We start from the raw sequence: 237,100 nt of genomic DNA, 5'->3' as shown, positions 1-237,100 counted from the left end.
AGAGCCGGTAACAGTCATCCCTGTAGTGGCTAATGTCCATGACGACAATGGCCCCTCCTATATATATATACACTGAGTTAATTCTTTTTCACAATCTCAGCTCTCAGATTTTATTGTCTGGAAGTGTTTCGGGTGTCTTTTATGGAAGTCTTAAAACAACTGAATTAAGCAGCTAGACATACCATTTGCTGCTCCCTTGTGCAGATTTTGCGAGGGCAGCTTGAGCAAATTAATGTCACCTTCATACATTTCAGGTAAATTATAATGTTTTCATTTCTAATCCCAACAACTGTGGCCAATTAAATGGTTTGCCAATACTGTATTCTTGTAACGACACAAGTTTGACTATTTTCTTTTAACATTGTTAAAAATACAGTGTTTATTTTCATTCATTTAGATACAGCACATACAACAAAATGATTGAACCTTATGCTGGTCTTCCAAGCACAGCTGATGGCAGATATATCTAAAGATATAACAGCGCTTCGTACTGTGGCCCTTACCCACAAAGGCAAATTCCTTCTCAAATGGACAAAACCATGTGCACTGCAATGGTTAGAGAGAAATCGATTTTATACCAAAGTCTCAGAGTGCCGCATCCTTATAATATATATATATATATATATAGTGTAGAGGGGACAGCGGCAATCGGTGCAAGAAATGACTCACGCGGTAGGCATATGTAACCAACGTTTCGTGGCCAAGGTTGCCACTTTATCAAGGTGCCAATAACAAACAAACAGAGCATATACACTTACTTAAATAACCACTGAGACGTCCATGAGACACGGCGTCCAGCCCCGCTGCGTCAAGATGACGTCATCTGCTGCAAGCGGCGCAGTGTACCACGGAGGAACCACATGATGAAAACACCAGAAGCTGATAGGAAGAGAAACAAAGAAACGAAAAAGATAAATAAACATAAAATGTAACAAATACAGTGAGACATAAAAAGCAAGCATCGTGAATAACTCAAATGGCTGTTGACAAATAAAGATACATGAACCTGATAATATAGCACGGTAATGCAATAAATGAGTTTCATAAAAAACATGCTAACCCAAGGTTTTCATTAAGGCCCCGGGGGGCCAATGTATCCAGCAGAAATATCCACCGGCTCTCTGCTTTTAAAAGTACCAGAGATCTGTCACCGCCGCGTGATAGCGGGGGGACATGATCTATGATGCGGTATCGTAAAGAAGTCAGTGAGTGTCTGGCTTCGACAAAGTGTTTACTCACTGGATGCTCCCCATGCCCACAATTAAGAGCAATTTTTATGTTGGATCTGTGTGCAGCCGCATGTTCCTTGAAGGACCTGTCGGTTTTGCCGACATAGTGTCGGCCGCAGGGACAGCTGAGAAGATAAACCACATACTTAGAATGACAGCTGACACGATGCTTAATTTTAAACTTCTTCCCTGTAAAGGGGTGATGGAAGGCGTCCCCTTGTATCATGTAGCTGCACGTAGTGCAGCCGCAGCATCGGAAGCACCCCGGCTTTGGAATGCCTAGGAATGTGGCTGCCTTGGGAGGTGGAAAGCTGATGTTATTTTGAACTAAATGGTCACGTAAATTTTTGCCCCTTTTGTAGGAACACATAATAGACTTATCCTTAAGCCCTGGAAGGGCAGGGTCACTGGTGATGAGCGGCCAGTATTTATTAGAAATGGATTTTATTTGTTTACTTTTATCATGAAATGAATTAACCCATATAAGTTTATTATCCATTTTCTGCCTGTTGGACTTGGCAGAAAGGGCTTTTTCACGGCCAAGGGCAAGAACCTTATTTTTAGCCTGTATAAGGTCTGCATAACTGTAACCTCGCTGTAGAAATTTTTGGATCATGAAATTCAAAGAATTCTCAAGACCAATTGGGTCACTCTCAATTCGGAGCACTCTCAACATTTGAGAAAACGGTAACCCCTTTTTAAGGGGAACCGGGTGATGAGAGGAGGCTAGCAAGGTGGTGTTTCTGTCAGTACTTTTGACAAGAAGTGAGGTGCGGATCTGACCATCGACTATTTTGATGTTAACGTCGAGGTATTGCACCTCCATTTGTCCAATCGAGAAGGTTAATTTGGCAGGGGAGGAGGACTCATTGTGTGAGTCTAACATGCCCTTCAACACAGAAACATCGCCGACCCACAAGACCAACAGGTCGTCGATGTAACGTGTGTACATAAGTAAGTTGCCTGTGGATAAAGGGTTATTGCAAAATAAATCTTGGTCAATGATATGCATGAACGCATTAGCCAGCGATGGAGCCACGGAGGACCCCATCGCACAGCCCTGCACTTGAATATAAAATCTGCTGTTAAACACAAAATAGTTGCGTTTTAAGGTGAGGTTTAATAATTTCAGAAAAAATTGTATACTTGGACCTTTGTAAAAAGGATTATCGGTTATGAGCCTGCACCGATAATCCTTTTTACAAAGGTCCAAGTATACAATTTTTTCTGAAATTATTAAACCTCACCTTAAAATGCAACTATTTTGTGTTTAACAGCAGATTTTATATTCAAGTGCAGGGCTGTGCGATGGGGTCCTCCGTGGCTCCATCGCTGGCTAATGCGTTCATGCATATCATTGACCAAGATTTATTTTGCAATAACCCTTTATCCACAGGCAACTTACTTATGTACACACGTTACATCGACGACCTGTTGGTCTTGTGGGTCGGCGATGTTTCTGTGTTGAAGGGCATGTTAGACTCACACAATGAGTCCTCCTCCCCTGCCAAATTAACCTTCTCGATTGGACAAATGGAGGTGCAATACCTCGACGTTAACATCAAAATAGTCGATGGTCAGATCCGCACCTCACTTCATGTCAAAAGTACTGACAGAAACACCACCTTGCTAGCCTCCTCTCATCACCCGGTTCCCCTTAAAAAGGGGTTACCGTTTTCTCAAATGTTGAGAGTGCTCCGAATTGAGAGTGACCCAATTGGTCTTGAGAATTCTTTGAATTCCATGATCCAAAAATTTCTACAGCGAGGTTACAGTTATGCAGACCTTATACAGGCTAAAAATAAGGTTCTTGCCCTTGGCCGTGAAAAAGCCCTTTCTGCCAAGTCCAACAGGCAGAAAATGGATAATAAACTTATATGGGTTAATTCATTTCATGATAAAAGTAAACAAATAAAATCCATTTCTAATAAATACTGGCCGCTCATCACCAGTGACCCTGCCCTTCCAGGGCTTAAGGATAAGTCTATTATGTGTTCCTACAAAAGGGGCAAAAATTTACGTGACCATTTAGTTCAAAATAACATCAGCTTTCCACCTCCCAAGGCAGCCACATTCCTAGGCATTCCAAAGCCGGGGTGCTTCCGATGCTGCGGCTGCACTACGTGCAGCTACATGATACAAGGGGACTCCTTCCATCACCCCTTTACAGGGAAGAAGTTTAAAATTAAGCATCGTGTCAGCTGTCATTCTAAGTATGTGGTTTATCTTCTCAGCTGTCCCTGCGGCCGACACTATGTCGGCAAAACCGACAGGTCCTTCAAGGAACGTGCGGCCGCACACAGATCCAACATAAAAATTGCTCTTAATTGTGGGCATGGGGAGCATCCAGTGAGTAAACACTTCGTCGAAGCCAGACACTCACTGACTTCTTTACGATACCGCATCATAGATCATGTCCCCCCGCTATCACGCGGCGGTGACAGATCTCTGGTACTTTTAAAAGCAGAGAGCCGGTGGATATTTCTGCTGGATACATTGGCCCCCCGGGGCCTTAATGAAAACCTTGGGTTAGCATGTTTTTTATGAAACTCATTTATTGCATTACCGTGCTATATTATCAGGTTCATGTATCTTTATTTGTCAACAGCCATTTGAGTTATTCACGATGCTTGCTTTTTATGTCTCACTGTATTTGTTACATTTTATGTTTATTTATCTTTTTCGTTTCTTTGTTTCTCTTCCTATCAGCTTCTGGTGTTTTCATCATGTGGTTCCTCCGTGGTACACTGCGCCACTTGCAGCAGATGACGTCATCTTGACGCAGCGGGGCTGGACGCCGTGTCTCATGGACGTCTCAGTGGTTATTTAAGTAAGTGTATATGCTCTGTTTGTTTGTTATTGGCACCTTGATAAAGTGGCAACCTTGGCCACGAAACGTTGGTTACATATGCCTACCGCGTGAGTCATTTCTTGCACCGAGTGCCGCCGTCCCCTCTACACTTTACATTCGGCTAGCGGCTTGCACTGCTCAGCCTTTGGAAGGCACCGGCTCTTATTTACCCCTCTCAACGTTGCTTGCTGGGAGTGCCGCCGCCTCCACCCCTATATATATATATATACATGGAAAAGAAAAGATGTATGGCGCCACTTGTGTCCTCAGACTGTTCAAATATTCTAGTAAGAAATGAGTGTATACTGGTACCCTTTTAGAAAAAAGGGGTGTCAGCTAGCCTCTAAAGATGGGCACCTTGGTGAGGGGTGTCACAAAAACAATTGCAATTGGTTGAATAGAGGTAAGCGACAGTAAATACCTGTATACTACACGAAATACTTTTTATAATAAAAAAGGTTTATTTTACATATAAAAGGGTGCACAATAGCACTAAAAATGGAGAACAGACAAAAAATACAATTTACATAGAAAAAACACTGAAGTAAAAAATGCGAGATACTTTCTAAAAAGGCCTACATATGATGTCGCTAAAATGGGGAGGGAAATATAAAAAGATCTAAAAATAAAGGACTTATCTTAGTGGAGGAGTCAGCAGGCACTACCCAACGCGTTTCGTCTAGGAGACTTCTTCAATGATAGTCAATGTGTGTACCTAGGTACTGGGGAGGCACTCATAGGGCTTCACTTAAATCAAAAGAACTGCAAACCACACTGCAGTGAGTTCTAACGTTTCGATAATTTAATATCCTTATCAAAGACTTTACACACATTGACTATTTGATCACCCTGTGGAAGGCACCGAGGCATTCTAAATTCTAAGGAGGAGTGCCAGACCCCAACTCTTGATATATATATATATATATATATGTAAGCTATTTTGAGAAAAGCCCGATTAAAGGGCTGAAACGTCAACCGTTTATTCGGCTACGCGTACTTATTTATCCCAGACCCGAGTGCCACGCTTCTTTGTTCTATATATATATATATATATATATATATATATATACAGTTCGTGAGGCAGCACTACCACTTAAATGTGTTACTTGCTCTGGTGCCCTTCCAAAGATAACGGATCATTGTCCAATTTAGTGGGAGCAATGTGGTGGCACCCAGAGTCGAATAAAGAGAAATTAAACACTGCAGCCGTGTTATCATCAAATGTTTTCGATGTTTATTACATCGTCATCTGGATAGTGAATGCCAATAACAGACATGCCTTTATACACTAGTCACACCACGTGAAGTACCCTGTCACGTCCCGGTTTGAGATGGTGCGCACAGCAGTGATACAATCACCCCATTCCGATTACCCCAGTAACAATATCGAACAAAAAAGTTGAGAAAATGGTCGGCAATCGCCGATACGTGCAGAAAAATCATACAAACAAAAAATCAATGAAAACAAGGTAATCACCACATACCCTGAATACGGAGATCACTGCATGGACCCTATAGTGGCTGTGGAGGTTCATGAGAAATAACAAAGTAGTCATGGCAACATATTGAAACAAATGAATGAAACAAAAAAATTGTCAATAATCATCCAGTTGCACATAGTACATCAAAGGCAATCTATAAAATATAACATGTATAGATACGTGCAGGCAGAAAAACACATGAGGTCCAGGAAAATGCGCAAATAGAGCATAAGTGGAACGTGGTCGACTCACTGTGTCAACCCGTATCATGTCAACCGAGAGTCACAGAAATGAGTCAGTCTATTCACGGCACCTCTAGGCCAAATGCTGGTTACTAATTTCAGGAAAAACATTAAATTAGTTGTGATTTAAATGTTTTCCTTAGGCCCACTTATGTGGTGAGAAACATGATTCACTTCTGTTTACCCCACATATTCTTAATTGGAAGCCACAAGCACTGATTTTGCCTATTTCATTGGCCATAAATAACTTGAATTGGTTCTGGACCACCAACCTGAGGCACCCCTGCAAGTGCTCCGAGGCACCCCAGGGAGCCTAGGCGCACAGTTTGGGAACCACTGCTTTACAGGAAACTATGGAGTCAGCTCTGATAGCAGGGGCTGCTGAAGATGCTTTATGTGTTTATTCCCAAAAGAAACTGGAATTTATACTTCCCGCAGGTTTTATCCATAAAGGATGGATCTATAGGCCTGATCTAGACACGCCTGTATTTTTTCTGACACTCCCAGAAAACGTCCGCTTACCACCCACAAATGGCGACCTCCTGTTAATCAAATTGTGGGCTATTTGTGAAAAAAGAAGAGAATTTGCTGATTTATCTCATTCTTTGGCGTCGCGCATGCCTGCTGTGATCCCAACGCATGCGCAGTCATTTGATAATTGATCAACTTGCAGATTTGTACAACAGGGATCAGGTCTAAATAACTTTATGTTAGGTTTTCAATCAGAAATTGGCATACCCTCTGCTAGTAGGAGCTTTCCCCATGGTAGCAAAGTCCCTCACATTGGATGAAGGGAAAAGAGTATTTTCAGTACTAACTGTGAAATAATTTCCAGTTGAGTCCTGTGTTTGGCACTGCTTTCCCTGCCTTATACTCTGGAGCTCTGTCTGTTTGAGTGTTTGTGTTTCTGTATTCTTCTGATTTACACCCAATCCTTTGGTGATTTGTAAGCAGAAAACAGAGGAAGGGTTGCAGTCGTAGAGATTCATCTTCAAAAAAATATACCTTTTAACTGCTCAGAGCCTACGCTCTCAATACTATCCCCATGGTAGGTGGACTGGAAGAAATAGATTTAACAGTGAGTAGCAAAAATCCGACTTCTTTCCATAGATAGTATGCAACTCCATTTCAGGCTTCACAAAGATGCTCTCCCTCATTCCCCACCAATAATATATCCCCAAAAAGTGATTCTAGATTTATTAAAATATTAAAAAAAATATATGCACAGAGCTGCCCTTCTACCTCGCACCCCAGCATACCTGCTGTTCCCACCCGGTTACCGCTGGCTGCTGGACAGTGCTGCGGAGCCGGGGAGTGTGTTTACACGCTCCCGCAGGTTGCGGCCTAGTCCGGCATCGGGAGCCGCGGCCTCAATTTACACGCCGCTGGAAGACGGAGTAGCGGCGTTCGACCCGACGGAACCACAGAAGTCGAGCCGCGGGCACCCTGACGGCAGGCCGCCGATACCCTGGACCAGGGGGAAGATCAAATCAACGGAGGCACACGCCGGGCGCCTCTAGTCACCCGGCAGACCCAAGCTCCCACACAGCGCTGGAGTCGCGCTGACTCAGGTGAAACAGTCACCAGTCACCTATACACACCTCTGAGTCACCTATACCCACCTCTGTGCTCCATCTGACACGGTATTTCAGCGGGGGGTCCAGCCGTCTCACACTCGACTGCGGGAACCAAGGGGGACGGGGGAGCCTAAACCCCATACAGGTGTTGTCAGCTGTAGCCCAGACGCCATATTGGGCTTGCAGCTTCCCTCTACACGCTGCCCCAGCTACTGTAAGACGCTCCAGACAGCCTCAGTGGCACAGGCTGCGCTATTCTACTAGTGCCCCACACTCCTAGCCCACCCTAACACTGCTGGTTAAATACCAATTGACCTACCTAATAAATATAAAAAAAAAAAAAAAACCCTATACAACACTGCAGGGAGGTCAATTATAAAGGACAGTATCAAGCTCGCAGTCTAAGTTATCCCAGCCCAATCCTGTCACCTAGTGGACAGATCTAATCTGTACACAACCCAGGGTAGTGTGGAGCATATTACCTGTCAAAAGGTTCCAATATATCCGAAACACACGCAGTGATCTTCCCATCCCGCGACTGGGTGTCATATATTACGGCTTCCGAGCCACAGTGATGTGAGATCTTTTTATAATATGTCGGCTTAAGCACGAGGCTACCGGGAGCCCACATATATCATAGAAGAGTGCACTACAGATGCATCCATGATATAATCCACTTAAGGGAACTGTAACTTCTTATCTCTCCTGACTGTGAGGAAACTTCGCTTTCTACCATACACGCAACTACCCACCACCAACATGCCTGCAAAACGTCAGAAAGATGTAGCGGGGTCTGCAAAAACCAACTTCTTTAAGCAACCATCTCCAATTCAGGGAATGAAAAACAGAATCCTGGCCATTCCCACTCAACAACAGCTCTCACCTCTGAGTGCCCCTTTCGATCCTACTCCCACCCCATCCACTCCCCTGACAAACATGGGGGATGATGACCCTCTAACGGTTGGATCTATGAAAAAACTCCTATACGCCTTTAAAGCTGACTTTTCTCAAGAAATTAAAGCAGCCGTCCAATCCTGTCAACAATCCATAGACGCAGTGGGTCAACGGGTGGATCATCTAGAAATTAAAATGGAGGAAGTAGTGAAGTCCCACAATGAACTAATTAGCTTGCATGAAGAACTGCAGCAGGAAAACGCTACCCTGCGCAGTAAATTAGGAGACCTGGAGGACAGGTCACGAAGAAATAATATAAAGATTAGAGGAATCCCAGAATCGGTCGCCACGGATGGCCTAGTGCAGTTCGTGACAGACTTGTTCACAAAACTTCTACCAACGGTCCACATATCAGACTTCCTCCTGGATCGTATACATCGAATTCCAAAGGCCAAAAATGCCCCGACCGAGGCCCCACGAGACACTCTGATGAGATTCCACTATTTTCACGTGAAGGAGAAGGTACTACGAGCTGCGAGGTCCACAGAAGACTCTGAATCTGTCTTAGGAGACCTACAGATATTCGGGGACTTTTCGGCCTCCACCCTGGCGTTGAGGAGAGCGTTTGCACAAATCACCAAATCCCTTAGGAATGCTGATATCCAGTATCGCTGGGGCTTCCCAACTAAGCTCATTGTGAGGCGCAACGAGATCACGACCATCATTGCTACGCCAGAAGCCGGGTTGAAGATCCTGACGGACTGGAACGTGGCCATCCTGGCGCCCTCTGTCAAACGAGTGGCACGGGAATGGTCTACGGCCGGCCACACGGAGTGACTGTTAAGTATATAACGCGTAGAATTCTACCTTACCAAGTTTAAAGTGTAAACATTTGGTTCAACTAGTTTTTTACGCTCCGGATCTTAGGTGCCTTCTTTTTGTTTTTGTTTTATTTTCTTTTTTTTCTGTCTCTCTCTTGTTTATTTCACTATAGTGGGATTCGTTTCCTCGGTTGGGGGGCTCTGGTTGTGAGGCTGGCGAAGCTACTACTCGACCAGATGGGGTCATCCCTCGTCCCCGTAGAAATCACTCCAGACCTCCCTAGCCAGTAGCTCCACCTTCAGATGGACGACTCCTGCTTGATAGGTGCCCAGTTGTATATCAATGTTATAGCGACCCAGTTTCTCTGTTATGTTAACTCCACCTCCTACACCAGGTTGGGGATGGGAGCTAATGTTGGTGAGATAGTCCATATAATACCCCGATACCGGTGTAAAGTTCAGTTCCCAATTTAAGCTACTAATTAGTGTATTTTTCTTTATATATATAAGTATGTATGCCTATATAATACAGTTGTATAAGTTACAGTTCTAGTACAAAATGCTATCTGCCTATACCCAGAGGCCTCCCGGTTTGGCCCTGTGCTATGGCCCGTACCCCTATGTGCCGCCAAGTTGGGCGGTCTTCTTTAACACCCATTGGGTGTTCTTTGCTAAGTCTTTGTTCCCTATTGTGTCTCCCTTATCCTGTTGAGAACACACCCCAGTCTCAATATATCCTGAACCAGATCTCAACCCCCTCCCCCTATATTTACAACACTTCTACTCTACGCGATTATATGATACCAGACATGACTCATCCCAAATACATAACACCCTATAGAACCTTAACACCCAACAACAGCAGTGACCTTGCTACACGATATAGACCCAAGCCTCTGAACCAGGAAACCTCTGAATACTCATGTCCTAAGTCTAATTATGGCATCAAGCAAATAATATTTACAGATATAAATGACCCTAAACAGAATTAATGTAACTTCACTAAATGTGAAGGGCCTAAACTCCCCCCATAAACGGAATTTGGCACTGAAGCATTTCTCGAGACTCAAAACCCACATAATAGCGGTACAGGAGACACATTTCTTGGCTTCTGCCCCACCCCGCTTCTTCAACAGTAAGTTCCCACTGTGCTACACAGCCAACGGCCCCAAAAAGAAGGCTGGTGTTGCCCTCCTCTTTTCCCAGCTATGCAACTTCTCCTTAGAGAAACAAATTACTGATCCAGAAGGTCGCTATTTGATTGTTATAGGAAGAATTGATGATAATCTGGTAACAATTGCTAATGTTTATGTCCCCAATACCAAACAAATCCCTTTTATTAGGAAATTCTGTTCGACTCTTTACGCAGCGTATAAGGGATATCTGATCATCCTGGGAGATTTCAACTTGGTCCTAGACCCTACACTGGATAAATCAACCTCCCTCCCTGTCCCTACCGCATCCCGGCTTAGAAGCCAATCCCAGGCCTTCCAACGTATACTCTATGAGCATAATCTCTATGATGTATGGAGAGCAAGAAATCCCGGCTGCAGGGACTTCACCTTCTTCTCTGCTGTTCACAGATCATTCTCTAGGATAGACTTGGCCCTGGCTGACGGGAGAACTCTACAACAGATAAGGGTAGCTGACATATTGCCGATCTCGTGGTCAGACCATTCAGCCTTACAGTTGGTATGGATTCTAAGGTCGTCTAGGCAGTCCCCCAGACCTTGGCGATTGGCTGGATACCTTCTGTCCAATAAAAGCACTAGACCGCTGATCGACAAATCTCTGGATTTGTATCTAGTTACCAACACCCCGACAGAGACTTCTGTTCCTACTCATTGGTGCGCCTTAAAGGCAGTCCTAAGGGGATCTTGCATACAAGCTGCCGCTCAACTTAAGAAACAATTAAATAAAAGGCGGGAGGAAATCGAAGCTGCACTATTAGATTTAGAGCACAAGCTTAAATCAGACCCGACCAATAGACTGGTATATAGAGACCTACTAAAGCAGAGGGACGAGTGGAACGCTCTGACTATGACGGAAGTCCGAAAAAACATAACTAAGCTGAGACAAAAATTTTATACCCAAGGCGACAAAGCAGGCAGATTACTTGCAAGGAAATTGAGAGGGAAACAAGCTCAGGAGCGTATCAAACAAGTTACAAATTTGCAGGGTACTATGGTAACTGACCCTCTAGATATAGCCAACGCCTTTGCGGAATACTATTCCACCTTGTACAACCTGCGACATGACCCCCTTACCCCCCAACCCACTACAGAAACCATAGAATCATTCCTACAACACATCCAACTCCCCTCACTAGATCAGGCCACACTTCATTCCCTCGAGCGTCCATGGTCAGAAGACGAGATTCGACTGGTCATAGATAACCTGCCAGCGGAAAAGGCCCCAGGTCCTGATGGATTTATTAATAAATTTTATAAAGCATTTCGAGATCAACTAATTCCCCTTCTAGCCCCCCTTTTTAATGAGGCATCGACACTTGGCTCCTTTCCTGCTGAAATGCTAGAAGCACGAATCGTCACTTTCCCCAAACCTGGGAAAAACCCCAAATCCTTAACAAACTACCGCCCAATAGCTCTTTTAAACACAGACATTAAGATCTATGCTAAATTGATAGCGAATAGACTAAATACTGTTCTCCCATCCCTAATAAATCAAGATCAGGTGGGATTTGTTATGGGAAGGCAGGCACCAGACAATACCAGGAGGATTGTGCATATGGTGGACGCCTTCTCCGCGAGGATGGATCCTCTACTACTTCTATCTCTAGACGCGGAGAAGGCGTTCGACAGACTACATTGGGGGTATCTTCGAGCTGTCCTGCAGAAATTTGGTATAAGAGATAGAGCCTTATCCTCTATCATGGCCCTCTACTCCAACCCAACAGCTAAAGTCTATGCGAATGGCATGGTGTCGACCGCATTTACGATTTCCAATGGAACCCGTCAAGGGTGTCCGCTCTCTCCCTTAATGTTCGTACTAGCAATTGAACCCTTAGCAGAAGCGATCAGATCAGCTCCGGACATACAAGGCCCCTATATACTAGATCGCACATACAAAATTTGCTTATTTGCGGACGATGTCCTCCTTGCAGTGACCAACCCCTCACCATCCCTAACGGCATTACACAAAATTCTGTCTACCTACTCCTCAGTCTCCTATTATAAATTAAACAGTACAAAAACAGAAGCCTTACCAATAAATATACCGGAGAACACTTTAACCGAACTAAAAAGGAAGTATGATTACTCGTGGCAAACGGATAGCCTAAAATACCTGGGCATTAAAATAACTCCTAAAGTATCAGAGATACTGACCGCAAACTATCTCCCTCTATTACATAAATTCTCCCAGATGACAAACGAATGGATGCTTCTAGAAACTTCATGGCTAGGACGCATATCGGCACTAAAGATGGTACTTCTACCTAAATTGTTATATCTCTTCAGATCCATTCCTATTCTCCTTCCAAAAGAATTACTAAATAAATTTAATGTCTCATTTTCAAAATATATCTGGAGGGGTAAAAAACCCAGACTAGCTAGAAGCAAAATGTGCCTACCTAAATCAAAAGGGGGACTAGCGTTCCCAGATTTGCTTGCATACCAAGTGGCATGTATTTTATCGCCCCTACACGCTTGGTTCGCAAACGATGATATAAAACCCTGGGTCCTATTGGAAAAGGATATCTCCTCCCCGATCCCACTCACAGATATTTTATGGCTGCCCCCGTCAGAATCCCCGAAAATTTTAGAACGATCTCCCTTCATTTCATCCGCTAGACGTTCTTGGCTTACACTAGTCTCGTCGATACCAGAAATCAGCCTCCCCCCCCCGGAACTATCCCTAAAGGGAATAGCCCACATAATCCCAAATTTATCGTTAGACTCCTGGACCTCACAGGGCATCTTGACGCTGGGAAATATCCTTAGGGAAGGTACGATGATGCAATTTAGTGACATACAATCCTCCTATTCAATCCCCCCTAAAAACTTTTATAAATTTCTCCAAGTGAGACACTGGGTGCAGAACGCAGGCCTCCCTCCACGAAAAATAGTTCCCATCCCCAAACACATTCTTTATAGACTCACAAGAACAAATACTAAGGGCTCCATATCTTGGTGGTATAGACTGCTCACGGATACACAGCAGCCCACTAAATTAAACTTCCAATCCAAATGGGAACGTGACCTAGCAACTACTCTATCAGACGAAGACTGGAAGGCCATTTTCCACAACTGCTTCCATCTTTCTAGATGCCAGTCACACATACAACAATTTTACAAATTGGTTCATAGACAATACCTAACTCCAGCCCTTCTACACACAATTTGGCCATCCACCCCCAACGATTGTTGGAGACAATGCGGGGGAGTAGGATCACTGTACCATATATTCTGGAAGTGCCCCAAATTGTCGAGAATGTGGTATAAAGTGTTTAGTTTACTTTCAAATATTTCTGGCGTTAACATAACTCCACAACCGAGAGTGGCTTTATTTCACCTACTCCCAGACGATGTTCCCAAAGATACTCACTATGTCCTAGGACACATTTTAATTTCCGTTAAACTATTCCTAGCGAGCCATTGGCAGACTCCACTCGTTCCCACGATTCTAACGATAGAAGAAGCGGTTCACGATCACTATAGATGTGAAACGGAGGGCTCGGCTTGGACTGAGTCTTCCTCATCCCTGATGGCAAAGTGGTCCCCATGGACCGCTTATAGACTAATAAGTCCCTTGAAAGATAATTAATTACGAATTGATTTACCTCACTTTGGAAATATACCAGCTAATAAGGACTCCATGGTTCGTTTTGTTATGCTAGGTGAGACTACCTACGATATCTACTGTTTGCTCTTCTGGTTTATACGAGGTTACAACTACACCTGTAAAGTGTATAAGACGTAGCACACTGTTAACTGTGAAGTGTTGTACCCCCCCCCCCCCTCCCTTCTTTTCTATTCTGTATCCCCATTTCCCGGTGTCCATTCTGACACAATGCTAAAAAACTCAATAAAAATCTAATGTTTAAAAAAAAAAAAAAAATATATGCACAGAGAAAAAAGAGAAAATGCTGATGCACAATGTATAAAGTGAGAGCTAACAATCAGAACAATTCGAATCAACTGCAATTTAACAGGGGGTAAAGTTGAGGTTCTTAACATAATTTATTGGCCAAAATATATGGGCCAAACTCCTCAGGCTTGAACCATTAGAATGTTAGGGACTTACCTGATGGGGCTTACCTGATATTTTAATAAATCTAGAAAGAAAGAAGTAATAATGCCACTTTATAGGTCATTGGTACGACCTCACCTAGAGTATTGTGTTCAGTTCTGGAGGCCATATCTCCAGAAGGATATAAATACATTAGAGACTGTACAAAGAAGAGCAACTAAAATGGTGCATGGCCTACATCACAAAACGTACCAGGAAAGACTAAAAGATCTTAATATGTATACTTTAGAGCAGAGAAGGGAAAGAGGGGACATGATAGAAACTTTCAAATATATCAAGGGCTTTAACAAGGTACAGGTGGGAGACATTCTTCACAGGAAGAGGAGCAACAGAACACGAGGACATGCACTGAAACTAGAGGGAGGAAGATTCAGGGGAAATGTGAGGAAGAATTTTTTCACAGAAAGAGTAGTAGATAAGTGGAATAGCCTCCCAACAGAGGTGGTAGAAAAAAATACAGTAGTACAATTTAAACATGCTTGGGATAAGCATATTGATATCCTTACATAAAAATAAGGATCAAATATGGTTTGAGGTAACATGTTTAAAAAAAGGGGCAGACTAGATGGGCCAAGTGGTTCTTATCTGCCGTCAAATTCTATGTTTCTATGGGGCTACTGGGGCGTGGTGAGTAAGGCCATAACCCTTGCCAAGATTATGAAGAAGAACCCCCCCCCACCCACCCCACCCCCTCTATTTATTGCAACATATATTACAATTCTAATTAGTAATTATTGAACAGCAGACCTGCACATACCTCACAACTTTCATCCTCTGGTATATGGAGGAGGCATTGCATCCTTTTGGTGAGTGCCTAGTCCACCCCTCCCAGCCAAGCAGCCCCTGGCTTCTCTCCAAAACATCTATTCATTGATCATTGGCTGCTGTGCAGAGCCGCGGTGATAATTGACCCCCCCCCCCCAGGGCCGGTGCAAGCTACCGGAGCGCCCCAGGCAGGGGGGGCACCACTGCACGCGGGGGGGGGGGGGTGATGTGGCCAACGCGGTCGCTCCACAGGGGGGGTTGCCCGGTGCGAGGGGGTGATGCCGCTACGTCACTCCACTGGGAGAGATGCTGGTGTCAGCCTGCGCCAGCTGTCCATCTGCAGGGGGTCGATGCGGTGGCCGCCACCGAGTTGCTCGGGGTGTGGGAGAGGAGAGGAGTGACAGCCACTCACCTCCATCGTGGGGGGTCCCTGCTCCCAACTACCGCCCCCAAGTGGCCGGCGCCCTAGGCAAATGCCTAAAGCTGCCTAGTGGTGGCGCCGGCCCTGCCCCCCCCCCCTCCACTGGACAGTGCGGCCCAGATGTGGAACAGTATCCAATCAGTGGGACAGTAATCGCTGTATTCTGAGTTGGGTAACAATAACCTCTGTAATCGGGACAGTTGGGAGCTATGAGCTGCGTCTTTCTCTTTGTGTGTGGGCTATAATCCTCTGCAGGGTCGCTATTCTCCTTACATAGGCTGTGCGGTCTAAGGCCACTCCCTAGCTTCTAACTGCACCTCCATGCCCATAAGGGGGCGTATCATGGACACGTAGGTGGAATTAGGAGCTATACAGAGTGGCGCATGTTCTAAAGCTGAGTACACAGTTGATGACATTTTAAACGAGTTTACCAATTCCGATGGGTCGGAACAACACATTCTAAATGTTGTCCGGTGTGTGTGCACATGCAGGATAACACTAGCAATAGATGTGATAAACTCTGCAGGAGCAGAAATATTATATTACGTAACATGAATGCAGAGCAAATGTAATTGTGGCATACTGTACTTGGGTGGAACTCTGAATTAGCCCCAAAGTCTGCAACAGGAATTTCAGGGACAACAATAAGCCAACCAATGGAAAAGAGTGACATCATACTTCTCTCGTAATCCATGTTTCATCTAAGGTTTTAAAATTGTTTCATACCACCATTTGACAATAGTATATACCATAGAGTAGACTATATTACAGGACGGAAGGTAATATGAGATACAGGGGCAGATGTATGAAATAGTGATAAGGGAGAAGTGAGCCAGAGGAGAAGTGGCCCATGGCAACCAATCGGCACTAAGGTAACATCTATAATTTGCATAATATACAATTATACAGAGCAGCTGGTTGGTTGCCATGGTCCACCTATCGTCTGGCTCACTGCTCCTCCGTTATCACTGCTTCAGACATCTACCCCTCAGTAACTACAGTACAGTGTTTATTTTTGCTTTATGTTCTCATTTGCTTCTGTATTTTGTTCTTTTGGGAGAACTTTAATGCGGCAGGCAGAGAATGAGTGACAGCTTGCTAGATTTGCTTTGCAGAGATATACTGTGTGAATTTGTTGTTTATACACAGAACCAGAATCAGGAATGTCACAACAGTTCAAATCACTGTGCTGTCATATTTTGTACATGCTTTATGTACATGCTATTAGGACATTATGGGGGAAATTTACTAAAGGAAATTTGTAAAAAAAAAAGGTGTATTTGTATCCAGAAATACACTTATTTTTGACATTTACTATCCCGAAAATACGGCAATTCGTATTCGTATTGATAGCACATCAATACGAATACGAATTGCCGTATTTTCGGTATAGTAAATGTCAAAAATAAGTGTATTTCTGGATACAAATACACCTATTTTTACACCTATTTTTTACAAATTTCCTTTAGTAAATTTCCCCCTATATATTTAGAGAGAGAGAGAAATGGAGAGAGAGAGAGAGAGAGAGATAATACCTCTTAACAGGTGCTTGGTTAACCCTTAAGTAATTAATATTGCCTCTTGGCTTCAAGTATATCTGAAAATTTCCAATTTTGTGCTTTATATATATATATATATATATATATATATATATATATATATATGTATATATATATATATATATATATATATATATATATATATCAGATATATATATATCAGATGCTTTTTTGTATTATCTATTCCAGGGGTCCTCAAACTATTTTGCTCTGGGACCCCATCAGACAATAAAAATAATTCCAGGACCCCAGCAAGTTACTGCAGAAGGTCATCACATCACATGTGTAGTCAGCAGACAGCACATACATGGCAGCATTGTGGAGGCACAAAATGATGGGAGGAGTCTAACATAACAGACAATTCAACAGATTTTTCAGACTCCTTGAATCACTGACTGAGATTAGAGAAGTCATCAGCCTGATGGTCTGCAACATGGAGTCGCGACCCCATGCTGAGAAGGTCGGAACCCACTTTGGGGTCAGGACCCACAGTTTGAGAACGGCAAATCTATTCTATTGTTGTTTTCAATAAGATAGAAAACATTGATTGTCCATTCAGATCGGGCACCAGGAAATTCACTGCTTTATCAATGTCACCCCAACATCATTGTAAGGAAAACAAACTCACTAGAATAATAATGGTACATCTGGGGCTTAATGTTAAAGAAAGTAACAAAAAATGATATATTGTTGTTTTTTTTTTTATAAAAGTCCAATTGCACAGTACAATAAAATGCATTACTTAACAATAAAAATAGCAGAATTAAAACAGAAAAAAAAACACAAACATAACAACACAGCAACAAAATGTCACAAAGCATAATAGATTCTTATCGAGACACAAAGAGAAATCAAAACACAGGGCATTTCCCATGGCTTGTGAAACGTGATGATGATACATTCATTATGGCTTCCTTATCTTTTCAAAGTAAGCCAACTTCTGTAGCTTTTCACACTTTGCCCTTATGTTTCTGTCCGATAATCTGTAAAATGGGAAAGCTAACAGGAAAGTTCACTGAAATTGGGACATCAAAGACTGCGCAGCGATACTGGGACAGATGTTCTAAGCTTGAAAAGTGATAAAACAAAGAGGGATAAATGAACAGCCAATCAGCTCCTAACTGCCATGTTCCGGGCTCAGTTTGAAAAATGATATTTAGCAACTGATTGGCTGGTTGTTTATCACTCTCCATTGTATTGACTGTAACATGCCTTAAGACTACATCCAACTTAAGGGATCAATATAATTCTATTAATGGCAGCAAGGTATGACTAACAAACCCTCAATACCCCTATTCCTCTAATATCAATTTATTGCTTAAATAAATCAACAGGGGGTGACTGTTATGGTGCAATTGAGGTCGTTTTTCAATTGGCGAAAAATAGCTTAAACATTAGACCCGATTCAGACCTGATCGCTAGCCCGCCCACCGCCTGAACGAATTAACGCACCCCTCCCCCCGGGGCATGTATCCCTGCTTACACAAACCCTTGCATGCAGCCGAACAGAGGAGAAATCATTTGATGTCTCTGACCATCGAATGATTTCTGCAGCCTTCTGTCTGAAAAGTAAGCCAATACTACTCTTCAGATGGCAAATGCATGCGCAGACCCTCAACATCGGAAACGGGGTCAAATTCGGTCCAACCGAATGGGTCTGAAGCAGGAGGAATATGCTATTGAAATGTTATTTCCAATAATTAGCAAATGGAGAATTCTGTACCAGTGATTCCCGGTGACATTTTCCATCTTAAAAAAAAGTTGCATTGATTTATTTTAACTCTAAATATAAAATAGCTGATACAATGTTATAACAAAGCCAGAACATTCTGTACATGGTTTCTGGAAACAACACAATCTGGAAATAGAAAGCCTCCCACAGCATTGTTACTGTGGTGAGGAGCAATACAAGTGGCCAATCGGACAAATGGAAACCGATTCTAGGTCATTTTTCTTAAGTACATTCTATAAAATGATATGTAGAAAATGATTAGTTGCTATGGGCAACATCTCCACTCCTAAGCTCTTTAAACCTGAAAAGTTTACCAGTTGACTTTAGATGACCCCCAGTGATACATATAACAAAGTCATCATTAATGATGTCATTAGTGATGTACAGGGCTTTCATAATTCAGTATATCCTCACCTTACCTCCTACAGCATGTTATCAGCATTCCAACCATTTTGTTCTAAAATGTAATATTGCCCTTAAGGTATTTCTTTTTTGCATGATAATTAACACTGTATAATGTATTCCTACGTTGTCCAATCAGAATAACATAGTAGCACTTATACAGCAGCTCTGTACACTATGTTCATACATAACTCATGGTATCTGGACTCATGATAGATTTACTCTAGGTCGACAGTCATTAGGTTAACCACTAATGGTAGGTAGGCCGACACCTTTAAATGATCGACATATCGATCAAAGTTTTTTGGTTTAGACTGACTTGGTTCATTCTTTACCATCAACCTTTTGCTTGTGTCAAACTTCTGACAATGTTGACATTGAGTATGTTGACAATTTAAAGGTGTCGACCTAGAGTCAATCTATGATTTATACCATAACCACAACTCATGATGAATATTGTCATTGGTGCTATAAGCTATTATTTTCATACAGATGGAGCCGGCTCCATCCTTGCAGGGGATGGCGATTCTACCGCTATCCCCCGACAGTGGGCGGCTACCGCCAGGGGCGCGCACACACAAGACGCTTGCGCGCCCCGTGGCAACGGAGCTTGGTGGGGGTCCCCGCTGCCTCCCCCGCTGTCGCCACCGGTCCCCCTTGCCGCCCCCCAACCCCTCCTCCGAACTGGGCAGCATCTCCCTGAAGCGGGGACAGGCAGGAAGACGCTGCCCAGCCGCCCTGATACTGGGACGCGCGTGCGTGTGAGACGCACGCGTGTCCCATTGTCTATTGCTGGCGCACGCCAGAGAGGAGTCTCTGGCGAGCGCCGGGCAAAGATAAAGCCGGCACCATCTGTATCTGTAGTAATTTTACATACAGAATGGCTGAAGGTGGGTACTCATTACACGGTTTGCAAATGATGCAATGTCATCAACATTTTCCCTTAAACCCCTGATAAACGATATAGAGCAGGCATGTCCAACATTGACCCTCCAGATGTTGTGAAACTACACATCCCAGCATGCTTTGCCAATTTTGCTATTAGAGATAGAGAATGCTAAAACTATTGCAAAGCATGCTGGGATGTGTAGTTTCAAAACATCTGGAGGGCCAACGTTGGACATGCCTGATATAGAGCATACACACTGTGCAATCTTGCTAAAGATATGGTCAGTGGCACCATCTAAGAGCATGCTGTAGTTAACAATATTTAAAGATCTTCCTGCATGTTAAAAAAAAAAAATCAGAAAAAGCAACCAACACACAACAGCATACATAGAGCATACACATGGGACGATTTAAATGATTTGTTGTTCCAAACCCGTCGAAATCAGACAAATCCTTTAAAATGTCATCTAATGTGTACCCAATTTAGACCCTAATTCCCAACTCAGAAGGCCCTTTCTAGTGTGTATGAGGATTTAGGGCCTTATTCTGGTTCACTCTCAGAGGCAAATTCCTTCCCAAATGGACAAAATCATGTGCACTGCAGGTGGGGTAGATGTTACTTGTGCAGAGAGAATTAGATTTGGGTAGGGTTTTACTTCAAAGTGAGATCTATATTGCAGTGTAAAAATAAAACATTTAGTATTTTCCCCGCACAGAAAAAAAAAATTCACTCAAATCGAAATCTCTCTGCACATGTTACATCTGCCCCCCCTGCAGTGCACATGGTTTTATCCATCTGAGAAGGAATTTGCCTCTGAGAGTGAACCAGAATAAGGCCCTTAGACTGTAGCACTAGCAGTTCTCTGTAGAATCAACATTTATTTTAGAAAATAACTAATAATTTGTTGGAAAACCTGTGATTGTAGGCTACTATAATGCTTAATTGTTCAGTTGGTGGAGCAGCTAACATTGTATATACTGTAGTCACTTCATTTACTAAATAATGAGAACATGGGCTTACTTAATTCTTGTTTTAGTAAAGTGAAAAGGATCCTGTAATTATTATACTGCATCTCAATAAAGACGCCTAAGCCATGTAGTAAAGACTTCATATGACAGAGAGCCCCATTTGGGTCACCACTAACCTTGTGGTTTAACCACACCAAGCAGAGCCACTTCTAGAGAGGAGGAAGCCTGTGTGCAGACTCCGCCTGGTCCCCCTACTCTACCAATAGCAGCATTGCAGACTCTGGGCACTAGGAGCAGTAGGTATGCAGTCAGATGATAGACAATGTCTAGGTCGACAGTCACTAGGTCTACTTGAAAAACATGTTGACCTTTTTGCCTGTTGACCTTGTCTATGTGACCATAAGCTTCTGTCGACCTTTTGGTTGTGTTGACCTAAGGTATGTTGACCCTTTTTCAGCGTCACGGTCGATCATCTATACCAGTGGTTCTCAACCTCTGTCCTCAAGGACCCCAACAGTGCACGTTTTCCAGGTCTCCCGGCAGGTGCACTCGTTAGTCACTGACACATTTTTAAAGAGCACAAGTGGAGCTAATTATTTCACCTGTGATTCTGTGTGGAGACCTGCAAAACATGCACTGTTGGGGGTCCTTGAGGACCGACGTTGAGAACCACTGATCTATACCATACCCGATCACTAGCCCTGTCCCAGAGTCTCCGGTGCATGCACAGGTCTGTGGGAAAATGCTGTGGTGGCCATTTTACCAGTGATTTTCTTAGTGTGCATGAGGGAAACACTGGGACATTGGCTGCTGTGCCATTTTCCTGGTGACTTCTGTAGCGCTGCTGCTGCTGATTTGGACGGAGGGTAACTATTGAAAAAAAAGGGTGTAGGGTGTGCAGCACACATGGGCCACTGGGGTCAAGGAGGGGTCCACACCACACACCCATTGTAAATATGCCAGTGATGCCTGGCATTCTGCCAGTGTGTCCTATTAACATCACTAATGCAACCAAATGTACAGCACGGGGGTCTGCTGACTACTGACACTGGCATTTCATGTCCTGCACAGCACTTATGTGTGCAGCTCAGTCTCTACTCTGGGCAAACAACAGAGATTTCTGATAGGAGCAACCCAGGCCATGCCTCCAGCCACGGTCAGGAAGCCCTCCTCCTACACTTTGAACTCTCATGTGATGGAAATTTGAAGTGATATATTTAACTTCATTTTTAATTTCAGACATAGAAAACATCAACTGTACCTCCTTACCACCACAAGTTCTACATAACATAGCAGAACTCACCTAGTGGAGAGCTAGATTTTCACCCTGGCACAATACATCACATAAACAGATTATACCAGTATGGCAAAGGCGAGTTTGGATCATTAGGTTGATCGCTATTGATTTATAGGCAATACTGTAGATCCAGACCCTGTAACCAAGACCCTGGTCCTCAAGCACCCTCAACAGCTTAGATTTTCCAGGTCCCCCGGCAGGTGCACAAGTGCAATTATTACTCACTGACACATTTTAAAAGATGCACAGGAGGACCTAATTATTTCTCTTGTGATACAGGGGCAGATTTATTAAGCTCGGTGAAGTGATAAAGTGTATGGTTTTTATCACCGGACAATCAGCTCCTACCTGTGAAGTTACAGGCTTGGTTTGAAAAATGACAGATAGGAGCTGATTGGCCGGTGATAAAAACCATACACTTTATCACTTCATCGAGCTTAATAAATCTACCCCTCAGTTTGGAGACCTGGAAAACGTGCACTGGCCCTTATTCTGATTGAGTCGGACAGCTACACATTCATTAAAATTGTGTATTCCTGCAGAGTGCACATGCGTAGCCTACGCATTGCGCATGTGCAATGGTGGCACTCCGAACTCGGTCGGATCGCTACACATAAAAAATGTCCACCGAACACTCTCGGACAATATGGGCGTAATGTGGGTATATTTGTGGGCACGGTTTGGAAGTGGGCAAAACTGAACCTAAATCGGGTCGTCAACATGGGTGTGGTCGATAAGTGGTAGGCGTGCCCTCGGACCGCTCACCGAGCAGCCGCGACCCTACACACCCAAAAACTTCGGTGCAAACAAGTAGCTTTCATGTCTCGAAGGGCACTAGTTTAAGAATAAGTCAGTTAAAAAAAAAAAACATGAAAAACTCAGGTCGACCTTTTCCTGTGTCGACCATTTCATGTCGACCGTTTGCTTGAGTCAACATTTGTCAATTTCAATCTAAAGCACCTATTCAATCTAAAGCACCTATTGCCTGTTGACCGATATTAGCCAACCTATTGACTGTCAATCTAATTGCTGTCGACCAATCCACCGGATCCCGGTATTAGCTGTAGTTAATAAAGGTGTACGGCAAATATCCATTTATTTTATATAATGATGGGAACATTTTTTCCTCCATTTGGGAAGTAATAATGCATTCTGACGAGATGAAGCACTGGGTGTTTAACACTCGATTGTCATAATTTACACACAAACAAGTGAATTCATTTTCCTAAAAACCTGCATTAATAGTGCGTATTGCAGCCTAATAAACACGACTGAATTGATCGCTAAAGTCTATAAGAGACACACCGGATGGATAGAGGTCTGGATGTTCCCCTTTAGAACATTCCCACCTGCACAGACACAATGACAAGGCACCTAGCATTCTAAACGCTAAAACATATTATTACACGTGAATACTGAAGTAATGACAGATGCTTTGCTCATATTATAAATACAGTATATGCAAAGGAAAAATATTTAAAACACATACAAAAGCATTACAATATATGTACAAATAGATATAAAAAAGTAACTGTACAAACGTAGTGATACCTACACAAAAGAGCGTACAATAGTTAAATATTTCTTCTGAGATACAGAGTATTCATGTCATCATACACAGGTTTTTTTTTTTTAGGAGAAGCATCTAAAAGAAAAAATGTCACCCATTATTAAAGGGCTCTGTTGTTTCAAAGTCTGTCCAGCAGAAAGGAGATAGTGAGATGTCAGCACCACATCTGTGTGTCAGCAATAATACTTGTAGAGGGATAAGTTGTAAGGACGGTGGGTCCCTACGGCTGGCAGTGTCCTGGTAGTGTTCTATTTCTTACAAAGAAAGATTGGATATTTGCATAATATATATGCCATAAAAACACAAGCGTCCAAAGTCCACAGGCTTAGTGTCCACTCTTGTAGTACCCAGGTGTGTACATTCCACCGCACTGAGCGCTGCCGGTTATACCGCGTTCAGTCTAGTACATTCCATCCGTGCAGGCTGTTGTGTGCAGATCTACTGAGTACTCACTACTTTCAGCTGTTTTTTGGCTTTAAAATCCATTCCGCCTGGGGGTTAACATGATATACATCCAGCATATACGTATCAGGGTCTAGGCAATGTTCTCCTACAACAGAATAAGTCATTAGTCAAATTAATGATAAGGAAAATAAGACTTTGTTCATTCACAATTTAGAAGTTGAAATATAAGATATCTTAAAACAATCTACCCATAAATGTTTCTGCTATAACAAATAACGTAGTTATATCTGGGGCCTAGAGGTGGTGTGCCAGTGGTGTGTACAGCTGGAGGCACCACTGGCGCACACCTCCTTATCGATGATATGCCCAGAAGTTGATATGCCCAGAAGTTTTACAGAGAGCCCACTCATGCAGCGCCGGCTCAGCTCGGAAAATTTCTGGGCATACCATCAAAGCGGGTCTGAATTCTGTAAAAATAAGGCTGCCCAGCATTTGTAGGCTACATGCGAATGCTGCCAGCATTTACCCTGCATGCAATAAATAAATGCATGTTTTTTTCTAGATACAAATGGTCTGATTCAGACCCGCTCGCTAAACAACTTTCTTAAACGTCACACTCGCCGAAGGTGTTCGCACAGCAGGCCTGCACATGCACATTTTCGCCGATAAGCATGCGCAAACCCACATCAGTCCCAGGACCATATTCATAAGTCTTTGATCCAACTTGAATCACCCCCAAAGTTCTTCGCTTTTTTTTTTCATTTTTATTTTACTTTTCTGCAAACTCAGATTCAGTCCTTTAATGACATTTTTAAAGCTAAACTCTAATGCTGCCCATACATATGTGCGATTGCATTCGATTCGATGTCGGGTTCGATTTCCCTTGAAGCGCACCATTCGATAAATCGCATGAAATTAGCATCTTAGTGCATTTGATTTTGCATTTGATCATGCGATTTATCAAATGTACCGTTCGTTAAAAAAATTTGGCGGGATCGCATGGTCGAATGCGATCGCGTCGAATGCTACAAAAATCACACCAGATGTTAAATGCAAGTTTCTTGTTAAGAAAGACCTGCTAATAGCATTCTCATTATATACTAACGGAAACTAACGTTTTTGGTAGTATAGTATATAAAATACAAGTGATTTCTTGTGATGCAGCATTTATTTGTATGGTTGCAGCAGCTGTTATGGTTGTTATGGCCGTATACTGATCTGCGCTGCTCAATCATAAACAACCACTAGCAAAGAGCTGGAAGCATTCAGCAATACATATAATATGGAATATGGGACTTTTATGAAGCTCTTTGTTTAATAGCCCCGGGACTACAGGTAATAACTACATATGATAGCTCTGTACAAGCCCATGATACTAACCAGTGTGAACAATGTTAACTCATGAGAGATATAGCATATTCCAGGGGCGTAACTAGAACTTAATGGGCCCCCTAGCAAAATACTGAAAGTGCCCCCCCAAGGACAATGTCGTGAGAGATAAGGAGGGACAGCGATAGTCGAGAGGGAAGGAGCAACAGTGATGGCGAGAGAGGGAAGGAGCGAAAGCGACGGGAGAGGGTGCGATGGGGAGAGAGAAAAGGAGCGACAGCGATGGGGAAAGAGAGAAGGAAGGATAGCGATGGGGAGAGAAAGAAAGGAGAGTAAAGGGAAGAGAGATACATTGAGGGGTAGAGATCTAAAATATATAATTGTGCAATAATGCAATAAAATAAATAACATGTCACATTTATTAAGATCTTATGTTGCCTAAGAAAACCCCACCAGCCCCCATGCCACTTTGGGCATGAATACAGGATTTGCCGCAATATCAGGGCAGCGGCAGCAGCACGGACGGAACACCAGCGCTCAGCAAGTCCACTCCTGCAGTTAGTGGACGGGGCCTCGAACTCTAAGTGCTGGAGTCTTGTCCATGCTGCACTGCCCTGATTTCAAATCACTTACTCTACTCCTTTCCTGATGTAGTCTCACTCTCCTGCCGCGCTCCGCTCTGCTCAGTCCTCCTTCACTGCAGACACCATATCCCCCCCCCCCCACAGTGCTCACCTCACCTTCCCGCTGGTGCCGATCACTCACTCACTGCGCTGCAAGGGGAGAGCACTCAAGTGCCTCTTGAGTGTCACTGACACTTTGACTGTTGCTCTGGTGTAACTACTGAGTGCAGGGGGAGCTGCGGGCCCCTGAGTCAGCCAGGGCCCTGTAGCAGCTGCAACCCCTGCACCCTCGGTAGTTACGCCACTGGCATATTCTGTTGTCTTTTCCACACAAGAATCATTGTTTTAGCCCGATAAGTAAGCCCCAAAGAAAGTAAAATTAATAACAGTTTTAAAAAGTGCTGAACTTGCAGTAAACTTAGACACATGTTGTACAATTACCCAGACAATTGCAGAATAATGTATCATCTCTGATTTATAGAAGTACTGAGTACTGGAAAATTGATGCTCACTGAGCTCTGGTTGGTTAAGATCCAAGAGTCTGGATATTATTAAAGAAAATGCATTGATTGGAAAAAAAAATGTAAAGACAAAAAGATACATAAAAAAAAAGATATTTGATAGTTCGCTTATGCAGGAGTCCATATATAGATACTAGATAGCAATCATGATTGGTGTAGTGTGGTGGCTAGCAAAGACAGAGGGCATTATTACTAAATGTAGCTGAACACTTTGGGGAAAATGTAATAGGATGAGAGATTCAGAAAGTGAGAGATTTGGTAAGAAATATCCAGGTTTTTTTTTAAACGGCAATCATTTACACTGCAAAAACAGTTTGATTTTGCAGTGTAAACGGTTGCCACTTTAAAAAAACTGGAGATTTCTTACCAAACCTCTCACTTTCTGAATCTATTATCCTATTAAATTTCACCCTTTGTGATTATTGGCTGATCGGGGCAAAAATTACACAGCGTATGGCTGTGACTGAGCACCAATTATCACTCAGTCAGGCACATAAAACCATTCAGCATGCCAAACTGGTGCGATAATTGGTGCTCGGATGTCAGAGTAGATATAGGCACCATCAAACAGAGAGACCAATTATCTGACAATGTATGGCGGTGTAAAGTAATTGATCTGTCCATCTAACGTGCAATATATTTCACAGTGTATGGCATAACTTTTATGCCAGATTTATGTTGCTTTTAAAGATCACCATATTTAGTGAGCCTTTTCTAGACAAATCAAAGATTATTAAACAGATTTTCTTATTCTGATAATTCATTTGAAGCAAACATACTGTAAATGAGGATCACAAACCAAGACTTCTGTCAGCTCTGCAAGATCTCTTCGCCTATGCGCTCATCTTATTGGCTACTTGGTTCAGGCAATTATAAAAAAAATAAAAAACGGATTGTCCATTTGGCCACACCAACATTACATAGTAGGGGCAGACATATCTTTGTTTCTTTTTCTACTTTTTACTATTATACTATTACTACTATTTTACTATTATACTGATTTATTTATTCTTAATTACAGTATTTACAATTTTGTGGAATTTATGTCAGAATGCATGCCCGACCATACACTAGGGCAGGGGTGTCCAAACTTTTCGTGACGAGGGCCAGATTTGGTGAAGCGTAAATGTGTGGGGGCCGACCATTCAGCCTGACATTCTTTGAATCATTAATCACATCAGAATGGTCCCCCACTCTGCCCCAATTCACTTTATGTCCCCCAGCGTGCCCCCATTCATTGTATGTCCCCCAGCCTGCCCCTTCACTGTATATTCCCCTGCCTGCCCCCATTCACTGTATGTCCCCCAGCCTGCCCCTCCTTCACTGTATGTCCCCTATTCACTGTATGTTCCCCACTCTGCACCCATTCACTCTGTCCCCCAGCCTGCCCCCTTCTCTTAATGTCCATCAGTGCCTCCATTCATTGTATGTCCCCTTCCAGATGGAGACTGCGGGCCACTTGAAATGACAGCACGGGCTACAATTGGCCCCCGGGTCTGACTTTGGACATGCCTGCACTAGGGCGTAGAGGGAGAATAAAATAGTGGGCGGCACCGCTCCAGAAGTGCGAGGGGACGAGGTGCATGTCTACGGTCTCCATGTTGACCATGTCAGTAATCGGGACAAAAAAATTAAAAACCCATATCGAACGTTTGACTGTCGACCTAGCCATGGTCGACCTAATGTTTGTACCGACCTTCGATCCATGTAAACCTTAGGCATGTCGACCTGAAGTATCTCATGTACAGTATCTAAGCCTTGTAGACCTTCAGTGGTCAACCCAATGAATGTTGACCTAATATTGGTCGACCCAATGACAAATAACACAAGACCCTGGTAATACATGATCTGAGTTATTCCTAAAAGACTCTTGATTGGAGGACTCAGGATGCTTGGTGATGTCATCATCTCCAAGTGTCCTCTACTAATGGTAATGAGCCACAACAATCTAAATGGTGTAAAAGGGTTAAGTCATCTGAAACCCCCTACACCAATCCATGTTCAGTATTCTGGGTCGGAAGCGTGTCGGAACTGAGTCTTTGATGTGAAAGAGGTACAGTATAACAGAGTCTGGTTTGTAACTGTTGATTGGTATCTGCTACAGTGTATTATGATACATTTACCATCTGTAGAAACTGGCGGCTCATCTATCTGACATTACTCAGCAGTGGCGAGATAAAGTAACAGTAGATAACATTTGCAAAGCTTATACTGTATTATGTTTCACAAAGCACTTTGATTTTGCACCATTAATACATTTTTCAGACATACAAATAACTACATGAAGTATAGTTTTCATTCATTCTTCTTACCTATGTTCCCTCCTATTTCATATAAACTTTGGTTGTGGGATTTGTCAGGTGTCCCGTGGCTGGAAACAAAATAGAAAATGTTACCATCTGATCAAGGAACAGTCTTTGTAGTTTTCCGCCATTCTATATATGTAAAACGAGTTTATTGTTTGAGATGTTACAGTGCCAGCTGCTATCGCTGGTGTCTAAGCTGTATTCTCCAGCGAAAACGGCTAATTAGTTCCAGAATTCTAAGTAGACCATACACTGTGAAATAGTATGCTCCCCTTTTATTACCATCATCAATATACATCCTTCAATAATGAGTCTCAGAGAATTATGCCTCACCACTATTGTGGATAATTGGCAAAATATAAAAAAATGTGTCCAATGGCAATGCATTTTAATGCGATAGCACAAACTGCAATGCTCATTTTAAATGATTCAAATAAAACCAGCATGACATTTATTGGATTTTATGCTGTCTGCCAGCAAGATGGTTGGCCTTATATAGAAAAGCAAATTACCAAGAGTGACTGGAGTATAAGACGTTGTAAACTAGCAAACCATCCAGATTTAGTACAACAGACAAGCTTCATTCTTGAATTCACATAAAATATTTAGTTTTTTCCATTCTTTTTTTTTTTTTAAGTTTTACATTTTAGAAAACCTAGCACATAAAATACAACATAACAGAGGTATCCTCTAAACCTGTGCAATGCAATATGCCAACTGGGTAACAGGATCTGGACTATTGTTCACCATGCACTAGGTGGACATGGACAATAGGTCTACTCAAACAAAAGCTTGACATGGTATTGGTCCACACATGGAAAGGTTGACGAGTTTTTTACAATTTTACCTTTTTGGTAGTTTACCATTCACTTGGGAAAGATAAAGTGTGCCGCACGATTGGGAATGGTAATGTGGACGGAGCACAGCGAGTTACGAAGTGAGCCATCAAACGAAGTGAGCCATCCGAGGGGACGCAGTACACTAATTGGGGGTCCAAGGGCCAAGGTGACGACATTAAAACAAAATCGCAGTGAAAAATCTACATCAACCTTTTCATGTTTCGACATTTCCCATGATATCCTTTTGCTGGTTTTGACATTTTTTCCCATGCCGAGCTTTTGGGGTCAACCTACACACTGTCAACCTAATTAATGTTGATCCTATGACCCACCCCCAGGTAACTGGAATGCATCAGCAACAGTCAGTCACATAAAAGAGAATGGTATAAAATGTTTAATGTGCATGAACATTATATGTAGATACAAAATGTATAGGCTTTTATACTACACCATATAATCCAAATGAGCTGAATGGACAGAATTTAATTTGAAACCTCTGTGTAAAGTATATGTAGATTTATTTCATTTATTGCATATCTGTTCTACAAGCAATTTCTCCCCACATATACCAAATATTCATATCCTACCATTACATTCTTAAGCCCTATCCATTCACCCACAGAGATCTCAACTGCCACCCTCCCTTGTTGATGATTACCCAAACATTTTTTGGTTTGTTTCTACTATATATGAAAAGGTTTGAGTATACCAATAAATGTAACATGTCATTGTGAATGATAATACAGTATTACACAACACAAACACAACTATACAAAATATTCCATTAAGATAAAAATAAGTCTCCATCGAGAGCTAACCCAGTTGCACAGTTCCCAAAAGCAAATACATTAGTAGTCCCCTAGTATAGTCCTCTGACTTAGTAACCAGATACCATTATTTGTCTGATCCCAATCCCCAGTAGTAGCGCACAGTCCTGAGGAGTAATTCCCTATCACAGCTCCTTTCCCTCAGTAGTAGTGTCTAATAATCTCCCTGGCCCCAGTAATAGTCACATATTAGAGCTTTCAGTCCTCATTAATAGTTCTCTATTACAGTCCTGAGCCGTATATACAAATCAAATAATATAAGTTCAGTAGTAGTTCATTTCTTACAGTCCTCAGGGGTAATTCTTTATCAGAGCTTACATTCCTCAGTAGTTGTCCCCTAGAATACAGTCCTCAGGAATAGTTCTCTATCATATTTTACAGTTCTCAGTGGTATTTCCTATCATATTTTACATCCCTCGGTAGTCTGCTATGATGGCTGACAGTCCTCAGTAGTAGTCCCCTGTTATATAGAGTACAGTTACCAGTAGTAGTTTTGAATCATACTGTATCTTACAGTTCTCAGTTGTAGCTCCCTAACATAGCTTATAGTGTTCATTAGTAATCTCCAGTCATATCTTCCAGTCCCCGGTAGTAATTCCAGATCATACTGTAGCTACCGTTAGTAGTCTCCTTTTATAGATTTCAATCTTCAGTAGTAGTCTCATTATACTATAGCATACAGTCCTTAATGGTCCCCTATCATAGCTTTTAGTCCTTTCGCAGTAATCACCCATTAGAGCTACCAATTCTCAGTAGTAATCCCATATTTGCATGGATGGTGTAATATTTAGCATTACTGCCTCACAACACTGAGGTCATGGGTTCGATTCCCACTGTCGCTCTAGCTGTGCGGAGTTTGTATATTCTCCCCATGCTTGCGTGGGTTTCCTCCAGGTTCTCTGGTTTTCTCCCGCAATCCAAAAATATACTGGTAGATTAATTGGTTCCTAGCCCTAGAATGTCTGTGTGTGTACATGTGGTAGGGAATATAGATTGTAAGCTCCACTGGGGCAGGGACTGATGTGATTGTTCAAATGTTCTCTGAAGAGCTGCGGAATATGTATGCGCTATATAAATTACAGTTAATAAATACATATAAGTAGTAGTTGCTTATCACAGTGTCCCAAATAATTGTGTCAGTACTCAGCAGTAGTCTCTTACTGTAGTTCTCTTTTAAAGCTTTCAGTCCTCAGTAGTAGATTCCTAGCATAGCTTCTAGTCCTTAGTAATAATTGACTACAATATCTTCCAGTCATCAATACTAGCCCCCTATCATGCCTCCCAGTCCTCATTAGTAGTTTACTACCATAACTTCCAGTCCTCAGTAGAAGTCTCCTATCATAGCTTACAGTTCCCAGTAGAAGTTTCCTATCATGGGATTTAGTCCTCAGTCATGCCCTATAATAGCTTGCAGTCCTCATTTGTAGTCTCTTCTAATATCTTACATCCTCAGAAGTCTCCTAAGTAGACTCATAGTTTCCACTAGTAGTCCTTTATCATATAGTAGTGCCTAGTTACAGGATGTATTCATTAAGCACTGCTGTCAGTAGCAAGATGCATCAAATTTTACTGTAAACTTTTGATTCCAAGGTCAACTGCTGCAAACAGAACCTCAATGAATTACACAGAAGGAAAGCTGCTGGTAGCAAGACCAACAACTTCTAGGTAGTCAACTCACAAGTTAGTTATTCAAGCTTTTTCAGCTCTGTGTCGTGCCATTCTCCTTGTCCTGCAATTCAATATGAAATTTGTTTTGTACACAAAGTCTCTTTACCTGAGCTGCACAAGATGAAAATGACGCCCAGATGCTGCATAGCTGTCATGGACGGTGTAATGGTTAGCATTACTGCCTCACAGCGCTGAGGTCATGGGTTCAATACCACCTAACTGTCTAAAGTTTGTATATTCTCCCCATGTTTGCGTGGGTTTACTCCGGGTACTCCGTTTTCCTCCCACAATCCAAATAATATACTGGTAGGTTAACTACTTACCTACCAACAAAACTTAACCCTAGAATGTCTATGTGTGTGTGTATATGATTGTAAGCTCCACTGGTGCAGGGACTGATGTGAAGAATTACGGAATATGTGTGCGCTATATAAGAAACTGGTAATAAATAATAATAAATAATAAGCCAACTACATGGGTTGCTAAGACTAAGTTTGGTTTACAAACTATATACAAGAATTAAATACAACAACAACAATCATACAGCATGACCAAATGATACCCCTTTTAGACAGAAAAGTCTGAAAATCCCGGCAAATACACAGCATTTCAAATGCCATGTCATTTTGCCGCGAGCAGCCTGACCCCCTTCACACAGAAGAACAAATTACCGGGTTGAAAATTTCTACCCGGTAATTTGCTGAATAACACGGGTATTTCCTCTGTGTGAAAGGGTCGACCAAGGTCATAAATCCTCTGTCCTCGACCCTGGTCAATTCCAGGGTCGGAGACACGAGATTTACAACACGGGTGCGCACTTTCATACAGAAAAAGGACTGTGTTATTCACAAAATTACGGGGTGGAACTGCTTCACCTGGCAATTTTGTTTTCTGTCTGAAAGGGGTATAAACAACTCAATGTTAACAGTGCATCGCTACCTACCCACTAAGGAGGAGCTGGAGAACACCAAAGAGCATATTCATTAGTTCTTTAAGTGTTTACTGGATGGTCTTCTCACAAATGAGTTATATAGATTAGATATAGAGGGGAGACCTGCCAAGAGCTTCTGCTGCATTGTGAAAACTGTAAATGTATTGTGAGTATTTCAGGAAACCCAGGCAAAAGTCTTGGCTCAGTGTATAACAGTGGGGATATTGTGGGAAGCGGGATTACTGCTGGAACCCGTGAATTGCAATATGACTTTTTTTCATAAATGTATCTGGCAAAGTTAAGGTGGAAAGGGGCAAAGTTCTGCATCTCAGAGAAGAGTATAGCGGTATAATGATCTTTTTATACACTAGGGCACAGTTCTAAAAGATCACACAGCATAATTTAGCAATACTGGTTATGAGACAACTAATGGTTGTGCTACAAGTGGAGGGAAAATATTTATTAGCAGTTTATTATCTGCTACAATAAGACAATCAGGATATGATAAAAACTAGACACTTTGCTAAATGTAATAGCCCCTGAGTTCCCGGAAGTTTGGGATTTTGTGATAATCTGAGCAATTTTTAAAGCAGCAACCATATACTGTACAAGGCACAATTGCTACTTTTAAAAAAATGGACAGACGGAGGGCGACCTATCTACGGGCTCAACATAGGTAAGTAGCAGTATGTGGGCTTAGGATGTAATAAAGTTTTAGTTTTCTAGTGTCTGTGTGTATTTTCTTAACTATTGGTTTTGATGTGGAACTAAGAGTCCCAGCAAGCCCATTAATGGGCGGCATGCTGGGACTTGTGGTCCTCCAAGTACCAATATGCGTTCAAGGCTTGCTGGGACTCATAGTTCCACAGCAAAACCCAATGGTTTATTCTATTTTTTACACTTCAGCACAGTACTCACAGCCCAGGGGTACTGGGGACAGCACCAGGCTTCAGCCTCGGCAGGTAAGTTCTGGAAGGAAGGAAGGGGGGGCCCTTCATTGGGGGGGGGGTCCCCACTGGCCCAGGACCACTGGCTAGGCTGAGTGGTCGGTATGGATGAATGCTTTGGGCTTGTATAAAAAGTATCCCCCTGGCTGTGGCATTATCCTGCTGGCTGGTTGGGCCTGCGGCTGGTTTTCAAAATACGGGGGACCCCTACTAATTTTGTGCTCCATATTTTGGGAACCAGGACCTCTCCTGGGGCCTGGTGCTGGTTGTAAATAATCAGTGAAGCCCTAGTCAAATCGTTTCCTGATTTTTTAGAACCAGGACTGGCTCTTTGAGCCTGGTGCTGGTTACGGCCGTGGGGGGGACCCCGCGCCATTTAAAAAAAAATGTATATATATTTTTTTTTAACTGAAGCCGATACAAATTTAAGTGCAATTTTGATTTAAAAACCCTTGCGATTCTGATGCGATCCCGATGCGTGTTCACGTATCGCAAGCAGAAATTCTTGGCTGCCTTGACTATCTAGTGCATAACTGCACTAGATAGTCAAAGTTGTATGCAGATCGCATGCATGCTGTGCGATCCCGATGCGATCTGATCGCGTCGGGATCGCACAGCGCGGTACTCGCACCGTGTGTACATGCTGCAATTTAGATTTCAGTTTAAACACACCCCTCCCAAATCTAATTCTCTCTGCACATGTTAATGTACATCTGCCCCACCTGCAGTGCACACTGCAGGTGGGGCAGGTGGGGCAGATGTACAGTAACATGTGCAGAGATAGTTAGATTTGGGAGGTGTGTGTTTAAACTGAAATCTAAATTGCAGCATGTACACACGGTGCGAGTACCGTGTGATGCGATCCCGACACGATCAGATCGCATCGGGATCGCACAGCATCAATTATCGAAGGACCGCACATGCACACGGTCCGCAGTGCGCATGCACCAGCTGTCTGTGCAAATGGAGCAAACGAAAGCTAGCCTTAGCTGTTCGTATGCAATTTGATTAACAGCTGGCTGCCATTTGTGAGCGGCATGCGGCCATTTTCTGGGAGTGCCTCAGAAACTGCAAATGGCACACGGCCCATGGGAGGGAGGGCTGCTGACGTCAGTCTAGACTTACTCGGTGGCTGCGAACAGTGGGGAATGCATTTGATGGTGAGCGACTACGAATGGATTTCTCCATGTGTGCACGGCTGCAAGCGCAATCACAGCCATGCATATGGGCGGGATTTCACTTCTGCAGGGCGGCGGGGGCAGCCGGCTACTCCAAGCCCAACAATCAGGTCTGAATCTGGCCCTTAGACCTTATTTTTGTGCTTGCCATACCCTTTTCACACAGAAAAGCAAATTACTGGGTCAAAATAAATAAGGGTCAACCTGGGTCAAAATTCCCAGGTTATTGACCCAGATACTGTATTTTCCAGGGTAGAAGACCCAGGAATTTCGACCCAGGTTGACACAGATGTAATACCTGTGTTAATCAGCAAATTACTGGGTAGAGATGCTTAACCTGGTCATTTGCTTTCTGTGTGAAAGGAGGGTCAGATAGGAACCTGAAAAACAAGCCGGCACAAAAATGCAGAGCAAAAGCCGGGATTAAGCGGCTATTCTGTCTGAAAGTGATATACAGATGGAGCCCCTTTCAGCTATCTTCCTTAGGTCTTGGCTCACCATGGCTGTCCTATTGTTTTCAGCAGCAATACAATACATAGAACAATACAGTAGTTATTAGCAGAGTAAACCTATTACTTAATCCTATTAAAGGGCTAGATTAGGAGGGCTCTAAGTGATTTTAATACTACTAGACATACTGTAGTATACATCATATGAAACAGGTTACACACTCATTCATCTGTAAAAGACAGGGATCAGAGGTAGAACTTGAGGAGACCGTGTTCAATGCCATATACAGCAGTATACAATTCATAGTGCACAGGTCTATAGGGGTCAAAACACCTGTAAAATAAACATTTAAAACAATTGGTCTATTACATTTCCCCATCAATACATCTGCATACAAGTATAAAACAAACAACAAATCACTGCATTATATTACTTTTAAACAAGTGGTATCTGTGGAACAATAATTTTCCATAAACCTAATAAAAGGAAGGAAACACAAAAAAGATCATCTCTATGCACCTGTTTTCACACTGAAACCGCGCCAGGATGTCTTTGGCTTTTGTCCGACTGTTCAGCTGGATTGCCATGGAAACCTTTGAGTGCAATGGAGCGTACACTCTTATCACTCCTTCAGGTACATCACAGTACTGAAATATAAAGGCAAAACAACGCTATAATACATAGCACACAGACTGCCATTGCTTTTTGAGGGTTTATCAGTGATGGCTAAAACACAAATTAACCTTTAACAAGAGAGTCTTCTATCATCTAAAAATAGCCGTCTTCAGCTACCAACAATACACATGGATCTACAGACATAGACAAGCAGCGCTGTTCTGGCATAATGCTGTGTTTTCTAACTGGAAATAGATACAAGGTAACAAACAAACAGTAAATGTGCAGAGCCACAGGCGGGTGCTATTTTGTCACAGCAAATGCCTACTTTCAGCTTAGCATTAGCACTATTGTGATAGCTGATGGCGTACCCTGTATACACAGCTGATACTTCTGTTTTTTACATAATAGCTCAGAAGTTGTTGTTGTTTTTTGTTGTTGTTTTTTTTTTTCTTTGCTGATGATAGCTGGTCTAACCATTTCCAGCACATATGGCTAGGTATACATTGACTAACCAGCAGAGTTTTATGGTACTTGTGAGTTATCTGGGCGTCCGATTTGGGTACTTACGATTTGCATGCGATTTGCATGCGATATCGCATGCGATATCGCATGCGATATCGCATGCGATTTACGATTTGCATGCGATTTAGCATGCGATTTGCATAAGATTTGCTATTCATTTCATTACCCCACTATCCCCAAAGTGTGTCTATCAACGTGAACCCGAAGCGTGGCGAGCGCAGCGAGCCCGCGAGGGGCGTCGGTACGCGTCCTCCGACCTTTTCATGCCCTACTATCCACTAGGGCGTGGAGTGAGAATAGAATAGTGTGGCGAGCGCAGCGAGCCACCGAGCCCGAAGCGTGGCGAGCGCAGCGAGCCCCGCGAGGGGACGCGGACACCTGTGAAGCCCGCAAGGGCACGCGGATACCTGTGAAGGTGTCCGCGTCCCCTCGCGGGGCTCGCTGCGCTCGCCACGCTTCGGGCTCGGTGGCTCGCTGCGCTCGCCACACTATTCTATTCTCACTCCACGCCCTAGTGGATAGTAGGGCATGAAAAGGTCGGAGGACGCGTACCGACGCCCCTCGCGGGCTCGCTGCGCTCGCCACGCTTCGGGTTCACGTTGATAGACACACTTTGGGGATAGTGGGGTAATGAAATGAATAGCAAATCTTATGCAAATCGCATGCTAAATCGCATGCAAATCGCAAATCGCATGCGATATCGCATGCGATATCGCATGCGATCTAGTACCAAAATCGGACGCCCAGATAACTCACAAGTACCAGTTTTATATTATACTAGAAAGGGCTTTCATATGTCCTGGTCGTCCTGGCTTGGTGTCCCTTTTCTTGAGATTTGCTTTTTAATTTAAAAATATCTGACCCAGTAAATCTTCATCATTTAGGCTTAGAACAGAAGTACCCTTGGTGAGTATTTGACAGCCACCCCACACAATGAAATCCCAATTTCCTACTGCCCGCCTAGTATTCTTGGATAGTTAGTAATAAGTTCATAGTGCCACACTAGGAGCCTATTACAAACATGGAATAGCGACACCTCGTAGCTTCAAGGGTAAGAATCTGCCAGCTGCTGCCCTTTCAGTGTGGGGTGCTGCAGTGACAAACAAGACACTAAGTAATTATTCAGTGTTATAGACTCCCCCTGCACATTGGACCCCAAGGCTTTCCTAGAGGCACTGCCGTCACTGAGAATCGAATTAGCAAAAGCACCTCATTAGTGGTGGATGGCTTACCAAACATTAATAAATATATGCAACTGATTTATAGTGTAATGACAGTTTTACAATCCCTTTTGCTAGTAGCTTAAGAACCCTAAGTTTTATCCCATTTCACAGTTAATCCTGCACTTTATAGCATTTTGCTGTTTTTAGATTAGAATTTTGTTCAAGTTCCTCTAGTGCCTAGTTTACAACTACTATTTGCATTTCTGTGTAAAGACCCAGGTAGCAATATGGGTGTACGTCACAGATTTCAGCATATTGCACATATGCCAAACGGAAATATTGGTGACTGCACATCTGTCAGATCAGCCATATGCACCACATTTTCGGTGAAACAGGAATAACTGAGCTGTAACTGGGCGGCAACCATACAGTTGTACTGTGTTCAGCTGACTGCTTAATAATACCATAAGGACGGAGATGGGAAGCCTGATTCAGATGGATCTGGGTGGGTACAAGTCTAGATACTAATGATAATGGCTTACACATACGCACAGCAGGATAGGCTTCCACATTTGTAAAGCTTTTCTATATAAATGGGTGGATTCTTGCATTAACATAAGGAGGTCAGTAGGCTTGGGGAAATTCAACAAGTTAGAAATAATACATTTGCCAAGACAGGGCCGTAACTAGGGGGGGGGCTGGGGGGTCACGCGCACCGGGCGCTGGAGGTGAGGGGCGCTGTGAGGTCCGGTGTATGTGGACGCTGTAGTGTAGCGGCGGGCAAACATGCCCGCCGCTACACTACAGCGTCCACATACACCGGACGGAGTCGGTCCATCTCCTACTAGCGCGGCTGCAGGAAGCTCTGATGACTTCGAAAAGACTTGCCGGACGCTGATTGGCTGAATTCAGCCAATCAGCGTCCGGCAAGTCTTTTTGAAGTCATCAGCGCTTCCTGCAGCCGCGCTAGAAGGAGATGGACGGTGAGAGGACTGTGCGGGGAGGGGGGGGGGTCTCCGGCTGTGCGGGGAGGGGGGGGGTCTCCGGCGCCAGGGACAAGGCGTCATTTGGTCGGTCCCCCTGTCAGCTGCTAACTAAGCAGCGGGGAATAAACGCTGTGCGCATGCGCACAGCGTCTATTCCCGCAGCCAGGGGGCTGGGGGCATGGCTAGAGGCTCACAGAGCCTCTGGGTCATGCCCCCATAGCGGCAAAATGGGGGCGTGGCCTCGCGGGAGAGCAGCGATTATAGGCCACGCCCCCAAATTAGGCCACGCCCCCGAAAAATTTCGGCGCGCCTCCGGCGCGCAGCAGCATCGCTGGGGGGGGGGGGGGCACCAAAAGACTGCCTTGCCCCGGGCGCCGGAAACCCTAGTTTCGGCCCTGGCCAAGAAATGATTGCTATATGTAAGTCAGACATTTTTTACATGCAGGATTTTGCAGACTCCCTGATGGATTTGCCGCTCATATCTGTTCTGCAGATGAATATTAGCAAAACGGCTCTGATGTAAGACCTGCCTTATACATATGCCGAATTTGATGGTGATTTGAGGTGATCGTTTCCATGTCTAAGCTGTACTACACAGATACAACTAAACATTGCTGATTATTTACTATGGATTTAGTGTACTCCTTTGAGGGAAATACTTACCTTCTACTTTATTCCACCAATGTAACATACTTAAAGCATAAGGTGCCCATTCGTGCCCTTTTTGCACCAAAGTCCCAGATCTGACCTGGGACTTGGAACATGGTTCCAGACCAGTGTCAAACCTGGCACAACTTCCTTTAACACATGGTGTTGACACAGGGTATTCTCGTGTCAGCACTGTTCACATTGCGGAACATTAAGGGCAGTATTCAATGCTCTTGATTTGCTGCTTTTTTCGGCGAACAGTACTGATTTTTTGTGAAATGGCAAATTATTTCACCGAAAACGATGTTTGCCATATTCAACGCTCACTGTTCGCAAAAAGCGAATAGCGAATGTCGGCCAATTCGCCGTTTTATAGTCGCCGCTATTCACTTTTGGTTTTCAATGGGAAATTTAGCACAGTTCGCTAAAAGTGTATTAAAAGCAAAAATGGAGAACTGTGTTCACTTTTTTTTTTTGGTGAAGTACGCCGTTTTGCTCTTGACATCTTTTTTAGATGAACTGAAATTTTTAATTATAAAATAATTTTTTTATATTCTTTTTTGGTGTCTACAAGTCATTTTATTTATTATTTGAAGGATCTTGATTATTTTATTTCTTTACAAGTGCCACATTAATACATTTTTATTTTTTTGTTGATTTTTTTTTCACCTCCATGTTGCATTTGATTGACATGTCTGCCATGGGGTTAACCTGCTCTCTGCCAGGGGTTAACATGCTCACTGCCATTATTATTGCCATTATTTATGCTGTAGCTGATTCCTAGGACACACAGCACAGCTGCTATAACACTCTGCCAGCCTCCACTTCCAGCCACCTACACAGTATTACAGCGATGCTGCCCCTGCACTGACATCTACTTATCACCGCACTGAAGCAGCAGTACAGGAGCAAGCAGTGTTCCCGTGCCATCCTCCGGCCTTATACCATTCCCCCTGCTGCTGTGTGCGGCGTGAGACGGATTTGAACAGTTTTGCCGCCAGGGGCAGAGAGCCCCTGATGAGTTGAATAGGGTGAGAGGGAGGGCTGGCAGTGGACAGGGAGGACGGCGGAAGCATGGCGAATCCAAAACAGCGTATGCTGCCGTGCGCTCGCCGTGCAGTTCAATACTGCATAAGTCTCCACCCAGGATTAATAGGCAACAATCCAGATCAAAATCTCATTGCAAAAATGGTATTTAATGGGTTTATATGAAAACATGGAGTGTACAAATATTATTGCAATTTAGGTAATTTCATGAGACAAAAATGAAAAAAAAAAAATCTTTATTAGCCTAATATAAATTGAGCCCCGACACCCCCTAGTCTGGTCAAGTAAGAGGCATCTAATCATAAGCAGTGTTCACCAGTGATAGATATTTCTCTACTAAGATTAAATATAGATGTGAGTACATACAGCATTGCATGTATTGATGTAAGGTTTGTATGATCATTTGTGCAATTACTATCCATGAAAAGAATTCTGCATGTCAGCAAAGTACAAACATCAAAAGAACTGCTTACTATAAACCTAAAGAATTTTATAGCTTTTCCTTTTAATCCAGTAAAATATCTGTTTGCCGTAATATTATTTATGCGGAAAATAAATCATTCATTTTCTTATGTGACATTTCCTTGATGGTGCATACTGCGACTCACTGACAGTAATGAATATAAAGTGATTCCCACACAGGTTAAAAAATATATATATATTAATGCATGTGTAAATGTTAGTAAACCAGAATTGCAAAACTGAAAGTACATATACAATCAATATATTACTTTCTGGTGGTGCTCCTTGTGAGTCAAAACTATCGGAAGCTGTATCGGGAGGAGCCAAAGTACTCACATTGTTGAGGGCACACCTTCAGGAGAGTAATGTAATAGTTCAAAATTCAATTTTAATGAACACTATTAAAATCGGAGGTGTACCTCAAGCTGATGATTCTACATACATACAATAACAGAGAACAACAACATAAACATAATAAAGCACAATGTGAAACTGTGCAAAGCTGGGTACACATAAGATGAGATTATTAAATGATATTCGCAATATTGATATCATTAGCAATATTTTTGTTCATATCATCTAGTGTGTACACACAATGGGGCTAATTCAGCCAGCCTCTGCAATCACCGAAAATCGCTAAATGTGATTTTCTGCAATCTGCGCATGTGCCATCGAGAGGCCTTTAACTGTGATTGCATTGCAAAATGTGCTACCTCTTTTGTGCAAGCGTTTTCCATTTAGCAAAGTGCTTGCACAATAGCGATGCAAACGCAAAATGTTGTCTTAAATTGTTTAATGCGTATATTGTTTGCTCAGGGAGAACAGCCAGTTCAAGGTAAATCATTTTGCATCGTTTGCGGTGTCATCTAATGTCTACCTAGATTAAGTGACTGACAAAATAGAAGAAGTTAAACGTGACACTTGTAACAACTGTGCAAAACACAAGAACATGATCACGTGCAGGCCAAGTGACATGGGGTTACAAAAGTCATACACACTTGGCGGCTTTCAGCTCAAAATCGCCCAGTGTGTATGGGCCTTTAGCCTGTAAAAGTGAAAAAAATGGAGAGTAATAATCCACCAACCAATTAGCTCAATTTTTCACACAGTCTGTAACATAACAAACAAGAATTTAGAGACAGCGCTGATCCAGGTCAATTTAAGAATATATTGTTTTAATTCAATAAAAGTTACACAATGCAATTATATAGTTAAATAGTTACACATAAATGACCGGCCGGTAATACACATATAAAAATGCTATATTTCCACTGTAACTGTTGCTTTAAGAAATTTAGCATGAACCAAAGAAAGCAGTGGCTATAGGTGCTTTTTATATATATAATTGGAATCCAAATTAGTATAGCTGTTATTGCTCCGTAAATAGCAAGCACAAAGCAGTTCAGTTATATGGCAAACGAACGGCTCTCTCACAACTTCTGTTTGTTAATTATTAGTAGCATGCATGCTTTGGTAGTTAGTGCAAAGCGAATTTCAGTCAGAGAAATGGAGATATATGGAGCTCAACTGAGCTATAACTTGCCAGACTCCCGATTAAGTCCTTAGTGTAAGGTAGTGGCGTCCTGGCTGCTGATTGACTGCATGTGCAATGCAGCCTTTCAGGGTTCCTCCACACACTTGTATAGCGGGATGGCAGCAAGGTCGGCACCTATGTCGCTGTGTAGCTGCACCGGCACCTGTGTTGGTCCTTAACGCGTTTCCCCGCCTTTAGCTCGGCGGCTTCCTCAGAAGGACGTGTATTTAGTGTGTTATCATGTCCTTTCCTTAAATAGCGCTCCCCGCTGGGTATGCGCATGCGCCATATGTTTAGAGCCTGCCCTCGTTTCTGTTTGGAACGCACACGTTTGCGTCCCAGCGTGTCGGCTCTCATTGGCACACTCTATCAGAACACTTGCGGCGGGGTTAACACATCTTGTAGACTTGGGGAGACTTATTTTTTAATTGTAAATCACGATGTTGAAGGAACGCGGTGAGACTTACGGCAGCGGAGGACCAGAACCGGAAGTGGTACTTGTGTAGTATCACGGTGCCCATCGCATCGCAGACCATAAGGCATGCGATGCGATATCGGGCGATGTTCCCCAATGTCATACAATGTTAAAATTGTATGGCATTGTATATGGCATACAATGCCATACAATGCGATGGGATGCGATTATAACTTGTATAAGCACCCTAATGGGTGCTTACAATGTTAAATGCACCCCCACGCCACCCCCACTATGAACGTGAACCCGAATCGTGGCGTGCACAACGAGCCCACGAGGGGCGGCGGCGCGCGTCCTCCGACCTTTTCATACCCCCACTATCCACGTCGGCGTGGAGTTGATTTTATAAAGTGTGGCAAGCACAGCAAGCCACCGAGCCCGAAGCGTGGACGCGCATAACTTCACAGGCTGCGCTCGCCACACTTTTTAAGATCAACTCCACGCCGACGTGGATAGTGGGGGTATGAAAAGGTCGGAGGACGCGTACCGCCGCCCCTCGCGGGCTCGCTGCGCTCACCACGCTTCAGGTTCACGCTCATATTGGGGGGTGGCGTGGGGGTGCATTTAACATTGTAACCACCCATTAGGGTGCTTGAAAGCAACCGTTAGGGTGCTTATACAATTTAACATCGTAGAGGGGGCTTACATCGCATCGCATCGCAGTGCATCGGGTGTATGGCATGCGATGCGATGAAAAATCGTGCGACTAAATATCGAGGGCGCCGTGATAATACACAAGTACCCCGGAAGTATGACATCACTACCAAATATAAACGGGCCTGAGCTGCTGCACTAGTCAGAGACCTGATGAAGAGATCCTTCTCTCAAAACATGTTGTTTCTGGACTAGTGCCTTACTGTTTTTACCTGCACCAGACCTCAAGGGAAGAAGGTTAGTGGCAAAGTGTTTGTCCACACGGATTCCAGATCCGGATCTTTTGGAGCCTGTGTGTAGACTACACTACATCACTGCCTTCACCCTGAGTTCTAATCAAGGTTTATATGTTTTTATATTGGAATGTTTTTGGAATAAATATATTTTAGAAGGAGCTTAAAGAAACCTTGATACATGTTGAATGCTACATCAGACCGTAAATAGGGGTACGCCATCCCATCTTAAAAGAAACCTTGATATACTTGTTTTAACCCATTCAAAACTCACGTTTGTCAGAAGTGATTTTACACATTGTATTTTGTATTTTTTCTATTTCATAAATCTGAAAAACATATCCGAGGAAAGAATCTGAGGAAAATTTTACTTATAGCCTTGTGGGAGCCAAGATCCATCATTTAACAGAAGGGGAGTATAACTTGATTTTGAAATAATTTTTTATACTCTATATTACCCTGATAAAAAGTGTTCGTGAAACGAGCGCCAGAATTTAGAGTTCACTTTTTGTATATTTACATTTTATATTAGGGATTAAGGGGAGTTATCCCTTTACTCTAGATAGGCGACCTTCAATCATACTAGCGCCAAGAGATTCTCACCACAAATATCTAAATAAGATAAATCCATACTGTATATAAAAAATCCATATATAAAAAATCCATATATAAAAAATGTATGGAGAATCTAATAAAAATAGATACCCATGAATTTTATATATAATAAGAGCACCAATTTTGGTATCTATATTGGTTTACAATATCCAATCTAATAATAATTTTATATTATGAATCTATAGGTTACATACACAAATCTTCAATTCAGTGGTTGGAATTCAAATACAGGGTCTCACCTCTTTCTGGAAGCTCTAACTCCTCCAAGGGAAGCAGGCAGAATCATGAGGAGTGTCCAAATATCTAATTTATAGGGTGGGGTACATGACATCACTTCCTCCTACTTCTGATAGGTCCAACTCCTTGTATCACTTTTAACCTAATTTTATGACTCCTACATTTCCCTATTCCTATGTATTGATAACAAATATATCAGAGTGTCCCCTGGAGGTGGACTAAGAATACAATATTAGTATTGGCTATTTATTAGTGAATAAGTGTGGGTACCCATAATCCCTACTCAAAATGCAATGTTGCATCACCGGCACTAATAATTCTGTAAATAGAAAGAATTGATACCCATAAATGGAATCCCCGGCTCCTCTACGTAGCCCAAGAGGCCAAGGAAGCAGATCTACATAGCCGATCTACAGTGCACATGATTAGATTACTTTTAGGTGCTGCCGCTCGACCGGGACCACTATTTCTGGCTGGCGTTCCAAATGCGGTTCAACCCGCCGCCATGTGAGTGTATTTAGATAATAGCCACAGCTGTGGGTATTCCTTCCTAATTCCTGCGTGTCAACTTGCGGTTCATATAAGCGCCATATTTAATAGATTAGCGGCGATATGTAAGGTCTGTGCTCAATCTAAAAATGGGTAAGAACAGAGGCTGGGGGTATTACTTCCCATCTCCCTGCATATCAAGTGTGGTTCAAATTGATGCCATGTTAGGGAAATAGCAGAGAATTCATGCCCCCTGCCCCCCTAACCCTCCCTCCTTTCCTGCAGCCTAAAGGTGCCCATACATGGTACATTTTGTTACGTTTGAGGCGATGCGCACTCCCGTGCATAGCACAGTACTTCCTCTGCCTCGGGGGAAGGGCGGGGGGGGGGGCGCTAAATCTGGCCGATACAAAGTACAATGCACTTTGTATGACAACATTATAGCTGGGTTAAGTACTATTATGCCTTATTCATGGACTTGCCACAATCACTCTAAAATCAAACATTTGGGAACCGTCCCTTAGAAATATTGCATTTGCCCCTTTGACCTTGACCATGCTAAAGACAGTACATGTTCCAAACAACTGCTCATCTCTCTATTAGAATTGTTTCCTGTGGCCAGACTAGAAGAAAATAAAGTACTGGATAGCAAGTAATTCTTATGAAGTTAGTAACATCTGTTATATATATAAGTGAGTCTGGAAATAATCTTTATAACTCTTCCATTAATCATTCACTTCCTCTGTGCAGAGAATGGATTGACACATATAGATTTTCATTAGGTAGAAAGCTAGTGAGTAATTCTTGATGAATGAATTTAGTATAACGTACCTCTCTTCTCTCTGGCCTCTCACGTTCCATGGTCTTCCTCCTTAGCAGCTTCCGTACACTCTTATCAAATATTAGCTGTTTTTTGGTGTTATGCAGAGCAGCCTCATTCATTTTCCGCACTTGTGAAATCAGGAAGGCTGGAACCTGTATTAACACAGGAAGCAAATGTTAGCAAGCATTATAAAGCACATTTTATTATATATTTTCTTGTAGAATCACTTTGCATTGCTTTTGATCCTTAAGAAATAATAACTTGCAGGTTTAACTCTGTAATCTGGCGAAAATGTGTCCTGTAACCACAAGATGGATGTATACTTTTATAGGAGTAACACGAAGACAGGCCTGGTTTGTATTACAAATGTTCTGAACTTCGTGCGTCAAAGTTCCTGCAGGTTTTCGTGCTGGACTTTATATTTAGTTCTAGCCAAAAGGCACACAGATGTGTGGTGCATATTAACTACCGTTGGAAGTTTATAAACGTAACTTTCTGAATGGGATCAGTCTGTAGGGAGCGAATTGGTCACTACAGTCAGATTAACTGCAGTCATGCTATTTTACAGAATATAAACTATTACTACTATAATGAAACATATTTGTTTCATTTTAATTAGGTATTGCAATAAATGTAACAAGAATCTCAATCACTTATTGGAAATTGTAAATATCCTAAACACTTTATGATAATGTGCCAGTGTTTTTCTGCTTTTTACGGATCATATTGCAATTTCATATTATATTGCAAGTAATACAAGTAAGTGGATGGTGTAATGGTTTGTATTACAGGTTGAGTATCCCGTATCCAAAATGCTCGGGACCAGGAGAATTTTGGATAACGGATTATTCCGTATTTCGGAATATTTTAATATTTCAATGATGTATTTTGAAGTATCTTGCATTTATGCTGTATAAACACATAATATACACACAAATATATTTTATTACCACATAAAATACACACAAACATATTTTAATTGTTCAAAAAACAAGGTTTCAAAACGTGAAACAAAATGTGTGTACTATCTCAGCACTGAATTTGAATGCCAAGCAATCATTGTCTTGCACATATATAGTGCCAGTTACATATCATGTCCCCAGTGATGCTGTTACATATGTCCCCAGTGAGTTTTTAGCAAAAAAAAAAAAATTTTTCACTTTCTGGAATGTCCGTATTTCGGAATAATTCGGATAACGGATATTCGGATACGGGATACTCGACCTGTACTGCCTCACAGCACTGAGGTCATGGGTTCAATTCTCACCATGGACCTAACTGTGTTTTTACATTCGCCCTGCACTTGCCTGGGTTTCCTCTGGGTACTCCAGTTTCCTCCCACACTCCAAAAATATACTGGTAGGTTAATTGTCGTCGCCCCCCCCCCCCCCCCACCATAAAAAAAAATAACCCAGTAACATCTGTTATGTGTACACGCAGGACAAACTAAATAGGCCAAGTGGTTCTTATCTGCCATCAAATTCTATAAATGGCATCAATACACATTTATCATTTTATGAATGGAAATACAAATGTATTTATGAAGCAACAGGTATTGGCATGCAAATTTTTGGGATCCCCCTCAAAAATCTTGTCTTTGCCTGTTGCTTTATAAATACATTTGTATTTCCATTCATAAACTGGTAAATGTGTATTGACAGAAAAATGATTTTTTTTCTTTCTGCATTTTTGCTTTTATAGAATTTGATGGCAGATAAGAACCACTTGGGCTATTTAGTCTGCCCTATATGTACACATGCACATGTACACACTGGGTTAAATTGTATTTTTCTTGGGGGGGGGGGGGGGGCACAAAAGTAAAGACATCAACTTCGGGGGGGTCAGTCCATCCTAACAAGCCTTAGATTGGTAAACTGGTATTTCCAGAAGCACTGGTGTTCTTGAGCCTATCAAGGTACTGATTTCTGCCTAGGTTAGCCACACGGAACTACTCAAGATAAAATCAGATCCAGGCTCCAGACAAGACCTGGCCACTCTGCGATTTTCCAGCTGTTGTGAAACTACAAATTCCCAGCATGTACTGCCATAGTTTTGCTATTAGAAAATACTAAAACTGTGGTAAGGCATGCTGGGGTTTTTAGTTTAACAACAGCTGAAAAGCCACCGGTTGTCCAGGCCGGCTGCAGATGCTGCTTGGCACGTGATCTGAACACAAGTAATTTATCATGTCAGTAGTAACACCAATCATTAGTGATCTATAAAGCCTATTGTGAAAAAAGGATATTTAATCAAGTGTGTTTTGTATGCCAATGATTCTTTTTATTACCAGTCAGAACCTTAAACTTATTTTTATTGTTGAATGCACATCACACTTTCACATATGTATAGCATATATATAATACACACAACAATGGTATTTGTGGGCACATGTAGCCTAAAAATTACACAGTACTTCAATAAACAATTTGAACAGAAGAAGGGCTGCCAGTGCCACCTTGGAAAGAGCAATATTTCCTAGCTTGGGAGGATTCCAGACACTAGTAATCCTGCCCCCATTTAAAAATTCTGGTATTATTCATTGAAACACACACACACAAAACTACCACATTTTGCAAATTTGCAGAGAAACAAATCATAATATGCTTCAACAAGCCATGTTTCCCTATGTTATTTTAATAAGATGTTTTTGTATTATATAAATAAGGAAATGTTTTCTCACCGTCCACAAGATGTCCTGGTACCTAATTAAAAGTCGAACAATATGTGCAGTGGAGGCTGCTGCCTTCATTTCCTCCTGATTGGCACTTTTGCCTTTGCAAATAAATAGATTTGGTGCAAGAATCATAGATACATTCCATAAACTCATTTTGTTTTTCTCTTCATTTGACACAATCTTTTTTAGGAAATGCAATAATGCCTAATACAAACAAAAGAAACATACATACACAAATTGTGTATCGTCACTCAGTACATTATTACATTTTATTGCGTTAGTCACTTTCTGTATCACAGTTCTGTATCAATGCTTAACGATTCCTCTGTACCACTACACCTTTTTTTAAGATATTGCTCAGAAATGCCCTTCTCAGCGGTTTATTGTGTATTGCTCAATATAACTAATGATGCGCACTACTGTCAATGCATGCAGCTCAATCTACCTATATTGTCAGAGACTGCATTCACACAGGGGAACCCAATGACATTTATCAGTGAATATGCACTATCTTGTTTGCTATAACTATATTGGCGGTGCCGCTAGTCTGGTAATGTGTACAGAGTTAGAGTTTTAGAAATACAGATAGACATGGATCCTGGTGCACAAGACAATTTTTGTATACTACACAATGAAAGTTCCAGTTGTTACTGAAGAATTCATTATTTAGTGCAATGTTTCCATTTATAAGAATAATAATTTTATTTATGTATTGCTCTTTCTCCAATAGGACTCAAGGCGCTTAACAGATCGAATGAATGTAATACAGTACAGAAACAATGAAGTACAGAAAAGCATTTAATAAACTATACTTAAAGGAATTTACATTACCTCTCAAACATATATATATATATATATATATATAGAGAGAGAGAGAGAGAGAGAGAGAGAGAGAGAAACATAGAGAGAGAAAGAAAGTGTAGAGGTGCGCTGATAGCAGTTTCACCAAAACTGTATATATGCACACATATAAAGCAGTAAAAAGTTTTTATTTCATACAATAAAAAGTATATAAAATATGTATTTCATACAGGTGTTCGCATCATAAATTTGATGTGAGATACCACTTCCGAGAGACCCTCGGAGATACCACTTCCGAGGGTCTCTCGGAAGTGGTATCTCACATCAAATTTATGATGCGAACATCTGTATGAAATACATATTTTATATACTTTTTATTGTATGAAATAAAAACTTTTTACTGCTTTATATGTGTGCATATATACAGTTTTGGTGAAACTGCTATCAGCGCACCTCTACACTTTCTTTCTCTCTCTATGTTTTCCCTATACCTTTATTAACAGCGAGGTATTTAGAGGTGCTGCTAACCCCACAGCGCAGACAGGGTCACAACCCCCCATCCTTTTATATATATATATATATATATATATATATATATTTATATATATATATATCATACTTTCAGTCCTTCTTACACCATAACATTAGGTTACATTACCTCCTAACATTACAATGTATTGTACCAGCACATTATCATGTGCACTGTCTTGCTCACTGTATAATTCCACCTTACTTTTTACCCATATGACAAACTATCTCCTTACAGGACAGTAACACAGTCTCAAATTTCAGTATCACACTAACACAGACAGTCCCAACACCTTGGTCCTCAAGGCACTCTAACAGTGCAGGTGTATGTGATATGCAGGCTTCAGCGCAGATGGTGAATTAAAAATAACTGATGTTCTAATTCATTCACCTGTGCTCAAGCATGGATGTCACTAAAACCTGGACTGAGGATGGAAGTTGGAAATGCTTGCGCTGGCACTTGAGTATTGACGCATACCCATGCAAATTTATTTTTTATCCAGGAGCATTTTAACAATTGATAGGGCCAGTGCACAATCCTCCCCTTCCCCTAAATATGGTGCATGCACAGAGAACTTTTGCACTTGTGCCAGAGTCTGCTATCCAGGTTCTTCATAATAAATTCTGGACCCCCTTCCCCATTCTGGAACCTATGGCGTGCCTCAGAGATCTCTGTTGTCTACAGCACTGGCCGAACTACTCTACGTCTACATAGCTTCAAGAAAAAGGGGAACTTCATTTATGACAAATTATACTTTATAGACTCCAGTCCTGGGCCCCCTTTCTGCCTGGACTCGGACCTGCAGTCCAAGCAGCCCCATACCTGAATGAGGCCCTGCTGCTATCTTCTGTGACAGTGTCCTAAGACCTCACTGAAAACATGGTGTATCTGGCAGCCAGGTAAAGCCTCATTCTGGGTACAGAGACCCATGTACCCTACTTGCCTCATATATCTAGGACTGAACAGCCTGTTTGGAGTTTGGGAATGTTCATTCAGAAATGTCTCAACCTAATAATGGGCAGAGACAGGGCTGACCTAATGCTGCCCAAGAACAGGTGAAATAAGAACAGAACATTCATTGAATAAATAATGAGAAGTACACTCCACTCACCACAGAGTCTCTAGCACACGCCATTATCATCATTAAACTAATAACTGGCAGAGGGAATAATATTTCACCCCTATTCAACTAAACTGTGACTGTCAGCCTTGCTTAGTGTGGTTTATTTTACTTGCCCCATGGATTTACAAATACATGCTGGCAAATTAATTATCTGGATATTTTTTGGGAGGAAATAGTACATACAGGTATACTGTGTTTAAAGAAAGTATACAAAGTGGATGCAAGGAAACTCGTGTCTTACTCCTGGAAGGAAATGCACACAGAAATCTTATAATACAGTCTGTAATATCATTTACCTTGGCAATATCTCTGTTGGCATCTGGCAGAAGCATGATTAATAGATGAAGAGCTTGCAGCTGCAATTTTATCTTGGAGATTTCTAAAGAAATGAAAATAACTCAAACAAGAATTCTTATATGAAGGTCGGCAATTTGATTAGTTGCTGAGAGAAGGCTTGCTATGTTCTCATGAGGATTTGTTTTATAAAACATCTGAGTTGAAAGATTACCCTGCCATAATTCATCATCACTCACTGACATAAATTACTCGTTATCTACAAAAAAAAAGTTATTGGCACAAAGGACGAAATGAATTTTTCATTGATCCATAAAGATTTTTACAGCCCCACAGATGCAAAAATAACGGCAGAACCAGTCAAATGGAAGGACTTGAAACAACTTCTCTACACTGTAATCTTTGTGAAGTTAAAGGGTGTCCATCACTTATACAAAATGAAGGCAGCCATTTTATGGACCAAACTAATGATTATGAGTATCCATCCTATCAAATCTATAGGCACTAATAAAACCACAGACGCACAGATGTTATTATTTCTCATGGGAGTGTAGAGAGAGGTAGGGGTGGGTCAGGCACAGATTGTCTGGATCCTGGTATATGTTGGTGTCTGGAATAGTAAAGCGGTGCACCCCCCCTTTGGAATGCACCAATACTTCAAAGGGCAACCATGTTCATCAAAGGAAAATGTGCAGCCTTGCCAGTTCCTCATAGGACACTAGGCAGAGCCAGTTACCATAGGACAATAGCCAGAGCAAGTTATCATAGGACACTAGGCAGCGCAAGTTATAATAGGACACTAGGCAGAGCAAGTTATAAAAGGACACTAGGCAGAGCAAGTTATCAAAGGACACTAGGCAGAGCAAGTTATCAAAGGAGACTAGGCAGAGCAAGTTATAAAAGGACACTAGGCAGAGCAAGTTATCAAAGGACACTAGGCAGAGCAAGTCATCATAGGATACTAGGCAGAGCAAGTTATCATAGGACACTAGGCAGAGCAAGTTATCAAATGACACTGGGCAGAGCAAGTTATCATAGGACACTAGGCAAAGCAAGTTATTATAGGACTCTAGGCAGAGCAAGTTATCAAAGGACACTAGGCAGAGCAAGTTATCATAGGACACTAGGCAAAGCAAGTTATCAAAGGACACTAGGCAGAGCCAGTTATCATAGGACATTAGGCGGAGCAAGTTACCATAGGACAGTAGACAGAGCAAGTTATCATAAGCCAATAGGCAGAGCAAGTTATTATAGGACACTAGGCAGTGAAAGTTATCATAGGACACAATGCAGAGCAAGTCATCATAGGACACTAGGCAGAGCCAGTTACCATAGGACGCAATGCAGAGCAAGTCATCATAGGACACCAGGCAGAGCAAGTTACCAATGGACACTACGCAGAGCCAGTTATCATAGGACATTAGGCAGAGCAAGTTACCATAGGACACTAGGCAGAACAAGTTATCATAGGACACTAGGCAGAGCAAGTTATCAAAGGACATTAGGCAGAGCAAGTTATAATAGGACTCTAGGCCGAGCAAGTTAATATAGGACAATAGGTAGAGCAAGTTATCATAGGACGCAATGCAGAGCAAGTTATCATAGGACACTAGGCAGAGCCAGTTATCATAGGACGCTATGCGGAGCAAGTTATCATAGGACACTAGGCAGAGCAAATGATCATAGGACACTAGGCAGAGCAAGTTATCATAGGATACTAGGCAGAGCAAGTTATCAAAGGACACTAGGCAGAGCAAGTTATCATAGGACACTAGGCAAAGCAAGTCATCATAGGATACTAGGCAGAGCAAGTTATCATAGGACACTAGGCAGAGCAAGTTATCAAAAGACACTAGGCAGAGCAAGTTATCATAGGACACTAGGCAAAGCAAGTTATTATAGAACTCTAGGCAGAGCAAGTTATCAAAGGACACTAGGCAGAGCAAGTTATCATAGGACACTAGGCAGAGCAAGTTATCATAGGACACTAGGCAAAGCAAGTTATTATAGGACTCTAGGCAAAGCAAGTTATCAAAGGACACTAGGCAGAGCAAGTTATCATAGGACATTAGGCGGAGCAAGTTACCATAGGACAGTAGACAGAGCAAGTTATCATAAGCCACTAGGCAGAGCAAGTTATTATAGGACACTAGGCAGTGAAAGTTATCATAGGACACAATGCAGAGCAAGTCATCATAGGACACTAGGCAGAGCCAGTTACCATAGGACGCAATGCAGAGCAAGTCATCATACTGTAGGACACCAGGCAGAGCAAGTTACCAATGGACACTACGCAGAGCCAGTTATCATAGGACATTAGGCAGAGCAAGTTACCATAGGACACTAGGCAGAACAAGTTATCATAGGACACTAGGCAGAGCAAGTTATCAAAGGACATTAGGCAGAGCAAGTTATAATAGGACTCTAGGCCGAGCAAGTTAATATAGGACAATAGGTAGAGCAAGTTATCATAGGACAATAGGTAGAGCAAGTTATCATAGGACACTAGGCAGAGCCAGTTATCATAGGACACTAGGCAGAGCCAGTTATCATAGGACGCTATGCGGAGCAAGTTATCATAGGACACTAGGCAGAGCAAATGATCATAGGACACTAGGCAGATCAAGTTATCATAGGACACTAGGCAGAACAAGTTACCATAGGACACTAGGCAGAGCCAGTTATCATAGGACATTAGGCAGAGCAAGTTATCATAGGACACTAGGCAGACAAGTTATTATAGGACACACTTGGGCAAACACCTTTCCTATCCCCCATGCTAAACTGATGTCTTTAGGCTCCAGCTAGTTCTTGGAAAATTGATTTACAGTATCTGATTCAGACACAATACCTTTATTTCCATTAGTTCTTTATGCATTACACAATGCATTTTTAAGTGAACTGATATGTTGTATTCTTATGGAATTGAGTTCAGTTGACAAAATGGCTGCTTCCATAGTCTGTAGAAGTTTATATTACTGTGAAGAAGTTAACTTTATTTCTATGTTATCTGCACAATCTGCTTAAACTGTGTGCAGTATAAGTAAATATTTCAGTACTGGTGTTAAAGATATGATACACCTATACGTATCAATGTAAAATAATAAGATGATATTGAATGGACAATTCACTCTGTTTTGAAAAGAGGAATCTTTAAATACTGTAATTAGCAACATATAATAGACATACAGTAGGAGGGTGATAAAACAAAAATTACAGTAGGCATTACTGTGTTGGGCACCATAGTGAGCGACCCCTACTGTTACTGTATATACAAATATTTAAAAAAGAGCAAAAAGTAAAGTGATAGCTATTTCTCATTCAGATAAACTGTGATGAGTATTGCGATCAGCTACTACCCAACAGAGCAAGATTCCAGAACTCCTCTATAGCAGGGCTTCTCCACTGAGGTAAGCAGGCCAACACCAACTAGCTAGAGAAGTAAGACACTATGGGGGGATATTTATCGAAGCTGAGAGAGATAAAGTGATAAAGTGCTACCCAATCAGATTCTACCTTACAATCTTCAGGTTTAAAAAAAAAAAAAAAAGAGAAAACAAGAGCAGATTATTTCTTAACACTGAAATAAGGCTGTTGTGCTGGGCACAGTCCTTAATTGGTGGACGTACAGTAGTATGAGTTAGACTATTATATTCCCTGTGTGCCTTACTGCAATAGCTGGGGTGAGACTGCCTCCACCTAGGCCCAAAGAAACATGGCCCAGGCTCCATGCCTGAGACACTGGGGACGATGGGCATAGCCTCAGATATGCATGAAACCTGAAGCTCCCAGGATTACTTGCCAGGCAAATAAACATGTCGGTACTTGTGAGTTATCTGGGCGTCCGATTTTGGTACTAGATCGCATGCGATATCGCATGCGATATCGCATGCGATTTGCGATTTGCATGCGATTTAGCATGCGATTTGCATAAGATTTGCTATTCATTTCATTACCCCACGCTTCGGGCTCGGTGGCTCGCTGCGCTCGCCACACTATTCTATTCTCACTCCACGCCCTAGTGGATAGTAGGGCATGAAAAGGTCGGAGGACGCGTACCGCCGCCCCTCGCGGGCTCGCTGCGCTCGCCACGCTTCGGGTTCACGTTGATAGACACACTTTGGGGATAGTGGGGTAATGAAATGAATAGCAAATCTTATGCAAATCGCATGCTAAATCGCATGCAAATCGTAAATCGCATGCGATATCGCATGCGATATCGCATGCGATATCGCATGCAAATCGCATGCAAATCGTAAGTACCCAAATCGGACGCCCAGATAACTCACAAGTACCAACATGTCTTAGCTGTCCACAACTGTGGAGTATGTCTAATTTTTCTAGGCTATGTATAAAAACAATATTCTGATTTATTATAGCCTAATTAATGTGCATGACAACAACTGGCTCAAGCTCTATGACATATGGGATTTTCCTCATTCCAATGGGTCGGGGGTATGGATCATTGGACAGACAGCAACTAGGTCGACAAGCATTAGGTTGGCACTCCAAGGTCGACATGCCTCAAAGTCGACATGACTGAAGGTCAACATGAGGTTAGGTCAACAGGATCATTGGGCATCAGGGTAATTAGATCGACATGAGGAAGGTCGACAGTCAAAAGGTCGACATGTTTGTGTTTTTTTGCCACGAACTTCAACACAGTCGACATGGACACTGAAACGTAGAACTGCTACGCCTGGCACACTATTTTATTCTCCCACCACACCCTAGTGGATGGTAGGGCATGAAATACCACCTGTCGGTGCATGTCGGCTCAAAAAAAGGTGAAAAACCGCATGTCGACCTTTTGACTGTCGACCTTCCCCATGTCGACCCAATGACCTTGTCGACCTAACCCCATGTCAACCTTCAGGCATGTTGACCTTGTGGTGTCGACCTAATGCTTGTCGACCGTAGTGGCCGCGTTGTCTGCACATGCGGTACAATATCGCTAGCACAGCCCCTGCCCCCCACACCGTTGCTTGTTGTGACGGTGACAATGCCAGCATTACGCTGGTTCCCGTCATTATCGTTTACTGTGTACCCTGCTTTAAAAATGTTTACCATTGATAATAAAAGGGTGCCGGGTAATGCTATTATCTTACAAATGTTACTTTGTATGCTATTATATTACTAATGTTATATACTGTACTGTACATCGCTCAGATTAAATTCAACTTTGTAGACGGAAGCTGCTTACTGTAATCTGTTTTAAGAAATGAACCAAAAGTCAACATATATCTAAAGCCTAGAAAATGTTCACTGTAGATGTTATATATTTTATAATGAAATCTTAGATTTATGATGATTGTGGGATTTATTTCCAACTCCATCATGTCAAACAAACTCTACACAGTAGGCAACAGCTCTTTGTAAACTCGTCTGTTGTAGCATTCATGTGCATTCAGATTCATCCATAAAGTCTGAACAGTTGTCAAAATAGATAGCGATCATTGATATCTACGGTATGAAGAAGAGGATTTTCATGCATACTGACAATTTCCTGAACACTCGACTCTCCATGAACACTGAGAGTTTTCTGTATGTACTGACATATTTCTTGACAAGCAGATCAATCATTTCTACTATTACAGCCACATGAGCTGCACTGACAGCAAGCACCATGGGCACAGAACAAGCCCCCGTGCGTATCTGCACTGAATCCTGTAGGCTTTATCATCTGTAATATATATTACTTTGCTTCACCATTGTCAGCAATAAGAAAGCATTGCGAACCTACTGTATATGATATTAAATATACTTACTGTCCACTAGTGCGAGGAAGGCAGGCAGATATTCCATTGTAAACAAAGGGGTGGGCAACTCCCTTATAAACATCTTTAGAAGACCGGCAGCATCATTGTTTCGTACATTTTTCCAGTCAAAAGTGTTGTCATAAAATTTGCATTCAAGCTCCTCGCGCAGGCTCTGCACATATGAGATAACATACATTTATTATTTATTTATTATATATCAGAATTAAAACTGTCAGGAGCCCGCCAGGAGGGCAAGCCTTTGCGGACTCGCTGCGCTCACCACATTGCGGCTGGATGCCTATTCTATTCTCCCTCTATGGGGGTGGTGGACATAGCCCACGTAAGTAGAGAAAACAGCCCGTGTAAGTCGGGATTCCGACTGTTGGTATTCTGATGTCGGAGAAACAACCATCAGAATCCTGACTGTCAGTGAGTCAACCAGAACCCGGTGGTCCCACTGGCAAGTTTAGCAATCTTCAGTATTGGGAAATAGGAATTGGATACTTGTGGGTAAGTGTCACTTATTGCATATTGGCCCAGCCTGATTACAGGCCAAGCTTTGGTTAAAAGAAAATTTAGAAAGATTATTTCTAAGTAGGAGCTTCCAAAGTTCCAACTAGAAGTCTCAGACCCTCACACCATTAATTTGAGGAGTTAAGGCCCCCATACACTATCCGATTTGGGCACGATTTCACCCGATTCGGATGAATCGGGCCATGAAATCGGCCCAAATCGCATGTTTTGACATCCCCTCCGATCCGATGTGTGGTCCCGGAGGATCCGGGACTCATTCTGCAAGGGGAAAAAAACCCCATTACAAATGAATGGGCAGCCAGTGATTGGCTGAGAGAGCTCTCAGCCAATCAGCAATTGGCTGAGGGAGCTCTCAGCCAATCAGCAATTGGCTGAGGGAGCTATCAGCCATTCACTGGCTGCCCATTCATTTGTATTGTCTTTTTTCTCCTCCTGCCCAGCTCCCTCGTTGGTTCACCGGCGCCCCCCCAGCGCGCTGCCTCTGTGTCTCCTGCCCGGCTCCCCAGCGCCCCACCCCCCTGCCCGCTGCCTGTTTGACATCTTACCATGCTCAGCTCCCCAGTGTCCCTCGCCCGCTGATTCTGCCCGGCTCTACCCCTGCCCACAGCTCCCCGGGAGTTGCATATGATAAATCGCATGGTGATTTATCATATGCAAAACTTGGCACATCAAGTGCCTAATCATATGTGAATCCTCCTGGGGAGCTGCCGGTGAAATCAGGTCCGACTTGTCCCTAGGACAAGTCGGGCTAATGTATGGGGGCCCTTACAGTTGTGACATCTGGTATCAGGTTGATGGGTTGACATTGATTAGGTCAACAGTCATTACTTCAACCACTATTTGTCAACAGGCAATAGGTCAACACATTAAAAAGGGTGACACGGTCTATGTTGACATTGACAAAAGGTCGACACAAGCAAAATGTCAATATGTTAAAGGTTGACACGTTAAAATGGATAATTGACCACCATGATTTTCGGAAGGCACATTCATATGGCAACACTGGGTGAATATACAATGGAGCAGCAACAATATACTCTCTCTCTCTCTCTCTCTCTCTACATATATATATATTTATATATGTATATGTATATATACAATCCAAAGATCCAGGGCACTCACCAAACTGATAGTCTGCAACAAAAGTCCTTTATTTTCTCATTTCTGAGAGTAAGCCGAAGTTTCGGACCATACAAGGTCCTTAATCATGGCAAGCACAACTGTATATATATATATATATATAGATTCCTGAGGTGGCACTCCTGAGGTGAGTGGTCTTCAGACCAAATGCTGGCATGTGTATATATATATATATATATATATATAGATATATATATATATATATATATATCTATATATACACACACATGCATTTTGACCATGTCGACATATCATACTAAATCCTATATGTGTATGTGTGTGTGTCTTTGATGTGGAAAATATATATACACACACACACACACACACACACACACATTGCTTTGTTAGGAATTCTGGGCCTTATTCTGGTTGGAGCGGCCGGGCCGTACGCGCACGTCCCAGGGTTTTTAATGATCTGCGCATGCGTACATTCGCTAATGCGCAGGCGCGAACACTCCACAACGCTTACGGACGGGTCTCTACGTGCGAAAAAACCTGTACGCGAGTGTACGGGCATTGGGGGCGGCATAGGGGCGTGATGAGGGGAGCGGCCGAAATAATGAGGGAAAATGGGCGTATATATGGGCGTACACGGGGGTGTGCACCAAAAATGAGCGGTGCTACTACCGCACGATCGACTAAAGCACCGTTCGGTACTTGTTTCCTAGAACGGCCACAATCGTGAGTGATCGTGGCTCTTAATTAAGGGACACGATCCTCACGATGTGGCCGATTTTTTACAATTTTTTCCCTTTGAATGACAGAAATCGGGTCAATCGGTCGGTCGCGACCAATTAAAATCGGCCGCGATGCGACCGACCGATTCACCCGATTTTTCCATAGACTTCAATGTTAAAAAATCTTTTAACATTGAAATCGGGAGGATCGCGTCGGTCTTGTGCCATTATAATGGCACAAGATTAGATGGACTTGATTAAGTCCATCTCACATAGGGAAAAATGATAAAAAAGGTGAAATGGGCCAATATGACCCATTTCACATTTTTTATGTGCCCGCCATGACCCCACGATAGACGTCAACCCGAAGCGTGGCGAGCGCAGCGAGCCCGCGAGGGGCGGCGGTACGCGTCCTCCGACCTTTTCATTCCCCTACTATCCACGTCGGCGTGGAGTTGAGAATATATAGTGTGGCGAGCGCAGCGAGCCACCGAGCCCGAAGCGCGGCGAGCGCAGCGAGCCCCGCGAGGGGACGCGTATACCTGTGAAGTTATACGCGTCCCCTCGCGGGGCTCGCTGCGCTCGCCACGCTTCGGGCTCGGTGGCTCGCTGCGCTCGCCACACTATATATTCTCAACTCCACGCCGACGTGGATAGTAGGGGAATGAAAAGGTCGGAGGACACGCACCGCCGCCCCTCGCGGGCTCGCTGCGCTCGCCACGCTTCGGGTTGACGTCTATCGTGGGGTCTAGCCCACTTAGTAACATTTGGGGGGGCAATTGAAAAAAATCTGGTGAAAAAAAAAAAAAAATCGGGTGAAAAATCGGTCGGTCGGATCGGTCGCATCGCATGCGACCAAATCGCATGCGATGCGATCGATCCGATTTTTTATCTTCCGACCACAACGATCTAAATCGTTGTGGCCGTGCTAGGAAACAAGTACCCACCGTTCATTTCGGACACAAAACAGGCGGCCGCCAACCGCCATCTCAAACCACCCCTACAGATACCGCATGCCAGCGTGCGCCTGGGTTAGCTAATTTACGCGGATTACTACCAAACACATACACCTGAATGTAATAAGCAATGCTGCAGTCTATTAAGTCCAAACCATGATTTCACTACCTGCAAGCCACACACATCACTCTAACACATTGGAAGCTTATCTTTCTATACTTCTCTACATTTAAAGGTTTGTTTAATTTAAGGTAAGAATCTTTGTAAGACCTGCTTATATATGCAAAGGTAGGTATTTGTTAAACAGTTATACACATTCACTACGTGCTTTCATAGACTTTACACAGTAGCACACTCAATCGACACAAGTCGACATGTGTCAACGTGTTCACTCTAATACAAACATAGGTTTTGTATTTATGATACAATAACATAAACCACATCTAACACCTTCAAAGGATGTTTCAGCAATGTTTTAATCCCATGGCCACTATTTTGCACATTAATTAATTCAATCAATTAATTAATTTTCATAATTATAGTTGAAAGGGAAGATATGCTGGTCCATATATGTGAAGGGTATGTCAGCGTACACGGACGTACGCTCACTCTCACGAGCGGTGCCATAAGCTGACTTTTCTATTGAAAACAATAGGGACCCGTCCGTGCAAGCTGGCGTACGCTCAGATAGCCGCAAGAAGTCGGTGGGAAGACGGCCGAGAGACGTCCGTAAACGGTGGTGTACGCTCAATTGTACGCCAGTTGTCGGAGTGTAAGGGCTGGCCCGTCCGTGTACGTTGGCGTACGCTCAATTGTACGCCACTCCCCTTTGCCGATATTTCTGGCCGTACGTATGCGGCTGAGTTGTGGGTGGACTTAACCCCAACGGCCGCGTATGGATAGCGTATGTTGTTTTGGTACGTACGCACGTTTGGCCGCACCGATCAGAATTTCATTTCTCTAAAATAAACAGTAAATTACATAAAATAAGCCACAACTGCATTTATAATTGGGACCATGTGTTTCATTCAGCCAACAATTTTGGAACTATTACAAATTCCAAACAACTGAAATTTTTGTTGAAAAAAAATCTGTATCAGTTTAAAAAATGTGTCAAATTCTGTCTAATTCATCCTTGTGACAGCTTTCATCCTGGTGAATTAATGTTACACTATGATTGCAAGCCAGAAACATTTCCAACAATCCTGCATGTGCAGTACATTACTCCCACATCTGCACATATGTGCACAATAGTCAAATTACACAACCAGCCAAAATCCTTCACCACTCTTTTAGGGTAAATACAAAACACTGGCTATATTATCAACTAATTGCTCTCTTGTCTCAAACATATAAAGCCACGTCCACATGGAGCGACTTGCACAGACCGCTCAGCACACATGCGATGCACCTACGATATTTGCTGAGTGATCTGTGCTGTGCAGTGTTTTGCCTATGCTTACTGGCAATCACTGTCTATCTCTGCTGGCAATGGTGACGTGTGGGAGCGCGCACCGCCATCACTATAGCGTGTACACACGTAGCGATCCATGATTTGAACCGATAGAAACAGGGCCTAAATCGCCCGTGTATGCCCCTTAAGAAGGCTGGTGTAGAGGAAAAAGGTTAATTAAATCATAGTAGCCAATCAGGCAACTGCTTTTAGTTTGTAAGCTGTACTATGAAAAATGTGAAATAAAATGTGATTGGTTGTTTGAGGGACACCATATTTTACCTGTGAATGAGTTTCTCTATGTCCTTACTTTCTATTTCTACATATTTATTTTTTAAACCTTTAATTGAATTGTTCCTGCATACTTCACAAATAAGTCTGCATTCACAATGAAAAATGTCTCCCCACCATGATATTCTGATGAATAATTGCTGATCATGCACTCCACCCAGACCAAGTACAGAAGCGCCAAGCCTGCCACATCTATGGGACCAAAAACTAGCGCACCACTTGCAATGGCTATACTTCCATCTGTGTTCATTTGTCACAGACACAGGTTCCTAAAGGTGCCCATACACTGCTGCAACGTCTCGCAGCAGTGTTGGGACACCCAATACCCCTGCAAGCCGCCGGGACCTTCCCGGCGGCAGGGACGCATGCGATCCGTTGTGATGGATTGCATGCGTCCCTGCTTCCCGCCCACCTTGCCGCCTGGCGGGAGGTCCCAGAACGAGTGGTCGGACGGCCAGCCGGTCCAACCACCTGGTTGGGTCCGATGCGCACGGGACCGCGGAAGGCACCGACTGCATGTCAGGGGGAGGCGATTTGGTCCGCAATCGGCTAAAATTGGACCAAATCACCTCAGCGTATGGGCACCTTTAGTGTTAGAACTAGCTGCCGATCATCAGTGAATAAAAACAGAATATTTACCTTGACCCTAGAGGCAGAACCTGGTACCCGCAGTATTCCTTCTGTTTCCAAACCTGTGTCCTCAAGTCGCTGCAATAACTATATAATAAAAGGTACATAGCTGTTACAATAATGATGCATTAAACATAGGATTCAATTATGATTCTTCACTTTCTCTTTTTGGGAAAAATGTCCAAATTTTGGATCAAATTGTTACACCTTGGGGACTGTAAATAAAGGTTACACATATTGCTATTGCTCCTCTTTGCTGGTACTACTAGTGGTAGTTTATTAAACATCAATTTTGGTCAAAACTTAATTCACAAGAGGCCAAAATAAGAACAATCTCAAGCACGGCCATACTGCCCTTTCTCTAGGGGAGCACCCTGCAGCTAGAACCACTACTGCAGAACTGCCAGTGCATCCTTTAGATGCTCCAAACAGACAGCCGATCAAGTGCAAACAGGATGCTATATATGTCTAGCGTCTGATTGTCTCCAAAACACTGCCATCTGTTGGCAGTGAGTGAAACTACATCTCTTTATCTAAAATATATCTATATATATATCTATATATCTATATATACAGATATATATATATATATATATATATATATATATATATATATATATATATTTATACAGGTTGAGTATCCCGTATCCAAAATGCTCGGGACCAGGAGAATTTTGGATAACGGATTATTCCGTATTTCGGAATATTTTAATATTTCAATGATGTATTTTGAAGTATCTTGCATTTATGCTGTATAAACACATAATATACACACAAATATATTTTATTACCACATAAAATACACACAAATATATTTTAATTGTTCAAAAAACAAGGTTTCAAAACGTGAAACAAAATTTGTGTACTATCTCAGCACTGAATTTGAATGCCAAGCAATCATTGTCTTGCACATATATAGTGCCAGTTACATATCATGTCCCCAGTGATGCTGTTACAAATGTCCCCAGTGACTTTTTAGCAAAAAAAAAAAAAAAATTCACTTTCTGGAAAGTCCGTATTTCGGAATAATTTGGATAACGGATATTCGGATACGGGATACTCGACCTGTATATATATATATATCAATATATACATATAGTATATTTATATTGTCATGCTGTTTGTGCTGCAATATTATTCAGTAATTACCTTTTGAAAGATCAAGGGGACTTTTGTGCCTGGCACTTTCTTTTGATCGTTTTCCAGTAATGTTGTCAAGGGAACTCCAAAAAGACCATTTTCTAAAGAAAAGATACAAAGCAATCATTGCAGTTTTGCAATGTTACCTGTAACTCATCAAACACCTGTCAGATCCATAGATTATACCTCTTCCTTTGATTCGTATCACTCTGTTCCTCTTTAATTCAATCCCCAAAGCATCAAAAAAAGCTGTTAATTCGATTAGCGAGAGGTACCGGATTTTCTTCATGTCTTCTAGAGACAAATCTTCAACCTCAGTAAGCCCAAATCTACTTTTCCACACAATAAATTTCTGAAAGATAATGACAGAGTAAGGAATTTATTTCCTTCAAGACTTGGTAGTTACTTTCAAAATAAAATAAAATTACTGTATACTGAAATAAGTAAACAGACTTTGCTTTAAAGGTCCACGTATTAAATCACTAATGTGAAAGAGACAATATATTCATGGATAAAAGTAAATGACTAAGAATGTACTGCTACAGCATGCAGAAAGAAAATGTCTTGTTTGGTCTTGGCCCTTTTCTAACATGTACGGAGAAATCATTTTAATTGATTTTAAAAGTAAAAAAATCCATATTAGCATGAATAGTCCTCCACCAGTGTTAATATTCTGCGGGGTTCTACGGTAATAGCTATTTACCACCGCTGCATTCCTTGTTCCTGAGATGATGATAGCAGGAGAACATCAATGAGAAAGATAGCTTTATTATATAAATAGATTTTTTTTCCAGTTTGGAATTCATTTAGAACATTTTGTTTATATTTTGGTTCATTCATTGAACCCCCTGCATGTGTGTAACATGAAAAGCATGAAGCCTGAGCCAGAAAAATGCTAAATTACCACTTGCAGATATAGGGTGGTATTCAATCCGGGATTCCGACTGTCGGAACGTTCCTACAATCAGAATCCCAGGCCATGGTCATGTCGATGAAAAAGGATTGTCAAAAAATGTCAGTGAATTGAACAGTCCGCCGCCTTTTTACAGTTTTAAAGTCGGATCTGTTATGTCGTAATCCGCCTTTAATGCTGTCGGAAACGGCAGCATTGAATAGGCGGCGTGTGCTATTTCCCCCCAGTGGCCAATATTGAATACACCACACAATCGCTAAGGCAGCGGAGTATGACGCACTTGCCTAGGCAAGATTATTTATAAGGCACAATAGAAAACCAGCCCTGCCACCGTGTGTTTCTAAGCAAAGCCAATAGTTATGCTGGTGAAACATATAATTAATTTTAAATGCCAGTGTAGTATATTTAAACCAATCTGTTCCTAAGTTGCCAAGCCTATGTGGGCACCCACCCTGCTTTGATAAAAAGTAAAGTGAATGATGTTCTGTCTCTATTTTAACAACCATCACGAGACACATCCCATCTCTCAGTCAATGACTAAATGGCTGCTAACTTGTGTAGCATAGGCTTCATTAAATATCTATGTCATTTTTTGATGTTTTAAATAATGTGCATTACCAAGGAGCCTTCAAATCAATTAACATCTCTAAACACATGGATAATGTTGCAATCCTCTGGAAATGGATATTCTTGGAGGATCAACTGCAAATAAGTTTAATAAATAGGCCCCATAGTTTATAACGGCCAAAGAGGGCAGCACACAAAATCCTAAGTATGGGTGCTATTTATTATGAGGGTACTGGAAACATATAAGAGATATTTTTTTTTTTTTTTTTTTTTAAATATATTTTATTAGTTTTATAATACAAACAGGTACATTTCACATACATTTCAACCATTACAGCAATCCTCTTAACGTAATACATTATCACATTTTATCAGGCGTACGACCCTTTCTTGCTGCTAGATACTTTTAAGCCAGATAATTTATCCCTATGTCTGCGCCATGACTAGATTGCCGAATGGTTAACATTTTATACATGACAGACTACACATTACATAACACCCCAGCTTGCCCAGCTATCGCTTTCTTCCCCTACATCCTATCTTATTCTGCATGCTCTTAGATACATATTCTTATCTCATGTATTGAGCACTACCCTTGGACAGTCCTATGACTCCTAACCTATGCCGAACATCTTGCTATCTACCCTTGAGAACATTCTACAACTACCGCTCCTACTGCATTAACTGGTGCCACATAAGGTTATAACATTTTAGTTTAACTTTCTATGGGGGACTTCCGATCCTACTACCCTGATTAGTGCCCAGTTAGGATTATATCATGTTCTTTGGCCTTTTTTTTTTAAATTAATTTTTTTTTTTTATTATATTATTTTTAGTGAATAATTGTGCATTTTACTTCCATTAGTCTATCTAAATCTGATAGGCTATTTTAGTGTCATATCTCCTTACCCCATGTGCCCCAAATCTTCTCATACTTACATATAGTGTTCCTGTGCATGTATATGTATCTTTCATGTGACGCTGTATAATCCACCAGCGATTCCCATTTCTTATAATCTGGACCTACATCGGCCAACCAAGTCCTTGCGATCATTACTTTCGCTAGGGCACACATATTTAAGATCAAAGCTTTTGTATACCTACTTATACCACTGCTCACAAATATCCCCAACAGGCAGCATTTGTCTGAAAGCCACTCCTCCTTAATACCCATATCGCACATTGTTTGCTTAACCTTGACCCAGAATTCCTGCACATACGGGCATTCCCAGATCAGATGGTAAAATGTGCCCTGGGTAAGTTTACATTTTGGGCATTTATCCGAGATTCTTCCTCCGAACTTTATTAACCTTAACGGCGTTAGATATGACCGATGCAACACATACATTTGTACCTGTTGCACTCTAATCGAGTTTGTTGCCTTCGCAACTGCTGCCATCGCCTCAGTCCATTCCTCTATCCCCAACGGGCCCAAGTCTCCCTCCCATTTTTTCCTCATCTCATCCATCTCCCCCACTTTTGACCGCAGCAGCATATTATATAGTTTGGATGTTAGTTTCCGTTTATTATTGTCTCTCAGTATTTTCTTAATTGGAGAGTCCCCGAACTCCGGCGGGTGTTCCTTAAATTGTACCTCCATCATACTCCGTAACTGGAGATATCTAATGGCATAGCCCCTGGGAACAGAGAACTCTTCTTGCAGTTGACTATATGACTTCATCTTACTATTATCATAAATTTGGCACAGCCTGGTTATCCCCAATTTTCCCCAGGCCCGGGATATTTGCTGTTCTCTTGTTTCCCTAGTTCCCCGGGGTATGTCCAATGGATACTCCGTATCTAACGCCGTAAATTCCACAATCTTATTCGCTTCCCTCCATATTTTCACTGCTTGAGTGAGTATCGGAGCTTCTTTCCTATTTACCTGCCCTTTTACCAATTTTTGGATCATAGTTATCCCTCTTTCTTCCTGGCTCAACAGATCGTAAATCCCCTCGTCTTGCGGTGTGGTTGCTATCCAATCGACTAGAGATGTCAATTGGGTTGCCACATAATATAATCGGAGGTCTGGGAGACCCATTCCCCCCCCATCCCTTCTCCTCATTAGTGCCGCCAGTTGTATTTTGGGGCGTGAATTGCCCCATATAAAGGACGAGAGCAGACTGTTTGTTTTTCTGAAAAAGGATTCTGGTACATACTGAGGTGCATGCTGCAGGGCGTATAGATATTTGGGAAGCACTACCATTGTGATTAAATTTACCCTGCCCATATTCGTCAAGGGTAGCCTCCGCCATACCTTGATTTTGTTAGTTAAGTATGTTATTAGTGGATCTAAATTTAATTTCTGGTACTCCTTAGGGTCTCTAGAAATCCAAATACCTAAGTACTTAAAGGTTTGGGCCCATTTTAATGGTGTAACCAAGTTGGGTACCCCCTGATTCTCGTACTTTATTGCAAATATGTTGGACTTGTTCCAATTTATTCTAAAGCCTGAATAATCTCCGTACCTTTTTATCTCCTCCATCACTATTGGCACAGCCTGTGTGCCGTCGGCCGCAAAAATTAATAAATCATCAGCATATAATGCTGTTACGTCTGTGGTGGATCCTGCTTTTAATCCCCTAATTCCAGGATGTCCCCGCAGGATACAAGCCAGGGGCTCTATGGCCAAAGCAAATAAGGCAGGTGATAACGGGCACCCCTGCCTTGTACCCCTATGGAGACAGAATGGAAATGATGTTTGTCCATTTACCGCCATCCTTGCCGATGGGGACGCATATAACATTTTTACCCATTTGATAAACTTAGGGCCCACTTTCATTGCTCGCATTACTTCCCATAGGTAATGCCACTCGACCGCGTCGAATGCCTTGACGGCGTCGAGTGACATCACCACTGGGAACGGATCGTCCACATTAGGACTCTGTAAATGTCTGTGGAGTTTCCTCAAATTGATTGCGGTTGATTTCCCCGGCATGAAGCCGGTTTGATCTTTATTAACTATTTTGTCAATATGTTTATTTAATCTTGACGCAAGAATTTTTGCAATAATTTTCGCTTCCGTATTTATCAAGGATATTGGACGATAGGAGTCCAATGAAAGTGGGTCCTTATCCGCCTTGAGCAGTACTACTATTTTCGCCTCCAACATGGATTGGGGGAGTCTGTTCTCATTATAGCTAGAGTTAAATGTTTCTAATATGAAGGGAGCGAGTGTATCGACATATCTTTTATATATCTCCCCTGGGATTCCATCGAGTCCCGGGGATTTCCCATTTGGTAGGGATTCAATTGCCTCCTTTATTTCCTGAATACTTAATGGAATATCCAATTCCCTCGTGGCCTCTAACGGGAGTGATGGTATAGTTATTTTGTCCAGGTATTCTCCAATCTCTGCTTGACTATATTTAACCCTCGATTCATATATCCCCTCAAAATAATCCCTAAACACTTCTCCAATTCCTTCCTTATCGGAGACCACATTCCCCATTTTATCTTTTATTTGCAATATAATATTAGATGGCTTGTCTGCCTGGGCTATATTGGCTAGGAATTTCCCCATTCTATCAGCGGATGCATATCTAACATGTGCTCCGTGTAGCATCATCTTGCAGTTTTCATCCTCAATGCATTCAAGCCACTCCTTCTGAGCTTTTAACCAGGCATTTTTCCTTCCTTCATCCTTATTTGTAATATACAACCCTTCACATTCTACACATTTCTTCTCTAGCTGCAATATTTTATTCCTACTAGTTCTTTTAACTTCAGAGACTCCACTTTTCAATGTCCCTCTCATGTAGGCTTTAAAACTGTCCCACACCACACCTCCGGATGCCGTATCCCTATTTATCTCCCAATATTCTGTCCAGTATTCCCTAAATTTCTCCTTATCTTTCAACTTCTCCAACCACCTAGCATCGAATTTCCAAAACCCTTGCTCTCTCCCTTTGTTTTCAGATAACTCAATCGCCACTGGGGAGTGGTCCGATATACCTCTATTTTTATAATCTACTTTTATCACCTCAGGCATCAATTTCCTAGATACTAACATCAGATCTATTCTCGAAAAAGAGTGATGGGAGGATGAGAAACAGGAGTACTGGACAGAATCTGGATTTTTTTCCCTCCAAGCATCCACCCAGTTTAAATCCTTAATAAACTCATCAAATCCTCTATTATTTCTTCCGCTCCCCACTGGTGACCTACTCCATCTATCCATCTTGGTATTTAATACGTTATTAAAATCACCTGTACAAATTATCGGTAGGTCCGGCGCTATGGAGATAAATTCCACCGCCATCTTTAAGACCTCATATGTAAATGGAGGTGGAATATAAGTCACCAGCAGGAGTACACGTCTTATCCCCAAGGTACAATCCAGAAATATATACCGTCCCAATGGATCAATTTTCTTCCCATGAAGAACGAAGGGGAGGGATTTTTTAACTAGGATCGAGATACCCCGAGAGGTATTAGTAAAGGGGGCATGGTATGTCCATCCCACCCAGGGTTTCTTGAGAGATAGGAGCTTGCTCCCAGTAAGGTGGGTTTCCACCAGGCAAGTTACATCCGCGTTATAGTGCCTTATTTGTTTTAATACTAATGATCTTTTTATTTTATCGTTTATACCCCTGATATTCCAGGACAGTATTACCACCATACTAACTTGTTAACCATATGGGAATCATACAAAATAATCAACATAAATACTCCTCCATCCCCCAGATCCAAGGTATTATGATTATTAAACTCATCCGGGTAGTTACCAATAAATTTCTCACCCACCTCTGGATATATTTGGGTACTAAGACCGCATGCAGAAAGAATTATCCAAAATACTTTTACACATATAGCTGGGCACATAAAAACATTAAACATACTCCTCCCCCCCTCCCCCCACCCCGTATACCAACCTCCCTCTGGCATACATTACATCCCCCCTTTACCCCCAATCTTTTCCCCGAGGCTATTCTCAAAATGGCACACCCTAGCACGGTGAGCCCCCCAAACATTCAATTATATCAATATATTTTATCAGGTTGCACATCCAGTTGCTAATTGATAACTGCCCGGAGTCCATTTATCAACCCAAACAGCCGCTTCATTTGCCGTCTGGAAAAAAAGGGTTTCCCCATTGGCCACCACCCTCAATTTGGATGGAAACATCATCGAATATTTAATTCCCTTTTCCCGAAGACTCTGCTTGACTTCATAGAATTTTGCTCTGTCCTTTTGGACCTGGATTGCAAAGTCGGGAAAAAGGGATATCTTTGAACCATTATGCTCCAGGGGGCCCTTCTCCCTGGCCAGACGAAGTGCAGTGTCCCTGTCTTGAAAGTTCAGGAATTTGATAATTAAAGTACGTGGAGCTGAGCCAGGTGGTAATGGTCTGGTTGGAACTCTGTGCGCTCTTTCAATAATAAATGCTTTGGAAAATGGTTCACTGCCGAATTTATCCAGTATCCATTTCTCAACAAAGGCCGTTGTATTCGCCCCTTCCTCACGCTCCGGCAAACCAACCAACCTTACATTGTTCCTACGGATCCGTCCCTCCATATCGGACATTTTATGCTTAATCTCGCGAACCTGCTCTGACAGCAAATTAACTTTAGTGATCAGGATGTTGTTACTGTCCTCCAAATTAGAAACCCGTGTCTCTGCTTCTTTTATTTGGCTTTTAACCTCTTTAATGTCCTGCTTCACAGTACTGACATCCATTTGGACGTCATTAATTTTTTCCATAAGGCGTTGCTCGCTACCTTTGATGGCTTCTAATACCTGCTGTAAAGATATCTCAGGGGGCGATGGAAGGTCTTGACCTTTCACAGGTGTGCTATGTGGAGTTGAGGCCGGGGTTTGTGGGTTTCCACTGGGCTGGGACCTGGCGTATCTTTCCAGTCGCGCTGCTGCGGCTGTATTCCCTGTTTTCCCCATTTTCCCGTATTATATCGTCAGGGAAGGGGTTAGTTTTAACGTTACACCACTGAGAACCAATTTACCGGCTTACACCTCTTTTACAATAGCAACCCCTGTGAGCACACACAATAGGCAAGTAATATAGGTATGATCGAATACAATGACAGTAGTCCCAACAGTCACTTTGTTTCAAATAGATCCTTAGGAGCAAACAAAGATAACAGTGTTCGTCAGAGCGTTATAATAAGTTCCAGTAACACAGTCTTTCCATCAGTACAAACCCCTAGGACCAAAATTGCATTAAGTTTGTGGATGCCTTTATTACTGATCCAATTTGAGTACAGCAGTTACTGTGTTAGATAGGCCCTTCGGGTCCAACAATGGTGACCTGACACGAGTCCTAATTCCCCGGTATCTCTGTTAAAACAGACTCCCACAGTCCAATAACCGTGACTTCCAAAACCGTGCCTGCCCGACAGGCTGTAAATAAGCACTGCAGTCACTTTATTCAAAACTGCCCCTGAAGTCAGCACACAATAAATTGTTACAGCATATGCAGGTGCTTTTCCCTTCAAGCCTCACTGCATCCACAATCTTCAGCTCCTTGTATCTGGCCCTTGCAGAAGAGCCTATAACAGGAGAATAGTCTCTGCACTATACTCACAGGCACCACTTACTTGAATTTCCCAAGTGTTGTCCGCACTGCCTACTCACAGTTTGCTGCCGATGTGCTCACTGGGGGGGGGAGGGGGGGTTACTGTCCCCACTACCCGGCTCTCACTCCAGGTCCACCACAGCCCACCTTCAGAATGTCACCGGATAGACGGGTGTTTTTCGCGGTCCGGGCGCGGGTTGGCGCGTGTTGCTGCGGCCTTCTTTGTGCTGCTGCTGCCTGCAGCTGGGAATATCTCGGGGGGAAGGAGGGGGGAGATGCTGTCCCCGCGGCCCGTCTCTCACTTCACGGCCGCCGCCGCCTGCCTTGCGGAAGAGACGCCAGCCGGCTAACAACTGACCGGCGCGTCACTGCACGGCGTCGCGCGCCTTCCCTCTCCTCTCGTCAGACTCTCTGCTGCCGGTACTGACAGAGGGAGTCACCTTCTCGCACCCGCTCTCCGGCCACCAATAGACTCGTCGACCAGCCACTCCACACCATATAAGAGATATTTGTGGTGGTACCATACATCTGATTTAAATTGCAAAAGTAGTCACCATAGCTTTTTATGGGTAATGAGAAAATACTTAACAATCTCTCTAAACCTTATGATTTGTGTGCTTGCTTGCAGCTATAGATGGTGTTAAGTCACTGTAGCCTAAATGCTATATTCTTTTTTTTTTTTTTTTTTCAGAAAGGCATCCTTCAACTGCATCTGCACCAGTATAGAAACATAGAATTTGACGGCAGAAAAGAACCATTTGTCCCATCTAGTCTGCCCCTATTTTTACCCTTCAGGTAAACTCAACCCTTTTTAATATTTATTTATTTGTAAGGATATTCATATGCCTATCCCAAGCATGTTTAAATTGTGCTACTGTCTTAGCCTCTACCACCTCTGATGGGAGGCTATTCCACTTATCCACTACCCTTTCTGTGAAGTAATTCTTTCTAACATTTCCCCTGAACCTACCTCCCTCCAGTTCAGTGCATGTCCTCGTGTTTTATTACTTCTTTTCCTCTGAAGAAAATTTCCCTCCTGTACTATGTTAAAACCCTTGATATATTTGAAGATTTCTATCATGTCCCCCCTTTCCCTTCTCTGCTCCAAACTATACATGTTAAGATCTTTTAGTCTTTCCTGGTACGTTTTGTGATGTAGGCCATGCACCATTTTAGTTGCCCTTCTTTGTACACTCTCCAATGTATTTATATCCTTCTGGACACAGTATTCCAGATGAGGTTGTACCAATGACCTATAAAGTGGCATTATTATGTCTTTTTTTCTGCTACTGATTCCTCTCCCTATGCAACCAAGCATCTGACTAGCCTTCCTCATTGCTTTGTTACATTGCCTCCCTGCCTTTAAGTCACTTGAAATAGTGACTCCTAGATCTCTTTCCTACTCAGTAGTTTCCATTATAGTACCCTTGATACTATATTGAGCCTTTGGGTTTTTGAGTCCCAAGTGCATTTTTTAGCATTAAACTGTAGTTGCCATTCTCTTGACCAATTCTCAAGTTTACTTAGATCATCAGTCATTTGATTTACCCCTCCTGGTGTGTCTACTCTGTTGCATATCTTTGTGTAATCTGCAAAAAGGCATACTTTCCCTTCAATACCATTTGCAATGTCACTAACAAAGATATTAATGAGCACTGGTCCAAGTACAGATCCCTGGGGTACTCCACTGGTAACATGTCCCTCCATAGAATGCACCCCATTTACTACAACTGTCTGTTTCCTATCCTGCAACCAGGTTCTTATCCATTTAATTGTTTTATAATCCAATCCCATACTTTCAAGTTTATTTAGCAGCCTGCAATGTGGGACAGTGTCAAATGCCTTACTAAAGTCTAGATATGCCACATCTACAGCCCCCCCTTCATCTAGTATTTTGGTCACGGAGTCAAAAAAGTCAATGAGACTTGTTTGGCATGATCTCCCTGCAGTAAAACCATGCTGTTTTGGATCCTGTAAATTGTTTAATTTAAGATATTCCACTATTCTTTATTTTAATAGAGTTTCCATTAATTTCCTTACTACTGATGTAAGGCTCACTGGTCTGTAGTTACTTGCTTCTTCTTTGCTTCCGCTTTTGTGCAGTGGAACTACATTTGCTTTTCTCCAGTCCTCTGGAACTGCACCTGTATCTAGTGACTGGTTGAATAAATCTGTTAATGGCGCTACCAACACATCTTTTAGTTCTTTTAGTATCCTTGGATGCACTCCATCTGGCCCCATTGATTTATCCACTTTCAGTCTTGAAAGTTCTGTTAGGACTTTCTCCCTAGTAAATGTACTTCCATCTACCTTATTTTTATGAATGTCCTTGAAACTTAACTGCATATATTATCATATGTGTATTCTGATGGCAAGCCTAGTCTAAAGCTGACAGAGAAGAGAATCTGGCAATAATGGGGAACATAATGATTGTTTCATTGATTTGAATGTAATTTCATATTGTATTTGCATCTGGGTTTAATTCCAATTTACAATATGGTTGAGGGTTGGCACAGGCAGATTAATGAATTTGTGAGGTACAATTATGAACGTACATGTTATTTGACCAACGTTCTTACCGCCCGAAAGCAAATAAATGCGGTGTTTGGTTGGCGGTGCTCCCAAAAAGTTCAGCAAGACAACTGAAAAAATATGGTTTGTCACGAGGGTGACATAGGCAGAACAAAAAGGGTTTTTGGGGCACATTTTTTAAAATGATAATGAATGGAAAGTATTTAAAATTTAACTTTTAATGAAAAGCTACTACTAAAATATCAGTACGTATGAAATAACAGTTCAAATATGAACTCTAAACATGATGCATAACAAGAATAAAGATCACAATTTGAACATTTGGTGGAGAATAATGTTTAAGTACACTGGCGTGAGAAAATACTGGGGAATCCTGTAATGGATTCAATGTACCAGGCAAAATGGCCGCTCACAAACAATATGTTGCATTGGGGTGTACTTGACTCATAACACTATCCCCCTTCGGAAGAATCAATGTGGATAGATAAGGCGGACTGACTTGACTGGGTTCTTAATAGAAGGAGAGAGAACAGAGTGTTAAAGGGTAGATAGCTCCCTTGGCCAAGTGTTTTTCTGCAATCCGGTGTATTACAGTTCCGGGTATTCCCCGTCGGTCACCCTTACGGGTACTGGCCCGGCCAAACACTGCTTAGCTTCTGAGTTCGGTATGAGAATCAGGCGTGCCAGTGAAGTATGACCGTAACCACACCATAGGATGAGAGTATAACCTGGTTGTCAGGAGGCTTATATGTGCTTCTGCTTTTTGCTGAAAAGTAACACCATGTCCTTTGTTGCCGATGGCCTTGCAAAGAGACTAGGTGTACCCCAGAAAATGAGAGGGCAGCGTAGAAGGTATAGGGTAAAGTGTGGGTACCGTGAAACCCCTCTTCTGCTACTCACCATCTATCATTTAGACATCGAATGGTGATTGAGAGTGATAGTGGTGTCACGGGAAACCCAGCGGAGTGAAAAGAGGATGGTGAAGGAATGTACCCAAGTCTCCAAGTAGGAGTAGTGAAATTGGTCTTAGTATTGTAGTCACTAAAGACCAAATTACACCCCAGGGAAGATATTCAATGGGTGACAATGCATGAATCTTTGAATACACATGCAGATGGATATACTGTCACCAATATGAAAAAAGAATATTAATTGGTATATAAATGGTCACAAGATTAATCTGAAGACAATATATGTGCGGTATAATACCATCTGCGTTAATACTGACACTGTGTCAGTGTTGACACGATTGTTGACACTCAGCTCAGACTTCTCAACTTCAACACTCAAAATATGAGTGGGTGTAGTTACCTATACAAATGATGAAATTACAGTGTCTAAATGTTCACAAGGTTATTGAAGCAAAATACATGCGGGACATAGCAACCCTGGATACTGTAATAGTACCGGATCAGTGTTGACACGGTTGTCGACACACAAGAAACATTGATTGTACAGGTATATTAGCTGACTTCAGTTGATATAACAAGACCTGATGTTTTGAGCTGCCAATGTATTAGTGTTGACACGGTTGTCGACACTCAGGGAACATGCACGTTATCAAATGAAACAACCAGGATGTAAATGAGTGCTGTCACCTGTCCGATGGATTGGATTACAGTGTCTGTATGATCACACGGTTAATAAGACAAAAAACATGTGGGGTATGGCAGACCCTAGGTGTTTTACTGGTACCGGATCAATGTTGACACGGTGTGTCTACACAGTTGACACTCAGCTCAGACTTCTCAACTTCAACACTCAAAATATGAGTGGGTGTAGTTACCTATACAAATGATGAAATTACAGTGTCTAAATGTTCACAAGGTTATTGAAGCAAAATACATGCGGGATATAGCAACCCTGGATACTGTAATAGTACCGCATCAGTGTTGACACGGTTGTCGACACCCAAGAAACATTGATTGTACAGGTATATTAGCTGACCTTAGTTGATATAACAAGACCTGAGTTTTGAGCTGCCAATGTATTAGTGTTGACACGGTTGTCGACACTCAGGGAACATGCACGTTATCAAATTAAACAACCAGGATGTAAATGAGTGCTCTGTCTCAGAAAAAATCATACAGTGTAGTCAAAAACAGCAGAAACCCGTCTTTTAGTATGCGGGTCAGGCTGTTTGCACATTGATTGTCAAGTCAGATTTTGTTAAAGATGCAGGTAGGACTGTAAATAGCAGACAGCAGCTGGTGGCAACTGGGGAGAGTGTCACTCTGGCCGGTCTCCGCTCGGTGAGGTGTCTGAGCTGACCGTGACACGTGAGTCAAGACAGCTGTACACTCTCACTTGGATAGTCAGCTCAGACACCTCACCGAGCGGAGACCGGCCAGAGTGACACTCTTTCCAGTTGCCACCAGCTGCTGTCTGCTATTTACAGTCCTACCTGCATCTTTAACAAAATCAATGTGCAAACCGCCTGACCCGCATACTAAAAGACGGGTTTCTGCTGTTTTTGACTACACTGTATGATTTTTTCTGAGACAGAGTTACTCTGCCCCTATTTTGCTTTAAGACCAGACCTACCCAGCAGATTTGACTTAAAGGGAAACAGTCTGTTCATACTCTGCTAATTACCACTGTCAAACAGCTTGACCGTTATTGGAACCACCTGACTGACTCTGCAAACATTATAATACCCCCAGTATCTGAGGATTAGCAGAGGCCAGCTAAACACACCTGCATAACCAAGGTTTTTTGTGTGTAGACAAACCGTGTCAACATTGATCCAGTACCAGTAAAACACCTAGGGTCTGCCATACCCCACATGTTTTTGTCTTATTAACCGTGTGATCATACAGACACTGTAATCCAATCCATCGGACAGGTGACAGCACTCATTTACATCCTGGTTGTTTCATTTGATAACGTGCATGTTCCCTGAGTGTCGACAACCGTGTCAACACTAATACATTGGCAGCTCAAAACATCAGGTCTTGTTATATCAACTGAAGTCAGCTAATATACCTGTACAATCAATGTTTCTTGTGTGTCGACAACCGTGTCAACACTGATCCGGTACTATTACAGTATCCAGGGTTGCTATGTCCCGCATGTATTTTGCTTCAATAACCTTGTGAACATTTAGACACTGTAATTTCATCATTTGTATAGGTAACTACACCCACTCATATTTTGAGTGTTGAAGTTGAGAAGTCTGAGCTGAGTGTCAACAATCGTGTCAACACTGACACAGTGTCAGTATTAACGCAGATGGTATTATACCGCACATATATTGTCTTCGGATTAATCTTGTGACCATTTATATACCAATTAATATTCTTTTTTCATATTGGTGACAGTATATCCATCTGCATGTGTATTCAAAGATTCATGCATTGTCACCCATTGAATATCTTCCCTGGGGTGTAATTTGGTCTTTAGTGACTACAATACTAAGACCAATTTCACTACTCCTACTTGGAGAGTTGGGTACATTCCTTCACCATCCTCTTTTCACTCCGCTGGGTTTCCCGTGACACCACTATCACTCTCAATCACCATTCAATGTCTAAATGATAGATGGTGAGTAGCAGAAGAGGGGTTTCACGGTACCCACACTTTACCCTATACCTTCTACGCTGCCCTCTGATTTGCTGGGGTACACCTAGTCTCTTTGCAAGGCCATCGGCAACAAAGGACATGGTGTTACTTTTCAGCAAAAAGCAGAAGCACATATAAGCCTCCTGACAACCAGGTTATACTCTCATCCTATGGTGTGGTTACGGTCATACTTCACTGGCACGCCTGATTCTCATACCGAACTCAGAAGCTAAGCAGTGTTTGGCCGGGCCAGTACCCGTAAGGGTGATCGACGGGGAATACCCGGAACTGTAATACACCGGATTGCAGAAAAACACTTGGCCAAGGGAGCTATCTACCCTTTAACACTCTGTTCTCTCTCCTTCTATTAAGAACCCAGTCAAGTCAGACCGCCTTATCTATCCACATTGATTCTTCCGAAGGGGGATAGTGTTATGCGTCAAGTACACCCCAATGCAACATATTGTTTGTGAGCGGCCATTTTGCCTGGTACATTGAATCCATTACAGGATTCCCCAGTATTTTCTCACGCCAGTGTACTTAAACATTATTCGCCACCAAATGTTCAAATTGTGATCTTTATTCTTGTTATGCATCATGTTTAGAGTTCATATTTGAACTGTTATTTCATACGTACTGATATTTTAGTAGTAGTTTTTCATTAAAAGTTAAATTTTAAATACTTTCCATTCATTATCATTTTAAAAAGTGTGCCCCAAAAACCCTTTTTGTTCTGCCTATGTCACCCTCGTGACAAACCATATTTTTTTAATTCCAATTTACATGGTAAATGCAACTTCATTGTTATTTTAATTTTCCAGTTATATGACTATATTGTACTAAAATTAATACTATATATGTATTAATGCTATACTATAATCTTAGTAATTACTATTTCCACCAAGCGCAAACACTAAATATTTACACTTGCTTCTTAGGAATTGTATAGCATAATCAGTGGTGTCACAACAGGGTGCAGGCTTAAACCTGGTAAGGCCCACCAAGGGATGACACTAAAATGCTGGTTCTGCACTGTAATATTACATGCAGCACCTGGCTCCTGTAAGGAGCCAGCACTTACATCCACAACACCCACATTGGCAGCCCACACCTCCCAGACCCCATGAGTGACAAAGAACAAAGATCTGACTGCGAGACCATGCCCCCTCCCAACAAGGCCACACCCCTGCCAATGAGACCACATCCCTTTTTCCGGTGTTAGAGAGGCTATTGACTGCTCTAAACATAATATCTTCAGTACTAATGGATTGCTTTCATAGGATGCCTCGGAAACAAGTGGAGGAGCCTGTTTACCGACACTATATGATGCTTACAGCAGTCAGAAATGTTTTGACTTGCTTTTGTCAAACCACAGTTAACATGTAAATGACAAACTAAAGTTCTCTATCAATTAATACTTCCCCTTAAGGTTAATTCTAACAACATAAACACTGTTGCACCATCACCTGCACAGATACATCTGATTTTGAATTCATATGCACTAATTGCTGTGGTACAAGATATTGTAAATATTTTCAGTACTTTTCAAGTATTGGCAGAAAAAAGAAGTAACAGCTGGACAAGGAGGAATAGTATCATTTAGGAATCAGTTACTAATGGTTTAGGAAAGTAAAAGTGACTATATCCTAGATAAGAATAATAGTAACTGAAACAAAACCAGAAAGATCATCCCCCGGTGATTGTTTCACCAGGTCCCCCACACCCAATCATTTATCCCTTTAAATGCCAAGTGAATTTGTCAAAATTGGTGTGAAAATTGCCAAGAAAACATTTTTTTTTTCATAATGACCTGTAATGTTTACCTTTTATAGGAAAGATAATCTTTTTCAATACAACATTTTCTATTTGAATTTAACAAATGTGAGACGCTGGCATTTTTAGTGGATATTTTGGTACTTGTTTCCTAGCACGGCCACAACGATCATGATCGTGGGCATCGTGAGGAAAAATCGGGGGCATCGCGGCCATCGCAAGCACTAAAAAATCGGGTGCGATGGTCGCGACGCGATGCCCGCGATTTCCCCATAGGGAACAATGTTAAATGCCTCAATTTAGCCACGATGCCCCCGATTTCCCATAGGAAACAATGTTAAATGGGTCAATTTACCCAAATCATCATAGGGAACAATGTTAAATGGGCCATAAACCCCCCAAAACACCCCTGAACAGTGAAATGTCCCCCCAATAGTATTGTACGCCACCCCACGATCAACGCGAACCCGAAGCGTGGCGAGCGAGCCTCCGACCTTTTCATACCCCCACTATCCACGTCGGCGTGGAGTTGAGAATAGAATAGTGTGGCGAGCGCAGCGCGCCACCGAGCCCGAAGCGTGGCGAGCGCAGCGGATACCTGTGAAGCCCGCGAAGGGACGCGTTTACCTGTGAAGGTATCCGCGTCCCCTCGCGGGGCGTGCTGCGCTCGCCACGCTTCGGACTCGGTGGCTCGCTGCGCTCGCCACACTATTCTATTCTCAACTCCACGCCGACGTGGATAGTGGGGGTATGATAAGGTCGGAGGACGCGTACCGCCGGCCCTCGCAGGCTCGCTGCGCTCGCCATGCTTCGGGTTCGCGTTGATCGTGGGGTGGCGTAAACTACTTTTGGGGGGACATTTCACTGTTCTGGGGTGCTTTTGGGGCTTTCTGGCCATTTACCATTGTTCCCTATAATGATTTGGTGAAATTGAGGTATTTAACATTGTTCCCTATGAGAAATCGGGGGCATCGCGGGTACATTGAGCCATTTAACATTGTTTCTTATGGGGAAATCGTGGGCATCGCGTCTGGACCATTTAAGCCTTTTTTAGCCGCATACGACGCGACCGACGCGATTTTGACTTTTTTCAATGCACTTCAATGGGAAAATCGGGGGCATCGCGTCGGTCGCGTCGTATACCACTAAAAATGACACCCGATGCCCGCGATTGTGGCCGTGCTAGGAAACAAGTACCGATATTTTACACATCTATGTGTGTGGGGGCATTAATATACATCTTGCCTCCGGGAAACTGGGGCAAACTTACACCACTGACTCAAAGGGATAAGGATGATCAGTTAACAATGCTCATATTACCCATAGCTCTTGATAGGGTTTAGGGCCAACATAAAATATCTATGCTAGCACTTCCCTGTTAGAAGCAATTTATGCAGCAGCTGATTTCTGTTTTTTACATTTTCATAAGACAAGCAATAGTGTATATAGTGTATATGAGAATAGGCAACATTTTATCATTATTTTCCATTTGCACTTACAGGCAAAATACAATCATCCCTTTTAATTCTTTGGTTCTTCTGCCTCTCCTTTTCTTTATCATCAATAACAATAGTCTCTGAGAAAGATACTTCAAAAGACAGCTCTTCAGCAACCGAGTGACTGATTTTTTCTAATGCACAGCTGTTCGCTAAAACATAAGAAATAATACATCCTACTTGTTATTTTTAAAATGAAAAAAATTAGTTTCTAATACAGAAATAGCACTAATTATAATATACTATGCTTTGTAGCATATGGCTTTCTGTCACATTACTACGGATTAAGAAACTTTTATTATCAGAAAGAATTTGATCTTTATATAAAATAAACATATATTTTGTCTATTTCAAGCGGACAATAGGAAAACACTGAAAATAATACCTCTGTATCCTCTAGAACTAATGATACTATTTGATTAGGTCAGTTTACACATTAACCACATATCTCACATCGGTGGAGATGTATCAAACCCTGTAAAGAGATACTGCACCAGCCATTCAGCTCCTACCTGTCATATTATAGCCTGTGTTTGATAAATTACAGGTATGAACTGATTGGTTGGTACTTTATGTCTCTACATTTTATCTCTTTCCAAGGTTTGATACATCCACCCATCCTGCTTTAATGAAATATCAAACAGACAGCCTTGTACAGATCCCTATGACTTGCCTAGCTTCCCTAATCAATTTAATTTTACAATTTGGAGATTTGCTAGAAAGTTTTTCAAATCCAACTTACAAGTAATAGGTTTCCAAATTGGCTTTTTCATGGGAATTTGAACCCCATTTGGTGGAAGAGGGGACACTGGTAAGGAATCAAATGTTGTCTGTAATAAAGGAAAAAAAGAAACATTTGACCATAATATCCATTATTTTGGAAAATGTCATGATTTTAAATGCAAATTGTCCAACACACACACACACACACACACACGCACAAAAAAAAATGATCACAAAAGCAAATCTTTCTCAAATAGGCAAAACCATGTGCACAGCAGGTGGGGCAAATCTAACATGTGCAGAGAGAGAGAGACTTAGATTTGGGTGGGGAGTGTTCAAACTAAAATCTAGTGTAAATTCCAGTCTAAAAATAAAGCAGCCAGTATTTACCCTGCACAGAAATAAAATTACTCACCTAAATCTAACTCTCCCTGCACATATTATATTAGCCCCACCTGCAGTGCACCTGGGTTTACTTTTGCGATCAACACTGACTCCGGCCCTATGTAAATAAAACCAATGTGAGTTGAAGATTTTAGGGAATGACAGAAATGACATGGGGGAGAATGTTAGAAATGACAGGCGGGATTTGAATTAGGCAGGATTAGGGGACTGCAGCCCTGTAAACAGAGCTGGCTCTCTGCCCGGCTGTCCCCCATTACTGGGAGCATATATTCCCACATGGCAATGACCATGTAACCCCCATGTCAACGGGTATGCAATCCCACATTTACAAAAAAGGATGACCATAGGCACTGTATCCCCACTTTAAATCTCTTGGAGTATAATCTTTCTCCAATATTATGAATCTTCTGTCTAGACGTCCCCTCTAGGACACTGCTAACTGACCTTTGGCAAGTGCCCTATGTGCACGTAGCGATTTCTTTAAATCTTCAAAATAGATAGCTTCCAAGGTCCCACACTAGGTAACTTTTGGGTTTACACTCACCAGAAATCTGGGCCCTATGTGCCTTGAAAGGTATCTTTCTCCTGGTTACACCGCAGCCTCTGATTCAGGAAGCAGTTAACTCCAAGGTTCCAAAAAGATTTTTACTTTCCAACGGAACACAGTCCAAGTACATACAAAGCAAGATAAAACTTTAAAACATACAGACACCAAGGTTCTTGCGGATACCTCTTTCTGGGGATACCTTCCTATCCGGATAGGGAAGAGTACCCCGATCGTTGCAGATGTTTAAGCAGCAAGAAATGGATTCCACAAGTCCAAGGTGTAGCCTCCTTTCACAAACGCGTTTCGGGCTATACCAAGCCCTTTTTCAAGGTTCACCTTGGTATAGCCCGAAACGCGTTGGAAAGCAGGCTACACCTTGGACTTGTGGAATCCATTTCTTGCTGCTTAAACATCTGCAACGATCGGGGTACTCTTCCCTATCCGGATAGGAAGGTATCCTCAGAAAGGGGTATCCGCAAGAACCTTGGTGTCTGCATGGTTTAAAGTTTTATCTTGCTTTGTATGTACTTGGACTGTGTTCCGTTGGAAATTAAAAATCTTTTTGGAACCTTGGAGTCAACTGCTTCCTGAATCAGAGGCTGCGGTGTAACCAGGAGAAAGATACCTTTCAAGGTACATAGGGCCCAGATTTCTGGTGAGTGTAAACCCAAAAGTTACCCAGTGTGGGACCTTGGAAGCTATCTATTTTGAAGTGTATGTTGAAGATTTAAAGAAACCGCCACGTGCACATAGGGCACTTGCCAAAGGTCAGTTAGCAGTGTCCTAGAGGGGACGTCTAGACGGAAGATTCATAATATTGGAGAAAGATTATACTCCAAGAGATTTAAAGTGGGGATACAGCGCCTATGGTCATCCTTTTTTGTAAATGCTATTGGTTTAAGATTGAGGAGTCTTGTGGTTGACCAAGGGCTGCAGTATCCAGGGCGCAGTCACTATTCATATAATTTGCGGTTATGCAATCCCACATGGCAACGAGCATGTATTCGCCCTTGGCAACAAGCATGTAATCCCACATGGCAACAAGTATAGAAATCCTGGAAATGATCATGTAATCCCACATGGCAACGTACATGTAATCCCACCTGGCAACGAACATGGAACCCCTGGCAATGAGCATGTAATCCCAGATGGCAACAGACATGTAATCTCACATGGCAACGAACATGGAACCCCTGGCAACGAACATGTAGGTAAGCAGCATTTATGTTGCCCATAATTTGTAATAGGCATTACGGTGTTTGGCATAATAAGTAATGGACATTATGTGTGTGGCTTAACGTGTAATGGGCATTACGTTGTAAATTTTTGAGGCGTGCCTTCGGAGCGCAATGTCCCTGTTTGTGGAATTTATTGTGCATTTTGTCTCAATCCGTGTGGCATTATGTGACTTTTGTCTCAGTCCGTGTGGCATTATGTGACTTTTGTCTCAATCCATGTGGCATTATGTGAATTTTGGCTCAATCCGTGTGGCATTATGTGAATTTTGGCTCAATCCGTGTGGCATTATGTAAATTTTGGCTCATGCCATTTGGGATCATGTGTAAGGGGTAAGTATAATGGGGTATACTATTTTGTTGCATAATGTGTAGAAGTGGAATATGGTGTGGTACACTACACTCAAGGATACGCCCCCTTTTGCATGACCACACCCCCATTTCCGAAGCGCGTGTGCCTTTGGCGCGCATACTACTACATCCTTCACATTTGACACCAAGGTGGGCCTGTGTACTTTAAAGGCCAGGGTCTATGTATAATACCATCCCCCCCCCCCTCCCTCTGCTCTCCTCCACTCTCTCTCTCTGCTGGCACCCCCCCCCCCCCCATCCCCTCCCTCCTATGGTGCCCCCCCCCCCTGTCATTTTCTCCTGGATCCGCCCCTGTACAGAGCCTTCCAGAGAAAATTACCTAGTGATTCATCAGCTAGGTTAAAGGACTGCTAAGAAAAATAATTTCCTAGGTGTAGGATAGCTTCGAAATTTTGTACTATGCAGTATGCAGACATTTTGTAGTGAATTCTAGATTCTAATATTCAAGTATTGAATATGTATATTTTATAACTGTTGATGTTCATAGTTGGCTCAGTTTCATTAGATAATACTAAACAACGGAAAACTAGAGTTATATATAAATAACAATTGAAACCCTCCATGAAATATGTTATATGCAGACAAAAATCATATAAATACACTTTAAAGTAAAAACATTAGCACCCAAAGAATACATACAACCTCTCTCTCATATATATATATATATATATATATATATATATATATATATATGTATATATATATATATATGGCGTTAATATACCACTAGATACTTAACAATATATGAATATATTCTTGGAACCATTTTATGTATAACCTGCAAGTATTAAATTAAGGAGATTAACAACACACCTTGTATACATAAAAAGATCCAGCACTCTCCCAATGATTAGGAGACCTGCCCCGCTATAACGGGCCCACACATCTTATGCCTGGTACACACCAGGACGACTAGGGCCCGATCCCCTCAATCTAGATCCAATTCCGACCAATTGGATGTAGATTTTGTGGTGATTGGGCCCTTTTCTGTCCTGGTGTGGACCGATACCGATCCGATGCGCGGTCCCGCGGGTCGGTCGTTATTCAGATCCTACCTGCTGCAGGTAGGATCTGAATAACGACCATACTGCCGGGTGCGGGTCGCCATTGGATTGGTCGTGCCCCCCCGCATCATCGTGAGCGGGTCTGAAGAAACACTGATGACCCACTCACAATGTGCATCGTGAGCGGGTCGTCGTGGTGTGTACCCTACATTACTCTGATAATACACATTTATACTTTACAGGAAGATGTGACTCATACAGTGTGAATTTACATCTGCATTGATTTTTGTTGTTAATTTCTATTAGCAATCTATTTTTATGCATCTTACTTGCTTTTAATCATCTCCTCATCTCATACTTACTGTAGACTCATTTATTCCAAAGATGTCTCGTACATCTCTTACTGAATGTTTGTTTTTTTTCCTCATGGTCTGAGTGTAAGTGTTGTATCTCTTTTGTACAGCAGCTGCTTGAGTTCGTGTCAGAGTAGACAACAAGGCCTGGCCATCGTGTTCCTGAGTGCCAGATATGAGTGTGGACAAGCCCACTTCTTGTAACCATTCTGCCTCCATTTCTCCCTCTGTAAAACAAACTCGTAATTAGACTAGAAGCCTTGGGAAATGTTTAATTAGGTGTTCCGTTATTGTTATTATTAATAATGTATACTCTGCCTCCGACACTAAAAACTGTTATACCGCTTATACTATACCTAAATCTTATTGAATATTGGTAAAAAGCAATGACCACTCTCTTACTCGCTCGCTCACTTACTCCCTCTGTCTATTCTATTATTTAGTTTTCTACCACAGGTGTGCACTTGGGTAACGTAGTGAGAGACAATGCATCGTGGCCTATGCTGAGAGGATCTTTTGCATGAAGTATAAACTGATGTATCTGTGGTTCTGAGTCAGACCTAGACGCTATGCTGATTGTTACTACCCAGTTTGTTTCATCACTGTTGTTTCCAATTGTAAAGCGCAACCGAATATGCTGCGCTACATAAGAAACTGTAAATGAATGAAATAATACATAAATTTGCACAGAGATCACATTTCTTTCCCTCTCCCTGTGTTTAACCTTATGTATAATACATAACTCCGGGGTGCACCGTTGAATGTCACAAGCCTAACTAGAAGGATACTATTGTACCCAATAGATACCAGGTGACTCACTGAGAGAGTTTCTCTCCTAATTCAGTTTTCTTAACACCCCTCTATCATCCATCAAAATTTCCTCTAGATTTTGCCCAAAACTGTCCTTTTCAGTGTACATTAATTCGCAAGCGGAATTTCACTATAGAAACATAGAAACATAGAATTTGACGGCAGATAAGAACCACTTGGCCCATCTAGTCTGCCCCTTTTTTTAAATATGTTACCTCAAACCATATTTGATCCTTATTTTTTTGTAAGGATATCAATATGCTTATCCCAAGCATGTTTAAATTGTACTACTGCATTTGCGTCTACCACCTCTGATAGTAGGCTATTCCACTTATCTACTACTCTTTCTGTGAAAAAATTCTTCCTCGCATTTCCCCTGAATCTTCCTCCCTCTAGTTTCAGTGCATGTCCTCGTGTTCTGTTGCTCCTCTTCCTGTGAAGAATGTCTCCCACCTGTACCTTGTTAAAGCCCTTGATATATTTGAAAGTTTCTATCATGTCCCCCCTTTCCCTTCTCTGCTCTAAAGTATACATATTAAGATCTTTTAGTCTTTCCTGGTACGTTTTGTGATGTAGGCCATGCACCATTTTAGTTGCTCTTCTTTGTACAGTCTCTAATGTATTTATATCCTTCTGGAGATATGGCCTCCAGAACTGAACACAATACTCTAGGTGAGGTCGTACCAATGACCTATACAGTGGCATTATTACTTCTTTCTTTCTACTGCTGATACCTCTCCCTATGCAACCAAGCATCTGACTTGCCTTCTTCATTGCTTTGTTACATTGCCTACCTGCTTTTAAGTCCCCTGAAATAGTGACACCTAGATCCCTCTCTTCCTCAGTAGTTTCCATTATAGTGCCATTTATACTATATTGAGTCTTTGGATTTCTGAGACCCAAGTGCATGATTTTGCATTTTTTGGCATTGAACTGTAGTTGCCATTCTCTTGACCATTTCTCTAATCTGCCTAGATCCTCAATCATTTGTTTTACCCCTCCTGGTGTGTCTACCCTGTTGCATACCTTTGTGTCATCTGCAAAAAGGCACATTTTACCCTCAATTTCATTTGCAATATCACCAATAAAGATATTAAAAAGCACCGGTCCAAGTACAGATCCCTGGGGTACTCCACTTGTAACCTTTCCCTCCTTTGACTGTACTCTGTTTACTACAACTCTCTGTTTTCTGTCCTGCAACCACGCTCTTATCCATTCAACTATCTTAGAATCCAATCCCAAGCTTTCAAGTTTATTTAACAGTCTGCGATGTGGGACGGTGTCAAAAGCTTTACTAAAGTCTAGATAAGCTACATCTACAGCCCCACCTTGATCTATTACTTTAGTCACCCAGTCAAAAAAGTCAATAAGATTTGTTTGACATGATCTTCCCCCAGTAAACCCATGCTGTTTTGGATCCTGTAAATTGCTGGTTTTGAGATATTCTACAACTCTTTGTTTTAAGAGTGTTTCCATCAATTTCCCTACTACTGATGTAAGGCTCACTGGTCGATAGTTGCTTACCTCTTCCTGGCTTCCACTTTTGTGCAGTGGGACTACATTCGCTGTTTTCCAGTCCTCTGGGATTACTCCAGTAGCTAGTGACTGGTTGAATAATTCTGTTATTGGTTTTACCAGCTCCCCTTTAAGCTCTTTTAGTATCCTTGGATGTATCCCATCTGGCCCCATTGATTTATCCACTTTCAGTTTTGAGAGTTCTGTGAGGACTTTCTCCTCTGTAAATGTACTTGTCTCTCCCTCAGTTTTCTGACTATACTTGCAACTTAACTGTGGCCCCTTCCCCTCTCTTTCAGCAGTGAATACTGAGCAGAAATAATTATTAATATTATCTGCTATTACATTGTCCCCCTCAAGAAAACTTCCACTCTCTGTCTTCAGTCTAATTATTCCACTTTTTGTTTTTCTCCTTTCACTTATATACCTAAAAAAAGTTTTTCCCCCTTTACCCACTGACTGGGCCATTTTCTCTTCAGCCTGTGCTTTTGCACATCTGATTACCTTCTTAGCCTCCTTCTGTCTAACAAGATACACCTCTTTGTCCTCATTCTTCTGCGTCTGCTTAAATTTCTTAAAGGCCAACTTTTTTGCTTTCACAATACTTGCTACTTCTTTTGCAAACCACAATGGCTTTCTTTTTCTTGTGTTTTTCCTAACTCTTTTGACACAAAGTTCTGTTGCTTTTAGAATTGCACTTTTTAATTTTTCCCACTGATCCTGCACTCCTTCCAAGTTCTTCCACTCTGCCAAAGTATCCCTTACAGAGTTTCCCATCTCTACAAAATCAGCCTTCCTAAAATCTAACACCTTTGTTTTTGTGTGCGATGAGTCAGTCTCTGTCTTTATTTTGAACCATACTGCTTGATGGTCACTGGATCCCAGATTTTCACCCACATTTATGTCAGATATTCTGTCACCATTTGTAAGTATTAAGTCTAATATTGCGTCCTTACGAGTGGGCTCCCTCACCAATTGCTGGAGGGATGCTCCTTGCAAGGAATTCAGCATGTCCCTACTTCTGGTGGAACTTGCAACAGGCAGCTCCCAGTTTACATCAGGTAGATTAAAGTCTCCCATGATTATCACCTCTCCTTTTAATGCCATTTTATTGATGTCCTGCAATAGGCTCTTGTCTAGTTCCTCTTCCTGACCTGGTGGTCTGTAGATCACCCCTATACGAAGAATCGCCTTCTCCCCTGTTTCTATGGTCACCCAAAGGGCCTCCGTTTTTTCTTCAATACTTTGTATTAAGGTAGTCTTTATATATTTTTTCACATATATTGCAACCCCTCCTCCAATTTTTCCCATTCTGTCCTTCCTATACTATAGCGTGGGGGCATCTTAACTGAACGCTGGCCGTGCAAATTTGCAGCCATGCGATCAGGTTTGAATTACCCCATTAATTCATATGGGCATTCTGATCAGCCATTGGGTTGTTTAGATGTTCAAAGTTGCAACTGATGGTCCAGACACAAATATGCAGCCAATTAAATTACTTGTACAGGTAAATATATGCATTTTTTTAGCCATACACATGGAATCTGTATTTCATTATGTATTATTTTTATTTGTACTTTTATATATTGTGTCATTGTATTTGTACTTAATTTAATTTTTAACTAGAAGTGATGTGATCTGTGCTCTCTGACTGTATAATGGTGTAAAATTAGTGACACTTTATAAATAGCAATGTTGATGATAACTACAGAAATACTTTTGGCAGGAATTATATCTTAGTAGTACCAAAAAAAATCAATAACTGTTGTGGTGAAACAGGGTTAGTTACACCAGAGTGCTGTATTTCTCTGGTCGCAACTGCCCTGTAAAAGGTTAAAGGTGCGTACACACGTATAGATTTTCTGTCTGATTTATCTGGTGGGAACAAAAATCTGGAAATGTATGGGAGCAACTGACAATCAAAAAATTGGTCCCAAACACTTGAAAACAGACAGTGATCAGTCAGACAAATTGTTTAAATCATTCTGATATAACAAATTTATCAAAGCATTTTTTTTTTCCTGCATTTGGGTAGAAATTTTTGATTGTCATATGCTCCCATACATTTCCAGGATTTTGTTCCCACCAGATAGATCGGACAGAAAATCTGTACATGTGTACGCACCTTAAGAAGAAGCTGATCAGCCTCAGAGAGAGTACTTTGCAGCCAGGTAGCAGACCCAGGTTCACTACAAAGCCAGGAATGGGTCTCTGAGGTGTGCCTGAGGTAAAGACGGGTGGGCTATCAAGCACACGGCTCCGGTCTGTGTTTTCAGACCTGCACAGCAACAGCTGGCAAGTGGTCTGATTGCAATAGCAGGGATTTGAACCCTGTTCAGTCTGTTAGTCAGGGGACTGATGCCAAAAGCTGCCTGCTGTGTCCTGACTTGAATGCAACACTGCTACATTGTTATCAGGTAAAAATGTTATGATACATAATCACAAATATGAATAAAGAGAATAAAGCACTAAGGGATTTATTTATGTGCATTTAAGTGCAAGTTTACAAATATGGAGATCATAGGCATGCGCAGCACATTTCATTAGGGGGTGTCTTACACGCCCATTGGGTGTGTCTAACACCACCAATCAGACGTGTCTACCATCAGCTATTCGCACTTGCTACAATATAAAACATCTCTCAGCCACATCATAACCTTCTGCCTAGTTCAGTTTCAATCTACTAATTACTCTGTGTAACAGTACATGCAAATAAAGTCATAAACATATATAGATGACGCATGTAGTGATATGACAATGGTCTATTACAATTAACAATGCAAGACACACATACTTGATTGATGGGCGCTTGTTTTAATGGAATACCAGTTCTAAAAAGCAAAAGTATATAAGGGTGGGCACAGCATTAGGGGGTGCATGTGCACCCCTAACACTCTATGTGTGTACGCCTATGATTTAGATCAAATTCAATGTATCATTCATCTATCACCTTTTAGAGCAGGGCTGGGCAACACCGGCCCTCCAGATGATGATGAACTACACATCCCAGCATGCCTTGCATCAGTTTCAGCATGGCCACATAACAAAACTAATGCAAAGCATCCTGTGTAGTTCATCGACATCTGGCGGGCCGGTGTTGCCCAGCCCTGTTCTAGAGGATAATAGCCATAATATGATTGTTGAAGACCTACACTTTCGTAAATATACAGCAATACCAACACCTCTAACAAATCTCATCACATTGTTTCATTATTATTTCTATACAATATATTGTTATTTTATTTAGGGTCATTCCATGCCAAATCATCTCAGCTTCCAACCTGACCATCTCAGATTTTCATGAAACTTGGTAGGATGATACTGTAGATGACATACTGTAAAGTTACTTTCAAATGTAACATTTTAGCCCTCAAATGTATGCTTGCAAGGTTAACTAAAACAAAAACCATAACTTAGGGGTTTATTCTAGTTCATTCTTTCTGACAAAATCCTTCTTAGATGGACAAAACCATGTGCACTGCAGGGGGGCAGATGTAACATGTGCAGAGAGAATTAGATTTGGGTGAGTTATTTTGTTTCTGTGCAGGAAAAATACTGACTGCATGATTTTACACTTCAATATAGATCTCACTTTGAAGAAAAACCCCACCCAAATCTAATTCTCTCTGCACAAGTTACATCTGCCCCACCCGCAGTGCACATGGTTTTGTCCATCTAAGAAGGATTTTGTCAGAAAGAATGGACTAGAATAACCCCCATAGTTTCTAATTGTGGAAGAACTTTTATGTCAGGTTTGTTTTGAAGCTAAGGGACCATAGTTTTCATTAAAAAAAGATTAGTTTTAGATTTAAATATTGACTTCTACATTTCAAGGTTACATGATTTGACCTCTGAACTTGAATATCTAAAAAGTGTACTTTTAATTTGTGTGTATATAAAGCATGTTCTAGAGTTAAATCCAATCTCTCTTTGGTATAAGTTTTTAGGTAGACCAGTAAAGAGACTATTTATTGCAATATTCAATGTGGGGAAAAATAAGTGCATGGATGTCTTGTGTAAAATATGGTCATATTTTGGATAAGTTTTTTAGATGTATGTACAGTAACATGATTTTGAGAGACTGAATGTTGGTAAAAATATGAGTTCAGAGTTATAGATGACACCTAGTCAGTGCTTTAACAACAGTGATAGAGATATCAGGTGTGTAACTACTGTTGCTGGTGCAAATATATTTAATTCTGTTTTAGAAATATTAACCCCTTCCCGACATTTGACGTACATTTACGTCATGGCCGGGAGGTACTTCCCGACACATGGCATAAATGTACGTCATGACTTCTAACTGTCACTGCGTCTAGAGACGCAGTGACAGTTAGGTGATGTCTGCTGTCCCTGACAGCAGACATCCCCCCTCGCCGCCCAGGGGGGGCAGGGGTGCCCCCCCCGGTCGGCGATCGCTGTGATTGGCTGTTCAAATCTGAACAGCCATTCACAGCGTTTCCTGTGTTACCGGCGGCTAAGCCGCTCGGTAACACAGAAAACGGTGGTGATCGGTGCAGCACCGATCACCACCGAGCGGCAGCACCCCCCTCCCACCCGCCGGGCACTCACCCGGCAGCAGCAGCAGCTCCAGCGGCTCCACCGATGCGTCCGGAGCGCACGCTGCGCTCCCCTCCTCCCCCCTCCCCCCCGCAGCAGCAGCAGCAGCAGCAGCATCATGCTGCTGCTGGAAAAGTGAAAAATAAAATAAAATAAAAAATAATGGGCAAATGTGTATATATATATATATATATACACACACATATATATATATATATATATATATATATGTGTGTGTGTATATATATGTATATATATGTATATATATATATATATATATATACACACATATATATATATATGTGTGTGTGTGTGTGTGTGTGTGTGTGTGTGTGTGTTTGTGTGCGTATACCGCACCGATCGCCAGCCCCCCCCCCCCTCCCACCCGGCAGCCCCCCTCCCTCCCACCCACCCGGCTGCCGCAGCGCCAGCACCCCTCCCACCCCCCCGCCAGCCGCAGCGCCAGCCCCCCTCCCAAAGCTGGTGACCAAAATGGGGTCACTTGTGGGGGGGTTCCACTGTATTGGTGCTTCGGGGGTCTTGCTAATGCGACATAGCACCCGCCATTCATTCCACCACCAAAAATCACTCCTTCCCTTCTGAGTCCTGCCATGCACCCAACTGGTATTTTTTGGTCACATGTGAGGCATTGCCGTACCCGGGAGAAATTGGGGCACAGATTTTGGGGTGCTTTGTCTCCTTCATTCCTTGTGAAAATTAAAAATTTTGAGCCAGAACTGCATTTTTGTGTAAAAAATTAAATTTTTTTACACAAAAATGCAGTTCTGGCTCAAAATTTTTCATTTTCACAAGGAATGAAGGAGACAAAGCACCCCAAAATCTGTGCCCCAATTTCTCCCGAGTACGGCAATGCCTCACATGTGACCAAAAAATACCATTTGGGTGCATGGCAGGACTCAGAAGGGAAGGAGTGATTTTTGTATTTTGCAGCTCAGATTCTGGTTGAATGACCCCTGAAGCACCTATACAGTGGAACCCCCCCACAAGTGACCCCATTTTGCAAACTACACCCTTCAGGGAATTCATCAGGGGGTATAGTGTACATTTCAAACCCCCAGGGGTTTAACCAATTTTGATACAACTGAGCTGTGAAAATGAAAAATTAATTTTTTTCATTTTCACAGCCCAGTTGTATCAAAATTGGTGAAACCCCTGGGGGTTTGAAATGTACACTATACCCCTAGATGAATTCCCTGAGGGGTGTAGTTTGCAAAATGGGGTCACTTGTGGGGGGGTTCCTAACTTTTAGCATCTTATGGTGCCTAGAAACCTACATGGTGCCTAAAAAATAATCTCATAAAAAGGAGGCTCCAAAATCAAGTAGGTGCTCCTTCTATTATGAAGCCTGTGGTTTGGTCACCGTGCACACTAGGGCCACATATAGGATATTTATGAAAACAAAAGAATTGGGGGAATCAATTTTTCTCTAGTAAAATCTACTGTATTCGTTAGAAAAATGTATTAAAATTGAAACTCTGCAAAAAAAAAGAAATTTTGAAATTTCACCTACACTTTGTTTTAATTCCTGTGAAACACCTAAAGGGTTAACAAACTTCCAAAATGCTGTTTTGAATACTGTGAGGGGTGCAGTTTTTGAAATGGCATCATTTATGGGGGTGTCTCACATACAAGTCCCTCAAAGTCACATCAGAACTGAACTGGTCCCTAAAAAAATCAGTGTTTGAAATTTTCTTGAAAATTTGAGAATTTGCTATTCATATTGTAAGCCTCCTAGTGTCCCAAAAAATTAAAAGGAAGTTGAAATAATGATGTCAACATAAAGTAGACATATGGTCTATGTTAGTTATTCACTATTTTGAGTGGTAAGATTATTTGTCTCACAAGCAGAAAATTTAACATTTTGCAAATCGCAAAATTTTCCATTTTTTTCCGACATTTTGGTATTTTTCACAAAAAAACACAGACTGTATCGACGAAAATTTACCACTAACTTGAAGTACAATGTGTCACGAGAAAACAATCTCAAAATCACTGGGATAAGTAAAAGCAAAAAAAAGTTATCCCCACTTAAGTGAGACATGTCAGATTTGAAAAAAATGGCTCTGTCAGGAACGCAAAAACTAGCTCTGTCAGGAAGGGGTTAAGGTGGAGAGATGACATCCAAGATGAAACGGCAGAAAGCCAGCCAGTAACACGCACTTATACAGATGGTGACCAACCTGGGGAGGATATGCAGATTTGAGTATCATCCACATAGAGATGACACTGATATCAATGTAGACATACTGTCTGCATATCTATATATCAACTAATTGCATGCCATGATTCTTCCACACTGACTCCTGTGACTTACTGTATGTATATTTTACTTTTTGTGATCGATGCACCTAACAGAATACTAATAAGGATTGGACCAAAAAATATTTACTGGTGGTTTGTTTGACTTACCCCAACTTTTAACAGAAAAAGTACAGCTGTAAGTGAGAATATTGTATTAAGGGGCTTATATGTAATTCCCATTATAGACATTCACAGCGCAGAATGCAATTTCCAGGTTTGCAAATATTTTTTAAATTGCTTTTGCAATTCTCAAGCCACACACATTATTCTCTATTATAAAAATAATCTCATGACACATCCACATGACTACTCTTATAATCCTATAATGATTCTGCTGACAATACACTGACACCCTTTGGCACTTACCATCCACCGGCTTCATATCCACTAACAGTCTGTCTTCTGACCCATTCTCACTGTTCTCTTTGATGTTTTTGAGTTCACACCAGAAATCCTCCATTGATGAATTGGATGTTTCTGAGATGGAACGATTGAACACAGGGGTGTGTAAAGATTCATTTGAAAGCATCCTGTTAATTCTTCGAGAGTGACTTTTTCTAGAAGGCAAAATGACAAGTGACACTTAGCACAATGGGAACAACAATATTATTATATTTCCTTTGAACAGTTATATTGGCTCATAGAAAATATTCTATATGTCAAAGCAATTACAGGAGAAATAAGAATGTATGCAGTGTTTGGTGAATATACCGTAGTACTGTGACGGTATTTCAGGGAGCTGCTTAGTCTATAAGGTGTTTGTTAGCAAATTTAATGAACCATGGGAGTCTATGGGATACATCGGAACATACACACACACACACACACACACACGCATGCATGCACGTGTCAGTGTTTCTGCAAGTATGCTGCTGACTTTGCTGTTTTATAGCTTGAAGATCATTTTATGTGACAGACTGTGATAAGGACAATTACACTGAGGTATACATTACATTTTTTTTACAAGGGGGAAAACATTTTTTAGTCAATAAGTCATGGATATAATTATGAACATATGTGGATTCATGTAAGAAAACCCTCCAGACCATTGTATCAGCCAGAGAGCGAGCCTGGATAATCAGATCTGCATATAGGAACAGTTCTGCCTCTCATTTCCTTATCCACTTTCTTATTTCCTTGCATAATCAAGCAGGAATGCAGCCTCCAGAGCTTTTAAATACTAGGTAGAGCTGTTTAAACATCTGCTTCCCATTAGTCTTGTGTCAGCATTCAGGGGAACAAAACCGAAAATGTTGGCGTTGTCAAAATTTGAGCAGGCACAGCGATACTTCAGCTACATGTAATATGGATATTGGTCATAGGGATTCCCTTTTAATTATAATTTCCACAGACCGATGGTCCCAAATTTGAAACATGTGAGAAATTAACTCTACAGGCTAAATACTGTATAGTATTATTATTATTATCATTTATTTATATGGTGCCACAAGGGTTCCGCAGTGTCTAACAATACATGAATGAGCAAAAAACAAATAATGATTTACAGTACAAGACCATTCAGGACAAGTACATGGTAAATAAGGATTGCTGCATCAAGGAACAGGACACTGAAGCAAATTATCAGGGTGCCAGAGATATATATTCTAAGAAAAGTACATGAGAAGAGAAGGCCCTGCTCGTGAGAGCTTACTTTTTAAGGGGGAGGGTTAGACAGACAGGAGTGACACAGAAGAGTAGCAGTGAACAGAAGGTTAGGATGAGAGATGGTTGGGTTTTATGTGGGAGGGTGCAAAGATGATCAGTTCAGTCTTAAGACCCCATACACCTGAAAGACATTGTACCCAATCATACAATCTCAATGGATTGTAAAGTGCATTTATGCAGATTGTGTGCACAAGGTGTGCACACAATCATACAATGCCGGCCCCGGGAGATTGGAGGATTGGTCCTCTGATCTGACATGCTGAACGACAGATCAGTTGGGATTGGTAGTAGATTGCACGTGCTTTTAAGCACATGCAATTTGTCTTTAGATGGCTCATGCAACCAGTGTCATGTGACACTCCCTCCCTGACTAGCAGAGAAGAGAGGTGCAGCTTCCGAGCGGCAGTAAAGACGTTGGGAGCGGCAGAAGTTTCCAAGCGGCAGATGGGCAGGCAGCTGAAGAGAGCAGTGGATGTCCTTATGCACAATTCTGTCACTACTCTGAAAACAGTTTTCAGAGGATTGCTTCATTAGGGCAGTGTTCCCTCTAAGCTGTGCGCACGTGCGCGCGCACACAACTAGATGAGCGTGCGCACAGACATTACAACAGAGCGCACAAAGCAGCAGTGGTCCCTTTTGCAGTTGTGGACTCAATTAATGTGTGTTCCACCCATTAACTACATTGTGTACTGTGTTTTGAATGTTTAAATCTTCAATATCATTTTGAAGTAAAGTTAACACAAATGCTGAACGTCATTTTCCAGTTATATATAAGTGACGCACAAAAATTTAAATTTCCTTCCAAAGTTGCACAGCCAAAATCTTTTGCCGCACACAGCCTTCGTAAAATTAGAGGGAACATTGCATTAGGGCTATTTAATAATGGCATAACACAGCAGATGAGAGCAGATTGGTAGTTGCTGGCCACCTGAAAATGTAAAAAATGTATTACAAAATTAGATTTTTGGTACTCCTATCCTTTTGATCCTAGTAGGCCAGCCCCCTATTTAAATTAAGCTTCACTCATACAATCATGCAGCAGCTGGATTGTATGACTGATTGTATGATGGATAGTGAGTACATTGTGTGTCCAAAAACCACCAAGGACTGCCGGGGAGTTGAAAGGAAATTGGACACAATCATGATTGTAAAACCGGTCTTTCTGATGTATGGCCACCTTTAGACATTTTAAGTCTAAAGCGGTGGATCATCCAAGAATAGAAAGCAGAGAGACAGGTGGAAATATGAGTGAGGATAGAGGGAGAGAGATCAGGGAATGAGAGGTAGAGTTGATTATTATCAGCATAAAAGTGATATTTGAAGTTGAGTGAGTGAATTAACTCACCCAAAGAGGAGGTATAGAGAGAGAGAGAAGAAGAAGACCAAGAACAGAACCTTGGGAGACACCTACTGAAAGTGGAAGTGCAGGAGAGGTGGAGTCATTAGACGTATAGCTGTGCATTTTCAAGACTGACAGTAAAAATACAAGCATTAATGGTTATAGTGAATGTTCTTGCTGATGTCAAAAGGTGATGTTATTATGGAAGAATACCCAGATTAAGCAGCCAGGAGTTGTATGTTGTGAGGATAAAGTAAACTCACTCAAAGTAGTGCTTTGCTTTTCAGAGTTGTGGTTGTTTTCTGTCCTTCTGTTTGACTTTGGTTGAACACCGGTATTATGCTGCAGTTATGCTTAAATGATGCCGTCCTTAATAATTATGCCCTTCCAATATTGTGCACATGGCTATACCATGCACACAGCCTATACCGGCCACAGCCTATGTAATGATCCTTAAATGCTGAGACATTGCATGTGCTCTCCTTAATTGGACTCTACCACCCAATCCCCACCCCCCTACTACAATAAAAAGTTATAAAAGTGGCTTACATAAACAACCATGGCATTCCAAGATAACATGTATCATTAAGAATTATAAGAAGTTCCTCCCTTCACAGGCATGTGATTTTCTAGTTAAATTTCAAAATGAGTAAATTACTATACTAGAATGGGAGTTCTATTAAAGATGGGATCTGTTATCTTCTAGAAGGTGCTAAATAAATAAGAAAAATCTGATTGGTTACTATGGGCAACATCCCATTTTCAATAGAACTCCCATCTTAAGGTGGCCATACACCGGTTCGGACAGTTCGGACCAGATTTCCTTTGAAGCTCTTTGGCAACACCCAGGGAGGGCTTAATACGATTTGTCAATTGATGCTCCCTTTATTTTTACATACGATTCATCACAACCAATAAATCGTATAAAAAAGGTCTTTCGGGGAGCTTTGGTAGTGGTGGGAGGGCAGGAAATTTGAAAACTCCCATACAAATGAATGGGTGACCACTGATTGGCTGAGAGAACTCTCCATCAATCAGAAGCCGCCCATTCATTTGTATGGGAGTTTTCAAATTTGCTGCTAGAAAAGCTCCCATACAAATGTATGGGCGGTCGCTGATTGGCTGGGAGACCTCTCTCAGCCAATCAGCGCCTATTCATTAATTTGTATGGGAGTTGCCAAATCTGCCTGGCCACCAGCCGCCGCTACCAAAGCAGAGAATGCAGAGAGGGGAGAGCGACTCTCCTGCCTGGCACTTTCCCGCTCTGCAGACTATCGGTGTGTGACAGCGGTGGCACCGCTAGCACCAATTTGGCCAGTTTTCATACGATCTGTCAGGCCAATCCGTTGGAATCGGATAAAAACAGGCCAAATTGCAGAAGTGTATGAGCACCTTTAGTAAATGCACCCCTTTGTGTGTCTTCAATGTTATTAGATCTGCCAGAGACATAAAACTCTATTTACCATAAAGTTTTTAAAGTTAGATAGTTCTTCATGAGTTTATAATATGTTCTAACAAGTAAATGGTTTATAGACCACAACATATGCATTCACTTGAAAACAATTCACACTTAAATGTATATACTAGCATTAACACTCATCAACAATATGGAATTATTTACAAACTTCAGTTCCATCCTTTGATAATCAATTCTATATAATAAAAGATGTTTGAAGTAACTTTATTGATAGAACTGTACAAGCAAGAGGACAGCGGTGGGTGGCCTCGAACATAAACTGCTCACACATCCTGATTTAATTTCTGACATGAGAACCTTTTTAGTATTCCCTTTCCGCTGTCTCTGTTAAAAGACAAATAAAGAACATGCTATAACCCTTGTTCCCTGTACCGTACGTTTTCTATTATTTAACATCTCTTTCACTGCAAAAAATTGGCAAATGGTGACTAGGAATTTTGAGATACCATGAAAGCAAATAACTGAAGAGCTGTAAAACCTTCCACTGACTAGCACAGCATCGCCAAATTTGGAAGAAATCGCTTTCATTTCTACTATTTGGTTTATGGAATGGCTAAAATTGTTTCTCCGAGTTGATATATAAAAAAAAATAATGCTCAGTTTTACAAAGTAAATATATATTAAGCATAAATGATTAACTTTCAGTGAAACACTATCTGTTTCTATCCCCAAAGCTTGGCCGTTAGTTAAATTCCCATCAGAAATGTATAAACTGTCCTTTGTGATGTTATTACTCATGAGAAGTTTGCATTCTGAAATAAAGTATGTAATCAGTTTACATTTTATTCATACATTTATCTAAAAAAAAATATTATAAGCATCTAGCTATTCTTCAGCCAGCTTATCCAACGTAGGTCACCCTGACCCATTAACAAGAACAGCTATTTAAGCATCTCCCAGACACTCACTAACCAATCACTCACCCATGTGATGTGCCTGTGCAGTTCTGCAGGGATGCTGTATGTGAAAGCTTAACCCTATCTATAACATCATTTTGCAGTTTCCCAGAGAAAGCATTATCTATCTATCTATCTAATCTATTTTTATATCACCTAAAGTATTATGATTAATATAAACCCTCCTTGATTGAATTTTGACTGTAAACTGTCTTCAGTAAGTGGAGTGACAGCAAGTGGGATGAAATAAAATACACCAGTGGAATGGCTTTTCATTCCAACAATCCATCATCTACACACAATAGTGTTGAGAACTTGAGAATATTCAGCAGAGTGTAATAAATGAGTAAAGAACAGACATAAGTGTACAATAAATTGAACTGCTCAGCCTGGTAATATGCAGATATAAAAGCTACAATAGCCACACTGATTTTAAAGTATAAAGTGACTGACTAAACTGTAATTGCTAAACATAAAAAAACAGAAAGTGCTATCTATCTATCTATCTATCTATCTATCTATCTATCTAGTCCCTGTGGTTTTATGGAACATGATTTTAAACATCCTAACACTGAAAAAATTTCAAAATCAAACCTGTTCTTAACTGCAAAAGCCAATTTGTAATTTATATTATATGTTCATGCGGCAAATATTATGTCGGACAAACCATCAGACTCTTTCGTGACCCTATGGCTCTACACCGGTCGGCTGTAAGGGTGGCACTACAAGGAAAAGTACCAGATGGCCAGTCGCCAAACACTTTAAAGATTTCTGCCATCCCCTATCTTGCCAAAAGTGTAAAAAAACTTGACCATATCATCCCTTTACCAAGGGATGGAGATAGAAAAAAATTCGAACACAGAGAGAATCTGAATTCATTTTTAGGTTAAATACATTGGGGGGTGTTCAATCCTGGATCACGGCTGTTGATCCCTCCCGACAGCCGTAATCCAGGCCCGTTTACGTTTTGCCCATCAGCAAATTGGCAGGCGGGATTCAATGTCCTGCCTGCCGATCTGCGAAAAAATCGGTGTGTCCATGTCAGCGGGCGTGGATTGTCAATCTGCGGCTGAGATCGTGACAATCCAGGGCCGTTATCGGCAGAACGGGCCCGATAGCTTCTGAAGTTGGGCTCGTTCTGCCGTGATCCCTCTTCAATGCTGTCGGTAAAGACAACATTGAATAGGGACCCACCGCTATTTCCCCCCATCAGGAAAAGCGGAGGAGCATTGAACACCCCTATTGACTCCCAAGGGGTTAAACGAGAAACTAGCATGGAATGCTTTTGTTTAAGTTTTATGGCTTTCACTAGTTTTCTAAATCATTTTCTTTTCTATATTTATCTTGACTAATTTTTTGGCATTATATTTTTTATTACTGTGTAAATATCCAGTTTGATTTTTATGTGATGTAACCTTGTTATGTATTTGTAATCTTATGCTATTTTATTCACACACCTCAAATACCAGAATTATTTAATTATACATGGCACATTTTTGTATGCATGGATTTGCACTTTTCCAACTTGTTTTTAAGTTGGTCTTATTTCATTACACAGCGCCATGGGCATGGGCGGTGCGGTAGTTGAACCGACGTCACAGGCGGGCGGGTCCCGGCGCAATGCTTCAAAGATCTTACATCCTGGGCGGGTCCTGACGCTCCCGCTGGAAGCACCGCGTGCGAATGCCGGGCATCGGGAACGCAATACTACTCATAGCTGGTATTTAAGGTAAGATAGCTGGTATATTCGTTTTTCCTACTTGCACATTGCACTTATATAGCTTGTCCTGAAGAAAAGGCCACAGGCCTTGAAAGATCGACTTAATGGCTATAATTGAAGTATTTTTTGCTGTCAACCTTTTTCAAAAGTCTTTCTCTTTTTGGGCAGGTAGGTTCTTAAAATTACAGTTGCTGTTACTATTATGGAAGTCACTCCAGCCATATATATATATATATATATATATAAAATGTGGGAAATGAAGCGGCACTCTCCAGACTTTGTAATTTCAAACAAGTGAGTATTTTATTAATCCGACATGTTTCGGGAGGTAACCCTCCCGTCGTCAGGGATATACAAACAGTGAAACAAAAGGTGATCTTATACAAAACGTCAGGTACATCTTAACCAATCCTGTGCATTATACTTAGAAACAGACACTCCCACCTCACCTGAGACTATGGTTCCAATTAGAAACCAATGTCCATCAGGGCTGTGGTCTGGGATGACGTCAGTGACCCGAAAAGAAATACTATAGTAACAAATAATATAGTATTTCTTTTCGGGTCACTGACGTCATCCCAGACCACAGCCCTGATGGACATTGGTTTCTAATTGGAACCATAGTCTCAGGTGAGGTGGGAGTGTCTGTTTCTAAGTATAATGCACAGGATTGGTTAAGATGTACCTGACGTTTTGTATAAGATCACCTTTTGTTTCACTGTTTGTATATCCCTGACGACGGGAGGGTTACCTCCCGAAACATGTCGGATTAATAAAATACTCACTTGTTTGAAATTACAAAGTCTGGAGAGTGCCGCTTCATTTCCCACATTATTTGGGATCTCTGCATCCAAGGAAGGCACCAGAGCACTTTACCTGTTATACCTTCAGAGTGCCGGATCCATCTGAAATTATATATATATATATATATATATATATATATATATATATATATATATATATAAGTGCCAAACAACTTTGAATATCACTATATATCTATCTATCTTTATATCTATATAACTCATATTTTACCTGCATCCAGAGAAGTGCATCCTCAAAGTGCTGGGTGCCTTTGCTGTATTGATTCAATCAGCTCATGTACGCACAGCACTCCGGCTTCTTGTAATATTAGCAAAGTTTTAATAGCAATAAACTTGCATGTTCAAATGCTGCTTTGCTGCTATGTCAGTGTGGCGTTTCCAGGCCACACAAGGACCCATCATCAGGACAACAGCAAATGAGCAAATTGACAAGTAATGCAGAAAGCAGAAAGGCCGCATTGACAATTACATCATGAAAAGTAGTCAGCCCATTATACATCTGGCATTCTACGTCTGGCCTATGTGGCTTTTCCACAAGTCTGGGCATGACGGTAACAAATATCTGACTGGTTGCTATGGCTTCCTGTATATATAATCTGTTAGTGCATAACCCCGGGGTCTCCAATTGTTAGATTAAACTGTGAGAAGAGTGAAATAAAGGTGAAAGAGAAAACATTGTTACCACAACATACTGTACATAAAAATAATGTAGAAAATAGACCATATATTTGTACTGGAAATTCGAACTATGAAATAAACCTGATAGTGATAGCTGGCCCTACAGTATGGTTCACGCAAGTACTTCCCAATAATGAGCACAGAGTAACTTAGGAGTAGCCTGAGTACAAGCCAGTAGACTCCAGTCTCCAGTGTAACACAATATACATGTTTGTTTAGCTATTTAAAGCAATTATACCTGGAAAGAAATGTAAAAAACATAACGCAAACATTCTAAAAATGCTGACAATTTTTTGTTCTTTCCAATGATATTTTCTCAAAATTGAACCTAAGTTCTAACTGAAAAGTAAGTTACATATTTCACAAGAAGCAATATAATCATGAGATTAATATAATAATATTCTAATGTAAAAACCACAACTCTGCTGAACTGTGTTGGAGGCCTTATATGATAGCAGACCACACTGGAATATGCAATGAAAAAAGGAGATTTCTATATCAGCCTAGTCAGCATTCATTTTCCTTAGTCAGGATACTCGGGGGGAAATTTACAAATATGTGATTTCTATTTCACATGGAATGTTGCTATGGGCAACCAATCAGAATATCATTCTTATTTATTTAGCACCTTCTAGAACAGCGGTTCCCAACCTTTTTTCTCTCCCGTACCTCTCGATTAGACTTTTAATTTCTGAGTACCCCCTTCTCTCTATTTGAAATATACACATGACGTACAAGTGAAGTGGAAGTGAGCAGTATGCATATCCTTATGGGTGTCCTTATATTATGGAGTAGCAGAGGTGTAATGTGCGGTCAGGAATCAGGTCCCTTGGTGTCTGGTCGAAGGCTGTGTACTGTCTACGGTGTTCCTGCTAACGACTGTAGGGTTAATGCTGCTGCTTCCTCCACCTATGTCATACCCTCCAACATCTGAGGGTCAGAAATCGGTGCAAAAAAACCCAGAGAGGGGCGTGGTTACGGGAAAGGGGGCGTGGCCACATCTACTTTCCTATTCTTCCAATACCTCTGTCTGTGAGTGGAGTCCCCCCTGCCTAGCGCTGGTCCTCTCCTGGTGCGCTGTGCTTCATTCATTGTCCCTGCTGCCCTGCACAGTGCACACTCTAGCATGACCTACTTCACCAGTCTACTCTACCCCGAGCAGGAGGAGGCGGGCCCTCCGTGTCCCCCATTGGTGCACAATGGGGGTTGTAATCTTGGTTATTAGCTCCCCCTCAAGCTCCCTGTGGAATAGCCGACTGCATCGGAAACTTCATCTCCCAGAATCCCTGTGGCCTCCTCTGCTGACAGATAGGTGAAGGAAGGCAGCTGCATCTAAAAGGCTAAAAAGAACTGTACAATCGGTACAGGGGAATTTAGCCGGTACAGGCAGTTAGAAAATCGGTACCGTTGGAGGGCATGCCATGTCAGTGCGGGGCAGATGATCGCTGATGTCTGAGGCAAGCACAGGTAGATCCCAGCAGATTGCTGGTCGGACAAGAGTGTGAGGAGACGCTGATGATGCTGCAGACAGAACCGGAAGTGATGCGACGTGGTTCATCTCGATGGCAATGGGAGACTTGTTTCGCCATGGGAGACTTCTTCCTCTTCTTTCACCATTACCAATATTATTTTGAAGTACCCCCAACTAGCCTGCAGAGTACCCCCAGGGGTATGAGTACTCCTGGTTGGGAACCACTGTTCTAGAAGATAAATTATAGTAACTGATTGGTTGCCCATAGCAACATCTCATGTGAAATAGAACTCCCATCTTAGCAATTTCCCCCCTCTGAATCATATTTTAAGCATGGGTTTTTTATAGTGGCAATACACATGTTCTTTGTACTAGCTACTACAGCTACAAGCCCTACAGATAACATACACGCACTAGAATATTCTTCACAACTTGATTAAGGCAGGTGGGAGTAACACAGGAATGTACAGTAACAAAGAAATTAATCATCAGCATAATTTACAACACTGAATACAAATCTATGGCCTCAAGGGAATGGGGTCTAGGTACCCTAATGAACAGGAGTTATCCAATAATGATTTGAAAAAATTAATAAATAAATAAACACACATGTGCAAACGGCTCGGTGCCTATGCAAGTCGCTGAAGCCGTTTGCTCATGGACCCTGCACATGTGCATAAATCATTATGGTATGCGCACAACAACAACATCCCCCCCTCCCGTGTGAACGTGCGGGGGATCAAATCAATCTAAATCACCTCCACAGTTCACAGAAATCTGCACTCACAGCCAACTCATATCATCGAAGGGGTGCCCTTATTTAGCAAAACAAGGTCCAATAAGGGCACTTACCAATCCATAAAGATGGATACATTTAGCAGTATTGGCTGGTAAATAGGGTCCCTTACAAACTTTTGCTATGGGGCCTCTGAACATCTAGTTATGCCCCTGTGCAAAATAGTGTGTACATACCTCTCAACATTCTGCATGGCCCAGTCAGGGCTGTTGCACATACTGTACCTCAGGTATGCGCATCCAAATAGGGGGTGTAACCTTGCTAAAAGGGGTGTGGCTTCAGAAGAATGTCATGTTTGTGAGACATGTCTCCCATTGTGTGGGCATGCTCAGCTTTCTGTGAACTACGTTCAATGTAACCAGCCCCTCTATCTTCCGTGAAAACAGTAGATGCTGTGCGCAAGCACAAAAAATCTATTCGCTGCTGTACTGCTAAGCCTCCCAACTTCCCCCACCACATGACACTCCGGCCTACAATTTTGACAGTCCCAAAAAATGTGACTGACTGCAAAAAAATGGTTACAGTTGGGATGTATGCGTTGTAGCACAAATGAACCTTACCATAATGGAGATAAGTAGTCTGGTCCTAATGTCCCCATGTCATCTGCTCATCTCCTTCCTCTGCCCCTGGACTCCATTACTTACTGTAATAAGCTATGTGTGCAGGTCCCACTCACTGAATACTCCCCATCATTATCTTAGTTATGGTGTTATTTGGTATTTATTTGCAGTATTTTACAGTTCATTGTCTTGTACTGTTCTCCCTTATGCTATCTTATATTTAACTTTCTGTATAAAACCACTTGTGACCTGATCTGTCAGAATCGGGTCAAAAATGGCCAAATCGGACTAGTGTAAAGGGGCCTTAAGACCACATTACTCAAACAGCAATCCCCCTCCCCTTCCTGCTTCCACTCCAGGTTGAAAATTGGGCTTTATAATTTTGCTAATGGCTGTAAAGCAGAAGGCTTCACAAGCCTCTCCTGCCCAGCTGCACCATGACGACATATCTCACCATATGACATCATCACTTTGCATATATGCTGCAGGAGCCAAGCTAAGCTCCATGGATGAACGTGACTGGATGAATAAACGTGAGCTATTTTAGGCTAGAGGTATGCCATGTGAATGACTGATGAAGTGTGGTCACAGAATGAGAGCGCGACACCAAGTTAATCAAAAACAATTTTGAATAATTAACCGCAAAGTTAGATAGAGTAAAAAAGTGCTGAAATTCAGTGACAAGGTTTGGGACAGAGTTAATCAGGTTAGATAGAAAACACTCGTAGTCCTTATCCGTGCGGAGGGAAAGTGGTAAAGCAAGTGCTCCAAGGACTCCTGCATAAACAGCCAGCCGACCCTATCAAACTAACTTTTCGGTGTTAGTAGAGAGAACAATATCGGAGACAGGATAAGTCTCATCTAAATGTATTAGGTCTATGACTTTAGTGGTTTTGTTCAAAACTTATTGCCTTGGACAAAGCCAAAGATATCGGAGTGTATAACATTAAGAAATAAAAACTTTAGCATATTAGCAAGGAGTTTAGCAAACAATTTAATGTCCACATTTAGTAACGATATTGGATGATAGCTGAAGCATTGGATGAGTCCATACCTCCATTATGAATGACAATAATATGAACCCCTAGGGCTTGAGGTGAGAGAAAACCCCCAATAGTTACAATAAAGGCTAAAAACATTCAGATTCAAGTCTGAGCCACTCAAGGACATTCACAGAGATGTCCTGAAGCCACTCCTTTGATATCTTGACTGTACTTAGGGTCGTTGTCCTGCTGAAAGGTGAACCGTCGCCCCAGTCTTAGGTTATGAGTGTTCTGGAGCAGGTTATCATACAGGATGTCTCTGTACATTGCTGAATTCATCTTTCCTTCTATCCTGTATAGTCTTCCAGGTCCTGCCACTGAAAAACATCTCCACAGCATGGTGCTTCCACCACCATTCTTCACTGTAGGGATGGTATTGGCCTAGTGATGAGTGATGTCTAGTTTCCTCCAAACATAATGCCTGGCATTCACGCCAAAGAGTTCAATCTTTGTCTCTTGTTTTGGTCTGAGAGTCCTTCAGGTGCATTTTGGACTGCCATGTACTTTTTACTAAGGAGTGGCTTCTGTCTGGCCACTCTATCATACAGGTCTGATTGGTGGATTGCTGCAGAGATGGTTGTCCTTCTGGAATGTTCTCCTCTCTCCACAAAGGAATGCTATAGCTCTGACTGAGAGACCACTGGGTTCTTGGTCACCTCCCTGACTAGGGCCCTTCTCCCACGATCACTAATTTTCGGGGTTAGGCCATCTCTAGGATGAATCCTGGTGGTTTCCTAACCTCTTCCATTTACGGATGATGGAGGTCACTGTGCTTATTGGGATCATCAAAGCAGCAGATATTTTACTGTACCCTGTCCCAGATTTGATTCTCGAGACAATCCTGTCTCAGAGGTCTACAGACAATTCCGTTGACTTCATGCTTGGTTTGTGCTCTGACATGCACTGTCAAGTATGGGACCTTATATAGACAGGTGTGTGCCTTTCCAAATCCTGTCCAATTAACTGAATTTACCACAGGTGGACTCTAATTATGCTGTAGGAACATCTAAAAAATTATCAGTGGAAACAGGATGCACCTGAGCTCAATTTTGAGCTTCATGGCAAAGACTGTGAATAGTTATGTTCATGTGATTTTTTAGTTTTAATTTTTATTAAATTTATTAAATTAGCAAAAGTCTCCCAAAAACTTTTTTCACATTGTCATTACGTGGAATTGTGTGTGTGCAGAAGCTTGAGGGAAAAAAATAATTTATTCCATTTTGGGTTAAGGCTGTAACATAACAAAATATAGAAAAAGTGAAGAGCAGTGAATACTTTCTAGATGCACCGTATATTATTATTATTATCAGTTTCTTATATAGCGCACACATATTGCGCATCGCTTTACAGAGAATATTTAAACATTCACATCAGTCCCTGCCCCACAGGAGCATAAGGGAATTTTTGTAAGAACTTACCGTTCAAATCCCTTTCTCTGAGTCCATCCGCAGGAGCAAGGCACCTATGATAACTTCTTTGAGAGGCAGGCTCCTCCCTTCTGCATCCCAGCATTCCTCAGTTCAACTTCTAAAGCACACTAGGATATATTACTCAGCACAATGCCTGAACATATTAATATGCACAAATATAACCAAATAACATGACAATACATGAATCGGTATAAATATAAACTTACTGAGCGTAAGGGAGGGATTGCTGTGTCACCAGGATGGACTCAAAGAAAGGGATTCGAACGGTAAGTTCTTACAAAAATCCCCTTTTTTCTGTCATCCATCAGGGTGACACAGCTAACCATGGGACTTTCAAGAGCCGGTCCTTTGGGAGGGTACGCTCAGGTTTGCAGTTCTCATCACTGCTCGCCAAAATGAAGCGTCCTCCGACTCTAACTCATTGAACCTGTAGAATTTGGTAAAGGTGTGAACAGAGGACCAGGAAGCAGCCCTGCATAACTGCTCCACTGTAGCCCCATGACGCACAGCCCAAGAGGAAGCAACTGACCTAGTGGTATGGGCAGTAATCCTGGAGGGAATCGGTCTGCCTACCTTAGTGTATGCAAAGGCAATCACCGATCTTAACCATCTAGCAATGGTCTGCTTAGAAGCAGGCCACCCTCTCTTATGCACGTCAAATAGTACCAATAGCAAATCAGTTTTGCGAAAATCCTTTACTCTGTCCATATAAATGCGCAGAGTGTGAACCACATCCAATTTCTTTGGACTCCGCTGGAGGACAAAACACCGGGAGCACAATCTCCTGGTTTAAATGGAAATTTGATACTACCTTAGGTACAAACTTTGGCACTGTTCTAAGAACAGCCCTGTCATCATGAAAAACCAGAAACGGGGACTTGCAAGACAAGGCCCCCAATTCCGAAACCCGCCTACCCGAGGCTATAGCTAACAGAATAGTAAGTTTCCAAGAAAGATATTTAAGATCAGCCGACCTGAAAGGCTCAAATGGAGGTTTCTGTAGATCCGACAACACCAGAGACAGATCCCAAGGCACCACCGGCTGCCTATATGGAGTTTTTAGTTGCTTAACTCCCTGTAAGAAGGCCTGTACTTCTGGCAACAGAGCCACTCTTTTTTGAAAGACTATGGATAAAGCGGACAACTGTACCTTTAAAGACCGCAGGCTATGCCCTGCTGAAAAACCGTCTTGGAGAAACTCCAAAAGTCTAGTGACCTTGAACCTAGAGATGTGTACCTTCTGATGTTTACACCCTTTTCCAAACCCTATGATAATTTGCTGCTGACACAGGCTTCCAAGTCCTGAGCATAGTTCGGATAATAGCATCTGGGAAATCTTTCTTCTTTCTTCCTCAATAAGGAGGTTTCAAAAGCCAGTCCGTCAAATTGAGACGAACTAGGTCCTGGTGTAGAAAAGGTCCTTGCCTGAGTAGGTCTTGCCGAAAAGGAAGATGCCAGGATTCAGTCGACAACCTCAGTATGTCTGAATACCAAGACCTCCTGGGCCAATCCGGAGCAATCAAGATGATTTGCACCCCCTGTGTCATCACTCTCTTGAGGACCCAAGCAATCATTGGAAATGGAGGGAATACATACACGAAGCTGAAACACCATGGAACTGTCATAACTGTCATAAAAGTGTCTTCTACACTGCCCTGAGTTCCAGAATGTTGATCGGCCATTTTGATTCTGAACTGGATCACAGCCCTTGCAATCTGAGGTGTAGGATCAACTGCCCTCCAGCCCCTGAGACTGGCGTCAGTCGTGACGACCAACCAATCCCACGAGCGAAGGGACCACCCTAATTGAAGAGACTCGATCCGTCCATCAGATCATCGAGTTATTTGTCTTCTGAGACAGTAAAGTGTTTCCTGTTTCATGGATTTTGGGTTCCCGGACCAACTGGACAGAATGTTCCATTGAAATGGCCTTGAGTGAAACCTTGCATACTGCAGGGTCTTGAATATTGCCACCATTTTGCCCAACAGTTGCAAACTCTGCCATATCGAGAGATTTAGTGACTGGATAATCGACAGCACCAACCGGCGAATGTCCACTGCTTTGGACCCTGGGAGGAAGACACAATGCACATGTGTATCCAAGATCACACCCAAAAACTGAAGTTTCTGAGTGGGCGTTAAATGAGACTTTGGAAGATTTAACATCCACATGTGGTCTCAAAGAAACTGTGTTGCAATCAATAGATGTTCCTGCAACTTCTCTGCCGATTCCGCCTTGAACAAGAGGTCGTCCATATATGGAATAATCACAATTTCCTTTAACCTGACAGCCGCAGCCATGACAGCCATAACCAGCACGAAAGATAGAGCCTGAAACTGCAGATGAGTTTCCTCTGTTGCGAAACGCAGTAAAAATTTATGTTACCTGCATATAGGCACGTGTAGATAAGCATCCTGGATGTCCACTGTTGCTAGAAATTCTCCAGGTTCTATGCTTAAAAGCACTGACCAAAGAGATTCCATCCTGAAGTGATCCACCCACAGATGTAGGTCTAAACACTTCAGGTTTAGAATGGGTCTGAAGGAACCGTCCAGTTTGGGGACCAAGAAAAGAATGGAATAAAAACCCTTCTTTCTTTGCTACGGAGGTACTGGGATCACCACTCCCTTGACGAGAAGAGACGTTGCTACCCACAAGAGGGATTTCTGCAAGCGAGCTTCTCATGGCAGGGGTGTTGGAAGAATCTCTTTGGAGGGACACCCCTGAGATTGATCCTGTAACCCTGAGAAATGATGGAGAGAACCCAAGGGTCCAGGGTGGAGAGAGTCCACACATCCCAAAACTGCAGGAGGTGACCCCCCCACTCTAATACCAGAATGGGGAGTCTCACCCCATCATGCTGAGGACATTTCCTCACTTTTGGAAGGGTGTTTCTTTGCAAAGGCCCCAAAACAGGATCTGAGCGCCCTTCCCTTGCCAGAGGGGAACTTTCCTCTACCTGTTTGTCCTCTACTGGACACACCCCCTCGAAAGGAGGAACGAAACGAAAGGACAGCCTAAATTCCCCAAACCTAGACACTGAGTACTTACAAGATGTGGTGGGAAGGAATGTGCTCTTTCTCCCCGTGGCATGTTTAATAATGGAATCCAGTTCTGCCCCAAAAAGAAGTTCTAGAGCAATGCCTCTAGAGCAGTGGTTCCCAAACATTGTGCCTAGGCACCCTGGGGTGCCTCAGGACACTTGCAGGGGTGCCTTGGGTTGGTGGACCAGGATCAATTCATATTATTTATGGTCAATATACCAGTCAAAACCAGTACTTGTGGCTGCCAATCATAATATATGTGGACAAACAGAAGCAAATCCTGCCCCCCACCAGATAACTGTGACATATAAACACAATGCACTTAATTTATTTATTTTTTCTTAATTTTCTCGATAAGAAGCATTTGGCCTAGGGGTGACTTGAAAATATTTTGATGCTCTAGGGCGCCGTGATTCAAAAAAGTTTGGGAACCCCTGCTCTAGAGACTTCTTGGACTCACTATCAGCTTTATTGGTACGGAGGGAGGGGGATTGTCACAGGCGAAGAAAAAAATGTAATTGTATTAGCAGTATATTACTGTAAAGACCAACATGTGACCTATTGTGTATGGAAATTATATATAGTTACTTGGTTGGTGGTGCTCCCAAAATTGTTCAGCATTTAAACTGAGAAAAAAGGGTTGTCCAAAGAGGAACAAAGGCAGAACACTATAGGTTTTTGGGGCACACTTGTAAATGATAGGTGAAATAGATGAGAAATGTGTGAATTAAGATTTAACTTTTATTACATAAGATTAAAAAGGGGGGAGACCACAAACATCACTTACGTTAGAAGAAATAAACAATAATTCCATCCATGCATAGTAAAAGGGTCTGTTAACTGCAATAACCACCTCTGTACTCTAACTCCTATTAAACCTCGCCACTCTGGGTGACCAGGTTCTCCCTGCAATACCTCAATGGCACCAGGGTACGACTGAACTCATCCAAGGGAAAGCAGAAGTGACTCTTGACTCCTTACATCACCTTTGTACCCTCTCATCCACAAGGGTATATGGTCATACATCACTGTACCGCCTGAACCCTGCTGAGCTCAGCAGCTAAGCAGTGAATGGCCGAATAAGTACCTTTGGGGAGACCTGCAGGGAATATTCGGTGCTGTATGTACACCGGGACAGCAGAGGTACATGGTGTCCTATGAGGAGCTCCTTTTCACTATCTCAAACCACTCCACTCAATTCTCACAAATCCACTTCTCATCAATGTAACATAAGTGTGTACACCTGGTCAGATTGGGACGTCAGTAATTCATTGTTATGTGCCTTATTCTGACCAGTCTTGTATCTCAAAAGGCTGGAGCAAGAAATATTTAGAAACAATTATTTTTTATTAGAGATGGACACCGTGTACGAATCATTATCGCCTCGGAATCAGTGATAATCTTAAACCTATGTATGGAATTATTGTTTATTTCTACTAACGTAAGTGACGTTTGTTGTCCCCCCCCCCCTTTTTGTTTAATCTTGTGTAATAAAAGTTAAATCTTAATTCACACATTTCTCATCTATTTCACCTATCATTTACAAGTGTGCCCCAAAAACCTATAGTGTTCTGCCTTTGTTCCTCTTTGGACAACCCTTTTTACTCATTATCAGTTTCCCAAGCCTTAAGCCAGAGAGCTCTCCTAGCTATCACGGAAGTGGCTGACACTTTTGACACCATCTTGGTGCCTTCTTCATTAGCCTCACAAACATACTCATACATGCCAAAGCAAAAGCTTCTGTGTCAGGTTGAAGTTGATTACACAAGGCATCAGCCCAATCATCATGGCCTTGGATACCCAAGCAGATGCAATAATCGAGCGTAAGGTAAAGCACACTCCTTCAAACACAGCCTTAAGACAGCCTTCAATATTTTTATCCACGGGGTCTTTGAAATCAGCACCCTGCACTTAATTAACATGGCAGACGCTCCCTCCCCAAGAGCAGCAGCACTACACCTTTCTGTCATGATAACACACACAGTGCACAATGTCAGGGGTTTGTACAGAATATTACATCCAAGTACTTATCTGTCTGTTGCAATGGACCCTCAGCGGTCACCAGGAAAAGCGCTGCCCAGGAGAAGCTTTCCACTCAGCTCTGCAGTGTGAAATACTCCTTCAGCTCCGCACAGTGTGGAAAGAAAAAGAGCCAGAGCAGAGTGCAGGAAGAGACCAAGTCTCTTCTTCAGCAGGGAGGGAAGCCTTTTGGCGCCTTCCCCCTATAATGTAGGGTACACACCAGGACGAACCGCTCATGATGCACATCGTGAGCGAGTCGTCAGTGGCTCGTCCGACCCGCTCACGGTGACGCGGGGGGGCACGACCCGCTCACGATGTGCACCATGAGCGGGTCCGATCCAATGGCGACCCGCACCCGGCTGTATGGTCGTCATTGAGATCCTACCTGCAGCAGGTAGGATCTCAATAACGATCGACCGACCCGCGGGACCGCGCATCGGATCGGTATCGGTCCACACCAGGACAGAAAAGGGCCCAATCAGCACACAATCTACATCCAATTGGTCGGAATTGGATCTATATTGAGGGGATCGGGCCCTAGTCATCCTGGTGTGTACCCAGCATTAGCCACTCCTACAAGTGCTTCTTCTTACTTCCAGTGTCTCCCCTCAGTCTGGGACCACTTGGAAGCGTCCATAGGCATGAAATAGGCATCAACTCCCTAAGGATTTCCGCCTATAAGCCCTGTAAAATGGCGGCGCCATAGAGGGGGGTCTGTCCCCCAAGATCCCCCCTAAGAAGGGAGGCGGTTCAGGACTTACCCCAGGGCCCAGGAAACCTCCTTTCATGGAGGTCAAAGCGATGTGCAGAGAGGACCGACAGCATCTCTCTGCGCTTCTGTCAGCCTCTGCAGCGCTTTCAGTGTAAAGAAACTTCCTATGGAAGTTTCATACTGTAGCCTGTAACTAACTAAGAGAATATTAATAAAAAAACAAACCCCTAGCTACTCTAAAGAATGGCTACAGTCCGCAGCCAGTCAGCATAGCATCCACTCCAGTGGGCACCTAAAACAAACTGAGGAATGCTGGGATGCTGAAGGGAGGAGCCTGCCTCTCAAAGAAGTTAGCATAGGTGCATTGCTCCTGCGGACCCGCCTACATCTCATGGTTAGCTGTATCACCAGGATGGACAAGAGAGAAACACTCTATATTACCTACCACATGTACAAACACACACAGAGACATTCTAGGGTTAATTTGTTGGGAGCCAATTAGCCTACCAGTATATTTTTGGATTGTGGGAGGAAACCGGAGTACCTGGAGGAAACCCACGCAAGTGCGGTGAGAATATACAAACTCTGCACAGTTATAGCCATTGTGGGGATTGAACCCATTACACCATCCGTACTGCCCCATATACAGAATATAATAAATATTGTAAATACAGGCATTGTAATAGACATGTAGTCAAAGATGACATTTTTTTAAACTTGTCTTGAAAAATGTAGACAATCAAGAAACAACACGTAAAAAATGTAAACACATAAGGGACACTTTATGTGCCAATAATAGATATAACAATAGAAAGAGTCACTCACGTCAATAAACTATTCACAATACATACAGTACTGTGAGTTAGATTTGGGTGAGTTATTTTGTTTCTGTGCAAGGTAAATACTTTATTTTTACACTACAATTTAGATTTTTAGTTTGAACAAACACCCAAAAATGTAACACTCTCTGCACGTTACATCTGTACCACCTGCAGTGTAGCATGGTTTTGCCCATTAGAGAAAAAATGTGCTTTGCAATAGTCTTAATAAGGCCCATAGAATGCAAAAGCAGCTCTTGCGGATTAAAATTATATGTGGTGTGCATTCCGGGGGTTAGTCTGGTTCACTCGTAAAGGCACAATCACTCTCTAATGGACAAAACCATATGTACTGCAGGTGCATGTGCATCTTGACTAAGGGGTCACATACCCCGAAACGTTGACAATAATGCCCCTTTCAGACCGCACTTTTAAAACGGTAAATTGCCGTTTTTTTACCGTTTTAAAACGGTAATGTGTGCGGTCTGAAAGGTCCAGTCCCACTTAACCGGTTAGAAAATGCCGTTTTTTCTAACCGGTTAAAATGCAGGGTCCTACCCGTTTCTGAACCGGTATTTTAGCGCAAAAATCGGCTCAGAAACGGTATTTAGGACCCAGCCAATGAGCTGGGTCCTAAATTCAGCACAGTGAATACTTAATGAGCGCTCATTAAGTATTCACAGCACTGGAGCCCCCCCCCGCGCGTGTCGACACCCCCCGCGCGCGTGTCGACACCCCCCGCGCGCGTGTCGACGCCCCCCCGCGCGTGTCGACGGCCCCCCCGCGTGTCGACCCCCCGCGCGTGTCGGCGCCCCCCCCCGTGTCGACTTACCCCGTGCCGGTATCTCCGTTGTGGTTCCCGGCACTGCAGCTCAGTATGCTCGGAAAGCACTTATGAAAAAAGTGTCTTTCAGAAAATGGCTGCCCCCCATACGGAAGACAGTTTTTTTAAACAGGGTTTCCTATGGGGCAGCCATTTTCTGGAAGACACTTTTTTCATAAGTGCTTTCCGAGCATACTGAGCTGCAGTTCACAACGGAGGTACCGGCACGGGGTAAGTCGACACGGGGGGGCGCCGACACGCGGGGTGGGGGGGGCGTCGACACGCGCGGGGGGCGTCGACATGCGCGGGGGGGCGTCGACATGCTCTCGGTCGACACGCGAGGGGGGGGGGGGGGGAGCTGCACGGAGGGGAGGGCTGAAGGCTGCACTGGCTTTGACCCTGTATTTGGAAAGTTTCCAAAAACGGGTCTGCCAGTGTCAAAAAATCGGCACTTAAACGGTAATATACCGTTTAAGTGCTGCGGTGTGAAAGGGGTTTTATCTGGCAGACCCGTTTTTGGAAACGTTTCCAAATACAGGGTCAAAGCCAGTTATGCGGTCTGAAAGCAGCATAAATGTTTCATCTGCATTAATGTGTTTATGAGTCCCTGAATGCCGCCAGCAATAGAGGAGGATATATATATATATATATATATATATATATATATATATATATATATATGGCCAATATGCCCAGCACTCTCCCAAACTCTGTCCAACTTGTATGGTGCCCGCAATCTCAAGCAGAGAAACACATATAGCACAACGGTTTGCGGCACTCATCAATGTAGCAACTGGGTAAATCAAATAAAACAGCCGACAGGCAATGCAGTGAGTCAACGTTTCGGGTACTGAGACCCTTTATCAAGACATGATATATATATACCCAGCAGTGGGTTCCGGCACTCTCTAAACGTAATAACAGTCCCTGTTGCCCTCCGTAATTTAGGAAGCATGTAGCTCCCACATAACAGCACGGTCCGGCGGCACTCAGGATAAATGACTCACGACACCAGCCTGTGTACAGTCAACGTTTCAATAAGCTTACTTTACCTGACGAAAATAAGTAAAGCTTATTGAAACGTTGACTGTACACAGGCTGGTGTCGTGAGTCATTTATCCTGAGTGCCGCCGGACCGTGCTGTTATATATATATATATATATATATATATATATAGTCAGCTAATGTTTTGAAAGCTAGTAGATGTAGTTTCACTTGATGCCAACAGATGGCAGTGTTTCAGGGCCACAGGGACACTAGACATATATATACAGTAAACAGAAGTTTCTGCAACGTTTAAATGTCTAATTACATCGTCATCAGGCAATTGCCTGATGATGATGTAATTAAACATCAAAACTTTATTATTTATAATCTGAGTGCCGCTCCTATATGTTGGTGTATGTATATGTGTGTGTATATATATATATATATATATATATATATATATATATATATATACAGGTCGAGTATCCCGTATCCGAATATCCGTTATCCGAATTATTCCGAAATACGGACATTCCAGAAAGTGAAAAAAATTTTTTTTTTTGCTAAAAACTCACCGGGGACATATGTAACAGCATCACTGGGGACATGATATGTAACTGGCACTATATATGTGCAAGACAATGATTGCTTGGCATTCAAATTCAGTGCTGAGATAGTACACACATTTTGTTTCACGTTTTGAAACCTTGTTTTTTGAACAATTAAAATATGTTTGTGTGTATTTTATGTGCTAATAAAATATATTTGTGTGTATATTATGTGTTTATACAGCATAAATGCAAGATACTTCAAAATACATCATTGAAATATTAAAATATTCCGAAATACGGAATAATCCGTTATCCAAAATTCTCCTGGTCCCGAGCATTTTGGATACGGGATACTCAACCTGTATATATATATATATATACAGTATGTATAACCATATAAACTGTATCGATAATATAGCATATACTATATGCAATTACATAATTTCCTATTTCATATTTTCTTTCAATCTTACTTTAACCTTCTTTCTATTTCCTTTAGCCTTCCATAAAAATGTGCCAGATCTTTTAGCTCTGTACTTCAAATGCAGTTTACTTAGAATTCCTGCAAAGATTCCACTGGAATTACAGATATCCTGTGGAAGAGGGAAGCAGGCCAGCTAAACAGTCTAAAATAAAGCACGTTAAGGAAGTGATAAGCCTGTCAATCAGATAACAGGAGTAGAATTTACCCTTGTCTTCAGAGATATTTGTGTTTTTGTTTTTTTTCATAAAACATTCCTTTTTTTTTTACATAATGTGCAAAAGTAGGAGAAAATCACTATAGTAATTTGTGATGACAAAACAAAATGAAATAACTATATGTTTTGGGACATAAGCTCTCATTGACAATAAAGGAAGGGAAAAACCATTGAAGAAAAAAATGTCATTGTGTAAAAGTGCTTTAAGGCAGAAATGTACAGAATTGCTTTAGTTATGTGTTTTTAGGCTCCTCCAGATTTGCACTTAAATTATTTTAAGCACAAGGGACTTCCTGGTTTCCAAGACAATGCACAGTGCAGGTACTGACGTCTGTGTGTCAGGGACAGCAAGAAGTTGACGAATCTGGCATATTTTCAAGGCCAATGGAAAGTCACAACACACTTGTAGGAGGATGCCTATTGGTTAGTCGTTTGAAATAATTCTCTTGTGGCTGGGGCTATGCTCTACATTTACTTTGAAAAACTTATAATCAATAGCCACATAACAGTTAATACAAAAATAACAAATTACTTTAAATTAAATAAAAAAAGTTTTATATATATATATATATATATCCTTATAGATTGTAAGCTTGCAGCAGAGTCCTCTTACCTCCATGTCTGTCTGTTGTTACCCAGTTTCTTTTATCACTGTCTACAATTGTAAAGCGCAACGGAATCTGCTGCGCTATATAAGAAACTGGAAATAAATATCTATCTATAAACCAATCTCCCCATATCCCCTATTTAAAATGACCAAATACTTCTCTATAACATTTAGTGAATTTAAACTAGGTTGTGCAGGTATCTTTATAATACATACACAATAAGCCTAATATAAATCAGGTTACTATTGTTAACACGTTTTGCATTGGTGAGAAAAGTTTCATATTTGATAACCGAAAAGTTATAGGAACATACTATTTGCCTTGCTTGCAGTAACATAGAAATTACATACATTGCATATCTGAAGATAAACACACTGCTCATGAAAGTTCACCAGTCCTTACGTGACAATGGTAGAAGGATCCTAAAGCATAGAAGAACAAAGGCTGGATACACTGTCCCAGTGTACAGTACGTACCTTCACATGTTCAGTTGGTTCCACTATGCAAAATTCTGTGATGAAACAACAGTTATATCAGACCACTTTTTGATAGTTCTTTGAACAGAAAAAATATATATCCTTGTTGGAATCCAAATATAGGTATGATAGTAAAGGTCTGTATATGAATACTCCACCAAACAATCAGCCAGTCCCACGCAGCAAGGAGAACAATGCACAATCTGCTCTGCTACAATGTGTGGAGTCCCAGACTCTAGCACAGCCCTTTGTAGTATTTTCCTGTTTGTGACAGGGCTGAACTATTTCCTAAATGCAGGATTACGGCTAATTAGCTGCAGAGAGTCCCTTTTTTTCAATGTTGTCAGGATTGGAAATAGAAACATTTCCGACTCAGTCCAAAGCAGTGCAACAAGTGAACCTCCAACTTAATACTGTATGTTGCAGACTAATAACAAGGTGCAATGGTCTACATATGTACGGTTCACTTTGCAGTGAATATAATTATATAATCTCTTCTACACACTTCTGCACAGACAATCCCGTCCTGGCTGCAGTGAAGGAAGAATGAACTTATGTTTTTGCTTCAGGGGAGTTTACGTGGAGAGCAGCCAACAAAAAAAGACATTTACAAAATTGCTTTCTCCAAATGTAAGTAAGGTAATGCAACACCGCTGCAAATCTAATGTCACATATTTCAACAATGCCCGGAACATATGTGATACATTACAATAGGACAATGCAACTGCACAAACTACAATAGAGCAATGAGAGTGGACAATATAGACTAGTGCATAGAATCACTGGTATACAGTCGTTGTGTTGACACTATCAAGGTCAACATACATTGGGTTGACCACTGAAGGTCAACAGCCCTTAGGTCAAAACTAGGGTGGCCAATCCCGGGATCGGGATCGGCGGGATCCCGGGATTTGGCCCCCAAAACGCCGGGATTTCAATCCCGGGATTGGAGTTTCCAATCCCGGGATTTCGGGATTAGACTGCGCTTGCGCGCAGTCTAATGCCGGGCAGCGTCTGAGCATCGCTCAAACGCTGCCCGACTTCTCCCGGCAGCACTGTGTGCAGCGTGACCTCTCAGCGTGAGATCAGAGGTTACGCTGCGCAGGCAGAGGTCGCGCCCGGCATTGTAATGCCGCGCCACCCGCCCAGCCAGCGCGCCCTCCCGTCCAGCCAGCGTGCCCAGCCGCCTGCCCGCCCAGCCAGCGTGCCCAGCCAGCGTGCCCAGCCGCCCGCTCGCCCAGCCAGTGTGCCCAGCCCAAGCGCCCAGCCAGCATGCCCAGCCCAAGCACCCAGCCAGCCAGCGCGCCCACCCGCTCACCCAGCCAGCGCGAAGCCAGCATGCCAGGCAACCATCAAATGTAAGTAATTACATTGTAATTACTGACTGGGGCAGTAATTGTGGGGCAGTTTTTTTTATTAGGAAAACCGATCCCGGGATCCCGGGAATCCCGGGATTGAGCATTTTTCAATCCCGAATCCCGGGATTGAAAAAATGCCCCGGGATTGGCTTCCCTAGTCAAAACATAAAAAGGCTGACATGCCTAAGGTCGAGAGGGTCAAAAGGTCGATACAAGCATAAGGTCAGCAATGGGAAGGTCGACAGTCAAAAGGTCAACATGGGTTTTCTCAGGGGCTTTTTTGAGCCGACATGTGCCGACAGTCGGTATTTGATGCCTTACCATCCACTAGGGTGTGGAGGGGAAATAGAATAGTGTGCCAAGCGTAGTGAGGCACCGTGCCCGAAGCATGGTGAGTGCAGCAAGCTATGCGAGGGGATGCAGTGCACTTTTTCGTGTCCATGACAACATTTGGGCCAAAAAACGTGAAAAACCCATGTTGACCTTTTGACTGTTGACCTATCTAATGTCCACTGTTTGACCATGTCGACCTTCAGTAGTCGACCCAATGTATGTTGACCTTAATTTAGTTGACCCAATGACCCATACCCCATCCAGTAGCTGTTCAGGATAAAATAAGCTGTAAGTAGGCATGAATGAATACTGAATGAGTACAGAGCAGAAATATGGCTCACCGGTTGCACATGATTAGTCTCAGAGCCAGTCACTGGAATGCCAACTGTATCCCAATTACACAAAGTGTTCACCGCTGTGAAATGAGAACTTGGCAAACATGTTAACCCTGCACAGAGGGGCATGCTGCCCAAATTCAGGTGCGATTGGAATCATGGGTATTACTACTTGCCCAAAGCCATCCAAATAGAAATGACACCAAAAGGAATGTTGGGTCCCAGTGCAGTGGTGTCTTTCCCCCTCTCCCCAGGTATCCTGCACATTTCCATAAACAGGCCTTGGTCAATTATTAGTATTACTACTATTATTATATTAAACTTCTTCTACTTTATTTTACATGTAGACGCCATTTAATGTATATTAAAGTATATTTTGCATATAACACGAATAGCAAGTCAGATATTTGCTGTTATGAGGCTAGTGTGGGTCACTGCACCTTGAATATCTGGCAGAATACCAGTCAGATGCATCTTGGCAGATTGCACAGTATCCATGCGGGCAAGTGTTCTATTGGCACTGCTGACTGCAAGGGTTCCATACATCATGTAAGTAGCTGCAGCATTTGGCCTCTGCCAACATTTTTAAACGGCATGTTGAGAGTAACGGGTCATTTATCAATACCACACAATGAGCACCACACTTCTCTGTACAACAGTCATAGGGTATCTATACCGTAGGGGACAATGGTTCCTGCGGTTCACTGGCACTGATAGATGGGGCAAGAGGAGGGGGGATTAGCATACCCTTTTTTCTGATATTTTATTGTTGAATTTCCGTAATTCCCATATTGTTTATTAGACATGTAATATGTTCTTACAAATTGGCTCCTAAGTTTTGGCTTTGCACACTTGTTTGCATTCCCTGAAATTTCAGCTGAGACTTGGTTTACTTTCTTTCTTTTTTTTTTAAATAAATAAACTTTACATGACATTTAATTTGCTCCGTCCATTCTTCTGATTAAGGTTGTGAAATCAAAGAAAACATGGACTTCCAACACCAGCACAAATGAGTTCCTATGAGATGTAGCCATTTGGCAATACCCATGGATAAACTGGATGCAGATGTGGATTTGCAGTGATGCATGCGGCCAGATGTACAGTTATCGCTATGGGACACGATGCATGTTATTTACTATGGATGTGATCACCAAACGTTACCTGTCCACCACTTTCACACCAGTAAGAAGACAAGGAACAGAGTCAGTTTTAGTGGTTTACAAGCTTGGCTGAAACCAATGAACTTTAGCTACACATCAGGAAAACCTCATGGTCATACTTGATAGCCATCGCAGGGCTGAACACAGATTGAAATGACTACTACAGGGACTGGACTGGACCAAAAGACAAATTATACAAAGGTTGTGTCATCTAAAATATATGCTCTTATGGGATTCATACAGTTGGATGCATTTATGTTCAAAATGTAGACTATGTATTTAAATAATGTTGTGTTAGTGATGCAAATCAGTATTATTGGCTTCATAGTGGTGACAAGTCTTTTATCATAGAATTTAAAAAAAAAAACTAATAAAATGAAGAAATAAAAATATTCCCAGTTTGACTTATTTAGGATATAGGGCCTGCAAAACAAAGACCATGGGCCCAATTCAGACCTGAAGGCATGGCTTCGAATTCACATGGCGGGCAATTATGATACTCTGCTCTTGTGTACGGTTTGCAGTATGCATATGCAATGCCGTCCTGTGATTAAATCCTGCAACTAATTCTATTGGCACACCGTTCGCAAGGAGTAGGCGCCTGGGGGTGTAAACAGGCCGTTTAGTGGGAGTGCTAAGAAAAATGACGTGCCAGAAAAAAACGCTGGCAGCGTCCAGGGAAATGCTAGGCATGCCTGAGCGTCTTACAGGACGGTGTGTGACGTCAGCTACGGGCCGGATTTGCCCTTTTCCATCACACCACCGAGTAAGTCTCTGGCTGAGCTGCACCTGCGATAACTTGTGCCCAGTATAGAAATCATTTGAAGGTGGGTTTTGGACATATTCGTAGGGCTGCGAAGGGATGTGTAGTTGTACACACCCATTCGCATAGTGGCCCTCATTCTGGTTGACTTGGTAAGCTGCGAAAGTCGCAGCTTATCGAGTCCCAGAGGGCACACCCCGCTGCCCACGGGGAATAGGCCCCCCCCCAGTTGAGACTGACTTATATTTGCGTGGGCCTGGCCGAAGACAGGCTGGCCAGCTGACGTCAGCCACCTGCCCCCCCAGGCACCATTAGCATGGGAACGCCAGTGTTTGCATGGCACCGACCATGAAACACTGGGTTTTCCCATGCCCCCTCGCTGCCACCGCCCACCCACCTCTGCCCGTGCCTTCACTGTGCGAGCACCACACTGACATTGCAGGTCAGCGAGGGTGCTCACACAGAAGGCCTGCACATATACATAACCAATTATCCGGACGCGCAGGCCCTAACCAACGCTCCTCCATGCGAGTGCACGGGGGACCGAGGAAATTAGAATGACAGCCAGAGTATATATTCATTCATAAGAAAGCCTTTCACTCTAGTGGGGTGGCGTTTTAACTGAATGCTGTCCATGCACATTCGTGCCCATGTGATCAGGTGTGAATTGAGCCCCATGACCCACACTACTTGACAGTGTGTGTTGGTATAATATGGTTTAATCGTTAAAAAATGGACTTTTTACTGTACTGTATGTGTCACTACTAGTCTCAGTAATCCATGACAGTCGTGGACTGCTTGATTATGCCGGCCGGCACTTGCAGAACTACAGTACAACTAGCTTCTTGGTTGACCCCGTCACTCTAGTTTATAGCATCACATAAAGAACACATGGACTACATTGTTCCAGTAGGATTATTGTAGTTTCATATAGTGAAATGTGTTTATAGTACACAGGACTACATGGGTTTAATTAAAAAAAAGTTTAGAGAGAGTGCAAGGCAAACACTGCCGGACAAAGACAGCTTTGTAAACTGTATTTAATGGAAATATATAGAGATGATTCTTATTGTGAAATATGGATTTGATTGCATTAGTTTTGTAGCCAAATAACATAGACATATATTTCAACATCATCATACTGTAGTTTGTAGTCTTTTTTATTCTCTTTAAGTTTTATTATTTTTATTCTTTTATTGGTTCTTCAAGCCAACTAGTGATATCCAACAAGATAAGTCGCTGATCCTTGGGCTTTCCGACTGTCGGAATCTTTACGACTGTCGGAATCTTTACGACAGTTGGAAAAAACGGACCTGACATTTCATGGTTGTAAATTCGATCTATTCTTGTTGAAAACGGATGATATTTCCGCCTGTTAGAAAGTATCGGGCAGGATTGAATACACCCCCCCCCCCCGTGTTTCTCTGTAAATTATAAAATTAAGTGTACCTTAATGACTACACCAATTATGCTGTTTGCTTGGATTTCTAGAGCAAAATTACAAGGATGTTTTAGGAGAAGATACATGGATATCACGAGGTGCACTGATACAGAGTCAATGTCGACTCTGTCGACATTTGGTATAAAAAAATGTGAAACACCATGTCGACCTTTTGACTGTCCACCAAATGCTTGTGTCGACCTAATGACCCTTTCAACCTAGACACATGTCGAGGGTGTCGACCTAAGGGTGTCGACCTAAGGCCTGTCAAGCTTTAGTGGTTGACCCAATGTATGTAGACCTTCCTGTGGTCGAACCTATGTAGCACACACATTCAGACAACATACTTAAGATTTCTGTTTATCAAGCATTTTTTTGTATAAAATTATTTAGAAAAAAACTGTTTCTGAATAATTTTATAAATGATGTTCTAACAACCTAATGCAGGAGATTTCACATGCAGCGGTGTAGATGACAGTCCCAACTATTATCAAAGGCAAACACGGTCTGACCCCCCTATGTACCAAACTCTGTTTTTTGAGGGAGTTCGTTCAAATTGGTTTAATCCATCCCTAGATGGCTGAAATTACTTTGTGCCTATGAAGGAATATTCGGAGTAGAAATATCTCTCCTGCATTCTACTGAAACAATCGCTGTGCATATTCACAGTGTCAGATTCCCTGGAATAGTATTCAAGAAAGACTCCTCCAATACCCCAGGTTGTAACTAGCATGGGCAACTGTTACCACTGTCCCTGGCAGTTGTACTTTACTTAGTACAGGGCCGTGACTACAGGAAGATCCCCCCCCCTCCCTGTTCTCCATGGCAATACCCAGTCCCCCCGCCAGCAGCTGTGCCTGAGCAACACAACAGGGAGTTAGGGGGACAGCAGCAGCCCGGCAGTGAGCCAGAATCAGTGGTAAGGTGCCCTATGGGCTTTGTGTATATGTGTATATATATGTACAAAGGAGAGATGCGATGTATTATACATATAATGGGCATTACGATGTGGTGCTATGTGTAATGGGTAGTACGGTGAGTGGCATCATGTTTGCTGGGCATTATGCTTTGGCATCATGTGTAATGGGCATTATAGTATGTGGCATCATGTGTAAAAGGCATTGCGGTGTGTGGTCACACTCCTATCGTCATGTAGCCACTCCTCTCTCTTTGCATAACCATGCCCCCTCATGACTTGTGACCACAGGCATTTTTGGCGCACACCTATGGCGCACGGCAAGACATTTTTTTAACTTGCACCGCTGTACTGTGCGGCCTGGGTCTGCCTTCCTTCTTCTGCTGAGGAATCTAATTTTTTTTTTTTTGAGAGGGCGGGGTTCACCAATTTACTTGTTTGCCTCAGGTGCCAGAAATCCTAGTTTCAGCCCTGCTTAATACATAGGGTCTGATTCTGGTTCACCTGAAAAATCAAATTCTCTCTCTAATGGACAAAACCATGTTCACTGCAGGTGAGGCAGATGTAGCATTTACAAACAGAGTTAGATTTGGGTGGAGTTTGTACTTCAAACTGAAATCTACTGTAAATTGCAGTGTAAAAATAAAGCAACCAGTATTCACTCTGCACAGAAACAAAATAATACCCATATCTAACTCTCTCTCACGTTACATCTGCACCACCTGCAATGCACATGGTTTTGTCCATCAGAGAGAATTTGATTTTGCGAGTGAACCAGAATCAGGCCCATAGACCGGATTATCATATAAAGAATGACTTTCCCTGATACACATACAAATTAAAAAAAAACTACAGAAGTTCTGTGATTTTAAGAACATATGCCCATTAATCTGTGTGATTTTACCATTAGTTAACTATACAGGTCGAGTATCCCGTATCCGAATATCCGTTATCCGAATTATTCCGAAAACCAGACATTCCAGAAAGTGAAAAAAAATTTTTTTTTTTATAAAAACTCACTGGGGACATTTGTAACAGCACTGCTGAGGACATGATATGTAACTGGCACTATATATGTGCAAGACAATGATTGCTTGGCATTCAAATTCAGTGCTGAGATAGTACACACATTTTGTTTCACGTTTTGAAACCTTGTTTTTTGAACAAATAAAATATATTTGTGTGTATTTTATGTGGTAATAAAATATATTTGTGTGTATATTATGTGTTTATATAGCATAAATGCAAGATACTTCAAAATACATCATTGAAATATTAAAATATTCCGAAATATGGAATAATCCGTTATCCAAAATTCTCCTGGTCCCGAGCATTTTGGATAAGGGATACTCAACCTGTACAATATATTTTTAGAACCAAGATACTGTATAAGGCATCTGCCATGGAATGTGAAGGGTGTTAGAGCAGTGAAAATTTACTGTATGAATAACATGCATTAAAAATCCTAGTCCCATCTAGAATTACAACCTGGCTCCAGAAGACATTGCTGACTTCACACTGTCTGAGTGATTAAGTAAAACATATAAATTGGACTTATAGTGCATGACATTTCCCAAAGTTTAGTACTGTAGGAACCGCATTATTAAAACAACTTCCCTTTCATGTCATAGGGATAACATATGTTGATTCAAAATAGTAAGGGGCCACATTGCAAAACTGTAAAAAAAGTATTCTTGGGAGAATAAATTTTGTCAATGTCTAACTAATTCATGTCTAACTTTTGTCAATGTCAAATTAATGAATGTCTAACTTTTGGTGTTAACTGTCTTGACTAGATATTGTCTGTCAGCCTTCTGGAACCCGTATGTATGTATGTATGTATGTATGGGGTTATCATAGATATCTCTATAGGATCCGCATTTTCAATTGAAAAACCAGCCCTCCATAGGTTCTATGGGGCTGCCTACATTACCAAGTTCCAGAATGTGAATCCGTTTAAGCCGGTGAGCTACAGATCACAAAGTGTACCTGCAGCAGGTTGTGAATGTATAGAGCTACAGTGTCTAGATAGACAGTCAGTAGGTCGACAGCAAAAGGTTGACATGCAATAGGTCGAGAGGGTCAAAAGGTTGAAATTCAAAAGGTCGACATGGTCACAAGGTCAACATTCAAAAGGTCAACTTGCTTTTTTCACATTTTTGGGGTTTCTATGTCAACACCTGTCGACATATAGGGGGACATTTACCAAAATGGATTCGTAGAAAAAAGGTGTATTCGTAGGGAGAAATACACCTTTTTTTTACGAATTTGTATTTTCGGGATTTACAATCCCAAAAATACAACAATTCGTAGTCCTAAAGATGGAACATTCGTATTTGTATTTACAAATACGAATGTCTACACCATCGATAGGATACGACAGAAATCACCATTCAAAAGAATGGTGGTTTCTGATTTACTAAGCAGCCGTACTGATAATACGGCTGCTTAGTGGTGTAAAACACCCACGCAAATACGACAGGAAAATAGAACACCATTTTCCTGTTCTATTTGCGTTTTAGCCTGCACGGATCAGTCAGATCCGTGCAGGCTTTGGTGTAAAAAAATAGAAAAATTAAAGAAATAAATAAAAAAACGGCGTGGGGTCCCCCCCACAGCCGCAACCAGCACCAGGCTGACAGAGCCTGGAGTCGGTAATTAAAAATCAGGGAACCCGACAAATAGGGGTTCCCTGATTTTTAACAACCAGCCCCAGGCTCCTGCTCTGGGGCTGGTTCCCAAAATATGGGGGACAAAATGACTATGGGTCCCCCGTATTTTAAGAACCAGCCCCAGGCAAAACCAGCCAGCAGGGTAATGCCACAGCCGGGGGGAGACTTTTTATGCAAGTCCCCCCGGCCAAAGCATTAACCCTACCGACCAGTCAGCCTGGCCAGGGGCCCTGGGGGAGTGGGGACCCCCCCAATAAAGGGGACCCCCCCCCCTCCAGGACTTACCTGACCAGGCTGAAGCCTGGTGCTGTCCTCGATGCCCCTGAGCGGTGGGCATCGTGCTGATAGCGGTGTAAAAAATAGAACAAACGATTGTTTTTTACTAAGTGCCAGCAAGCCTCCCCAGCAAGCTGGGACTTGGAGAACCACAAGTCCCAGCCTGCTGGGCATTAAAGGGCCCGCTGGGTCTTGTAGTGCCACAGTAAAAAAAATAGTTAAATAAAACACACTGACACCCATTTTAAATAAAAGTTTAATACACACATTACACACATACTGATACTTACCTATCTTGATCCCGTTGGTAGGTCGCTGGCTCCGGTGTCGGCGGCTCCGTGTCGGCGGCTCCATGTCGGCGGCTCCGAGGTCGGCGTCCTGTCCGAGGATAATCCATGTTGGACCTGTGGAAGAAAATCCAACTCACCCAGGTCCTCCATGTATGGTCTTCTTTCTTCATCTGTCGACATCCAGGACTTCCAGCAGCTGCCGGCATCTCCCGCGACGCTCCCCGGCTTTCAGAGCCGGAGAGATCCTTCCTCTTTGGCGTCAGGGCTCAGAATGAATTCTGGCCAATCAGGAGCCGCCTAGCCGCCTAGCGGCCAATCAGGAAAGGTCTTTCCTGATTGCTCGCTAGGCGGCTAGGCGGCTCCTGATTGGCCAGAATTCATTCTGAGCCCTGACGCCGATGAGGAAGGATCTCTCCGGCTCTGAAAGCCGGGGAGCGTCGCGGGAGATGCCGGCAGCTGCTGGAAGTCGCCAGAAGCAGCCATAAGACCTGGATGTCGACAGATGAAGAAAGAAGACCATCCATGGAGGACCTGGGTGAGTTGGATTTCCTTCCACAGGTCCAACATGGATTATCCTCGGACAGGACGCCGACCTCGGAGCCGCCGACACGGAGCCGCCGACACCGGAGCCAGCGACCTACCAACGGGATCAAGATAGGTAAGTATCAGTATGTGTGTAATGTGTGTATTAAACTTTTATTTAAAATGGGTGTCAGTGTGTTTTATTTAACTATTTTTTTTACTGTGGCACTACAAGACCCAGCGGGCCCTTTAATACCCAGCAGGCTGGGACTTGTGGTTCTCCAAGTCCCAGCTTGCTGGGGAGGCTTGCTGGCACTTGTAGTGCCACAGTAAAAAACAATCGTTTGTTCTATTTTTTACAACGCTATCAGCTCGATGCCCACCGCCCAGGGGCATCGAGGACAGCACCAGGCTTCAGCCTGGTCAGGTAAGTCCTGGAGGGGGGGGACCCCTTTATTGGGGGGGTCCCCACTCCCCCAGGGCCCCTGGCCAGGCTGACTGGTCGGTAGGGTTAATGCTTTGGCCGGGGGGACTTGCATAAAAAGTCTCCCCCCGGCTGTGGCATTACCCTGCTGGCTGGTTTTGCCTGGGGCTGGTTCTTAAAATACGGGGGACCCCTAGTCATTTTGTCCCCCGTATTTTGGGAACCAGCCCCAGAGCAGGAGCCTGGGGCTGGTTGTTAAAAATCAGGGAACCCCTATTTGTCGGGTTCCCTGATTTTTAATTACCGGCTTCAGGCTCTGTCAGCCTGGTGCTGGTTTCGGCTGTGGGGGGGACCCCACGCCGGGTTTTTTTTATTTTTATTTATTTATTTAATTTTTTTTTACACCTTGCAGCCTGCACGGATCTGACTGATCCGTGCAGACTGCCTACAAATAATTCGTATTAGCAGCCGTATATACGGCTGCTAATATGAATTCCTACGACATCGTATGTCGTATGCAGTCGTAGGGAAAATACTAATACGAAAAACTAGGTTTTTCATATTAGTAAATTTCCCGAATAACCTCAATTATTGTACCACGTACGGTTGCATGGAAAGCTAAAGCAAAATTTTGAAATTATTATATTCTCCCTCTATGCTGACATGGATAATGAAGTATGAAAAAGTCCTAAAGATGAAAAAGACTGTGAAAAATCATGTTGACCTTTTGACCCTGACGACCAATTGTTGTTGATCTATTCACTGTGGGGGAAATATACTAACCTGGGAGTTCTATTTCAGATGGGCTGTTGCTATGGGCAACCAATCATATACTATCCATTATGTTCTAGATGGTGCTAAATAGCTAAATAAATAAGAAATAGATTCTGATTGGTTGCCCATAGCAATATCCCATTTGAAACAGAACTCCCATCTTAGTAAATTTCCCCTCTGTAGATCTATCAGCCGGATCCCCCTGCAGCCAACTCTTGAAACCGAAAGTAAGGCGATCATATTAGACTTTGCAATAAGTGGTGAAAATAAATAATTATCAGACTTAAAACCTGTTAATGAATAAATAGGTTCCTGTAGGGGATGAAAGCTCGTTGCCATGTGACATTATTTAACACTAACTGCTGAAACCCGTAGGAACAGATGAAGAGGATAGACTACAATGAGTTGGTTTGAATTTAATATAATTGGCCCATTTCAACTCACAAGCTTCCAATATATTTTATGAAGTAACATGATTCAGCAATTAGTATTTCTGCCAACTCACAGTGTAAGTACTGTAGTACCAAAAAAACACAGTTCCTCTCTCTGCACTGCCAGAAAGACCATAAGGATGATCAGTCAAGAGTGGGGGGAGCAAATATGCATGCCTGGTGACCAGAAAAGCGCAGGGCTTTATCATTATGCCATCGCAATAGGGTCAAAGGGTCAACAATAATAAGGTCAACAGGCCATAGGTCAACACCTAAAAAAGGTCAACATACTGTAACTTAGGTTCACATGATCAAAAGGTCGACAAGACACGAGCAACAGGTCGTCAGGAAAAAAGTGACCTGGAATAGGTCGACAAGTTTTTTGCAGTATTTGTGTGTATGTCGACAAGGACACCATATTAGCGTAGAATCGCATCGCTCGCCATGTATGGAAAAAGGGGGCGGGGAAAAGTGAATAACTCATGTCGACCTTTCCATGTGGACCTACTGCTTGTGTCGACATTTTGACAATGTCAACCTATTGACTGTCAACCTTACTACTGTCGACCTGGGGCTCCGGGTAATAACAAGATTGGGACCCCTAGACTGGCAATTTTGCCACCTCATTGTTCCCTAAAACTCCTACCTAATTTCCCCCCAAAAAACTCAAAGCCATTGTTTGCCACTTTAAGAAATAAATAACTAATAAAAAAAGATTTATTTTCTTTCTTAAACCATTATAGTCTAGTGAGGGAAGAAATACAAACAAAGAATATGTTTTATTACTGATCAAATCAGTGCCATGTACTGAAGACTATACAATATTCATGAAACCATATTCCAGTTCAATAGCACAGGTATTCTTCTTAGACCATCCCTCCTCTACTAACCTACACACATAGGGCCGCTTGGGTATCTATATAACTATAATTGAATGATGTGTGTGTGTGTGTGTGTGTGTGTGTGTATGGATGTTCCACGATAACTCTCAAATGCTTTAACTAATTGTCTTCAAACTTTGCACTCTTCCTTATCATCTTAAGGGACAATCTAAGTTCTAAAATGGGTTCAATCTATTAATGCTAATTCTGTTGTTTTGTCATTGGAAAGCTTATGACTTCCGGAATACAACCAGGGCCGATGAAAGTGCCGCAGGGTACCGGTAAAATAGGTGTAGTCGATGGGAGGAGAGTGACCAATGGGAGAATAGCCACGCCCCTGTAAAATTTGAAGCTGCTGCCGCTTTCTCCCCCGCTCAGCACATGGCGCTGTGCAGAGTGTGCTGAGTGGTGGAGAGAGGCTATGCTGCTGCGGCAGCCTCTGCTCTCTACACCCACTGCCCGGCCCCTCCAACAGACCCGGGCCCAGGTAAAAAGCACCTGCTCAACTCTTCTCGATGGCACTGAATACAACACAGTAAAGAAACTTCCGTAATGGACCCCTAACCCCCTGAGTGGTTGATTTTCATGGGGCAGGATAAACCTACTAGGGCAGGTTTGTCCTGCCCCAGAAATACGTGACAGGGTGGATGGTGGTGTGACCAGTGGTTCACCGCTGGAGGTACCACTGGTGCTCCCTTTCTTTACAGTGGCATGCTCGTAAATTTTTCGGGAGAGCCCGCTCCTGCAGCGCAGCCCAAGAAATATCCAGCCATATAACCGAAGGGGTTAAAGGCCTATAAGGGTCCATTAAATGAAACATATTAATCATTTCTGTGTTATTATATCCTTGTGTGCAGTCCTGCTGGCCACTACTTCTTGTTGGATTAACTCAGCCAGGTTATTAGATTGTATGCAGGCCTACAAAATATAGACAATTCCTTTAATGCTGTTTAGTATTTTCCCCATGGAGCAGCAAACAGCATAGCACAAATTAGATCATGCAGACAGAACAAACACAGCATAATGCACACATTTCCTTAGGGATACAAAATGCTTCCTCAATCAATAATCTCTAATTGGATGCACATCATTTAGTATTTTGTAAAGTAAACCACACTATAGAAGTAGTTTAGAAAAGGAAGAGGAATAAGGAAAGCCTGCTCAAGGCTCGTCCTTAGGTTATTTATAAATCAGAATACAGATGCTTCCTTATCACTCTCTTCCTTGTTTTTCTTCTTGTGTATAAAAGGCTGTTGTTGAAACAAACACCAGTACTAAAATATTTACTTAATTGTTTATGTCAATGAACTTTAGACACCAGAAAATGAACCTTAATCAATGGATACAATACAACACTGAAACCAGGGGTGAAATGTAATAGGATGAGAGAATCAGAAAGTGAGAAATCTCCACTTTTAAAGCGGCAATCATTTACACTGCAAAATCAAACTGGTTTTGCAGTGTAAATGATTGCTGCTTTAAAAAAACTGGAGATTTCATACCAAATCTCTAACTTTTTTTTGATTCTCTCACCTCATTACATTGCATTCAATTTTTGTGACATGGGGCATGGCAATAATATGGCCCCACTCTGTCCCATACCCCCCCCCCCCAATGCATGCACCTATGGGTAACAAATCCCGCACTCATGGCCTACAACCCCCTAGCCCTCCCAATTGCAGCAAGTTCAAGTGTGACCTGCACAGCATGATAGGAACAAAACACGGCTAGAGCAATTTTATTTCTTACTAGCTGCAATGTCTGGTGGCATTTCCAAACATTTTTATTCATCATATTGACCTGTTATATTACCCTATACAGGAAATATTATAGTTTTTTACACAACATTTTTTATTTCAATTTATATAACAAATGTTAGCGACGCTAGCATTTTTAGTGGATATTTTGCACATTCCTCACAGAGCTGTTGATACTCAAAGGGTTAATAACCTATACCACCTACATGCAGGTTAACAACCTATACCACCTACATGCATCTAGATGTGTCTGACTAAACATGTGTTAGTAACCTAATTTACTTACATGCATCTTTTCCTATTTCCGCTTGGAGGGAAAATATGTCCAACTATTAAGAAGTCTCTAAATAACACTACAATTCAATTTTTTTTTTATTTTGCACATGTGCCAATTGAATTTGATCAGTCGTAATCAAATGTTTTACATTTGATAAGTATACCATAAATATATATGGAAGTGTTGGCTCCATAATAATGTGTAATTATAGATTATTGTAAACCTTTAAAGCCAAAAAGTTTTTTAACAGTTTTTTTTTTAAATCTGGTTTACTGCAAAATAAAATCTGGATAAAGCCAATCCTAAGAGCAAACAAAATCTTAATATTGTAGAGGGGCGGAGGGCTGGTGCAGCTAACAAGGGTGGAGTTGTGCAGTGCACAGGGCTTATAGAAAGATGCCAGGTCCCAGAATGACTTTGCAGGGAGTGTAGGGGTCAACAAACTGCGTAATCCGGCACTCCACACATACTCAACACTTCCTATATGAGAATGTAGAGACATAGTCAAGCTCATCGTGGCTCTGATACGGCGTGGGTTGCGACTTGTATCCCATGATGCACAAGCATGCCAGCTATGCGTGTGCATCTTTCTCAGGGGGGCATCTTTTTTGCTGGTTTGACTAGCCACGGCATTCATGCCCTTGGTTCCCTCATATATAGAAACCCACATAGGGCCCAGAAAATTGACGGGGAAAACAAACATTCTGTGGTGAAGAGGGGACACATATGGGACACAGACCAATGGGGATGAAGAATGTACGCTCTTTAAGCTTTTGGGGAACAAAAGGGATCCTAGCTATTTTTTGTCTTACAAGCCCACAGCTTTCATAAACTGCAGATGGGAGGAGGTTAGTAAAATTCATATCATAATGTGTAATGTTAACGGCATTACCACAAGCTCCCCTGGGCTGCAAATTTCATATTAATACATCACACTAAGTCACTACATACTAATGTGGGACAACTTGCAAACTGTTTTTATACAGGATGACATATAGTTACACATACACCGATCGCTGCATCTCTGAGAAAAACGAATTAAATAAAAACATTCAGTGATAGACCTCTGTCCCACAGAACAGATCTGTGATCAAATTGCTTGTCTTGTAATCATTCCTTCTGGCAGCATAGGACTTTAATTTGATCCATATTAAACGTATTGGGCCAATTCTTTCTCCCTTGCTACTGATGTGTAACAGTGCAAAGGAGAACAAAGCTGGATGGTTTCCAGCAGTATTGGGAGGGTGAGACCTATGTCAGTGATCTTGTTTTTGTTCCAGTTGTGCATTTTATCTGTGCAAACAAGAATAGAAGATATCTGATATTTACATAGATTACATTCTTTAAATTACATCTGTACATATTGTTTTACAATGACTCACACAGTCTTTAGTACTTCCAATGATATACTGTAAGAAAGATTGTTCTAATATAGTATTGATACGCCCATTAGAGCAGATTGTCTTGACACCATTACCAATTTTATTGTGGTCAAATCACAAATACTGTATAATAATGATAAAAGACACACATGAAGCCCAATAATTGTTACTGTGTTAATCTGTATATGATTTAGCTTAGATTCTTTGTAGTACAATGTCCACTGCAAAGGTTAATGTTGGGTACACACCAGAATGATTTGGCCTCAGTTCCCCCAATTTCGATAAAATCTCGACCGATTGTACGTAAATTGGGCATGTTTTCGAATGTTTAGATCAGATTCCGTTCCGATTCACGTCCCCACCGATCGTTTGGTAGTTTTGCAGATCCTACCTGCTGCAGTCAGGATTTGAAAACGACCCCTTCAAGTGGGTACAGATCGTGATTGGATCGTAATCGGATCGTGAGCAGATCGTGTGCTCCAACAGATCATGCAACCATCATATGGTCATCTCATGATCTGCTCACGATCGTGATCGTTCTGGTGTGTACCCAGCACAACAGTCGCAGCGCTACTATACAAATTAGCTATCACTGGTGTTTATTAACTAATCATGTCACACAAGCTATGAAGACCAAAGCACACAGAAGCTTTCACATGTGTCACAGGGATCGATGATTCTTGGTTCAAACTGTCCTTAACCCGATGTGAAAAATAAAGCTCTCATGGCGAGTTTTTGGGTACAGGATACCGGGAGTTAGAAAGCCGGCATTCAGAATACCGATGGCCACCATTATGAACGCCATAATCCCAAAAGGTACGAGCAAATAAGATAACGTAAACCCTACCCCTCCCCTTCCGCAGCCTTATCCTAACTCTCCATTGCTGCTGCTTAATCCTAACCACCACCCCCCCCCCCGCAAATCCTAACAACAATCCTCCCACCGCAGCCCAACCCTAACCCTCTCCCCCCAGACTGCAGCATAATTATATTCAGGATACCCGCTGTAAGTATTCCAGTGTTGGCATTCTAAAAGGTGTTGGGTTTTCAGCACCGGCAGTCTTCTGAGCACCGGCAAACCATCCATCGGGATGTTAACTTCATCCCCTCATGAGGGAGGTGCTGATGTATAAAAGATTTATAGGTTGGAATAGCCATCTTGCTGAGAATGTAGAGTAAATGTTTTTTATTTACATACAGTACACATATAATTCCTTCATTGACTCAATATAACTCCCAGTTTGGCCCCTCTGCTCTGCCAAGACCTATTCCCCTACAAAGATATTTTTACACGGTACTCTTTACCTAGTACGGCGCCCGTCGCGGGCATCGCGGGTACATTTATGTATGGCCGCGACGCAACCGACGCGATGCCCGCGATTTCCCATTGAAACCAATGTTAAACTTGGAAATCGTGTCGGTCGCGTCGCGGCCGGCCATAAATGCACCCGCGATGCCCGCGACGCGATGCTCCCGATTTCCCATAGGAATCAATGTTAAAAGCCGCGATGGACCCGATTTTACTGTTAAATGCCTCAATCCACCCGATTTTGCCATAGGAATCAATGTCAAATGGGCCACAGAGCCCATTAACCCTTAAATGTCCCCCCAAATTTTTAACGCCACCCCACGATCCACGCCAACCCGAAGCGTGGCGAGCGCAGCGAGCCCGCGAGGGGCGGCGGTACGCGTCCTCCGACCTTTTCATGCCCTACTATCCACGTCGGCGTGGTGTGAGAATATAATAGTGTGGCGAGCGCAGCGAGCCACCGAGCCCGAAGCGTGGCGAGCGCACGCGGATACCTTCACAGTTATACGCGTCCCCTCGCGGGCTTCACAGGTGTCCGTGGCGACCCAGACACCTGTGAAGCCCGCGAGGGGACGCGTCTACCTGTGAAGGTATCCGCGTCCCCTCGCGGGGCTCGCTGCGCTCGCCACGCTTCGGGCTCGCCACACTTATATTCTCACACCACGCCGACGTGGATAGTAGGGCATGAAAAGGTCGGAGGACGCGTACCGACGCCCCTCGCGGGCTCGCTGCGCTCGCCACGCTTCGGGTTGGCGTGGATCGTGGGGTGGCGTTAAAAATTTGGGGGGACATTTAACGGTTCATTGGCCCTATTTGGGCTGTGTGGCCCATTTTACATTGATTTCTATGCCCAAATCGGGTCCATTGAGGCATTTAAGTGTAAAATCGCGGTCAATCAGGCTTTTTAACATTGTTCCCTATGGGAAAATCGCGGTAATCGCGGTCATCGCGGGCATCACGGCCATCCCGATTTACCCGCGATGCCCGCGATGACTGCGATTTTTACCCCCGACGCCCGCGATTTCAATCGTGGGCGCCGTTCTAGGTAAAGAGTACCTTTTACACAAACTTTATGAGCCACCTTGCTCCCTGTTCTTGCTAGTTTATTCTACAGCATGACCAGCATTTCATACAAGTTTACCTTTCTATATTCAAAAACCCTCTTATCTCATTTAATTGGATCACATATCCCCACCAACATTGTCAATTTTTCTATTTATCTGTATGGGTGTTATTATTATTATTATTATTATTATTAGAATGTCTTCTATTATTACATTTGTTTCAAATTGTAAAGTACTACAGAGGGGTGTAGTATAATCATAATGTCAACATTGATTATCTAGACCAGGGATGGGGAACCTTTTGCTCCCAGCTGTTGTTGACCTACACATCCCAGCATGCACTGCAACAGTTTCAGCATAGCCAAATAGCAAACTTGTAGCAGGGCATGCTGGGATGTGTAGTTCATACACAGCTGGGAGCCAAAGGCTCCCCATCTCTGATCAAGACAGTGATGAAATGTCGACTTGTTAGACTGTCACCACAGTCCCTGGTGGACTAGTGTTTACCTGCTCCTGACAGCTGTTCCCGATGGTCATGTGACCATCACTTCCGCTGCAGACCTTTGACCCTCCAAAGTTCTGGTATGGATATATTCCGTAACCTTGACCTTAATTCCTACCCCTAACACTCCCTCTATTGCCTAACCCAACCTGTCCCATCTTCAGCCTAACACTCCTGTGGATGTGGATTATTAGATAGCTTTACAAAGCCTCAAATCGCTTGCCATGCATCGGGCCTGGTGCCTTGCTTTGCTTGGCATTCTCAGTTGTAGTCCATGTGGATGGTAATATGTATATGAAAAAGTCAACAAAATTAAAAAAAACTGGGAAAAACCCATGCTGACCTTTTCATGTGTGGACCTTTTGATCATGTCTACCTATTACATGCTGACCTATTACATGTCACCCCCGTGGTTAATCCGCCACTGGTTAGGTGCCACTTGGCTGTTGGTTTATCACTTTCTATTTTATCACTTTTCAAGTTTAGTACATCTGGCCCTAATTAGGCAAAGACACAGTCAATTTGGCAGCTATCAGTATACTTTCTAGATTCAGGTAATTTCTTTTTGCATCATTCTGGTTTGTAGAAGGTTCTTTCGATCTAAATATATTTTGTATATTTTTGAAAGAACATACTGTAAACTACATAGGTATTTTTAAATGAAACATTTTTTTTAGATTGTCTATATAGAAAAAGTAAAGCATTAGAAAAATCTAAGCTATGTTTTAAACCCTCAGAGAGGGAATTTTTCGTGTTAGCACTATATATCACAGAATATGGATTTTTATGCATGTTCTATTTGAAGTCTTCAGTATTACATACTTTCCAAAGACCACTAATCTCAGACATTAATAAGGGGATATAGTTGTCATCCTGGTGCTTGGGATACTGGCACCAGAATATCGACACTTGTGAAGAGATTGGCACTGGAAACCGGACACCACTCCCAATGCTGATGCTGGAATTTCGATTGTAGGCATTTCAAGCATAGGGTTAGGCACTTAGAAGAGAGGTTTACTGTTTAGACACCAAGGGGTAAAGTTACTAAGATGGGAGTTCTATTGAGGATGGGATATTGCCCATAGCAACCAATCAGATTATGTCTATTATTTCCTAGAAGGTGTTAAATAAATAAATTGTAGGATCTGATTGGTTGTTATGGGTAACATCCCATATTCAACAGAGCTCCCATCTTATTAAATTTACCCCTAAGGGGGTACTGCTGGGGTTAGACACTAATGGGGGACAGTTAGGAATAAACATAAAGGGGGACGGTTAGGCTTGGGTTGCGGGAGGGTAAGACAAAGGGTAGGGAGAGTTAGAGTTAGGGAGAAAAGGGTAGAGGGTTAGGATACTTACCCACCAGTTTTGCCACACGATTGGCATGCCGCTGTCAGTGTTCTCATCGCTGGGATGGTAAACACCAGGAACCTGTCCCCAACCTTTAATAAGTATTTATAAAGTAGTGGGTGAGATAGAATCTAAGTACTGGTCTAGGGAGCCTACACCACTCACCCTGCATCCATGCATTATTATTATTATTATTATTATTATTATTATTACTACTACTAACTCCAGGTTCAGTGCTGCAGAAATGGTTCCGCCACAATTTTCCTGAAGATTTGTGCATACAGAAACGACAGTGCCAGAGTCATTTCTGCAATTGTGCAGGTGAGAGAAGAAAATCCATTCGGAGACAGCACATGGAACCCCTCCTCTCAAAAAACACTCCTGGTGACTAGGGTCAGTATGATGAGAAACACAGGTTGAGTATCCCTTATCCAAAATGCTCGGGGCCAGAAGAATTTTGGATACCAGATTATTCTGTTTTTCAGAATATTTTTATATTTCAATGATGTATCTTGAGATATCTTGCATTGATGTTGTACAAACACATCATACTGTATACATGAAACACAACAAATATATTTTATCTGTGCATAAAATAAGGTTTCAAAACATGAAACAAAGTTTGTGTACTATCTCAGGTACTGAATTTGAATGGCAAGCAATCATTTTCTTGCACAAATCTAGTCCCTGTTACATATTATATCCTCAGTAGTGCTGTTACAGATGTCCCCAGTAGTACCAGTTACATATCATGTCCTCAGTAGTGCTGGTACAGATGTCCCCAGTAGTACCAGTTACATATCATGTCCTCAGTAGCGCTGGTACAGATGTCCCCAGTAGTACCAGTTACATATCATGTCCTCAGTAGCGCTGGTACAGATGTCCCCAGTAGTACCAGTTACATATCATGTCCTCAGTAGCGCTGGTACAGATGTCCCCAGTAGTACCAGTTACATATCATGTCCTCAGTAGCGCTGGTACAGATGTCCCCAGTAGTACCAGTTACATATCATGTCCTCAGTAGTGCTGGTACAGATGTCCCCAGTAGTACCAGTTACATATCATGTCCTCAGTAGCGCTGGTACAGATGTCCCCAGTAGTACCAGTTACATATCATTTCCTCAGTAGCGCTGGTACAGATGTCCCCAGTAGTACCAGTTACATATCATGTCCTCAGTCGCGCTGGTACAGATGTCCCCAGTAGAACCAGTTACATATCATGTCCTCAGTAGTGCTGGTACAGATGTCCCCAGTAGTACCAGTTACATATCATGTCCTCAGTAGTGCTGGTACAGATGTCCCCAGTAGTACCAGTTACATATCATGTCCTCAGTAGTGCTGGTACAGATGTCCCCAGTAGTACCAGTTACATATCATGTCCTCAGTAGTGCTGGTACAGATGTCCCCAGTAGTACCAGTTACATATCATTTCCTCAGTAGTGCTGGTACAGATGTCCCCAGTAGTACCAGTTACATATCATGTCCTCAGTAGTGCTGGTACAGATGTCCCCAGTAGTACCAGTTACATATCATGTCCTCAGTAGTGCTGGTACAGATGTCCCCAGTAGTACCAGTTACATATCATGTCCTCATTAGTGCTGGTACAGATGTCCCCAGTAGTGCCAGTTACATATCATGTCCTCAGTAGTGCTGGTACAGATGTCCCCAGTATTACCAGTTACATATCATGTCCTCAGTAGTGCTGGTACAGATGTCCCCAGTAGTACCAGTTACATATCATGTCCTCAGTAGTGCTGGTACAGATGTCCCCAGTAGTACCAGTTACATATCATGTCCTCAGTAGTGCTGGTACAGATGTCCCCAGTAGTACCAGTTACATATCATGTCCTCAGTAGTGCTGGTACAGATGTCCCCAGTAGTGCTTTTAGCAAAAAAATTCCACTTTCTGGAATGTATGGTTTTTGAAATAATTTGGATAACAGATATTTGGATAAGGGATACTCAACCTGTATAAACAATCAGGAAGTGTCAGACTAAATGGTGCAGTAAATGCTGGTGGGCGAATGGCATCACACACACACCTCCCTCAATAGCTGAAAAGAATCCATGCAACCAACCTGGTCTACGAAGAGCGTAGGTCTAGGACCACTAGACACTAAGTGAAATAGCTCTAATTTAAATAATTAATAACACCTTAATTTTCTATTTACATCTGTTCCAGTTGCAGGGAATGGCACCAACAAGAATATGGGACCTATTTATGATTGTCCACAACATTTGCCTCTTTATCGCTCCACTGATTTATATACAGAAGTAATTTATCACCAAGGTGTAGCTGGGACAGTGCCTCTGATAAGCGGCGGCTTATTGACAATATTTTTCACCTGCCTCAGGAAGGAAAACCAAATCTATGAAAGCTCTCACTGAGCCTGTGTGTATTTGTGAGAAATTATTTTTCCTTTTTGGATCGCCCAAATATAACATCTATCAGAGAAACATCAGGAAAAATCTCAAAGAAAACAACCGTTTTTCACTCCCGATGTTTCCAAGTGGCAACCTCCCTCAGCCCGTTTATGTCATTAGCACATGCACAAATAAAATGAAACAAAATCTGAGGCAAAACAATTGAGGCGATAGAGTCCAGCTGCTAATGTTTTCCTTCGATGGGGTTAGCTATATAGACTATGAGCTCCAAACTGTTCAACTTTTCAGAGTTTTAAAAATTATTAAAGTTTACAGCCTCAAGAGGTCTGCAGTAATTAAAGTTAGCTTTATGAACACAGTAGGTATCTGGGGAATATCCTGCATAGTCATTTCTTAAAGATTTGCCTTAAAAAAATCAAACAGCCATTACATTTGTACAGCTGAGTATAAATCCTACATTTCTTAATGGAGGTGCATAGAGGTACTGGGATCCCTGAGCTCCTGTACTTTTTTATTAGGCTCAGCGGAATTATACAGTTAAACAGTCTAAAGTATCTGCTTCATCACAAAAGTCCTGCACCCTTACAGTCTAATTCCCCATACTTCCCGTTTATGAAATAGAAGGGGATGGAGTGGGATGCATTATGGACTTTCAATTACTTCTACAGATGGTTTCCAGCTGAGATTCTCCTTGCACGACAGTTAATTAATAATGGAGACTGACAGTTTGACAGGGGGATTTGCATGAGATGAAATCCCATAGAGTTTATGTTGGTTAAAGTTTCTAAATTGACAGGTCTACTCTAAAAGCATTTACACTGTTAAGGTTACTTGTGCTCCATTGAGACTGTCTTCCTCTCCCCAATGCTTTCATATAAGCTCTAAAACCCAACCCATTTTTATTAAAGCCTGCCAGCTCTTATCCTAACCAATCGGATCTATGCTATTTGCACACCGTGGGCAGGGTGTGCAATGTATAGCTCTCCTGATACGAGCTGTCCTTTGGATAGAAAAACTTTCAGGGTTAGGACCCAGGAGTCGTGTACTCTATTCTAAAAATGATGTTACAATTTGCATGTATCACATTCTGGAGCTTCGTACATAAGGAACTCAGGCAGAACTCAGAAGCAGGATTTTCAGAGTTTTGCCCATATTTTTGCTTTAATACATCCTGCCATATACTGTATCTACCGTCTCTGCCTGCACTCCCCTATAGATTGTAATGGGATGTACTGTAGCTGGCATTCGAATGGACGGGATGTCGATGGCCAGAATACCGGTGCTGATGTTACAATCCGAATATAAGTAACCTGGGGAAGGTTAGGGTAAGGATGTGGGGCCAGTATTTTGTCCAGTGCCGGCTTCAGGCACGTTCCATAGGAGCGGCCATGCTGGGCGGCACCCTTAGAGGGTGCATCATTTTGCTCCACTGCATACCTAGAGCCGGCCCGGTCTGCAGCAGGCGCATTGAAAAACCTGCCGGCAGAATTGTACCATCAGCTCCTCCCAATTATTGACAATTACCCAGAGCCATTGGGTTCTGCCAGCTCTGCTTTTGTGGTTATGATGACTGCAGTAATGGTTATACAGTATATCTTCTATCTATGCAATGCAATGTAATATTTCATACAGCAAAGTTATTTTCTTGTTTTGTTTTCAATGCTTCTGTTTATGCACCATGTAATGCACAGTCAACCCCTTGTGGCAACATATAAAGGATGATGATGATCATAATGATAATTATTATTTAATATTGTTATTATTTAACAAACTACTTACTTTCCAAACCTACATGTAAATAGTAGGCATTTGCATATTGTATTTTTATAAGCAGTAGACCTTGTTTGACATTACGTTCCACCGTAGCCAGCATACTTTTAATTTATCTTTTAAATTGTTGAGATTCCTTCAAGAAGGGCAGAAACATCTTTTTTAGACGTGTGCATTTTTGTGGGTAACTCCAACCCTTGTGTAATCAATGATAACTCACTCAGCTAAAATAGGACTGGGCAGCTGGCTAAATATTCAACAAATAAAGTGATCAAAGAATTCCCTGATGTTTTCCATCAGCTCTAAATGTGCTTGTACCATGGGGTCAGAAGAGAAATGTGAGACGCCACCTCCAGTTTCTATGATATTACAGAAGACTATACAGAGATACCATATGTATAACAATAGCTTGGAGCAAATGCAAAATGACTGTACATAGAACAGCTAAAAGAAAAAATTATAAGTGTATAAACATAAGTAAGAATTAAATGGAAGGGAACAAATATCAGCCAGAAACATACCACGGATATATGGTAACATAATCAATGTACAAATGTTAACTCAAGGTTAAGCATCTGCAAACATATTTACAGTAATAATGTATTTTAGAACGTTAGATAAATGCATTTGTGTTTTTTGTTAATGTTCTTCTTAAATACTCAGGAAATAATCTATTTAAAAAAAATACATTTGTGCTCTGGTGTTGTCTTACATGTGGAGAGCATTAAAGGACCTACTTCTCTCCTTTGGCAATGTGATTTTGCATTCGGTCAGGTTATTTAAGTACACATGATTAATGAAGAGTTACTAAGGGCTCGTTGAAGTCTATTAAAAACACAATATATGTGCATACTAATAACTTCCCTAAGAGGTTGCTATTACTTAATCCATTTGGAAAATGGGTATGGGTCATTGGATCAACCCAATTTAAGTCGACATGAAGTCGGCCAACCACTGGCCTTAGGTCGACACCTGAAATAGGTCGACATAGGTAAGGTCAAGCATTAGGTAAACAATGGTAAGGTCGTCAGTCAAAAGTCGACACCATCGATATGGACACAGTCTGAGTGTACCGCATCCCCTCACATGGCTCGCCATGCTGCCGGCATGGTGCCTTGCTGCACTTGGCACATTATTTTATTCTTCCACCATGTTGTAGTGGATGGTATGGCATGAAATACTCCCTGCCAACAAATGTCAGCTCAAAAAAAAGTGAAAAATTCATGTTGACCTTTTAACTGTCGACCTTCCCGTTGTTGATCTAATGCTTGCGTCGGCCTTCTGACCTTGTCGATCTTACTCATGCTGATCTATTTCTGGTGTCGATCTAAGGCTTGTCAACCTTCAGTGGTCAACCAAATGCATGTTGACCTTAAAAGGGTAGACCTAATGACCGTATACCTGGAAAATTGTGTGTCCACACATTATGTACCTCATAGAGGATTGGCGTTCTTCTTGTATTTCAGTTAATATATGCAAAACTTAAGCAGAGGAACATGTGTAAGCCCCAAGGCTCTCAGTATTGTTTACAAGAATGATACATTTACGTTTTAGCATACAAACTAAAAATGTAATTGAAAAACTTAAAAAAAAAACATTAAATACATAGTACATAGCTCTTCTTTCTGCTCAATGTCCTGATTTTTGATCAGTAATAAACATTTCTAATTTTCAACTTTAATTTTATATCAAATTTGCAACCAAATAAAACTTCCAATAAAACAATTTGCTTACAACCAATTCTTTGGGGACTTCATATTATATTATTGTATTTTTATGTACAGTAGCTAAAATGTTTAGATACATAAAGTATCATTACAAAACATGAATACAATGTTAGCACAAGGTTGTGCTAATTGAAGATACGGTACTTTTGTAGTTTCACGGCGCCAGCTTACGCTACGTTTAAAGCTACATTATTAGCGTAGGCCAATGGCTGCCTTACTTGTGTAGTTGCACGGCGGCAGCCTAAGCTACGTTGTCTGCATAGCCCAACGGCTGCCTAGCGTAGTAAAATAACTTAAATGAGGAGGTGTTCACCAAATACAAAGAATCAAACAAAATTTGCAAAGGGGCAATCAAAGTAGCTAAAAGGGATTATGAAGAGCACATAGCCTCTGAAAGCAAAACTAACCCCAAGAAGTTTTTCAAATACATAAATAGTAAACGTATAAATAAGGACAACATAGGCCCACTAACTGATATCACTGGAAAAAGTTTTACGGAGGATAAGGGAAAACAGAACTGTTAAATTAGTTCTTCTCATCAGTGTTTACTAAGGGAGAGCAGACTGTGGACCGCACACATACCACAAATGGGATGAACAAGCCAAACCTCAATATTGATTTCTCTGCCGAGGAAATAATATTGAGGCTCAGCAAAATCAAAGCAAATAAATCACCTGGGCCAGATGGGATTCATCCCAGGGTACTAATGGAATTAAGGGAGGAATTAGCTTCCCCTCTACATTATATCTTTGAGGTAGTGCCATTATTCAAAAAAGGAAAAAAAGGAGGATCCGCTAATTACAGACCTGTTAGTTTAACATCAATAGTGGGTAAACTTTTTGAAGGATTTTTAAGAGATGGTAACCAGGAATATTTAGACCTTCATAGTTTACTCAGTAATAACCAGCATGGGTTCGTGAAAAATCGTTCATGCCAAACTAATCTACTTGGTTTCTATGAAGAGGTTAGCAAAAACCTTGATAATGGAAACGCTGTAGATGTCATTTTCCTAGATTTTGCTAAAGCCTTCGACACCGTACCACACAAGAGGTTGATAAATAAAATGGAGGACCTGGAATTAGGGGCAAATATCTGTAGATGGGTAGGGAACTGGCTGTGTAATAGAGAACAAAGAGTGGTCATGAATAGTGCCGTTTCAAATATGATACCAGTACTAAGTGGAGTGCCACAGGGTTCGGTTCTAGGGCCCATTTTATTTAACATTTTTACTAACGATATTGGGATGGGGTTACTCAGCAATGTATCCATCTTTGCGGATGATACAAAACTGAGCAGAGTTATTAAATCATCAGAAGATGTCACCATGGAAACTAGGGACTCAAAGGTAATTATGCCTCTGTACAAATCATTGGTTAGAACGCACCTCGAATACGGAGTGCAATTCTGGGCCCCACACTATAAAAAGGACATCATAGAATTAGAAAAAATCCAAAGAAGAGCAACAAGCTTATTAGGGGAATGGAGAATTTAAGCTACGAGGAAAGATTAAGCAATCTGGGACTATTTACACTAGAGAAGAGACGTTTAAGGGGGGACATGCTCAATATGTATAAATATATTAGGGGCCAATATAAGGAACTGTCAAACACCCTTTATTCTGCTAGACAGGAATCTAGGACACGAGGGCACGAGTTTAGATTAGAAGAAAAAATATTTTGTTCTTTACAGTCAGAACAGTCAAACTTTGGAACTCTCTTCCTGGAGAAGTGGTGTCGGTAGACACTATAAATTTGTTTAAAATAAGGTTGGATAAGCATTTATTGGTTAAAAACATCCACGGGTACGAATAAGTAACATAATCTGTCTTTAAAATATCAGAACATACTATACAACAAGGGATAAGCTACTATAAACATAGTTTGAACTAGATGGAAGTCTTTAATCAGCCTCACCTACTATGTAACTATGTATGTAACTATGTCTCCGCGACTGCCCTGCGTAGTTAGCGTAGTCACCATACTGTCCATGGGAGCTGCAGCTCTGTCCCCGGCGTCCCTGGCAAGCCTACTGAGTGCCTCTCACACAGCGCCGGTGCCCGCATGATCCCCTCTCCGCTGGCGTATGCGGAGAGAGAATCATGCGGGCACCGGCGGAGAGGCGCTCCATCTGTCTGAGATGCAGGAGCATCTCAGAAGCTTGAGCGTCTCAATAAGTATTGCGGCAGGGTAACATGTAGCCAGTTACATACAGGCAAATGTCTTAATTTCAAACCCCCACTATCCACGCCAGCCTAAAGCCTGGCGAGCGCAGGGGTTACGCATCCTCCCGACCTGTTCATACTCCCACTATCCACGTCGGCATGGAGTTGATCTTATAAAGTGTGGTGAGCACAGCGAGCCACTGAGCCCGAAGCGTGGCGAGGGCACGCGTATTACTTCACATGTATTCTGCGTTCCCTCGCGGGGCAATCTGTGCTCGCCATGCTTCAGGTTCGGTGGATTGCTGAACAGGTCTGGAGGACGCGTAATGCGTCCCCTCGTGGGGCTTGCCACGCTTCGGGCTGGCATGGATAGTGGGGGTGTTTCAGGAACACATTGACACCTGTCATGTCAGGTAGGTTAAAATGGTCAATGGTTCCCACACAATGTAATAAGCGCAGACTGACTACGCTAACTGCGTAACGCTGACTGACTACGCTAACTACGTAAGCTCCGGTTGGCCGCGAATGGGTGGGAACATGACGCTGATACTAACAGAGACGCCTGACTGACTACGCTGTTAGCATAGCCCAACGGCTGCGGCCGCGGGAACACTACGCTGATTCTGACAGGGACGCTGACTGCGCTACCCTCAGGAACACTATGCTGATTCTGACAGGGACGCTACGCTAACTACGTAACTGCCGCCGTTATACTATGCCAGTACCGAAGATACTATGGGATAAGCTTTAACAAAGGCTACTCAGATAATATGTAGCTACAAAATGTACATATACTGTACAGTATAGCAGAGCTCTAGGTCCAGGCCTTCCTCTATATTGTCAAATTCAGGCCTCCACCGAAAGAGGCAAATTCGACCCTCTTCTACGGGGCTCATACACATGTACTTACTTTGTTTACCATTTTAAGTGACGGAGCTATTCAATTGTTTTGGGACCCAGCTCCAAGGCTGAGATGTGAACAGACACCCTCGTAGTTCGGCCTTGGGGCATGGCGCAAATGCCATATGTCTAAAATGAATTAGTGCCCCTGGCACGATTGTATTTTGTATGAGAGATTGCGTTGGTTGGCCCAGCCCAACTGAATATAACCCATCACTTTAGATGGTAGCAATGAGTGCCCAAAAGAACTGAATCGCCTCCAGCCATTTGTGAATTATCCCTATGATGAAAGTGGTGGCTCAGGATGGGCCTGGAGAATTAAGGCCCATAAACACTAGAAGATTATCTTTCCAATCTGGCTTGTTTTAATGAAAATCTGGAATTTTTTGGGAGCAAATGAGAATTGACCATTTGCTCCTAAACATGGAAAATAGACCAAAATTTGTCCTACAGACAAATTGGTTAAATTAGTTTATGCATATGACTGCTTTTGTCCATTTTCCAGCGTTTAGGAGCAAACAATTAATTCTAATTTGTTCCCAGAAATTTCCAGATTTTCATTTCAACCAGCCACTTTGGAAAGATAATCTTCTAGTGTGTATGGGCCTTAAGCTAATTTAGGGAAAATCCAACTCCCTACTTTAGGAAATTGGATTTAGGACTTTGAACTCTTAGGAGTGAATTAATTTCGACTCACCCCATGAGTCTTTATCAATTAACGCGGATATATGCAGCACTTATTGGTAGATCTGGACTGTGATTCTTTTTTTCTTTTTTTTTAAATACAGGGGAGATTCAAGGCGAGATGAGGTTGTGTGTATTGGGGGGCGAGAGGACGTGCCATTGCCAGCTTTGCAGAGGTAATTCAGCCCCCCCTTGCGGTTATCGAAATTAACTCCTATATTTGGATTTAGTTGATGAATAGTTTCTGTATTACATAAGGTTGACCCATCTCCTTTAATTTCAATATAAATATAAATATCATATTGAATTATTTTGATACATGTTTTAACCAGCACTTCCTTATTTTGGCATGTTTTTGGTATGAATTTCAGGCTGTAAAATGTACTCTTATAAAACATAATTTAGCACAAGTAATATATATACCAAATTAAGAGCTAATGTAAATAATTAGTCTTTAGCAAGGTCATAGATTTTTACAATGTGGACAAGTGATATCCAATTAAAAGTTAAAAAAAAAGTGCTGTTCTTTAAAAGGTCAATACTAACTGTTTGTAATTGGTAAGTTCAATTCCTGACTCCATAACAGGAAACCAAGCCTTGAATTATCAAGTCTGAAACAGAGATTGTGTCCTTGTCCTTCTAAACATAACTGTCTAGCTGCAATCTTCTTCGCTTCAGATCTTCTGTAAACTTTCTGAAGTAGAAATTCTTTCTTTAAAAAGAGAGTTGGTCTGGATTCCATTACACTTTCTTAGTGCATCTTGCAAATATTATATAAAGACATCCAGGGGTATTTTAAGAGAGGATTAGGCCTGTGAGCAGTCTCCTCCATCTGGGCCCCCTCCTCTTTAGCCAGCAGCGCTGTATACTCGGAACACTAGGGGATCAGACTCTAAAGCGCTGCGGAATATGTATGCTCTATATAAGAAACTGTTAATAAATAAATAAATAATGTAGGGTACACACCAGAACAATCTGCACAGGATCTAGTCGCCATCTGTACCCAGCAGAAGGGATCTTTGACAAATCCTGACTGCAGCAGGTAGGATCTCCAAAACGACCAAAGGACCAACGGGGACGCGCATCGGATCAGAATTGGATTGAAAACATGCCCAAACATGCTTCATTTACATACAATCGGTCAAGATTGTATCGTAATTGGGGGAATTGAGGCCACATCGTTTTGGGGTGTACCCAGCATAATACGCATTAGCAGATCTCTGGGAAAATGGCACTTTCTCTACTGCGCATGTGCAAAATGCCATGAAAATGACTGACAAGCCATTTACCCGGTGATGATTTGTGCTCTTGCTGTGACTGACTTGGGGCTGCGTAGAGGTGAGTATTAAAGAAACAGGTGAAGAGTGTGTGGTGTTGATTAATTTTATATGGGTGCATCAGTCCCTGCTGATAGTCTAATTTCCATACACACTGTTATACACACACTACAGTTAATATAGTCAAGAGCCAGTTGGATGAAATCCACTCATACAGTACATAGGGAGAACATGGAAACTCCACAAAGATAGTGCCCTGTGTTTCAATGGTACCCCAAGGCCTCAGCTTTCACACACAGAAACCACTGAGACACAGCATTGTTTTAAATGTCTAATTAAAATTATACTGATTATTACCAACTCACAAAGAAAAAGTGTAGGAATCATAATAGTGTACTGATGTCAGGACATAAAAGACCAGTCTTTACAAACCCTGTGATTCACTCTGAGATGGAGAGTATTGATCTTTGGGAAATAAGAGCTTCTGCTGTAAACGCTGATTATTTGTAGTAATCAGCTTTGTGATTCATCAAGGTCTCTTCATGACAATTAGCTTCAAATAGATTTTTCCTGCTGTATAAATCTTTCAAGAGAAATCTAAACTGATGACATTATTTTTAATGTGCCCTTTTCACTTATATTTTAAAAATACATTTAATTAGCTGCATCTATGGAACACTGGGGTGCGGATGGTGTGAAAAGTTTTCTACATCATTTCCTTCAGGTTTATGAAACACTGAAACATTAAAAAGGTTGAAATGTAACAATATTCAGACAGTACATGCTTTAGATGCAGGTGTTTTGTAATATATACTCATCAAATAGTACTGTCCTGCAGATCAAATAAAACTTTTGAAAAATGCATTGCATTATGGGTAAAAAAATTATACAGTACCACCAGTTCCTAAAAGTGCTGGGAAAACAAAATCTCTAACCTATTTGTTTACAGAACAAAGCATATTAGCACTACTTAGCAACCAGTATTGCCAACATGTTAAACACCAACATTTTCAAAAACCAGTAAGTCAAAACAATATCAAACAAATATGTATTTTGTTCCTATTCCTACTATCATGTTTCCTAATTCTTTCCAAACATTGGCTACAAAGATGACAATAATTCAGTTAGATCTATGATAAATTAAGGTGCACATAAAGATGCCCAAACTGCCCACATTGCAAAAACTTGTCACAAGTGCTACAGATGGAGCCGGGCTCCCTCTTGCTGGCGAATCGCCAGAACGTCACCGCTGGCGATCCGCCAGCAGCCCGGCGTCCATCTGACTGAGACGCGCGTGCATCTCACGCGCACGCACGTCTCAGTTTCCAGGTGGCGGGGCGAAGGGAACCCTGTCCGTCTCCGCTTCAGGGAGACGGACAGGGTTAGGGGGTGTGCGGGGAGGCAGTGGGGACAACGGGTGACCGACGACAAGCCGGGGGGGACCCGGGGGAACCGTGCGAAAGGGGTCGCGCGCGAAACTCGTGCGCGCACGTCCCCTTTCGCAGATACAGATGGCGGGTGGCGGGGGATGGCGGCTGGCGTCGCCATCGCCATCTCCTGCAAGGAAGAGACCCGCTCCATCTGTAAGTAGGGTGGCCAATCCCAGGATCGGTGTGATCCCGGAATTTGGCGTTGAAATGTCCGAGATTTAAATTTTGGGATTATCGGGATTTCTAGTAATTATTTCTAAGAACTGATCTGCATTGGAATCATCATTTGGTCAAAATCCCTGAAAAGTAAATGATCACTTTAGAACTGTAGCCTTGTTTACAGGCTCCAAATGAAGGGGTACAATGGTCTTGGGCTCAGGATTGTTTGAAGTGCTCGTAGGGGTCATTGCCAGTTACTGAGACATACATAATGTATATTATTTGACCACAACTCCCAAATTTGGCCATGTCCCCTAAGTATCACCCAGGCCTGCCATATGTCTTGATGGCCCTAAGCTCATGATATTACTCCTAGATGGTTACAAGAGGCCGGGAAAGGTCCAAGCTAGTGGAGATTTATACCTTAAACACGACCTAAACACCCAACAGCTACAGTACATGTACAGCAAATCACTACCTTCCAGGCAGATACACTAAAGAAATTCTAGTTCTGTCATATTGTCTACAGTAGCACATATATACAGTGCTACAAGCTGATTGGGTGCTATGTGCATATCCCCCACTCCTTTACTGTCCTCATTCTGAGAATTGTGCTTTATTTTGCCAATATTCAGGTTTGGCTTATTTTAAATGTAAAAATGTATTTGTTTTTTGTGAATTTTTGTGAATTGTGTGTACTTGTGTGTTATTGTCCAATTTATGTAATGATACCGCTTTCATACAGTGACGGCTGAATAACCCGGCAATTACCCAGCATTTGAAGTGCCGGGTTATTCACCAGACCCCTTCACACAGGAGAGCAAGTCTCCGGGTCTATAATTTAGACCCATTAATTTGCTCTATTAGACGGGGTGTTCGCCTGTGTTAAAGGAGGCAACCCGGATCTTAAACTCCGGGCCGTCCCTGGTCATTGGCAGGGCCGGAGCCCAGGAGTTTGAGATCCGGATTGGCCCTTTCACACAGAACAAGGACCAAGGTATTTCATAAAATTCCCGGGTGAAACGGCTTCACCTGGGAATTTAATTTTCTGTGTGAAAGGGGTATAACAAGTGCAGTGATAGAGGACAATTATACTATAAAATATAAACCACTAATTTATGCTCTCCTATGTCAGTAGATTTGAAGAACAAAAAAGATACTACATGCACAGGCTGTAAATAAATACATATATAATATATTTTTCCATGCACACCTACATGTGTGGGTCCACTGTTTACTCATGTTGACCCATACACCTTAATATTTGGGATTTGAGGTATAAAGATATACCCAAATAGGTATCATAGAACCACTGTAGCCTTGCACATGCATGCATGTAACCTAATGTATTCTTAGTCAAATACATTTTATTTTCTGATTGTAGGATTATCATTATTGTCCATCAAATTATACGTCCCTATGTTTTTGTGAAACGTGATATAACATAACGGGGGAAATTTACTAAGATGTGTATTCTACTTCACGTGTGATGTTGCAATGGGCAACCAATCAGATCCTGTCTACTATCTTCTAGAGGGTGCTAAATAAATAAGTAGATTATGATTGGTTGCCCATAGCAACATCACATGTGAAGTAGAATATACATCTTAGTAAATTTCCTCCAATAAGTCATTTACATATTACGCAATTCCGTTTGAGTAGTGTATAATATGTAAATATGCAATATATTTATTAATTAACAGCTATAGGATTTTTTATGAAATTTGTTTTTTTATTTTTAATTACGCGCCATCAGCTTCCTGACCTTATCATGTTTACCTCATTCATATTTGGTTATAAGAGCCAAAAAAGTAAAACAAAAATGATTCACCCACCATTAAGCCTGGGGCTAGTGGATCAAAGCTATGGATTTTCTTTGGTGTATTTCTAAGAACATTTGATGAAATATGGTGTAATTCCCTTCATATGTTTTACATTCCAGAAGGCCACATGCTGAGCTAATAAACTCTCTGTGGAGCATGGATGCTGACTCTTAACAGCACATATGGCGAGTTCCAGCCATTACTACAGGGCAGCTGTTATGCGTTAAGATTAGAAATTGGAGACAGTATTGTGGTCACTACTCAAAAGGGATATTTTTAACTAATGTCAATGGCTTCCGAAATATTTTATTCATCCAAGCACCAATATCCTATTTTCTAAATCACAAAATTGTAGAGTCAAATACAAGACTTCATGCAGTATATTAAGTAAAAAAAAAAAAAAAAAACATGAGCAAGTCACTTTGTCAGACAATAACATAATGACTCCATCCTTTCGGCAGAAACCAGAAGAGGGGGGCTCTTTGTGCCTCAGATAATCACTGTGTTATATTTCCTGTTTTAGCTGTAGTAATGGCCTGTCTGGGACTAGTTCTGTTATTTATAGGTACTTTTTATAAGTGCATTATTCACTTTATCTTTGTACTGGATGTGGGTTTATGACTTGTTTCAGTATATATCCGTTTGTGTGTCTCCAAAACATTGACATCTGTTGGCAGCGAGTGAAACGACATCTCTTTCTAGCTCACACATGCACAAACACAGAGGCAATCACAAGGTAGCAGACTAGCTTTTGAAGCATTTGCTTCGAGCGCGCTTACTAGTGTGTGTGTGTGTGTGTGTGTGTGTGTGTATATATGCATGATGCAGAACACAGACACCGATGAGAACACTATGAAATTATACATTTCATGAAAACTTCACACAGACATTTTAAAAGAAGGATTCCCCATTTAAAGGGCAATAAAGTAACAACTATGGTCAGGGGTAGCAATGTTAGTGTAACGTGTCTATGGTACAGGAATCAGTAAGTCACCACACTACAGTACACGCATGAGTAATATACACGTACCTGTAACATACATGTAAGAGGAGACATCTCAGTCAGGACACAATGCAGTCTGACAGCACCAATCACTGCCAGTCACTCAGGATATGCTCTATGTAGCCTCTGGCTCCTAAGTACCAGCCATGCACTTACTAACACCAGTATTATACATTGGGGTTACCTGATGCGCGGAGACTGGCTGCAGGGCATCCCCCCTGGTACAGCAGGGCTGTCCTCAGCTATGGGTGACCTTGCTGGCGTGTAAGAGTGGTATCCTGTCAGGACCACGCTGCCTGAGTCCTTTATCTCCATTATAACAGATGCAGCATGTCTTCCCCACACCCTGACTACACAGTCCCGGGTCTCTGTGTCAGAAGACTCATGGCTTCTGTCCCCTCCAGCCCTGGGCTGCTGCTGCTGCTGCTGATTGCTTGTGTCATTAGGGAGCCCAGAGCCTGGGGTGAGAGCAGGACAGGACGGTGCCAGCAGACTACTATACTTACTGCTGCTCTCTATTAAAGCCGCTTCAAAAACACCGCCCACACACACAGCAAGGAAATGCTGCTGCTGCTGCTGTGCCTGTCTAGGAAGCTGCCAGCAGGGACCAGAGCTGACTCCTCTACTATTGTGCATTACTGCTGTCCTGACTAGTGTCATTTGTATGCATATGTGTCATTCTACACTCATGCTGACTGTGCATCAGTTATACTGACACAGAAAGTTAGGGGATGTTAGTTCACCCACATGGTAAGCCATAGAGATGCCAACAGCATATATATGTATTTATTTATTATTTATTAACAGTGTCTCGTATAGCGCAACAAATTCTGTTGCACTTTACAATTGGAAACAGTGATACAACAAACTAGATATACTATTTACAGACAGTGAGGAAGGTAGGAGGGCCCTGCTCTGAAGCTTGCATTCTATAGGAGCTGATTCAGAAGTGTACCCAATGCCAATGTTCAAGCAGCTGAGTAATTATTTGCACCTATGCTTGCGCTAAACTCCTAAAAACTACCCAATCCGCATACGGTATCCAGTCAATTGGTCAACAGTGTCTAAGCCGACAATCACTCTTGGTCAGCAGGCAATAGTTTGACACATGAAAAATGACAACATGGTCTAGGTTGATGCAAGCAAAATGTCTACATGCCAATGGTCAACGCAGAAAAAGTCATGTTTTTCATGATTTTTTTTTTAACCGACATATGTCGGCACAGACACCAAAAACTTGTGAAAAACATGTGTCAACCTGTTCCTGTACAGAGGACGACCTGGGTTTAACTCTTCTTGTAACCCGGGTCGAACTGCAGGGTTGGTCGACCCGGTTAGAAGCTGTAGTGCTTTCACCCTGCCCCTCAACCTGTGTCCCTATGTCACCATCACAGCAATATCCCGGGTCCAAGGTGTGATGTTAAAGGCATATCACTGAACCAAGGGATAACAAACAAAATATACTTAATTTAATGTTTTTTTTTTTTAAATTTATCAATAAACGTTTTCTATGGGTGCCACGATAAAAATGTTGATACTCTAGGGTTCCATGATTCTAGAAACTTTGGGAACCACTGCATTATTGGCTGAATTAAACTAACTAAAAACTTACCTAATAAACTGTTGGAGACTATCCCATGGGTTCTAATCAAGGGCCTAATTCTAATTCATTCGGTCTCCATCGTGTTTGCATTGGGGACGGATGCAGGGCTTCTGTGCGGGCGCTTTTGGCGACTTGCTAGCCGTCCCCATGTGAATGCAGACAGGCAGTTGCCTGCCGGGGGGCGTAACATCAGCCCAGTCCTCCAATTATTGCTGCTTAGCAAGCCAACCAGAATCACCCAACAAGTCCAGGCATTTTTACCTTGTAATTTGGATTTTCCCTTACTTTTCACCTCTCAAGGACTTCAAAGAAAAGGCTGCATTAAATCCTATGGAGAGGTAATGTTGGTTAACATATGTGGTTAATTGAATAGTAAAATATTTGTGCCAAGTGGAGTTAATTTGATTATTGCACAGCTAATTAAATTCCCCCCTTGTGGAACCCGGTAGGAAGAATAAAGGTTGAAAACATGCTGAGAAACTGTATTCAGATATTTACTGATATGACATTTTTACTATGGTTATAATATACTAAGACATTTGATATTTATACTATGTTTGCCCATCTTTAAAGATAGTTTGGTACTGGTGTATTATTGCTAACTTAAGGCATGCAATGCGATGCGATTAATGCGATTTAAGCGGTAAAATCACATCCATCGCATCGCTTGCGACCAAATTGCATGCGATGCGATCGATGCGATTTTTCCATAGGAATCAATGTTAAATGGTCCCTGAGACCCGATTTCACATTAAGGGCAATGTTAAATGCCCTCCAGGCCCCCCCATTAGGTGTATTAGGCTAAATGCCCCCACATTGTTAACGACACCCCACCATCAACGCCAACCATCAAAGCGTGGTGAGCCCGCGAGGGGCGGCGGTACGCGTCCTCCGACCTTTTCATACCCCCGCTATCCACGACGTACACTGCACAACCTGCCAAGACTCAATAGAGATAGAAAACACATAGCGGCTAATTAAGATTTGCAGGCAAACTGAAGATGGCCTCCCTGAAGCATACAGTATGCGGAGACACAAATAATTAGAAGCGCCCTAGAAGTCAGTAAGACAGGTGCATTGACATCATTGCTGACGAATAGAGCAGACCTATCAGGAGTTGAGCTGAAGAGCTTCCCTGCATTTTCATCTTCAAAAGGAAAACGGAACTGAGATTTTTTTCTGGAACTTAGTAATGCCACACAACAGGAAAATAAAACTTTTTAACAATTTGTATATAGAATCATGTGACTGAAACAAAGGGCGCTTGCTGCTTCTCCACAAGGGGGTACAGCCTTTGGCTATGATAAGAATTCAGTCCAAGGTGTATTTCTACATTCTTTGTACCAAGGGTTGAGTGATAACTGTGATAGTCAGCAGAGATTTGAGACCTTATGTGTCTGGCTTGACAGTAATTGATGATCTAACCCATGTTACTAAAGCTGCAAGTGAGGAAGCAGAGGGACGAGCATGACTTTGTAGCTTAAGTAGACATGCAAGTGTTATTCAGCAAGGTGCAGATGGGGTCTCTTAAGGTCCATACACACTAGGGAGGTGCACCAGACACTTTTTGGATTTTGTGTTTTGGGTTTGGATCTGGATCTCCGTACATGTTTTGGATCTGGATCCCGTTCATGTTTTGGATCTGGAACCCTTACGCTTTTTTGTTTTGGACCTGTACTTTTTTGGAAAAATATCATGAAAATTGCTAAAATGACAGAATTTCTTTTCTTCCTGCAGTATTATTAAACCTCAATAACATTCATTTCCACTCATTTCCAGTCTATTCTGAACACCTCACAACTCCCAATATTGTTTTTATTCAAAAGGTTGCACCGAGGTAGCTGGATGACTAAGCTAAATGACACAAGTGGGCAGTGGCCCATCTATGAGTGGCACTGCAGTGGCAGACGGGATGGCAGATTTAAAAGCTAGGCCCCAAAGAGCACATAATGTAAAGAAAAGTGGTGCATGATGGAATTGTCCTGTACGGGATAAGTACATCCAGAGCCTACCTCTTAGAACAAAAACGGCAATCCAGGCATGCTTCCAGTCTACCTCATGGTATAATTTACAGCTTCTCCAAAATAAAACCCCTGTCGCTATTTAGGTGTCACAATCCACGTACCTTTCCTATCTGTACTCCTCTCCTCTCTTTTCCACTCACCTTATTCTCTCTCCTTTCTATCTCTTGCTGGATGGCTGGATCGGTCCATGGATGGGTTGATGGCTTGGAACTCGGAGCGGGCTATTAGTTAGTTGTTTACTTGTTTACTATTGCTTAATGTTAAATTTTTGTTTTGTTCTTTTATTTTGTTCTCTGACCAGTCTTTTATATTACTGACTATTTTTGGTAACTCCCAGTCTCGAAATGGCCAATACTGTCTACATCTTATGTACAGTGTTGCTGATCGCATATCAATGCTCAACCATCACTATACTATAACCGGAGTTGCCATGTTAAGCTTCCTTTTTATTTTATGGACATTCTATGGTTATTATTCATATATGTTTGTGGAAAATTAGAAAATGGAGGATTGCTCCTCATTTAATACCTTTACGTCTGTTATCTCTACTGTTTGTAACAACCGCAATATGTGAGGATCAATAAAACATATTTAAAAAAAAAAAAAAAAAGGAATTGTCCTGTACGTTGTATAAACAGGGCATGCACCCGCTAACAAACCAATCATTTCAGCAGCAGGGTCTGATCACGACTGTGGGCAGACCCTGTTGCGCGTCCTCGTTTGTTGGCCCGTCCTCCACCAGCAGCCACCAGATACTGATATGTGGCACACTGGCGGCAAGGGGGTAGCAGCTCCATCTGTAGCTACAAACATACACCTTCATATTTGATTACTGTTCACATTATGAGAAGAGGCAAGAGGAAGAGGACAGTGAGGACAAAAGAAGTTGCTACGTGGGGGGAAATTTAATAGAATGATACATACTTGCCTACTTTTAAACTCTCCGGGGAAAAACCTGGAGATTTCTTACCTCTCATCCTATTAATGATTATACTCCAGTCTGTCTTCACAGCTATTTTTGAACAGCACAGCAGACAGGCAGCAGAAGCCCTGAACTGATAGGGCAGAGGGACAGCACCACTGGACTTATACAGCAGAGTTATACAGCAGCACAGGGAAGCACCGCTGCACTTATACAGCAGACTTATATGCAAGGGCATAACTACCAAAGGTGCAAGGGGTGCAGCTGCTATGGGGCCCAGAGCTGAAGGGGGGCCATCTTTACTGTCTACATAATATGTTTTACATACATTTATCACCATCAGTTGCTTACAAACTTTCGCATATTGGGCCTACGATTATCTAGTTACACCCCTGCTTATATGGCAGCATCACTGGACATATATAGCACCAGCTCTAGATTTATATGGCAGACTTGTATGGTAGCACTGCTGGACTTATACAGCAGATCTATAGGCAGAACAGGGCAATACCGCTGAACTTATACAGCAGACTTATACGGCAGCACAGACAAGCATTGCTGGACTTATATGGCAGCACAGACAAGCATTGCTGGACTTATATGGCAGCACAGAACACCACCACTGGACTTATATGGCAGACTTATACGACAGCACAGGGCAGCACCGCTGGACTTTTATGGCACACTGGATAGCAACCCTGGACTGCTACTCGACACTGGGCAGCACTCCAGGAATTATTCGGCACACAAGGCAGCACCCCTGGAATTTTACAGCACACATAACAGCACCCCTGAAATCATATGGCACACATGGTGGCACCCCACGAATGATACGGTACACATTGCAGCACTCCTGGAATTATACGGCACACATGGTGGCACCCCTGGAATTATACACGACACATGGTGGCACCCCAGGAATTATACAGCACACTTAGCAGCACGCCTGAATTGATATGGCACATTTAGCAGCACCCCTAGAATTATTCAGCACACTTTGCAGCACCCTGCAGTAAAAAAAAAAAAAAAAAACATTTTAAAATATATCTTTTTTTATTTTTTAAATAAAGTGTCCCCTTAGTAGTCTACCACAGCAGCCCCCTTAGTAGTCCACAATAGTAGTCCCCCATAGTAGGTCCCCCTTAGTAGTCCCCCATAGTAATCTCCCTTAGTAGTACCCCCAAAGTAGGCCCCCCATAGCTGTCCTCCACAGCCAGACACCATGGGTACATCTGTGCTGTCTGAAATCTTAAACAGAATCAAAATGGTGCCGATTGCTGGGATTTTGAGTTATTTTTAAATCAAAATCTCCTAGTGTAAATGGCCGGGTGATGAGTGCTGATATGCGATCCCGTATCATCACTGGCCTGGACTGTCTATCGCCCTGTTTAACAGGATGAGTGAATCAATTTCCCATGGGTCACACCCCCAGGTGAAAATCACTCAGTGTGTATGCATCGATTTTCACATTGTACGCGGGCAAAAACGCCCAGTGTGTACATACCTTTAGATGTGCACTGGCCAGGGCCGGTGCTAGGGTGTTTGGCGCCCTCATGCAAACTTTAAATTTGCTCCCCCTCATACTTTATAAAGGGCCACCAAAAAAGAGCACACCAGAAAAAAAAGATGTGTGGTCTCACAAGGAAGGGGCACACAATAGTACTCCCAATTCAAATTATAACACAGAATAGCACAATCTTATTCTCATTACATAGCACCAGAGCTGTAATTGTGCCAGAAATGGAATTGTGATCCCACCACCACTACAGAGAAAACAGGGAGAGTGCGCGCCGAAAAAAATATGTAGGGGCATGGCCACATAGCAGTGCCAATAACACCATTATTACACATTATGCCACATGCCGTAATGCCAATTCCACATTATGCTTCACAGTAATGCCAATTACAAATTATGCCACACATTGTGATGCACCTTACACATTATTCCATGCGCAATGCCCCGAATTCTCCTGCTTATACACATAGTAACCAGTAGTGCCCCTTAAGCAATGACCCAGTAGTGCCCATCGCAGTATGCCCCCAGTACTGCTGTGTAATCCAGTCCAGCCTAGCCCTGAGCCCAGAAGAGCCTGTATAGGCGTGGAATTGATTTTCAAATATGGCGCCAGCTCATGAGCCAATCGGAGCTCTCGGTCCAACAGCCAATCAATAACTGTAGCTGCCGGACCACAAGCTCTGATAGCAGTGGCGACTGGCAAATGGTGGGGAGTGGTGCTTCCAGATGGTATACCCATATTGCAAGTGGGCAAGGCACCACTGGCACACACCTATTTATGGCCGTGCACAGCACCTAGTGCCCCTTATTCACATTCAACTTCACAGTAGTGCCCCCTTACACAAAATGTCCACAGTAGTAGCGCTGCTTAAACATATAATGTCCACAGTAGTAGCGCTGCTTAAACATATAATGCCCACAGTAGTAGAACCCTTACACATACATGATGCCCACAGTAGTAGAACCCTTACACATACATAATGTCCACAGTAGTGACGCCGCTTACACATAATGGCCACAGTAGTAGCATTGCTTATGCATAATGCCCACTGTTGCCCTCATTAGTAGCGCTGATTATACATAACGCCCACAACAGTTGCTGACAGCAGTAGCACTGCCGGGGGGAGAGAAGTCAGTTGATACAGTGCTCTGTGTATCTCAGAGGGAGCTGATACTGCTACTTGTCAGTGTTCTGGAAAGTACCAGGGGTGCCACTTTCTGTAGAGCACAAGGAAGTTTATTTTTTTTTTCTAAGAAGAGTACAGGGACACATAATATAATATAACATCCAGAACTGCTGTGCTGGCTGACCGGATATAGAATAGCAATAAAACAAACAGCAGCACTCCGAGCAAATTTATCAAAAAGTGTATTGTGGTCACCAAGTCAGCATATCCAACATTTCGGGACTCAAACGTCCCTTTGTCAAGTTGCTAGTCACAGTGTATAATATGGTTTGGGGGAACCTAAATGATATTGCCTTCGGGCAACCTGCCCCCTCCACTAGTGCTTAGTTACCTTATTCTGGCACTCAGCACCTCCAGTCCACTCTCCATTGCCTCTGCAAGTGCAAGGAGTCACTTCCTGCACCTGCTTCCTCCTGGCAGCAGCAACAGCTCACCGTGGCGTGGTACACTCAGGGACAGGGCTCCGCTCTGTGCCACTCATGGACAGGGCTCCGCTCTGTGCTGCGCTGCCTGTGTGACGCGCTAAGCCTGCTGCCGGCACCGCTGCCTGTCATATATTTTGACAGGTGCCGGCTGCGGCACCCGGCAGCGTCAGGTGAAGTTGGCGGCCGGGACTCGAAGCGCCTCTTAGGGCCGGCGCCTACCTGCTTTGCAGGCAGTGCTGAGCGGGTAGCGCCGGCCCTGGCACTGGCCCAAACTATAATTGGAAATGCAAGAAAATAGTGCTGACATTAAAAAAATGACTGCACAGGTCTCAGTATGCTCTTACTAAAATTTGGAACAACATAATTAAACCTGTTGAGGAAGGAAGACATTATTGTATTAACAATGGTAAAAAAAAATGTGAGAAAATAAGTAGCTGCAAATATGAGGACTGTACAGTATATTACAAAGAAAGGAGGGTACTTATGTAGTATCTGGGCGTCCGATTTAGAAATCGGATCGGATCGCATCGCATTGCATCGCATGCGACCAAATCGTATGCGATGGTCAAGATTTTTCCATAGGATTCAATGTTAAAATGGTCTGAGTCCATTTTAACATAGAATTCAACGGGAAAAAGGGGTCCTTTTCCTTTCCCCACTATCCAAGTGGGCATGGAGTTGGATATAAACCTGTGGCGAGCGTAGCGAGCCACCGAGCCCGAAGCGTGGCGAGCGTAGCGAGCCCCGCGAGGGGACACAGAATACTTTTTAAGAAATATGCGTCCCCTCGCGGGGCTCGCTTCGCTCGCCACGCTTCGGGCTCGGTGGCTCGCTGCGCTCGCCACACTATATAAAATCAACTCTATGCCCACTTGGATAGTGGGGAAATGAACAGGACCTTCTTAACATTGAATCCTATGCAAAATCGAATCGCATCGCATCGCATCTGATTGTATGCCTTAAGGTAAAGGTGTGTACACACGGTCGACATGCTGCTGTGCGATGCGAGTCCCGACGCGATCTGATGGCATCGGGACTCGCATCGCACGGCAGCATGTCGACCGTGTGGGAGCATGTAGGAGAGAGCAGAGACATTACCTGCCGGGCCCGGGATGTCAGTGTGTGCACATCAAACAGCTGTCCCCCGCCGTGCCGTGCAGACATCAGGACATCAGGCCACACCCCCCCTCCTCTTTAGGGTGACTTCTTCCGGCCGGGTCATCAGCCGCCCTGCAGCGCAGCCCCAGGACTCGTCCCTCTCCCTCTGGCCGCCGGAGGTATGGTGAGTATAAGGCACAAAGACTATATAGTGCAGATCTGCACTATATAGTCTTGCCTGCCCTCACTATGTCGCTGCCGATTTGCGCTCACTCGGGAGCGCGCATCGGCAGCGCATCGGGCTCGCAAGCCCTGAAAAGTGCACAATCGGTATGCGATATGGCTTCCGATGTGCACTATATCGGCAATATCGGAAGCCATATCGCACCCGTGTGTACGCACCATTAGGCATACAATCACAAAATCGGCAGCCCAGATACTACATAAGTACCGAAAGGAGTATTAATTTCAATGTTTCAAATGCTGTCAAACTAAGCACAGGACAGTAGGCTCCATCTTTCTCTCTGTGCCCTGTTGAATATTGCAGCAATCTAACTGGTCCAGAGTGAACTGGACACCCAAGATTCCTGAGGAGTTGGGCCTTCCTGGAATTTTGGGGCTTAAAACAAGTGTCCCCCTTGTCACCAGACCTGCTACCATACAATATAGAGTATTTTGGGTGCCTCAATGTCCAAATGGCCTTGTAAAAGTAGTAGTACAAGCTGGATATTCTGGCCTTACACATTCATGCACAAAACCATACCTTCCAACTTTTGCAATTAATAGCAAATGTGGTGTCTCACACATGTTGATTTTGAATAATCAATCAAACATTGTTGTATTTGTGGCCTTTTTTATCCTGTAGAAAAGCTTTACAAATGTAAATTTTGGTTAATCAATTGAACGATCAATCATTTTTGTATTCTTCTGTTATTGCTTCTCTAACCTAGTAGACCATACTGTTGCCTACCATGGTCTATTATCATTTTATTCTTAATGTATTGTCTTTTTTTTCAGTAGGCCTTACAGAATATAGTCATTCACATCAGTCTCTGCCCTAGTGGACCATACAGTTGCCTAACGCAGGGCTGAAACTAGAATTTTCATCAACCAGAGAAAAGCAGTTATTTGGCTCAACCCCGTCTCCCCACTCCCTGTATGCAGGTATGGATATTACATCCAGCACCCAGGGCATGCCCTCTCCAACACCCCCCACCCTCCTAGTTGCGGACATGCCTAACGCAATCAATCATGAAAATAAAAGTGATGAAAGATGGCATTGTCCTTAGGCCTTCCCACCCACCCTTATTTGAGATATTAAGAAGGACAGGCAGAGCTTAACAAACTAAGCACTTTATTAAAAGGAACTGACACTTTAGTGACTGAAGTGCCTGGTTTGTTTAAACTCTCACAAAATATAGGGCAAATAAGCTAACAGCTCTACAGTGGCCAGGTGTCATCATCATTATTTTACCCATCTTCACCCTCATGAGTGTCTACATCATCCTCACACAACAGTAAATGATCCTTGCAGAAATCCACCATTAAAGAAAGCTCTGTAATTTGATGTAATTGTCTGTAAATTTCTTCTTCATGGAACTTTCTGTTTATTTTGATGAACATCATCTATTTTACATTTTGAGGAATGAGCCTCCTACAATGATTGTTGGCAGTGTCCCTGACTGTGCTGAAAACTCCTTTTGGGTACTTGTTTCCTAGCACGGCACCCACAATATTCAGTCGTATGGCATTGTATTCAATTTAAAATTATATACCATTGTATATGGCACAGGTCTTCAACCTGTGGCCCTCCAGATGTTGTGGAACTACATGTCCCAGCATGCCCTGAGGTTTTTTGGCATGCTCTTATAGGAAAAAATGTGGCAATGCATGTTGGAACATGTAGTTTCACAACATCTGGAGGGCCACAGGTTGAAGACCCATGGTATATGGCATACAATGGCATACAATGCAATGCAATGCGATTTTAAATTGCATAAGCACCCTAATGGGTTTTTTCAATGTTAAATGGTCCCCCTATATGATTTTTAATTGTATAAGCACCTTAATAGGTTCTTACAATGTTAAATGCACCCCCACGCCACCGCCACTATCAACGCCAACCCGAAGCGTGGCGATACGCGTCCTACGACCTTTTCATACCCCCACTATCCACGTCGGCGTGGATTTGATATTATATAGTGTGGCGAGCGTAGAGAGCCACAGAGCCCGAAGCGTAGCGAGTGCCCGCGCATTACTTCACATGTATTCTGCGACCGCTCGCCACACTTCGGGCTCGGTGGCTCGCTGCGCTCGCCACACTATATAAAATCAACTCCACGCCGACGTGGATAGTGGGGGTATGAAAAGGTCAGAGGATGCATACTGCCGCCCCTCGCGGGCTCGCTGCGCACGCCACGCTTCGGGTTGGCATTGATAGTACGGGTGGCGTGGGGTTGCTTTTAACATTGTAAGCACCTATTACGGTGCTTATACAATTATTTATCTTATAGGGGGCACATTTAACATTGAAAACACCCATTAGGGTGCTTATACAATTTAAAATTGTATACCATTGTATATGCCATACAATGGCATACAATTCGATGGTATACAATTTAAAATTGTATAACATCGGCTAACATCGCATCGCATCGCATACCATCGTATGCCTTATGGTATGCGATGCGATGGGCGCCGTACTAATAAACAAGTACCTCCTTTTGTGTACACACCGGAAGGTGTTCAGCTCAAGTACTGTCAAGGGAGTTTCTAAAAGGGCTTCCAAATTGCCTTTTTCCCTGCCTTTTTCTACTACTCAAAAGGACTCAGATGGATTTATGGCAGAGGTGACATTAATTTTGAGCAATTATTTTGGACCCAACCAAATGTCAAGCTGTTGCGTTTACTCCTCGGCCTTACCAAAGATTCTATTGTGAAAATTGAGTTTTTAATGGCAGCAGTAGTTGCCAGAGAAACTGAAGGAGACATTATTGTGTCATGTACCATTTGAGCTGCCAACTTTCTCACCAGGAGCTTTTTGCATCTCTTAAGTTCATTAGAAAGAAAGATTCAACTTAAACCTAGAATCACATATGGTCGTCAAAATGTAGTGACCAAAATTCAAGATATTCACAACCCTTTGATGCTGGCAGAGCGAATAAAGGACTTGATCTACAAGTACAATATACTTAGCAGAATTGTTTAGTTTTATCTCCAATTTTTTAAGATGCTATTCCAAAAGTCTAATTAGGGGAATCACCTGATTCAAACTGGCAGTATCTGAACTCACTTCACAGGTGACTACTTCTAATAGTTTCAGCACCTTGCACAGCACGGAAAGTATTGTCCTGTGCAATGGAGTAAGGTACATTCCCATCTCCTCTTCCAGTGTTATGGCTTGTTGTGTCACTTTTGATGGCTTCTTGCTGTTCCTCTATCTGCTGAAGCAAATAAAGGGCGGAATTCCACTTTGTTATGACTTCTTGCTTGAGTTGGTGGTAGGGAAATTTGACCTGTTCCTGCTGGTGATACAGTCCTTTGCAGTATTATTTTTTAGGAAACATAGGTCCAGGAGCTCCAGGTCTGAGGGTGGATCATTTAAATTATATATATAGGGTTAATCCAATGGAACTTGTAACCGCCAGTAAAAAGAAGGTGTAAAATTGGTTACTCTCCAACAAGATTGGGTCTCTGTATCTGGTACATAAAGAGACACGATACGAAACTACCATAAGATGAACTGACAGCTGGACAGTGGGGTGGATGGGGGGGGTGAGTGGGGTGGGGGGGCGGGGCGGGGGAGTTGGGTGTTTATTATATTTTTCCTTTACTTATTTATTGATTTTTTTTTTTTTTTTTTTTTTGTGGATACAATACCCTGTTGCCCGCTTTGGCAGGAATAGCTCAAGATGTCCTTGTAGACACATGTATTACCACCTTTTTTATCGCTGGGAGTGTACGAATGGAAATGGGCAATGTAGACTGCTCAAAAGCTTGCATTGGTACAATTAGCTGGCTTACGTTCAGACTCTTCATTAAATATTGAGAAGGTACTTCTCCCAAACTATGCACTGCTCACACACTTGTGGTATCGTCTTATCTATCTCTCACTATAAAACATTAACTTCTGTCCTTTATGAATAGTAGGTTAGGAGTGGTAACCATTTATACAAGATACACACTTATGGGAGTTGTTAACATTAAATGGCACCCCTCCCCCCCCCCATTACTTCTAAATGGCTTGGTGCACTGATGCACACCCATATTATACACTGTACTTGAACTTTGGTTTATGGGCAATTTAAATGTAACGTAAGCAGGTTTTAGCAAGGTGAGCTGTGAAGGACGCAGGAGCATCAAACACAGCTTTTCGAGATGGCAGAAATAGTCTGTGTTTAGCGTACTGTTACTGGTTTATGCATTGCTGACAAATGGTTTAAAAGTACCAATGTTGGCCTAGCCACTCTCCTTGGTTAAAAGACTATAAGAATTAAAGAATATATAGTTAAATACGGTATTATTTTTTTTATTTTTTTTTTTTTTTTTTTATAAATCTCTCCTTATCATACTAGCGTCCTTTTTGGACTACAAGGCAGATTAATGGAGTGGACTACTAGCGTATAAGGCCCCCTTTCCCCCCCCCCTTTTTTTTTTTTTTTTTTTTTCTTTTTTTTTTTTTTTTTTAGGACCTAATATCCTGCTGCCCGCTCAGTAGGAATAGCCCAAGCACCAAGAGGCTAATGCATTTATAACCTACCTGTATACCTGAAGATTATAAGAATTAAGAGACACATAGCTGAATAAGGTATTACTTGGTAGGCAAGAGAGAGAATTTTTTTATATAAATCTCTCCTTATTACATTACTGTCCTCTTTGGATTACAAGGTAGATTAATGGAGTGGACTACTAGGATATAGTGTTCCCCTCGCCCTTCCTTCCCTTTTTTTTTTTTTTTTTTTTTTCTCTTTTTTATGCAATTTAACATCTAAGTCTCTACGTGCTGATTCTCCAAGTGTAAAAGAGCGGGAATTTCTCCGTTTGATAAGTAGAAACAGAGATTTAGAAAAATGTTGAATGAAATATGTGTAATTAGTGTCATTATGATCTTATGTCAATAGGCAAAATTTTTTTTTTTTTTTTTTTTTTTTTTTTTTTTTCACACTTAATAAAGTAATTGAACCATTATGATATTAACACGAGGAGAATATCTATATTAGTAGATTAAGCTAATAATAGATACACTTATTTCACAGACTAAGTAATATATATCACAGGAAAGCACTATAAATGCACAGTCTTAGATTAAAATTCAGAGTTTAAAAGAATAATAAAACACGTCAGATAAGATGAATGCAGAATAATATCACTAGAGTATAATTTTTTTTTTTTTTTTTCTCTTTGTTGCACCGACCACGGGTTCTTCTCTCTTCCCTTACACACGCCCCTTGCCCTACCATCTTGCCTTTCCTGATTGTTCCCTTTTTTTTTTTTTTTTTTTTTTTTTTTTTATTCCCCTTCTTCCCTCCCCCCCCCCTTTTTTTTTTTTCCTTTCTTTCTTTCCCTCTCTATTCTCTCCGTCTCTGTTCCTCCCGCCCCCCTACGCTCCCTCTCCTCTAGCCCCGCGGTCAGGGATGGAAGGTATCCTTTCCCACAGATACTGAGACTAGCTACTCCAGCTAAAGATTGATAAGTAGTATACTAGGAGGCCCCTAAACATAAAGACTTAGAGTAGAAATGAGAAACCCATCATCACGATAGCTCTGGAGACGGAGCTTGACGACTTAAGAAGAAGTACTGGGGGAAATGGAGAGGGGAAAATAAAAGTCGCTACCCCCCAATAATGGTCATGCAACTCCCCGGGATAAGGGAGTTTTTTAGTGCTAACTGTAGTACTTTGAATGTTTTTTGTATTGGGTTTGGGATATTTATGTATGTTTTTTGTAATGGCAAGAGAAGTTTTGACTTACGGGTGAAAGGGAGGGTACTGGGATGGCCCGAAGAAGCGAGCCACTGCAAGAGAGAATTTATCCCAAGATGGCAAAAATAATAAAATTGATTTCAATAAACGTAAAAGGATTAAACTCCCCGCAAAAGAGAAATAGAATCTTGAAATATCTACAAGATCAAGAGGTAGGGATAGCAGCATTGCAGGAGACGCATTTTTCAAGAGTCTCACAACCCAATTTATGTAACGCTAGATATACAAAAGCCTATTATTCCAGCGCGGTAAGGAAAAAGGGAGGAGTGGCCATCCTTATACAAAAAGATCTTAATTTTGAGGTAGAGTTACAAGTAATAGATAAAGAAGCAAGATATATAATATTAAAAGGTAAACTTAATAATAAAAAAATTACAATAGCATCAGTCTATGCCCCTAATACTGCTCAAATCCCTTTTATAAAATCTTTTTGGAAAAAGTTTGACACTGTAGCAGAGGGTGCAAGATTTGTTTTGGGAGACTTCAATATGGTAAGAGACCCAAAATTAGATAAATCGCATGTTGGAAAACTGAAGTCCCCGAGGGAGATCAATAAATTAGCTGACGACTTTAATGAGGTTTTGCATAAGGCTGAGATGTATGATGTCTGGCGGGTCCTTAGCCCGACCGCCAGAGATTATACCTGCTTTTCAAACATGCATAAAACATACTCAAGAATCGATTTTGCATTCACAGATAGGCTTACCCTTCAGAATATAAAAAGAGCAGATATTCTGCCCTCGACCTGCTCGGATCATGCGCCCCTCATAGTTAACTGGCAACAGAATACTTTTAGGGTCACTCCGAGAATCTGGAGATGCCCGAACACACTTTTTTCGGCACTGGAGACTAAAAATCTCCTAAAAGAAGCACTAGAAGAATATCTGCTATATAATAAAGCACAGCAGACCAATGCAATTAATCTTTGGTGTGCGTTAAAAGCAGTTATACGGGGCAAAATTATCCAGATCAGTGCGAGAATAAAAAAACAGGAGATACAACTCCGTACAGATTTAGAAGATAAAATCAAAACACTGGAGAAGGCCCATAAAATCAACTCTACGGATGAACAAATACTAAAAGACCTGGGTAAGGCCCGGGGTGACCTAGAAGAAATAAACATGAAACAAATAAACTATCAATTGGAGAGATTCAAACAAAAATATTATGGTGAAGCCAACAAAGCCACAAGCTATATGGCCAAAAAAATTAAAGGAGCCAGACTTAAAAATGCAGTAAAAGCATTGTATAACCATAGAGGGGAGAAAATAACAAACCCTGCAGATATATCAAATATCTTTGCGAAATACCTGGAGAAATTATATAATCTAGCTATAGATGAAGATACCCCACAACCCTCCCTCAGGGACATTGACCAGTTCTTGGCCAAGATTAATCTACCCAAGCTAACGGAACAACAGACAGTAGGCTTGAAGGCCCCTTGGACCTTGCAAGAGATCACAGAGGCAATTAAGTCCTTAAAACCAAATAAGACCCCGGGCCCAGACGGGTTTATAAATAACTTCTTTTTAATCTTTCAAAAAGAAATTGCCCCCGTTCTCCTCCAGACTTTTCTGGAGGGAAATAGAGTAGGCAGCTTCCCAGCAGAGATGCTTGAGGCTAGAGTCGTCATGATAGGGAAGCAAGGAAAAGATCTTACAGCCCCAGCAAATTATAGACCAATTGCCTTACTTAATACGGATATTAAGATATATGCCAAAGTAATAGTTAATAGACTAGCTCCCCTATTAAAAAATCTAGTGCATATAGACCAGGCCGGATTTGTCAAAAATAGGCAAGGCCCACATAACGTGTGTAGAGCAATCCACATAATGGAATATGCGGCAAGACAGGAGTTCCAGCTAGTGGCTCTGTCTCTAGACGGAGAGAAAGCATTCGATCGCCTGCATTGGATCTTTTTGGAAAGAGTGCTTCAGAAATATGGCCTGGAGGGAAACTTCCTCAGAGCCATACTGACGCTATATACTTCTCCATCTGCAATGGTCTACTGCAATGGGTTCTTATCAGATAAATTTTTGATCTCAAATGGGACGAGACAGGGCTGCCCCCTGTCGCCCATAATCTACGTTCTAGCGATAGAGCCACTGGCGGAACTAATTAGACAATCACAAGAAGTCTCGGGCCCTATAATAAATAACCTGCAACATAAAATCCTTCTGTATGCGGATGATATCCTCCTTTTTATCACAAACCCCAGTACATCCCTTCCAGCACTGCTAGGTATGATTCAAGAATTTGCGAAAGTTTCATACTATAGGTTAAATACAAATAAATCTGAAGCCCTCCCATTAAATGTAGAACTAAGTGAACAAACTCAAATGAAAGAAAGATTTAAATTTAAATGGAAAAATAAGTCTCTCCAATACCTAGGGATTCAATTGGCCACCAAGGAAGAAAAAATAATAGAATTTAATTATGCCCCCCTGTTACAGCAACTAAATATAAAAATTCATAAATGGATGAACATAGAAGCATCCTTAATAGGAAGAGTGGCGATTCTGAAAATGTTTATCTTACCAAAGATCTTATATCTCTTTCGGGCTATCCCCAAAACACTGCCTAAATACTGGATCGCAAGGTTCAATTCCCTCTTTAATAAATATATCTGGAGAAACAAACGAGCTAAAATTGCGAAGGAATATTTAATGCTCCCTAAAGATAGAGGTGGTTTAGCCCTCCCAAATTTGGAACTATACCAAGCAGCAGCACTATTAGACCAAATTAAAAATTGGAGCTGCCCTATGAAGAACAACGCCTGGATAAATCCAGAGATAAATAATATGAAAGAGGTCCCTCCCCAAAATCTAATCTGGCTGCCCCCTAAATATGTAAAGAACAGTAAAGAATTAACAAACTCTACTAAAGTGATCCTCCAGAAATGGTATTCTCTCCTAGAAAGGAGGAACCAGCTGGGTGCGCCTATCGCACATCTCCCCCTCCATATTTTAACGAAAATAATTCCGAATTTAAATCTGAAATACTGGGGAAACCCTGCAACAGAAACATTAGGAGATATATATGAAAATGGACAATTAATGGCCTTTGACCAGATAAAAAAAAAATGGAGATTAGATAACTCTGAATTCTATAAATATCTTCAAATCAGACACTGGCTCCAATCTGATATTTTTGAAACAACAGAGTTGAAAACACTCTCTAATGATTGGGTAAACCAGGTGTCTGGTCTAAAAAAGAATGGAGGAATAACCTTTTGGTACAAAAAACTCCAACAGGAGAAAGAAGGGGAAGAAATAAAAACTAGATGGCAATTAAAATGGGAAAGGGAGTTGGACCTCCTTTGGGATGAGGAACAATGGGGACAATTGTTTAGAACAGTAAACCAGATGTCCAAATCTACATCACAAATAGAGAAATTTTTTAAAATATTTTACCAGACATACTATACGCCAGTAAAGATTAATGGTTTTTTCCCGGAGCAACCAGACACATGCTGGAGATGTGACGATAAAGGAGACATAAAGCATATATTCTGGTCGTGTGAGAAATTAAAATCTTTTTGGATGGAGATTGAAGAATTCATTCGGCAGAGTGTGGGCTTGGTGGTCCAGTTATCCCCGCAAATGATTTTGCTGCATATCCTTCCAGCAAGTTTGAGTCGTTCACAAAAATACCTTCTAAATCAAATAATTTGTGCGATAAGAGCAACAACGGCACAACTGTGGAAACAGGAACAAGCCCCCACTCTGCAGAAAGTAAAAAGTAAAGTAGAATATAACTTTAAAATGGAAACACTGGGTAAAAAATATAGTGATAAAAGGGTGATTGCTTGGAGAGACTGGAAAAAAGCTAGAGAAGATCAGCAATAGTAGATTCGGGAACTGATACTGTGGGGGATTTAGCCGGGATAACTACACATCCCAGACACCCTCTCATGGCTAGTAAGTCAAAATAAAAATAATAGACTTGTAAATTATCTCTTGCCAAACTTGTCATTTTGTATGTAAAGTAATGTATTGTCCATATTTTGTTTTTGTGGGTTTATATGTATAGATTGTACGGACTTTGTTGTCCCAGATGCTATGTACTAAAATTGCAAATAAAAACATTTAAAAAAAAAAAAAAAATTATATATATAGAGAGAGAGAGAGAGAGAGAGAGAGAGAGAGAGAGAGAATGGGAAGCACTCACCAGCTTAATATGCAAATAAAAAACTGCTGTGTATTTAATGAGCGAGCATCAAAAATATGCAAATATAGAGATGTTTCTGTCCACTAGGGACCGTCATCAGGAGTAAACAGCAACATAAATATTCCAATTCATAAGGCACAGCATAAACCACACATCACTTTCTACAGCAAGGAACCTGCTGGTGGTGTAGTGCTATTTATCCTGGTTGATATCTAGCCTATGGTGTATTCATTTCTATGAAACTCTGAGTGTATGGCCATAAGTTAAAGACGAGATAATTTTGAATTGTTTGAACAATCACACTAATGGATCATCATGGCGGAACATGGAACAGCGGATAAACAGTTATTTAACCCTTTATTGATACCACTACAAGAACATTTTAGTGATTCAGAATCAGAATCAGAAAGTATTTTACACAAGGAGCATCTCCTTGACTTAGCAGAAGCTTGCTCAGTGGAATCACTGTTTCGAGACTTATTAACATTAAGAAAAAGAGAAATTGATTTCTACTACCACGCTATCACTTTAAGTGATTCTTTTAAGTCTAAGAAAATCCCACCCGGGTTTCGCATACAAAATTGTCCGCCAATTGGTCGGTTTGATCCTAACTTCTGCCATAAGTGGATATCAATTTTAAATAAATGCTTATCAGACCTTATGTTGCTTGTTATGGAATACTCCAATTAAGAAATAGAAATGGCTAAAAGCAAGATTGTGGACTTTGAGAGTACACATATGCTGACACTGGTTGCTGATAACAACACTGGTTGTTGTCACCTGTACCCGTGGTCAGCCAAAAAAGATTTACCAGAAGGGGAGGCCAGTGGTGACGCCAGACCTGGCACAAAAAAAATTCCTGTGTTGAGCAAGAGGAATTGATATTCAATTTATCCAGTCATGAATTTACATCTGCAGAGAGATCACTACTGTCCAAGGGGATCTCTTTTGTCTCTTCCCATGATTTTAATGACCTATAGTGGCAGGTAGAAAAACATCAAATTCAACAAAAACTGAAATTAAAATAAAATTTTGCTAGCAAGAAAGAGCAAAATAATCAACCATCTTTTATCCCAGATAAATTATTACAATTTAAAGAACACTCAATATTTGATCATTTGTCAAACAATGCAAGTATCAAAACGTTCATTGAATGATTGATCCGGATACCAAATCAGTAATAAATATTGCCAAATCAACACATCATAATTTATCAATATTAAAACAGCAAGCTTAGAAAAATCTGCGTGCAAATTATTTACTTATATGGGCCCAATTTTGGAGGATACGTGGCTGGTGACAATTGAATGTCTATGCACATTAACACCACATCAGGAGAGTTTATTAGATTCGGCAAATTACTACAAGCTTCCAATATGGACACAGATTATATCAACATCGTAACACATCTGCTGGAAATGGTACTCACAAAGAACTTCTTTTTATTTGACAACCAATTTTTTCTTCAGATGCGTGGATGCGCAATGGGTTCTTCGGTGGCACCCACATATGCAAATATTTACATGTTCAGAGTTGAAGACCAAAATTTTTTTTTCTAGAAAGCAAATTTTTTGATAAAAATTATATTTTCAGAAAGTTTTTTGGGCAAGGAACAAGAACGGAACGGGAAATGATTATTAAAAAACACAACAGATGTTGCAGTCCAGTAAAGCTCACATATGCAATGCACCAGAAGACCATAGACTATCTGGATGTAAGAATCTCGATACAGGATATGTGACAATGGTCTTCACCAAGGATAAGGATTGGAACACCTTCCTGCACAACACAAGTTGCCATCCCTGGAAATGTTCATTTAGTGTACCTTATTCCCAAATTATTAGGATTCTGTGCCTTAATAGTGATCAGAAAATGGCAGAATCCCAACTTGACAATTTATTCATCTGTTTTACCAAAATAGGCTATAACATCAGGGACCTCATAAATTCTAAAAATAAAGTAATGGGGCTCTCAAGAGAGCATTTACTTGATCATGAAAACATTCAATTCCCTTGTTATGCCAATATAATATCCAATCAGAGAAAATAGTAAACGTTGTTAATAAGTATTGGCAACTAATTAATTCTGACAAGGAACTTAAACTACAAGTTACTAGAATTATGCGTAGCTTTAAGAGAATTAGAAATGTGAAGGACCTCTTAAATCTTATATAGCAGGTATAACAAACCGATGGGGTGTTTTAATTGCTCCTACATTACTTCTAAATATCTCATTACCGGAAATAAATTCTGCCACCCCCATAAAGGCAAGGAGTATAAAATTAAACATCACCATACCTGTGAGAGTAGCCATCTGGTATATCAAATTATTTGTGGTCTTGCCTATATAGGTCAGCAATAAAAGCAGCCTTAGTAGATTGAGATAGCGAACAACCGGTGGCAAGGCACCTTGTGCAATCGAGACACAATCTTGACACCATTCGCGATTGTATTATTGATCACATTGTGGCATCAAAGAGAGGTGGTGATGGAAATTCTGCTCTACTGCGCTGTGAAGTGCGATGGATCCATCTCCCTAATGTGATATCCCTTTAGCATGCTTTTAATAGTATAATAATTATTCTTTAGTATACTATTGCTGTCCATTCTATTACTATTAAGGGTTAAAAAGTGTATTTTCTATAGATGTTTAAACTGTCTCTTATGTTTTTGTTTTGTTTTTGTTTTCATTTATCACTATGGTAACAGATTGAGGAAGCGACCCCAATCAAGCTGGATACGGCACGTGGCAGGAGAGTCTCTGTATGGTGATGTCACTCAGGTGAGACAGCTGATACATACACTCTGGACGGCTTGACCGTTTGCCGAGGTATAAGGTGAGGTTCTTTTTAATCAATGTTTGTGTCCTAATGACATTTTCACAAGAAATGAAACATTGATATCTACCATATGGTGTATTCATTTCTTTCAAATCTGAGTGTATATATATATATATATAGAGAGAGAGAGAGAGAGAGAGAGAGAGAGAGAGAGAGAGAGAGAGAGAGAGAGAGAGAGAGAGAGAGAGAGAATCCGATGATAGAGATGTTCCTGTTGCTGTAGGCACAACTCAGTGGGCTGTCACAGTCATGTTATCTTTGATTTGCCAAATTCCACTTGTCCATATATCTGTGGTTAAGTGGACAGTGGGTACAGTAGCATTTTGTAGGCCAATAAGGTTTTTTTTCTTCCTATTCTGGTACAGGCAAAGAAATTACTTGGCTAGTAAAATGGAACCAAAATAATCTAATAGCCATCATTCCGTCAGTAATTTTCTGCGCAACTGGGTGACAGATGCCATATTTGCTTCCTCTTGCAAATTTTTTTTTTACAGTCAATTGTTTGAAACTACCTGTAGTCTTCTTGGTCCTCTTCTGGTATGAAGATCTACTCTTAGAAGCAGCAGCAGCAGGCCTAGTGCTCAAGGATTCTTCTGAGGAATCCTGGATAGGACCTACACTTATCAAACTGAATGCAGGACGACCTCTGATAAGTAGTGAGGCATATTGATGATTAAGGTGTTGGTGGTGGAGAGTGCAGGTTTGGGGATGTTCTAGACTACATTTGTATGAGTCCGCACATAATCAAAAGAGAATGTTTTTTGTAGTATCAGTTAGGAAAGACAAACATGGATCAAATCTTAAAGTGTTTGATACCTTGATCTCAGGGTTGGTGGTGCCCCCAGAACAAGTTCAGAAAAACTTAAATAGTCAGGGGTCTTGCACAGGAGTGCAAGAGAAGACTGATTATGTCTTTTCTGAGGCACTTTTTTTAGTGGTTTGTATAGTTGTTGTATTTAAAAACTAACTTTTATTCAATATGCCTTAAAATAAACAGTGCTTTTCTTCTTTTTTTATTTTTTATTCTTTTTTAGAGTTGTATTTAATAAAAATTATCGGTACTTGTGTATTTTGGCGGCGCCCCCGATGTCCGTCGTACGACGAACAGATCGCATCGCATCGCATGCCATGCACCCGATGGCATGCGATGCGATGCAACGCGATTTTGACCCCCTATACGACCAAAAATCGTATAAGCACCCTAAAGGGTGCTTTTGAGCACCCAAATGGGTGCTTACAATGTTAAATGCACCCCCACGCCACCCCCCACTATAAACGTGAACCCGAAGCGTGGCGAGCGCAGCGAGCCCGCGAGGGGCGGCGGTACGCGTCCTACGACCTTTTCATACCCCCACTATCCACGTCGGCGTGGAGTTGAGAATAGAATAGTGTGGCGAGCGCAGCGAGCCACCGAGCCCGAAGCATGGCGAGCGCAGCGAGCCCCGCGAGGGGACGCGGATACCTTCACAGTTATACGCGTCCCCTCACGGGCTTCACAGGTGTCCGTGGCGACGCGGACACCTGTGAAGCCCGCGAGGGGACGCGTTTACCTGTGAAGGTATCCGCGTCCCCTCGCGGGGCTCGCTGCGCTCGCCACGCTTCGGGCTCGGTGGCTCGCTGCGCTCGCCACACTATTCTATTCTCAACTCCACGCCGACGTGGATAGTGGGGGTATGAAAAGGTCATAGGACGCGTACCGCCGCCCCTCGCGGGCTCGCTGCGCTCGCCACGCTTCGGGTTCACGTTTATAGTGGGGGGTGGCGTGGGGGTGCATTTAACATTGTAAGCACCCATTTGGGTGCTTAACATTGTATAAGCACCCATTAGGGTGCTTATACAATGTTTAATCGCATCGCATCGTATGGCATCGTATGCCATGTACAATGGCATACAATTTCAAAATTGTATGCCATCGTGCACTATCGTACGATATCGCGTCGCATCGCATACCATCGTATGTGTTATGGTATGCGATGCGATGGGCGCCGCCAAAATACACAAGTACCAAATTATCATATAGTACACAAAGAGGGTTGTTTTGTTTCCCCTCTGTTTCCCAGTTCATGCAATGTTCAATAATAGATTTTCAATCACTTTCAACAATTTATTCTGTCAATATTTCCAGTTTGCGAATATATTATTGAAAAAAGCTCGATGCCCTGTACACATATCTAGGGTCATTGGGGATGTAGCTGAGAGAAGGACGCTATCTGATGCTGGGTAGGATTTTCTTATTTTCTTAGCACGTTTCTGATTTTTCCCAACCCTTTCCATGAACTCGCTGCAAAAGATATAACAGGGAGGAGCTTGGAAGATGATTAAGGTCTCAACCTCTACTTACTGTAGCTTTACAAACACTACAGATGGCTAGACAATTGTTGTCAGGATTTGGGTAAAAATAATTCTACACATACAGTATGAGGTGGATTGTTTGGTCATATGCCCAGATGTGACAATGGCCTTCTTCCTATCACAGGCAAGAACTGCTTCCACTGGTGCCTGACTTACACAAACAGTATTCTCATCATCAGTACTCTCATTAGGGGCCAGATGCACTAAGCTTCAAAAGTGATAAAATGGAGAGTGATAAACAGCCAGCCAATCAGCTCCTACCTGTCTTGTAACAGCCTGTGTTTGAAAAATGTCAGACAGGAGCTGGTTGGCTGGCTGTTTATCACTCTCCATTTTATCACTTTTGAAGCTGAGTGCATCTGGCCCCAGGGCTGGCATCAGCTATATCCTGTTGCACTTCCACAATGGCTTCCTCAATATCTATATCACCAGCTATACTACTGCTGCACATCCTAACATTTGCAGTGGGTGGAGAAATGGTGGAATGAGGCTTCTTTACAAGTACAGTATCAGAAAACTTCAGGCCACTTAGGGGACCTTTAGTAAAGGTTCTCAACATGAAAAAGAGGTGATGTTGCAAATTAGGAACCAATCAGAGTCTGTCTATCATTTTAGATAATGCAGTAGAGAAATGGTACACAAATCTGCTTAATTGCTATGGGCAACATCCGGTTTTGAATTTTTAGAAGCTTTAGTAAATTTAGCCATTAGACTTACCTCAGGGATTTGTGATGTTTCTGAACACATTGTTTGTACTACTACCTTATTGTTTTTTTTGCACTGATTTTCCACTTTAAATTTTTTGACACCTCTTCTAAACTCTATTTTTTTGAGCAGAGAGTCAAACTGCATATATTATTATGCCTACAAAAATGCTTTTATATATTATGTCAACAAATGTTCATATATTTATTATGTCAATATAGGTGCAGTGGTATACAGCATTCACAGTTTGTTTGAAAAAAAGTGCAATTTCTTTATTTAAAAAAAAAAAACAAAGCAGCAAGTCAAACCGCTTATATTAGTATGTCAGCAAAGGTGCAGTGGGATACAGTGCACACAGTGGCGTAGCTATAGCGCCGCAGCCCCCACGACGGCGGGGAGGTGTAGGGGGGTTTGCGGGCACTATTGTTACTCCCACTGCTCCCCCTCCCTATGGGTGCAGCAGGGAGCTGGCAGGAGCGGGCAGGGGGTCCGTGCGGTGCTGGGGTACCTGCGGTGATAGAGGTCCCTGTGGTGCTGAGTATTAAGTTGGCGGGGTCCCTGCAGTGACCTGGAAATAACTAGCACTATCCGACCTGAAAAAGATCCGGAGAACAGGGGAACACGAAGAGCTGTAGTGGCAGAACAGTAATCCGGCGTGTAAGAACATTCCCCTGTGGTAGAGGATTGCGAGGTACAGCGAGGCAGAATCAAGAACTTCAACTAAGTCGGGTGAGAGTATCTTCAATTTTTCCCTCATAAATCTGGCCCTTTATATATATACTTCTGACTATGATGGGATCCCCAGGATCGAACATCTAAACCCAGAGAGTCATTTAAAGTATATAGAGGAATTTATTTTTCCTAAAAAGGTCCAGTAAAGTCCATCCATACCTATCCCGACGTATATATATATATATATATATATATATATATATGCAAAGTGACTGTTTTTATGTGGAATTTTTTATAGACTTTTTATGATTTTGTGTTTTTGATTGGAGTTTTTCTCAGAAAGAAGTATTTTGAATCTAATAAAATTTGGATATACCTTTTTAAAGAAAGAAAGACTTTCCGTGATTTATGCCAGGATATTTTGGAGCTAAAGGAGGAGCATATTAGAGAAACTTGTAACATCTAGTTCACTCTACAATCCAATAAATCTAGCGCTGTAGGAAGTCCACAAAAGTTCCTGTTAAAAATATTCTTAACCCTTGTTTAGTCTACAGTTGGACTACAGTATATATTTTTTGTGGACAAACAGAAGCAGGATTTGTAAGACTTTAGCGCTCAAGGGTTTTTTGTCAAATTTCTTCAATATCTATAAAATTGGTGGAGTGACTTGATGTCCTTAATCACATTTCATGACAATTAATCTGAGACCAACTACTCGCTAAATGGTGCCCCTGAACTCTTTAATCTGTATTTTAATTACTATTGGTCCTTATCAGACAAAGGAACTGGGCTGGTGGCCATTCTTAAATTTGTCTAAATGAGTATTGAAGATTTTTTAATTGTATAAGCGCAATATCGGTAACCACCAATACAAACAATCACACAATTCTTCACTGCAACAGAGAAGAGGAAAATGCCAAGACAGTAGATTTATGAGAAATCTATCACAGTAGAACAAGAGCTACTGTAGCTAGATGCATACTTTATGAAGAAACTGAGTTCTCTGCGTAGGGACAAGGGTGACATACTGTAGGCTGCATTCCAAACCTAAAGTTTAAAAATTAACTTTAAGCTCTGAACAGGTGAATCACCTGTTTAGAAGTCTTACAATAACTAAACTTCTCTATAAATAAGTGAAAGAGTATTACATATTCTACTAAAGGGAAACTGGGCAAGGAAATCCAAACCTTTTCATTTATCTCCAGCATTCTGTCTGTTCTCGGAAATGAAATGAGGGTGTGTTGAGTTTAGATAGTTAAATATGAAAACCATTCACAATATATATTTACTTCCTAGAATCCAAGCCTTATAGGGTAACTTAGGCCCTTCCTGAAATTCTATCCTTAATCAGGGTTGTGACTACTATAAAGGAATTATTTCAGAAGACTCAAGAAATTGCATCAAGTATGGCCTTGGTTTGATGAATGGTCCCTGCCCCCAATTCAGAGGTGTATGGGCAGTGTCCTATAGGGAACACACTATGAATGTTGTGTTCTCTTTTAGATGATGTGCTACAGTATGTTACTCAAAAAACTTTTCAAGAACATTCAGTACTTGTGTAGTTTCACGGCGCCCGATATATTGGATGCGATATTAGCTGATATATCGATGTGATCCTATGCGATTTTTTACCTGTTCATAAACCCACTATCCACTTCACATGGAGATGATTTTATATAGTGTGGCGAGTGCAGCGAGCCACCGAGCCTGAAGCGTGGCGAGCCCCGCGAGGGGACGCGGATCACTGCGCTCGCCACACTATATAAAATCAACTCCATGTGTAGTGGATAGTGGGGTTATGAACAAGTAAAAAAATTGCTTTGGATCGTATCGATATATCGGCCAATATCGCATCAGAAATATCGGCTGATATCGCATCCGATATATCGGGCGCCGTGAAACTACACAAGTACCGAACATTCAATACCCTCAAAACTCAGAGGCTAAATTAAGAAACACCTTAATCCACAAAAACCATCCAAGCCCTCAACAAAAACTGAGCAATATGCCTTGATTGCTAGATTGGTAGATATATTAACTCAACCTCCATTGCTGACATATCTTGATTTTAACATGGCATATGTGCTTGATACCAATGCACCTAATGATGGGTTACCTTACCTATACTGTTTTTCAACATCAAATTTAAAACTACATATAATTGCCTATAGAAATAGAACTCCAGCTCTAGCTAAGCGAGAATGTATTACGGAAACTTTTTTATACTGTAGTATATGGTATTAAAGTGTCAAATCTGTGACACAGCTAGATACATTATTTATACACATCCACCTTTACTGTGTATGCAGATAATAACACACTCACATGGGTTGAGTACAGCCACAATGGGCTAAAATGTGTATTAAGCACATACAATTGCACCAGAAAACTGTCAGGAATCTTTGGCAATAATGAAGAAATACTATGACAAATGCATGAAAAGAATAGTTCTTCTACATTCAGACTGTATTGTCAACAAGAACCTTTCTGAAGGAGGAGGTACAAGCAAACACTCTGGGTGAGATTTAATAGGATGAGAGATTCAGAAAGTGAGAGATTTGGTAAGAAACCAGTTTGATTTTGCAGTGTAAATGATTGCCGCTTTAAAAAAACTGGAAATTACTTACCAAAGCTCTCACTTTCTGAATCTCTCATCCTATTAAATACCCCCCCCCCCATAAATACTGGGAACAAACAGTAAATTGTGTTATTGAGAGAATCAGAGTGGTGCACTGTGGCCATAAAGGGGGGGGGGGGGGGGGCAGATAGGGGAGAGTTGAACAGAGCAAAATTTTATTTTATTGCAGGAAGCCCCCACAATTTAGTTGTCCCAGAGTCACCAGAAATCTTTATCTGGCCCTAATATTAGAATCATAGATCATAGAGTACTAAATTTATTGGATAACTACAGTACCCAACAAAACAAATTGTTAATATCATGATGCTTAGGATCCTAATGGTCAGAATGACGACAGGCATCCGGATGGCCAGAATTCTGACTGATCCTGATGGTAAGTAATGGGGTTAGGATTAGGCTGCAGGAGGGGTGTGTTAGGGTTAATATCATAAAATCAATAAGCAAATCATGATTATACTGCAACTTTTGTGAAAAATAGTATGTAATCTATCTGCAGTCTCTGGAATGAGCTCAATGACTTAGGCGTGTGTCTGAGTGTGTTTTTTGTTAATTGCCCTAGGTTGTGTCTCCCACAGATCTGACAAGTGGACACATATGCCGTAGCTGCGCTATTAAATCCTGGTGTGATCCAGGCCTTGAGTCCTGTTGGAGAAAGTACGCTATATAAATTAAACTTACTTACTTATTGACTGTATTAGTCATTGTGTTATGTACTTGTTAGGATTAAAATATTCACTGGGAGTCAAATGGGATTTTGAACATTGGAATTGTGCTGTTGGCATTCTGACTATCATGATCCTGTGCACCATGATATCAATACCAACCCTCATCAAACATAGAATTCAGATGAAAGTGCATGTACAGTAATAGACGTCAGTTGACAAAGTCTTTTTCGATGGTCTTCTGATGCACATACACAGATGCTCATCCATTCAACCTCCACCACTAATGATTACTATTGGGGAACATCTATTGATGGCACAACTATTTGCCATCGGTATTGCACCATCAATCATTACTAACCATTCATGATTTATGCCCATTAATAGTATAGGCCAGACTTCTAGGCCAGGTTTAGAAAAATCACAAAGTTCCCATGGCTATTTAGAGCAGGGAGCGGAAAATCCCACCCCGTTCTAAATATAAAGATGGCTCCGCTTGTTTCACAGGTCAACAGAGCTCTGCCAATCAGGGGAGCACTGCTGATGTGGCACTCCCTGATTGACTGTAGGGTCCTGCAGTGACAGGAGTCACGGGGGGACCCGGAATTGGGGTGAAGGAAGCCCATGTGTTTACACTTTTATTTAACTCTTTTTTTTTTAACATCAGCCCGTCGTCCACAGCCCAGGGTTCCATGCAGGCTTTCTGCTCGTTTGTATTCGTTCGTAATCGACAATGTTTATAATTTTCCCCCTTAATCTCCACGAGAGTTCTAAATTTAAAAAATTACACTTTGCAATTGTAACGCTAGCATTGGTATCGTACATCCAACAATTTCCAAATGTCTGATTCAATGATTTAATCTATATATTTAAACCATTAAATACCTTTAAATATATAGAAAAATGGAATAAGTGCAGATTTATGGAAGGGGAACATGACTGATTTTAGAATAAGGGAGTTAAAAATGTTAATATGTAAAAGGCAACCATGGAGATAACAGTAAAGAGTGCAGATTTTTTACAGACTATAAGAGGTCTCAAATAAAAATTCTGGGTGGTATCCTGTTGAGCTGGGCATAATGGATAATAGTCCGGTGCTGGTTCTCAAAATACAAGGGACCCCTAGTAATTTTGTCCACCATATTTTGGGAACCAGGACCAGTCTTTAAGCCTGGTGCTGGTTTTGAAAACGATGGGGAACCCCTACTTTAACTGTTCCCTGAATTTTTAAAACCAGTACTGGCTTTTTTTTAACACTGAAGCCTGCATGTATCTGACTGACCTGTGCAGACTAAAGCCAAATATTTCCACGGCAATTAGCAGCCGTATATTACATACGGCCACTTAGTAAATTTGGAATCACCATTCAACTGAATGGTGATTCCTACTTATATGCATTCGTATTCGTAAATAGGAATATGACTGTGCCATGAATGTGAATATGAATTGGCGTATTTTCGACATAGTAAATTACGAAAATATGTGTAGGCAGTCGTATTTGCATACGACTGCCTACAAATTTGTCACATCCAGGACTATTTTGCTTAGTGAATTTCCGTCATAGTGTCACACAATATTTAAGGGCAGATGTATCATGCTTAAAAAAGTGATGTCACAGGCTGAGTTTGAAAAATGTCAGTTAGTAACTGATTGGCTGTTTGTGTTTATCACTTTTCACTTTATCACTTTTTGAAGCTTGATACATCTGCCCTAAAAATGAAAAAAGCATAAACTACATTGGATACTTTAGGTGAAATCCCTGATCTGGCCAATCCATACTTTCATAACATAATTCCTAATAAATGCAGCTCTGTACATAAAGCTTTAGGTCTGCTCTAATTTCCAAGTCAAATTTGTAACTGTTTCAAGAAGAACTGGACAGTTAGAGATTATGAAGTTGAATTTATGCCAATTTGGGTAGTATCACATTAGTTCTAGGGGTTTAATTACGGAAATCAATTTTGGGTCTATTTAAACCAACCAACAAACAAAAAAAAAATCAACAGTTTCTATTCAAAATAGATCATTTACCTAGAGACAACGTCAGCAAAGACCATTCTGACAGCTAGTGTAAAATGTACTAAATCATTCTGGGCATGTTAAAAAAAAAGCAGTCTGCATGCATATGAATCTGACATTGTGGCATTATCTGACTCTAACATTACAGCTGGAGCAGTAGAACAATGGAAGGAATGCAGATCAAAACAGAGATACATATCAGCCTGTTTTAGCTATACAGGTTGAGTATCCCTTATCCAAAATGCCCGGGACCAGAAGAATTTTGGATAACGGATAATTCTGTATTTCAGAATATTTTTATATTTCAATGATCTTGAGGTATATTACATGTATGTTGTTCAAACACATGAAATACACACTAATATAATTTATTTGTGCATAAAACAAGTTTTCAGGACATGAAACAAAGATTGTATACTATACCACCTACTCACGTTGAATGCCAACCAATCATTTCCTTGCAGATATTAGTGTCAGTTACATATGAAATCCTCAGTAGTGCTTTTAGCAAAAAAAATAAAGGTAAGGGTTACTCAACCTGTATTATTTGCAGGTACCTGACAGCACATGTACAGATGGGGCAGGACTTATCCTTGCAGGGGATGGCGATGGCGACGCCAGCCGCCATCCCCCGCCAGCCGCCATCTGTACAGCGAGAAGGGGACGCGTGCGCACGAGATGCGCACGCGTCCTCTTCCGATCGATTCCCCCGGGTCACCGCTGGCTTGTCGGCGGTCACCCGGGGTCCCCGCCGCCTCCCCGCACCCCGCCCTAACCCTGTCCGTCTCCCTGAAGCGGAGACGGACAGGGTTCCCGTTGCCCCGCCGACGGAAACTGAGATGCGCGTGCGCGTGAGACGCACGCGCGTCTCAGTCAGATGGCGAGCCGGGCTGCTGGCGGATCGCCAGCGGTGACGTTCTGGTGATTCACCAGCAAAGAAGAGCCCAGCCCCATCTGTAAATACTGTGAGCGGCGCTGGCATTTTTGGAAGATATTTTGAGGATCTCTCACAGCAATATTGGCACTCAAAGAGTTAAACAGAGGTTGTCCTGCTTCCCCGCCCCCCAGGATGGATATACAGTGCACAAGCCTCTACAATCTCTCTACAATCTACGATCTTCTGCCAGCTGGCTTCAACATATATTACTGCATTCAGGCAAATAAATCAAATGAGATACTATGTATATTTCATAGCGTGTAATAGACTAGCATATATACTCAAGCCAAACAAAATATTTTTAAGTGATTTATGGCAACAAATAAATATCACAAGTATCCCTCTGGATTCTAATCAATATAATTAAAACATATACTAAGAATATAAATGAAGTGCTAAAGATAATATAAGCTGACAGGTTTTGTCTGTAGTTCAGTCTGGTTGTATTTTTATGTTCCTGACCAAATCTATTTCAGGTCTCCTCTCCGAATTGTTTGGTCATTATAACTGCTAGGCATACAGTAGTTATTTCTTATTTTTAAGCTTGTATTTAATGAAACAGCTTTGTCCTATGCATTGAATAAGTTCCACAAAATAGTTTTGTCCTGTAAGGGACTATGGGGCAGATGAATTAAGCCTTAACAAGAGATAAATGCAAGGGTGATAAAGAGAGATAAACGTCCAGCCAATCAGCTCCTTACTGACTTTTTTCAAACACAGCCTGTAACATAGCAGTTAGGAAGTGATTGGCTGGATGTTTATCTCTCCTTATCACCCTTGCATTTATCTCTTGTTAAGGCTTCATACATCTGCCCCATTATGGGGGAATTTACTAAGATGGGAGATCTTTTTCACATTTGTTTATTTATTTATTTATTTACAGTTTCCTATATAGCGCAGCAGATTCCGTTGCACTTTAGTATAGTGATAAAACAAACTGGGTGACAACAGACAGACTTGGAGGTTAGAGGGCCCTGCTGCAAGCTTACAATCTATAGGGATATAGGAGGGAAACACAAAGACAGGCATCAGTAATAGCATAGCAGTCCCACCAAGTTACAGGTCCAGAAGGGAAGCTATATAATGCATAAGTGCCTCAGAGGGTTATGCGTGTAGAACTTAAATATGATAGGCTTGCCTGAAGAGGTGAGTTTTCAGGGAACACTTGAAAGTTTGGAGGCTAGTGGAGAGTCTTATCGTACGTGGAAGGGCATTCCATAGGATGGCAGCAGCCCGTACTAAGGGCAACCAATCATAATCTACTTATTATTTATTTAGCACCTTCTAAAATATAATAGTATCAGATTGGTTGCCCATAGCAACATCCCATATGAAATAGAACTATCATCTTAGTAATTTTCCCCATATGACAGAGACAGCTCAAAGCTTTATCCTGTGGAGTTCTTAGGTCATGGCCCCCAGGTCTAGCCTCACTAGGCAGCCACTCACTATAGAGCACAGCTTGTCAATCTCAGTCCTCAGGGCCCCCCACAATGCATGTTTTGCAGGTCTCCTCACAGAATTACAAGTTAAATAATTAGTTCTACCTGTGGATCTTTTAAAATATGTCAATAAGTAAGGAATACAACTGTGCACCTGCCGGGTGATCAGGAAAATATGAATTGTGTGGGGTCCTGAGGACTGAGTTTGAAAACCCTTGCTATAGAGCAGGGGTGGCCAACCGGTCAGAGGTAAAGAGCCGAAAAATATCGATAGTCAAGCTAAAGAGCCGACATCATGCGCGCGCCGAAGGCGCATGCGCCAAAAAAAGGGGCGTAGTCTATTTTGACCCCTTGGGTGGGTGTGATACAAATATGCCTCCAATAGTGCAGTGCCATATACATATGCCCCCAATAGTGCCAGATACACATATGTCCCCCCACAGGGTGCCAGGTATGCCCCTACGGTGCCAGAAAGCTGGTATGTCTCCACAGTGCCAAAAAGCTGGTATGCCCCCACAGTGCCACAAACTGCTATGCCCCCACAGTGCCACAAACTGCTATGCACCCACAGTGCAAATTTCCCAGCTGCAGCACTCACCATTGTTGCTGCAGCTGCCAGGCGGGGAGAGGACAGTCTGGTGTCCCCCTGCAGTCCTCCTGTCATGTCACCGATGGGAGGAGAGCACAGCACACTGCGCGTCTCCTTCCTCCCTCACTTCCCTGTGACAGGGCTGTCCACCAATCAAAGCTCGCTGGCGGACGGCCCAGTCACAAGGATACACAGTAAGGGGTGCACAGTAAGGGGTAGGAGAGATGCGCGATGCGCACTCTCCTCCCCTCAGAAGGAGAAGGGATTCCGGGAACCGGCAGCAGGGGGGACTGGGACGGACGGTGGGGCCGGCGGGCAGCAGTGGGAGCAGGAGCCACACTTTACAAGGGGGAGAGCCGCATGAGGCTCAAGAGCCACGGGTTGGCCACCACTGCTATAGAGAAATCACATTAAATGAACAGAGTCAATTAAGGTCAAAGCAGGCAGCAATGGCTCAGTATCGGTAACACAATTTGGGGTTAGGGCCATTAGCATGCAAGCAAACATGAAAAGAAGTTGGGTCAATAACAATAACTGTAACACTCAGAAAAATGCATAAAAGTTTGAGGAGGTAAAATGTCCTCCGTCATCTCAGGGTATCCTGCTTCCATTACCATTCAAATATACTTGGGGAAACCAGAATAAACTTATACTCAAAAATAACTCGCAAGGAACAAAGGATAGCATATGCATACTGTACACCAGGAGTGCTCACTAATCCTGCTGGCTCTTAAACTGTTCAGCTACACTCTATTAATCTGTAGTCATCACATATATACATCACATATATACCGTATTTACAATAAAAGTAAAAGATAATATGAACTTACCAAATAAGAAAATAATTGTATACACGAGTCATGCCACATTTACAAGATCTATGATGACATCACTTCCAATTCTTGTTTGCAATAAATTGTCTTTCGCTTGATGAAAAGTTTATTTTTTTGCAAATGGTAATCAGTAAATATGTTACAGTACAGAAATGCCTGAAAAACATTTCCCTGACTAGCGGTAAATCCTTGTGGATATAGCAATTTCAGGATTTGATTTATGGCATATCTTCAGCAATGTGATAATAGTTGCCAAAAATATACTTCAAGAAGATTTTCTTCATTCTTTCATCTCACCCCTAATATTGTACTGAAAATGTTTCAGCTGATTCCTGTTTCCAGTCAGCTACTGAGCTGCTTAGATATAATCAACATTTTTACGCCATCAGTTATTCATTATCAAAGAATCTAGATTTAGTTAATATGTGCTTACTTTAACAGCTACAAAACACACAGATTGCAATGATAGGAAATACTCAGTTAGCCTGTGGTGGAATCTACTGTATATATTTCACAACACAGAAATAAAGTCCTGACATTGGCCCTTATTTTGATCTGAGCGGTACGGCCCGCGTGCGGCCGTACCGCCGATGTTTACACTCTGCACATGCGCAGAGGTCACTCTGCGCATGTGCAGGGGAATTCGCCGAGTAAAAAATTTAGACGCCGCAAAGGGGGCGTATAGGGGTGTGAGGGGCTTAATAGCCTCATTACCCTATGTATACGCCCAGCGTTTCATGGGCGTTCCCATGCAAACGCGGGGCGTATGCATGGTAATGAGGCTATGACGCCAGTGATGGGGGCGGAAAGCTGACATCGCCGGATGTCAGCTGCCCGCCCCAATACAAGCTTTCACACGGACGATTGTCCGTGTGCTCTAAGCTTGCGTGAGCGGGGGGAGCGTGCGGCCCTGCCTTCGATGGTCATCGACCATCGAATGCAGGGGGCAGCTCCCAACATGGTGGAGGCGTACGCCCCGCCATTTTCATGCGGATCGGCAGCCGTCCGTGTACGGACGGCCGTGCCGATCCGTCTTGTAGGCGGGGATTCGTCTGGTGCGGTCGGAGCCGCATATGCGGCTCGACCGCACCAACCAGAATAAGGGCCATTATGAGGCATTTAATAATTTTTAATATATATATATACTATATATATATATATATATATATATATATACATATACAGGCATTCACCGTAGCACGAAGCAGAGGCGTCACTCTGAGATTTTTCAAACGAGAATAAGGCTTTATTCACCAACAGGCAATCCGACAATTGTTTTGAGCGTTACTGCTCGTCCTCATCCCTGCACTGTGACCCTCCTGCTCGCGCAGCCGGCTTGGGAGCCTCGGGTTCTCCTTGCTGCTCAGGGAGCAACTCCCTGGGGGGACCTGGCACACAGTGCGTGTATACAGCCCGGCCGACATGTGGGCAGCCTTTGCATCGGAGTCCTCCCAATCAGGACTGGGGGGGGGACACACTGACCAGAACTGACCAACCATCATACATCAGTTAGTACTGCTGTCGCCAGAACCGTCCAATCAGACGGTGACTGATAAAGCATTGCCCAATCACATACACGGATTCACTGCCTCAGGGACTGCCCAATCACAGGACAAGCAAAGAGATACTCAGACAATTTGCAGCCCCGTTGGAACCTAATGAAAACCAGTACAAAAAGGTACATTGGTCTTAGCCGGTACAGACCATAGAAAATGGTACTGTACTGGCTAAATCGGTACAGTTGGAGGGTATGTATTTGAGCTTTGGAAAGCAACACATTCAAGCTTGCATGTATACTAATGGCGTACACTTTTAACACTTGCTATTACTTCCTCATAGACCAAGTTATGTCGGTGTCAAATTTCACTAAGTTACTTTACAAGTCCCCACTGCCACCCACTGGGCAGTGGTAAATAGACGCTGTGTGCAAGCACACAGCGTCTATTCCTGCAGCCAGAGGAGCAGCAGCAACAAAATGGGGTGTGGCCTTGCGTGAGTGACGCAATTTGAAAGCCAGGCCCCCGCATTTCAGGTGGCATGCGCAAAGGTCCCGCTGCCTCAGCAATGAAAGTTGGGCGGTATGGTTTCCTTCCTGCCAAGCGGGTCCCGCTGAACGGGACCCACTTCGCCGCTATGTGTGCCCCGGCACTAAGTGCTTGATTCCTGTTTGTTACATTCAACAGTACCCAGTCTGCACTTATAGCTATTCAGTGTATAAATGAGTTTCTACCCCAAGCATTGTTATAAAAGGTTGCACTCACAAGAAAGGGAAACATGCAAAAAGTATTTTTTGAGAAAAACTGAAAAGGTAAAATTATGTGTTAGTGATAAGATATATATCTGCTATGTGATTTTTAAACATATGCACAGTCCACGTCTGGAATTTGTCAAAGATTAAATATGAGCTGTACCTGATTTTGCAGCACTTAATAAATGAGGAGGACCATTTCATTTTGATTGGTTACAGCTAATTTTGAAATGCCAGTGAAAGGCATGAATGAGAGCAACGTGCTAAATGTAAGTTTGAAATGTTTTACCACAGAGAATGTATTTGGTATTTAAAGAACTAGAACAGAAATCAATTCTAATGTACAGTAAGTGAATGCTATCATGTTGTCACAGACAAGTATGACTTTTAGGTGAAAAGTTAAATATAAACCCAGACAACAGTGTTAGCGAGCATTCCTGTGTGAAAGAGGACATATTCAGATTTGAAATGTTAACCGTGTCTCTTCTGGGACACATATTTTTAAGTTTAATTATCATTGAAAACCTTACACCCCACAATTTACTATGCACATTAATCAGGTCGGTACGCTTGCATGCGAGTGCAATGTTTTCGAAATGCGCATGCAGATTGTTCGCGGGGTGCACACATCCAACATTGCAGCTGGTGGGCAGGGGGGCGGCGGCCCGGGGACTCACCCATGGGAATGCCCAGCATTCCCATGAAGATCGCCCGGTGGCGTGGGTGCCAGCGGCGGGTAGCTGACATCACGAGATGTCAGCTTCCCGCCCACTTCCCCTCAGAATGTGCACGCACATCTAAGGTTGCTCTAAGCAACCTTAGATGTGCGTGTGCCTTCCACATCATTTGATGGTCAGTGAAGAAAAAAGGGGGTGGGGAGGGGGGAAATAAAAGGAGGGAGGGGGAGGGGAAGCAATAAGCCGGATGATGTCAATGCATCTCATTTGTTGGAACAATACTCATGGTCTCCCATTTTTTGTATATAAACAACAGAGATGCCCCAGCAAAAAGAGTCTTCTTTTCTTCTCCCTTGCAACCCCCACATTTTACATAAAGTTATTGCTGGGCTCATTGTTGAACAGAATAAAATATAATTTGTAAGCTATAATGGGACATTGCCAATAATGCTGAATATTCATTGTTTTTTTCAAGTACTATCCTAAAAATATCTAGTAACACTAGTATCATTCAGTGATAGAATATAAAATGTATTGATTTAATAATAATAAAATAAGTCAGTATAATGTCCCTTTAACGTAGGCCATTTCTGGGTGTGACAGTTATCAGCAAGAGTGCTATGCTAATGACTGCAGTACTGAGCGTCCCAGTTAATGGAGTAATCAATGCACATTTCCAAGATAACAGCCAGCAATCCACAGACAAGGAACCCTAACCTTTCTGTCATGTAAGCACATATAATCCCTTCTTACAGGATTTATGGATCTTTGTATACAGTAATCCAATTATCCCTAACACTCTTCTCTGAGGTGGCTCACAGCCTTGTCGCTTCTCCAAACCTACATAAGCTGGTTGTAAAACAATCTGCTTTACCTTCTTAGAACCACTCACTTTTGTCCTTTACTACAATAACAAACAAGGGCCATTGCTTTTAGTTCAACGTTATCACATTTATAAACAATTTGCAGCCAAGCTAGTGTTTTATTATATTGTAAATATTAATGCTGATATAATTCTTCTGTGTAGAAGACATTTTGGCCATCTGATCCAAATCTGCACATGCATGCTTGCATCCAGATGTTTGCTGGTTGGGCCTTTTAATTCAAGGAGACATTGGGGAAGAGAACTGAAAGCACCTGTTTTAAGTGATTTGCACAGCTAAACCCGACGCTTTTAGCTGATCAGAGTAACAATTGAATTGTTCTGATAGACATCATATCAGTCGTTCAGTTGGTCCCTGAAGATATTGTGGTGGCTTGGTGGAGATGGCGCTGCAACCACAAGTGGCACTGATGGTGAATCAGCATGAGGTGAGGATGGAGTCTGCTTCTATTGGTCCTTGATGAGGGCAAGGGAGAGTACCATGTAACATCTGGGATGCTGCTGTGGGGAAAGGCGGGTGGGTGCTGGCTGCAAAGCAGAGACAATCAACTCATCACCTTTCTTAGAAGAGTGCTGCATTGTCATGGGATTAGACAGACTGCTACCATACTTGATTAACATGTTACATTCTGCAAAGGGAGAGGCTCTGTCTCCTGCTGTCTCTTCAGTTATGCCCTTCGCCTTGTGCCTCTGACCCTCTGTCATTGCCTGGAAGGCAGAGTACTGGAGATAGTCTATGCAGTAGAGGTGCCCAGTGGCCTCGCTGCCTCCCATATATTATAGCAGACAAAAAATGTCCGGATTTTGACATTACACAATGAGTAGCAGTATACAGTATAGCTGAGAACAACCACTCATCTCTAATTGCACAGTGTGCAGCATTGCATAGCAAATGGTAGCACCCCTGATACCTGAAACTTCTTTTTTGGCAGGGTGTGCAGATTTTATAGGTATAGATTGAGCCACTCTCATTAGAGAGTGCCGTGCCAACCGCCATCCTCTGACAGAATGGGGCGAGCATGCACGAGACGCTCGCTCTCCCCATTCTCCCAGAAGCCCTGCAGCCCTCTGCCCATCTCCCTGCTCCTGTTGTCTCTGCCCCTGCCTGCCCAAGCTCCCCTGCCCATCTCCCTGAAGCGGAGACGGGCAGGGAAGCCTTTTGTCCCCACTCCCCACTGCTATACTGATGGGGACATGCGAGCAAGTGAACCGCTCATGCGTCCCTGTCTGCTGGGCCGCACACCACCGCACACCACCAGTGCTTGCCAGCTAGGGGCATCTGGCAAGCCCTCAGCAAGGCTGAGGGCGGCTACATCTGTATGCCCCTGCACCCATTAATATAGATGATCAGCAGGGGGTGCATGGCCAATTTAAATGCCCCAATATAGTTTGTTCAACTTCTTCCTTATGTAAGTGCAAACTCCCTTTCTTATCCACATACAGTTCCATCGTACCCAATGAAAGACCCAGAAATATGTGCAAATGTATGTAAATTAGGGTAATCAGCCAGTGCCATATTATCCACGGAGCAACCAAGGCAGAAAAGAAACAAGAAAGACAGAATAGTAATTACTAATGTTAACAAAGGGCCACTGTCAATTTAGAACATTGCTACAGTACATTACTAATTTAAAGTTTTTTATTTTATTTTTTAAAACACAGGGACCTATAGTTATGAACACAACAGCACTATACCCATACTGAGTCACATGCATATTACAGTTATTAAAATACCACCAATATCAAAAGCAATAAATGACATCAACCCACTTGGGAATTATAATGGGAACGCATATAGTGGTACTTATTGATAAATCTGAATTTATATTCTTGTGACATAATTGGAACTAGAGATCAATTCAGCACAATTATTGTATTTTGGCAACGCAATACAGTATCACAGAGAATACAGACGTTGCATTGTTTAGATGTTCCCCTCCCCAGATTCTTCTGCATTAAATATCTCTTTGTTGAGCTCAGTTTTGCTGTTGGTTTGGCAAATGTTTTTGCCTCAACCATTTTTCCATGTGTAATTTGGCAGAAATATGTGAAATGTACTGTAGCATCATTTTCCTTTTCTTTCATTCCAGTGTAGAATAATATATTTGTTGCTAACATAATCATTTATTTTTATATAAACAATGATCTACAGTATGTGTTACTTATTATGTTATACAGATTTTTGTCATTGAAAACAGAAAATGCCATATGTTCCTTTCACATGTAAAGATAAAACCTAGAATGTGACATTTGTAGCAGACTATGTTACAGTATGTGGGGAATTCAATTGATTCTGTAAATTTTTCAATAAAAAGGTACCATACTCGTTTTTGTGCCTAAACACATGGATCTAAGATACTGTAAATTCCTGTATCCATGTGTTGTCGGGCAGGTGAAACAAAATTCCTGATAATGCCGGCTATGTGGGACAATCGAATAACAACCCATTCCAGAGTTCAATGAACTATGGTAATTTCCTGCGCTAATTGAATTCTGCCTATTCTGGCTCACAGGTGCTATATCTGTGCAATCTGAGAAAGGTTGGATCAAATATTATTCACAATTGATAAATCATCTTTAAAGTAAAAAGTATATTATTTATGTATCAAGTAATGTAAAGAGTGAGGAAGTGGAGAAGTTGTAACTAATGAGCTATGGTTGCAATGGGTACAGGGCCAGCTCTACCATTAGGCAACTTTAGGCAGCTGACTATAGCACCAGAATCTGTGGGGCGCCACCGAGTCTGTCGGTTACAAAATGAAGGATATCTATGAGGAAGACATTCTTGTTATACTTAATGCAGGTAGCAGCTGAGAAACTTCTAAAGGCCCATACACACTGGGCTATTTTGAGCTGAAAGACACCAAGTTTGAGCGGCTTTCAGCTTAACGCTGCCCAGTGTGTACGGCTGGGCGATGAGCGGTGATGCACGCTCCCGCATCATCGCTGGGAAAGCCACTCATCTGCTTGTATTACCAGCAGATGAGCGGCTTTGTGTACGGCTTTGCATAGCACTGCGCTACGTAAAGCTGTCTGCCCCCGGCTGACAGTGCTGGGCAGAGGGAAAGCCACTTAGTGTGTATGCACTGAGCAGTTTTCCCACCAGCGATGATAGCGATAATCGATGTCCATACACGCTGGGCAAAATCGCCCAGTGTGTATGGACCTTAAGATGCCACCTCCACACTTTCACTTGAGTGGGTATTAGTGGCAGTGTGGGGTTGAGGAAGGGGGGCAGTAGGTCAGTAGGTTTAGGTTTTGCCTGGGGTGCCCAGAAGTCTTAAGGCCCCATATACTCTGCGATTCAACTGCAGTTTAGGTCCTTTTCCTACGATTGTGTTGATGAATCGCAGGAAAAGAAAATTGCAGGTGAATGACAGCGAGTCCTGTGTGATACGTGGTCCCGTGCGCATTGCAAGTCACCCCAGAATAAGAAGCAATCTGCAGGATTGCTTCCAGCTCCGTGTAGGCTCGGCGGAGATTGCATGCAATATTTCCCAGGCGGCTTAAGGGAGCACTGAGTGCAACTTCTCCAAGGGAAGAAGTCGCCGGAGTGTGTGGGGGCCTTTACACCGGACTTGTATGGACAACTTTTCCACAATGCTTTATATGTTCACAGATAACAGAACACAGGTTTGCACAATGTTGTGTTGAAGAATCATATATTCTTAGGCCTGGTACACACCAGAACGATTAGGGCACGATTAGGGCAAATTTCGACGGTTGTAACGACGGTTGTGCCTGAATTGGTGCACAATCGTTTGTATTTTACTCACGATCCTGGTCGTTTGCGATTGGATGCGCGCTCCCGGCACGTCGTATGTCGCATTGGAGATTTGGCCTCCTGCAGCAGAATCAGCCGATCCGACCGCTGATTGTGTGCTGATTTTATGCACATCGTTAGCACATTGTGTGCGCTTACGTCGTCGCGACCATCCATCCGATCCGGGTTGTTTACGCCAGAGATCCTGGACACTCCCACCGCAGCCATATTGGAGCCTCGTGGATGCAGCAGAGATCACACGACGTCTGCTCCAGCGTGCACCGGACTGCAGGTATGTTTCTGTCAGCCCACCGCAGTCCACCTCACCCCCCCCCCCGTGTACCCGCTGCCTACCAATGTGTATTGCTATCAGGCCACTGCAGTCCACCCCACCCCCCCTGTGTACCCGCTGCCCACCAATGTGTTTTGCTATCAGGCCACTGCAGTCCACCCCACCCCCCCCGTGTACCCGCTGCCCACCAATGTGTATTGCTATCAGGCCACTGCAGTCCACCCTACCCCCCCTGTGTACCCGCTGCCCACCAATGTGTATTGCTATCAGGCCACTGCAGTCCACCCTACCCCCCCTGTGTACCCGCTGCCCACCAATGTGTATTGCTATCAGGCCACTGCAGTCCACCCTACCCCCCCTGTGTACCCGCTGCCCACCAATGTGTATTGCTATCAGGCCACTGCAGTCCACCCTACCGCCCCATGTACCCGCTGCCTACCAATGTGTATTGCTATCAGGCCACTGCAGTCCACCCTACCCCCCCTGTGTACCCGCTGCCCACCAATGGCAAAGGCCCCAGGTGCATTATGCCACCACAGCCCACTATGCTCCCCTGCGGCCTACCCACTACACAGTATGCCACCACAGGCCACCCCACCCCCCTGCGGCCTACCCACTACCCAAAGCATAATGTTACCATCCAGCTGCCCTTTTGCAGGGGATGTTCTCCTACCCCAGGATTTAAAAAAGTTTTGTAAACAAAATATTATAATAATATTTATTAAAATTTGTTTAATAATTTTAAAACCAAACATGTATTCTTAATAATAATAATATACAGTGTATTAAAACATATTTACATATACTGTTTATATGAAGACAACTTGTTTTGTCAAAAAGTATGTACATAGGTTTTTTCAAAATCTATTCATTTTTTACAGAAATGGCCCAGGCGATTGCCAAGGAACACGAATTTATAGAGGCGTTCATAGAGAAATATAGGGAGCTGGACTGCCTTTGGAAAACTAAATCAAAGGAGTACAGCAATAAAATTAAAAGAGCTCAAGCGCTTCAGGAGCTGGCCCAATTCAGCAAGAGCTACAATCCCGAGGCTGATGCGGACTGGGTCCGTAAAAAAATACAGAACTTGAGGACCGTGTTCCTTAAAGAACACAAGAAAATGCAATCATCCAAAAGGTCCGGTGCAGGAACTGCAGATGTATACGAGACGTCGTTATGGTACTACAACCTGCTGACCTTCACGTTGAGCCAGGAGGTGCCAAGGTCGGGACTCTACCTAATGGTGGAGAGTGAGGCAGACGATGTGTTTGTGGGCCAGGATGAAAGTTCCCAGCCGTTGTCGGTAAGTACTGGTCCAATGTGTATACACCCCTTCCTCCTTTGTTTGTTTTAGGCTCCTATAGAGCATTCCTTTGCAGTCCCATCATTTTTTAAATGTGGTCTTCCTGCCAGGGGACAGCACCAACGCCATTAAAGTACTCCTTATATTGGTCCCTGACCTGTTTGGCTCTTGCTGTCCCCCGGTACTGCTGGGCCGGCGTCTCCAGGGACACGATTGGGGCAACCTCCCTAGGCTCGTCTGGGTCCTCCTGTGGTGCTGGTCCTGCCGGCCGATGGGCCCTTTCTTTGCGCCGAAGTAGATTGTGCAGGACACAGCACGCCATGACGGCCCAGTCGATTTTATCCAGCCGCAGGTTGATGGCTGTGTGGAAAATGCGGAATCTACTAGCCATAATTCCAAATGCACTTTCCACAAGCCGCCGTGCCCTGGAGAGCCTGTAATTGAAGACCCGTTTGTCGTGGTCAAGACCACGTTTGGCATAGGGCTTCATGATGTGTTCATGAAGCCCAAATGCCTCGTCCGCCACAAAAACAAAGTTAAGTCCATGCTTCGTTTCTTTGACTGTGGGCAAGTGCAGGGTGTTGGAGGCAAGCCTCTGGTAGAACTTTGTGTCCTTCAAAGTTCCACCATCTGAAGCCCGCCCATTCCTGCCGACATCCACAAAGATGAATTCATAGTTCGCATTAACCACAGCCATCAGCACAATACTGAAGTACCCCTTGTAGTTGAAGTAGTAGGAACCACTGTGGGGTGGCTGATTGATGCGGACGTGTTTCCCATCAATGGCTCCTCCACAATTAGGGAAGTTCCACGCCTCGTCGAATTCAGCAGCGATGTTTTGCCACTCCTGGGGAACTGGAACAAAAAAGAAAAGGAGATGTTAACTAATTGTTGTTATTTTCTTTTCAACAGACAACAAGCACAGAGAAAGAGGAAAGAGGTTGGCCACACCTCAACCCCTACCCCAACCCCATCGCCAACCCCTGAGCCACCTGCAATTGACTCATCTGGAACAATCTGTGGAGTGCCAGAAACCCCCACCCCGCCACAACTATTCACAAAAAAGAAAAAACGCAGGACCAAGACAGTCCCTGACCCAGACCCGGATGATGATATACTTATACGAGCAGAGCAGGTGCTGCGTAGGCCCCCTGACCAGTATGACACCTTCGGCAAATACGTGGCTGAGGGCTTGCGGAAGTTGAATCCGGAACAACAGATGGCGTTCGAACGTCTCACTAGCGAACTCCTGTTTAGGGGCCGTCTTGGCCTTCTGACAATTCAAACCAAATTTGTTGGACTTCTCCCATGGCAGGAGACGCCATCTACTAGTAGTGCCGTACCCTCACCAGCACTTGCCTCATTGCCTGAAACCACCCCACCGAGTGCGCAATCCTGTACCCAACCGGCTACACCTCCTCGCTACAGTCACCTGTATACATCATTGTTGAGTGACAGCACGGACCAAGACGAAACACCGGTTTTACAAGATTTATAAGCACATTCCATACAATTATTTCAAAGTTGGCATGGAGTAGTATGGCACACGGTGCTTGTCGTGGAGATAATGGCTATGGTGACCTGTTGCATACCGCAGAACAATGGGGCCAGGACCATTGCATCTGCGGTATGCAACAGGTAATCCTGATGGCCCTTTCATTATCTGCGCTACAAGCACCGTCTGTCATACTGCTCCATACCACAAGGCAATGAGGCATTGGTTTGGTTTTATGTTAATACTTGTTAGGGCACTTTGCCTAGGTTTTATATATTATGTGTGTTTTTGCTATAGGTCCATGCATGGAGCAGTATGGCACATGGTGCATGTTGCGCAGACAAAGAAAGGACCTTCATGATACTGTGGCGCACAGTGCAGAGCAATGGGGCCGGGACCAATGCTTCTGTACTATGTGCAATGCATGCATGAGGGTGCTTTCATTGTCTGCGCTACATGTGCCGTCTGCCATACTGTCCCTTAACGCACGGCAATTAGGCATTTCTGTGGTTTTATGTTAATTCTTTTACTTGTTAGGGCACTTTGCCTAGGTTTTATATATTATATGTGTTTTTGCTATAGGTCCATGCATGGAGCAGTATGGCACATGGTGCATGTTGCGCAGACAAAGAAAGGACCTTCATGATACTGTGGCGCACAGTGCAGAGCAATGGGGCCGGGACCAATGCTTCTGTACTATGTGCCATGCATGCATGAGGGTGCTTTCATTGTCTGCGCTACATGTGCCGTCTGCCATACTGCCCCTTACCGCATTGCAAACTTCATTAACATTTTATAGCAATATTTAAAAAAACACAAAGCACTTTTTAAAATTATGTGTACTCAATGTGCAGTATGGCACATGGTACATGTGGTGCAGACAAAGGACAGGGCCACGTGGCGCATAGTGCATATCAATGGGGCCGGGACTATTGCATCTGCACTATGCGCCACGTGAGGTGGAGGGGACATGCATTATCTGCGCTACAAGCACCATGTGGCATACTGATCTCTACCTCATGGCAGACCAGAGCCATTACAATGGTTTTTTTATTTTGGGTATTTGCATTACTGTTTTTGCACTTTTTATATTTATACTTGAAAAAATACATTTATAAGTATTTGTGAATCTGACGGTTAAATTATTTAAATAAAATAAAAAATGTTTTCACTACAATTGTGTGCTGCATTTTTCCTTACCTTGCAATACTGATGCTGCAGGACCTTCACAATCGCTTTACAGGTCTCCGGTATAATCAGGCCCAAAGCTTGCGGGGAGATGATGGCTCCAAACTTGAGGTCCGCCAGCGATCGTCCTGTTGCCAGAAACCTGAGGGTCACCACCAGCCGGTCCTCAGCAGGGATAGCCATGCGGTACTTGGTATCCTGCTTCTGGATGAGGGGGGTGACAAGACGCAGCAGCTCCTGGAAGGTCTCATCGTCCATGCGAAGAAAATTCCGATAATCCTGGGGATTATTCTCGCGAATCTCCATCAACAGGGGCATATGAGACCGCGCCTGTCGGCCTAGGAGCCACTGCTTGGTCCAGCAGGACCGAGCCTTCCTACGCTGGGCCCTCATCCTCCTCAACCTGAGGACAGCGTAGGAAAGCAGGAATTCTTGCTGGAAAGAATCCATAATGCAAAAAGCAGAATGGGAAAAATAAAAGCACACTTTGAAATGCCAGGCAAAAACAAAGCAGACCAAAATAACAATGTGCAGCGTTCAGCAGGTATACACCAAGCCTCACTAGTCACAAAGCAGAAATGAGGTCCTTTAAAATGGCTACTGGTCTTTGTCCCCCCTCTGCTAGCCCAGCCCCTTAATTACATGTCATAAACGACCATGGCCAGTGCACACACGATGCACTCACGATCCGCACATCCGATGGTCGTACGACCGTCGGGAGCGACGTCGTATCGTATCTACATCGTAAGTACATTGTTTGCAAAAGAAACACGATCGTTAGCACATCGTGAGTAGGCCGCGGGAGAGCGCTCCAGGGAAGTGCACGTAAAATCGTTAGCCGATCGTTAGACGATCCTGATCTTTCTGGTGTGTATGGGGCCTTACAGTACATCACAATGGTAAGTATTAATACAAGCTACTAAGGATTATAAGATTATACAAGCTACTAAAATGTATAATTTTAGCATCCTGTATAATCTAACAGCAACTTAACCCTTTCCGTGCCAACATCTCTGTGAGAGATGTTCAAAATATCCACTAAAAATGCCAGCGTCGATCACATTTGTTATATAAATTTAATAAAAAAATGTTGTTTTAAAAAAAGATTAGATTTCCTATATAAGGTGAACATTACAGGTCATTATGATGAATAAAAATGTTTGCTTGCCAATTTTCACACCTATTTTAAAATTCACTTTGCACTCAAAGTGTGCATTTTGATCTCCCTTGACTACTAATATATCCTGTATTAGCATTGTTTTACCTTAAATGATGCCAATTATAATGATAATCAGACATTTTTTTCCTTTATTTTTATGATAAATTACTGGAAACCGTAAAATGCTTCCAATTAATTATTCATGTTTGCAAATTAACTCACTACATTATTATCATTGTGCATTTGTCTGCATGATACAGTGGCTCCAGAAACTTTTTAGCATTGTTTACTGCAAGAAGATATAAGATATAATATAATATAATAAGCCATACTTTCCAGCTATCCGTCTCTATGGTCAGCTCTTTTGAACCCAAACCCTTGTTATTGATTCAATTTGTCCATTTTTGGGATGTCTTTATATCTTTGGTTGGATTAACTGCAAATACTGTGAGGGACTACTAATATGACGGGCTACTAATGATAGCCTTCACATCTCTGAGCATTTTATATCTTGTGTTTTATAAATGTTTTTTGATTTTTGTTGAATTATATGATGTTCTTTAAACAAAGGAATAAATCTTTATTTTGAAGTCCACGGAAAACAAAGAAACATTTATGTATATATTTTCAAGTGGCTTTCATTTATTATCTGGCACAGGCTCATATACAACTTATTCTAAATGAATACAGTACTGTACATTCATTCCATTACATTTTTGGTTATGTTGGAGAAGGCAGCACTGCATGTTACAGGACAGTTTTATTTGAAAAAGGAGGAAAGGGTCCATTAAATTGCACACAGTATCAGAGTTGCTGAACATATTTGGACTGTAGCATGGGCAGAAGGAGGAGAAGGAGAAGAAGAGGGTATAGTATAACTAACCAACAATCGGGATTCCGACTTTAATTTCTCTGATATTGGAATCATGACTGTCAGGAGCCCGATAGGGGGGCGAGTGCATTCAATCCACTTATGGACTCACTATGCTCGGCATGTTGTGGGATCGGTGGCTCGCTGCGCTCTTGACACCTATTCTATTCTCCCTCTATGGGGGTCGTGGATCCCCTGAGGGAAAATAGCCCATGCAAATCAGGATTCCAACTGTCAGGCTCCTGGCAGCCGGGATTCCGATGTTGGAGAAATGACCATCGGAATCCCGACTGTCAAAGAGTCATCCAGCACCTGAAGAAGAAGAGTTGAAGGGTACACTGGGATAGGACAGGTGAGGGATGGGAGTCCTTTAAGTGCATGTTTGAAGCTGCTAAGAGTGGCGGATTACTCTTCTGGTTTTATATGGCTTAAACAACTGTATATTGCCTCTTCTGCAACTCAGCTAGTAGTCTATATATCACTCACACCTCTTGTACTGGATGCACTGAAACAGATGACACGGATTTACCCCAACTGCACATTTATACTTCTCACAACTGTTTGATCATCTTCCAATATTTCCAATACATACTACAGTACTTGGATTTTCAACCCTTTACTTCTGATGTTTTGCTGTTGGTTCTACTGACTCCACAATGCCACATCAACAATTCCTCACATTTCTTCCTGGCCAAGTTATTATTATCTTCTGACATCCCCGTCATTAATTTAACATCCCCCATGATCATCCATATTCTCCTTGTGCCTAACTCAGACATTATTTTTAACCTCTCCTGGCCCCTTCTCTTGCTCTGGCTCTTCTATTCTATTCATCATTATGGCCATGGCCTTGATCTTAATTTCCCCAGACTTTTTTCAGGTTCTGACCAACTGTATTTGACACTACTTTCCTTCCCTCGGACATGCCATATTCACATGCCCTCCTCCACCACTTTAAACTCTTTGCATTAACTAACCTCAACTTCAACCATTCAACGTAACCTCAATACCTGCATGAACTTCCTTCTACTATAACTACACCATCCTGTCCTGATCTGCCAGGATCACATCTCAATCAGACTCTATTCCCTCACCAATAAGCAGATAGCTGTTTCCTGTGCCATCCTGATTGTAGCTCACATCTGTAATCTCTAACCATTTATCTATATGGTATTTCTCCGGATTTGTGGAATTATTAGGTTGCTACACCAATTCTGTAAAAACTTTTTCTGTCCAAAATTTTTTCAGGGAAGCAGCTGTACAATACCAATACTGCACAGCTAAAATGCTAATGCATCAGGAGGCGTCTGGGGTAAAAAGATGCCTCATTCCTGCTTCCATAGGTCATTGCTGTGCTGATGCACCAATTGATCAATCTGCAGGACCATTAGTCATCTGATTAACCTCCAGGTTACACATAAATCGGCATTGCCTGACGCAGACACTGACTTCGGCCCCCAAACACCTTAAGCCTGTCAATCAGACTGGGGCTTAGTGGGCATAGTGTGCAAGTACCCAGGTACACTTCTGCACATGCGCAGTTTCCCGAATATTGGATTTGTATGCTAACCATTGGGTTAGTGTGCAAGTCTGAATAAGGACCCAAGCCACTATTATAAAGTAAATAGTGTATTTGTCAAATAAATATGACAACTAACTGTATCTGATATGTCTTATATGATATAATATAGTAAAATAGAGGTGCACTAGCAGATCAAATGTGCAGTCTTGTAAATGTATCGGGGGTGTTCATGGGGGGTAGCTACCAGAGACTGGGCTGGACTGGCCCCAAGGGTACACCCCCCCAGTGGGCCCCACTGCTTTAGGATCCACCTTCTTCTCTAGAGATCAGGTTCAGACTGTGTACTGATGATACTGTAAATGTTACATTCAGAGGTGGCTGTAGCCCTTGGGCTGCTGCGATAACCAAGGAGTGTGTATGGGGTCACAGTGCACATATACAGTATACGTGCATTATATCATGCATGTAATTTATGTGCTGGGTCGATCCCCTGGGGATCAGCATTGCTGATTGCATTGGGCACTTTGCAGTACCCGAAAATCAGAGTAATCCATCCCCTCCTGACTCCTATAAGCCAGGCTTAACACTGTAATAGCTTATGCTGATTCCCGGGCAGCGTAGCGATCCCCGAGGGATCGATCCAGCATGTATATATGTGCTCTGGAATCCCCCTCTGCACTCTTTGATCACTGCAGCTAAAGATGAAACCCCTCTCATTCACTGCCAGTGCTCGCCAGAATCTCCACGCTCTCGAGTCACTCGGCGGCTGGGTGGTGGGACCTTGCCCGTACAGATGGGTGGCGGCGACCGACGGGACCGGCGGCGAGGCGATGGCCTGACGCCTGTCGGGGGCTGGCGATTCTATCACCAGCCCCTGCAAGCATGAGACCGGCTCCATCTGTACCTCTGATTACATTATACTGCACAAGACTAGGATGCATTCTCTACAGTGCATTGCTGTTATTAATCTGGTACATTATCATACATGCATTACAAGTATTTACTATACATATTAGTAAGTAAGAGGCCGTGACCATGTAATCTCTAATGGCTAGCCAAGCCTCTGCGGCAGCAGGCCTCAGCCGCTCTGGAGACTGGCCATACCCTTAAACATGGGCCCCTACCGCTGTATTGCATTGGTGGGCCCTTCATGCTCCAGGCTGACATTGCACAGAAATGCACAGTTTCATGAGCTAATTCTATGAGTATATGCTATAGTATAAGGTGAGTTACAGTAGATTATGTGTATTCAGTGTACCATGTGTAACAAGTAGTCCTGCTTAAATCTACATTTTCGGAGCTGCTATTGTGAGGGAGTGTACCTAAAGTGTTCCCAGAAACCTACATTCTTGAGTTTATCAAATCATCAAACCATCCCAAAGCAACATTGCTGTATAACTTAATCATATAGGGGCAGTTTTTTTTTCTTTCTAAAAAGTATGTGTAAAAAGGTGTAGAACTCTTTTCACGTTATTAAAGGATCACCTGACTGTATTAAAGGGCTTTTCGAGCATCCTCAGATGCGGATGGTGATAAATCTGCCCGTAAGCAGGCAATCTGTGGCACTTAATCTCATTTATCTAACTCCTATTTTCTTAAAGATGTTAAGCTTGTCAGTGCAGCCCTCTTACTCCTTGGCTCTTCTGTTAATACCCAGTCTTGTTATATTTGTGTTTGCTTCCAACTGTAGAGCAGGGTACAGTGAAATTAAAGAGAAGTGACCTGTGGCTCCAGTGACACTATACAGTATATTGTATAGTGTACTTACAGTATATTGCCAAATTCTATATGAAACATTCACATATCCAACTTGTTCTAAATACCCAGCCCGGTAATTATTTTGTACTTACACAATAATTTAAAATATATATTTTTTTAATTTGCAGAAGATCTGTTAGGAACGCACTATGGAGGAATAGAGTAGTGTCATAGCTGATTGCTCTGTTGTGTCTCTACATACGGTAAACATTCAATTAAAAAAGACAAATAATACATGAAATATAGAATGTAAAAAGACATTGCTCCTGGGAATTTGAAAACTATCTTACCTTCGAGAGAATATCATGTCTTTCTTACTTCATATCGGATGTGGAATCAGACAGATCAGATGATAGAACACTTCTATTATTAGTTAAACCAGTTCTGCACAAATTACAGGTTCCCCTGGTCAGACATTTGTCCAATAATTGCTGGCAAGAAAAACTCAGCTCTTAACTCCTGTACAGTCCACACGAACACTGTACGTCTGTGTCACTGGTACTAGTTTCATTATTGCACACTGTGAACTAATTGGTTTGAACACATTGTTTTATTGGACGAAAGAACATTACCTGATATAAGCACAGGATTCGCTGTCACGTCCCTTAAGGTTACGGAGGAAACTGGGAATGTTGTTGCTACAAACTAGAATCTGTTTTCAGTAAAAACAATGTTGGCTGTGAGATAGATGAATCATAGTCTCTGATTACTGTACACTGTGCTTGGGAGAACACAAACCGCTGGAGACTAAAACACTGCTTTATGTGATATGAAAGGGGGGAGGGGGAGAATACACTATTGTATTGTGCATTTATTAGAAACTGCTTATTAAACATAAAGATACCTAAGATGCACAGCGAGCTGTAAATGAATACCTGGCAAGGACATACAGTACATATACGTTTAATGAGAACTTGTGAACAGTTTAGGGATATCTGTCAGGAATGGCTGAAGTTGAAATTACATACAGTATGAATAGTTTTGTGGAGTTTAAGCAATCAGCAATACAATCTGTAAGATCTGTTTTCTCACCTCTGGATTATATTTGTTACTGAGGGGTAGATGAATGAAGCAGTGATAAGGGAGAAGAAGTGAGCCAAAGGAGAAGTGTCCCATGGCAACCAATCATCTGCTCTGTATAATTTTAGATGTTAATTCAGTGCTGATTGGTTGCCGTGGGCCAGTTCTCCTCCCTTATCACTGCTTCATACTGTACATCAACTTCTGTATTTGTAAATTTGGATTATAGGAATTACAAACAGAGCTGTAGCAATCATGTTATATTCATTCTGCTGTGCAGTGTGGATAGTGTTAAGGTTGTTGCTAGAGCCACTTCTGTTTATTTACTTTTTCCATCATGCACTGGGTCCACGTATACCTGGAGGGGGAATATAAATATGTTGCGAGTGAAGTGAGCCACTGTGCCTGAGGCATGGCGGAGTACAATCCAGCTAAAATAAAATAAAAAAAACCTACACCTACATAAATTACAGATAAAATAAAAAACGCTGTTAGGGCGTCTAAGAGCTTCCGCCCTCACCTAACATCACATCCTTCTCAAAAAACAGAAGTGGATCAAACAAAACCATAGAGTTATGTGGCGCTCACATAGGGCCTTATTTTGGTTCATTCTTTCTGACAAAATCCTTCTTAGATGGGCAAAACCATGTGCACTGCAGGTGGGGCAGATGTAACATGTGCAGAGAGAATTAGATTTGGGTGGGGTTTTACTTCAAAGTGAGATCTATATTGCAGTGTAAAAATAAAGCAGTCAGTATTTTCCCTGCACAGAAACAAAATTACTCACCCAAATCTAATTCTCTCTGCACATGTTACATCTGCCCCCCCTGCAGTGCACATGGTTTTGTCCATCTAAGAAGGATTTTGTCAGAAAGAATGAACCAAAATAAGGCCCATAGAGAGAGAATGAAGCCCTGTGTTAAGCAATGCAGGGAGAAGGAGGCGGATCGCAACAGTCCCTGTAGATGTCTGATCAGGGGGCTGACGGGCAGGAGGAGGGGGGAGAACAGCCGGGGACGCGCTAACACATCGCCGGGCGCATCGCAAAGGGCAGCTCTTAACGCAAGAGCTGTCCTTTGCGATAATAACCGCATATGTTAGTGCAGGCATGTCCTAACCGTGGCCCTCCAGCTGTTGTGAAACTACACATCCCAGCAGGCCTTGCCATAGTTTTCACATTCCCTAATAGCAAAACTATGGCAAGGCATGATGGGACTTGTAGTTTCACAACAGCTGGAGGGCCATAGTTTGGACATGCCTCTGTTAGTTGATATGCGATTATTATCTATGCAGTAGCCGGTGATGTGTGGTGGAGAGGGGCTGCAGATGTTACTGCATCCCGCCCCATGAGAACACTGGCGATCTAGCTAGATTCATACTGCATGCCATATAAATCTAGTCAGGTGATGGCAACATGCGAGACTGTGTGAGATCCGTGCTTAATTTCTAAGCGATCTAGTCAGATCTCTTCAAAATCACCCTGGAATTGCCCTGTGTATATGCCACATTAGATTGGGAATGCAGATTGTTTGGTGAAAAATGTTGCTGACAAATGCGAAATACAAAGAATATTCTGTTCAGCCATTTCAAAACTTTGTTTTATATTGAGTTATTATGGAAGTATAAAAAGTTATACAAGTATGTAAATAACAAAATAATAGATTTCACTATTCTGAAGAATGTGATTAACCTATGCATGTCATGGTCTCCCATAGGAAAGAGACAGAAGGTACATGTTAACAATAGGGTTACAAGGATAAGCTGGACAGGATCCCAGAGATTATTCATTTGGAGAGGGGAGAGACAGATGTTCTCTTCATAGGCACTGAACTGAAATCTACTTGTCATATTTATTAGATTGCTTTGTGCCAAGGGGAACATTTAATACACACTGGTACAGTAACCACTATAATTTAGCTGCTCATATTCAACCCTCCTACCTATTATTATAGGTCCACAGTTAATGCAGTTTTTTACACTAATCAAATAACTAGTCATACATATTCAAATGTGAAACAATGTTGGTCAAGGCGCTGGAAAACTATTAGTCCACCGATGGTCCTTTAACTGTCCTTCTGTGCGGAACGATCATGGTAACCATTGATGCTCATAAGGGGCAAGAAGGGAAAAAAAGAAGACAACAATCACTGAATGGGTCAGGAAACTCTAAATACCAATGGTTCAAAACTCTGGGATACTGGGTGCGTACCCTCTATACACTGGCTAAATTACAAGTATACTGTGGTAGTGTATGGCCCAAAAATCATTTAGCTGTTAAAAACACACCCCAATTACAGGGTAGACAGAGTTAAATAAGAGAACAAACATGGAAGGCAACACAAATATTGAGATATTGTATGAATAAAATTGATCTCTAAATACCGCAGAGACCACAAAGTGTAAAATAAATTGGACATACACCATACCGGGAATAAATACCTTATTTATTACTAAAAGTAAATAATTAAATCGCTTAAAATCATCACTGTCTATAAATAAATTCTGTATGCAGTCCTAAGAACAATAAGTCCTAATTATACAGGGCCAATCTGCAAGCTTTCACTTTATCCTGCCAATAAACAAACTGACTGTCCTCAGTCAATGTAGGAGGACAGTACAGGCTCAGTAACCTTGCAGATTGAAGAATTGTAATGCTGATACAATGTACTGATTGGAACACTGTGGATAAATAAAAAGTAACCAAGTGTCATAAATAAATATCACACAGTACATAAGAAACATCAGAGACTGCTACATGTTCTATCAATATAAGAACATCAGATGTGACTGCTCAAAATCTGCCTTTCAGTGAAGTTATCCTATGTAATGAGATAAAGGATTAAGGAAAAATTACACATGCTATAAAACATTTTTGAGTTTTTACACCCCGAAAACATTTTAAATCACTTTTTCTAATTTTTTTGCACATTTTCTTTAATACTGTCCTTTTAATAGGGTGTAATCAGTACACCTCTTTTTAACTAACCTAATAAAAGTAACTTTTTAGAAATTGTGAATATATCAGTTGGACGTCCCCCTAACATACTTCCAGAGTGCACCCCAACAATCTCCAAACTTTCCCTTTTCCTATATAATGACAAGTAAATAGTCATTTCCAGTCACAGTCAAGCAAGTGCAGTTTCATGAACTGCATATGACTTACTGACATGAGCTGAGTTGGCAGATTCATAGGTAAAATCTGCCACTAGTTCATTTTCTGATCCATAGTCAGGGGCGGGCTGGGCCGGGGGGGCAGGGTGCCACGTGCCCCCCGGGCCGGTATGTAGTGGCTGGGCCTGGGCCGGCTGTGTGCCTCTTGAAGTTGCACAGCCCTGCTGCCGCAGCCGTCTCCGGGTCCTGCTGCCACACACTGTCCTCCCTGTAAGGCGATGGCCCCTCCAAAAATGGCCGCCGCCTTGGAGGAGACAGACACTAGAGGTACTGCTATACCTCTAGTGTCCGTCAGAGAGTGTCTGTCTGACAGCGCGGCCAGCGCTACCCGGAAGTGCGGCTTCTGGTAGCACTGGCGCACTGTTTAAAAGGAACCCCATGACGAGGAGCATCCAGGGCTGCTGAGAGGGGGAGCAGGTACAGTTTACCTGCGGATTATGTGATGTATGACTCCAATAAAGTCAAGGCAAGTAAGACTGTAGAAGAAAGCTACATTTATTCAGTATTAGTACACAAAAGAAGGGCATTAGTTTTGACATTTTCAGTTTAGTTGCCCTTTGCCCAGTACCCATGTATATTGTTTAATGACTTGTTATTTATATTTATATATCTGTGTTTAGTTAGCTGAAGGTAGGTGTAAAGTCAGCGTGATTTCAGACTACTGTCAGGTGCCACACATAGAGGAGCCATGAGGGGAAAAGGAAACTGCAGTACAAGTACTTGTAAATGTGCATAAAACTATTTTTCATGTTTTTTTTTCATACAAATACATCTGTATTCTTTTAACCAGGATACATATTATTATGATATTGCCACATATTTTTGCATACACTTTGTAAAAAAACACCTTTGAAACATATTTGAAATCAGCATGCCAAAAAACATAACAATTTCTCAGATCTCTTTTAATGGTCCCCAAAATATTTTTTATTCTGCCCTCCTTAAAATTTGTATTTCTTTCCTAAGGTGCCCATAGATGCTCCGATGCGGGCGTCTGTTTTGTGCTTAACCCCTTCATGACAGAGCCAGTTTGTGCCTTCATGACAGAGCCCTTTTTTTCAAATCTGACATGTCTCACTTAAGTGGGGATAACTTTTTTTTGCTTTTACTTATCCCAGTGATTTTGAGATTGTTTTCTCGTGACACATTGTACTTCAAGTTAGTGGTAAATTTTGGTCGATACAGTCTGTGTTTTTTTGTGAAAAATACCAAAATATCGTGAAAAAATGGAAAATTTAGCAATATGCAAAATGTTAAATTTTCTGCTTGTGAGACAAATAATCATACCACTCAAAATAGTTAATAACTAACATAGACCATATGTCTACTTTATGTTGCCATCATTATTTCAACCCCCTTTTCATTTTTTTGGACACTAGGAGGCTTCAAATATGACTAGCAAATTCTCAAATTTTCAAGAAAATTTCAAACACTGATTTTTTTAGGGACCAGTTCAGTTCTGATGTGACTTTGAGGGACTTGTATGTGAGACACCCCCATAAATGATGCCATTTCAAAAACTGCACCCCTCACAGTATTCAAAACAGCATTTTGGAAGTTTGTTAACCCTTTAGGTGTTTCACAGGAATTAAAACAAAGTGTAGGTGAAATTTCAAAATTTCTTTTTTTTGCAGAGTTTCAATTTTAATACATTTTTCTAACAAATACAGTAGATTTTACTAGAGAAATGTGACTAAAAATTGATTCCCCCAATTCTTGTGTTTTCAAAAATATCCTATATGTGGCCCTAGTGTGCACGTTGACCAAACCACAGGCTTCATAATAGAAGGAGCACCTACTTGATTTTGGAGCCTCCTTTTTATGAGATTTTTTTTTAGGCACCATGTAGGTTTCTAGGCACCATAAGTGCTAAAAGTTAGGAACCTTCCCCACAAGTCACCCCATTTTGCAATCTACACCCCTCAGGGAATTCATCTAGGGGTATAGTGTACATTTCAAACCCCCAGGGGTTTCACCAATTTTGGTACAACTGGGATGTGAAGATGGAAAATTACATTTTTTTACACAAACATGCAGTTCTGGCTCAAAATTTTTCATTTTCACAAGGAATGAAGGAGACAAAGCACCCCAAAATCTGTGCCCCAATTTCTCCCGAGTACGGCAATGCCTCACATGTGACCAAAAAATACCAGTGGGGCGCATAGCAGGACTCAGAAGGGAAGGAGTGATTTTTGGATTTGGCAGCACAGATTTTGGTGGAATGAATGGTGGGTGCCATGTTGCATTAGCAAGACTCCCAAAGCACCAATACAGTGGAACCCCCCCACAAGTCACCCCATTTTGCAAAGTACACCCCTCAGGGAATTCATCTAGGGTTATAGTGTACATTTCAAACCCCCAGGGGTTTCACCAATTTTGATACAACTGGGATGTGAAAATGGAAAATTACATTTTTTTACACAAACATGCAGTTATGGCTCAAAATTTTTCATTTTCACAAGGAATGAAGGAGACAAAGCACCCCAAAATATATGCCCCAATTTCTCCCGAGTACGGCAATGCCTCACATGTGACCAAAAAATACCAGTGGGGCGCATGGCAGGACTCAGAAGGGAAGGAGTGATTTTTGGATTTGGCAGCACAGATTTTGGTGGAATGAATGGTGGGTGCCATGTTGCATTAGCAAGACTCCCAAAGCACCAATACAGTGGAACCCCCCCACAAGTCACCCCATTTTGCAAAGTACACCCCTCAGGGAATTCATCTAGGGGTATAGTGTACATTTCAAACCCCCAGGGGTTTCACCAATTTTGGTACAACTGGGATGTGAAAATGGAAAATTACATTTTTTTACACAAACATGCAGTTCTGGCTCAAAATTTTTCATTTTCACAAGGAATGAAGGAGACAAAGCACCCCAAAATCTGTGCCCCAATTTCTCCCGAGTACGGCAATGCCTCACATGTGACCAAAAAATACCAGTGGGGCGCATGGCAGGACTCAGAAGGGAAGGAGTGATTTTTGGATTTGGCAGCACAGATTTTGGTGGAATGAATGGTGGGTGCCATGTTGCATTAGCAAGACTCCCAAAGCACCAATACAGTGGAACCCCCCCACAAGTCACCCCATTTTGCAAAGTACACCCCTCAGGGAATTCATCTAGGGGTATAGTGTACATTTCAAACCCCCAGGGGTTTCACCAATTTTGGTACAACTGGGATGTGAAAATGGAAAATTACATTTTTTTACACAAACATGCAGTTCTGGCTCAAAATTTTTCATTTTCACAAGGAATGAAGGAGACAAAGCACCCCAAAATCTGTGCCCCAATTTCTCCCGAGTACGGCAATGCCTCACATGTGACCAAAAAATACCAGTGGGGCGCATGGCAGGACTCAGAAGGGAAGGAGTGATTTTTGGATTTGGCAGCACAGATTTTGGTGGAATGAATGGTGGGTGCCATGTTGCATTAGCAAGACTCCCAAAGCACCAATACAGTGGAACCCCCCACAAGTCACCCCATTTTGCAAAGTACACCCCTCAGGGAATTCATCTAGTGGTATAGTGTACATTTCAAACCCCCAGGGGTTTCACCAATTTTGGTACAACTGGGATGTGAAAATGGAAAATTACATTTTTTTACACAAACATGCAGTTCTGGCTCAAAATTTTTCATTTTCACAAGGAATGAAGGAGACAAAGCACCCCAAAATCTGTGCCCCAATTTCTCCCGAGTACGGCAATGCCTCACATGTGACCAAAAAATACCAGTGGGGCGCATGGCAGGACTCAGAAGGGAAGGAGTGATTTTTGGATTTGGCAGCACAGATTTTGGTGGAATGAATGGTGGGTGCCATGTTGCATTAGCAAGACTCCCAAAGCACCAATACAGTGGAACCCCCCCACAAGTCACCCCATTTTGCAAAGTACACCCCTCAGGGAATTCATCTAGGGGTATAGTGTACATTTCAAACCCCCAGGGGTTTCACCAATTTTGATACAACTGGGCAGTGAAAATGAAAAATTACATTTTTTTACACAAAAATGCAGTTCTGGCTCAAAATTTTTCATTTTCACAAGGAATGAAGGAGACAAAGCACCCCAAAATCTGTGCCCCAATTTCTCCCGAGTACAGCAATGCCTCACATGTGACCAAAAAATACCAGTGGGGCGCATGGCAGGACTCAGAAGGGAAGGAGTGATTTTTGGATTTGGCAGCACAGATTTTGGTGGAATGAATGGTGGGTGCCATGTTGCATTAGCAAGACTCCCAAAGCACCAATACAGTGGAACCCCCCCACAAGTCACCCCATTTTGCAAAGTACACCCCTCAGGGAATTCATCTAGGGGTATAGTGTACATTTCAAACCCCCAGGGGTTTCACCAATTTTGATACAACTGGGCAGTGAAAATGAAAAATTACATTTTTTTACACAAAAATGCAGTTCTGGCTCAAAATTTTTCATTTTCACAAGGAATGAAGGAGACAAAGCACCCCAAAATCTGTGCCCCAATTTCTCCCGAGTACGGCAATGCCTCACATGTGACCAAAAAATACCAGTTGGGCGCATGGCAGGACTCAGAAGGGAAGGAGTGATTTTTGGATTTGGCAGCACAGATTTTGGTGGAATGAATGGTGGGTGCTATGTTGCATTACCAATACAGTGGAACCCCCCCACAAGTGACCCCATTTTGCAAACTACACCCCTCAGGGAATTCATCTAGGGGTATAGTGTACATTTCAAACCCCCAGGGGTTTCACCAATTTTGGTACAACTGGGCAGTGAAAATGAAAAATTACATTTTTTTACACAAAAATGCAGTTCTGGCTCAAAATTTTTCATTTTCACAAGGAATGAAGGAGACAAAGCACCCCAAAATCTGTGCCCCAATTTCTCCCGAGTACGGCAATGCCTCACATGTGACCAAAAAATACCAGTTGGGCGCATGGCAGGACTCAGAAGGGAAGGAGTGATTTTTGGATTTGGCAGCACAGATTTTGGTGGAATGAATGGTGGGTGCTATGTTGCATTACCAATACAGTGGAACCCCCCCACAAGTGACCCCATTTTGCAAACTACACCCCTCAGGGAATTCATCTAGGGGTATAGTGTACATTTCAAACCCCCAGGGGTTTCACCAATTTTGGTACAACTGGGCTGTGAAAATGAAAAATTACATTTTTTTACACAAAAATGTACTTCTGGCTCAAAATTTTTCATTTTCACAAGGAATGAAGGAGACAAAGCACCCCAAAATCTGTGCCCCCATTTCTCCAGAGTACGGCAATGCCTCACATGTGACCAAAAAATACCAGTTGGGTGCATGGCAGGACTCAGAAGGGAAGGAGTGATTTTTGGATTTTGCAGCTCAGATTCTGGTGGAATGAATGGTGGGTGCTATGTGGCATTAGCAAGACCCCCGATGCACGGTGAAATGATGAACCTAATAATCCATCGATGTGTGGTATATTTTGAAACACTCCTTTATACATAGGCCGGGTTTGTCGGGGCAAGTTTCACAGTGGAAAATAGTTTCCTTTCTTATTCCCTTTTTATAGCAAACTTTGCACCTTTTTTGTGTCCTGCCCTTTCTTGCAGTGGAGGGGATTTCGTTGGGAAAATGCTGCCCTGGTACAATACGGGGGCCAGTACTAGAAGTACTGGGGCCCTCTGCCTGCTGGTTCCCAAATATTAGGCCCTTTATGACTTCCTCTTGAAAGTGCATAAATGTCCCCCTCTGGCCGGTAGAACGGAATAGCACGTAAGCGTTATACAGTGCCATCTGGATGATATACACGGCCAGCTTCTTGTACCAGATATTTGTTTTCCGCAGGGCACTGTACGGCTTCAGTACCTGATCTGAAAGATCCACTCCGCCCATGTACTTATTGTAATCTAGGATACAATTTGGTTTTGAGGTGTGGGTACTGGTACCTCGTACAGGGATGGAGGTGGTACTGTCTCCATGAATTGTTGTCAGTATAAGGACATCCCTCTTGTCCTTATATTTGACCAACAACATATTTTCGGTGCATATTCCCCTGCTTTCACCCCTTCTCATTACTTGGGCAATGTGCGTTTTGGGGAGGCCTCTTTGGTTCTTGCGCACAGTACCGCAAGCTGCTGTACCTCTTGAACCAAGGGCCTTAAACAGGGGGATGCTGGTGTAAAAGTTATCCACATAGAGGTGATAACCCTTATCCAGGAAGGGGTGCATTAAATCCCAGACAATTTTGCCACTAACACCTACGAGGGAGGGGGGGCATTCTGGCGGTTCAATTCTTGAATCCTTCCCTTCATATACCCTAAACTTGTGGGTGTACCCTGTGGTGCTTTCACACAGCTTATACATTTTTATGCCATACCTTGCCCTCTTACTGGGAAGGTACTGGCGGAATTTAACCCTTCCTTTAAAATGTATAAGGGACTCGTCAATACAAATAAATTTTTCAGGGATGTATAGCTCTGCAAATTTGGCACTGAAATGATCAATGACCGGCCTGACTTTGAATAGCCGGTCAAAGGTGGGATCATCTCTGGGTGGGCACTGTGCATTATCGGTGTAATGTATAAATTTATGGATTGCCTCAAAACGAGTCAGAGTCATGGCCATACGGTAAAATGGGGTGCTGTACAGAACATCTGTACTCCAATATTGCCTAATTTGTGGCTTTTTTACTATGCCCATATGAAACACCAGACCCCAAAACGTCATCATCTCTACTGCATCTACAGGGGTCCACCTAGCAAATGATGACGTGGGGTTTTGAGCAATAAACTGCTGGGCATATAAATTAGTTTGGTCCACCATTAAATTTATAAAATCATCAGAGAAAAATAATTTGAAAAAGTCAATTTCTCTGAGACCTGTGGAATCAAATTGGATTCCTGGCATGGCCAAAAACTCAGGAACCTGGGGCTCAAAATTGTCTGGTGGTGGGGTCCATACGAGATCAATTATTGGGGGGGGGTCTCAGCTGCTCTACGGGGGCGTCTTTGAGGGGGTCCCTCATCACCAGAGGAGGAAGAGGAGCTTAAGACGAATCCTTCAAATTCCCCGCTTGCCTCACTGGCTGTGTCAGAATCAGAGGCAAGCATGGCATATGCCTCCTCCACTGAATACATTCTTCTGGATGACTGGGATGACATTTGGGATGACATTTGGGATGACATTTTTATTTTTGTGTTACTGGTAGTGAAATGTTTCAACACGTGTATAGTGTAGGGGGGGGTACAAACTTTATTTCAACCCGGGGGGTATGTAGTGTGTTGTGTGTATGTAGTGCAGAACAAAAAAAATACTTTATACAAAAAAAAAAAAAATGAAGGGGTTAAAAAAAAAAAAAATTGAAGGGGTTAAAAAAAAAAAAAATGAAGGGGTTAAAAAAACAAAAAAAAAGGTCCTGCGCCAAAAATTGAGCACAGATGTTGGTCAGTAACGTCTGTCACTGAACAGCGCTCAAAGGCAACAGGAATTTGATCAAAAAAAAAAAAATAGATCAACCCTGTGCCGAAAAAGCTGATCAGTGATGTACGTCACTGATCAGCGCACAGTGGCCACAGGACACCCACAAAATCACAGTGTGTGTAAAAAAAAAATTAAAAAAAGACCACACAGCACCCACAAAAAAAAAAAAAGGTGATCAGTGATGCGACACTGATTACCAGTGAGGGGCAGCAGGTGCACAACCTTTGGTGCAACTGGCAGCAACTGACAGGTATATATAAAAAAAAAAAACCTCTGCACCCCCAAAAAGTTGCTGATCACCTCAGATATAGTGATCAGCACAAAAGGCGGGGGTAGCAGACACAAAATATACACTCTCTATCACTCTCTGTCACTATCTCTCTCTATCTCTCACTATCTATCACTATCTATCACTATCTATCACACTGCAGCAGCAGCACTGACAGTTATATGTATAAAAAAAAACCTGCACCCCCAAAAAGGGGGGGTAGCAGACACAAAATATACACTCTCTATCACTCTCTGTCACTATCTCTCTCTATCTCTCTATCTCTCACTATCTATCACTATCTATCACTATGACACTGCAGCAGCAGCACTGACAGTTATATATATATAAAAAAAAACCTGCACCCCCAAAAAAGGGGGGGTAGCAGACACAAATCTCTCTATCTCTCACTATCTATTACTATCTATCACTATCTCTCACTATCTCTCACTATCTATCACTATGACACTGCAGCAGCAGCGACAGTTATTTATATATAAAAAACCCCTGCACCCCCAAAAAGGGGGGGTAGCAGACACAAAATATAGCTCTCTCTGTCACTATCTCTCTCTATCTTTCTATCTCTCTCTCTCTATCTCTCTATCTCTCTATCACACTGCAGCAGCAGCAGGAAGTCTCAGGAAGTCAGATCCAGGAAGCGTCCAGCACGCTACAAGCAGTGATCAAGTGATCAGGTAAGGTATTTGCAAGGATCAGGTAAGTATTAGCAAGGATCAGGTCAGTATCACGGCAGATAGGCACGGTGACCGCTCTGCACGCTACTCCAGACCGGAATGGCGTCTGCAGCGCAGTCACCGGTAGTTTAAATGTCGCGCCTTGGCTGTGATTGGTCCGTGGGTCCCACGGACCAATCACAGCCTTGGGGGCAGGTGGGGTGAGGGTGGGGTGAGGTGTCATCGTCACCGATGACCCCCTCATGCCCCCTTACGCCCGGCGGTGATTGACACCTGTGTTACCAAGCGTCTCTTTCGCTGGTAACACAGGAAAACGCTGTGAATGGCTGTTCACACTGAACAGCCAATCACAGCGATCGCCGACGGGGGGGCGACATCGCAGCCCCCCCTGGGCATGCAGGGACATGTCTGCTGTCAGGGACAGCAGACATCGTCCCTCTGTCACTGCGTCTCGAGACGCAGTGACAGTTTAAAGTCATGACGTATATATACGTCATGTGTCGGGAAGTACTTCCCGGCCATGACGTATATATACGTCAAATGTCGTGAAGGGGTTAAATAGCACGCATCACATGCCTTGTGCATGCGTTGTGCATCCAATGCGATGCGATGAAAAGCATGTACAAAAAGTATGTGCAGCACATACTTTTTGTACTGTACGATGAGATGCCGCAGGAGCGCGCATCTCAAAGTACAAAACAGACACCGCCGCATCGGAGCGTCTATGGGCACCTCTAGACTGATGTAAATGGAGCTGAAGGCTGATTAAGCTTGAAGCATTATAAGAGCCCTGACTTAGGGTCAGCAAAAGTTCAGGTTGTGAAAAAACTCTGCTGGGTTTTTCTGCCTAGTGATAAGGTGGGCAGAAGTAGTTAGCCTATCAGGGGTTAAGGGGGAGGGTACATGTTAGCACTACTTAAGCTCTAGGGACCATGTGACCTCCACCTTCTTACCTTTGGAAGTGTTGGTGTCCTGTGGGCTCCTGCGCGGATCTGGTGAGTTTTTTGCTTCTTTATTACAACTGTACTTTAGTGATGTCTCGTCCTAGGCGTTCTGCCCCCCCTCCCCGCCGCCTGGTGGATGCTGCCAGGCCTCTTGCGGGGTACCGGCGGCCCAGGGTGCGGGTGGTTGAAGTGGAGGACTTGGCAGTGGCTCTGCCTGTCCCCTCAGGAAGTGCGGCGCCAGGTTCACCTGGTTTATTGTTTCCCCCTCCACCGTCCTCTTCCCCGGCGGGGAGCGCGGTAATGGCGGCGGATGTGGACCAGGCCGGGGCTTTAGGAAGCGCCCGGCCTGAGGCGGTGGCTCCGGGGGTGGCTGCGGCCTCGGGTCCCCCGGCGGACGAGGGGTTAAATGCTGAAGCTCAGACCGCGTCGGAGGACGGCGCGCGGTCTGAGCTGGCAGAGCGGGAGACGGAGGTGCCTGCGGCGGGGCCGGAGGACGCAGGAGGAGTACAGGTCTCGGCGCTGCTGAGCGCGAGGCCTGTCTCCGTGACGCAGGCGGCGGGGACTCTCCCGGCGCCTGTTGAAATGCAGGGGTTCCCGGCGCTGCCGGGAACAAGGTCAGAAGCAGGACTGGGGGATATGTTTGGGTTGTTGTCTCCCCATGCGGGGAGCAACATTTTCAGTGCTGGGGCTGGGATAAGAGAGGGGGGGGGCGCGTCAGGGATGGGGGCGGGCACCCGCTTGCACGGAGCAGGGATAAGCTCTGTGGGTGGCCTGGGCGCAGCTAGGGGGGTAGAGAGTGGTCCTGCAATGGGGGATGTGAGTTTTAGCAGACCTCAGGCCAGCATGGGCATGGGGTTGAGTGGGTGGGTTCCCCCCAACCCCGTGGGTGGGCACATGGGGTTTGCAGGGGTAGGCCCCAGGCCAGTGGGGTTCAATACGGGAGTGGGGCAAGTGGGTGCTGCATCTGCTCCTAATGCAGGGTTAGGGGTATCTGGAGGGCTGTTGTACTCCAGGAGTACGCTGGCTGCACCTATGCAATCACAGGTATCGGCAGCAGGAGGTGGCCAGGGGTTCCCCTTAGGGGGTGGGGTTAGGTCTTCCCCAGCTTGGCAGGGGAGTCATTCCCTTTCAGCACCACTGGGAGCACCCATGGGGGGTTGGCAGGGTCAGTGGGCCCCTCATAGCTCTCCGTTTTTTCAGTCACCTGCGGGAGGGAGTTTTCAAGGTGTGTTGTCTCAGGGGGCTCCCTGGAGACCGTTAATGTCCACGGGTTATGGGGTTCACCATGCGGGAGGTTATCAATCGGGTCCCCCGGGTCACCCCTTGTGGTGGCCCATGGTTTCTCAGGGCTATGGGTCACCTAGTTCGTCGGTGAGTGGTTGGGACCAGGGGCCAGGCTTTCCGGGGTACTGGCAGCCTCAGGCGGGGCAAGGGTTTGGTGTTTCTTCTGGGGTGGGAATGTTTGGGTATCCCCAGGTATCTCAGGGAACTGGGAACCCGGTCAGGTCGGCGCACCAGCCGAGGGTCCCGCCTTCAGGTTCTTTTGTTGTGATTCCTCCTTCCCCTGCGGCAGCTTCGGCTTCTGCTGTGGTGGAAGGGGATAGTGTGGTGTCTTCTCCCCCCCCCCCTCTCTGGTTGTGTCTTCGCAGGTGGGTGCGGAGCAAGTGGCAGCAGTAGCATCCAGAAGGAGAAGTCGGGAGCTCAGAGTGGAGACGAGGGCAACTCCTGTAACGTCTGCAGCAGTTTCCGGGTCGGCCGTTGCGGCTGACGAAGCTCAAGGAACATCAGGCACGGGTGAGTTGGCTGATCATTCTTCCTGTGATTCTACAGATAGTGACACAAGTAGCGTGGGGTCGGATTCCCCTCGGCGCCCGCGTAAGTTAGCCAGGATGATTGCGCGCCAGGTTGCTAAGGTTACCACAAAAGACAAGCCTTTGGGTGCAAGTGCTGCTCCTCCTCCTGCGGAACCACCCCTGTTCACCGAAATGGTTCATTGTGCGAACACAGCGGTCACCAGGGGCATCCGTAAGAGGATGAGGGAAAAGATTAGAAAGGGGAAGTATGTTGACATTTTTACGTTGACGGATGACATGAAGCAGGCTTTTGAGAAGGCGAAAAAGGCTGATGGAATAGGGGAGAATGCTTTTAGAAATTTTCACCAGTGGCTCAAGGGGTTTTTAGTTTTTGCAGCCTGTTATGCTGAAACGAGGGTGGGGGAATACCCCAATCTTATAAAATATTTGTTTTTGGTGCACGAGATGTACTTGAAAACAAAGGGGTATTCCTGGCGGGAGTATGATGAAAAGTTTCGTCGCAAGCAGGACGGGAACGGGGTGTTGCCCATGGGGTTTAAGGACGTGGAGGTCTGGTTGGAGGTTACTCAGCAGACCAGGCCTTTGGGTGAAGTTTCGGGGAAAAAGGTGGCGGTGGCGCCAGCTCAATCCCCCAAGGTAGCGGGCAAGGGCAAGTGTTTCGCTTATAATGAGGGAAAATGCAACAGGGGGGCGAATTGTCGTTTTCGCCACTCCTGCAGAGTGTGCGGGTCCAGTCACCCAGCAAAGGATTGCACCGCAGCCCCATTTTCCAAGGCAGGTGATGCCAGCGATGCCGCTGGAAGTCACAAGTAAGGCCCCTTCGCCTATAGTGGTGGCAGAGTTAGGCAGGTGGCTTAGGAGCTACCCTGATCGGGAGGCTGCCAGTTTTTTGTTTAATGGTTTTCGCTCGGGTTTTCAGTTGCCGATAGAAGGTTCTGTGCATGTTGTTTCAGTTAGGAACTTAAAATCGGCCAGGGATTTTCCTCTCATTGTCCGCCAGAAAGTGGACTCGGAAATAGCGTTAGGGCGTATGTGCGGTCCATATGTGGTACCGCCAATACAGGGTTTATGCATTTCTCCGGTAGGTGTTGTTCCCAAGAGTACCCCGGGAAAGTTTAGGTTGATCCAACACCTATCTCACCCCCACGGGGGGTCAGTTAATGATGCCATACCGGAGGAACTGTGCAGGGTTAGGTACCAGCTGTTCGAGGAGGCCTTGGAGTTAGTGAGAGGCTGTGGCTGCAATGCGTGGTTAGCAAAGGTAGATGTTGAAGCTGCTTTTCGGTTGTTACCAATACACCCGGATTCCTTGCGGTTCCTGGGTTTTAAGTTGGGTAGCGAGTTTTTTGTGGATAGATGTCTACCTATGGGGTGCTCGGTTTCTTGTGCGTATTTTGAGAGGTTTAGTTGTTTTTTGCATTGGTGCATTCAGTCGGCTTCAGGGCATCAGGGTATTGCTCATTACCTGGACGATTTCCTTTTTGTGGGTCAAGGCGGGAGCAAAGTTTGCGAGAGGTTATTGGAGGTTACTGAGAGGGTTTTTGGAGCATTAGGGGTTCCCATAGCGGAAGGGAAAACAGAGGGTCCAACCCATTGCCTCAGCTATCTGGGAATCGAAATTGATTCCCAGGCGGGATGCTGCCGTCTCCCGGCGGACAAGGTTCAGAAGCTGTTGGGTCTCATTGAAGACTGCCTGGGTAAGCGGAAAGTGCGGTTAAAGCAGGTACAGTCGTTATTGGGATCTTTCAATTTTGCGTGCAGGATCATTCCAATGGGACGTGTTTTTTGTCGCAAATTGGAGCGGGCAACAGCTGGTGTGGCGCGGCTCCATCATTCAGTTTATCTTTCAAGGGAAATCAGGGAGGATTTAAAGGTTTGGTCTTCGTTTTTGGTTTCTTTTAACAGGGTAGTTTTGTGGCCTGCCCCTCCTTGTTTCAACAGTGCGTTGCAGTTGTTTACGGATGCGTCGGGTAGTTGTGGGTTTGGAGCTTTTTTCAGGTTGGAGTGGTGCGTTTCGGTCTGGCCAAAGTCCTGGGTGGATAGGGGCTTTACCAGGAACCTGTTGTTGTTAGAATTGTTTCCTATTGTGGTGTCTCTGGTGTTGTGGGCCCGCGATTTGGCCGATAGGCAGGTGGTTTTTAGGTGCGACAACATGGGGGTCGTGCACGCGATTAATAATCAGAGGAGTTCATGCCCGTTCACCTTGCGGCTGCTCAGGCATCTAGTATTGCAGTGTTTGCGTTTTAATATTAATTTCTCTGCCAGCCATGTACCGGGCATAGATAATAACATTGCGGATGCATTGTCCCGTTTCCAATGGGAGAGGTTCCGGGAATTGGTACCCGGGGCGTCTCCAGTGGGTTTGACATGCCCGCCTTATGTCTGGCAGATCATCGAACCGGGTTAGTGGGGCTGGCCAGAAACGCTCTGGCTCCTTCCACGCAAAGGGCATATGATGCAGCATGGAGGGATTGGCAGGCCTTCCTGGGTAGGTATGGTCGGGAAGGTGAGTCCATGGAAGACAGGTTGGGTGTTTTTGTATGGGAGCACTACGAGGCGGGTAGGGCTAAAGGGGCCATGTCGATTGCCCTTGCGGGCATAGCCTTTCATTCTAGGCTGCGGGGTCAGGAGGACCCCACTCGGTCCTTTGTGTTGGCCAAGGCCATGAAAGGGTGGGCTAGGGCCAACCCGGCGCCAAAGGACGCAAGGCGTCCCATTGATTTGGCACTGCTGAAGGATCTGGTTAAGGTATTAGCGGATGTGGGGGAATCTCCTTTTGAGGTGCTGCTGTTCAGGACCGCTTTTGTGTTTGCATTTTTCGGGGCTTTTAGAGTAAGCGAATTAGTGGCCAAGAACAAAGCGGGCAAAGAGGCAGGTTTGTTGGTGGGCAACGTCCAAATGGGTAGTGGCAGCGTGTTATGCAGGTTGGTCAAGTCCAAAACAGATCAACTGGGAAAGGGGCGCTGGGTCACAATGCAGGCGCAAAGCGTTAAGGATATCTGCCCGCTCGGCTTGGCGCAAGCTTATTTAGGAATCCGCCCTGCGGGGATTCAGGGGCAGTTTTTGTTGCATGAAGATGGGAGTTCACTGTCAAAGTTTCAATTTGCTGCAGTTTTAAAGCAGTGTTTAGAAGTGCTGGGGCTAAGGCCCCAGGAGTATGGGACCCATTCCTTTCGGATTGGGTCGGCTACACAGGCGGCGGCGTCCGGATCGTCGGTAAGTGAGATCCGGGCGCTAGGCCGGTGGAAGTCAAATGCATACAAGTCTTATGTTCGTTTAGATAAGTTGTAGATGCGCCTGTTGCGCCAACCCTAAAACGAAGTTTACTGTCGGTTTTGGAACGGCAGCGTTCCGGAATCGATGGTGTGAAGGTTGCTTTTACTTTTTCCTCCACGGGGGCCTTAATTCAATTGGCAAAACTGGTCCACGGGAGGTTTTTTAAGTTTTCTCCTTCACATGGGTTGATTATGTATCAAGTTGTGTTTTCAAGATTAAGATACTGATGTCAGGGAATCTCCTTATTTTTTCAGTTCCAACGGATTCATCAGGACAAATATGGCTCATCGGCCATTCTTTTATTTATTGGGCCGGTAGGCATCCAATGGCAAGAAGGTCACATGATTATCTTGGTGATAGGCAGGTCAGGTGGATAGGAGTCCGGGGTCTGCGGTGGGTTGAGTTCCTGAAAGTGCTCATGAGGCATGAGAGGAACTGGGGCAGGCCTGAGTGGCTGGTCATTCATCTCGGTGGTAATGATCTGGGTATTACCAAAGGGATTGACTTGATTCTAAGCATCAAGTCGGATCTGGTAGCGTTGAGGGCACACTGGCCTAATGTTAAGGTGGTGTGGTCGGAGATAATTCCCAGGTTTCATTGGCGGGGTGCAGTTAGGATCTCCGCCATTGAAAAGGCTCGCAAGAAGGTGAACTCCGCAATAGGAGTTTTTGTGAGAGCCATGGGGGGAATTGTCGTCAAACATCCTTCACTGGTCCTGGACAGTGTGAGGTTTTATCGTGAGGATGGGGTGCATCTTTCCCCTGCGGGAAATTGCATCTTCTTGGAGGATATTTTTAGAGTTTGGGCTTGAGTATTCGGGTTAATGGCTTTTCGGGTTTTTTATAATGGGGATGGCGGTGGAGGTTGCCTTAAGGCAACCTTTGTTGTGGCGGAAAGTCGCTACCAGCCAGCGGTCAAAGGGGGGCATAAGCGGTCATCGTGGGACACCACCCCTTTCGTAGGACGGCGAGTGGTCCTCGCCATGCGGGTGGACAAGGGGCGTTCCCCTGCGGGACCGCCCATTTTTTGCTCTGCCAGGTTAGGGGGTGGTGAGATCCTCACGATGCAGGTTGTGCCAGTTAGGAGGCGGTGGTGAACCCCTCCTCAAGTTTAAGTCACATGTTTCAAGTTGACTGGGCTGGCGTGTGGTAGCGACTAAGAATTTTTTGCCATCCTCCATCTTTTAGTTTAACGTTAGGGACTTGATCTTTAAGATCCCAAAATTCCAAATTTAAAATTCTAGTTTAGCTTAACAAGGTCTTCAATAAATAATTCCTTTGACCTTTTTAAACGTAATTCTGGTGTCTGAGTCTTTATTTTGTCTGCGTGATTTATTTGCGTCAGTCTCAATTATTTTTAAGTAGAGGTTTTGTAATTATGGTTAAGTAAAGGTTAATTAAGTCATGGGCTACTTAATGGAGCTGAAGGCTGATTAAGCTTGAAGCATTATAAGAGCCCTGACTTAGGGTCAGCAAAAGTTCAGGTTGTGAAAAAACTCTGCTGGGTTTTTCTGCCTAGTGATAAGGTGGGCAGAAGTAGTTAGCCTATCAGGGGTTAAGGGGGAGGGTACATGTTAGCACTACTTAAGCTCTAGGGACCATGTGACCTCCACCTTCTTACCTTTGGAAGCCCTCCCGCCCTCCCTATTTTAGTACCCAGCGGTGGGATGGTTATCCCTTAGAGTGCTGGTACGCTTGGTCTTTGATAAGCATTTTTTGTGGTGGCTTTTCAGCCAAAATGGCGGAAAGTCGCTACCAGCCAGCGGTCAAAGGGGGGCATAAGCGGTCATCGTGGGACACCACCCCTTTCGTAGGACGGCGAGTGGTCCTCGCCATGCGGGTGGACAAGGGGCGTTCCCCTGCGGGACCGCCCATTTTTTGCTCTGCCAGGTTAGGGGGTGGTGAGATCCTCACGATGCAGGTTGTGCCAGTTAGGAGGCGGTGGTGAACCCCTCCTCAAGTTTAAGTCACATGTTTCAAGTTGACTGGGCTGGCGTGTGGTAGCGACTAAGAATTTTTTGCCATCCTCCATCTTTTAGTTTAACGTTAGGGACTTGATCTTTAAGATCCCAAAATTCCAAATTTAAAATTCTAGTTTAGCTTAACAAGGTCTTCAATAAATAATTCCTTTGACCTTTTTAAACGTAATTCTGGTGTCTGAGTCTTTATTTTGTCTGCGTGATTTATTTGCGTCAGTCTCAATTATTTTTAAGTAGAGGTTTTGTAATTATGGTTAAGTAAAGGTTAATTAAGTCATGGGCTACTTATACAATGGCAAACACAGGGAGCATATGGAACAATCTCAACGGACATGTAATGAAAAATCAGTTAAGAGCTGATCATCCCACTTAGTTAATAGCGAAGCAGCCAATCAGGTAAAGCCTAATATCTGTTATTGACTGAGTCTTGTTATATGTAATTGGCTAAATGATGTAAGAGACCACTCATTAAGAAACTGTAACTATAAACAGGTACAAACACCTACAGTGTACTCCTGAAGTACAGTAGTATGTTGAAGAATTAGTGTTATCATCGAGTAGCATACAGTAATCACTTTGCATATGGGGCTTGTAATAGTCCAACAAACTAAAGGAAAACTGCATAAATACAAACTTCCTTCTAAAAATAACAAAAGCTTCAAAACAATTCTAGATACAGCTAAACACAGCCATTTCTGTTTACTTCACACAGCTATTTATTTTCCTTTCATACAGTGTGAGGTAATATCAATTGTTTAGACCTAATAAATCACTCTGTGGATGTCATCAACTGCACATCTGGAAATAAAGTTTACATTATAGTGAAGGACTTCAGTTAATGATTGTATGCTGAGGTTTTACAGGAGACATTTCACAGGAAAATAACATTTAGAACACTTCTTTACTAGTGCCCTTTCTTTTAGAATGTTTTGTACTTAACACAGCTGTAAACTCAGCTATATGCCACAACCCCAGGTGCATTTTTAAACATGAAGGGGTGCCCGAGATAATGTTTTTGCCATCTAAAAAACTGCACATGGGCAGAAGTGATATGGCGCACGCACAAACGTTTGATACAAGCAAAAGATTGACATTTGAAATTAAAAGGATGAGTTTTTCATTTTTTTTTGTCAATTGTAGATTTCAGCACTGGACCCCAAATTAGTGTACTGGGTCTCCTTGCATGGCTTTCTTTGCTTACCGTGTTTGCCTTCAGAGGCGTAACTAATATTGTGGCGCCCCCCCGCCCAAAAATTACCCTCCGCATGCCGCCGCCGGCCCCGCATTCAGTCCGGCACCGCAGATAGCCTCCGGGCTCCGTCTCCTGCAGTAATGAAAAATGACACGACAAAATGGCTGCCTCCGTACAGCAGACAGTTTTTTTAGGGATGTTAGAGTAGGCGGCGGCCTCCTCTAGCATCCGTAAAAACTGTCTGCTATTAGGGGGCAGCCATTTTGTCGTGACATTTTTCATTACTGCAGGAGACGGAGCCCGGAGGCTATCTGCGGTGCCGGACTGAATGCAGTGGCGGCGGCATGCGGAGGGGTAAGGGGGGGTCTGACCAGAGTGCCCGGGCACTGGGGGAGCCCCGCTGGCGCTTGCTCCCCCAAGCAGCCGCGGTGGCTGCCTTACGGTAGCTACGCCTCTGTTTGCCTTGCCGCACTTGTCAGACTTTACCATTTCCAGTCCACGTGGAAGGTATAGTATGAAAAGAAAAGTTCAAACAAGGAAAAAATGAAAACAAAAATACTCATGTTGGATTTTTCATTTGTCAACTATTTCCACGTCAACCTTCTCCTGGTGATCACATTTGGTCTATGTCATTCTTATAAGTGTCGATCATATGAAATTGACCTGAATGTTGACCTAGACAATGTCAACCTATAAACTGGATAACGACAGCCAGTGGGATCAGTATGGATTTACACATGTACTCCCTGATTTAGAGACCTAATTGCACCATGTACTCCGCCATTCCCTAAGAATACTGATGACAAACAAATCACCAGGGCTGGGAAGACAACTATTGGCAACCTATGCATGTGGTTTATGCTCTTTATCAGCAATACATATGGTCAATTAAACATTGCTATGTTGAAAAGTTATTATCAAATATACAGGTAGGGCTTGATTCGTTGTTGTACACTAATGCATTCACTGATGTGATCTCACTCACTGTGTAATTGTGAAAATATACTAATGACTCAGAAGCCTTCTTGTTCTTAGAGACACAGATTTGTACAGCTATGTCCCTATACACCTTTGCTGCAGTGCTACCAAAACATTCCAACTTGGCACACTAGGTCCCATGAGACTTTGCTAGTGCTAGGCATTTTTGACAAAATAGTGTCTTAGTCACAGCAATGCGACTAGAATGCACAAGGAGACTGTGCTGAGTCATTTGATATATAACACTTGTATATCTGTTTTTGATTGAGTCTCACCTGCTGCAGCTTTTTTTCGAATACAAGTTCTGTTCTGCAAAAAAATACAGACTTGGATAACTGAACCCTTGGAGACGACTGTGGATAATTGTGAACACTTGGAGATGGCTGTGGATAACTGTGAGCACTTGGAGACAGCTGTGGATAACTGTGAGCACTTGGAGACGGGTGTAGATAACTGAACATGTGGAGACGACTGTGAATAATTGTGGCACTTTGAAGACAACTGTGATTAACTGCAGCACTTGGACAAACTGTGAGTAACTGTAGCTCTTGGACACAACTGTGAGTAACTGCAGCACTTGGACACAACTGTGAATAACTGTAGCACTTGGACACAGCTGTGAATATCTGTGGCACTTAGATACAACTGTGAATCACTGTGGCACTTTGGAGACGACTATGAATAACTGTGGTACCTTGATCACGACTCAGAATCACTGTGGAGCCTTGGAGATAACTTTGAAGTACTGTGGTACCTTTAACACGACTGAGACTCACTGTGGAGCCTTGTCACTGAACCACTCTCCAGGAGGTAGACTGAAGCACTAGCTGTCGACTCTGGACATTGGCAGTCGACACTGGAAATCGACACTGGACACTTTGGTAACTGTCCGAATCGGGATACCTTCCAGCAGCAGGCTCAGCGACCACGTGGCAAGCTGTGAGCAGAGGCAGCACCGCGAGGCTCAAGTGACAACAACTAGGACAGGTGTAGCGAGGGTTAACTCAGGAGCTCAGGACTGTTGCACTATCACAGGTAAGAGACTAGAAGTACTAGCCCAGTGGCTGAAAACCTGATCCCTTTTAAGGAAGTAGATTAAACCATAGCACAACGACTCAGAGACAATGGTCTGATCTGGTCTCCAACATGGCAACCCCCTGCAAAGAGGACACCTGTAGGATCCAGAGTACAACAGCTACCAGCCTCCAGCAACCAGCCCAAATACCTCCACGGGCCCCAGCAAGATGGAGATCATCGTCGCACCAGAAACCCCTCTGGCCACCTTATCCGGAGATGTCGCCCTGCCAGCCCAAGCCTGCAATGCTGCACTCCATGCTGTGGTGGTAAGCCTCCGGTGAGTGACAAGACTCAGTCATACATGACACTTACAGCAGAGGCATAAGTTCATCCCAGTCACATGGAGGCAAGTAGGAGTTTGGTGCCCTCCTAAAACAAAGAACCGGTGCCAACAATTAATTGGCAGGGCTCCAGCTCCATTGTGCGACAACAGGCAGTGAGTTAGAGTGAGATTCATGAAATTCAGCTATCTGCTGCATGCAGAATCAGAGTTCACTGGTGGGTCCCATCTCACTGTGCAGCAGTAGTGGTGGTTGCACAGGGGTGCCGGACGGGGTCCCCACAGTCGGGATCCCGACAGGCATTTACCCGACAGCCGGGTTCCTGATGGCCACCGGCTATTTTCCCTCATGGGGGTCCACGACCCCCATAGAGGGAGAATAGAATAGGTGACTCGGGTAGCGAGCCACTGTGCCCGCAGCATGGCGAGCGCAGCAAGCCCGCAAGGGGCTTAATTGCGCTCACCACGCTGTCTGGGTCCAGCCAGTCGGGATCACGACGTCGGGCTAATGACTGTCGGGATCCCGACTGTCGGACCCCTGTACCACACCCGTTTCACAGTTGCTTGTTGCAGCACAGGCTGAGTAGTTCTGTCCACGATTGCAGATGTAGCAGGGCTCCTGGGACAGAACCAACAAACTATATAGTAGCAGCAGGTGTGTCACAGAGCTCTGTAGGATGAGCATCTGTCAAACGGGTACTGCTGTACATGCAGGTGCCCAGAGGCAGTTGGCTAAATTGCCTCTGGGAGTTACACCCCTGCTTATCAGGGGACCAATAGCCACTGCTGCAACACAGAATACAGGCTTACAGGGCATAAAGAAGAGCAAGAACTCCTAGAAGTGATGATATGGCTCCAAGAGCCCTTATCTCAAAATCATCAAGTCCGTCTGGGGCTATATGAAGATGTTCATTTTTTAAGTAACTCAGCATGGAGGTTGTTTCAAACATCTTGGAGACATGTGTGCAAGTGTACAAATGAAGCTACTTTATGTTCATCGCTGCGGCAATCCAGCCACTCGTGCCTGTTTGGAGTGCCAAATTCACACCCATGAAGCAAAATATCGCCACTCAATGCATTTCTATGAGCCGCAGGAGCGAATTAGACGCACACCCTTGTTGACAGGATTGCGCCATTCGCAACAGGAGACACATGTTGCAATTGGTGCGGCAACGATGAGCATGGCTACATCTGTACCTAGAAGAATTACTGATGTTTTGAAGGTAAAGGTTGGTTACACCAAACATTGAATTGATTTAGACTTTTTTCTACAATTAGATTTATTTTAAAATTGCCGGATGCTGTCGCAACTCAGGCCAGGCTAGACACGTGTTGGGATCAGGGCTTGTGACTATCATCAGTCACTAGAGTGGATGAAACACTGCCGCAAAACACACCAATCTAAAGATGTTCTTGGAGGTGCACTTGCGTTTGCCACTTTTGAATGCCAGCACAAATTAGCCTCTTTTTGGTTCTCAGTTGTGGAATTGTGTGTTGTGTGTGTGGCAATAGCATTCAGGTGTTCTTGGGGGTAAAGGGTTTTGTCCCGCTTGATACTGCTTACTGCGTAGCAGTGCGTACTTGTGTGATTATTGCAAATAAGTATGGCTCTGTCCAAGTTTTTATTAAACCAGATGCTTGCTTGCCCCCTGTTTGGCAATCCAAAAGATTTCAAAACCTTCCAGCTTCCGATGTATGAGGATGTCCCTACATGTTTCCATGAAAGATGAAGTCTGGGCACTGAGAGTGGTGGAAACAAGGAACCAAAATTTTCAGTGATTGCTGAAAGAGTAGCAATGAAAATTCTTAGAATGTATGAAAAAGCGTTATCTATTTATTCTGTCTCTTTCACACTCATTGTACCACAATCACAACAGCATAGCAAAATGGAGATTGTATGGCACGCCTAGAATCCCAGCTCTTCATATAAATGCTGATGTCTTTAAGGCAAAGACATGCAAACTGGTTTACATTGCGGCCTGCAAGTGCAAAGATTTTCTGTCTTACTCATGACTGAAGGGTCTGAGGGACCAGGGATCATATAGGAGGTGGTAATGTTTCTGAAACTGAGAACGTTCTTAAAAGATCAATGTATTGTGAAGAGATTCTCCAAAGAGAGGCCAAGATAACCAGACGAAAGCATAAGCGCTGATTCTGCGCATGTGCTGGCTCAAGCCTCCATGGGCTGCCTCTGCAGCAGCCCCGGAAGCTTAACCAGGTTCCCATGTCCGGCACATGCGCAGTATCGTCCACAGTACTGCGCATGTGCAGAACCCATTTTGGGGGCTGCCGCGCATTTGTGCACAGAGAGGCATCCCGGAGGGAGGGAACACCTCCCAATGGGACTGCCTTGAGTGACTGGCAGGTCGGACTTCCAATAGGAAGTCACTGCCAGTCACATTGAAACCAGAGCAGTCTCACAGACTGCATCTGGCTTTACTTAGGCAGAGACAGTGGCAGATTTTAACTGGGGGGGGGGGGGGGGGGGGGGCTGCAGCCCTGCAGCCCATAGGTAAAAACTGCCACTACCTCTGTGGTATCTGGCATAATGACATTAGCAGCAGATGCTTTAAGTCATATAAATTGTGAGGTGGGGCATGTCCATAGCTCAGACTTGTTTTTCTAGCACATTCTACCGATTAATCACTTTTGGCAGTGAGACAGGGTACATTATCCTGCTGCCACTACAGGGAATACCATTGCCATGAAGGAGTGTATTTGGTCTGCAACAATTTTTAGATTGATGCTACCTGTGAAAGTCACCTCCATTTGCATGATACGACCCAAAATTTCACAGTAGAACATTGCCCAGCGCATCACACTGCTGACTTGACTACTTCTCCTGCTGCCGTTTCTTCCCCGGGTACATAAAAATAGGCCCATCACTATGACAGCATTATGATCACCAGGACAGACACCCGCTGGCCACATGGTTGGCCATACATCATAAGTATTAACACTGCATCTCTATTTTACACATTTGTGCACTTTTATATATTTAGGGAGACACTGAGGATTATAGCGTATGGGTTCTACATGCCTACATGGCATTGGTCTCACATTCAACACTTCTCATGATTGGCCTGTGAACATTTTCAGCTTCAGGACCATTAAACCTTTAATCTGGCCCTGGTGGTGGCCCACCAGTTGTAGGTGTTTTCAGCAGTGGACATGGTTCAGCATGGTCTTCAGCTTTTCAGCCTCATACACAACAATCTGAAATACACTGTTGTGTCATCTTTCTATCATACTCAACATTGACTTTTTCAGCAATTTGTGATACAGTAGCACTTCTGTGGGATCAGGACATACAGATCATCTACAGATTAGCTTTCATTGTCTCCAATCATCATTGAGCCTTAGGCACCAATGCCCCAGTCAACAGTTCATTGGTTGTCCTTCCCCGGACCACTTTTGTTAGGTACTACCTACTGCATTCTGGGAATACGTGAGATCTGCCATTTTGGAGATGCTCTGACCCAGTTGTCTAGCTAACACAGGGCAGATGTATTAAGCCGGGAGAAGAGATAAAGTGGCGATAAAGTGAAAGGAGATAATGCACCAGCTAACTCCCAACTGTCATAATTCAAACAAAGCTGATTAGCTGGTGCTGGTGCTGGTGCTTCTCCTTCCACTTTATCTCTTCTCCAGGCTTAATACATCTGCCCCGCAATTTGATGCTTGGTTAAGTAGCTTACCTTTTGCTTGCCCATTTCCCTGCTTCCAGCAGTGCCAGATTAAACTCTGTGGAGGTCTCTAGGCAGTCGAAATCTCTAGGTCCCTCTTGCAAATTATCTCCATATGCATGTTGAAATCTCTGGGACCCCAGTCTATCAACCAACAATCTACAATCTGGAAACTATAATGCAAATCTGATGTCTATGGTTTCTGTACTTTAAGTTGTTAATGGGTACATTACATTACATTAACACAGTATTTTCTCTATAAAGTATAATGCAAAGTTTTTGTTTCTTTGAATTGATTATTTTTTTCAGTCTTTTTGTAGACAAGTTAAGAGAGCTTGATTGTCATTTTTTTTAAGATCAAACCAGTATTATTTTGATCCATTGTTGCCAGGCCCCTTAAAAGGTTTGGGGCCCATAGGGCAGCTCCAACTCTGCCTATTTAGTAATCTAGCACTGCCTCCAACACAGCAACTTGAAGAACTGACTGTTCACTTGCTGTCTGATAGATAGACAGACAAACAGACAGATAGATAGTAAGATAGATAGATAGATAGATAGATAGATAGATAGATAGATAGATAGATAGATAGATAGATAGCTATAGAGAGGGGCACATTTACAAAACCTTCTAAAAATTAAAAATGTATTGTTGCCCATAGCAACCAGATTCTAGAATTTCTCTATTGCATCCTAGAAAATGAAAGACACAATCTGATTAGTTGCAACATCACCTTTTTTTTTCCTTTTTGGAGACTTTAGTAAATTTACCCCAGAATGTCCAACCATCCCACTCCTCATCCTTCAAATCCTTAATTTGCATATCATCATGATCAGGCATATCTAAACCAATCAGAGACAATCCTGTGTTTTCCATTTTCAAAGAATTATTTTTTTATTTGGAATTTTAAACTAGGGATGAATAATTGGGAACAAAGTATATCAGAATGTTAGAGCAGGATATATTATTAAATAATCAGACTTTTTACAAAGATGCATTGTTTACTTTATATCTATGTTGTTATTAAGCTGCTGATGAATCAGTTGCATATAAAATATAGCCTTCTAATACGAGCTGCGGATGTGCTTTGGCACAGGAAAATATATTTTCAATGGAGAAGATAAACTCTTTAGCATAAGCTGTAAACAGAACCGTGGTGCATAGTGCTGATACAGTGCCACCCAGTGGTCACACACCATAACTGTTTACAAACATTGCAGAGAGCATTTATAACTGAGGTTAGTGTATTTCTATGGTATACGGTTGTTAGGTTGACTCATATAAGGTCGACATGCATTGGATTGACTACTGAATGTCGACATGGCTTATGTTGAACCATGAAATAGGTTGACATGCCTAAGGTCGACATGGTTGGAAGGTCGAGCCAAGCATTAGTTCAGCAATAGCTAGGTCGATAGTCAAAAGGTCGACATGGGTTTTTCACTTTTTTGAGCCGACATGTGCCGACAGGTGGTATTTTATGCCTTACTGTATCATCCACTAGGGCTTGGAGGGAGAATAGAATAGCGTGGCAAGCGTAGCAAGAAACAGTGCCCGAAGCATGAAGAGTGCGGTGAGCCATGTGAGGAAACTCTGTAAACTTTGATGGTGTCTATGTCGACGTTCGG

At 42.7% G+C, this 237,100-nt stretch overlaps 1 protein-coding gene across 6 annotated transcripts; it reads right to left on the bottom strand.

Annotated features, from left to right (window-relative positions):
* Positions 1-23,476: 23,476 nt before the first annotated feature.
* On the bottom strand, positions 23,477-208,295 carry ARHGAP28 (Rho GTPase activating protein 28). Of its 6 annotated transcripts, none has more exons than XM_083187607.1 (15): positions 208,237-208,295; positions 96,088-96,278; positions 86,524-86,741; positions 82,618-82,705; positions 81,879-82,027; positions 64,688-64,853; positions 64,511-64,602; positions 63,371-63,448; positions 57,689-57,851; positions 51,923-52,005; positions 49,180-49,377; positions 46,508-46,651; positions 36,513-36,640; positions 29,160-29,218; positions 23,477-24,519 (listed from the first exon to the last, which is right to left on the bottom strand). In XM_083187607.1, exons 2-15 carry the CDS (start codon positions 96,248-96,250, stop codon positions 24,428-24,430), a joined length of 1,821 nt encoding a protein of 606 aa, XP_083043733.1. In that variant the 5' UTR covers positions 96,251-96,278; positions 208,237-208,295; the 3' UTR covers positions 23,477-24,427. The 6 variants fall into 6 exon arrangements, with proteins under 6 accessions (XP_083043733.1, XP_083043731.1, XP_083043735.1 ...); XM_083187605.1 differs by lacking the exon at positions 208,237-208,295 and adding an exon at positions 207,955-208,128; XM_083187609.1 differs by lacking the exon at positions 208,237-208,295 and adding an exon at positions 156,399-156,419.
* Between the last annotated feature and the right edge of the window lie 28,805 nt (positions 208,296-237,100).

The sequence above is a fragment of the Crinia signifera genome, chromosome 5, assembly GCF_055691185.1.
Source record: "Crinia signifera chromosome 5, ASM5569118v1, whole genome shotgun sequence".
Taxonomy (NCBI): Eukaryota; Metazoa; Chordata; class Amphibia; order Anura; family Myobatrachidae; genus Crinia; species Crinia signifera.
The sequence above is the reverse complement of the archived record's forward strand: the minus strand, read 5'-3'. Positions and strand labels throughout refer to the sequence as shown.

What these genes read in the sequence shown, in the direction of transcription:
- ARHGAP28 (XM_083187604.1), bottom strand. Translation starts at nt 156,207, where the DNA reads ATGGAGATAAAGGACTCAGGCAGCGTGGTCCTGACAGGATACCACTCT. An exon ending in ACCAGGACATCTTGTGGACG is followed by an intron (nt 46,652 to 49,179) that starts GTGAGAAAACAT and finishes GTGTTAATACAG; the next exon opens with GTTCCAGCCTTCCTGATTTC. An exon ending in TGAAATAGGAGGGAACATAG is followed by an intron (nt 24,520 to 29,159) that starts GTAAGAAGAATG and finishes ATTCTGTTGTAG; the next exon opens with GAGAACATTGCCTAGACCCT.